At 32.7% G+C, this 288,358-nt stretch overlaps 4 protein-coding genes across 11 annotated transcripts in view; all 4 read right to left on the bottom strand.

The window, feature by feature from the left end:
• LOC142234061 (ATP-binding cassette sub-family G member 1) overlaps positions 1-35,645 on the bottom strand; it is a 109,612-nt gene extending 73,967 nt beyond the window's left edge. For 2 of the 4 annotated variants that reach the window (XM_075305139.1, XM_075305138.1), the window contains exon 1: positions 35,409-35,626. The gene's annotated coding sequence lies outside the window, so the exon portion shown is untranslated. Of the gene's footprint in view, positions 1-35,408 lie in introns of all 4 variants that reach the window. The other 2 variants (XM_075305140.1, XM_075305141.1) reach the window with 2 other exon arrangements.
• A 15,851-nt stretch (positions 35,646-51,496) lies between these two features.
• On the bottom strand, positions 51,497-62,319 carry Apt1 (Acyl-protein thioesterase 1). Of its 3 annotated transcripts, none has more exons than XM_075308448.1 (7): positions 62,171-62,319; positions 61,697-61,946; positions 61,568-61,599; positions 57,156-57,543; positions 56,940-57,095; positions 56,853-56,870; positions 51,497-51,850 (listed from the first exon to the last, which is right to left on the bottom strand). In XM_075308448.1, exons 2-7 carry the CDS (start codon positions 61,745-61,747, stop codon positions 51,773-51,775), a joined length of 723 nt encoding a protein of 240 aa, XP_075164563.1. In that variant the 5' UTR covers positions 61,748-61,946; positions 62,171-62,319; the 3' UTR covers positions 51,497-51,772. The 3 variants fall into 3 exon arrangements, with proteins under 3 accessions (XP_075164563.1, XP_075164561.1, XP_075164562.1); XM_075308446.1 differs by having other exon boundaries at positions 62,090-62,212; XM_075308447.1 differs by having other exon boundaries at positions 62,102-62,209.
• A 14,308-nt stretch (positions 62,320-76,627) lies between these two features.
• On the bottom strand, positions 76,628-279,576 carry LOC142237098 (uncharacterized). 3 transcript variants are annotated; one of them, XM_075308443.1, is made up of 6 exons: positions 278,934-279,576; positions 230,136-232,638; positions 187,606-187,779; positions 183,130-183,247; positions 88,566-88,761; positions 76,628-77,180 (listed from the first exon to the last, which is right to left on the bottom strand). In XM_075308443.1, the coding sequence occupies exons 2-6, from the start codon at positions 231,504-231,506 to the stop codon at positions 76,883-76,885; spliced, it is 2,157 nt and encodes a 718-aa protein (XP_075164558.1). In that variant the 5' UTR covers positions 231,507-232,638; positions 278,934-279,576; the 3' UTR covers positions 76,628-76,882. The 3 variants fall into 3 exon arrangements, with proteins under 3 accessions (XP_075164558.1, XP_075164559.1, XP_075164560.1); XM_075308444.1 differs by having other exon boundaries at positions 278,993-279,576; XM_075308445.1 differs by having other exon boundaries at positions 279,326-279,576.
• On the bottom strand, positions 261,675-262,701 carry LOC142235381 (uncharacterized). The gene is made up of 3 exons (XM_075306636.1): positions 262,348-262,701; positions 262,108-262,297; positions 261,675-261,868 (listed from the first exon to the last, which is right to left on the bottom strand). The coding sequence occupies exons 1-3, from the start codon at positions 262,582-262,584 to the stop codon at positions 261,675-261,677; spliced, it is 621 nt and encodes a 206-aa protein (XP_075162751.1). The 5' UTR covers positions 262,585-262,701.
• Positions 279,577-288,358: the final 8,782 nt, after the last annotated feature.

Raw genomic sequence — 288,358 nt, 5'->3', positions numbered from 1 at the left:
AGGAAAACAATTTTCTTAATAGTTGGGTCAATTGTTTATCGTTGAGAAACTTTAAAAAACAAGTTCGAAAGAACTGACGTAGAAATGGGGCCAACTATATGTGGATATTAGCCATTTCACTATTTAAACGAATTAAACCTAATGTTAAAATTATAAATTTTTCTTCTTTTTTTTACTTGTACAACAGCAAGTACAAAAAAAAAATTTTGAGAAACAAAATATATAAAATTCAGAAATACAAGAAGTCTTACTTTTTGAAGATTATTTCATGCAAGTATTAACCGCGATTATGCCTCAAATGTTCCATCCGCTTAGTCAAATTTTGGCATACTCTTTCCAACATTTCGTTTACTATCTCCTGAATAAATGCTTCAATGTAGTCCCCCAAAATTTCATTTCTATAGAAAATTTTGTCAAAATTTTATTTCTATAGAAAATTCTGTCAAAATTTTATTTCTATAGAAATTTTTATAAAAATTTTATTTCTATAGAAAATTTTGTCAAAATTTTATTTCTATAGAAAATTTCGTCAAAATTTTATTTCTAGAGGAAATTTTGTCAAAATTTTATTTCTATAGAAAATGTTGTCAAAATTTTGTTTCTATAGAAAATTTTACCAAAATTTTATTTCTATAGAATATTTTGTCAAAAATTTATTTCTATAGAAAATTTTGTCAAATTTTGTCAAAATTTTATTTCTATAGAAAATTCTGACAAAATTGTATTTCTGTAGAAAATTTTGACAAAATTGTATTTCTATAGAAATTTTTGACAACATTTTATTTCTATAGAAATTTTCGACAAAGTTTTATTTCTATAGAAAATATTGTAAAAATTTTATTTCTATAGAAAATATTGTAAAAATTTTGTTTCTATAGAATATTTTGTAAAAATTTTATTTCTATAGAAAATTTTGTCAAAAATTTATTTCTATAGAAAATTTTGTCAAAATTTTATTTCGATAGAAAATTTTGTCAAAATTTTGTTTCTATAGAATATTTTATCAAAATTTTATTTCTAGAGGAAATTTTGTCAAAATTTTATTTCTATAGAAAATTTTGTCAAAATTTTATTTCTAAAGAAAATTTTGTCAAAATTTTATTTCTATAGAAAATTTTGTCAAAATTTTATTTCTATAGAAAATGTTGTCAAAATTTAATTTCTATAGAAAATTTTGTCAAAATTTTGTTTCTATAGAAAATTTTATCAAAATTTTATTTCTAGAGGAAATTTTGTCAAAAATTTATTTGTATAGAAAATTTTGTCAATTTTTGTCAAATTTTGCCAAAAATTGTATTTCTATAGAAAATATTTGCCAAAATTTTATTTCTATAGAAAATTTTATCATAATTTTATTCCTACACAAATTTTGTCAAAATTTTATATCTATCGAAAATTTTCTCAAAATTTTATTTCTCTAGAAAATATCAACTCTATAGAAAATTTTGTCAAAATTGTATTTCTATAGAAAATTTTGTCAAAATTTTGTTTCTTTGGAAAATTTTATCAAAAACTTTATTTCTAGATGAAATTTGTCAAAATTTTATTTCTATAGAAAATTTCGTCAAAATTTTGTTTCTATAGAAAATTTTACCAAAATTTTATTTCTATAGAATATTTTGCCAAAAATTTATTTCTATAGAAAATTTTGTCAAAGTTTTATTTCTATAGAAAATTTTGCCAAAAATTGTAATTCTATAGCAAATATTTGCCAAAATTTTATTTCTATAGAAAATTTTATAATAATTTTATTCCTATAAACATTTTGTCAAAATTTTATTTCTCTAGAAAATTTTCTCAAAATTTTATTTCTTTAGAATATTATGTCAAAATTTTATTTCTTTAGAAAATGTCAATTCGATAGAAAACTTTTCCAAAAAATTTTGTCAAAATTTTATTTCTATAGAAAATTTTCTCAACATTTTATTTCTTTACAATATTATGTCAAAATTTTATTTCTTTAGAAAATGTAAATTTTATTTCTATAGAAAATTTTGTCAAAATTTTGTTTCTATAGAAAATTTTACCAAAATTTTATTTCTATAGAATATTTTGTCAAAAATTTATTTCTATAGAAAATTTTGTCAAAATTGACAAAATTGTATTTCTATAGAAAATTCTGGCAAAATTGTATTTCTATAGAAAATTTTGACAAAATTTTATTTCTATAGAAATTTTCGACAAAATTTTATTTCTATAGAAAATATTGTAAAAATTTTATTTCTATAGAAAATATTGTAAAAATTTTATTTCTATAGAAAATATTGTAAAAATTTTATTTCTATAGAAAATTTTCTCAGTATTTTATTTCTTTAGAATATTATGTCAAAATTTTATTTCTTTAGAAAATGTCAATTCGATAGAAAACTTTGTAAAAATTTTATTTCCATTGAAATTTTGTCAACATTTTATTTCTATACAACATTTTATCAGAATTTTATTCCTATAAAAATTTTGTCAAAATTTTATTTCTATAGAAAATTTTCTCAAAATTTTATTTCTTTAGAAAATATCATTTCGATAGAAAATTTTGTCAAAATTTTATTTCTATAGAAAATTTTGTCAAAATTTTGTTTCCATAGAAAATTTTGTCAAAATTTTATTTCTATAGAAAATTTTGTCAAAATTTTATTTCTATAGAAAATTTTGAGAAATTTGTATTTCTATAGAAATTTTCGACAAAATTTTATTTCTATAGAAAATATTGTAAAAATGTTATTTCTATAGAAAATATTGTTAAAATTTTGTTTCTATAGAATATTTTGTAAAAATTTTATTTCTATAGAAATTTTTTTCAAAAATTTATTTCTATAGAAAATTTTGTCAAAATTTTATTTCTATAGTAAATTTTGACAAATTTGTATTTCTTTAGAAATTTTCGACAAAATTTTATTTCTATAGAAAATATTGTAAAAATTTTATTTCTATAGAAAATATTGTAAAAATTTTGTTTCTATAGAATATTTTGTAAAAATTTTATTTCTATAGAAAATTTTTTCAAAAATTTATTTCTATAGAAAATGTTGTCAAAATTTTATTTCGATAGAAAATTTTGTCAAAATTTTATTTCTATAGAAAATTTTCTCAAAATTTTATTTCTTTAGAATATTATGTCAAAATTTTATTTCTTTAGAAAATGTCAATCGATAGAAAACTTTGTCCAAAAATTTTGTCAAAATTTTATTTCTATAGAAAATTTTCTTCAGAATATTATGTCAAAATTTTATTTCTTTAGAAAATGTCAATTCGATATAAAACTTTGTAAAAATTTTATTTCCATTGAAATTTGGCAACAATTTATTTCTATACAACATCCCAGCAAAAAATTTGGAAGTTCTTCCAAAGGCACAACTTTAAAAGCACTTCCAGAAGATGCACTCCCAATGATGTTCTTTATTTTAACTACCCAGGAAGTTCTTTTAATTAAAATTTTTATAACTTGGTTTTTTCATACTTTCAATGGATAATTTTAACTTTTTTTGTTTCAAATAGATTAAAAACAGAATAAGAATTCATAAAATGGTACAAATCATTAAAATTTTGTCGAAATAAATACTAAATCCAATCTGAAAAAAATGTGCATTTTTGAAAATATTTGAGGTCAAACGTTTCCGACAAGCGTTAGAATCCAATAAAAATTATAAAAATTAATTATTTGTCAAAATACCACAAAATTTATTAATTCACATCCAAAAGACTGAATTCGAATCACATTTAAAGAAGTGGTGCATATTCAGAGCAACGGCTGTTGAAATGGTGGACATCCGTCCTATGACAAGCCCATGTTAAATTCATCGCTTCTGCGCCAATTTTGCATCACTTCCGGATCCAAAAAGGACATTTTCACTACTTTTTTGGCGACGCTTTTTTTGCTGGGATTTTATTAGAATTTTATTTCTATAAAAATTTTGTCGAAATTTTAATTATATAGAAAATTTTCTCAAAATTTTATTTCTTTAGAAAATATCAATTCGATAGAAAACTTTGCCAAAATTTTATTATAGGAGAAACTTGTGAAGTATCTCTTAGTTGAGAAGGAATATTTTGCAAAGTCATCCAAAACATCAAGAATTCTACCAACCGACCTCTACAGAGGACGTTGAAAAACGACAGCAAACGCAAACTCCCCACATAGTTTCGATTTATTTCTCGATGTTAATTTAAAGTACACTCACAGAAAAAAGTCTGCTAAAAACAGCAGTCGATGTCTGCTGTTATATTTTTGTATTTCAGGGCCTAATGAACAACAATTTATAAAATTTTTAGGTTATACAATTTTCCCCAAAGCATATTTAAGAACCAAAAGTAGTTTTCGGTATATTTTTGCTCTGTAATATACTTACAAGCTCCTAAATACGATCAGCAAACATTTTGTTTGCTGTTATGCCTCAATTCGATAAATATTCCGATTTTTGGTCAAATACTTTAGATATTCATAAAATATTGTGTTAATTCTGTTAGGAACGCTCCAAAATAAAACATGTTTTAGTGTAATCGAGCTTAAAAAATAGCAGGAAATGTTTGCTATTTCAGCAAACAGTGACTGCTGTCCCTTTTTCAGCAGACTTTCTGCTGTTTTAGCAGACTTTTCTGCTGTCCCTACTAACAAATTTCGTTGGTGCTGTGATTTAAATATGCTATAAGTATTTTCTACATTGGTGGGCACTACAATGTTTTTATGAACTTCTTTAACAATCAAGTTTTCAGAACAAACTCATAAGGCTTTTTAGCTAATTGAGGTAGGCCCTCATAATTACAATTTTTTCTACATGCTAAAAAATTAAATTAAAGTTTGTATCATTAGGTTTAATTCGGTAGTGAAAGGAAAGACTTCGCTGAAATACAGAATTCTACATTTGCTATCAATAATATAGTTTTTTTCTATGAGTGTATAGACCAGTTTTCGATAAAAGAATGCTTTGTTACGTATTAAAGAAAAGCTTATTGTCGTTCTATCTGTCTAAAAACGCCTACTGACCCGTTTGCTAAGAATGAAGAGTCTAACAAATAACCGCCAAATATGATTTGTTTATTGGCAATATTGTCGATAGGGCAAAATGAATCTAACTCTAAAACAGGTATTTTGTATTTTTATTTTACTACTATAACTTGTATTGACGCTGAGAGATAGTATTTAATTTCAAAAGCTACTACACATTTATATTTAATATGTTTATATTTCACTTTTGTACAAAGCGCAATTAACGGCACAAAATAAGACCCAGTGAAACAAGTTTTTACGATAATCCACAATTTTTGGCAAAATCAAATTTCACCACCACCATCATAACGATTTACTTAACATCTCATTGAATTGTCGTCATCATTTCCGGAAATAAGATAATCAGCTTCCGATAATTTATCTTCTCCAAAATGTATAATATAAGAATATCTGTACACTGAGAGAAACAATTTTGATTGCGCAGAAAGAATATGGTTTACTTCAATTTCATGAAATTGATTTAATCCAATTGAAACTTCTTCAATCAATTATTTTTTAACTTAAATATTGGTGATAGTTTTTCTGTGTACACTGAGGAAAATTTTAGGATTTTGGGTTAGTAAAGGGTGATTTATTACCTATTATATTTTTAGCAACACTGCACTGAAAAAACAGTGAACCCACCAGGAAGAAAACTTTCAGTTAATTTTAGAAAATTTTGAATATTTGTAGAAAATTTTAACTAAACAGTATTATAAACGTTGGGATCAAGCCGATGTCATAAAAATAAGTACATATTTTTCGACAAATTCAAGAAAATTTATTAGACATAACTAAGTTTTTTCACTTGTTAAAGAAAATTTTGTAGTTTGAAGGAAAAACTGGGTGTTCAAAATTGCAAGAATATCTTTAGTGACATACGAAGTTCATGATGGACGCACTTTTAGTAAAATTTACAAATTTAAAAAAATTCTGAACTATTTTGTGGAAGACACGAATTTAGTTCATCTTTATGCTTCATTGGAGTATATTTTTTTCCTCGGGTTTAGTTAATTTAACTAACGTACATAAAAAATTATTAGAGTAAAGAAAACTTTCTCTAAACATAATAATTCCATGAACTAAAATAAAGTTAAATTGGCTTTAGTGAAATAGAGAGTTCACTTTTTTTTGAGTGTGGTTTTGTGTTTTGTTTCACTGTGAACATAAGCGTAGGAAGGCCTCTGGGGAGGGGGCTTAGACCCCCCCAGAAAAATTTTAGCCCCCCCCCCAGAATTTGAAACTCTATTTATGATTTTACATTTATCAATAAATGTCAATAGTTTTTTTAATTTTTATAAAAATTAAACGAGTATATACAATCGCACAAAGTTACGCTAAAGACTTTCATGAACAATCGAATGTTTGAAGTCAGATATTTATGAAATAAAGCTGTGGTTGAACTTATGATTGATTTAGTTTAGTCAATTTAATTAAAAAAATAGTAATTGATATTATTATCAATTCTTTCATAAATTAATATCTTAATAACGCTGCGAAAAAGCGTCACCGAAAAAGTAGTGAAAATGTTCTTTTTGTGTCTAGAAGTGGTGCAAAATTGGCGGAGAAGCAATGAATATAATATGAGCTTGTAATGTCCACCGTTTCAACAGCCGTTGCAATGAATTTGCATCACTTCTTAAGGTGAGATCCGAATTCAGTGTTTTGAATGTGAATTAAAAAATTTTGTGATATTTTCCCAAACAAATAATTTTTATACTGTTTTAATGATTTTTAATTCTGACGCTTGTTTGAAACGTTTTTTCTCTAATAATAAAATCATCGATTTTTCTATAATGGATTTAGCAGTTTTGTGGTAAATTGGTACACATTTTAAATAATTTGTACCAATTTATTTATTCTTACTCTTTTTTTAAACTATTTGAAAAAAAAAGAAAACAAAAAATTACACATTAAAATATGAAAAAATGAAGTAAAAAAACTTCCTGGTTAGTTAAAATAATTGAGGACATTTTTGGAAGTACTTTTAAAGTTGTGCCTTTAGAACAACTCACAACTTTTTTGCTGGGAAAAGTGTGGAACTACTTTTATTTGCTTTATTATAAATTAATTGTCGAGTTATTTTGATGCCTAATTTTTTATTCAATTTTATGAAATAAAACTTTAATTGAACCTATAAGTTCAGTCTATAAATTTTTATCTAGGGGGGCTATAGCCCCCCCTAGGAAAATTGTCTAGTTACGCTAATGACTGTGAAACATCTTCAGTTTGGTCTGAAGAAAGTCCATCGCGCGCTTCTTCCATTTTTTGGCCAGCACATTTTTGGCTACATTTGATCTAAAAAAGTTCTTCGTGCGCTTCTTCCATTTTTTGGCCAGCTCACTTTTGGCTCAATTGGTATGCAAATAAGCAGAGTTATCGATTTTGGAGTGCCGATCAGTCACAACCATTGTAAAAGCTTCTTACGATTTTTGAGAATTGTACGAAAATATTCTTCTGCTTTAGTTGATATTGAACTTATGTGTTTTGTCATTGAACTTTATACCCACGATTAGTTCGTAAAACGTTTGAGACATACTTAAAAAAAAGGAAAATTCTATTGGAAATTTCGAAAAAAAAATAAAATTTAAATTTTTTTTTGCCATAAAAATGACTTGAATTTAGTATTAGTTTAACTACGTACGTTTTTCTGTGTATGGACCGTACAAAAGATTCAAATAGCATGTATTTTTCTGAATTTTAAGTGTTTTTCTTTTGAAACATTTTCCTATAGCTCTTAAAAAATCACCCTTTAGTTGAGATGAGTCATACCCAGAAAAAATATCACCAAAATATTTCCAATTAAAAAGTTAATTGAAGGTGGAAACTTTTTCAATTAAAAAATTAATTGATACAATTAACTTTTTAATCAAATTAGAAACATTATGTCAATTAGGTCATGATTAAACATTTTTAATTAACAAATTAATTTATGCAATTAACTATTTAACCAAACTCGCAAGACTAATCAAACTAAGAACACAGAAAGTTGGTTGAAAAAATGAGTGAACATTTTCGCGGTTTTTATTAAACAATTAATTGTTCCAATTAAAAATTTAATTTACAAAAATGAATCGATCTCGATTGCAAAACTCAATTAATTGTTTAATTGATTTAATTAAAAAGTTTAACTAAATTATTAATAGAATCAATGAAAACAAGTATATACGGCCGTAAGTTCGGCCAGGCCGAATCTTATGTACCCTCCACCATGGATTGCGTAGAAACTTCTACGAAAGACTGTCATCCAGAAATTTCAACTCACATGGTTGTTAAATATCATATGCTACCACCACGTACCAAATTTCAACCAGATCGGATGAATTTTGTTTCTCCAAAAGGCACCGAAGGTCAAATCTGGGGATCGGTTTATATGGGAGCTATATATTATTATTAACTGATAGGAACCAATTCCTGCATGGTTGTTGGATACCCTATACTAACATCACGTACCAAATTTCAACCGAATGGGAAGAATTTTGCTCTTCCAAGGTGCTCCGGAGGTCAAATCTGGGGATCGGTTTATATGGGGCCTATATATAATTATGGACCGATATCGACCAATTTTTGCATGGGTGTTTGAGGCCATATATTAACATCACGTACCAAATTTCAACTGAATCAGATAAATTTTGGCCTTCTAAGAGGCTCCGGAGGTCAAATCTGTTGATCGGTTTATATGGGGGCTATATATAATTATGGACCGATATGGACCAATTTTTGCATGGTTGTTAGAGACCATATACTAACACCATGTACCAAATTTCAGCCGGATCGGATGAAATTTACTTCTCTTAGAGGCTCCGCAAGCCAAATCGGGGGATCGGTTTATATGGGGGCTATATATAACTATGGACCGATATTGACCAATTTTCGCATGGTTGTTAAAAACCATATACTAACACCATGTACCAAATTTCAGCCGGATCGGATGAAATTTGCTTCTCTTAGAGGCTCCGCAAGCCAAATCGGGGGATCGGTTTATATGGGGGCTATATATAATTATGGACCGATATTGACCAATTTTCGCATGGTTATTAGAGACCACATACTAACACCATATACCAAATTTCAGCCAGATCGGATGAAAATTGTTTCTCTTAGAGGCTCTGCAAGCCAAATCGGGGGATCGGTTTATATGGGGACTATATAAAATTATGGACCGATGTGGACCAATTTTTGCGTGGTTGTTAGAGACCATATACTAACACCAGATACCAAATTTCAGCCGGGTCGGATGAAATTTGCTTCTCTTAGAGGCCTCGCAAGCCAAATTTGGGGGTCCGTTTATATGGGGGCTATACGTAAAAGTGGACCGATATGGCCCATTTGCAATACCATCTGACCTACATCAATAACAACTACTTGTGCCAAGTTTCAAGTCGATAGCTTGTTTCGGTCGGAAGTTAGCGTGATTTCAACAGACGGACGGATGGACATGCTCGGATCGACTCAGAATTTCACCACGACCCAGAATATATATACTTTATGGGGCCTTAGAGCAATATTTCGATGTGTTACAAACGGAATGACAAAGTTAATATACCCCCATCCTATGGTGGAGGGTATAAAAACGGATAAAAAAACAATCTGGCAATCACACAAGACCAAAATTATAAATAAATTTCCTATAAGAAATTTTTTATGTGTCGATTTTTTTAGTTTTGTTTATTTTGTTGTGTTGCAGTTATTTAATAACTTTTGTTACTTTGTTTTAGATTATTTTAAATCATAGGTAATTAGCGAACTAGTGGTATCACAAAAGGCTATAAAACTAAGCAACTTTAAATCAAGTAAGTAAAGTAGAAAGTCGGGCGGGGCCGACTATATCATACCCTAAACCACCATTACAGAATTAGTAATCATAAGCATTTGTGGGGTAACATATAGGTCTGGGAGATAAACCGCAGTTGCATATTTAAGAAAATTAAGGGGTACATGTCTATGGGTGCTTTGAGAGAAACAAATATCATCCGATCCGACTGAAATTTGGTACATGGAGTTAGCATATGATCTTTAACAACTGTGCAAAAATTGGTCCCCATCGGTCCATAATTATATATAGCCCCCATATAAACCGATCCCCAGATTTGGCGTGCGGAGCCTCTAAGAGAAGCAAATTTCATCCGATCCGGCTGAAATTTGGTAACAATCATGTAAAAATTGGTCCACATTGGTCCATAATTATATATAGCCCCCATATAAACCGATCACCAGATTTGGTCTCTAATAACCATGCAAAAATTGGTCCACATCGGTCCATAATTATATATAGCCCCCATATAAACCGATCCCTAGATTTGACCTCCGGAGCCTCTTGGAAGACCAAATTCATCTGATTCAGTTGAAATTTGGTACTCTGTTGGAAAAATATGTTTTTCATATGTTCCGATATAAACAAAATGTGTTTCGGGCACGATTTTAAACCACAATATATTTAAGTGCGAACATGTAATGTTCCTAAACTAACACTAAATGTTTGGGACATCTATGTTAATATGTTAGAATATATTATGTTTGGGGCATCAATGTTTCATAAAAATCATATGTGTGAATACAAACATATATAAATTTACAAATTTCGACTAAACATACATATGTTGTGATATTTTATTCAAAGCGACAGAGAGAGTATAGAGAGAAATAGAGATGGAAACCGGGAGAGTTGACGAAAGATATCAATATAACACAGCAAAAGAGTCAAAAGAGAACAATTTCTGTGAAACCGCTTGTATGTTGTTTCGGAAAACTGTATTATGATAAGGCCAAAAATTTGATATGTTTAAGTCTAAATATTATTTAATTTGAATAAAGAGAATATACATTCTGAACCAAGAGAATAGACATTTGAAAAACAAACAGCTTATGTTTTCGCCTTGAGAGCAGCATTTTATGTATGTGTGGACATGTGTTTTGTTTATCATTTTGGCATTATGGGCACAATTTTTTTCTTGGTTCGTTAAACGAAATCAGGGGTCTTCATAAAAATAACGAAAGGGCACTATACTCTTTTTAGAGTTGGGACAGTAAAATGAAATAAGGAGGAAATAGTGAAAAATTACACAGTAAAATGTAAAAAAACAAACTTTAGTTCCTCTTTATTAAAAAGTAGTCCACGAGGAGTTGACGGACACCATCAAATATAAAAGCGGGAATTAAGTTCGAGTTTTACAGCTAAAACAATTTAAAAAGTTTATTTTCTTTAAAATGAATTATTAAAGAAAAATAAAAGGAATTTTAGAGCGATGGTGTTAAATGCTAGTAAAAAACTGTTCACTCCTAAATAAATTTATGTTTATATTATAAAATTATGTATGTATGTTTATACTCGACTCCACGTTCTTCTTTTGTTAGTTTTTGAATTCCTTCCAAATTTTAAAGTTTTGTACAAAAACAGTTTTTTATTACAAGATTGTTATTTTTGCACTAAAAAATAATATTTTATCCAAAAATCAGTCAATTTCGTTTATATCAAGCACTGTTACTGACTATAAATCTTTAATAACACACATTTCGAAGTTTCATTTAAAAAAATTAATATAGTATAAATATAAATGTGTAAATTAAAAAAAAAAAACAAAAAACAAAAAAAAAATGTTCGGTCGGAGCAGGGATTGAACCCACGACCCTTTGCATGCAAGGCAGACATGCTAACCACTGCTCCACGTGGCAAACAAATGTATGTTTCTGTTAAATAATGTTATGTTTGCATGGGCTCGTGGGCGCTGCAAACTATGCTATATAAATGTAACTTAAAACGATAATTATCTACTGGTGACTATAACAGCTACGTAGCCCAGTGGATAGTGTGTTGGCTTACAAACTGTATGGTCCTCGGTTCGATTCTCCGTGCAGGCGAAAGGTAAAATTTAAAAAATTTATAAAAGTGAATAATTTCTTCAACATTATTTGTATTACAGAGAAAGGTTCCAATAACTAAAAAATTTCGTGGAAGTGAAAATTACGAGTATGTTAGGGAATGAGCACAATCGTGTTTGGGAAAAATTCTTCCAAGCATATAATATTTTTGGCTCAAAATGCTTCCAAACATATAATATGTTCACATAAAACAAACATATTAATGTTTCGGCAGTATGCAATAATATATGTGCTTCCTGCAAAATATGTTTGGAACATATGTTAAAGAAGCGATTTTTTTTGAGGGTGTGGTGGTAGTATATTATATTTAACAACCATGCCAATAGTGGTCCATATCAGTCCATAATCATATATAGCCCCTTGGAGGAGCAAATTTCATCCGAGTCAGTTGAAATTTGGTACATTGTGCTGGTATATGGCCGTTAACAACCATGCTAGGTCCATATCGGTCTATAGTTATGTATAGCCCTCAGATAAATCGATCCCCAATCACACAAAAAATGGTCCATATCAAGTTCATAAATGTAGCCCCCATATAAGCGACCCCCATATTTCAATTCTGGCTCTCCATGTATCGTGCAAAAGTTCATATCGATTCGTAATTATTTGGAGACTTACCTATATATAACTTGTTTGTCTAATATATACCACGTATGGACTAACTCACAATTTAGAAAACGATGTTAAGAAGTTTTAAGATACCTTGCCATCGGTAAGTGTTACCGCAACCCAAGTAATTCGATTGTGGATGACAGTCTTTCGTAGAAGTTTCTACGCAATCCATGGTGGAGGGTACACAAGATTCGGCCTGGCCGAACTTACGACCGTATATACATGTTTGTTTGTTCAAATGTCTATTCTCTTCACTCCGAATACTCATTCTAATATTCAAATTAAATAATATTTAGACTTAAGCATATCAAATTTTGGCCTTATTATAAAACTGTTTTCCGAAACAACATACGAGCGGTTTCACAGAAATTGCTCTCTTTTGATTCTCTCGCTGTATTATATTGATATCTTTCGTCAACCCTCCCGGTTTCCATCTCTATTTCTTTCTCTATACTCTCTCTCTCTCTGTCGCTCTCTGAATAAAATATCACAACATATATGTTTACTCGAAATTTGTAAAGTTATATACGTTTACATTCACACATATTATTCTAATGACATATTCTTGTCCTAAACATAATATATTCTAACATATTAACATATATGTTCGAAACATTTAGTGTTAGTTTAGGAACATTACATGTTTGCACTTAAATATATTGTGTTTAAAAATTGTGCCCGAAACACATTTTGTTTATATCGGAACATATGAAAAACATATTTTTCTAACAGTGCATAATTTTATATATGTTAATTCCAATATAAACCCCAAGATTTTTGAATGTGAAATAAAAAATTCTGTGATATTTAGCCTAATAAATAATTTTTTATAATTTTTTATGATTCTTAATACATTCTAGCGCTTGTCTGAAACGTTTGATTTAAAATCCATTAAGGAAATTTCAATTTTTATAAAATGAATTTAGCATTTTTTTTCCACAGAATTTAGATAATTGGTACCATTTTGTAAATTCTTACTGTGTTCTGAACAAAAAAAAAATATCGTCTTTGGGAGGACATTTTTGGAAGTTCTTTTAAAGTTGTGCCTTTAGAAGAACTTCCAAATTTTTTGGTGCCCAGCAAAAAACGAGCTTCCAAAAAAGTAGTTTGGACTTGGATTATCTCCAATGAATTTTACATGGACTTGTGATAGGACGGAATTATTCCATTTTTCGATCCTTTGCGTTGCTTTAGAAGTTGTGCTTTCATTTGGGTGACGAAATTTAAAAAAAACTAAAAAACTAATTTTTACAAATAGAAAACCTTCTTCGCTTCCACCGTTGGTTGCACCTGGGTCTGTTGGCACCTTAACAGAATGCCTTAGACACTCAGCCACAAACGCCATTGAACACCAGGCATCAAAACGTTTATTCAAATGTTGGTGATATGAGATGTTCTTTATTATTAATGACAAAATAAAGAACGCTGAATCAAATCTCACCAGCGGCAATTTTTTTTATTACATATTTTTCTAAAAAATTGTTTGGTTTATGTTATAAATCGTTTTTATTTTATTTATCTTCTCAAAAGAACTTCCACGGAAGTGAAAAAGTCAAACGTCATAGGTTCAATTCCCAGCGGGTATATTTTTTTATTTTATTATTATTTTTTTTACTGTTTTTATTGATTTTCTATTCTTTGTTGCTCAATTTAATTGTCCAAAACTTAAATTTTCACTTATAACGGCCTAATGCCGTACTTTCTAAGACTTGTCCAAAAGGACTTCATCGGAAGTGGAAAAAATCGAGAGGGGATCCCGGGATGAACTTTAAAAGAAATGTTTGTGGACTTGTCCAAAAGGACTGCATCGGAAGTGGAAAAAATTGATGGGGGATTCTGGAATGCGATTTAAAAGAAATGTTTGTGGAACAACTTTGAAATTTTTTGCTGGGTGGGTACATTTTCAACTTCAATCCACTTTTTAATTGGAAAAATTTTGGTGATTTTTTTTCTGTGAATCCATTGTTTACCACAACCAACTCTATTATCGCCTCAGTTGTGTTTTCAATAATTCAATTGGTTCTATTGAAGTATTGGGGAGACACAACCTCTTACTAATAGCAGATACAACTACCAAACAGAGGTTGGCAATAAATTCGTTTGTCATAACCAATCTGGTTTCTCTTTGTACCGATCAATTTTTCCAATACGAAGTACAAAATTCCACGCAAAAATTTCGTATTTAATTTCTGGGCAGCAGACAAAATATGATTGACCCTCATAAACCGAGGAAGTGATTTGCTAAGATACCTATTATATATATGTAGCCATACCGCTATACTGAAACCTATCATCACAACCAATTCAGACAATAGATTATTATGTTCACATGACAATTAATCATTACAGGGAATGAGTGTATCAATGAATAGTTCTACATTTACTCTACTTTATCTTTCATTCTATATGTCCGTCCATCCATCTGCTGGTTCTATTCAAAACCCTTGTTTTAGTTATTTGCGTTTCTTGCTATGGTTTCCAATTCTCTTTGTTTGGATTTTGTGTTTATTAGAAAATTTCGTTCATGACTTTGAAACAATTCAAAACCACTGAGTGGTGTCGAGCGTTCAATGTCCGGTCTGAAGCAAATATATCTTTAACCGTGTATTTGAAACCTTGGCCCATATTTTAAATATCCCTGTTTAATCTCAGTTTTTAAGGAACATTAAAATATTTTTCTATGGCTGTTTGTTTATTTTTTGACATTACGACATAGAAATTGCATTTTTTATCATATATAATGAGTATTGAATGCTTTGTTGTTCTTACACTGAAAAAAAGCTTGCCCGGTTCTAAAGATTTTGTCTTTACTTTAACAATTTGGTATTGATTCCGAGCCAAAGAAGCGGAGAATACAAGTAAGGATACTTTTAAGATAAAATTCTCTTTTAAATTTGGGTTTTGTGTACTTGCTTCTAGGAAGCAAATTTTAATTTTTCGCTTTCTCAGCTTTTTTTCTTCATATGCTATCAAATTCTATTAAAAACGAGTTAATGACAACTTTATTTTCCAAATTAAGACTCGACTTCCAGTAGTAATTTTGTTATGTTTCAAGTAAAAAACGTCTGTAAAATAAAGTGTTGAAAAACATGTCCTATTTTTGAATGATTTTTTGCTTTGTAGTCAAGATGCAAAAAGACAACAAATTTAAAGACAATTGCAATAATTTTAAAGAATTTTTATGAATTATTAAAGTCAAGTTGACCTTAGCCCAAATTTTTTTCTTTCATATTATGATATCCATTTTTAAGTCAAATCACTTAATTATAAGGACAATACGATTTCATTGACATGTTTATCGACTTTTGGACAAGGAAAAAAACTTAATATTAGAGAAATTCGTCTTCTATGCTAAGCAAAATTTGCATTCGTATTTTAAGGACATGAAATCTTTGGCCTCACGGCAATATTTTTTTCATTGTAGTACATTTAACATACCTTATAAGAAAATAGAAAGATATTTGATCAAAAAAAAAAAAAAAACAAGTAAGTAAAGTAGAAAGTCGGGCGGGGCCGACTATATCATACCCTAAACCACCATTACAGAATTAGTAATCATAAGCATTTGTGGGGTAACATATAGGTCTGGGAGATAAACCGCAGTTGCATATTTAAGAAAATTAAGGGGTACATGTCTATGGGTGCTTTGTGTCAATCTGACTGTAGCTCATAGTCAGTGTTGCCAGAGAAAATGTTCGGTTTACCCTACAAGGACAAAAAAAGTTCCCTACTTTCCTATACATTTCCAAACAATTTTCCCTACTGTATTTTTCGTTAAATTTAAAAAATTTTACAAAACAAAAATGGTTCTAAGTACTTTATTATCTTAAAACATGAATATGCAACGTATATAACTTAGAATATAAATTTGTATTACGACCACGGTTGCCACAGTTGGTAGAATTCTACCCAAATTAGTAATCTTTTTTGTTAAATCTTTATAAAAATAAAATTTTGGAAAAAGTTTCTATAAACAAATTTTTGTGAGAAATTTTTCTATAGAAATAAAATTTTGAGACAAAATTCCACAGAAATAAAATTTTGAGAAAATTTTTTATAGAAATAATATTTTAAAAAATGTCTATAGATATACAATTTTTACAAAATGTTCTATAGAAATAAAATGTTGACAAAATTTTCTACAGGAATAAAGTTTACCACACATTGTTAAAGATCAAGCCTTGCCGGCTTCTAATTTCCTCCTCTAGAGCCACCAAAATGTAAAAATTATTACAAATTGTGTTGAGTGAAAATGTCCTACATTGTGGCCCTACGCTAAATATTAGAAAAACCCTACATATAGGGAATTTCCCCTACTTCTAGCAACACTGGCTGTGTTGATTTTGCACCTACGGAGTTAGTATGCCACTAATATTGAGCCCATTATTAAAAAAGAGAAAATCGTTAAATTAATGTGGGTAATAAATACAAATTTGTAAAAATCGGGCAATATTCTTATGTAAGAGGTACAAGTACGTATAAGTACGATCGGCTAGTACATCAAAATTTGAAATTTGAGTAACATTGGTTAATAAATAAGAGTACTATATATATATATATATATATATATATATATATATATATATATATATATATATATATATATATATATATATATATATATATATATATATATATATATATATATATATTATCAACCGATCTTACTCAAATTTGGCTAAATGTAGTCTTGTATAGCACTAACTATATGTGCAAAAAAACATCGAAATCGGTTCAGATTTAGCTATAGCTCCCATATATATGTACCGACCGATTTTTCTAAATTTGATCATAAAACCCTTATTTATCAACCGATCTTACTCAAATTTGGCTAAATGCAGTCTCCTATAGCACTTACTGTATGTAAAAAAAATCATCGAAATCGGTTCAGATTTAGATATAGCTCCATATATATGTATAGCCCGATTTTCCCAAATTTGGCCATAGAACCCTTATTTATTAACCGATCTTACTAAAAGTTGGCTAGATCCAGTCCTCTATAGTACTAAATATATGTGCAAAATTTCATCGAAATCGGTTCAGATGTAGATATAGCTCCCATATATGTATCACCCGATTTTGAAAAATTCGCCCGTAATAACCTTATGTTTGACCATACAGGCCTCATTTCTTAACTGATCTTACTCAAATCTTGCACAAGGTAACCTTTTGTGGTATTAATCAAACCAGCAAAATAATATGCAAATTGGTTCAGATTTAGATATAGCTTCCATATATATACATCGCTCGATTTTCCCAAATTTGGCCATAGTACTCTTATTTATTAACCAATGTTACTCAAATTTCAAATTTTGATGTACTAGCCGATCGTACTTATACGTACTGGTAGCTCTTACATAAGAATATTGCCCGATTTTTACAAATTTGTATTTATTACCCACATTAATTTAACGATTTTCTCTTTTTTAATAATGGGCTCAATATTAGTGGCATACTAACTCCGTAGGTGCAAAATCAACACAGCCAGTGTTGCTAGAAGTAGGGGAAATTCCCTATATGTAGGGTTTTTCTAACATTTAGCGTAGGGCCGCAATGTAGGACATTTTCACTCAACACAATTTGTAATAATTTTTACATTTTGGTGGCTCTAGAGGAGGAAATTAGAAGCCGGCAAGGCTTGATCTTTAACAATGTGTGGTAAACTTTATTCCTGTAGAAAATTTTGTCAACATTTTATTTCTATAGAAATTTTTTTCAAAATATTATTTCTATAAAAATTTTCTCAAAAATTTATTTCTGTGGAATTTTGTCTCAAAATTTTATTTCTATAGAAAAATTTCTCACAAAAATTTGTTTATAGAAACTTTTCCCAAAATTTTATTTTTATAAAGATTTAACAAAAAAGATTACTAATTTGGGTAGAATTCTACCAACTGTGGCAACCGTGGTCGTAATACAAATTTATATTCTAAGTTATATACGTTGCATATTCATGTTTTAAGGTAATAAAGTACTTAGAACCATTTTTGTTTTGTAAAATTTTTTAAATTTAACGAAAAATACAGTAGGGAAAATTGTTTGGAAATGTATAGGAAAGTAGGGAACTTTTTGTGTCCTTGTAGGGTAAACCGAACATTTTCTCTGGCAACACTGACTATGAGCTATAGTCAGATTGACACAAAGCACCCATAGACATGTACCCCTTAATTTTCTTAAATATGCAACTGCGGTTTATCTCCCAGACCTATATGTTACCCCACAAATGCTTATGATTACTAATTCTGTAATGGTGGTTTAGGGTATGATATAGTCGGCCCCGCCCGACTTTCTACTTTACTTACTTGTTTTTTTTTTTTTTTTTGATCAAATATCTTTCTATTTTCTTATAAGGTATGTTAAATGTACTACAATGAAAAAAATATTGCCGTGAGGCCAAAGATTTCATGTCCTTAAAATACGAATGCAAATTTTGCTTAGCATAGAAGACGAATTTCTCTAATATTAAGTTTTTTTCCTTGTCCAAAAGTCGATAAACTTGTCAATGAAGTCGTATTGTCCTTATAATTAAGTGATTTGACTTAAAAATGGATATCATAATATGAAAGAAAAAAATTTGGGCTAAGGTCAACTTGACTTTAATAATTCATAAAAATTCTTTAAAATTATTGCAATTGTCTTTAAATTTGTTGTCTTTTTGCATCTTGACTACAAAGCAAAAAATCGTTCAAAAATAGGACATGTTTTTCAACACTTTATTTTAAAGACGTTTTTTACTTGAAACATAACAAAATTACTACTGGAAGTCGAGTCTTAATTTGGAAAATAAAGTTGTCATTAACTCGTTTTTAATAGAATTTGATAGCATATGAAGAAAAAAAGCTGAGAAAGCGAAAAATTAAAATTTGCTTCCTAGAAGCAAGTACACAAAACCCAAATTTAAAAGAGAATTGTATCTTAAAAGTATCCTTACTTGTATTCTCCGCTTCTTTGGCTCGGAATCAATACCAAATTGTTAAAGTAAAGACAAAATCTTTAGAACCGGGCAAGCTTTTTTTCAGTGTAAGAACAACAAAGCATTCAATACTCATTATATATGATAAAAAATGCAATTTCTATGTCGTAATGTCAAAAAATAAACAAACAGCCATAGAAAAATATTTTAATGTTCCTTAAAAACTGAGATTAAACAGGGATATTTAAAATATGGGCCAAGGTTTCAAATACACGGTTAAAGATATATTTGCTTCAGACCGGACATTGAACGCTCGACACCACTCAGTGGTTTTGAATTGTTTCAAAGTCATGAACGAAATTTTCTAATAAACATTCCGATTTCGATGATTTTTTTTTACATACAGTAAGTGCTATAGGAGACTGCATTTAGCCAAATTTGAGTAAGATCGGTTGATAAATAAGGGTTTTATGATCAAATTTAGAAAAATCGGTCGGTACATATATATGGGAGCTATAGCTAAATCTGAACCGATTTCGATGTTTTTTTGCACATATAGTTAGTGCTATACAAGACTATATTTAGCCAAATTTGAGTAAGATCGGTTGATAATATATATATATATATATATATATATATATATATATATATATATATATATATATATATATATATATATATATATATATATATATATATATATATATATATATATATATTCATTAGGTTAGGTTAGGTGGCAGGCTCACTTACACTATTCAGTCCATTGTGATACCACATTGGTGAACTTCTCTCTTATCACTGAGCGCTGCCCGATTCCATGTTAAGCTCAATGGCAAGGGACCTCATTTTTATAGCCGAGTCCGAACGGCGTTCCACATTGAAGTGAAACCACTTAGAAAAGTTTTGAAAAGTTCAGAAATGTCACCAGCATTGCTGAGGTGGGATAAAACCACCGCTGAAAAACTTTTTTTGTGTTCGATCGAAGCAGGAATCGAACCCACGACCTTGTATATGCAAGGTCGGCATACTAACCATTGCACCACGGTGGCTCCCTTCATTAATACAATGAAAATATTTGTTAATAGTACGAAACGTTACGTTGATTAACAGAAAATTCGTTATAATAACAAACAATTTCGTTGTATTAACGAATTTGTTTCATTGCCTGACTTTTAACGATACATTTAGTTAATATAACGAAACTTTAAGTGTATAAATATATCCCTCCAATGGAGGTGGAGATTATAGTCAATCTATCTATTTTTTTGTTTTCAATACAGTATGATTAAATTTTTGAAGGTCAATATCATATCGATTATTTGCTAAATTTTGCTATTCACAAAAATGGTCTTATCACAAAAGTTCTTTGGTTAGATTATTTCAATAAACAATAAATGCAATACATAACTTTTGTATAACAATGGATAATCGATTTGTACACGGCAAAAAATTTTAATTTTCACTGAAAGAAGTGTTTTCTTTTATGAAGAATGAAATTAAAAAAAATCTTAAAAAAAACAAATAAAAAAGATTACAGACTGAATCGTTGATCATTAATTCCAATTTATGAAAAGCAAAATTCGTCGAATTTCTTTTGTCTGAAATTTCGATTAGAATGAAAGTAACTTTTCTTTGAGTGTTTTAACTAAGATTATGTTACTTAGATTTTAGTACACATAGATATTTATTACACTTGGGATACTAGCATTTGACATCTTCTGTTAAATAAGACAGTGAAAAGTTGTTCAAATGCTCAAACACCTCAAACTGATGGTATATCATAAATCGTTATAGTGATACTAGTAATATTGCAAACCGCAGATGGTGATGATAAAGAAACAACTGAAGATTGGTACTCAACTAAATTTACGTCTTATTGGAGAAATTTTGTCAAAATTTCATTTTTATTGGATTTTTTTTTTTTGAAATTTCATTTTTCTAGGAAATTTTGTCGAAATTTCATTTTTATAGGAAATTGTGTCGAAATTTCATTTTTATAGGAAATTTGGTCAAAATTTCATTTCTATAATAAATTTTGTAAAAAATTTATTTCTATAGGAAGTTTTGTCAATATTTTATTTCTATATGAAAATTTTATCAAAATTTCATTTATATAGGAAATTTTGGCAAAATTTCATGTCAATATGAAAATTTTATCAAACTTGCATTTCTATAGTAAATTTTGGCAAAATTTCATGTCAATATGAAAATTTTATCAAACTTGCATTTCTATAGGAAATTTTGTCAGAATTGTCTCTATGATATATGATATATCAAAATTTCATTTATATAGGAAGTTTTGTTTTCAAAATTTCATGTCTATATGAAAATTCTATCAAAAATTCATTTCAATAAGAAATTTTGTCAAAATTTTATTGTTATATGAAATTTTGTCAAAATTTAATTCCTATAAGAAATTTTGTCAAAATTTCATTTGTATAGGAAATTTTGTCAAAATTTCATTTTTATAGGAAGTTTTGTCAAAATTTAATATTTATAGGAAATTTGGTCAAAATTTCATTTCTATAAAAAATGTTGTCAACATTTTATTTCTAAAGGAAGTTCTGTCAATATTTTATTTCTATATGAAAATTTTATCAAAATTTCAATTATATAGGAAATTTTGTCAAAATTTTATTTCTATAGGAAATTTTGTCAAAATTTCATTTTTATAGGAAATTTGGTTCAAATTTCATTTCTATAAAAAATTTTGTCAAAGTTTTATTTCTGTAGGACGTTTTGTCAATATTTTATTTCTATGTGAACATTTTATCAAAATTTCATTTCTATAATAAAGTTTGTCAAAATGTCATGTCTATATGAAAATTATATGAAAATTTTGCCCAAAATAAATTTGACAAACATTCTTTTCCTCTGTTGGTTAAGCTACTCTTGTAGTTAAGTCAACACAATGGTTTTAAAGCTGAGATCAAAACAACAAATATGATTGAAGTACAAACCCACAATAAAAAACAAAACACGAATTTTATTTCTATATGAAAAGTTTATCAAAATTTCATCTCTATAAGAAATTTTGTCAAAATTTCATGTCTATATGAAAATTATATCAAAAAATCATTTCAATAGGAAATTTTGTCAAAATTTAATTTCTATAGGAAATTTTGTCAAAATTTCATTTCTATAGGAAATTTTGTCAAAATTTCATTTCTACAGGAAATTTTGTCGAAATGTCATTTCTATAACAAATTTTGTCAAAATTTTATTTCTGTAGGACGTTTTGTCAATATTTTATTTCTATTTGAACATTTTATCAAAATTTCATTTCTATAATAAAGTTTGTCAAAATGTTATGTCTATTTAAAAATTATATCAAAAAATCATTTCAATAGGAAATTTTGTCAACATTTCATTTCTATAGGAAATTTTGTCAAAAATTCATTTTTATAGGAAATTTGGTCAAAATTTAATTTCTATAGGAAGTTTTGTTAAAATTCCATTTCTACACTGAAAAAAATATTGACGGAATATGGAAGATTATGCAACTTAAAGTTTAGGTATCGAAACTTACTCAAAGTTAAGGACAAAATTCTTTAAAATAATCACATTTTAATTAAATGAAAGTTTATAATCCTAGCTTCAAAAATTTTTTTCATTCAATTTAGGACACAAATCTTGAAATTTTCCGTCTCTCTGCTGAAGTTGTAGATCATTGAAGTAAGTAATTGTCTTTAACTCAACTGACATATTGCATTTTTAAATTTAAGATAAAATCGCTTCAAATATAGGCTAAGACTTATTTTAAGGATTTGCATCTTTTATTTAAAGTTTTTTTTTTTTAACATTAAGAAAACGGTTTTTACTTTGAAGTACCTGTCATAATTTGGATTTTAAATTGGAATTTGTTTGTACATAAATACCTTTATTAATAAAATATATCGCAAAAAGAGGATAAAAATTCGATGAATGATATCTGTATCTAATTTTAATTTTATTTATCCTACATTTAAAGCCAGGGAGGTCCGTCAAACATGTCTTTATTTTAATGAAGCCGCATCTTTGGCTCGGAATCAATACCAAAATCCTTAAGGGAAGGTCAAAATCTTTGTATCCAAGTAAACTTTTTTTTGAGTGTACAAGAAGTTTTATCAAAATTTCATTTCTGTATGAAAATTTTATCAACATCCCAGCAAAAAAATTTCGAAGTTCTTCTCAAGGCACAACTTTAAAAGAACTTCCAAAAATGCTCTCCCAAAGATGTTCTTTATTTTAACTGCAGAGGAAGTTAATTTGAGCCAATTTTTTATAACCCGTTTTTTCCTATTTTTAAGAATTAATAATTAATAGGATTAAGAATTAATAATTAATTAAGAATTAATAAAATAGTACACATTATTTAAATTTAACCGAAAAAAATGTTAAATCCTTTCTAGAAAAATTGCGAATTTTTGAAAATATTTGATGACAATAATTATTTAAATTTAGCCGAAAAAAATGTTAAATCCTTTCTAGAAAAATTGCGAATTTTTTTAAATATTTGATGACAAACATTCCAGAGAAGCGTTATAATGCACTAAAAATCATAAAAAAATTTTAAAAATTATTTATTTTACAAAATATCAGAAAAATTCTTAATTCACATCCAAAGTACTGAATTGACCTCACAACATTTCATTTCTATAGGAAATTTTTTTAACATTTCAATTCGATAGGAAATTTGGTCAAAATTTCATTTCTACACGCAAAAAAAATAATTCTTTCCTCCCAAACGAAATTTTAGACAAACAAAGTTCGTTTCTCATTTGCTTTTCGTTGAAACGAAGTGTATTTGGAAGAAAAGTATATACTTTTTGTGATAAACGTTTATACTTTTCCAGGATGTAAAAACAATTTCGTATAGACTAACTCAAAAAAAATTTTTTTCTGGCTAATTGCATTCTCCCTCACATCTTTCTCACTTCCACGAAGTTTTTTAGTTCTTAGCACCTTTTTCTGTAATACAAATAATGTAGATTTTATAAATTTAAAAATTTTTTTTTACCTTTCGCCTGGACGGAGAATCGAACCGCGGACCATGCAATTTGTAAGCAACACACTATCCACTGAGCTATTTAGCCGTTATTGTCATCAAGAGACAATTACCCATATAAGTTATATTTATATAGCATAGCTTGCGGCGCCCACGAGCCGATTAAACAAAGTTTATTTAACAGAAACAAACATTTAGTTTGGCACCGTGGAGCAGTGGTTGCTACGTCCGACTTGCATGCCAAGGGTCGTGGGTTCGATCCCTGCTTCGACCAAAGTTTGTTTTTTTTTTTACATATATTCCAGATAGGGTCGGAAGATTCCGAAAAAATGTTCATCACATTGTACTATATTAAATTTTTACTATGAACTTTAAAATGTGTCTTATTGAAGACCTAAAGTCAGAAAAGAACAGTGTTTGAGATAAACGAAATGGACTGTGTTTTTGGTTCAAAAATAACTTTTTTTATTGAAAAAATAAAAATTTTGTAACAAACGAATTTTTTTGGTGATAAAAGTGTATACTTTTCGAAGCAATTCAAAAAACTCTAACAAAAGAAAAACGTTTTCGGTACACGTTTTCCAAACGTTTTTTTCTTTGCGTGTATACAAATTTTATCAACATGTCATTTCCGTATGATTTTTTTTTCCAAAAGACTGCTTGACAAAACTTAATTTCTATCATTTCCATTTTGAATTAATAAAAAATATGTGCACACAATAAATTATGGCCGCTTGCATTGGTAACATTTCAGGCTGAATAATCCAGTAGTTGGTTTGAAATCCTCTCTTGTTAATGTTGGAAATAATAAAAAAAATCAAAAAATCAAAGAACAATTCTATGTTCGGTCCTCGTAGCAAAAATTTGTTTATTTTTGTTGTTACTTTTTGTATACAAATATAATCTGATGCCAAAAATTAAAATATTTTAATTGGAAAAACTTATTTTGTTGTAGGATAAGAATGGTAATGTGGTGGCTCCTATAATATTTTTCTTTGTTTTTATTTCATTTTTCCTATTAGAAGGATTGGCAAAGCTAGGAAATATTCAAGATACAAAAAATCACAAATAAATAAAGATAAAGACGATTTCATTAATTTTGAAAAATTGTTCAGACAAGTTGACCTTAGTTCAACAAAGTTTGTGTTCATGTAAAGATACCCATTTTTAACTCGAATCATTTAACTGTAGGTATATTTTTGTACTGTACTTAATTTTTAGACAAAAATGTGAAAATAATTAAAGGCGAAAGAAAATGGAAAAGGCAAAATCATTTTTAGGAGTTGAATACCCGACCGAAGTACAGCGACATATGGACAATAGGATTGTCATATCTAGACCCAAAGTAAAAATACCCCTTTCTTATAAAATATTTCCTTTTAGAGAAAATATGTCCGAATTTATGATAAGTGATTCAACAGTTGTCCCTAAAATGTTCTATTTGGTTTTAAAGTCTGAAATTTTGTTCCTAACACAGAAAAAAATTTCACGAAAATTTTTCCAATTAAAATGTTAATTGAGTTTTAAAAAATATCCAATTAAAATTATAATTGATTCAACAATCTAAAATCAATCACACAAATTAATAGTATCAATTAATTTTTTAATTGGATCAATTATTTTTTTAATTGACTGTCAATAAATTTTTTTAATTGATACTATCATTTCTGTGATTGAAGACATTTCAATTAAAAAATTAATTGGATCAACTAATTTCGTGATTGAATCAGAAAAAAAAAATTTTTTGTGCAGAAATGAAAGATGTATACTAAATTCGAGCTTAGCCGGTAAAATCAAAAATGAATCAGTTAAAGCAGAATAAAATTATCCCCCCCATTCTGGCTTACGAATTCGCAAAATCCAAAATTGTTAACAGTCATTAACTTCTGACCCATTCCAGTTATTATCCATATGAACAGCATGTACAAATTTCGTGTGAAGACCAATAAAAATGTACAGATAAATATTCTGAGGGGCACCCCCCTAGGTTAGGTTAGGTTAGGTTAAAGTGGCAGCCCGATTAAGATTCAGGCTCACTTAGACTATTCAGTCCATTGTGATACCACATTAACTAAAAGTACCTATTACATATGGGCACTTCTAGTTTTAACCGCTGAACCTTCTTGATTATTTTTCTTTGTTGAACCAACCAGATTGTTCCAAAAACATTAGCAGACTGCTTAAGTTAACGTTTTCCAGATCCGCCAGTAATCTGAAGCTATATGCTCGTAAAAGTTGCTTGCGCTTTACACAAAATGCAGGACACTCACACAAGAGGTGTTTAATTGATTCTTTTTCCTCCGCATCATGACAGCTCATACAATAGTCATTATACTTCGGGCCAATAGTTTTTGCAAAATCTCCTATCAGGCCCGTTATAGCAGATATCAGGAGTGATATCTGACGTCTCGAGAACATTAGCATATCTAGTGTGCGGTTTATGTTTAAATGGGGCCATATTTGCTTGGTGTCGTTACAACCCTTGCAATTCTCCCATCGAACATTTGCCATCATAACAGCCTTCTCACGCAGCATGAGCTTGCAGGTAGCTAGGGGCATACCAACAAATTCTAGTTCCCCTGGAATATGTAAGGTAGTCCCTAGCCTTGCCAACTCATCCGCTTCGCAGTTCCCCGGTATGTTCCTATGGCCAGGCACCCATATTAGGTGAATATTGTACTGCTCAGCCATCTCATTGAGAGATTTGCGGCAATCGATGGCCGTTTTCGAGTTGAGGAACACAGAGTCCAAGGATTTTATTGCAGGTTGACTGTCTGAGTATATATTAATGCCCACATTTTTTGGAACATTACTTCTCAGCCAATTCGCCACCTCTCTTATTGCTAATATTTCAGCCTGAAAAACACTACAGTGATTAGGTAATCTTTTCGCTATTTGAAGTTCCAAATCATTAGAATATACTCCGAAACTGGTCTGTGCGCACCACGCCTCACTGTTGGGGATTAGAGTCTCAAACTTTTTGTCGAAAAGTGGACTCGCCAAAGTGTAATCCACTACGTTAGGCACATCTGACATTATTTTGAGGACAGAACTGTGACCGTAACCTTTTTCCGACCACAGCGATAGTTCGCGCAACCGCACAGCCGTTGTTGCAGCTGACTGTTTGGCCAAAATGTCTAAAGGCAATAGATGCAGCATGACATTAAGGGAATTTGTTCCTGTCTTGCTGAATGCGCCTGAAATACACAAACACGCCATACGCTGAACTTTATCTAAACCAGTCGGTTTCTGAAGTGCCGGCCACCAGACAACAACACCATATAGCATTATAGGTCTAACCACTGCCGTGTATAGCCAATGCACAATTTTTGGTTTTAGTCCCCACTTTTTTCCTATTGCCTTTTTGCACGAGTACAAAGCTACAGTTGCCTTCCTCGCCCTTTCTTCAATATTAAGCTTAAAGTTCAGCTTCCTGTCCAAAATAACGCCAAGGTATTTTGCACAATCACCAAAGGGAATTTCAATACCCCCTAAGGAAATAGGCCTAACCGTGGGAGTTTTGCGATCTTTGCAGTACATGACTAATTCTGTCTTTGCGGGATTTACCCCAAGACCATTGTCTTTCGCCCATTTTTCAGTCATCCGGAGGGCCCTCTGAATAATATCTCTGATTGTGGATGGGAATTTTCCCCTGACTGCCAGAGCTACATCATCTGCGTATGCCACCACTTTTATCCTTTCTTTTTCTAGAGTAACCAGAAGGCTATTTATAGCAACATTCCAAAGAAGAGGTGATAGAACTCCTCCTTGGGGAGTGCCTCTGTTCACATACTTTTGTATGTTTGCTTGTCCCAGTGTGGCTGAAATACGTCTCTTCATTAGCAGTTCGTCTAACAGCCTGAGTATACATGGATCAACATTCAGAGTTGTCAGTCCATTTAATATCGAGCTCGGATGGACATTATTGAACGCCCCTTCGATGTCTAGAAACGCCACGATTGTGTATTCTTTGACAGATAGTGAGCTTTCAATAAAGCTGACTAGTTCATGTAGTGCGGTCTCAGTAGACCTGCCCTTCGAGTATGCATGCTGTCGTTTCGAGAATAAACTTGAATCGATGCTAGTTCTAAGATAAATATCTATCATCCTCTCCAGAGTCTTAAGTAGGAATGAGGATAAGCTGATTGGTCGGAAATCCTTCGCCCTCGAGTGAGAGGCTTTTCCCGCTTTAGGTATGAAGACGACTTTTGTTTCCCTCCACTTTCCTGGGATATATGATAAGTTGATACATCCTTTATATATCACCGACAACCAGGGGATAATTTTGTCAGTTACAGCTTGTAACTCCGCCGGAGTAATTCCATCAGGTCCAGGGGATTTGAATGGTCCAAAGCTATTTAGCGCCCATCTTATTCTAGTTTCCGATACAATTTCCTCGACAGGAAACGACCGCTGAGCAACTGTGGCACCGCCAGTACATGGTTCAACCGTCTGATTTCCAGGAAAATGTGTGTCCAATAGTACCTCCAGCGTCTCCTCACTGGACGTTGTCCAATTGCCCTCCGATGTTTTAATGAAACCTGGAGCGGAGTTGGTGGATGCTAGAACCTTCCGTAGTCTGGAAGCCTCGGACGTATTCTCAATACTGCTGCAGTAAGCATTCCAAGAGTTATGCTGAGCCTTTCTCAGTTCTCGCTTGTATCCTCTCAGAATCTTCTTGTATGCGTCCCAGTCCTCAGAAGCTCTGGTGGACTTTGCCTTGTTAAAGAGCTTCCTGCAGGATTTCCTCATATTACTTAATTCCGTAGACCACCATGGTGGTCGATGTTTCCCCCTTGGCTTTCCTCTAGGGCATGCAGCTTTCAGTGAGATGTTGAAGGCCTTAGTAATCCGCTCTACTGCGTGTTCGATATCTTGCACATTTCTCATATTTGTCTCTGTTATTTCCGGTATCATCATATTGAACGATTCCCTATACCTATTCCAGTCAGCTTTCCTAACATTTGGCAGAAATAGGATCTTGGTGATATGAACATCAAATTTGAAACTGATGTAGCGATGATCTGAGAAGCTGTGTTCACTTAAAACCTGCCACTCAGATATCATTTCATTCAGTTCTTGCGAGGCCAAGGTGATGTCCAAAACCTCTTGCATGTTTTTAGTGACAAAGGTTGGGACATCTCCCTTGTTGCAAACTACCAGATTAGTACGCAAAATAAACTCTATTAGCGACTCTCCCCTTGCATTAGTATCACTACTTCCCCATATACTATGATGTGCATTCGCATCGCATCCCATAATGAGTTTCGTCTTTGTTTTCCGTGACTCCTCCACTAAGGTCTTAACGGCATATGGAGGCATCTCCCTGTCATGTCCCATGTAGACCGAAGATACCCAATATTTGCATTTGGCTATTTCTAAACTGGCAACGACAGTGTCTGTATTGCACATTGAAGGAAGCAGAAACAAGTTGAGCTCGTTTTTAGCAATTATACAGGCTCGATTTACATCATTACCAGTATACTGCAATAGTTTGAACCCCGGAGTACTTAATTCACATATTTTGTTTTTATAAACATATGGTTCTTGAATAAGAACTATATCTATGTCCCCTTTCATCAGGAGAACTTTTAAGGCAGCACATGCAGCCTTACAATGATGAAGATTTATCTGGAGGATCCGTAGGACCATCGAGATTTTCAACAACCGTCACATCAGCCGCTTCAATCGAGTCATCAAGAATGTCCTCTTCAGAGATATCGGTGACTCTCGCAATAACCATAGGTTCAACTTTGGTGAGTTCTGAGGCAGTAGAAGCCTACTCACGCATACGGTATCTATCCATGTCTTCAAATGTCTTGGTATCCCCCTCGACTTCGCAAGAGGATCCGCTTACTTCTGATTCAGAAAAAAAGGATTCCATTTCTGAATCCTTTAGCTGATCGTTTTTATACACCTTCATTTGGATATAATGAAAGCCATAACATACACGGCCCTGGGACTTTGCTAGATGTGGCAAAGACTGAGTGTTCAATATAAACACTGCATGCCGTCTTGGCCCATCCACTTCATCCAAACGGCCAACCTTCCAATCAGCTGTTGGAAGATCTGGATTGCATTGTCTATTTAAAATAGATTCCGGGTCAGGAGGGTTTGCAGGTATCCACGCATGTGCTCTTGGTCTAGCCGGTATGTCTTTCTTCTCGACTAACTCTAGAGCAGCTCCTTCCCAAACTTCACCAATTAGTATCAGAGCAGCTTTAAAACATTCTATAGACCTCTGGTCCTCAAATGCGACTAGCTTAAATCGTCCTTGATACCAACCAGCCTCTTGGTGTCGAGGATCTGGGCCGGGAAACTTTTCCAGCACCTGTGAGTAGACGCCAGACAAAGCATTCTCAATTTCCCCCCATTTTTGCTTTGGAACCATACCGTCCAATGCTCCTTTATTAATGATAGCCATCACAAGGCTGTCTTTAGCAACTGAGGCAAACGATCGTTGATCCCTTTTGGAGGATGGCAGCTCATCCGGTGATCGTTCCCTTTTTCCAGCCTCAAGAATTCCTTGAGCCCATTTTAAGGAATCGCTTTGTTTAGCCGACAACGTGCTTGGGTCGACTGATCCTAATTTCTTTAGGATAAACAATGCATTTCTGCGTTCTTTGAATCTCTTTCGTGAGGGATTACCTCCTTTTGATGCCGTTACCTTGGAAAAGGTCCGACTTGTCAAATTGTCGCCACCTGTCGACCCGTCTACAGGTCGACTAATTGGGCCTAAATCTTGGTCATTGCCCAAATCTATAACTCCAGTCGATACTCGTCCACTGGGCCCTGAAGTTAGCAACCCAGTGGATGTCTTTGAATTTCTCTGCATGGTGGCCTAATATCCCACCACACTTGAAATTCGTAGTAGGTACTTATTACGATGATTTTATCCGCTATTAAAAAAACACGTCCGTTCCGTTCGACGGTAGGGGCACCCCCCTAGCTACACCAATGATTAGGAGGACAAATTTCGTAAATGGTTGTAAAAGGCCAATAAATATTTGTCAATTTAACAAACCATTATAGAAATCTTAAAATATGGAATACAATTTAGTTTAGTTAATGTTTCCCATAAACATATAACTGTTGCTATTTTTCAATGTAGGGAAGAATACCTGTCCTGTCCACTTGTTCTACTCTGGATAATTTTTAATATGAGTACCATACACGGCTGCCACTCGAGCCAAGAACAATCTACCAAAATTTGACCAAAACAAGTATATACAGCACTAAGTTCGGCCGGGCCGAATCTTAAACACCCACCACCATGAACCAAATATTAGGGTTTCCTTTGAAATTTCAGGAGGGCTTGAGGACACTTCCCGAAGATAAATTTAAAGATTTCACCTATGAGGACTATATTAGATTCTGGATTTATAAGAACCATTTTTGTTTGAGTTTTAGAGGAATCATTAACATCTCTTGTAAGTGTGCAAGAAAATTATAAAATAACGTCTTGATTTGAAATCTTAAATCTGTAGAAGTAAAATCTCGAAATTTTACATTGAGTTTCAAGCAATTTTCATGATCAGTGCGCCTTTTACACCCTCAAGAAGTGAAGTCGGTCTATATGGAGACATTACCAACTGGACCGATAAAAACTTAATCCGATACACGTTTTTGTGAGCCTTAAATACCAGAATATTTACAATTTCAGGCAAATCAGATAAAAACTACGGTTTCTAGAAACCCAAGGAGTTAAATCGTTCTTATGGGGGCTATACTAAAATATGGACCGATACTCACCGTTTTCGGCACACCTCTTTATGGTCATAAAATACCTTTAGATTTCAAATTTCAGGCAAATTGGATAAAAACTACGATTTCTATAAGCCCAAGACCCCAAGTCGGGAGGTCGGTTTATATGGGGACTATATCAAAACCTGGACCGATATAGCCCATCTTCAAACTTGGCCTGCCTGCAGACAAAAGACGAGTTTGTGCAAAATTTCAGCACGATTGCTTCATTATTGAAGACTGTAGCGTGATTACAACAGACAGAAAGACGGACATCGTTATATCGTCTTAGAATTTCTCCCTGATCAAGAATGTATATATACTTTATATAGTCGGAAATCGATATTTCGATGTGTTACAAACGGAATGACAAACTTATTATCCCCCCGTCACCATTCTATGGTGGTGGGTATAAAAACTACCAAACTAAAAAATCTTATTTTGTCCAAATTTTATTTCTATAGTAAATTTCATATTTAGGAAGGTAGTTTTCAGCTATCAGATGATTAAAATTTTTTCATTTGAGCAGAACTTTGATTGTCGGTATTTGCTTAATGGCATAGGCGTAGCTAAAGGGGTTTTATGGGTTTGTCATCTTCCCCTACCAAATACCATGCAGTATTTCTTCAAACTCTGATTATATATCATTGAATTAAATATTCTGGTTTCTTCCCATCTACAAGAATTTTTTTATTTTGGAGGTATCTCAATTGACAATTGTGGCAAATAAAAAAAATTCAAAATAAAAGCATTTTATACCAAAAATTTTGAAATATGATAGTATCAATCACAGTTTTAATTGGACATAGAAAAAATTCTTGAGTAAAAAATTAATTGATTTTTTCAGCAAATTTCAATTAATTTTTTTATTGATTCAATTAAAAATTTAATTGATGTTGATTGCAAAACTCAATTAATTTATTAAGTAAAAAAGGTAACTATTTTTAATTACTTTCTGAATTGGCTTAGAGTTTTTATTTGGATTAACAAATGATTGTTTGAAATACATTTTTAATTAAAAATTAAAAAAAAATCAGCGCTTTTTTTTAACTGAATTAGTCTTCCGAATTTGATTAAAAAGTTAATTGTATCAATTAATTTTTTAATTAAAAATTTTAAAATTTTCAATCATTGACTTAATTAACTTAATGTTTCTATCATGATTAAAAAGTTAATTGTATCAATTAATTTATTAATTGAAAAAATTTTCAACTTCAATTAACTTTTTAATTGGAAATATTTTGGTGATATTTTTTTCTGTGAAGTATCAAAATAAATGGTCCTCATAATTGATGGTAATAATTACTTAAATTTTTCTTGCGAACCGTAACACATTTTCTCATATTTCAGATTTTATCTATTTTAAATTTCCCACTTGTTAAACAATGTGTTCAATTCAATTTGACTGACAATCAAAGTTTCAATATGGCGACTGACATTTTTGTTTTTGTAATACTAAAATTACTAAATATGGCTTAAGTAAATTTGGACAAAATTTTATTTCTATAGAAATTTTTTGCAAAATTTTATTTCTATAGAAATTTTTTGCAAAATTTTATTTCTATGGAAAATTTTGTCAAATTTTTAATACTATGGAAAATGTTGTCAAAATTATATTTCTATAGAGAATTTTGTTAAAACTTTATTTGTATAGAAAGTTTTGTCAAAATTTTATTTCTATAGAAAATTTTGATAAAAATTGATTTCTATAGCAAATATTGTAAAAAAAAATTTTTCTATAGAAAATTTTGTCAAATCTTTATTTCTATAGACATTTTTGTCAATGTTTTTTATGGATTTTTTTTTTAAATTTTTTTTCTATAGCAAATTTTGTCAAAATTTTATTTCTATAGAAAATTGTGTCAAAATTTTATTTCTAGAGAAAAATTTTTTAAAATTTTATTTCTATAGGCAATTTTGTCAAAATTTTATTTCTATAGGAAATTTTGTCAAAATTTTTTTTCTATAGAAAATTTTGTCAAAATTCTATTTCTACCGAAAATTTTGTCAAAATTGTATTTCTATAGAAAATTTTGTCAAAATTTTATTTCTATAGAAAATTTTGTCAATATTTTTTCCATAAAAATTTTTGTCCAATCTTTGTTTCTATAGAAAATTTTGTCAAAATTTTATTTGAAAATTTTGTCAAAATTTTATTTGAAAATTTCGTCAAAATTTTATTTATATAGAAAATTTTGTCAAAATTTTATTTATATAGAAAGTTTTGTCAAAATTTTATTTCTATAGAAAATTTTGTCAAAATTTTATTTCTGTAGAAAATTTTGATAAAATTTGATTTCTATAGCAAATTTTGTAAAAAAAAAAAAATCTATAGAAAATTTTGTCAAATCTTTATTTCTATAGAAATTTTTGTCAATGTTTTTATGGAATTTTTTTCAAAATTTTTTCTATAGAAAATTTTGTCAAAATTTTATTTCTATAGAAAATTTTGTCAAAATTTTATTTCTATAGAAACAAATTTTAAAATTTTATTCCTATAGAAAATTTTTTAAAATTTTATATCTATAGGAAATTTTGTCAAAATTTTTTCCTATAGAAAATTTTGTCAAAATTCTATTTCTATTGAAAATTTTGTCAAAATTGTATTTCTATAGAAAATTTTGTCAACATTTTATTTCTATAGAAAATTTTGTCGAAATTTTATTTCTGTAGAAAATTTTGATAAAACTTGATTTCTATAGCAAATTTTGTCAAAAAAAAATTTCTATAGAAAATTTTGTCAAATCTTTATTTCTATAGAACATTTTGTCAAATCTTTATTTCTATAGAAATTTTTGTCAAGGTTTTTTTATGGATTTTTTTTCAAAATTTTTTCTATAGAAAATGTTGTCAAAATTTTATTTCAATAGAAAATTTTGTACGTCCTAGTTGGAGAGGAATATTTTGCAAACTCTACTAAAACATGAAGAATTCTACCAATCTACCAAACTGTAAAAAATCTAAAATTTTTGGTCGAATTCTACCATCTTGGCAACCGTGATACCATGTGTCTAGTATTAGAACACTTAGCACTATTAGGTCCGAACTTTTAAGCACCATCTGTATTTTCGGGGACCCTCTTATAACCACTTTATCATATTTCATTCAAACAAACAAGGTGAGCAGTTTAATTGCATTTCGCCAATTCCTAATTTAATTTTAATCACTATCACATCACTTTCTATCCCATTTACTAAGGGTATTGATTTAAATTTCCGATTGTTTTGTTTCTTATTTTCTTTTTTATTCTTCCTTATTTCAATGGAATGACAGACTTTTTTCATTCGTACCTCAGGTTGGTAAATGCAAGCAAAATGTTCTTGTTTTAATTCCTTCTCACAAACACACATGAATAGAGCTTTAATTATTATGGCATCATCTTTACCGTTATACCATAGTAAATTCGCACGTGAGTTATCAACCAACAACAACATAAAATACAAAGCGCGCGACCAATAGGTTAAAATGCATGCGTTTCTGTTCAAAGTAAGTGAGAGACTGAATGTTCTGCGATGGACTTGCGATGTTGTATGGGGGCTGTTTTGAACGAAGCAGCAACGAAAACAAATTTTGTGTAATAGGGTCTAATCGACAAACAGTACTGTCAGATAATGTTTGTGTCTCAAATATTATCTGACAGGGGTACGGTTTAGAGAGTTAATTTCATTTTCATATGAACATTTTTATTTAAAAATTTTGGTTCTATATGATTGTTTTTTTCTAAATTTCATTAAAATATAAAAATAAAAAAAATAAGTAATAAATAAATAAAATATAAATAAAATGAAAAATTGTATTACAAGGTATTTTTATTGCCCATTAGTTGATAATAAATAGAAAATTTTATCATAATTTTATATGATTTTTGTTTCAATATTTGGGTATAAAAATTCTTTCAAAAGTGTATTTCCATATGAAAATTTTGTTGAGAATGAATTTTCATATGAAAATTTTATCAAAATTCTTCTCTATATTTCATTTTTGATATGATTAATTTGAATATAAAATTTTTATAAAAATTTAATTATGATATGGAAAGTTGGTCAATATTTCATTTTGATATGAAATTTGATATGTAAAAAATTCTACGTGAAATTTTGTCAAAATTTCATATCAATATGTAGTTTGTCAAGATTATATTTCAATATAAAAATGTCATTGAAAGTGTCTTTCAATATGAAAATATTGCCAAAATTTAAATTCTAAATGAACTGTCAGATGATGTATTTGTCTCAAAACGGGAAACGGTTTATGGAGTTAATTTTATTTCCATACGAAAATTTTGTCAAAATTTCATTTCTATATGAAATTTGTTTTCTTAATTTCATTAGAAAATAAAAAATAAAGAAAATACTAAGTAAATAAAATATAAATGAAATATTTTATTACATGTTTTTGGATTTTTTTTTTGTTCAATATGTCGATATGAAAATTCTTTCAAAGTGAATTTCTATATGAAAATTTTGTCAAAATTTCGTTATCATATTATATATTTTTTTTTTAATTTCTATTCTATATGAAAATCTTTTTAATATTTTATTTTTGGTAGGATTCATTTAAATATAAAATTTTTTTTATCAAAATTTCATTTTGATATGAACATTTTGTCTATATTTCATTTTGACATAAAAATTCTGTCAATATTTCCTTCCATATGAAAATTTTGTCAAAATTTCATTTCAATTTTGCCAATATTTCACTTCTACATGAAATTCGAAACTAAAATGTTGTCAAATTTTCATTTCAATATGACAACTTTATCAAAATTTTATTTCTAATTTTCATTCCCACATGAAAATGAAAATATCATCAAAATTTAATTTCTGATTGAAAATATTAGCGAAACATAATTTCATAAAACATATCGATATGAAAATTTTGTCAAAATTTCATATTGATATGCCAGTTTTGTCAAGATTACCATTTCAATATAAAAATGTTGTTCAAAATGCCTATCGATATGAAAATGTTGTAAAAATTGTAATTCTATATGAAAATTTTGTCAAAATTTAATTTCTGTATGAATTTTAATTTAATAATTAATGAAAAATTTGTCAATACTTTATTTCTAGGTGATTTTTTACGTATGAAATTGTTTTGTTTTTTTATTTTAATTTATTTCCATATACAAATCTTGTCAACATTTAATTAAGCCGTGAAAATTTTGTGAATATTTCACTTTTTATAAATTTCCTTTTGATATGAAAGTTTTGTCAACATCGGATTTCCATATGAACATTTTGTGAATATTTCATTTCTATTTGAAAATTTTGTCAAATTGTTATTTCTATATGAAAATTCGTTAAAATTCACTGTCTGTATGAGAATTTTGTATTTTTTTAATTATATTCTATATGAACACTTTCTCAATATTTCATTACGCTATGAAAATTTTGTCAAGATTTCGTTTTAGTATACAAATTTTGTTCTTAGTGTATTTCCATATGAAAATGTTGTCAAAAGTTCATTTTTGTATGAAAATGCTATCAATATTCCATTTCTATATTGTTCCATTGTTTTTAAATTTCACTGCGAAAGGAAAATAGAAATATCATCAAATTCAAATGCTGAATGAAAATATTAGCAAAATTTAAGTACTTCATTTTGGTTTGAAAATTTTGTCAAAATTTAATATCGATATAAACATTTTGTCTAATTTTTTCTTCTCTATATAAATTTTGGTCAAAAGTGCATTTCCATGTGAAAAATTTATCGAAACATCATTTGAATATGAAAATTGTGTCAAAATTTCATTTTATTTTTTTTATACCCTCCACCATAGGATGGGGGTATATTAACTTTGTCATTCCGTTTGTAACACATCGAAATATTGCTCTAAGACCCCATAAAGTATATATATTCTGGGTCGTGGTGAAATTCTGAGTCGATCTGAGCATGTCCGTTCGTCCGTCTGTTGAAATTACGCTAACTTCCGAACGAAACAAGCTATCGACTTGAAACTTGGCACAAGTAGTTGTTATTGATGTAAGTCGGATGGTATGGGCCATATCGGTCCACTTTTACGTACACCCAGAAAAAAGTGACCCCTTCTTTAAGTTAAAATGAACTCATTGTGAAGAAAGTTGAACTTCGTATAGCGCCAAAGACATTTTTATTTGTTTGAACGATGTGATTTTCGTAGAAATTAGGAATAATGCATTCCATATATTAGTTAACATTTTCCTATATTTATATACCACTATACTACAGAATGAAAAAATTTAACTAATTTGAATTCATATATGGAATGATTTTATTGCAATTTTTTCATTCATTTCGACAAATCTTACACATTTGTGGTAAAACTTTTACTTCATAATTAGAACCGCTTACCTTCGTTTTTAAATACAATTTTATTTATTTCTATAAGCAATTTTATCTTCAATAAAAGACATGTTTTATTAATATATTGAATATATTTATTAAGAATCAACAGCATCGAATCTCTTTGAAATATTAGTTTATTATTCCACTATTTCCAATTTCCGTGTGATATTATCAACTGTAAAACGCACTTTTTCTTCTTCTTGTACTTTTCACTTTTAATAAGTTGCTGCCTAACGATTTTGTCCTCCTTTTACAATTTCAATACCTACAAATATAAAAAATCATAAAACATTTTTGTTGCAAAAGGTTAGCGTCACTGAATATTACCTGATAATTGAAGATTCCGAAATGAAGACAAATGAAAGGGTTGTTATTCTGCTGGTGTTTTCTTTCTTTATACACTATCACGAACATTGATAGATTTATTTAAAAAAACGAAAATTTTTCTCACTAATTTAAAATAACAAATATTTTATATATTTTATTTGTTATTTATTATATTATTTTACCATATTATTTTTTAACAATCTCTCCGTATACCAAAACAACGCGATTCCAACTAAAAAAACAACCGACGCGCAAATATATCGATTACACCCACGCGCAAACACATCGATTACGATGACAGGTATCGATTACAGGTAGACAATAGAAGAAATTTCCTATATTCTAACAAGTGTGTTTCCTTAAGTTTTGAAAGGATTGCATACTTCTTAGTACGAATAAACTAAAATATTTTTCTATGCCAAGTGTTGTTCGTATGTATGAAAAACTTTCTATTATAAAGGAAGTCGCAATTATCATTTTATAAGAAATTTTACTAATTTTGAGGAAACTTGGTTTTAGTTCGGTTTTTGTTTATTTTTACGAATGCTTTGTTATCGGTGAATAAAATTTTCTTTTTCAGTAGTAAATTCTTATACCCAGCGAAGAAAATAGTATGAGTAAAATTCCATGCCTTATTCTAGTTAATGAACTAATCCTAACTGCTTACAGTTTAGGATTTTTTTACTGAAACGAGTAAATTTTATTATTTTTCACAAAAATTTACCTTAATGGAAATAAAATGGATAAGCTATATTGATGAAAAATTTTTCCTTTAGTTTCGAAGGCACTTTTTTCTGGGTGTATAGCCCCCATATAAACGGACCCCCAAATTTGGCTTGCAGACCCTCTAAGAGAAGCAAATTTCATCCAATCCGGCTGAAATGTGGTACATGGTGTTAGTATATGGTCTCTAATAACCATGCCAAAATTGGTCCATATCGGTCCACTTTTACGTATAGCCCCCATATAAACGGACCCCCAAATTTGGCTTGCAGACCCTCTAAGAGAAGCAAATTTCATCCAATCCGGCTGAAATTTGGTACATGGTGTTAGTATATGGTCTCTAACAACCATGCAAAAATTTAAATTCTAAATGAACTGTCAGATGATGTATTTGTCTCAAAACGGGAAACGGTTTATGGAGTTAATTTTATTTCCATACGAAAATTTTGTCAAAATTTCATTTCTATATGAAATTTGTTTTCTTAATTTCATTAGAAAATAAAAAATAAAGAAAATACTAAGTAAATAAAATATAAATGAAATATTTTATTACATGTTTTTGGATTTTTTTTTTGTTCAATATGTCGATATGAAAATTCTTTCAAAGTGAATTTCTATATGAAAATTTTGTCAAAATTTCGTTATCATATTATATATTTTTTTTTTAATTTCTATTCTATATGAAAATCTTTTTAATATTTTATTTTTGGTAGGATTCATTTAAATATAAAATTTTTTTTATCAAAATTTCATTTTGATATGAACATTTTGTCTATATTTCATTTTGACATAAAAATTCTGTCAATATTTCCTTCCATATGAAAATTTTGTCAAAATTTCATTTCAATTTTGCCAATATTTCACTTCTACATGAAATTCGAAACTAAAATGTTGTCAAATTTTCATTTCAATATGACAACTTTATCAAAATTTTATTTCTAATTTTCATTCCCACATGAAAATGAAAATATCATCAAAATTTAATTTCTGATTGAAAATATTAGCGAAACATAATTTCATAAAACATATCGATATGAAAATTTTGTCAAAATTTCATATTGATATGCCAGTTTTGTCAAGATTACCATTTCAATATAAAAATGTTGTTCAAAATGCCTATCGATATGAAAATGTTGTAAAAATTGTAATTCTATATGAAAATTTTGTCAAAATTTAATTTCTGTATGAATTTTAATTTAATAATTAATGAAAAATTTGTCAATACTTTATTTCTAGGTGATTTTTTACGTATGAAATTGTTTTGTTTTTTTATTTTAATTTATTTCCATATACAAATCTTGTCAACATTTAATTAAGCCGTGAAAATTTTGTGAATATTTCACTTTTTATAAATTTCCTTTTGATATGAAAGTTTTGTCAACATCGGATTTCCATATGAACATTTTGTGAATATTTCATTTCTATTTGAAAATTTTGTCAAATTGTTATTTCTATATGAAAATTCGTTAAAATTCACTGTCTGTATGAGAATTTTGTATTTTTTTAATTATATTCTATATGAACACTTTCTCAATATTTCATTACGCTATGAAAATTTTGTCAAGATTTCGTTTTAGTATACAAATTTTGTTCTTAGTGTATTTCCATATGAAAATGTTGTCAAAAGTTCATTTTTGTATGAAAATGCTATCAATATTCCATTTCTATATTGTTCCATTGTTTTTAAATTTCACTGCGAAAGGAAAATAGAAATATCATCAAATTCAAATGCTGAATGAAAATATTAGCAAAATTTAAGTACTTCATTTTGGTTTGAAAATTTTGTCAAAATTTAATATCGATATAAACATTTTGTCTAATTTTTTCTTCTCTATATAAATTTTGGTCAAAAGTGCATTTCCATGTGAAAAATTTATCGAAACATCATTTGAATATGAAAATTGTGTCAAAATTTCATTTTATTTTTTTTATACCCTCCACCATAGGATGGGGGTATATTAACTTTGTCATTCCGTTTGTAACACATCGAAATATTGCTCTAAGACCCCATAAAGTATATATATTCTGGGTCGTGGTGAAATTCTGAGTCGATCTGAGCATGTCCGTTCGTCCGTCTGTTGAAATTACGCTAACTTCCGAACGAAACAAGCTATCGACTTGAAACTTGGCACAAGTAGTTGTTATTGATGTAAGTCGGATGGTATGGGCCATATCGGTCCACTTTTACGTACACCCAGAAAAAAGTGACCCCTTCTTTAAGTTAAAATGAACTCATTGTGAAGAAAGTTGAACTTCGTATAGCGCCAAAGACATTTTTATTTGTTTGAACGATGTGATTTTCGTAGAAATTAGGAATAATGCATTCCATATATTAGTTAACATTTTCCTATATTTATATACCACTATACTACAGAATGAAAAAATTTAACTAATTTGAATTCATATATGGAATGATTTTATTGCAATTTTTTCATTCATTTCGACAAATCTTACACATTTGTGGTAAAACTTTTACTTCATAATTAGAACCGCTTACCTTCGTTTTTAAATACAATTTTATTTATTTCTATAAGCAATTTTATCTTCAATAAAAGACATGTTTTATTAATATATTGAATATATTTATTAAGAATCAACAGCATCGAATCTCTTTGAAATATTAGTTTATTATTCCACTATTTCCAATTTCCGTGTGATATTATCAACTGTAAAACGCACTTTTTCTTCTTCTTGTACTTTTCACTTTTAATAAGTTGCTGCCTAACGATTTTGTCCTCCTTTTACAATTTCAATACCTACAAATATAAAAAATCATAAAACATTTTTGTTGCAAAAGGTTAGCGTCACTGAATATTACCTGATAATTGAAGATTCCGAAATGAAAGGGTTGTTATTCTGCTGGTGTTTTCTTTCTTTATACACTATCACGAACATTGATAGATTTATTTAAAAAAACGAAAATTTTTCTCACTAATTTAAAATAACAAATATTTTATATATTTTATTTGTTATTTATTATATTATTTTACCATATTATTTTTTAACAATCTCTCCGTATACCAAAACAACGCGATTCCAACTAAAAAAACAACCGACGCGCAAATATATCGATTACACCCACGCGCAAACACATCGATTACGATGACAGGTATCGATTACAGGTAGACAATAGAAGAAATTTCCTATATTCTAACAAGTGTGTTTCCTTAAGTTTTGAAAGGATTGCATACTTCTTAGTACGAATAAACTAAAATATTTTTCTATGCCAAGTGTTGTTCGTATGTATGAAAAACTTTCTATTATAAAGGAAGTCGCAATTATCATTTTATAAGAAATTTTACTAATTTTGAGGAAACTTGGTTTTAGTTCGGTTTTTGTTTATTTTTACGAATGCTTTGTTATCGGTGAATAAAATTTTCTTTTTCAGTAGTAAATTCTTATACCCAGCGAAGAAAATAGTATGAGTAAAATTCCATGCCTTATTCTAGTTAATGAACTAATCCTAACTGCTTACAGTTTAGGATTTTTTTACTGAAACGAGTAAATTTTATTATTTTTCACAAAAATTTACCTTAATGGAAATAAAATGGATAAGCTATATTGATGAAAAATTTTTCCTTTAGTTTCGAAGGCACTTTTTTCTGGGTGTATAGCCCCCATATAAACGGACCCCCAAATTTGGCTTGCAGACCCTCTAAGAGAAGCAAATTTCATCCAATCCGGCTGAAATGTGGTACATGGTGTTAGTATATGGTCTCTAATAACCATGCCAAAATTGGTCCATATCGGTCCACTTTTACGTATAGCCCCCATATAAACGGACCCCCAAATTTGGCTTGCAGACCCTCTAAGAGAAGCAAATTTCATCCAATCCGGCTGAAATTTGGTACATGGTGTTAGTATATGGTCTCTAACAACCATGCAAAAATTGGTCCATATCGGTCCACTTTTACGTATAGCCCCCATATAAACGGACCCCCAAATTTAGCTTGCGATTGCTCTAAGAGAAGCAAATTTCATCCGATCCGGCTGAAATTTTGTACATGGTGTAAGTATATGGTCTCTAACAACCGTGCATGGTATTAGTATATGGTCTCTAACAACCATGCAATAATTGGTCCACATCGGTCCATAATTATATATAGCCCCCATATAAACCGATCCCCGATTTGGCTTGCGGAGCCGATTTGGCCGCTAATATACATGGTCCATATCGGTCTATAGTTATATATAGCCGATCCCCAATCACACAGAAATTGGTCCATATCGGTTCATATTCATGGTTGCCACTCGAGCCAAAAATACACTCAAAAAAAAGTGAACTCTCTATTTCACTAAAGCCAATTTAACTTTATTTTAGTTCATGGAATTATTATGTTTAGAGAAAGTTTTCTTTACTCTAATAATTTTTTGTGTACGTTAGTTAAATTAACTAAACCTGAGGAAAAAAATATACTCCAATGAAGCATAAAGATGAACTAAATTCGTGCCTTCCACAAAATAGTTCAGAATTTCTTTAAATTTGTAAATTTTACCAAAAATGCGTCCATCATGAACTTCGTATGTCACTAAAGACATTCTTGCAATTTTGAAATCCAAGTTTTTCCTTCAAACTACAAAATTTTCTTTAACAAGTGAAAAAACTTAGTTATGTCTAATAAATTTTCTTGAATTTGTCGAAAAATATATACTTATTTTTTTGACATCGGCGTGATGCCAACTGTTTAGTTAAAATTTTCTACAAATATTCAAAATTTTCTAAAATTAACTGAAAGTTTTCTTCCTGGTGGGTTCACTGTTTTTTCAGTGTAATCTACCAAAATTTTATTTTTATAGAAAACATTGTCAAAATTTTATTTCTAAAGAAAATTTTGTCAAAATTTTATTTCTATAGAAAATTTTTTCCAAATTTTATTTCTATAGAAAAATTTTTCCAAATTTTACTTTTATAGAAAATGTTGTCAAAATTTTATTTTGTCAAATTTTTATTTCTATAGAAACTTTAAACTTAATTATATACGTATTTAATCGGCCTTTTTTAGTTTAATATATACCACGTATGGACTATGTGGTATACACAGAAAAAAATATCACCAAAATATTTCCAATTAAAAAGTTAATTGAAGTTGAAAATTTTTTCAATTAATAAATTAATTGATACAATTAACTTTTTAATCATGATAGAAACATTAAGTTAATTAAGTCAATGATTGAAAATTTTAAAATTTTTAATTAAAAAATTAATTGATACAATTAACTTTTTAATCAAATTCGGAAGACTAATTCAGTTAAAAAAAGCGCTGATTTTTTTTTTAATTTTTAATTAAAAATGTATTTCAAACAATCATTTGTTAATCCAAATAAAAACTCTAAGCCAATTCAGAAAGTAATTAAAAATAGTTACCTTTTTTACTTAATAAATTAATTGAGTTTTGCAATCAATATCAATTAAATTTTTAATTGAATCAATAAAAAAATTAATTGAAATTTGCTGAAAAAATCAATTAATTTTTTAATCAAGAATTTTTTCTATATCCAATTAAAACTGTGATTGATACTATCATTTTCGTGATTGAAGACATTTCAATTAAAAAATTAATTGGATCAATTAATTTGGTGATTGAATCAGAAAAAAAAAATTTTTTGTGTGTATATTACGGTGTTAGGAAGTTTTAAGATACCATGCCATCGGCAAGGTAACAACCCCACTAATTCGATTGTGGATGACAGTCTTCAGTAGAAGTTCCTACGCATTCCATGGTGGAGGGTACATAAGCTTCGGCCTGACAGAACTTACGGCCGTATTTACTTGTTTTAATTAACATTATGCCAAAATTTAATTTCTTCTATATGAACATTTTGTAGAAATTTATTTTCTATAGGAAATTTTAGAAATATTTCTTTTTCATATGAAAATTTCTTCAAAATTTAATTTCTGTATGAAAAATTTATTTCTCCGATGCAAATATTTTGGTAGCTTGTAAATATTATAATGAATAGTACTGTTATTGTAGATTTTTAATACTTTCGCAAATTTAATTTCCACATCTCGGTCCTACGCATAGAACCCGAAATTTTCGCTACTCATAACATTTATTTGGAAGGGATTATGTCGCCTTTTTCCGTGCATAAGATAGGGATGTAATGGGCAATTTCAAATCTAATACATACAGTTACTCTACAAATAAACTAGTATGAATCGCCCTGTTGTATAAGGCAGTGTCATCTAGCGATAAATAGTACATTATACACATGCCATTAATACTTCAAAACCAAGTTTGTCGTAAAGAATCGCCAAATAACAAATTTTGTGTTTACTTTTTATTTTAACGACATCAGTGGACAATTCTATTTAATTTGAATGTAATTGCTGATTGGAAAGGGGAGTGTTTTTTCCAAACTAATGTATCGGTTGCTCAACGTATAAATAATATGAAACACCCTGTCATCGCATATAGTACCATCTAGTGGCGAACAGCCAAATGAATGCAACTTTTAATGAAGTAACAATAATATTTAAATTCAACAAGTTTTCAAACCATAATGTTTGAAATCAAGTTGATTTAAAACATTCCGCAACTTTGGTATTGAATTGTTGAATGAAACAATGTAAGCAGTTGAACACATAAAGGTGGGTATTAAGTTCGAGTTTAAAGGTGGGTATTAAGTTCGAGTTTAGCCGCTAAAAACGTAATTTTTTCACGATAACATTTCTTTAATAATCCATTTTAAGGAATACAAACTTTGTGAAAATTTGCTTTGGGCTTTTCCCCATCAAGTTATAATAAAATTTGCAACAAATATGTATAATTTCATGCATTTTTCTTACTTATTTAGTTTTCACTTTAGCGATTTTAGCGGCTAAACTCGAACTTAATACTCACCTTTAAGGTGAGTATTAAGTTCGAGTTTAGCCGCTAAAATCGCTAAAGTGAAAACTAAATCAGTAAGAAAAATGCATGAAATTATACATATTTGTTGCAAATTTTATTATAACTTGATGGGGAAAAGCCCAAAGCAAATTTTCACAAAGTTTGTATTCCTTAAAATGGATTATTAAAGAAAAGTAATCGTGAAAAAATCATGTTTTTAGCGGCTAAACTCGAACTTAATACCCACCTTTAAGGTGAGTATTAAGTTCGAGTTTAGCCGCTAAAATTGCCATTTTTTCACGATTACTTTTCTTTAATAATACTTTTTAAGGAATACAAACTTTGTGAAAACTTGCTCTGGGCTATTCCCCATCAAGTTATAATAAAATGTGCAACAAATATGTATAATTTTATGCCTTTTCTTACTGATTTAGTTTTCACTTTAGTGAAAAAACTCGAACTTAATACCCACCTTTAGCCGCTAAAATCGTAATTTTTTCACGATTACTTTTCTTTAATACTCCATTTTAAGGAATACAAACTTTTTAAAAATTTGCTTTGGGATATTCCCCATCAAGTTATAATAAAATCTGCAACAAATATGTATAATTTTATGACTTTTTTTTACTGATTTAGTTTTCACTTTAGTGAAAATTAGCGGCTAAACTCGAACTTAATACTCACCTTAAGGCATCAAATTATACATATTTGTTGCAAATTTTATTATAACTTTATGGGGAATAGCCCAAACCAAATTTTCATAATGTTTGTATTCCTTAAAGTGGATTAATTAAGAAAAGTAATCGTGTAAAATGGCGATTTTAGCGACTAAAGGTGGGTATTAAGTTCGAGTTTAGCCGCTAAAATCGCCATTTTTTCACGACTACTTTTCATTAATAATCCATTTTCAAAAATATAAACTTTATGAAAAGTTTCTTTGGGCTATTCCCCATCAAGTTATAATAAAATTTGCATCAAAAAGGTATAGCTTTATACTTCTTTTAACTGATTTATTTTTCATTTTAGCGGCAAAACTCTAACTTAATACCCACCTTAAGGAACACCGATTTTTATACCCTCCACCATAGGATGGGGGTATATTAACTTTGTCATTCCGTTTGTAACACATCGAAATATTGCTCTAAGACCCCATAAAGTATATAACAGGTTGGCTGGTAAATCCCCGGTCTGACACATAGATGGCGTCGCTAGTATTAAATGCATATTATTTTTATATTGTACCAACCTTCAATTGATTCGTGTCAAAATTTGACGTATGTAAGACAATTAGTTTGTGAGATAGAGCGTCTTTTGTGAAGCAACTTTTGTTATTGTGAAAAACATGGAAAAAAAGGAATTTCGTGTTTTGATAAAATACTGTTTTCTGAAGGGAAAAAATACGGTGGAAGCAAAAACTTGACTTGATAATGAGTTTCCGGACTCTGCCCCAGGGAAATCAACAATAATTGATTGGTATGCAAAATTCAAGCGTGGTGAAATGAGCACGGAGGACGGTGAACGCAGTGGACGCCCGAAAGAGATGGTTACCGACGAAAACATCAAAAAAATCCACAAAATGATTTTGAATGACCGTAAAATGAAGTTGATCAAGATAGCAGAGGCCTTAAAGATATCAAAGGAACGTGTTGGTCATATCATTCATCAATATTTGGATATGCGGAAGCTCTGTGCAAAATGGGTGCCGCGCGAGCTCACATTTGACCAAAAACAACAACGTGTTGATGATTCTGAGCGGTGTTTGCAGCTGTTAACTCGTAATACACCCGAGTTTTTCCGTCGATATGAGACAATGGATGAAACATGACTCCATCACTACACTCCTGAGTCCAATCGACAGTCGGCTGAGTGGACAGCGACCGGTGAACCGTCTCCGAAGCGTGGAAAGACTCAAAAGTCCGCTGGCAAAGTAATGGCCTCTGTTTTTTGGGAGGCGCATGGAATCATTTTTGTCGATTATCTTGAGAAGGGAAAAACCATCAACAGTGACTATTATATGGCGTTATTGGAGCGTTTGAAGGTCGAAATCGCGGCAAAACGGCCCCATATGAAGAAGAAAAAAGTGTTGTTCCACCAAGATAACGCACCGTGCCACAAGTCATTGAGAACGATGGCAAAAATTCATGAATTGGGCTTCGAATTGCTTCCCCAACCACCGTATTCTCCAGATCTGGCCCCCAGCGACTTTTTCTTGTTCTCAGACCTCAAAAGGATGCTCGCAGGGAAAAAATTTGGCTGCAATGAAGAGGTGATCGCCGAAACTGAGGCCTATTTTGTGGCAAAACCGAAGGAGTACTACCAAAATGGTATCAAAAAATTGGAAGGTCGTTATAATCGTTGTATCGCTCTTGGAGGGAACTATGTTGAATAATAAAAACGAATTTTGACAATAAAAAAATGTGTTTTTCTTTGTTAGACCGGGGACTTATCAGCCAACCTGGTATATTCTGGGTCGTGGTGAAATTCTGAGTCGATCTGAGCATGTCCGTCCTTCCGTATGTTGAAATCACGCAAACTTCCGAACGAAACAAGCTATCGACTCGAAACTTGGCACAAGTAGTTGTTATTGATGTAGGTCGGATGGTATTGCAAATGGGCCATATCGGTCCACTTTTACGTATAGCCCCGATATAAACGGACCCCCAAATTTGGCTTGCGCGGACTCTAAGAGAAGCAAATTTCATCCGATCCGGCTGAAATTTGGTACATGGTGTAAGTATATGGTCTGTAATAACAATGCAAAAAACGGTCCACATCGGTCCATAAACCCATATAAACCGATCACCAGATTTAACCTCCGGAGCCTCTTGGAAGACCAAAATGCATCTGATTCAGTTGAAAATTGGTACGTGGTGTTAATATATGGCCTCAAACACCCATGCAAAAATTGGTCGAAATAGGTCCATAATGTATAGCACCTATGAAAAGTCCGATCCACAGAAAAGTAAAAGAGTCAATTTCAATCAATTAATAGTTGCATAGAAAATGGAATAAAAGAAATCAAATTTGTAAATATTTTATCTCTAAGGTCGGTATTAAAGATTATCGCACTAAAATAGCAATTTCACCGGCTACTTTTCTTTAATAGTTAATTTTAAAGAAAATAAACTTTTTCAATTCTTGCTTTGGATTATTCCCCACCAAGTTGTAATAAAATTAGGAAAAAATCATATAATGTCATTCTTTTTCTATGGATTTATTTTTGATTTTAAGGTAGGCATTAAGTTCGAGTTTAGCCGCTAAAATCGAAAACAAATCAGTAAAAACAATATAAAAGTATACATATTTGATGCAGCTTTCATAATCCCAAATCAAATTTTCCCAAAGTTTGTAAAGGGTGATTCTTTTGAGGTTAGGATTTTCATGCATTAGTATTTGACAGATCACGTGGGATTTCAGACATGGTGTCAAAGAGAAAGATGCTCAGTATGCTTTGACATTTCATCATGAATAGACTTACTAACGAGCCACAACGTCGAATTTTCAGTGAATGGGCCCTAGAAAAGTTGGCAGAAAATCCGCTTTTTTATCGACAAATTTTGTTCAGCGATGAGGCTCATTTCTGGTTGAATGGCTACGTAAATAAGCAAAATTGCCGCATTTGAAGTGAAGAGCAACCAGAAGCCGTTCAAGAACTGCCCATGCATCCCGAAAAATGCACTGTTTGGTGTGGTTTGTACGCTGGTGGAATCATTGGACCGTATTTTTTCAAAGATGCTGTTGGACGCAACGTTACGGTGAATGGCGATCGCTATCGTTCGATGCTAACAAACTTTTTGTTGCCAAAAATGGAAGAACTGAACTTGGTTGACATGTGGTTTCAACAAGATGGCGCTACATGCCACACAGCTCGCGATTCTATGGCCATTTTGAGGGAAAACTTCGGAGAACAATTCATCTCAAGAAATGGACCGGTAAGTTGGCCACCAAGATCATGCGATTTGACGCCTTTAGACTATTTTTTGTGGGGCTACGTCAAGTCTAAAGTCTACAGAAATAAGCCAGCAACTATTCCAGCTTTGGAAGACAACATTTCCGAAGAAATTCGGGCTATTCCGGACGAAAAGCTCGAAAAAGTTGCCCAAAATTGGACTTTCCGAATGGACCACCTAAGACGCAGCCGCGGTCAACATTTAAATGAAATTATCTTCAAAAAGTAAATGTCATGGACCAATCTAACATTTCAAATAAAGAACCGATGAGATTTTGCAAATTTTATGCGTTTTTTTAAAAAAAAAAGTTATCAAGCTCTTAACAAATCACCCTTTACTATTTATAATGGATTATTAGAGAAAAGTAATCGTAAAAATATGGGTTTTTATCGGCTAAATTCGAACTTAATAGCCACCTTTAATACGATCATAAGGATCTAAAAAGATCTGTCCCTGGGACAATGCAATTCTTATCCGATTTACATGAAATTGAAAACCTAAAGGTATTATAGGACCTTAAACAAGTGAGCCTAATATTGTGTGTTTTGGCATAGCCCCCAATAGACCGATTTCCTAATTTGACTTCATGGGCTTCTCGACACCGCAATTTTATCCGATTTGTATGAAATTCAAAATATAGAGGTATTGTAGGTCCTCAAATAGGACGGCTATATATGGTATGTTTGGGTCCATGGTTTGGTATAGCTGCCATATAGACAGATCTCCCGATTTGACTTATTGGTCTTCTATAAATCGCAATTTGTATGCGATTTGCATGACATTCAAAATAGCTGTGCCGAATATGATGTGAATCGGACCATGTTTTGATATAGCCCCCATATATAGAACAATCATTTCGACCCGAGAACGGTCCCACCTTTAACGTTTCGAGCACAAAAATGTTGTTTGTGTAGAACTGACACAACCTGTCCTATTCCATCAAGCTTTAAACGGTATTCACATTGACAGTACACTTTCAAAATCCTTTTAGCCTTTTTAACATTATCCATTTCACAATTGAACAAAAAATTGATTGACTATTAGGAATATAAAGTTTTAATATTTTCCAAAAAGTTCCGATTTCATATTGTTTTGTTTTGTTTTGTTTTTTTTTTCATGATAATGAAAATTATTGCTCTAAATGTTGACCAATGTCATGACTAAAATTAACCATTAAAAATCTGTATGTACACATAGCAATTATCTATACAAAATTAATACTTTATAAAATAGTATATTCTAACAATTATAATGATGCAGCCTATCAATAGAAATATTTAATAAATTATAAATAATTATTACAGGTATTCTTCTCTTTTTTAATAAGAGGAAATAACAAAAATAAAAATAGAAATAAAACATAAATAACAAGATATTTACTAAATAAATAGTATGAGTATTAGCAAGCAGGAGAAGGAGACAGGCATGTATCGGTTACAATATGAATCAGTTCAGTCTTACACGCCTGGTAATTAATTAAATACTTTGGATGAGCTATAAAATATGGCAACATTGTTCCACATTTGAGGCCGTGGAACGTCTACGAGGGGTTATATTACTAAAATCATTGGTCTGAAAGACAAAAAAGAGAAAGTAAAACATAAAAAAGAATATTTTCTACCGTAAAGGTTAAATGTTATTAAAATGCTTTGACATTATATGGGTGGGGAGAATTATTTAAACGAAAATATAACCGAATAAAAAATGTATGATATCCACTAATGACATGGAAATATTATTCAAAATTTGTTTGGAAATAATTTTTACATCTCCATATTCAATAATATCCAAAAATTAGTTTTTATGCCGATAAGACCGTTCACTGTGGGGTTTCAAGCACGGTTGCCAAAAATGGTAGATTTTTTTACTGTTTGGTAGAATTCTTGATGTATTGGTAGATTTTGTCAAATATTACTCTCCAACTAAGAGGTACCTCACAATTTTTCTATAGAAATAACATTTTGACAAAATTTTCTATAGATATAAAATTTTGACAAAAAATTCTAAAGAAATAAAATGTTGACAAAATTATCCATAGAAATAAATTTTGACAAAATTTTCTCTTGAAATGTTGACAAAACTTTCTCCAGAAATAAAATTTTGGCAAAATTTTCTATAGATATAAAATGTTGACAAAATTTTCTGTAGAAATATTTTTTTTTGTAGTTGTCATATAGTTGACCTTTTAATATAATTATTTGCAGAGTTTGTAAGGCTTGAGATCATGTTGTAATAAAACAAAATAAAATCTTAGTTTTTATAGTGTTTTATTTTTAATTCTTTCCAATATTTCGAACACCATTGTTGTCCGTCTTCAGAGAAATTAACTTTAACAAAAGAAATTAAACACAAATTAACCAAACAAAAAGGCAAAAGGCAAAATTTGACAAAATTTTCTATAGAAATAAAATTTTGACAAAAATTTCTATAGAAATTAAATTTTAGCAAAATTTTCTATAGAAATAAAAAAAAAAATTATAGAAATATAATTTTGACTAAATATTCTATAGAAATATAATTTTGGCTAAATTCTCTATAGAAATAAAATTTTGAAAAAATAAGATTTTTTTGATTGTTAGGTTAGGTTAAAGTGGCAGCCCGATTAAGATTCAGGCTCACTTAGACTATTCAGTCCATTGTGATAAATGTTTGGTAATATTTTCTCCAAATTTTGCTAGATTATTTATGGCTCGAGTGGCAACCGTGGTTTTAAGCCCGATATACTACACCTTGTATGCCGATAATGCAGTTATTCATGTATTTCAAATTATGACAAGAACAATCGAAAAAAACGCATCAGGGAATTTTCGCTAGCAAATATGGATAGCGGAATTTTTGCTAAAGCTGTCTACCATGTTTTTTTTTTTTGAAATATTATAAAAATTTAGAAATTAACTACTTCACAAAAATGATCGATATGAAATGTCCATATTTCTTAATTATGATAACTTTGGAGAGTAGCGAGTACTGCAATGAGTTACTAATTTTGTTTTTAGTCTTGTGAAGCAAATAATTCCGAAATATGTACGTATAGCAGTTCCATGACCATTGTTTGTTTATTGGTGTAATTAGCAATCATGACAAAATACGACAGATAATATCACTTCTACAAAAACAACACTTTTTTATTCTCTAAACTTTTAGGTTGAATACTTTTAAATTTGAGTAATTTTAAACTTACTAAAAAATATTCATTTGTTCAACTTTTGTCATATATTTACACTGCTAATACAATATATTTGTTGACTCTCTACTCTCTTCCAGAAAATAGGTTCCCTTATTTTACCGCATGATCTGCAGGGATAAATCCCTCCCGGTAGAAGGAGCGGTTAACCCAAACATTAAGTTCCTAATTGTCGTGGGGCAATCTCTTCTTTTTTATTGATTTTACAATGTTTTATTATTTATGTTTATTATTTTATTCTTTTATTTATTTTTTTTATTTATGATATTTTTCAACAGAACAAGGCAAGGGGTCCTCTCCAGATACCATAAAATTAAGTACCCTATGTGGATGAAGCCTGAATGCCCGCAAAGTCCTCTGTCTTTGGTTAGGTTAGGTTATGTGGCAGCCCGATGTATCAGGTTCACTTAGACTATTCAGTCCATTGTGATGCCACAGTGGTGAACTTCTCTCTCATCACTGAGTGCTGCCCTATTCCATGTTAAGCTCAATGACAAGGGACCTCCTTTTTATGGCCGAGTCCGAACGACGTTCCACATTCCAGTGAAACCACTTAGAGAAGCTTTGAAACCCTCAGAAATGTCACCAGCATTGCTGAGGTGGGATAATCCACCGCTGAAAAACTTTTTGGTGTTCGGTCGTAGTAGGAATCTAACCCACGACCTTGTGTATGCAAGGCGGGCAAGGTAACCATTGCACCACGGTGGCTCCCGTCCTCTGTCTTTGTGGGTCAAATAATTACGTATGTAATGTTATGTAAAATATTTCCTTTCACTTAACAAGTAAGGAAAGTCTAAAGTCGGGCGGGGCAGGCTATATTATACCCTGCACCACTTTGTAGATCTAAATTTTTGATACCATATCACATCCGTCAAATGTGTTGGCGGATATATATAAAGGTTTGTTCCAAATACATACATTTAAATATCACTCGATCTGGACCGAATTTGATAGACTTCTACAAAATATATAGACTCAAAATTTAAGTCGGCTAATGCACTAGGGTGGAAAAAAATATTGGAAACATTTAAATCTGAAGAAATTTTAAGGAAACTTCGCAAAAGTTTATTTATGATTTATCGCTCGATATATATGTATTACAAGTTTAGGAAACTTAGAGTCATTTTTACAACTTTTCGACTAAGCAGTGGCGATTTTACAAGGCAAATGTTGGTATTTTGACCATTTTTGTCGAAATCAGAAAAACATATATATGGGAGATATATCTAAATCTGAACCGATTTCAACCAAATTTGGCACACGTAGCAACAATCCTAATTCTATTCCCTGTGCAAAATTTCAACTAAATCGGAGTTAAAAATTGGCCTCTGTGGTCAAATGAGTGTAAATCGGTCGAAAGCTATATATGGGAGCTATATCTAAATCTGAACCGATTTCAACCAAATTTGGCACGCATAGCAACAATGCTAATTCTACTCCCTGTGCAAAATTTCAACTAAATCGGAGTTAAAAATTGGCCTCTGTGGTCATATGAGTGTAAATCGGGCGAAAGCTATATATGGGAGCTATATCTAAATCTGAACCGATTTCAACCAAATTTGGCACACGTAGCAACAATCCTAATTCTATTCCCTGTGCAACATTTCAACTAAATCGGAGTTAAAAATTGGCCTCTGTGGTCATATGAGTGTAAATCGGGCGAAAGCTATATATGGGAGATATATCTAAATCTGAACCGATTTCAACCAAATTTGGCACGCATAGCTACAATGCTAATTCTACTCCCTGTGCAAAATTTCAACTAAATCGGAGCAAAAAATTGGCCTCTGTGGTCATATGAGTGTAAATCGGCCGAAAGCTATATATTGGAGCTATATCTAAATCTGAACCGATTTCAACCAAATTTGGCACGCATAGCTACAATGCTAATTCTACTACCTGTGCAAAATTTCAACTAAATCGGAGCAAAAAATTGGCCTCTGTGGTCATATGAGTGTAAATCGGCCGAAAGCTATATATTGGAGCTATATCTAAATCTGAACCGATTTCAACCAAATTTGGCACGCATAGCTACAATGCTAATTCTACTCCCTGTACAAAATTTCAACCAAATTGGGGTAAAACTCTGGCTTCTGGGACCGTATTAGTCCATATCGGGCGAAAGATATATATGGGAGCTATATCTAAATCTGTACCGAATTCTTCCAAAATCAGTAGCTAAAACACATACTTGTGCCAAATTTAAAGTCGATTGGACCAAAACTGCGACCTAGACTTTGATTACAAAAATGTGTTCACGGACAGACGGACATGGCTATATCGACTCAGGAGCCCACCCTGAGCATTTTTGCCAAAGACACCATGGGTCTATCTCGTCTCCTTCTGGGTGTTGCAAACATATGCACTAACTTATAATACCCTGTTCCACAGTGTGGCGCAGGGCATAACAACTTCTAAATTCGCGAACAAATAGGCAATAGCAATTTGATCTTGCAGTAGGCTGGGATACAAATTACTTGTTCAAATAAATACTTACGGCCTCTTTCATGTAGCTCCGTTAGGCTTTAACTCCCAGTTAACAGGAAGTAAATTGCAAATATCTTCTCTCCGGTTAACTTTTACTGAAAATAATTTCAGCGGTTAATGTCCTAACTGTCATATGAAATATATAGGCAAGATGACAGATATGTCGATAGTACGGTTTAAAATTTCGTTAGCTAACGTAGCACTAACGGAGCTTCATGAAAATGGGGGTTAGTGATACAAATTACCCATGGATTGAGATTTAATTTCGAATCTAAAACATTTTCAATGATTGTTTATAAATTCATATATAATTTTGCATTTAATTTTTGTCACATAAGGTAAGTACTATGTTCAGTTTTCTAGCTGAAAACCAGATGGATGTCACGGTTACTTGTTTAAACCAATTAATTTAGAAATATAAAATGTTTTGCAATTAATGCCTAGAATCTTTTCCATCCGTAATTTGACAAGACTTGATAAAAATGTAATTGTTTTCATATATATTTTTTTACTTTTAATTTAGTGTTTTCGTGGAAAACTCGAAGATAGTACTCACCTATATAAATTACAGGCATAGAGAAATAGGACGTAAATTAACTATGGGAATGGGCCAAGACTTTTTTATTTTACCCTAAAATATTTAGAACTCAATTTTGAGGTTATGGCTTAAACTTAGAAAAATATGTCGTGCCACAACATTGGTATTATTAAAATGTAATTTAAAAAATTCTGGTGTTTTTTTTAAGATTTCTGGATTAGGTATTTTTTATTGCCCATTTTACTACATTTTTGTTTAGTCTGGAAAACTCAATCTTGTAATATGTAATACTTTTAATTTACATAGAGGTTTGGAATTGAGAGAGAAAAACAAACTAAATAATTTTTGTTTTCAATTTAATTTACCCATTTTGCAAGAATATCCTGAAAGAGATAAAAATGAAGAAAATTAAAACATAGGAATTTTTTATTAAAAATCAAATTTAAATTTACCTTAATATCTTCCATTTCTTCATCGGATGATGAATGTGATAGACCGTTATAGGTTTTAAAAGTAACATTTTTCATAAAATTTTTCAAAAAACTAGCACTCATTTGGCCAAACTTATATGGGACCACAGGATCAAAATCTCCATGACATTGGAATATCTAAAAAAAAAAAATCAAATAAGTCCAATATTCCCCATAATAGTCTGAAAGAAGACCTACTGGTATTTCATCAGAATTTGTCTTCAAACCAGGAAATTGTTTATGCAAGGGCAACCAACAAGATAGCGCCACAACACCTGCCAACGGTTTGTTATATGTCAAAGCCGAATATAAGGCTAAAGCTCCACCCTGGGAAAAACCACCTAGAACAATACGCTCGGCTGGTACACCTTTTTCAATCTCTGTATTGATCATGGTGTGTATGCTTGCAGAAGCATTTCTAATTCCTTCCTCATCTTCGGGCCCTGAGATGTCTAAGGTTTTGAGATCAAACCATGATGGCATGCGAAAGCCAGCATTCAAGGAAACTGGTTGTGTTGGGGCTGTAGGGCATACAACTTTCATGCATGCTGGTCTTATGGCAGCCAAAGCACTGCTCCAGCCATGACTGAAAAAGAAATGTTATAAGAATTTTTTGAATTATAAAGTAAAATTGTTTCCATTCTAGAAAGCTGCGAAAAATCTATCTTCTGGTACAAATTTTGAGAAAAACATCAGTTTGTGGCCCGATGTTAACTTATTATAATCCCCTTTAGGCAATAATTTTTCTATATATGAACTGTAATAAACCTTTAACATGGGAAAATTTAAGACAAAACGAAAAATTTAAACAAAATCAGGATTTCTAATTCAAATGATAAGAAATGAGTTATGCAAAAATTAAAAAAATGGGTTAAAAGGTAGAGAAACAAGGAATGTGGTAAAGATTTTTTTATTTTTAATTTTATTTTGTTATAGTAGAAAATTTTCTATTTAAATGTGTCTTGTTCATTTTTCATATATTGATAAATACATAAATAAATGTTCAGTTTTCAAGAAAATAAGATTATTTTCATGGTTACTTTTTTGAATCAATTAAATTAGAAGTATAAAATGTTTCGCAATCAATGCCTTGGATATGTTCCGTACATAATTTGACAAGACTTGATAAAAATATAAACGGCTTCATATGTATTTTTGTACTTTTAATTTAGTGTTTTTGTAACTGGAGAATTTACTTTGATTCGATTCAACACAGAAATAAGTATATAAATCATTCAAGTAATTTTTTAATTAAAATAAAAATCAATCATGAAAATTAATTGTATCAATTAGTTTTTTAATTGACGTTGTTCATTGATACCATCATTTCTGTGATTGAAGAAGTTTTAATTAAAAATGAATTGAATAAATTAATTTCGTGATTGAAAACAAAGAAATAGTTTTTTGCCTAATATATCTGAGGGCAATAAGTGCAAAATGGCATTAAGGAAATCTATCTATATCTGTCTCACAAAGCCATTTTTTTTTTGGTTTCCAAACTTGTCCGAAATTTCTTTTTATTAATGGGATAAGTTTTGTTAGTTTGTTATTTACGTAAAAAATAATTTTATCTTGTGACATTCATAAGTAAATAAACATTTTTATACCACCCACTTTCCACTAGGATGAGGATATGCTAACTTTGTCATTATGTTCGTAATCTCAGACCCCTTATTGGTACCAGACCTCATAGATATTCGGAAACGCAATTCTTAACCCTAAAGCATACAAATTTAAAATTAAAAAAAAAAACATTGTTCTCTTTGATAAGAAGTTCAAATACAAATTGAATTTAATTACGATATTATCTCACAGCCTGTTTTTGCATGTCGAACGAGATCTATAGATCGACTGAAATGTAACAAACAGCATTTTTAACCACAACTCAGCTGTCAATACATTTCAGTCGATCGATAGAGCTCGTTCGACATTCAGAAAAAGGATAACAATTTTTTCTTTATAAGAAAACTAAATTCTTGCGATTTGCGAAACCGAATATCGAAACATGGAGGTCCTTCGTCATTAAACTAAACATGGAAACGGACAGTACTCAGTGATAAGAGAGAAGTTCACCACAGTGAACTGTATAGTCTAAGTGAGCCTTAAATATAGGGCTGCCACTATACTTAACCAGTCCACTATCTGTTGAAATAACGCCAAGATTCGAACATAGCACGATAAAGCCAGAAATATGTTCGCTTTTCACGGTTACTTTATTAAAACAATTCAATATAATGCAGATAAATTGATTGATGCGCGATTTCTTGTTCCTTGAGATTTAATTTCATCTTCATTTCATTTTTATTGTGTACCTACACAACAAGATTAAATTTTATAATTACAGTGCAGGATTATAAATGTTAAAACATCTCCGACTTATAATAAATAAAGATAAAAAGGAAATACGTAAAAACTAAAATAAATAAAATAAAAATTAATATTAATAGAATAAAAAATATATATAGAAAACTACTTTTAATATTCATCGAGGGTATGCAATATCCCTTTCCCTAATAGCAGTCTTAATTGTGTCGTTAAACCATGGTTTAGCACTTGATTTTACTTTGACCCTCTTAATAGGCACAGTTGCGTTAAAGTTCACATATAGCATTTTGCAAAAAATTAAATTGCTGGTCAACAGAGATGAGTTCGTACATGTCATGCCAAACATAATCTGCAGTTCAATATAATTCAAATTATGGAAATCACGGTACGTGTATTCGATCTGATCCTTTTGAAGCTCAATTTTTTTAAACAGGAAAATAAGGTCATGTTTTGAGAAACAAGAAGCCGAAATCTGGTCGTCTAGAAGGACGTCAGACAAATTATTGACAAAGAACAAATCCAGAACAGTGTTAGAAGAGGATGAAAAATTTGTTGGATTCGTATTATTAGTTGTATATACCCTGTAGGAAGACTGGGGTCTAATGTCTCAAAGTCACCACTTTTGTCAACTATTATGGTGACATAGTCAACAAATTGTCTACACTTGGTAGACATTTTTGACAGCTGTAAAAAAAATATGAGCAAAAGAAATTTAAAAAGACTAGTGAAAAAACAATCGTATATAAATATCGCAAAAAAAACTTCGGAGAGGACAGTGAGCCTGTGCAGAGTTCGGAGGACATTTTATTGCATCTTTGAGGGATAGGACAAACAGAAATTAGAATTTTCGAGTTAAAATAGTGGTTAATCGAAACAGCATCAACCAGAAATTGGCCAGAGGAACTACTGGTTAATTTAAAGAAGGAAAACCTAGATATTTGCGGGTATGATAGGTAAAATCTGTTTAAGCAACGTATTATATTATATATTATTAATTTTTCTATTTTCATTCGTTATTTCTAGTTGTGCAGAATTGTCAGATAAATGTCACAAAATAAGAAAGCTGGAAGCGATGACAACGGGACAACTTGATCGATTTTTTGAACTAGCTATAGGACCCACATGTGATTCGATTTTATTGTATGTTAATCTTTTGCAAATACACAACATAAAAAATATAAATTAAATCAAAACACTAAACTTACTTTTACAAAAAAAAAATCCAAAAGTGTTGACTAAAGTAACGATAAAGTACTACTGACTCATTAGTTCCAATGTCTCCATATGGTCCCATAAGTACCATCTAGTCAGTAGTTCTATTGTCAGTAGTGGATTTTCAATGACAAGCATATGTTAAATGTCTATAGCAAAATATATTGTGTGGGGTATACTTTGTCAGTAGTACTGGTGACATAGTCAATAGTGATTCACTACAGTTTCACTATTGACATTTCCTACAGGGTAACCTCATAGCTAACATATTTCGGCAAGACTTTACAGGAATATGTTTGTTTTCATTTATAATTTTGATTATTTCAGAATAAAGTGATTTTCAACTCGAATGCCGTACACGGTTCCCACCTATATTAGAAATTTGAAATTTTACACAAGTTTTTGTTTATGTAGCTTGGGTTGTAGTTGCAGGCCCCGTCATTAGTTTCAGCTGCAAATCTCGTCTGATCTGGTTAAATTTTGGTATATCATTTGATACGTAATTTCTTGTCGGTCTATATATAGCCTCCATATACTCCGATTCCCAGATTTGACTTCTTCTCTAACTATCACGGTTCATACCGCTCCACAACAAAATATAGTCCCTATAAAAACCTATCCATACCTAAAGTGGTTTATGTAGGACAAAAATCTGGGATTTGTATATCTAATCTTACAATCTTAAGGTGAGTACTATGTTCGGTTTTTTCACCAAAACACTAAAATAAAAGTACAAATATGTTTATGAAGACGGTTATATTTTGATCGAGTCTTGCCAAATAATGGATGGAAAAGATCCAAGGAATTGATTGCAAATAATTTTATATTTCTAATTTAGTTAATTAAAAAAGTAACCGTGAAAACAAGCTGGTTTTCAGCTTGAAAACTGAACATAGTACTCAGCTTTAAGCTGTTACTGTCTATAGTATAATTTTTGTTTTTAGATCCATTGTGGATAATACATAAGATTCGTCCTGGATACATGTGTTTTCAGTTCTATATCATAATATATATTTCAGTTTTGATAATATATATATATTTTATGTAATAAAACAAAACGATATTAAACATACCCGGTATCTCCAAGACCATGCATAAAAATTAACTGCAAATACAATACAAGAGAAGAAACCACATAGGCGTAATGAGGAGAATGAGTGCGAAGAATGTCAAATGTGTCATTGGAAAATTCAATAACTTACCGTTGCGGTGTGCTTTGCTGTAGCCTCTACAATTACGGTTCCAAGCGACATCTTTAAAATTTATCGCTATAACTTAAAAAAGATTAAACTGTGTGTTATGTGACGTTGTTGTATTTCTTTTTCTTTTTTCTCTATTTCCAGGTACACCACAACTGACCGCTGAGTTGGATGGCTGATAAGTGCGTTTAGCTCCAACAAATTCGTATGATCAAAATGTAACAAAGTTTACACCACAACCTGGGAGGAATAACTGTAACGATATATGTAAATACATTTTTTTCTTTTATAAAAATAAAAATCAATGGGTCCTTAAAAATATTTTCCAACTACCCCTCCACACATCATAATAAGGATATGAAGAACTATCACCACAAAACTCCAAGGAAAACTTACGTAACTACATACCATGAAGGTAAAAACACACTATTCTAAACTATTTGTAAATTTAGATAATTATATAGATGAATAACTTGCCTTATAATTAATTTTCCGATATAATTATTGCCATCAGCTGTTTACTAGTGTTGGAAAAGTAGCAAGTATTTGATTACTACTCGTTACTTACTAATTTTTTGAGTACTCGTTATAATTAAATGTGTACTCAATATATTCAATACTATCCCAATATACACAAACATTTGAAAAATGCTAAAATTCGACAATTTTTCAAACAATTAGGAAATATTCAAGTTGAGAAATTGTTGTTATAATTATTGCCATCAGTTGTTTGCGAAAAAAGTGTCAATACCGCAATTCAATGCTAGCCCTAACTTTGTGCGCACTGCGTACGCATCATGCGTGAATACGTTGTGACAACACTACGCAAGTATGTACAAATCAACGGACCAATTTAAGCCCGATGTGCACCTGTAGCTGAAATTCCGTTTGTGTGTCAATAGCACAGTTCTGACATGTATTTTTTGAGGAAGAAAAACGTAAACAATCGAAAATAATGCCTAACCGAATTTACAAGAAATCTTTTTCAAAATTGGTTTTGTCGACTATCTACATATAGTTATCATAGGGCACACATGACGAAACTGTTTCAGAAATTTATACTCTGAAAAACTTTTAGCACCCAAAAATTACCTTATCTCCCACACAAAGCCTGCTATATAATAAGGGATGCTATTGTTTGCATATGTTTAAAGACCGGTATGCATCTCTATCAAAATTTCCGCCTCCACAATAATCCCATTTTCCAGCGAAATTTTAATTAGTGATATTATCTAAATTTCTGCTACCCATAAGAAATCCATTATTATATTTACTAACGTAAACTCTGTTGGGCGTTGGTTAAGGTTAGGTTAGGTTAAAGTGGCGGCCCGATTAAGATTCAGGCTCGCTTAGACTATTCAGTCCATTGTGATACCACATTAACTAAAAGTACCTATTACATATGGTCACTTCTACTTTTAACCGCTGAACCTTCTCGATTGTTTTCTTCTGTTGAACCAACCAGATTGTTCCAAAAACATTAGCAGACTGCTTAAGTTAACGTTTTCCAGGTCCGCCAGTAATCCAAAGCTATATGCTCCTAACATTTGCTTACGCCTTACACAAAATGCAGGACACTCACTCAAGAGGTGACAACTCATACAATAGTCATTATACTTATACATTATACGCCAATAGTTTTTGCAAAATCGTCTATCAGGCAGCGACCCGTTATAGCAGATATCAGGAGTGATATCTGACGTCTCGAGAACTCTAGCATATCTAGTGTGCGGTTTAAGTTTAAATGGGACCATATTTGTTTGGTGTCGTTACAACCCTTGCAATTCTCCCATCGAACATTTGCCATCATAACAGTCTTCTCACACAGGACGAATATCAACAGATTCTAGTTCCCATGGAATATGTAAGGTAGTCCCTAGCCTCGCCAACTCATCCGCTTGGCAGTTCCTCGGTATGTTTCTATGGCCAGGCACCCATATTAGGTGAATATTGTGCTGCTCAGCCATCTCATTGAGAGATTTGCGGCAGTCGATGGCCGTTTTCGAGTTAAGGAACACAGAGTCCAAGGATTTTATTGCAGGTTGACTGTCTGAGTATATATTAATGCCAACATTTTTTGGAACATTAGTTCTCAGCCAATTCGCCACCTCTCTTATTGGTAATATTTCAGCCTGAAAAGCGCTACAGTGATTAGGCAATCTTTTCGCTATTCGAAGTTCCAGATCTTTAGAATATACTCCGAAACCCACTTGTCCATCCAATTTGGGGTCATCAGTGTAGAAACCTATAAATCGTTTATTCCCCGGGGCCTGTGTGCACCACGCCTCACGGTTGGGAATTAGAGTTTCAAACTTTTTGTCGAAAAGTGGTGTCGCCAAAGTATAATCCACTACGTTAGGTACATCTGGCATTATTTTGAGGACCGAACTGTGACCGTAACTTTTTCTGACCACAGCGATAGCTCGCGCAACCGTACATCCGATGTTGCAGCTGACTGTTTGGCCAAAATGTCTAAAGGCAATAGATGCAGTATGACATTAAGGGAATTTGTTCCTGTCTTACTGAATGCGCCTGAGATACACAAGCACGCCATACGCTGAACTTTGTCTAAATTTGTCGGCTGGTGAAGTGCCGGCCACCAGACTACAACACCATATAGCATTATAGGTCTAACCACTGCCGTGTATAGCCAATGCACAATTTTCGGTTTTAGGCTCCACTTTTTTCCTATTGCCTTTTCGCACGAGTACAAAGCTACCGTTGCTTTCCTCGCCCTTTCTTCAATATTAAGCTTAAAGTTCAGCTTCCTGTCCAAAATAACGCCAAGGTATTTTGTACACTCAGTAAAGGGAATTTCAATACCCCCTAAGGAAATGGGCCTAACCATGGGAGTTTTGCGATCTTTGCAGTACATGACTAGTTCTGTCTTTGCAGGATTTACCCCAAAACCATTATCTTTCGCCCATTTCTCAGTCGTCCGGAGTGCTCTCTTTATAATATCTCTGATTGTGGATGGGAATTTTCCCCTGACTGATAGCGCCACATCATCTGCGCATGCCAGCACTTTTATCCTTTCTTTTTCTAGGGAAACCAGAAGGTTGGTTATAGCAACATTCCAAAGAAGAATTGATAGAACTCCTCCTTGGGCAGTGCCTATGTTCACTTTCCTTTGTATGTTTGCTTGTCTTAGTGTGGCTGAAATACGTCTCTTTGTTAAAAGTTCGTCCAACAACCTAAGTATACATGGATCAACGTTCAGAGTTGTCAGTCCATTTCAAATCGAGCTCGGATGGATGTTGTTGAACACCCCTTCGATGTCTAGAAACGCCGATTGTGTACTCATTGACAGATAGTGTGCTTTCAATAAAGTTGACTAGTTCATGTAATGCGGTCTAAGTAGACCTGCCCTTCGAGTATGCATGCTGTCGTTTCGAGAGCAAACTTGAATCGACGCTAGTTCTAAGATAAACATCTATCATCTTCTCCAGAGTCTTAAGTAGGAATGAGGATAAGATGATTGGTCGGAAATCCTTCGCACTCGTATGAGAGGCTTTTCCCGTTTTAGGTATGAAAACGACTTTTGTTTCCCTCCACTTTCCTGGGATATATGCTAAGTTGATACATCCTATATATATCGCCGACAACCAGAGGATGATTCTGTCAGTCACTGCTTGTAACTCCGTCGGAGTAATTCCATCAGGTCCGTGGGATTTGAATGGTCCAAAGCTATTTAACGCCAATTTTATTCTAGATTCCGATACAATTTCATCGATAGGAAGCGGCCGCTGAGCCCCTGTGGCACCGCCAGAACATGGTTCGACCGTCTGATTTCCAGGAAAATGTGTGTCCAATAGTACCACCAGCGTCTCCTCACTGGACGTTGTCCTATTGCCCACCGATGTTTTAATGAAACCTGGAGCGGAGTTAGTGGATGCTAGTACCTTCCGCAGTCTGGAACCTCGGACGTATTTTCAATACTGCTGCAGTAATTATTCCAAGAGTTATGCTGAGCCTTTCTCAGTTCTCGCTTGTATTCTTTCAGATTCTTCTTGTAAGCGTCCCTATCCTCAGGAGCTCTGGTGGACTTTGCTTTGTTAAAGAGCTTCCTACAGGATTTCCTCATATTACTTAACTCCGTAGACCACCATGGTGGTCGATTTTTTCCCCTTGGCATGCAGCTTTCAGTGAGATGTTGAAGGCCTTAGTAATCCTCTCCACTGCGTTTTCAATATCTTGCACAGTGCTCATATTTGTCTCTGGTATTTCCGGTATCATCATATTGAACGATTCCCTATACCTATTCCAATCAGCTTTCTTAACATTTGGCGGAAATATGGTCTTGGTGGTATGAACATCTAATTGGAAACTGATGTAGCGATGATCTGAGAAGCTATGTTCACTTAAAACCTGCCAATAAGATATCATTTCATTCAGTTCTTGCGAGGCCAAGGTGACGTCCAAAACCTCTTGCCTGTTTTAGTGACAAAGGTTGTGGCATCTCCCTTATTGCAAACTACCAAATTAGTACGCAAAATAAACTCTAGGAGTGACTCTCCTCTTGTATTAATGTCATCTCTTCCCCATATACTATGATGTGCATTTGCATCGCATCCCATAATGAGTTTTGTCTTTGCTTTCAATGACTCCTCAACTAAGCTGTTAACGGCACATGGATGCATCTCCCTATCATGTCCCATGTAGACCGAAGATACCCAATATTTGCATTTGGCTAATTCTAAACTGGCAACGACAGTGTCAGTGTTGCACATTGAAGGAAGCAGAAACAAGTTGAGCTCGTTTTTAGCAATTATACAGGCTCGATTTACATCATTACCAGTATACTGCAATAGTTTGAACCCCGGAGTACTTAATTCACATATTTTGTTTCTATAAACATATGGTTCTTGAATAAGAACTATATCTATGTCCCCTTTCATCAGGAGAACTTTTAAGGCAGCACATGCAGCCTTACAATGGTGAAGATTTATCTGGAGGATCCGTAGGACCATAGAGATTTTCATCAACCGTCACATCAGCCGTTTCAATCGAGTCATCAAGACTGCCCTCTTCAGAGATCTCGGTGACTCTCGCAATAACCATAGGTTCAACTTTGGTGAGTTTCCTCCTCTCGCATACGGTGTCTATCCATGTCTGCATCTTTGGTATCTCCCTCGGCTTGTCCATTTCCGAATCCTTCAGCTGATCGTTTTTATATACCTTCATTTGAATATAATGAATGCCATAACATACACGGCCCTGGGTCTTTGCTAGATGTGGCAAAGACTGAGTATTCAATATAAACACTGCATGCCGTTTTGGTCCATCCACTTCATCCAAACGGCCAACCTTCCAATCAGCTGTTGGAAGATCTGGATTGCATTGTTTCAGTCGATTTAAAATAGATTCAGGATCAGGAGGGTTTACAGGTATCCACGCATGTGCTCTTGGTCTAGCCGGTATGTCTTTCTTCTGGACTAACTGTAGAGCAGCTCCTTCCCAAACTTCACCAATTAGTATCAAAACAGCTTTAAAACTTTCTATAGACCTCTGGTCCTCAAATGCGACTAGCTTAAATCGTCCTTGATACCAACCAGCCTCTTGGTGTCGAGGATCTGGGCCGGGAAACTTTTCCAGCACCTGTGAGTAGACGCCAGACAAAGCATTCTCAATTTCCCCCATTTTTGCTTTGGAACCATACCGTCCAATGCTCCTTTATTAATGATAGCCATCCCAAGGCTGTCTTTAGCAACTGAGGCAAACGATCTTTGATCCCTTTTGGAGGATGGCAGCTCATACGGTGATCGTTCCCTTTTTCCAGCTTCAATAATTCCTTGAGCCCATTCTAAGGAATCGCTTTGTTTAGCCGACAACATGCTTGGGTCGACTGATCCTAATTTCTTTAGGATAAACAAAGCATTTCTGCTTTCCTTGAATCTCTTTCGTGAGGGATTACCTCCTTTTGATGTCATTACCTTAGAAAAGGTTCGACTTGTCAAAGTGTCGCCACCTGTCGATCCGTCTACAGGTCGACTAATTGGGCCTAACTCTTGGTCATTGCCGAAATTTATAACTCTAGTCGATATCTGTCCACTGGGCCCTGAAGTTAGCAACCCAGTGGATGAATTTGAATTTCGCTGCATGGTGGCTTAATATCCCACCACACTTGAAATTCGTAGTAGGTACATATTACGATGAGTTAGTCCGCTATTAAAAACAAAAACACGTCCGTTCCGTTCGACGGTTGAAACACCAAGTTGGGCGTTATTATCGATTGTTTGCATTTTGCTGTCATAAAATACCTTATTGGCATGCAACAGGATTTCTTGATGGAGCTACATACTGGGCTTAATGCAAATATGGTAATTAGGGTTTCCACATGGAAAATTTTCAAAAGAGAACTTTCGCTTTAAAAAAAGAGAACGTTTTAACTAAAAAAGAGTTTACAATAAAAAGTTCTTTATTAAATAATTAATAATTTTATTGATGTTAAAATTAAAATAATAATAGTTTCTAATGATAGAAACAACGAAATAAATATATAATAAAACAATAACAAACAAAAAGAATCACATTTTCTTAAAAAATAAACAGAATTAATTCAAAAATACGCTGTCAAAAATAAAACACACATGTTCCTACCCAATAAACACAAACGTTTGAAAAATGCTAAATTTCAACAATTTTTCAAACATTTTTTCAAAGGATTAGGGTAATATTCAAGTTGAGAAATTGTTGAGAAAATCGCGTTCTCAACAAAAAACAGACATTACCCACAACAGTGAAATTCAACACATTAGCAATAATATCTCAAGTGTTATCCTCAAATTGAAATGCATCGCTACTCAATAATTTGTCAAACAATTTTCGATTCGAGTCAAATTCAAAATTAGCATCGTTGCAAATACTTTTCAACCTAAATTTGTATGAATGATATCCCCACTTCAAATTGAAAGTCAAAGCCAAAATTCTATGAATTTTGTATAATTTATTCATTTTCATCAAAATAAAATATATAATAATACACTACACTCCATAATACTCTACAATACAAATTGATAAATAAAAATCTTATTAAACATTTCAACAAATAAGAACAAACAAAAAAAACAAACAACAAAACTTTAAATATCTTAAACATTATTAGTAAACACTTTTGCATTGATAATTCGATTTCCTTCCTTTTGGTGTCATAAAACAGCATTAATATTTATTAACATGCGGGCAATTTGAAATTAGGAACGTACTGGACCGCGTGTTAGAATTGATTTCCAGCAAAAGGAATTCACGTAATATCCATTTTAAACTGATAATAGCATATGAATTAAACTGACGATGTGATGCACATTTTCAACCAGAAGTTGTTGATTTCAACAATTTGTTGTTTATAACAATTTTAATTGGTTGCACTTGTAATGTTTCTGGAAACTTTTTCTTGTCGATAAGCCACTCATTTTTCATTGGTCAGCTTCTTAATGTTTGCAAGAATGTAGCATCCAAATATTTTAGTTTTCTGCAAAGAGATTTAAATTTAGTGACTTCTCTAAAGTGTTGATTAAATTTTTCATATTGACGTACCAATTATTCTAAACTATTTGAAGCAGTTCCAGTTAATTGTCCACCATTTTTTCATCGGTCAGCTTTTTAATGTTTTCAAGAACGTAGCATCTAAAGATTTATTTTTCTGCAAAGAGATATACATTTAGTGACTTCCTTAAAGTTTTATTTCATTTTTTATTTTCACTTACCTATTTTTATAAACTATTTGGTTATTTGTCTAAAATTTTCCATTTTTTTAATTTCTTGCAAGACCACGAACTTCGTTGCACAAATAAGTATTGAAAACCACATGGTTTTTTCGTTGCATTTTAGGGTAGTGTTTTGTCAAAGTTTTCTCATATTATCTTCAACACCTTTTCAAAGATTTCGTCAACATTTTAGCAAATTGGAAGTAATTCGCAAACAATTTGAAGATGTATTGAAGATGAGCTATTTCAAGTCAAGTTGAATTTATGTTGAAAATTATATTTACCCTCAAACTGAAAAGTTGTTGCATTTGAAAAACGCTCATCCTGTGTTTATTGGGTATGAACTCGCCCACAATTGACGACGACAACGTATTGGCGTATTTACGTCGTACGTTCAATTACATCTATTTCTAATTTTTACGCGGTACGTCGAAACGTCGCAATTGTGTTCCGGCCTTTAATTTGTCAATAGATTTAACCCAGTAAACAGTTAGTGGCGAACAATTGTGGCGAATTCCTACTAAATAAATAAAATTCTTCAATCTAGGATTTTTTTGAAATAGAGTACATAAAGAGCACTGTTGGACATAAAAATACGGCACCAAAAAAAGAGAGTGAACAAAAAGATACGAACACAAAAAGAGAACATGTTCTCTTTAAAAGAGATGTTATGGACAGCCTAATGGTAATGCATTTTTTTATTGTTATCGGAAGTTTTTGCTAGAGGTGCACACGTGATTATATATATATCGCCGATTATAGCCGCCTCCGACCATTTTTTACCAGTCGACGCCGCCGCCGAATATGTCGACTCAAATTTAGCCGCCAATTAATCAAACATATTGATTACAATAAAAAAAATGTGTCAATAATTGTATTTTTCACCAAAATTGTGAACCTTCCACCCACAATAAATCAATATCAAGCTGCTATAAAATTTAAATTTGATTGTAAGATTAGGATTAAAACTTCAAATTGATTTTATAATGGATAATTGTCCGCCGCCGAATAGACAAATTTAAATTTGTGTTAAAAATTTTAGTTCCAACCATATAATTTTTACACGCAAACTTATGAAAAGCAGCTTTTTCGTCCGTGTATAACCTTACAAATGTCAAGCTTTACGATAGAGCTGCCAGTTGGCAGATTGCAACACTAGGGTTGCCCAATCCTGCCAAATAAAAAGCAACCCTCGTATGTTTGCACCTGAAAACTTTGTGTTAAAAATTTTGCTCTAGACAACGGGACATATGGAAACAAAAATTCTTTATACGTGATGAAAAATTACATTTGTCCACAAACTAGGCCAACAAGGGGGTTATGCAATGACTGTACCTAAATAAAAATCAAAATTTTTATTCTGTTTTTCTTGTTTTTTTTTATTTATGTTTTATTTTTAGCTTCAAATATCATTTTTTAGTTTAAAATTATTTTTTGTTGTCTTTTTTGTATCCAATTACTCTGAATTTCAAACTTCTCCACAAACTTATATATCAATACAATGCCTATTTTGTTTTGTTTCACATTTACAATTTTATTATAATATTTCATTTGCCTTAAATTATGCATTATTCAAGCAATATTTGAATTTGTATCAAGTTTATAATGTTGTTAGGTTAGTTCTCTTTTTCTGTTAAAAGTCTTTTTTTGTAATAATAATATTTCATTAATTTTTTGTGTCTTATTTTTTGTAGGGGATGATTTCCATTCATTTCGTCTTCTCGATATACATGTACATATATTAAAGATAATATATATTTTTTTAATAAATTGATTTTGGTCATTCATTTGTTAATTTATTTTATTTATTTTTTTTTTTGCAGAATTTTGATTTTGTTTATTTGTGTTGAAAAATATTTATATTTTTGCGATTTGTTTGCTACAAATTTTTTTTTAAATAGTTTTTGTGTTTTTTTGACAAAGGGCGGGATTCTGGTCATGAGTGAAGTGATTTAGCTGCTGTTTATCTTTTAAGTTTATCGGTGAATAGGTCATTTGTAATAAGTAGTAATTAATTAAAGCTTATTTTGAAACGTGTTGGCTCAGATTTAGTTTTTGGTATGGTATTATGTTATTTGTATATCCTATTGTATTTGTATTAAACAGTTATTCATTTTTTGTTTATCTAAGATTAAGCCGGCAAATATTTTTAATTTCAACAGATATTGAAGACGATTTCTCGGTGGAAAAATGCTTCAACATTTCCCCCATTTCTTGCCAAAATATTTAATCTTTAAACAAATGAATTTAGTGCTACGATTGTATAGTAATAACAATTATGCACAAAGAATGCGGCGGCGGCTGATACTAAATTTTTACCTTCGGCGGCGGCGGCTTGAAGCCGATATAGATTTGTCTATTCAGCGACAACCAATTATCCATTATAAAATCAATGTGAAGTAATGTAATTAATTGTACAACTAATCTAACAATCAAATTTACATTTCATTTAAATTTTCTGGCCAGAGAATGAACCGCCGGGTCGAGCCGCCGGCCATTTATTGCCAGTCGACGCCGAATATATCGACTCAAATTTAGCCGCCAACTAATCAAAAATATCGATTTAAAGGTGGGTATTAAGCTCGAGTTTAGCCGCTAAAAACGTAATTTTTTCACGATTACTGTTCTTTAATAATCCATTTTAAGGAATACAAACTTTGTGAAAATTTGCTTTGGGCTTTTCCCCATCAAGTTATAATAAAATTTGCAACAAATACGTATAATTTCATGCATTTTTCTTACTGATTTAGTTTTCACTTTAGCGATTTTAGCGGCTAAACTCGAACTTAATACTCACCTTAAATCAGAAAAATTTATTATAAATTGTCGTATATTTTACAAAAATTTTGAACCTTTTACCCACAATCAATCAAATTCAAGCTGCTATAATAATTTTGCAAAAATTTAGCTCTTAAAATTTGAATGAAATATAAATTTGATTGTAAGATTGGTTGTACAATTAATCTTATTGCTATTCGAAAAACTTCAAATTGATTTTCGAATGGATAATTGTCCGCCGCCGAAGAGACATATATATATCGGCTTAGCTGTCAATCCGCCGGAGACAAAAAATTAGTGTCAGCCGTCGCCGACAAAACCAGAGATGAATAATATGAAAATTTTATTGCCAGATTGGTTGCACAATTTATCTAACAGCGGTTGCCATGTATTTAATTTGATTTTTTCATGTAGGTTAGGTTAGGTTAGGTGGCAGCCCGATGTTTCAGGCTCACTTAGACTATTTAGTCCATTGTGATACCACATTGGTGAACTTCTCTCTTATCACTGAGTGCTGCCCGATTCCATGTTAAGCTCAATGACAAGGGACCTCCTTTTTATAGCCGAGTCCGAACGGCGTCCCACATTGCAGTGAAACCACTTAGAGAAGCTTTGAAACCCTCAGAAATATCACCAGCATTACTGAGGTGGGATAATCCACCGATGAAAAACTTTTTGGTATTCGGTCGAAGCAGGAATCGAACCCACGACCTTGTGTATGCAAGCTTGGCATTATACATGGGAGCCACCGTGGTGCAACCATTGCACCACGGTGGCTGACCGGCGTCGAATAGACAAATTTGCGTCGGTTCAGCCGTCAATCCGACGCCGGTAACAAAAATTGAGTGTCTGCCGCCACCGAGAAAAAAGGGTCCGGTTTAATCTCTGGTTGGTATTCAACTTTTCGATGAAAATGGCTTGGAGGCTCATTTAATGCAATTTGTTGTTGAAATATAGTTTTTCTACAATAAGTGTTAAAAGTTTTTGTGTATTCTTAGGCTTTTCTACATAGAAATCTTCTTCATTATCTGTCAAAAGTATATAGGTTAGGTTATTGTTATTCATTTTGTATGTCAAAGATCAGCTATTAGTAATTTCTTTTTTAACCTTTTGAAGAAATAAGTAAATATTGTACAGTGTCTTTTTTGTGACGTTCGGTTAACTTTACGAACAACTATAAAGAAACAGCATATTTGTGTCTAGAGTAGAAATACAAGAGAATTTTTCTTATATATTTGCTGTGATTTTTTTATTGCCTCGGATAATCAAGTCACAGAAGACAGCATTACAACGAAGATTTATCCAATACAGGAACAAAACTATTCAATCCTAATATTAGCTACATACCCTCATATGCAAAAAAGTTAAAGTAAACATTAAACCTACATTTTTCTCATAAATTCATTCGATAAACTGTCAATAAATTGTTTTTTTTTTTATATAGGCAATAGTGTCCAAATATAACCACTATTCTATATAGCCATCAAAAATACTTGGAAACAAGAAAATAGGAAATTTTTGTCGACAAGGTGATTTTATTTGTTTGTCGCAGAAAATTGTTTCGCCTATTGCTATGGTTGTCTTCACAAGTAGGCATAGTTAAAGGGGTTTTGTGGGTTTGTCATCTCCCCTTAACGACCAAAAAATAATTAGATTTGCTTTTTGGCCGGTACGCATCAGGAATTTTAATAAAAGTTACATACCGGTATGTACCTCTAGCGGAAATTTCGTTTGCGTGCCAATAACGCAGTTTTGCAATGTATTTCATATGGGAGCGAAATGTAAATAATCGATAATAACGTCCCACGGAATTTTTGTTAGCAAATATATAGGAATGCATTTTTTATGGGTAGCGGAAATTTCGGCTGGAGGTACATCAGGGATGATAAATAATGTTGGCGAAAAAGTATTAAAAATTTATTAAAAATGTACTTTTCGAAGCCAAAAGTTTCTAAAATTACATAATATCAAATTTAAAGATTATTGTAAAAGTATACGTATATTTAAATCTATAAAAAACAAAATTGTCCAAATCGGTCAATTTTTTTTAGATTTTCTTTTTTCTTATTTTGAAAAATTTTATTTCTATAGAAAACTTTGTAAAAATTTTATGTTAAAATTTTATTTTTATAGATAATTTTGTCAAAAATGTATTTCCATAGAAAATGTTGTCAAAATTTTATTTGTTTAAATTTTTTTTTGTTGAAAATTTTATTACTATAGAATTTTTTTGAAAATTTTATTTCTATAGAAAATTTTTTTCAAAATTTTATTTCTATATAAAATTTTGTCAACTATTTATTTCTATAGGAAAGTTTGTAAAAATTTTATTTCCATAGAAAATTTTGTCCAATTTTTTTCTATAGGAAATTTTGTCATAATATCAAATTTAAAGATTATTGTAAAAGTATACGTATATTTAAATCTTTAAAAAAAATTGTCCAAATCGGTAAATTTTTTTCTTTTTTCTTATTTTGAAAAATTTTATTTCTATAGAAAATTTTGTAAAAATTTTATTTTTATAGATAATTTTGTCAAAATTTTATTTCCATAGAAAATTTTGTCAAAATTTTATTTGTTTAGAATTTTTTTTTTTTTGAAAATTTTATTACTATAGAAATCTTTTGAAAATTTTATTTCTATAGAAAATTTTTTAAAAATTTTATTTCTATATAAAATTTTGTCAACTATTTATTTCTATAGGAAAGTTTATAAAAATTTTATTTCCATAGAAATTTTTGTCCAATTTTTTTCTATAGGAAATTTTGTCATAATATCAAATTTAAAGATTATTGTAAAAGTATACGTATATTTAAATCTATAAAAAAAATTGTCCAAATCGGTCAATTTTTTTTCTTTTTTCTTATTTTGAAAATTTTTATTTCTATAGAAAATTTTGTAAAAATTTTATGTTAAAATTTTATTTTTATAGATAATTTTGTCAAAATTTTATTTCCATAGAAAATTTTGTCAAAATTTTATTTGTTTAGATTTTTTTTTGAAAATTTTATTACTATAGAAATTTTTTGAAAGTTTTATTTCTATAGAAAATTTTAATTCTATAGAAAATTTTGTCAAAATTTTATTTCCTTAGAAGATTTTGTCAAAATTTTATTACTACAGAAAAATTTTGACAAAATTTTATTTCTATAGAAAATTTTGTCAAAAGTTTTTTTTTTCAATAGAAAATTTGTGAAGAAGTACCTCTTTGCAATCTACAACAGTAAAAAATTTACCATTTGTAATAAAAGCTAACATATCCTCATTTTGGAATATGTTTATTTCTTCAATGTCCGTTTTTTATAATTTTTATTGTTTAGTTGATATCTGAGAAACGTTCACATTTAGGGCAGAATAAATCTATATAGAGTAATTGTGATGAAAAAGTACCAAATGGCTCGCGGTCGTGCCACGGTGCTTTTGTCAGTCGAAATGTATCAAAAAAAAGCACAAAACTGTCAACATTATCAACCCTGAGGTACATACCGGCCTTTAACGAAAACTCCGTGAGGCGTTGTTATTGATTATTTACATTTTGCTCACTCAAGAAATGCATGGCAAAACAGTGTTATTTGCACGCAAACGAAATTTCCGCTGACCATATAGACCAGTATGCACCTCTAGCATATATACCAGTATTCACCTCTAGCATACTGGGCTATATATACTCCTCTAGAGTATACACCTCTAGAGGTGTATATCGAGCTTAAGATATGGCCTGGTTGACAATACAGATTCGTCATGTATTTCCTTGGGAAGAAAAATGTCAAAAATCTATTACGAGGCTTCAAGAAATTTATGTTACTAAGAGTACCAAACGTTTATTATGTGATCAACTGTTTTATCGACACGATGAAAGCATTGAGAAAGTCGATAATTTTAACGCACCGGAAGTATTCAAAATTTCGAATATTTAAGGTGAGTACTATGTTCGAGTTTAGCCGCTAAAGTGAAAACTAAATCAGTAAAATTATACATATTTGTTGCAAATTTTATTAAAACTTGATGAAACAGGAATACAAACAAAGCAAATTCTCACAAAGTTTGTATTCATTAAAATGGATTATTTAAGAAAAGTAATCGTGAAAAAATGACGATTTTAGCGGCTAAACTCGAACTTAATACCCACCTGTAGGTGTAAATTTCTCATAAAATTTTGCAGAATATTGCACTGCTAATCCCATATTCTTGGCAAACTTTGCAGTAATTTCAAAAAAGTAAACAGCCTAGATGACGGATAACTTCATCAAAAAATTTTAGTCACCTGTTTAAGGGATGCCACATAACATCATGCCGTCAAAATACATATGCGAACAGATTTGCATCTAGAGCAATAAAAAAAATCACAGCTAATAACAGCTGAATATTAATAATAATTCGTGATTGTTTTTTTTTACAAATCAAAACCAACTTAAAATCTAAAATCACAGAAACAAAATATACCCATACATTACATTGATTGAAATAGTAAAGAATTTATTCAAATTCAAATAATATCCGAAAAAATTAGCTTGCACTCTAAAGGAACTAAATAAGTTATCTTTTAAAAAAACGTAGTAGTATAATTAGATTTGTTTTTGGTTTCTTCTTCTTCTTTTTGTTCTTACATTTATGAAATTAACATAAATTTAAATTAAATACAAAAAAATCTACAGGTAATTGCAGTAGTAATAAAATCAAGTATTTTCTTTTTACTTTTCGATAATTATTCAATTATCAAACAACGTGGTAAATGATCTTTCAAATATTCAAATAGTTCCTGCGAAGCACCCGGACAATTAGTCAGTTCCAATTCTTGTAAATGTCTTAGTTGTATGAGACTGGAGAGACCAGAGGAGGTGAGCAAAGGGCAACCAGCCAATGAGAGTACCTGTAGATTCCGCATTGAGCACAAATGTTGCAGTCCGAAATCACGCACCTGCGAACACCAGCGAAGAAATAGGGCGGTCAATGATAGCATGGTGGAAATGTAACCGACTCCAATGTCCGTGATGTGAACGCATCTGAAATGAGATTGATGAAAATTAATAGATAGCAAGTCATGTAATAAAGTTTGCAATATTAATTATACCTTGCGCCACACTGTGGAACAGGGTATTATAAGTTAGCGCATATGTTTGCAACACCCAGAAGGAGACGAGATAGACACATGGTGCCTTTGGCAAAAATGCTCAGGGTGGGCTCCTGAGTCGATACAGCCATGTCCGCCTGTCCGTGAACACATTTTTGTAATCGAAGTCCAGGTCGCAATTTTAGTGCCATCGACTTCAAATTTGGCACAAGTATGTGTTTTGGCTCAGATTTAGATATAGCTCCCATATATATATTTCGCCCGATATGGACTTATATGGCCCCAGAAGCCAGAGTTTTACTCTAATTTGCTTAAAATTTTGCACAAGAAGAACAATTAGTACTATAGTCAAGTGTGCCAAATTTTATTGAAATCGGTTCAGATTTAGAGATAGCTCCCATATATATCTATCGCCCGATATGGACTAATATGGTCCCAGAAGCCAGAATTTTACCCCGATTTGATTGAAATTTTGCACTAGGAGTACAATTAGTAGTGAGCCAAGTGTGCCAAATTTTATTGAAATCGGTTCAGATTTAGATATAGCTCCCATATATATCTTTCGCCCGATATGGACTAATACGGTCCCAGAAGCCAGAGTATTACGCCAATTTGGTTGAAATTTTGCACAGGGAGTAGAATTAGCATTGTAGCTATGCGTGCTAAATTTGGTTGAAATCGGTTAAGATTTAGATATAGCTCCAATATATAGCTTTCGGCCGATTTACACTCATATGATCACAGAGACCAATTTTTTGCTCCGATTTAGTTGAAATTTTGCACAGGTAGTAAAATTAGCATTGTAGCTATGCGTGCCAAATTTGGTTGAAATCGGTTAAGATTTAGATATAGCTCCAATATATAGCTTTCGGCCGATTTACACTCATATGACCACAGAGACCAATTTTTTGCCCCGATTTAGTTGAAATTTTGCACAGGTAGTAAAATTAGCATTGTAGCTATGCGTGCCAAATTTGGTTGAAATCGGTTCAGATTTAGATATATCTCCCATATATAGCTTTCGCCCGATTTACACTCATATGACCACAGAGGCCAATTTTTAACTCCGGTTTAATTGAAATTTTGCACAGGGAGTAGAATTAGCATTTTAGCTATGCGGGCCAAATTTGGTTGAAATCGGTTCAGATTTAGATATAACTCCCATATATAGCTTTCGCCCGATTGACACTCATATGACCACAGAGGCCAATTTTTTGCTCCGATTTAGTTGAAATTTTGCCTATGACTCTAATTTTCCTAAACTTCTAATACATATATATCGAGCGATAAATCATAAATAAACTTTAGCGAAGTTTCCTTAAAATTGCTTCAAATTTAAATGTTTCCCATAGTTTTTTTACTAACATCTAGGGCATTAAATTTTGAGTCTATAGATTTTGTGATATTTAAATGTATGTATTTGGGACAAACCTTTATATATAACCCCCAACAGATTTGACGGATGTGATATGGTATCGAAAATTTAGATCTAAAAAGTGGTGCAGGGTATAATATAGTCGGCCCCGCCCGACTTTAGACTTTCCTTACTTGTTTTTTTACTAATGTGTATGGATGAATGAAAAAAATCATTTAATGAAAATAAACTGTTTTCTTTTGCTAAAAGCCAATAACACATTTTTGCCAATGTTTCTTATGAGAGCAAAATGTAATTAGTCGATAACCACCATAATCGTATTTTCTTTAGCAAATATAGATTTCTAATAGGTATGGGGATTTTCGTTAGAGGTGCATACCGCTTTTAAACTAATGATGGGAATTTTCGTTAGACGTGCATACCGCCTTTAAACTAATGATTGTGAATGGTGTTGAATGTGACCCAAGTCCAGCGTTGCCAGAATTGTTTCACCAAAAACCGCTAGATTTGCCCAAAAAATAGCTAAAAAGCTAAAAAATGCTAAAAAATAGTTAGAAAAAAAGCTAATTTTTTTGTATCAAAAGTCACATTTTTGATTGAAATTTAACAAACTTAAAGGCTTTATTTCACTTACAATGCATATTATTTTCATTTTAATTCCACTTCTGTGAGACTGTAACAATATCTAAGGCATATTAGCTCTGTTTGCGTATTCGATACATTTTGATTACTATCACAAATTTTTTACTGGAAGTCCTTCGTTTTGTGGGAGCTACCTTCCCAACACCTCTATTTTATTTACTTGTTATTTTAAAATATTAAATGATCTAAGCATGCTTTGGATTTGGTAAAAAAATGATTTGTCATTTTTTTAAATAAAATTTTAGTTTGGTTTTGAAATTGTGAAAAATTCGAAATACATTACTTTTATTTAAATTGTAGAAAATACCTATAGTTTACATTTCCCAGTAAAAACATTTTCCTTTTCTTCATGAGCTATCAAAGTGCTTTAAAAACGTGCTAACGCCAACTTAAATTTCCAAATTCATACTCGACTTCAAGTAGAAATTATTGTATATATACGTTTTTAAAATAAAGTGTTGAAAAACATCTTCTATTTTTGAACGCTATTTTGGTTTGTGCACCCTCAAAAAAAATCGCTTCTTTAACATATGTTCCAAACATATTTTGCAGGAAGCACATATATTATTGCATACTGCCGAAACATTAATATGTTTGTTTTATGTGAACATATTATATGTTTGGAAGCATTTTGAACCAAAAATATTATATGCTTGGAAGAATTTTCCCAAACACGATTGTGCTCATTCCCTAACATACTCGTAATTTTCACTTCCACGAAATTTTTTAGTTATTGGCACCTTTCTCTGTAATACAAATAATGTTGAAGAAATTATTCACTTTTATAAATTTTTTAAATTTTACCTTTCGCCTGCACGGAGAATCGAACCGAGGACCATACAGTTTGTAAGCCAACACACTATCCACTGGGCTACGTAGCTGTTATAGTCACCAGTAGATAATTATCGTTTTAAGTTACATTTATATAGCATAGTTTGCAGCGCCCACGAGCCCATGCAAACATAACATTATTTAACAGAAAAATACATTTGTTTGCCACGTGGAGCAGTGGTTAGCATGTCTGCCTTGCATGCAAAGGGTCGTGGGTTCAATCCCTGCTCCGACCGAACATTTTTTTTTTTTTTTTTTTTTAATTTACACATTTATATTTATACTATATTAATTTTTTTAAATGAAACATCGAAATGTGCGTTATTAAAGATTTATAGTCAGTAACAGTGCTTGATATAAACGAAATTGAATGATTTTTGGATAAAATATTATTTTTTATTGCAAAAATAACAATCTTGTAATAAAAAACTGTTTTTGTACAAAACTTTAAAATTTGGAAGGAATTCAAAAACTAACAAAAGAAGAACGTGGAGTAGAGTATAAACATACATACATAATTTTATAATATAAACATAAATTTATTTAGGAGTGAACAGTTTTTTACTAGCATTTAACACCATCGCTCTAAAATTCCTTTTATTTTTCTTTAATAATTCATTTTAAAGAAAATAAACTTTTTAAATTGTTTTAGCTGTAAAAGTCGATCTTAATGCCCGCTTTTATATTTGATGGTGTCCGTCAACTCCTCGTGGACTACTTTTTAACAAAGAGAAACTAAACTTTGTTTTTTTTACATTTTACTGTGTAATTTTTCACTATTTCCTCCTTATTTCATTTTACTGTCCCAACTCTAAAAAGAGTATAGTGCCCTTTCGTTATTTTTATGAAGACCCCTGATTTCTTTTAACGAACCAAGAAAAAAATAATGCCAAAATGATAAACAAAACACATGTCCACACATACATAAAATGCTGCTCTCAAGGCGAAAACATAAGCTGTTTGTTTTTCAAATGTCTATTCTCTTGGTTCAGAATGTATATTCTCTTTATTCAAATTAAATAATATTTAGACTTAAACATATCAAATTTTTGGCCTTATCATAAAACAGTTTTCCGAAACAACATACAAGCGGTTTCACAGAAATTGTTCTCTTTTGACTCTTTTGCTGTGTTATATTGATATCTTTCGTCAACTCTCCCGGTTTCCATCTCTATTTCTCTCTATACTCTCTCTGTCGCTTTGAATAAAATATCACAACATATGTATGTTTAGTTGAAATTTGTAAATTTATATATGTTTGTATTCACACATATGATTTTTATGAAACATTCATGCCCCAAACATAATATATTCTAACATATTAACATAGATGTCCCAAACATTTAGTGTTAGTTTAGGAACATTACATGTTTGCACTTAAATATATTGTGTTTTAAAATTGTGCCCGAAACACATTTTGTTTATATCGGAACATATGAAAAACATATTTTTCTAAGAGTGTGGTTAAGATGCAAAAACTCCTCACATTTAAAGACTATTTCATTAATTCTTCCTTCCTTCATGAAAACATACCCATTTTTAAGTTGAATCACTTAATTATAAGGACAAAACGACTTTATCGTCTTTTGGACAAGGAAAACAGGCTTAGATAAAAACGCCGATTTATCCATATTTCAATAGAAACATGTCGAAAAAAAGCCAAAAATAGCTAAAAGGGTCATGAAAAAAAGCCAGAAAAAAAGCTAAAAGCTAAATGCATTTTTTCCCGCTAAACGTCTTCAAAAAAAGCCAAATCTAGTGGGAAAAGAGCTAAATTGGCAACGCTTCCCAAGTCAGTCGAGCATGACATTAGGGATGTATTTAAGATGCAATTTTCTTAAGAAAAATTTGTATTTTTTATGAGTTTTTTGTGCTTTTTTCACCATGTGTTATCAAAGTTCATTAAAATTGTCTTAACAACAATTTGAATTTACAAGCTCAGCTTTAAAAAATAGTCTTCAAAGATAACTCCTCTTTTTGTTTTTTTTTCTTTTATAGTCAAATTATAAAAAAATCATCGAATTTAGGAGAAATAGACCTCAGTTGCATAGAATTTTCTTTCATATTAAAGTCCAAGCGCTAACTATAAGGTCAAGCAAAAAACTTTGTATCAGAGAAATGCGCCTTCTATGCTAAGCAAACCTCCCATTCGTTTTTTTAAATACCAAAAATATTTTTGCTCAACATAATATTTTTCAGTGTAGAAGTCATAGTGGAAATGTTCGCTAAAAGAAGGAATTCTTATCAATTTCTTACATTTTGCTCCCGTAAAAATCATGAGAAAACTGTGTTATCGGCACGCAAATGAAAATACCAGTTCTAAACTACGACATGCACATTTAACGGAAATTTCGTTTGCGGACCTAAACCCCAGAATGCACCTCTAGTGAGGGTACACATAAGAAATTTATTGCTATCGAAAATTCCGCAACGAGTTATTATCGATTGTTTATATGTTGCTTCCATAAGAAGACATGATAGAACTGCATTATCGTCACGCAAACGAAATGTTTGTTACTGCCATATAAAAACGTTTGCGCGAAATAACTGCGAAATCTTTGCCCTGATTTTTTTTTGTTTTCGAACAAATAATAATGCAATGAACAAATAATAATGCTACTTAGAAATTTTCGTACGGAAATATAGACAGGCATATTATTTCTCACAAACAAGTTAACAACCCTTTCACTGTGATAAATGCTGATATTCATTTTATTGCAAAAATGAACTTAGTACTAAGCATTGAAGAAAAATTATGCCTATAAATGCATAACAACTTTTGCAAGCGAATTTTTGTTACGACGATGTTATCGATTTAAGGGTTTAGGACCGGTATGCACCTCTAGTGAAAATTTCATTACCCATAACAAAAGTATGGTTTTTTTCTATCGATAATGCCGTTAGCCGCCATTATCGTTTGTTTATAATTTGCCTCCAAGAAGGGTATGACAGAATAACTGCAAAATATTTCTTTTGAACTTTTTTTTCGAAAATATAGTGAAACAAATCTGAAAATTTCGCACGGCAAAATAGGCTGGTATATTATTTTGCACAAATAAGTTAAGAACCATGTATATGGGATAAATGTCGTTTTTCGCAGAGAAAAACTTAGTACAAAGCATTAAAGCGAAAATGTTCATAATTTAGTAAGCGAAGTTTCGTTAGGACGATGTTATCGATTTCTTATATTGCTAACACGCTGTATCGGATATAAAAAAGATATGAAATAATTGCTTTTAAAGGCCGGTGTTAACTACGGAATCACGGTGGTGCAATCTTTAGCATGCCCGCATTGCATACAAAGGATTATGGGTTCAATCCCAGTTGCGACCAAACACCAAACAGTTTTTGAGTTCCCTCTCAGTAATGCTGGTGGTGACATTGCTGAGTGTTTCAAAGCTTCTCTAAGTGGTTTCATCGCAATTTGGACTTGGTTATAAAAAGGAGGTTATAAAAAGGAGGTCCCTTGTCATTGAGCTGAACATAGAATCGGGCTGAGCTGAACTCAATTATAAGAGAGAAGTTAACCGCTCTGGTATTACAATGAACTGAAGTTAGCCTGAAATATCGGGTTGCCACTATACATCACCAAAGACCGCATTATCACGCTAAAATGGCCATTTTTCACGGTTACTTTTCTTTAATAAATCATTTTAAAGATAATATACTATATAATTGTTGCTGTCATTCGCTCTCAAGTTATAATAAAGTTCGCAAAAATTGATTTCATCGGCTAAACTCGAACTTAATACAAATCTTATTGGTGGAATAATTTCATTTTTATTGACCTGGAATTTGGGTCGCTAGAAACGGCCTCGAAAATTATATTAGGAATCCTTTTCGATTGATTACATTATGCTCTCATAAGTAACATAGGCCACAACTGTAGTTTCGGTATATGAATGAAATTTTCGTTATAATGGGCATTAAGTCCAATATGGACTTTTAATCGGAAAACACAAAAAAATCGATTGACACACCTCAAAATATGTATTTTTAATCGGAAAACACAAATAATCGATTGACACACCTCAAAATATGTATTTTCAATGACAAACAACGCCCAGAGGAGGAATATGATCACCCCAAACATGCTTCAAAAACAAAATGTTATTTTGACGGGGAACATGTAATATGTTTATAGCAACCATGTTAGGTTAGGTTAAAGTGGCAGCCTGATTAAGATTCCGGCTCACATTAACTAAAAGTACCTATTACATATGGGCACTTCTACACGCTCACAAAAAATCGCTTCTGTAACATATACTCCCAAACATATTTTGCTTCAAGCATATACATTTTTGGCTATTGCCCAAACATTTATATGTTTGATCTCTTCCAATATATAATATGTTTGAAAGCATATTGGTCTAAACAATATATGTTTGGGTAGTCAATTTCCAAACATTTTGTATTTTTGCATCCAAATTCAATAATGTTGTCTTCCAAAAAACAATATGTTATTATGTGAACATATAATATGTTTGGAAGCATTTTGCACCCAAAAATATTATATGCTTAAAAAAAGTTATCCCAAACAATATTGTGCTCAAAATTTTATTTATTTATTTATATATTTACAATCATAATGAATTATGAAAATAAACAGGTAATATAGGTGCTAACAACATAGGTTTTCGACCTGAATGCTCAAAATTTTGTTTCTGCCCAATTGTATATTCCCCCACATCTTTCTCACTTCCACGAGATTTTTTAGTTCTTAGCACCTTTATCTGTAATACAAACATTGTAGAAGAAATTATTCAATTGTATGATTTTTTATTTATTTTAATTTTACCTTTTGCCGGACGGGGATTCGAACAGCGGACCACACAGTTTGTAAGGATCAAAGAAGTAGCTGATCAATTGCCCAAGGAAAAATAAAATGTTAATTTTGTAATAACAAGCAACAACCACCAACTTAATTCAATATGTTTATAGGCTATTTCTAAATTAATATATGTTTGCATCCAAGCATATTATATTTAAAAACATTTTATGTCCCAAACATAATATTTTCTAACATATTAACATATATGTCCCAAACATGTTATGCTAGTTTATGAACATTATATGCTTGCACTCAAAAATATTGTGTTTAAAAATTTGTGTTCCAAACATATAATGTTTATAGCCAAACATATGAAAAACAGTCTTTTTCATCCGTGTAGTTTTAACCGCTGAACTTTCTTGATTATTTTTCTTTGTTGAACCAACCAGATTGTTCAAAAAACATTAGCAGACTGCTTACACACAAAAAAAAATCTGATTCAATCACGAAATTAATTGATCCAATTAATTTTTAATTGAAATGTCTTCAATCACAGAAATGATAGTATCAATTAAAAAATTAATTGAAGGTCAATTAAAAAATTAATTGATTCAATTAAAAAATTAATTGATACTATTAATTTTCGTGATTAATTTTTGTTTCAATTAAAAAATTTGTTGATTCAATTAAATTTTTAATTGAATATTTTTTAAAACTCAATTAAAATTTTAATTGGAAAATTTTTCGTGAAATTTTTTTCTGTGTAAGTTAACGTTTTCCAGATCCGCCAGTAATCTGAAGCTATATGCTCCTAAAAGTTGCTTACGCTTTACACAAAATGCAGGACACACACACAAGAGGTGTTTAATTGATTCCTTTTCCTCCGCATCATGACAGCTCATAAAGTAGTCATTGTACTTTGCGCCTATAGTTTTTGCAAAATCGCCTATCAAGCAGCGACCCGTTATAGCAGATATCAGGAGTGATATCTGACGTCTCGAGAACACTAGCATATCTAGTGTGCGGTTTAAGTTTAAATGGGGCCATATTTGCTTGGTTTGGTTACAGCCCTTGCAATTCCCCCATCGAACATTTGCCGTCATAACAGCCTTCTCACGCAGCATGAGCTTGCAGGTAGCCAGGGGCATACCAACAGATTCTAGTTCCCATGGAATATGTAAGGTAGTCCCTAGCTTCGCCAACTCATCCGTTTCGCAGTTCCCCGGTATGTTCCTATGTCCAGGCAGATAGCTGAATATTGTACTGCTCAGCCATCTCATTGAGAGATTTGCGGCAGTCGATGGCCGTTTTCGAGTTGAGGAACACAGAGTCCAAGGATTTTATTGCAGGTTGGCGTCTGAGTATATATTAATACCCACATTTTTTAGAATATCACTTCTCAGCCATTTCGCCACCTCTCTTATTGCTAATATTTCAGCCTGAAAAACACTACAGTGATTAGGTAATCTTTTCGCTATTCGAAGTTGCAGATCATTAGAATATACTCCGAAACCCAATTGACCATCCAATTTGGAGCCATCAGTGTAGAAATCTATATATTCTTTATTCCCCGGGGTCTGTGTGCACCACGCCTCACTGTTGGGGATTCTCAAACTTTTTGTCGAAAAGTGGACTCGCTAAAGTGCAATCCACTATGTTAGGCACATCTGGCATTATTTTGAGGACCGAACTGTGACCGTAACTTTTTTCCGACCTCAGCGAAAGCTCGCGCACCCGCACAGCCGTTGTTGCAGCTGACTGTTTGGCCAAAATGTCTGAAGCAATAGATGCATCATGACATTAAGGGAATTTGCTCCTGTCTTGCTGAATGCGCCTGAGATACACAAACACGCCATACGCTGAACTTTGTCTAAACTTGTTGGCTGGTGAAGTGCCGGCCACCAGACTACAACACCATATATCATTATAGATCTAACCACTGCCGTGTATACCCAATGCACAATTTTTGGTTTTAGTCCCCACTTTTTCCCTATTGCCTTTTTGCACGAGTACAAAGCTACCGTTGCTTTTCTCGCCCTTTCTTCAATATTAAGCTTATAGTTCAGCTTCCTGTCCAAAATAACGCCAAGGTATTTTTCACACTCACTAAAGGGAATTTCAATACCCCCTAAGGAAATGGACCTAACCGTGGAGGTTTTGCGATCTATGCAGTACATGACTAATTCTGTCTTTGCAGGATTTACCCCAAGACCATTGTCTTTCGCCCATTTCTCAGTCATCCGGAGGGCCCTCTGAATAATATCTCGGATTGTGGATGGGAATTTTCCCCTGACTGCTAGAGCCACATCATCTGCGTATACCACCACTTTTATCCTTTCTTTTTCTAGGGTAACCAGAAGGTTATTTATAGCAACATTCAGAAGAAGAGGGATAGAACTCCTCCTTGGGGAGTGCCTCTGTTCACATACCTTTGTATGTTTGCTTGTCCTAGTGTGGCTGAAATACGTCTCTTCATTAGAAGTTCGTCTAACAGCCTAAGTATACATGGACCAACATTCAGAATTGCAAGTCCATTTAGTATCGAGCTCGGATGGACATTATTGAATGCCCCTTCGATGTCTAGAAACGCCACGATTGTGTATTCTTTGACAGATAGAGAGCTTTCAATGAAGCGGTCTCAGTAGACCTGCCCTTCGAGTAAGCATGCTGTCGTTTGGAGAACAAACTTGAATCGATGCTAGTTCTAAGATAAATATCTATCATCCTCTCCAGAGTCTTAAGTAGGAATGAGGATAAGCTGATTGGTCGGAAATCCTTCGCCCTCGAGTGAGAGGCTTTTCCCGCTTTAGGTAAGAAAACGACTTTTGTTTCCTTCCACTTTCCTGGGATATATGATAAGTTAATACATCCTTTATATATCGCCGACAACCAGGGGATAATTTTGTCAGTCACTGCTTGTAACTCCGCCGGAGTAATTCCATCAGGTCCGGGGCAGCCATGTTATTTTCTTCAAAATTATGTATCTGATTTCGGAAACCATGTTTGGCGAGAAAACAACATTTTTACTGCAAAAATGTTCAATGTTCCCCATCTAAAAATAACATTTTGCTTTTGAAACATGTTTAAGGTAACCCTATACCTTCAATGCTTGAAAGGAGAATTGTCGATTTTGAAGCACAATGGCATAATAGGGTAAGTGCAGCAAATGTGGTATACCCATTTGTTTTTCGATAGCCAAATTTTTTGTTTTTGTCCAACGAAGCTAAGATTTTACCAGATTCGTTTTACTAGTGTTAGCCATCCACGCAACTATGAGCAAAAAAAAAAAGAGAAACCCATAATTTTAAATATATTTGCGAAATTATTACAAAACTCCTTACCATAATGTAGATTTTTTTTGTAAAAAAAATAAATGCAACATATATATCGCAATTGCATACATTTAATGCTTATTTAGTACTCGACAGTTATTTAGTTATTAATAAACTGAAAATATACCTTCACACAAAACGAAATGAAGAACCACCGAGCACACGTTAATGTGATTTTTTTCAAGTGGCACAAAGACAGAGTTGCAAAAATCAAACTGAGTTTTGATTGCTTCATTCTCTGACAGCCTCAATCTATCCAGCTTGTATTAGTTATTCGTTAGATAGAGAAAAAAATCTACTATACCACATTACCAGCCTGTACCACATTTGCTGAACTTACTCTACCTAGTGAATATTCTCACTTACCTGTCTAATGTTAGTTCTTCCAATTGATTGAGATCACAGGCTATATATTCCAAGGATGCATCCGTTATACGGGGACACCATGAAAGATCCAATGCTCTTAGCTTTTGTAAATTCTCAGCAATTAACTCAACTCCGTCATCTGTTAATTTGCTACATCCAGATAGACTTAGAACTGTCAAATGCGGCAAAGAATGGACTGGAAATAAATGGAAAAGTATGATATAGGTTAGGTTAATAAGGTAGATCCAAGCATTATACCACGGAGAATTTCAATATTAAAACCTCGCAAATAAATTACGACTTCATTTTTAACTATGTCAATGTGAGGTATATAGTATGCCTTTGACTCCACATTATATAGAAACTTATGGCGTTTTCGATTCGCAAAAAATATGATAGCGTCATTCCAAATTTATTTTTAATTCCCAATATTTTGAGAGATACAGGATCCAAAATCTATCACAGTGTCCTTCATATTTTGCTATCAATTTCGAGAGCGTTGCACCCTTTTTCCCAATCGAAATCGCCATTAGTGACAGAATACCAAGCATAATAAAAATCCGAACGTGTCCCCCTAAAACCGTCTAAAACATCATTCCTGAGTCTCGTCAATTAGGAAAATAACCATGACAGATTCCTTGTGCCTAGTAACAGTCCAAGATACAAAACTGTTCAAAATACAGTACAAAATTATCAACAGCCATATCGAAAATCGACACATCTGCATACAGAGCCCCAATCAACAGCCGAAAGAAGCGAATGTAACATATCGAAATTCGTCTTCGTCTTGAAACATAGGGAATATACCTCATTCCGACCAACATCCAATGGAGACTCATGAGTAAGATCGAAGATGAATACAAGTATATAAGGCCGTAAGTTCGGCCAGGCCGAATCTTATGTACCCTCCACCATGGATTGCGTAGAAACTTCTACGAAAGACTGTCATCGACAATCGAATTACTTGGGTTGTGTTACCTTAAAACTTCTTAACATCGTTTTCTAAATTGTGAGTTTGACCGGAGGTCAAATCTGGTGATCGGTTTATATGGGGGCTATATATAATTATAGACCGATGTGGATCAATTTTTGCATGGTCATTAGAGACCATATATTAACACCATGTACCAAATTTCAGCCGGATCGGATGAAATTTGCTTCTCTTAGAGGCTCCGCAATCCAAATCGGGGGATCGGTTTATATGGGGCCATAGGGAGCCACCGTGGTGCAATGGTTAGCATGTCCGCCTTGCATACACAAGGTCGTGGGTTCGAAGCCTGCTTCGATCGAACACCAAAAAGTTTTTCAGCGGTGGATTATCCCACCTCAGTAATGCTGGTGACATTTCTGAGGGTTTTAAAGCTTCTCTAAGTGGTTTCACTGCAATGTGGAACGCCGTTCGGACTCGGCTATAAAAAGGAGGTCCCTTGTCATTGAGCTTAACATGGAATCGGGCAGCACTCAGTGATAAGAGAGAAGTTCACCAATGTGGTATAACTATGGACTGAACAGTCTAAGTGAGCCTGATACATCGGGCTGCCACCTAACCTAACCTATGGGGGCTATATATAGTTATGGACCGATGTGGACCAATTTTTGCATGGTTGTTAGAGACCATATACTAACACCATGTACCAAATTTCAGCCAGATCGGATGATATTTGCTTCTCTTAGAGGATTCGCAAGCCAAATTTGGGGGCCCGTTTATATGGGGGTTATACGTAAAAGTGGACCGATATGGCCCATTTGCAATACCATCCGACCTACATCAATAACAACTACTTGTGCAAAGTTTCAAGTCGATAGCTTATTTCGTTCGGAAGTTAGCGTGATTTCAACAGACGGACGGACGGACGGACGGACGGACATGCTCAGATCGACTCAGAATTTCACCACGAACCAGAATATATATACTTTATGGGGTCTTAGAGCAATATTTCGATGTGTTACAAACGGAATGACAAAGTTAATATACCCTCCATCCTATGGTGGAGGGTATAAAAAAGAAAGCAGGGTGATATCGATATTTGGGACAGGAAATGGGATCACATCTGGATATATCAAAATTATAAGGATTGCCAACAAAAGCTATATCAAGAATCTTCTCAAAGAAATTCAGAACTCCATTGACTGACTTAACCAACTATCAAGAAAAAGACCCAAAAAGTTGTAACTCATTCCGAGAAGCGAACTCAATGCCACTGTATCAGTCAATCTGAGACTAGATACCATATACAAGTTAATATACCCCCAAAACCCCGATCCTGTCCGAATCACTTATCCTAGACATAATTATATTATTTGCCAAAAAATTTCCTTCATGGTTAGAATATTTAGAAGCCGGAGGAATATATGAGCATGTGGCAAATAGCCTCAATTCTGGATCATCTACACCCACCGCAAAGAGTTCAATACTATCAACCCCATCAAGAACAAACAGTTCAGATGTGAAGGTGCCAAGGACACCAATCGATTAATAGGATCTATGAATAAAATCAAATATTACGATTAAAAAACAAACAAAAAACTGGGAATTTTCAATGAGGGGAAAAAATGGTTATATGTTGTCGGTGTTTTCAGTCGAAGTAATCGGCGTCGGCTGCTGAAAACGGCTTCCACGGCTTCATTCTCTGACTCCAACATACCTAATTACTGAACTCAGGTAATGAGTGTGATTACTACACAAGTACCATACGGACCTGAAATTGTGGTCAATATTTATGGTTTCCCTTATAGCGGTTGTATTCGAATAGAAAAATGGTATCATCTCACCCTTTTACGTTTATTACAAATCGAAATGACAAAAGGTTGGTTTCGTTGTGTGATTGTTTGTAATACTGACGTGATATCTAACCATTGTAGTCTCTCATTTTGCAAATGTTAATATTTCCCTACGATATATTGAATGAAATTTAATCCTTCGTATTGATTTACCTAGTCCGTCCTGGTTTAAGACAAACTGAACCTACATCGTTTCCATCTCTTCGCAATCATTGGATTTCACAAACAGATAAATGCAATTGCATTTTATAGTTCAATAGAACAGTTTGTGGTTTTTGTGGGTGGTAGGTTGGAAGGTTGCTTATGTCAGTAATGCTTATGACAAACCAAATCATACTCCATGGATGTGTTCAATTGATGATTCGACGACTTCTATTAGGCTATCATTGAATTGTTTATTAAACATTTCAAATTGATTGGTGGTTGGGCCGAATACGATAAACACACCAATGACATTTTCTTTACTGCAATGATTTTTCAAACAATGAAGCATTTTGAAATATTAATGATTCATTCACTGTCTTTAAGTAAATAGGAAATTAAACAATGAATCGTTTTTTTTTTGTATTAATGATTCTTTAATTTCCTTAACGTAAATGAGAAATTTGCATTTTTGTATAACAATTTGGAAACCGATATAGACTAATACGGCATATTTTAATATGTCTGAGCGGCGCATTATCATATTATTATCAGAAAAATTTTAAAAGTTTTATATATATTATAAGACCCTATATATATAAGACCCTATAGGGTCTTGGAGTTGCATTCGAATTCAAAACTTTTTACTATGATGAGAAAAAATTGCTAGTTTGCTGTACTCATTTATTTAACAAATAAAACTACTTTTTATTTTTTTATGGCGATTTTAGCTTGCACCAACAAGGGAAAGATAACTATTTTTACAAAAATGGAAAATTTACAATGAATATTGAACGAAAATTAAAATTTTCAAAGATATTGAATTATAGAAAATTTGGACAATAGTTTATTTGTATAGAAAATTTTGTCAACATTTTATTTCTGTAGGCACTTTTTTCAACATTTTTACCTCTATAGAAAATTTTCTCAAAACTTTTACTTTTATAGAAAATTTGTCAAAATTTTATTTCTATTGAAATTTTCTCAAAATTTTATTTCTATAGAAAATTTTCTCAAAAATTTGTTTCTATAGATTTTTTTTTGGAAATTTTATTTCTATACACCATTTTCTCAACATTTTTACTTCAATAGAAAATTTTGTAAAAATTTTATTTCTATAGGAAATTTTCTCAAAATTTTATTTCAGCACCCAGAGAAGGAATATGATCACCTCAAATGCGTTTCAAGAGCACCTTTTTCTCACAGCGACCATGTAGCATTTTTGTCGCAAAAATATTCTTTTCTCGTCAAACATAACATGCTCTCCGAAATCAGATACACAATTTCCGAGAAAAAACATGGTTTAGACAAACATGCTACATGTTTTCCGTGGAAAGTAAAATTTTGCTCTTGGAACATGATTGGGGTGACCATATTCCTTCTCTGTGTGTATAGAATTTTTATTAAAAATGTTATTCCTATTGTTTTTTTTTTAATTTTATTTCTCTAGAAAAATTCTCAAAATTTTATTTCTATAGAAAATTTTTTCAAAATTGTATTTCCATAGAAAATTTTGTCAATAGTTCATTTCTTTAGAAAATTTTCCCAAAATTTTATTCCTATAGAAAATTTTCTCAAAATTTTTATTTCTATAAAAAATTTTCTCAAAATTTGATTTCTATAAAAAATTTTCTCAAAATTTGATTTCTGTAGAAAATTCAAAATTTTATTCCCACAGATTTTTTTAAAATTTTATTTCCATAGATTTTTTTTATACCTATAGAAATATTTCTCAAAATTTTATTTCTATAGAAAATTTCTCAACATTTTTACTTCTATAGAAAATTTTGTCAAAATGTTATTGCTACAGAAAATGTTTTCAAGACTTTATTTCTATAGCATTTTCAAAATTGTTACTTTTATAAACAATTTTCTCAAAATTTTATTTCTATAGAAAATTTTTCAAAATTTTATTTCTATAGAAAATTTTCTCAAAATTTTATTTCTATAGACAATTTTGTCAACATTTTGTTTCTATAGAAAATTTTATTAAAATTTTATTTCTATAAAATTATTTTTTTTTTATTTTATTTCTATTTGTTAAATTTTCTATCTTTCTAAATTTTATTCGTATAGAAAATGTTTTCAAACCTTTATTACTATACCACTTAGTTTGAGAGGAATATTTTGCAAAATCTACCAAAACTTCAAGAATTCTACCAATATATGGGAACTATTGACAAAATTTTCTGTACAAATACAATTTTGACAAAATTTTCTATCGATATAAAATTTTGAGAAAATTTTCTATAGAAATAAAAATGTGACAAAATTTTCTATAGAAATAAAATTTTGACAAAATTTTCTGTACAAATACAATTTTGACAAAATTTTCTATCGAAATAAAATTTTGAAAAAAATTTCTATAGAAATAAAATTTTGCAAAAATTTTCTATAGAAATAAAATTTTGACAAAATTTTATATAGAAATAAAATTTTGACTAAATTTTCTATAGAAATAAAATGTTGACAAAATTTTCTATAGAAATAAAATTTTGACGAAATTTTCTATAGAAATAAAATTTTCTAGAAAAGTATTCACAAAATTTTCTAAGGAAATACAATTTTGCAAAATGAGATTTCTTTTGTTTGGTAGTTTTTTTTTGTAAAATTTTCTGCAAATTTTTAACAAATATATACAGCAGAAAGTTCGGCCGGGCCGAATCTTAAATACTCACCACCATGAATTAAATATAATAGGGGCTATGTCAAACACATGCACCGATGCGGACCATTTTCGACACACCTCTTTATGGTTCCAAAATACCTCCAGATTTCCAATTTCAGGAAAATCGGATAGAAAATAGAGTTTCTTGACGTCCAAGAAGCAAAATCGGGAGATCGGCCTTTATGGGGGCTATACCAAAACATGGACCGATACGGACCATATTCGACACATCTCTTTATGGTCCCAAAATATCTCTAGATTTCTAATTACAGGCAAATCGGATAGTAAATACAGTTTATAGAAGCCCAAGAATAAAAATCGGGAGATCGGTCTATATGGCGGCTATACCAAAACATGGACCGATACGGACCATATTCGACACACCTCTTTATGGTCCTAAAGTACCTTTAGATTATCAATTTCAGGCAAATCGGATAGAAAATACAGTTTCTAGACGCCCAAGAAGCAAAATCGGGAAATCGGTCTATATGGGGGCTATACCAAAACATGGACCGATACGGACCATATTCGACACACCTCTTTGTGGACCCAAAATACTTCTAGATTTCCAATTTCAGGACCATCGGATAGAAAATACAGTTTCTAGACGCCCAAGAAGTAAAATCGGGAGATCGGTATATGTGGGGGCTATACCAAAACATGGACCGATACCGACCATTTTCGACACATCTCTTTATGGACCCAAAATACCTCTAGATTTCCAATTTCAGGTAAATCGGATAGAAAATACAGTTTCTAGACGCCCAAGAAGTAAAATCGGGACATCGGTATATATGGGGGCTATACCAAAACATGGACCGATACGGACCATTTTCGACACATCTCTTTATGGACCCAAAATAACTCTAGATTTCCAATTTCAGGCAAATCGGATAGTAAATACAGTTTCTAGAAGCCCAAAATAAAAAATCGGGAGATCGGTCTATATGGGGGCTATACCATGGACCGATGGGCACCATTTTCGGCACACCTTTTTATGGTCCTCAAGTAACTCTAGATTTTAAATTGCAGGCAAATTTGATAAAAACTACGGTTTTTATAAGCCCAAGACCCCAAATCGGGAAGTCGGTTTATATGGGGACTATATCAAAACTTGGACCGATATAGCCCATCTTCGAACTTGACCTGCCTGCAAACAAAAAACGAATCTGTGCCAAATTTCAGGACGATAGCACCATTATTGAAGGCTGTAGCGTGATTACAACAGACAGACGGACAGACGGACATGCTTATATCGTCTTAGAATGTCTCCCTGATCAAGAATATATATACTTTATATAGTCGGAAATCGTTATTTCGATGTGTTCTGTAACAGAGTAACGGAGGTTAGGTTAGGTTAGGTTATGTGGCAGCCCGATGTATCAGGCTCACTTAGACTATGCAGTCCATTGTGATACCACAGTGGTGAACTTCTCTCTTATCACTGAGTGCTGCCCGATTCCATGTTAAGCTCAATGACAAGGGACCTCATTTTTATAGCCGAGTCCGAACGGCGTTCCACATTACAGTGAAACCACTTAGAGAAGCTTTGAAACCCTCAGAAATGTCACCAGCATTACTGAGGTGGGATAATCCACCGCTGAAAAACTTTTTGGTGTTCGGTCGTAGCAGGAATCGAACCCACGACCTTATGCAAGGCGGGCATGCTAACCATAGCACCACGGTGGCTCCCGTTACACACGGAATGAGAAACTTATTATACCCCCATCACCATTCTATGGTGGTGGGTATAAAAAAAAATCGAATGGTGGTTACCCTATCAATCCACATCAGTTGTGATATGATATGACAATATTATTTAATAATACATTATTTTTTGTTTTCATCCAATCAAATGATGATTGATTCCACTCAATCATTCAATTTCGATGCCGTTATTGTCTTGTTGTTGACGGTCAAATTAGTTATTGGGAAACACTCTACGGATTTATTGTAAATGGCTTATGGATGGAAATGATAAAATATCTGCCAGCATCCTTCGGTGGAGGCCAAATTCATAACGGAAATAAAATTTGAATACCCTTGGCAAATCAACGGATAAATTTGTTTTTTTTGCGGCTTTTCTTGGAATTGTAATATGGAAGGATGCTAAACATATTTTAGGAACTTGAAAACAATCAATGGTTAACCGGGTTATTTGTTACATAAAAAAAGTCCGTTCTTACACTGATTGTAAAATTAAGCTATGTTTAATGCAAAATAGTATTTGTTTTAGTTTATTAAAAAAATCTTTAAGATAAATTTGTCCAGTCCAATGAAATGGCCTTTATAGCAAATTCTTTGTATTTGTACTTTATTGAAACTTCAATTAATTTATTTTTACACCCTGCGCCACACTGTGGAACGGGGTATTATAAGTTAGTACATATGTACAATCGACTTCAAATTTGGCACAAGTATGTGTTTTTATTTTGGAAGAAATCGGTCCAGTTTTAGATATAGCTCCCATATATATCTTTCGCCCGATATCTACTAATACGACCCCAGAAGCCAGAATTTCAGCTTGATTTGCTTTAAATTTTGCAGAAGGAATGCATTGATAGTATTGTGTCAAATTTGGTTAAAATTCGTACAGATTTAGATATAGCTCCCATATATATCTTTCGTCCGATATGCACTTATATGGCCCCAGAAGCCAGAGTTTTGTCCTGATGTACTGTAAATTTTGTACAGGAAGTAGAATTAACGTTCTGGATACGCATTTCAATTTTGGTTTAAATTGGTTCGGATTAAGTATAGCTTCCATATATATACCCTTCGCCCGATTTACACTCATATATAAAGGCCACAGTTTTACTCTGATCGAAATCGGTTCAGATTTAGATATAGCTCCCATATATATGTTTTTCTGATTTCGACAAAAATGGTCAAAATACCAACAGTTTCCTTGTAAAATCGCCACTGCTTAGTCGAAAACTTGGAAAAATTACTCCAATTTTCATAATTCTAATACATATCTATCGACCGATAAATCATAAATACACTTTTGGGATGTTGTCTAAAATTGCTTCAGATTTAAATGTTTTCTATATTTTTTACTACCATGGTGTTCCACCCCAGGGCATTAGCCGACTTAAATTATAAGTCTATAGATTTGGTATTTGACTGTTTTGATATGATATCGAAAATGTGGATCTACAAAGTGGTGCAGTGTATGATATAGTCGGCCCCGCCCGACTTTATACTTTCCTTATTTGTTGTTTTTAATTTTATTTTTCCTAAATTGTAAATTCCTTTAAATTTTAGTATTATAGAAAAATTAGAACGAGTAAGCATAGGTTGCGTATAAGTAATAATAATTATTTATAACCTTAGAGCGTATACGTAACGCTCCATACATTGGTGCGTGTAAGTGATATTATTTAAACTAATGTATTTCGTGAGCAGTAGCCAGAAATTCAAACATATCAGTAAACTGTCGTTACTTTGACAACTCACTATGAAAATCCCACAAAATGGAATATTATTGCATCCAATTTTCGCGCGAGGTAGAAAGGTAGCGGCGTGGAAAGAACCGAAGACATGGACACCGTGACGTCTTGTGGATTGTTAACAAATTAAAATCTATTCTAATACTACGTTCACACTATGCTCAAAATATCGCCTTTCGAGATTTGAAAATCACCTTTCTATACAAAAGGGAGATTTAGTGTGTAAACATAACCATAGCGATAGGCAAACACATGTTTACGTGCATTTCCCAATATAATATTAACGTTCGTTTATATTTATATTTATATTTTTGTTTTTTACTCTATCTATTAAAAAACCGATAGAATATTTTAAAGCCCTTGAATATAACTTAAGCCGATTTTACCATACCAAAATACCAAAAAAAAAAATGTTGACATTTGCCAACATCATTGTTCTCATGTCACACAATCGGTTAGTTGGATAGTTAGTATCTCAAGGAGAGTAAAAACAACAACAACAAAAATAGTAATGAAGAAATAGTAAACCTCAATAATCCTCTTAAGTTAATCTATTTATCATTGCTATCTTAGTGGGAAGAAACGAAAGGTTAATCCAGATTATATAACACTGTTCCTTTTGCTGGGCGCTACTCAATATATCCTTTTCTACGACACATATTAACCCATTCCAGTATCGTGATCTTATTCTTGCTACTCCATATATTTAGTGACTTCCTCAATATGTCCCCAAACCCAGTTTCTAAGATGGCCCAGATCGCTTGCCATGAGTGTCGGGAGATAGATATATCGTGAGAGCAGCGCAGTGGCATAGGTAACATGTTGATAAGACCCCGGTCTGACACATAGATGGCGTCGCTAGTATTAAATGCATATTATTTTTATATAGTAACAACCTTCAAATGATTCGTGTCAAAATTTGACGTTTGTAAGTCAATTAGTTTGTGAGATAGAGCGTCTTTGTGAAGCAACTTTTGTTATTGTGAAAAAAATGGAAAAAAGGAATTTCGTGTTTTTATAAAATACTGTTTTCTGAAGGGGAAAAATACGGTGGAAGCAAAAACTTGGCTTGATAATGAGTTTCCGGACTCTGCCCCAGGGAAATCAACAATAATTGATTGGTATGCAAAATCAAGCGTGGTGAAATGAGCACGGAGGACGGTGAACGCAGTGGACGTTATCGACGAAAATATCAAAACAAAAAACACAAAATGATTTTGAATGACCGTAAAATGAAGTTGATCGAGATAGCAGAGGCCTTAGAGATATCAAAGGAACGTGTTGGTCATATCATTCATCAATATTTGGATATGCGGAAGCTCTGTGCAAAATGGGTGCCGCGCGAGCTCACATTTGACCAAAAACAACAACGTGTTGATGATTCTGAGCGGTGTTTGCAGCTGTTAACTCGTAATACACCCGAGTTCTTCCGTCGATATGTGACAATGGATGAAACGTGGCTCCATCACTACACTCCTGAGTCCAATAGACAGTCGGCTGAACCGTCTACGAAGCGTGGAAAGACTCAAAAGTCCCCTGGCAAAGTAATGGCCTCTGTTTTTTTGGGATGCGCATGGAATAATTTTTATCGATTATCTTGAGAATGGAAAAACCATCAACATGGCGTTATTGGAGCGTTTGAAGGTCGAAATCGCGGCAAAACGGCCCCATATGAAGAAGAAAAAAGTGTTGTTCCACCAAGACAACGCACCGTGCCACAAGTCATTGAGAACGATGGCAAAAATTCATGAATTGGGCTTCGAATTGCTTCCCCACCCACCGTATTCTCCAGATCTGGCCCCCAGTGACTTTTTCTTGTTCTCAGACCTCAAAAGGATGCTCGCAGGGGAAAAAATTTGGCTGCAATGAAGAGGTGATCGCCGAAACTGAGGCCTATTTTGAGGCAAAACCGAAGGAGTACTACCAAAATGCTATCAAAAATATTGGAAGGTCGTTATAATCGTTGTATCGCTCTTGAAGGGAACTATGTTGAATAATAAAAACGAATTTTGACAAAAAAATGTGTTTTTCTTTGTTAGACCGGGGACTTATCAGCCAACCTGTTAGGTGTCTAAAGTATCCTTATCCTCAACACCCTTAACTCGAGGTCATGTGGTCCTACTCTCCTTAGCAGATCCCTAGGAATTTGCGTTTGAGTGCATTTATCACCATTGCACTGATACTAATCGGAGTCCATGTTTTCAGTGCACTAGTCCAAACAAGTCCGCGTTGTTTTTAGGACAATTGTGTTCTCCAGCTCAATTTCTATTTTTCTCCCAGCTCGTAAGCGTCTTTATATTTCTCCTTATTCAAAAACATCTAGGTAATCATAGGTTATAAAGGGTGATTTGTTAAGAGCTTGATAACTTTTTTTTAAAAAAAAACGCATAAAATTTGCAAAATCTCATCGGTTCTTTATTTGAAACGTTAGATTGGTCCATGACATTTACTTTTTGAAGATAATTTCATTTAAATGTTGACCGCGGCTGCGTCTTAGGTGGTCCATTCGGAAAGTCCAATTTTGGGCAACTTTTTCGAGCATTTCGGCCGGAATAGCCCGAATTTCTTCGGAAATGTTGTCTTCCAAAGCTGGAATAGTTGCTGGCTTATTTCTGTAGACTTTAGACTTGACGTAGCCCCACAAAAAATAGTCTAAAGGCGTCAAATCGCATGATCTTGGTGGCCAACTTACCGGTCCATTTCTTGAGATGAATTGTTCTCCGAAGTTTTCCCTCAAAATGGCCATAGAATCGCGAGCTGTGTGGCATGTAGCGCCATCTTGTTGAAACCACATGTCAACCAAGTTCAGTTCTTCCATTTTTGGCAACAAAAAGTTTGTTAGCATCGAACGATAGCGATCGCCATTCACCGTAACGTTGCGTCCAACAGCATCTTTGAAAAAATACGGTCCAATGATTCCACCAGCGTACAAACCACACCAAACAGTGCATTTTTCGGGATGCATGGGCAGTTCTTGAACGGCTTCTGGTTGCTCTTCACTCCAAATGCGGCAATTTTGCTTATTTACGTAGCCATTCAACCAGAAATGAGCCTCATCGCTGAACAAAATTTGTCGATAAAAAAGCGGATTTTCTGCCAACTTTTCTAGGGCCCATTCACTGAAAATTCGACGTTGTGGCAGATCGTAAGTCTATTCATGATGAAATGTCAAAGCATACTGAGCATCTTTCTCTTTGACACCATGTCTAAAATCCCACGTGATCTGTCAAATACTAATGCATGAAAATCCTAACCTCAAAAGAATCACCCTTTAGATGCGGTCATATTGAGCACACTTTTGCATTCGAATATGTCGACTTTTCAGCATGATCATATCCCTTTTTATCATGTACGTTGGGACATTCTAGAAAATAAGGAAAACGAACAATATCGGTAAGTGGTTCTTTTATTATTTTGGAGACCCTTTGTCCGTCTTGCAGTTTTAGGTTAAATTCCAGTTTCGACCGAATACAAAAGGTTTTGCAGCGGTGGTTTACCTCCTAATATGTTGGTGATATTTAGAAGTGGCACGTTGCATACGCAGAATCTTATCCTGCGATGGCTTCTCCTAAATATTGGTTAAACGAATTTCAAAGGTGCTCAGAAGTTAGTGTTTTACTAAGCCATGTAGAGGTGCTGAGAACATATCTACCACCGCAGATAAAGATCCAAAAATCCACCATCTCGTATTGGCAGGATGTCCGTTGAAGGTACGCTAGATCGCAGTAACTTTAGGCATTTCAAAGGTCGTGAGCGTCAAATATGTTATTGCCAAAAATTTATGTCATGAGAAATTTGTGGGCTAAATGGATACCAGCATGCTCACTTTTGACAACAACAGAAACTGTGATTTCAGAGGGAATTTGACGCTCTCTTAGCTTAATCCTTTTCTGTGGCGTTTCGTGAAACATCGGTCGGTTTAATGCACTGAAAAATTGTCGTGAGGCCAACGACTGTTTGTCCTTAAAAGACGAATGCGTTTTTTTTTGCTTAGCATAGAAGACACATTTCTCTGATATAAGGTTTTTTCCTTGAAACTTTTCAATAAAGTCGTTTTGTGCTTATAATTAAGTGATTCGACTTAAAAAATGGGTATCTTAACGTGAAAGAAAAATTTGTTTGACTAAGGTCAATTTGTCTTTAAGAATTCTGAAAAAATCTTGAAAATTAATAAAAGGTCGTTAAATTTGTTGTCTTTTTGAATTCGAGTCTGAATTTCTTCTGAAATTGAAGTTTCCGTACACGTTTTTAAAGGACTTTGTAGGACATGCAGAAAAACACACTCGAATGGAGAAGAGGTAACCCTCGCTACGTAGGCCCATTTTTTATACCCTTCACTACTACTGTGGTACAGGGTATAATAAGTTTGTGCATTTGTATGTAACGCCAAGAAAGAAGAGACCCATCGTTTAGTATACCGATCGTCTTAGAATTAAATTCTGAGTCGATTAAGCGATGTCCGTCTGTCTGTCTGTCCGTCTGTCTGTCTGTCCGTCTGTCTGTCTGTTGATGTATTTTTGTGTGCAAAGTACAGCTCGCAGTTTTAGTCCGATTGTCCTAAAATTTGGTATAGGGTCCTGTTTCGGCTCAAAGACGATCCCTATTGATTTTGGAAAAAATCGGTTCAGATTTAGATATAGCTGCCACCGATCTGGTCATAATTGGCGTGTATATCAACCGATCTTCCTCAAATTCCGTACATCCGAATATTTTATGAGTCTCGGAAAACTTGCAAAATATCAGCCAAATCGGTTCAGATTTAGATATAGATCCCATATATAGCTTTCGCCCGATTTACACTCATTTGCCCACAGAGGCCAATATTTTGCTCCGATTTAGTTGAAATTTTGCACAGGGAGTAGAATTAGCATTGTAGCTATACTTGCCAAATTTTTTTGAAATCGGTTCAGATTTGGATATATCTCCCATATATAGCTTTCGCCCGATTTACACTCATATGACCACAGAGGCCAATTTTTAACTCCGATTTAGTTGAAATTTTGCACAGGGAGTAGAATTAGCATTGTAGCTATGCGTGCCAAATTTGGTTGACATCGGTTCAGATTTAGATTTAGCTCCCATATATATGTTTTTCTGATTTCGACCAACATTTTCCTTGTTTGGTATTGGTAAAGTGCGCATTGTTGACAATAGGCTAAGTAGGAGACAATTTTTGCATAGCTTTGGGATAGTCCGTTGGTACACACCAAACTCCTAACTACACTCTAAAATAGTTTACTTACATCCAAAGATTTTAACCTCCTCTTAAGGATTTAACATTGATTCTGAATCAAAGATGTGTATTCTTTAAAATAAAGACATTTTTAGGGAACTATCTAGCTTTAAATAGAGGTTCTAAAAATTAAAATTAGGAAACAAATCTCATTTATCAAATCTGCTTGATCTTTCCATGATACTTACATTTAATTAAAAAAACTTTTGACGCAAAGATTACAAACTTTCGTTAAAATAAAATTTCTTTATTTTAAAGAAATTTGTCTTAAATATTGTGTAAATTACGTGTAGTAAAATTAAGATCGCAAAGGTGTTGGTCACGGAAAGAGTACCATTCCACCATCTCTCTCCAGGCCACTATGAAATTGGCCTACGAAGTACATATCGAATATATTTTCTACACTGAAAAAAACATTTACGTGATATTAAAGATTACGCAAACTAAATTTTCGTTATAATGTGGTTCTGTACGGGGTTTGTATTAATGAGTTGTTGGATATAAGGTCGCTTATCTACTTACAGAAAATAATTTATACGCGCACACCACCGTATTTGTATCGGAAAATTAGCTTTGTCCGATCCAATAGAGGTAAGAAACTTATACCTATGCTGCATCGGAAATTAATATCACAATGGCAGTATTTCATTTTCGCAATACGTCTTTGGAACTCTCTACCAAATGAATTACAAACTCTCAACAATTCGGTAATTTTCAAACGTAAACTTTGGGAATTTTACAAGAAATCTGTAGATTAAACGTTCTGAATAGTGAATGAAAACGGGTTTATTATTTATGTATTTATATATTTTTTTTTATTTATTTATTATTATTATTTCTATTATTATTATTATATATATTTATTTTTTTTTGTATTTTTATTATTTATTATTTATTTATTATACTTTTTTTTGATTAATTTCTTAAATTTAATTAAAAAATTTAAAATGATATTTTATATATCTTCTTGAAATTAATTCTATGCTATAATCTATACTTTTTTGCATTAGTTATATTAATTAAAAATTAAAGTTATATTAATTAAAAATTAAAGGATATTTTTTAATTAACCACATTCCTTTTTGTTAAATTTCAAACTTTAAATTTGTCATGTTTTTTCCTTATTGTGATTTGTAATTTGTTGTCTTGACTCTATATTTGAATTTGTTTTATATAATTGTATTAGTTATAAGATTTTAAAAATATGTAGGATTTTCTCACCGTACTATAATTATAAGAATTTTGTATTCTTGTTGTGCGAATATTATTCGATAAATATTATTCAAAATAAAAATCGTCCATTAACTGAAATATTGAATCTTTAGATTTAAGATAAAAACGCTTCAAATAAAGGCTAAGATTTATTTTGAAGATTTAGCATCTTTGGTTTAAAGTCCTTTTGGAATTAAGAAAACATTTTTTACATTGAAGTATTCGTTATAATTTTTAATTTTATTGACCCTTGATTTAAAGCCACATATGTCGCTAAAAAATTTCTTTATTTTAAAGAAGCTGCATCTTTGGCTCGAAATCAATACCAAAATCTTTAAGGGAAGGTCAAAATTTTGGATCCAAGTCAATTTTTTTTGGGTGTAGATTTCATTCATATCAACACTTAAAAAGCCATTCACTTCACATAAACATAAGTCGAATGAGAAAAGAGGTCGTCCTCACCTCGGAGGCCTAAGTTAGAAGTCACGAGAAAGCGTATTATTCAAAAAAGATGTACCGTTGCCAAAAAATGTTTTTTTTTTGTTTTTGTATCAACCACCTAAATCTAGTCATGAACTTTATGATTTTTAATAAAGAGGGCCCAACTCTAAATGTGTTACTCCCTTAGGAATGAATTGTTCATTTTAATAACCCCACCTTCATGGTTACCATCTCTGCTGTTGTGATATCTTTCTCGGTATTGTATGTATAAGATAAGCTGTAGGGAGGCATGTGCCTGTGGTTCAGTGTAAGTTCTTAAGCCACCGTCAAAGTTATTTTTAAGGAGATTATGAAGTTGGTAAGAAGCCAACAAAAAACAGTTTGAGTTCACCATAAGCACATAGTTTAAGTAGACAATATTAAAGGGTTTCCTGCATAAATATTATTCAATGGATGAGAAAAAAGTGAGGTATTGTATGGATTTTCTCTAACGATTTTTGTATGAAGGCATCCTTAATTTCCACATTCTTGTGTTTGCTTTAACAGGTCAACTAATTAGTTGACCTGTTAAAGCATGCATACCTTTAACAGCTGTCGGATAATTAGTAGATAGATAAACCATTGCAGGAAAATGAGGGTCCAATAGAACATCTAAACTCTGTCTCGAAGCATAGGCCGTGGCTTATGTTCCATATTAGAGGAATATCGAACGTATCAGTCATCTCCCCAGCAAAAAAATTTGGAAGTTCTTCTCAAGGCACAACTTTAAAAGGACTTCCAAAAATGCTCTCCGAAAGATGTTCTTTATTATTAAATTTAGCCGAAAAAATTTTTAAATCCTTTGTAGAAAAATTTCGAATTTTTAAAAATACTTGATCACAAAAGTTCTAGCTAGACAAGCGTTATAATGCATTAAAAATCATAAAAAATTTGAAAAATTATTTATTTGTCACAAAATCACAAAATTTCTTAATTCACATCCAAAACACTGAATTCGGTTCACAACTTAAGAAGTGCTGCAAATTCAGTTCAGCGCCTGTTGAAATGGTGGACATCCGTCTTATGACAAGCCCATGTTAAATTCATCACTTCTGCGTCAATTTGGCACCACTTCCGGATCCAAAAAGAACATTTTCACTACTTTTTTGGCGACGCTTCTTTTGCTGGGTCGTTGACTGCTTTATATTTGGCTGGAAATCCTATCGTTAAGCCATGTGTGGTTTCCAGAATTTAAATGTCAGTAAATTTTTTGTTTCTCATACCAATGCCCATTACCGCCTTAAACGCGGTGTTGCACCCACGGTTGCTACTCGTGTCAAAAATAATCTACCAAAATTTGAAGAAAATTTTACCAAAAACCTACCTAATTAAAAAATCTTATTTTGAAGTTGTTGCTCAAATTTTTGTGGTTATCATAAAGAAATGTTGTTTTATACGAAAGAAATGTTTTATATTGAATTTATAGGAAATTTTGTTACAATTTTATTTCTATAGAAAATTTTGTCGATGTTTTATTTATATAGACAATTTTGACGAAATTTTATTTATATAGGAAATATTTTATATCTATAGAAAAATTATTTCAACAGAAAATTTTTGCAAAATTTTACTTATGTTATATAGTAAATTCTTGCAAAATTTTATTTCTATAGAAAATTGTGTCAAAATTTTATTTCCAAAGATAATTTTGTAAAAATTTTATTTCTACAGATAATTTTGTCAAAATTTTATTTCTATAGATAATTTTGTCAAAATTTTATTTCTATAGAGAATTTTTTTTAAAATTTTATTTCTATTGAGAATTTTTGTAAAATTTTTTTTCTATAGAAATATTTAAATAAATGAATAATAATAATAATTGGTGAGGAACATTTTGAAAAACCTATCATAATATCAAGAATTCTACCAATTTACCAATCAGTAAAAAAAATACAATTTTTGGTGGATTTTTTTCCCAACTATGGCAACCGTGGTTGCCTCGCATCCAAAAAGTGGACGAAAAATATGGTAATGACACGAGAAATGGTCCGAAAACAGATCGAAGTCCACGCCGCAGTAGTAGATTTTACTAAATTTAGTTTTATCCGTTGATTTGAGCAGTTTGTGAGCAAACCAAATGATCGGGGTTATAAACCCGATGGGTACATGGTTAGTACAAATCATACTAAACTCAAGCGCACATAAAACAGCATTGAATGCGGTTCGGGATTAAATCAAGTACAGATCGTTCTTGGATCAAGCATAGTGGGATAATATGTAAGAATACAAAATATTGATCGAAGCCTTGATTCCACTTAAACCAAGTTCTTTTTGGCTCAAGTTAAGTGCTAATTGGGTTTAATATAAGCTTAAATGCGGATTGAATCAAGTACAGATTCGGATTACATAGAGCTTCACTAGGCATGAATCAAGCACTTCCCGTACATAAAGGAAGCACAAACACGAAAATTTCTAAAATTAAGAAATCTGTACTTTATATTTTCGGGATCAAAATAAGAATTTTGTACTTGAATTTAGAAAAACCGTACTTACTGTACTTTTGACACCGCAACTGCTTGAATTAAGTTAACTTTTCCTTATTATTTGTTGGGTGTACTTGCCAAAGAAGTTAGCCGAAAATTTACACCTTTGATTGGCCGCCAGAACAAGGAAGAAATCGAAATAAGACGTTATATTACAAGATCTCCATGGTAGAGGTGTGCACGTGAGTAATATTTTACTCACGCTCACGCACACTCACGACGGAGAAATCTTATTCACGCACACTCACGCACGATATTTTTTGGTAGGACTCACGGTCACGCACGCTCACGAAAAGAAAATTTGTACTCACGCACGAAAATCTTTTAAATGTCGTGACTCACGAAAAATATCGTGACTCACGAAAAATGTCGTGACTCACGAGAAACCTCGTGACTCACGAATAATTTTATGAGTAATTTACCTATAGAACCTGACTGAAAATATGAGTATGATTCAAATCGAGACCGTTATAAAACTCTTAACACTTAGGATGTCACTAAAATTATAAATAAATTCAACTCGCAAATATTTTATGTTCGTAAGCTGGATTATTTTGGTGAGTGTGTTTTTCCGAAATTCGTTACTCACGCACACTCACGAAGATATTATTTTCGTGACTCACGCTCACGCACGACATTTGGTTGGTTAATCACGCTCACGCACACTCACGCAGTCACGACTCACGCGTGACTCACGACTCACGCGTGAGTCACGAAAATTTTCGTGAGTCACGACAATTTCATGTCACGTGCACACCTCTATTCCATGGCCAATATCTATGTAAAGAGGCATTATGATTATGGTTACTAACGTAGTTAATTTCCCCAATTAATTTCATAATGGTAGGCAACCATGGACAACAAGCATCTGTGGCCGATGCAATCGATAATGGTACTCAGGTTAGATATGCGTTTTGTCAGCCGCCACATTGCTTCCCTGCACGTATTTGGATGATTGTTTTATCGTTTTTCGCTAAAATGTCACTACTTCGGATCGCCAAGAAGTTTTCTGGTAGTAAAATCTCAAGCACAACAAAAACAACTATCGCGTGGGGTGTTTCCGTTTCGAAACAAATTCGACTCTAACAGTGACCAAAAATCTAAATATAAACTCCATACATCGACATAGCGAATTTTTCAATAGCACCTCTTTGAGAGTTCATGTGTGCAAAAAGCCACTATCAACCAGCAAGCGTGGGTAGCACAGAGGGAGAGCCTTTGAATTGAAAACGAAAGGTTCCGAGTTCAACGCTCGGTGCGGCCGATCATCATTTTTATTTTTTAAAAAATAACTATCGCTTTTTTGACTTCTTTTAGTCACTGGTTCGATTCCCCGAGAACACTATCGCGTTGTGGGACATTTTTTCCCGAATGGGGACACTAAATCGATAAGAAAATTATATCGCCTATGAAAGTTTTATCTTCCAGGGCGAAATTACTTCCATATACTTTCGATATCATTTTTAATTTTTAAAAAATAACTATCGCTTTTTTGACTTCTTTTAGTCACTGGTTCGATTCCCCGAGAACACTATCGCGTTGTGGGACATTTGTTCCCGAACGGGGACACTAAATCGATAAGAAAATGACATCGCCTATGAAAGTTTTATCTTCCAGGGCGAAATTACTTCCATACACTTTCAATATAAAATGTTTGCAGGGTTATGGGGAATTCTTTCTCTTGTCCACTACACATGCCATTTAAATTTCTTTTGCTCTTAAGAGTTTTACTATGGTAACTTATCTGAAAAGTTTTAACTGTGTATTTGTATAACCCTCTTCTTGATTTGTTCAACCTCTTTTAAGTCTACGTATTAGTCCCTTAAGGCTTTCGCCGACTATGGATCGCCTTATATACGAAGTATGGCTATGGGTGTGTATGTATGTGTTTGCATTGCTGTTGCATTTTTTGTTTTGTGCCTTTATTTGTGCGGTTAACTGCAGTGTCCCAGTTTGCAAAGCCCCATTGTGTTCATGTTCATGTTATTTTTGTTGTTGTTGTCTTTTGTAACGCTAGAAGTAGTCTAGAGTTTTGTTGTTTTTTTATCTTTCAAGCCTTGTACCTAGTTCTTAAGATATCTCAAATAAAAGAAATCACCAATTGGTTTTTATTTTGTTTAACATTACATACATACACGGCGAGAAATTGGCTTTAAATATTGCGTAAGTAGTATTGCTATAGATTTGTGAGTGATCATTTTTGATAATTATCATAATTTAAAAAGGAAGTTGTTCGTGTAGTAAGAAAAAAAAAAAATAAAGCAGCAGTATTGCCACAAATGCGTTTTTTGTGAATGGATATGCATCGTTAGAGTTCGTGACTCGAGGAAAAAAAGTAAAAGGAGAAGAGTCAGACTTATGGTGTTTTTAACAATAATGCTCAGGGCCGGCTCCTGAGTCGATATAGCCATGTTGTTAATGAAATAAAAATTAACTGCGTTTAATTTACTTTATAGTATTTTCTATTCAAATGAAACCTTTTTTAAATTAAATGGAAGCCTTCATTTTATAAAATTAAATTAAATATAACTATAGAACATACATCTTTTGTGTTCAGCAATAAACGATCTTCGCATTTGATTCAATGAAGGCAATTGCATTATAATTATCGTACATTACAGATTTTGTATACACTCACCTAACACGGTGAAACAGCTTATAAAACCAAAAGTAACAAAGCAACAACAATGCACCATGTTACCTACTTTTGTTAGGCTTCTTCTGTTAACAATTCTGGCTTCAGAGAAAACAAAATTCAACTAAGAACCTCAATCCGCTTTAGACCCAATGAAACTTTAGCAAAACACTAAAAATCCTAAAATGTAATCGAAAAACCACAAACTTTAGATTTAAATTACAATACGTTAAGCAGCTATAGCAAATGTTTTTCTTTTTTGTTAACTATGCAGCAGGAAAGCAAAACAAAATGTACGAAAAATATTGCAAATTTATTAACTACTATAGATTAGAAGATAATGGATGAAGGGCACCTGGACCAGTGATTAAATCCGAAAAGTTGAAGTTCTCGGTTCACCTTTTCACGCATATATCAGACATGTTAAGTTTTCTCTTCCTTTTCCCAGTATGAAGAATTCATGTACACAATTTTTGGGCAGAACTGTCATCTTAGGCTAGCATAGATATAGTGGCAACTCGTTTTTTAGGATTATTTTGATTATTCCATCCAATCTCTTATCAATGAATGTTTAGCGCAATAACAAGGGACCTCCCGTTTTTAGCCTACTTGAAATGGCTTATCACAGTATCTTTGACACCACTTAGAGAGGCTTTGAAACACTCGGAAATGTCATCACTATTGTTGAGGAAAGATAAATCTCCACTGAAAAATTGCTTGGTTTCGAATGTCATCTATTTTAACTGAAAATTTCGGGCATGATGTATCTGCTTGGCTTTGTCCAAATAAAAATTTGTTATTCTGCATCTAGGGAGCCACCGTAGTGCAATGGTTAGCATGCCCGCCTTGCATACACAAGTTCGATTCCTGCTTCGACCGAACACCAACAAGTTTTTCAGCGGTGGATTATCCCACCTCAGTAATGCTGGTGACATTTCTGAGGGTTTCAAAGCTTCTCTAAGTGGTTTCACTGCAATGTGGAACGCCGTTCGGACTCGGCTATAAAAAGGAGGTCCCTTGTCATTGAGCTTAACATGAAATCGGGCAGCACTCAGTGATAAGAGAGAAATTCACCAATGTGGTATCACAATGGACTGAATAGTCTAAGTGAGCCTGATACATCGGGCTGCCACCTAACCTAACCTAACCTATTCTGCCTCTATAATAAATATTTCCACTCTCTATATTCCTAGAAAATTGCAAACAAATAGTAATAAATAATTAAAAAACACATCCCACAAATGCAAACTAATTAGAGAGAGAGAAAGCATAGAAAACATATTTCTATGGCTTTGTATCACAATGTTCTCAATCAGGGTTGGTGAAGTTGATAATTGTGTACTGTTTTGGTACTTTTGATGTAAAACATATTGCCGCATTACATTTGATAGCCTTTTTAAATTTCCTTTTTCATAAATTCATAAAATCAAATATGAACGTTTTATCATTATTTTCAATTGCGACATTTTCACAAATCTTATAGAAAATTTTATTTGTAAATGCAAATTTGTATTTATAATACCGGTGCAGAGAAGGAATCAGTGATTACACAGAAGACAATAGAACTAAAATATTTCTAGTTAAAAAATTTTATTGAAAATAAAAACTTCATCAATTATTTTTTAAATCAAATTAAAAAACAAATGAGTATACACAAAAATTTTTTTTCTGATTCAATCACGAAATTAATTGATCCGATAAATTTTTTAATTGAAATGTCTTCAATCACACACCCTCAAAAAAAATCGCTTCTTTAACATATGTTCCAAACATATTTTGCAGGAAGCACATGTATTATTGGATACTGCCGAAACATTAATATGTTTGTTTTATGTGAACATATTATATGTTTGGAAACATTTTGAGCTCAAAAATGTTATAAGCTTGGAAGAATTTTTCGTAAAGACGATTGTGCTCATTCCCTAACATACTCGTAATTTTCACCTCCACGAAATAGTTTAGTTCTTGGCACCTTTTTCTGTAATACAAATAATGTTGAAGAAATTATTCACTTTTATACATTTTTTAAATTTTACCTTTCGCCTGCACGGAGAATCGAACCGAGGACCATACAGTTTGTAAGCCAACACACTATCCACTGGGCTACGTAGCTGTCACCAGTAGATATTTATCGTTATAAGTTATATTTATATAGCATAGTTTGCAGCACCCACGAGCCCATGCAAACATAACATTATTTAACAGAAACATACATTTGTTTGCCTCGTGGAGCAGTGGTTAGCATGTCTGCCTTGCATGCAAAGGGTCGTGGGTTCAATCCCTGCTCCGACCGAACACTTTTTTTTTAATTTACACATTTATATTTATACTATATTAAATTTTTATAATGAAACTTCGAAATGTGCGTTATTAAAGATTTATATATAAACGAAATTGACTGATTTTTGGATAAAATATTATTTTTTTTATTGCAAAAATAACAATTTTGTAACAAAAAACTGTTTTTGGTACAAAACTTTAAAATTTTGAAGGAATTCAAAAACTCTAACAAAAGAAGAACGTGGAGTCGAGTATAAACATACATAAATAATTTTATAATATAAACATAAATTTAGTTAGGCGTGAACAGTTTTTACTAGCATTTAACACCATCGCTCTAAAATGCCTTCTATATTTCTTACATAATTCATTTTAAAGAAAATAAACTTTTTAAATTGTTTTAGCTGCAAAACTCGAACTTAATGCCCGCTTTTATATTTGAAGGTGTACGTCAACTCCTCGTGGACTACTTATTAATAAAGAGGAACTAAACTTTGTTTTTATACACTTTACTGTGTAATTTTTCACTATTTCCTCCTTATTTCATTTTACTGTCCCAACTCTAACAAGTATCTACGGCCGCAAGTTCGGCCAGGGCGAATCTTATGTACCCACCACCATGGATTGCGTAGAAACTTCTACGAAAGACTGTCATCCACAATCGAATTACTTGGGTTGTGGTATCTTAAAACTTCTTATTCCTGCATGGTTGTTGGATACCATATACTAACATCACGTACCAAATTTCAACCGAATGGGAAGTATTTTGCTCTTCCAAGGGGCTCTGGAGGTCAAATCTGGGGATCGGTTTATATGGGGCCTATATATAATTATAGACCGATATCGACCAATTTTTGCATGGGAGTTTGAGGCCATATATTAACACCACGTACCAAATTTCAACTGAATCAGATGAATTTTGGTCTTCCAAGAGGTTCCGGAGGTCAAATCTGGTGATCGGTTTATATGGGGGCTATATATAATTATGAGCCGATGTGGACCAATTTTTGCATGGTTGTTACAGACCATATACTAACATCACGTACCAAATTTCAGCCATATCGGATGAAATTTGCTTCTCTTAGAGGCCTCGCAAGCCAAATCGGGGGATCGGTTTATATGGGGGCTATATATAATTATGGACCGATGTGGACCAATTTTTGCATGGTTGTTCGAGACCATATACTAACACCATGTACCAAATTTCAGCCGGATCGGATGAAATTTGCTTCTCTTAGAGGCCTCGCAAGCCAAATTTTGGGGTCCGTTTATATGGGGGCTATACGTAAAAGTGGACCGATATGGCCCATTTGCAATACCATCCGACCTACATCAATAACAACTACTTGTGCCAAGTTTCAAGTCGATAGCTTGTTTCGTTCGGAAGTTAGCGTGATTTCAACAGACGGACGGACGGACGGACGGACGGACGGACATGCTCAGATCGACTCAGAATTTCACCACGACCCAGAATATATATACTTTATGGGGTCTTAGAGCAATATTTCGATGTGTTACAAACGGAATGACAAAGTTAATATACCCCCATGGTGGTGGGTATAAAAAGAGTATTGTGCCCTTTAGTTATTTTTGTGAAGACACTTGATTTCTATTCTCTTAAATAATATTTAGACTTAAGCATATCAAAGTTTTGGCCTTATCATAAAACAGTTTTCCGAAACAACATACAAGCGGTTTCACAGAAATTATTCTCTTTTGGTTCTTTCGCTGTGTTATGTTGATATCTTTCGTCAACTCTCCCGGTTTCCATCTCTATTTCTTTCTCTATATGTTACTCTCTCTGTCGCTTTGAATGAAATATCACAACATATGTATGTTTAGTCGAAATTTGTAAATTTATATATGTTTGCATTCACACATATGATTTTTATGAAACATTCATGCCCCAAACATAATATATTCTAACATATTAACATAGATGTCCCAAACATTTAGTGTTAGTTTAGGAACATTACATGTTTGCACTTAAATATATTGTGTTTTAAAATTGTGCCCGAAACACATTTTGTTTCTATCGGAACATATGAAAAACATATTTTTCTAACAGTGCAGAAATGATGGAATGCTTGATTTTTGTTTCAGTTAAAAAATTTGTTGAATCAATTAAATTTTTAATTGAATATTACAATGGTTAGCATGCCCGCCTTGCATACACTAGGTCGTGGGTTCGATTCCTGCTTCGACCGAACACCAAAAAGTTTTTCAGCGGTGGATTATCCCACCTCAGTAATGCTGGTGACATTTCTGAGGGTTTCAAAACTTCTCTAAATGGTTTCACTGCAATGTGGAACGCCGTTCGGACTCGGCTATAAAAAGGAGGTCCCTTGTCATTGAGCTTAACATGGAATCGGGCAGCACTCAGTGATAAGAGAGAAGTTCACCAATGTGGTATCACAATGGACTGAATAGTCTAAGTGAGCCTGTACCAGGCTGCCACATAACCTAACCTAACCTAAAACTCAATTAAAATTTTAATTGGAAAAACTTTCGTGAAATGTTTTCTGTCGGTCACACCTTCTGAATTAGTCAACATAAGCATTTGTGGGGTATCATTGACATAGGTTGGCGAAGACCCGTATTTCCTTTTTTAGGAAAATTATGGGGTACATGTTTATAAGAGCTTTACCCCAATCTGAACAGAAAAGCCTAAGAGCTGTACGTAAGTCTAAATAGGTTAGGTTAGGTTTAGTGGCAACCCGAGATGTCAGGCTCACTTAGTCTATTCAGTCCATTGTGATACCACAGTGGTGAACTTCCCTCTTATCGCTGAGTAGTGCTCGATTCTATATTAAGCTCAATGATAAGGGACCTCCTTTTTATAGCCGAGTCCGAACGGCGTACCACATTGCAGTGAAACCACTTAGAGAAGCTTTGAAACAATTAGAAATGTCACCAGCATTACTGAGGTGGGATAATCCACCGCTTTTTGGTGTTCGGTCGAAATCGAAATAGGAATCGAACCCACGATCTTGTATATGCAAGGCGGGCATGCTAACCATTGCACGACGGTGGCACCCAAGTCTAAATAAGATCGGCTAATATATCAAAATTTGAAGTTTGAGTAGCATTGGTTAATAAATAGGAATATTATGGCCAAATTTAGCAAAATCGGGCGATGCATACTATGGAAGCTATATCTAAATCTGAACTGATTTAGATTATAGTTTGCAGATTTGCTTGATTTTACAGAATATTACCTTGCGTTAAATTTTGAGTAAGATCGGTTAAGAAATGAGGGCATTTTGGTCAAAAATAAGTTTATTAGGACAAAATGTTTGAAAATCGAGCGATACATATATATGAGAGTTACATCTAAATCTGAACCGATTTCGACGATTCTTTGCACATATAATTAGTACTGTATAGAGGTGTGCGCGTGAGTGAAATTTCATTCACACTCATGCACATTCACGAAGCGAAATGTTTATTCACACACGCTCACGCACGCTCACGCACGATACGTGTAGTAGCCAATCCCACTCACACCCATTCATGAAATGAAAAACCAGTACTCACGCACGCTCACACACGAACTACTTTCAAAGACTCACGCTCAAGCACGATTCACGAGAATTAACGTGATCCACGACAAATTCACGAGACTCACGGCATTTTCCAAACGAAATCTTAATTTTTTTTCGTGAGCGTGGTTTAGCAGAAATTTTATTCAGGCACATTCATGAACTGATTTTTTTTCTCACGCACGCTCTCGCACGACATATTTATTTTAGTCCCATTCACGCATATTCACAAGAGTTGCTTTAAATTTTGTTCACGACTCAAGTGATGCACGCGTGTCACGCGCACACCTCTAGTACTGTAGGATTAAATTTAGCCAACTTTGACTAAGATCGGTTAATAAATAAGGATATACATGTGTATGGTAGCTATATCTCAATGTGAACCGATTTCGATGATTTTTTGCAGGTGGAGTTAGTACTACAGAAGATTAGATTTTGTTATCCTTGAGTACGATCGGTTAATAAACAGCGGTTTTAAGACGATATTAGCTGAAATCGGGCGATACATATATATGAGAGCTATATCTAAATCTGAACCGATTTCGATGATATTTTGCAGGTTTGGTTGGTAACACATAACGTTACCTTGTACTGATAACACATAACATTACCTTGTATAATTTGTTAATAAATGAGGCTATTATGGCCAAATTTTGGGCGATACATACATACCCAGCAAAAAAAAATTGGAAGTTGTTCCACAAACATTTCTTTTAAAGCCCATCCCAGAATCCCCCATCGAGTTTTTCCAACTTCCGATGCAGTCCTTTTGGACAAGCCCACAAACATTTCTTCTAAAGCGCATCGTGGGATCCCCCAATAATGTTTTTCCACTTCCGATGTAGTCCTTTTGGACAAGTGCACAAACATTTCTTCTAAAGCGCATCTTGGGATCCCCCAATGATTTTTTTCTACTTCCGATGCAGTCCTTGTGGACAAGTATTAGAAAGAACGCAATCAGGCTATTTTAAGTGCAAATTTTATATAATTAAATTTTACAAAAAATAGAAAACTAATAAAAAACAAAAAATAGAAATTATTAAAAAAAGTAAAAAAAAATAAATTTCATCCCCGCTGTGATTTGAACCTGTGCCGTTTGACTTTTTCGCTTCCATAGAAGTTCTTTTGAGAAGGTTTTGCAAATTATGAGAATTTTTAATTTTTTTGTTGATTTTTAATGGAAAAAATATATTTATACGAAAATATATGCCGAAAATAAAAAATAAAAACGATGCATGACATAAAAAATAAGTTTTTAGAAAAATATTTGATAAAAAAAATTGTGAAAAAAGTGAAATTGTTAAAAAATTTTTTTTCGCTTTTTAAATTTCTTCATTCAAATTAACTTCCAGAGCACAACTTCTAAAGCAATGCAAAGGATCGAAAAAGGTAGTACTTCCGTCCTATGACAAGCCCATGTAAAATTCATAGGAGATGACCCAAGTTTGCACTACTTCCGGATCACAGATTGGGGGTCCAAACTATAATGCAGTTAAGACAAGTATAAACGGCCGTAAGTTCGGCCAGGCCGAATCTTATGTACCCTCCACCATGGATTGCGTAGAAACTTCTACGAAAGACTGTTATCCACAATCGAATTACTTGGGTTGCGGTATCTTAAATCGTTTTCTAATTTGTGAGTTAGTCCATACGTGGTATATATTAGACCAAAAAAGTATGTGTAGGTAAGTCTACAAATAATTACGAATCGATATGGACTTTTGCACGGTACGTAGGGAGCCAGAATTGAAATATGGGGGCTATATACAATTATTGATATGGACCAATTTTTGTGTGATTGGGGATCGATTTATTTGAGGGCTACATATAACTATAGACCGATATGGACTATACTAGTACAATGTACCAAATTTCAACTGACTCGCATGAAATTTGCTCCTCCAAGAGGCTCCAAAACAAATCTCGGGATCGGTTTATATGGGGCTATATATGATTATGGACTGATATGGACCACTTTTGGCATGTTTGTTAAATATCATATACTAGCACCACGTACCAAATTTCAACCAGATCGGATGAATTTTGCTTCTCCAAAAGGCACCGGAGGGCAAATCTGGGGATCGGTTTATATGGGGGCTATATATTATTATAGACTGATAAGAACTAATTCCTGCATGGTTGTTGGATACCATATACTAACACCACGTACCAAATTTCAAGTGAATCAGATGAATTTTGGTCTTCCAAGAGGCTCCGGAGGTCAAATCTGGTGATCGGTTTATATAGGGCCTATATATAATTATGGACCGATGTGGACCAATTTTTGCATGGTTGTTGGAGACCATATACTAACACCATGGACCAAATTTCAGCCGGATCGGATGAAATTTGCTTCTCTTAGAGACCTCGCAAGCCAAATCGGGGGATCGGTTTATATGGGGGCTATATATAATTACGGACCGATGTGGACCAATTTTTGCATGGTTGTTAGAGACCATATACTAACACCATGTACCAAGTTTCAGCCGGATCGGATGAAATTTGCTTCTCTTAGAGGCCTCGCAAGCCAAATTTGGGGGTCCGTTTATATGGGGGCTATACGTAAAAGTGGACCGATATGACCCATTTGCAATACCATCCGACCTACATCAATAACAACTACTTGTGCCAAGTTTCAAGTCGATAGCTTGTTTCGTGCGGAAGTTAGCGTGATTTCAACAGACGGACGGACGGACATGCTCAGATCGACTCAGAATTTCACCACGACCCAGAATATATATACTTTATGGGGTCTTAGAGCAATATTTCGATGTGTTACAAACGGAATGACAAAGTTAATATACCCCCATCCTATGGTGGAGGGTATAATAATATACCCCCCATCCTATGGTGGAGGGTATAAAAATTATTGAAATTGTTTTCTTCTTTAATTAAAATCTTAATTATTTCAATTAACATTTTAATAAAATAAACAAAATATTTGTAATAATACAATAGAAATATTTGCTCGGAAATAATTAGTCCAATAGTACGAATAATATAATGTCAGGCCCATTCGTAATATTGGAAAATTCGTATTATTAGAGTGCATATTTCGATATAATATAAGACACAGGATAATTTAGTTGAGATAATATTTTTATTAAAAAAAATATAAATAAAAGAAAAAAAATTAAAAATAAATATTGATTTATCACATTGAAAACTAAAGTCATTTTAAATTAATAAGTGTTTGATACACTCAAAAACGGGGCGCTAATGCCAACTTAACTTTATGTTAGTTCATGAAAATTAGTTGATTTTAGTTCAATTTTGCCTATGTGAGCAACTATTTCTTTTTTTAATGACGTGAACTAAAAATAAGGAAAAAGTTGTATACAAATATACACTGAAAAAAATATTGACCTAATATGGAAGGTAATGCAAATTAAATTGTAGGACTCAAAATTTACGCAATGCTAAGAACAAAATTCTTTAAAACAATGACATTTAAATTAAAAGAAAGTTTATAATGCTTGCTTCAAAAATTGTTTTCATTAAATTTAGGACACAAATCTTGAATTTTTGCGTCTCTCTGCTGAAGTTGTAGATCTTTCCTTAAAATAAAGAAAAACATTTTTAATTTAAAGAAATCTTCTTTAATTCAACTGACATATTGAATTTTTAAATTTAAGATAAAAACGTTTCAAATATATGCTAAGACTTATTTTAAGGATTTGCAGCTTTGGTTTAAAGTTTTTTTTTTAGCATTAAGAAAACTGTTTTTACTTTGAAGTACCTGGCATAATTTGGGTTTTGAAGTTGGAATTTGTTTGTACATAAATAGCTTTATTTATATATCGCAAAAAGAAAATAAAAGCTCGATGAATGAGATCTGTGTCCAATTTTAATTTATTTGATCCTAGATTTAAAGCCAGAGATGTCCGTAAAAAATGTCTTGATTTTAAAGAAGCCACGTCTTTGGCTCGGAATCAATACCAAAATCCTTAAGGGAAGGTCACAATCTTTAGATCCAAGTAAACTTTTTTTTGAGTGTAGTACACAATTTTACTAAAAACTAAAATAGTTCATATTTTCCTAAGATAGGAGCAGTTTGCTTAAATTGAACTCAAAAGTCTCTCAATTGAGTAACTTTTTATTAAAATTGTACCTGGCTTGAACTTCGTATAGCGCTAAAGACATTTTAAATCCAACAACAGAAAACAAATTATTATTTTTAACAAATTTTCTTCAATTTGACAAAAAGTATTAACTTATTTGTAACACGTTGCTAAACTAAAATTTTCTAAAATACTCGTAAACCTACATTTTCTTTCATGGTGGCTTCACTTTTTTTATGTGAAATTATTTGTACATACACAAATTAATTTAATAATAAATTTAATAATAAGTCCCAATCCATTTCATTAAAACCTGTACTATTTAACCCTCTAATGCCCCAATTATTTTGCCAGCTGATTAAATGTTCAATGTTAGCGACACAAAAGCAAGAGAACGAAGCAAGAAAAATTTATACGGTAAAATTCAGCATATGCTGCAAAGCCTCTTGAATAGTTTCAAATACATTTTCTTTTTATTTTGCCCATTTTGTTGTCTTAAGGTGTATTTTACTAAAAGCTTCCTTATTAAATGAAGCCCGCCTAAAGGCGGGCTTGGGCATTAGAGGGTTAATAAGAACATGTTATACCATTTTAAGCTTTAGTGTGAATATAGGTGAAAAATACTTTTTGGTTTAGAAATATACTTCTTCGAAGATGATTTAGTGCCACTTATCATTTCCGCTCCCAATTAAATTAAAAAACGTACCATTGTTCTCTATTTTCCATCACTGGCTACTCATTCATTAACTCTTTCTCTCATTTTTGGTCTGTATTTGTTGCTTGAATCGTTTCAATTCACGAATACACATACATACATATATGTAAGATGTCCGTACATACATGCGTATGGGTAACATCATAGTAAAACAACAACAATAATAATTGATGGCAATGTTAACATCTATTATTATACCGTCCACCATAGGATGGGGGTATATTAACTTTGTCATTCCGTTTCTAACACATCGAAATATTGCTCTAAGACCCCATAAAGTATATATATATATATATATATATATATATATATATATATATATATATATATATATATATATATATATATATATATATATATATATATATATATATATATATATATATATATATATATATATATATATATATATATATATATATATATATATATATATATATATATATATATATATATATATATATATATATATATATATATATATATATATATATATATATATATATATATTCAGGGTCGTGGTGAAATTCTGAGTCAATCTGAGCATGTCCGTCCGTCCGTCTGTTGAAATCACGCTAACTTCCGAACGAAACAAGCTATCGACTTGAAACTTGGCGCAAGTAGTTGTTATTGATGTAGGTCGAATGGTATTGCAAATGGGCCATATCGGTTCACTTTTTCGTATAGCCCCCATATAAACGGACCCCCAAATTTGGCTTGAGAATCCTCTAAGAGAAGCAAACTTCATCCGATCCTGCTGAAATTTGGTACATGGTGTTAGTATATGGTCTCTAACAACCATGCAAAAATTGGTCCACATCGGTCCATAATTATATATAGCCCCCATATAAACCGATCCCCAGATTCGGCTTGCGGAGTCCCTTGGAAGCGCAAAATGCATCCGATCCAGCTGAAATTTGGTACATGGTGTTAGTATATGGTATATAGTATATGATAGTGTATTCTCTAATGACAGTGCAAAAATTGGTCCACATCGGTCCATAATTATATAGAGCCCCCATATAAACCGATCCCCAGATTTGACCTCCGGAGCCCCTTGGAAGAGCAAAATTCATAGTATCCAAAAACCATGCAGGAATTGGTTCATATCAGTCCATAACTATATATATCTCCCATATAAATCGATCCCCAGATTGACCTCCGGTGCCTTTTGGAGAAGCAAAATTCATCCGATCTGGTTTAAATTTGGTATGTGGTGGTAGTATATGATATTTAACAACCATACCAAAAGTGGTCCATATCAGTCCATAATCATATATAGCCCCCATATAAACCGATCCCCAGATTTGACCTCCGGAGCCCCTTGGAAGAGCAAAATTCATCCGATTCGGTTGAAATTTCGTACGTGATGTTAGTATATAGTATCCAAAAACCATGCAGGAATTGGTTCATATCAGTCCATAATTATATATAGCTCCCATATAAATCGATCCCCAGATTGACCTCCGGTGCCTTTTGGAGAAGCAAAATTCATCCGATCTGGTTTAAATTTGGTATGTGGTGGTAGTATATGATATTTAACAACCATAGCAAAAGTGGTCCATATCAGTCCATAATCATATATAGCCCCCATATAAACCGATCCCGTAATTTGTTTTTGGAGCCTCTTGGAGGAGCAAATTTCATCCGAGTCAATTGAAATTTGGTACATTGTGCCAGTATATGGCCGTTAAAAACCATGCCTAACTAGGTCCATATCGGTCTGTAGTTATATATAGCCGTCAGATAATCGATCCCCAATCACAGAAAAATGGGTCCATATCAAGTTCATAATTGTATATAGCCCCCCATATTTCAATTCTGGCTCTCTACGTACCGTGCAAAAGTCCATATCGATTCGTAACATAATTATATTAATTACTTACCTATACATACCTTTTTTGTCTAATACATATATACCACGTATGGACTAATGCCTAGTACTAAGTTCGTTTATGCGAAAAACGAATATCTTCATATATCTCCGTAAATAGGGTCTCAAACCCAGGGATGTTAACTTATTGATGCGGAATAATATACCTGCCTATGTTTTCGTGCGAAAAATCCAGGGTTGTATAAATATTTGCTTTAAAATGCTCAAAACAAAGATTTCGCATTTATTCCGCTCTAACCTTTTTTATATGGAGAATAATAGTTTTTCGCGTGAAAACGTGATCTTAGTACTAGGCTTAACTCACAATTTAGAGAACGATGTTAAGAAGTTTTAACATACCACAACCCAAGTAATTCGATTGTAGATGACAGTCTTTCGTAGAAGTTTCTACGCAATCCATGGTGGAGGGTAACATACATAAGATTCGGCCTGGCCGAATTACGGCCGTATATACTTGTTGTAAATTCCATTACTTGCGGTTATCTTTTTAGCGATAGACCGTTTGTAACGCATCAAATATGTAGTTCTTATTATTTTAGGTCCATGCACATCGAATAAAATTTCGAAAACAAAATTGATATTGGGAGCTACCACTAAATATGTTTCGATATGCGATTGGTCGCAGTGTATTCACTATATTTAATTGACTTCGCTTTGTATACTAATATCCAGTTATTACGTCGTCAATATAAGAGAATTTCTAACATCTGGCCCATGGTGAACTGTTCATACGATTCGTCTCCACTGAACTTTGTCCGTCGTTTTATTTTCTGTTTCTTTCTGAGATTTAATTACCTAGAAAATCTCTAACCAAAATGCAGGAGAGAAGAAGACCTACATAAATACAAGTTAGCTATGTTGTGTGTAGCAACACAAACAAAAAGAAAAACTTTGTGAATGGCAATTATGCGGGTGGCAGAGGATTGAGGGAAATGCATAATGATTAATGAAGAACTTAGTTCAACAATTGGTTTTCATTGATTACTATTTGCTTGTAGGTATGCCATGTAAAAGGAAATTTATAATACACAAAAATTATAATATAAACTTTTTAAGCGCAGTACTAAGATCGCGTTTTCCCAATTAAAACTGTTATATTCCATATAAAAAACATATGCGCGGAACAGATAGTAATTCAACTATGAAATGTTCACAAGGAAAAATACACAGGCATATTATTTCGCACAAATAAATTAACAACCCCGTGTTTGGGACCCCATTCACTGTGATAAATGTTGCTATTTATTTTTCGCAGAAGCGATTACATTGGAATTAAATTGGAATACAATTTTGTTAAATTTTTGCACGAGGTAATTCAAATTAAATCAGATTATTTTTTTCGGTGAGCCCATTGCATAGTCATATTCTCCGTGATTATGATGTGGAAAATTTAAAAAATATAGTGGGAAAGATATAAAGATAAATATTTTCCCCACTATAAATCGCTATTGCTGTCCAAAAGGAATCCCTATTGTGTTTTCTACTCAAATGCAATCCCTATTGCTGCTTTATGGGGTGCTGGTATATACGCAATTGTGTTTCTCTAACCTGGCTAGCGACAAAATTCTCCCCTTAAGACCAAATGGCGGCATTTGTAACAATCAAATGACTGGTATTATAGGAAAATCATTGTAGGTCATACAAATAGGATGATAGAAATAGCATTAACTTTTTTTATATTGAATAAAGTTCTTTATGAAATGACCATTCTAGAGCACTGTATTAGTAATGTACTCAAGAATTTGAACTTGATCTAAATGAATTCTTAGGTTTATGAATGGAATGTATTGATTTATATGTTTTAAATTAAAAGGCAAAGAACTGTGTAATAGATAAGGAAAATTCCCTTTTAGTACACGTAACGAAAATTAGAGAAGAAACCTGTGGAAGTAATAGGTACTTTTAGTTAATGTAGTATCACAATGGATTGAATAGTCTAAGTTAGCCTGAAACTTAATCGGGCTGCAACTTTAACCTAACCTATGGAAGTTTGGACCAGAGAATTTTAATTTTATTTTCATTCTTTAGTTAATTTTAATTTTTGTCTAAGTTATTGTTTTAATTAAAAAAAAGTAACAAATTAAAAATTAAATTAATTCATTAAAAATTAAAAATAAATAAAGATTATAATTATTTTTTATTTTATTTGTATTTTTCAGTTAATTTTAGTTTTAATTTAAATTTAATTTTTAGTTTTAAATTTTAATTTTAATTTTATGTTTAATTTTAATTCAAATATAAATTTCATTTCAATACCGATTTGAACTAAACTTAAAATTATATTGATTATATTCATTTTTTTAGTTAATTTTTATTGTAGTCTTTTTCACTTGAATTAAACTTAAATTAACATTAGGATAGATTATGTTAGGCTTTAAAAATAAATACCATTCATTTTTATTTTATTTTCATTTTTCAATTAATTTTTGTTTTAAAATTTAATTTAATTTTTTATATTCATTTTAATTTTAGTTCTAAATTAAATTTTAAATTATAAATTTTAATTTTATGCTTAATTTGAATTTAATTTTCAATTTCGATTTGAATTAAACTTAAAATTATATTGAAATTAATTTAATTTAATTTTAAATAAATGAACTTACCAATCGATAAGTGAAAGCTTTGTTTATTTACTTAAGAGTTTCTCTTGACTATACTCTTCAACCTTCAACGTTTAAAAGAATCCTATGGAAGGTGGAAGGTTTGGCCCAGATAATTTAAATTTTATTTCCCTTTTTTATTAGTTTTAGTTATATTTTTTCCATTTGAATTCATAAATTAACATTAATATTGAAATTAAAATTAAAAACTAGGTTAATTCATTACAGTTTAGAAATAAATAAAGTTACCATTAATTTTTATTTTATTTTAATTTTTCAAATAATTTTTGTTTTTAATTTAAATTACATTAAATTTTTTATTTTTATATGAATTTTAATTTTAGTTCTAAATTAATTTTTAATTTCTATGTCATTATCGATTTGAATTAAACTTAAATTAATATTGGAAATAATTAATAATAATTAAATTCATTCATTACAAATAAAAAATAAATTAACTTACCAATCAATGAGTGAAAGCTTTGTTTCATTATTTTACAGTTTCTCTTGGCTGAGAGGTGAGAAGCTCAACGTTTGAGAAGAATCCTATGGTGGGTGGCCCATATAATTTTAATTTTAGTTTTTTTTTAATCTGAATTAAACTAATATGAGATGAAATATTAATATTAGAATTAAAAGTTAACGTTACCAATTTTAATTTTAAATTAATTTTTGTTTTTAATGTTTTAAATTTTAATTATACGTTTAAATTAAATTAATTTTAAATTTTATATTAACTTTAATTTTAGTTCTAAATTAAATTTTAATTTTTTATATTTAATTTAAATTTCAATGTCCATATCGGTTTTAGTTTTAGTTTTTTTTTAATTTGAATTAAATTTAAATTAACATTAATCTTAAAATTAAAAATGAAATTATTTCATTACAATTTAAAAACAAGTATAAACGGCCGTAAGTTCGGCCAGGCCGAATCTTATGTACCCTCCACCATGGATTGCGTAGAAACTTCTACGAAAGACTGTTATCCACAATCGAATTACTTGGGTTGCGGTATCTTAAATCGTTTTCTAATTTGTGAGTTAGTCCATACGTGGTATATATTAGACAAAAAAAGTATGTGTAGGTAAGTCTACAAATAATTACGAATCGATATGGACTTTTGCACGGTACGTAGGGAGCCAGAATTGAAATATGGGGGCTATATACAATTATTGATATGGACCAATTTTTGTGTGATTGGGGATCGATTTATTTGACGGCTACATATAACTATAGACCGATATGGACTATACTAGTACAATGTACCAAATTTCAACTGACTCGCATGAAATTTGCTCCACAAGAGGCTCCAAAACAAATCTCGGGATCGGTTTATATGGGGGCTATATATGATTATGGACTGATATGGACCACTTTTGGCATGTTTGTTAAATATCATATACTAGCACCACGTACCAAATTTCAACCAGATCGGATGAATTTTGCTTCTCAAAAAGGCACCGGAGGGCAAATCTGGGGATCGGTTTATATGGGGGCTATATATTATTATAGACTGATAAGAACCAATTCCTGCATGGTTGTTGGATACCATATACTAACACCACGTACCAAATTTCAAGTGAATCAGATGAATTTTGGTCTTCCAAGAGGCTCCGGAGGTCAAATCTGGTGATCGGTTTATATAGGGCCTACATATAATTATGGACCGATGTGGACCAATTTTTCCATGGTTGTTGGAGACCATATACTAACACCATGGACCAAATTTCAGCCGGATCGGATGAAATTTGCTTCTCTTAGAGACCTCGCAAGCCAAATCGGGGGATCGGTTTATATGGGGGCTAAATATAATTATTGACCGATGTGGACCAATTTTTGCATGGTTGTTAGAGACCATATACTAACACCATATACCAAATTTCAGCCGCATCGGATGAAGTTTGCTTCTCTTAGAGGATCCGCAAGCCAAATCTGAGGGTCCGTTTATATGGGGGCTATACCTAAAAGTGGACCGATATGGCCCATTCGCAATACCATCTGACCTACATCAATAACATCTACTCATGCCAACTTTCAAGTCGATAGCTTGTTTCGTTCGGAAGTTAGCGTGATTTCAACAGACGGCGGACGGACGGACAGGCTCAGATCGACTCAGAATTTCGCCACGACCCAGAATATATATACTTTATGGGGTCTTAGAGCAATATTTCGATGTGTTACAAACGGAATGACAAAGTTAATATACCCCCCATCCTATGGTGGAGGGTATAATAAACAAGTAAGGAAAGTCTAAAGTCGGGCGGGGCCGACTATATTATACCCTGCACAACTTTGTAGATCTAAATTTTCGATACCATATCACATCCGTCAAATGTGTTGGGTGCTATATATAAAGGTTTGTCCCAAATACATACATTTAAATATCACTCGATTTGGACAGAATTTGATAGACTTTTACAAAATCTATAGACTCAAAATTTAAGTTGGCTAATGCACTAGGGCGGAACACAATGTTAGTAAAAAACATGTAAGGAAAGTCTAAAGTCGGGCGGGGCCGACTATATTATACCCTGCACCACTTTGTAGATCTAAATTTTCGATACCATATCACATCCGTCAAATGTGTTGGGTGCTATATATAAAGGTTTGTCCCAAATACATACATTTAAATATCACTCGATTTGGACAGAATTTGATAGACTTTTACAAAATCTATAGACTCAAAATTTTATGTTGGCTAATGCATCAGGGTGGAACACAATTTTAGTAAAAAAAAATATGGGAAACATTTAAATCTGAAGCAATTTTAAGGAAACTTCGCAAAAGTTCATTTATGATTTATCGCTCGATATATATGTGTTAGAAGTTTAGGAAAATTAGAGTCAGTTTTACAACTTTTCGACTAAGCAGTGGCGATTTTACAAGGAAAATGTTGGTATTTTGACCATTTTTGTCGAAATCAGAAAAACATATATATGGGAGCTATATCTAAATCTTAACCGATTTCAACCAAATTTGGCAGGCATAGCTACAATGCTAATTCTACTCCATGTGCAAAATTTCAACTAAATCGGAGCAAAAAATTGGCCTCTGTGGTCATATGAGTGTAAATCGGGCGAAAGCTATATATGGGAGCTATATATAAATCTGAACCGATTTCAATCAAATTTGGCACGCATAGCTAGAATGCTAAATCTACTCCCTGTGCAAAATTTCCACTAAATTGGGCCAAAACTCGGGCTTCTGGGGCCATATAAGTCCATATCGGGCGAAAAATTTTTTTGAAGCTATATCTAAATCTGAACCGATTTCCATCAAATTTGGCACACATGACTATACTACCAATTGTGCTCCTTGTGCAAAATTTCAAGCTAATCGGGATAAAACTCTGGCTTCTGGGTCCATATAAGTGCATATCGGGCGAAAGATATATATGGGAGGTATATCTAAATCTGAATCGATTTCAACCAAATTTGGCACACATAGCTACAATGCTAAACCTACTCCTTGTGCAAAATTTCAACTAAATCGGAGCAAAAAATTGGCTTCTATGGTCATATGAGTGTAAATCGGGCGAAAGCTATATATGGGAGCTATATATAAATCTGAACCGATTTCAATCAAATTCGGCACGCATAGCTAGAATACTAAATCTACTCCCTGTGCAAAATTTCAACCACATTGGGTCAAAACTCTAGCTTTTAGGACCATATTAGTCCATATCGGGCGAAAGATATATATGGGAGCTATATCTAAATCTGAACCGATTTCATGCACACTTGACTATAGTACTAATTGTACTCCTAGTGCAAAATTTCAAGCAAATTCGGCCAAATATCTGGCTTCTGGGGCCATATAAGTCCATATCGGGCGAAAGATATATATGGGAGCTATATCTAAATCTGAACCGATTTCAATCAAATTTTGCACACTTGACTATACGACTAAGTGTTATGCTAATACAAAATTTCAAGCAAATCCGTATAAAACTCTGGCTGCTGGGTCCATATTAGTGCATATCGGGCGAAAGATATATATGGGAGCTATATCTAAATCTGAAGCGATTTCAATAAAATTTGGCACACTTGACTATAGTACTAATTTTTTTTCTTGTGCAAAATTTTAAGCAAATTAGGGTAAAACTCTGGCTTCTGGGGCCATATAAGTCCATATCGCGCGAAATATATATATGGGAGCTATATCTAAATCTGAACCGATTTCTTCCAAAATCAATAGGGATCTATTCTGAGCCAAAACACATACTTGTGCCAAATTTGAAGTCGATTGGACTAAAACTGCGACCTAGACTTTGATTACAAAAATGTGTTCACGGACAGACGGACAGACGGACATCGCTATATCGACTCAGGAACCCACCCTGAGCATTTTTGCCAAAGACACCATGTGTCTATCTCGTCTCCTTCTGGGTGTTGCAAACATATGCACTAACTTATAATACCCTGTTCCACAGTGTGGAGCAGGGTATAACAAGTAAGTAAAGTCTAAAGTCGGGCGGGGCCGACTATATTATACCCTGCACCACTTTGTAGATCTAAATTTTGGATACCATATCACATCCGTCAAATGTGTTGGGTGCTATATATAAAGGTTTGTCCCAAATACATACATTTAAATATCACTCGATTTGGACAGAATTTGATAGACTTTTACAAAATCTATAGACTCAAAATTTAAGTCGGCTAATGCACTAGGGTGGAACACAATGTTAGTAAAAAACAAGTAAGTAAAGTCTAAAGTCGGGCGGGGCCGACTATATTATACCCTGCACCACTTTGTAGATCTAAATTTTGGATACCATATCACATCCGTCAAATGTGTTGGGGGCTATATATAAAAGTTTGTCCCAAATACGTACATTTAAGTATCACTCGATCTGGACAGAATTTGGTAGACTTCTAAAAATCTATAGACTCAAAATTTAAGTCGGCTAATGCACTAGGGTGGAACACAATGTTAGTAAAAAATATGTGAAACATTTAAATCTGAAGCAATTTTAAGGAAACTTTGCAAAAGTTTATTTATGATTTATCGCTCGATATATATGTATTAGAAGTTTAGGAAAATTAGAGTCATTTTTACAACTTTTCGACTAAGCAGTGGCGATTTTACAAGGAAATTGTTGGTATTTTGACCATTTTTGTCGAAATCAGAAAAACATATATATGGGAGCTATATCTAAATCTGAACCGATTTCAACCAAATTTGGCACGCATAGCTACAATGCTAATTCTATTACTTGTGCAAAATTTCAACTAAATCGGAGCAAAAAATTGGCCTCTGTGGTCATATGAGTGTAAATCGGGCGAAAGCTATATATGGGAGATATATCCAAATCTGAACCGATTTCAACCAAATTTGGCACGCATAGCTACAATACTAATTGTTCTTCTTGTGCAAAATTTTAAGCAAATTAGGGTAAAAGTCTGGCTTCTAGGGCCATATAAGACCATATCGGGCGAAATATATATATGGGAGCTATATCTAAATCTGAACCGATTTCTTCCAAATTCTTCCACAGTGTGGCGCAGGGTATAATAAAGTTATCATTAATTTGTATTATTTCTTCTCATTATTCAATTAACTTTTTGTTTTACATTTAATTTAAATTTTAGTTTTAAAAGAAATTAATTTTTAATTTTGTTTATTAATTTGATTAAATTTTACATTTAAGCCTTTGTAATGTTTTTTAATGTTCGTTTTAGTTTTATGTTTAATTTTAACTTAAATTTAGATTTTAATTTCAATGTCAATATCGATTTGAATTAAACTTAAATTAATATTGACTTTAAATAATTAAATTAGTTCATTATATAAAAAATAAATAAGTGAAATCTTTATTTATTTATTTAATATTGTCTCTTGGCTATACTTCTCAACCCTTTAGTTGATTGTCATTTTTGTTAGACATCTTATGTTAAGTGTATTAATTTATATTAAAACTTAATAAAAGTACCACTTTTTGTAAGAACGAATGACAAAGAAGACAAGAAGAAAATAAGATGCATTGATTAAATTTCAATATTGGCAACAACAACAATATTTAATGAGAGATGTGTAATAAATGAGATCGAACACTAGGCAATCTGTTACTGGGTCGGGGGTGAGGAGAGATGACACAGACACAATTATGGGATTGTGTTTTTTTTTTTTTATTTCTAATGCCACAACTAAAAAGGCGACAAAATGCGCATATTTAGTGCGCGTTTTAATGCAGTCTTTAAATCATTTTCTTATCAGCCTCTGGTTAAGCCAGTCTAATTTTAATCTGCGAATAACGTTGTAAAAAATTTAATAAATCAAAAAGAGAAAAATTGTAATAGTACGGATGTTTGTTTTAAATTATTTCAATAAAAAAACAACAAAAGTTTGAATTGAAACAAACTTAAAATTAAATCAATTAAAATGTTTTTGGTTTATTTTAAATTAAAAAAAGTGACAAATGTGATTTTCCCCATCTCTGGACGTTTCTTTGCATAGAGTGTATTACAAGTTTATTTTGTGACCGACACTAACGGGTAAAAGAGGATTTTAGAATTTGTCTATGATGATATTTCTATGGATCCTTAATTCGAAGGTTACTCGTTTTTGCGATCACAAACCACAAAATTGTAATAGTGAACAACTTTAAGGGGAGATAACTGCCAAAACAGAAAACAAATTATTAAAAAATGTGGAAAAAAGGGTTAAAAAGTGTACAAAAAAACAAATAATAATTATAATAAAATTAAAGTGAAAAAGATATAAGACCAATACCAAACATAAATTATACATAAACATTTGGAAGATGCTATAAAGGAATTTATTGTTACCATAGTTAAGAAGAATTTCTACTAAATCATTTTTATGTATATTTAGGGGATTAAAGATCTCGACCAATGTGGATAATTTTAAGCGCGTTTAAAAAGGACAATAATGTGAAGGACTAAATAATATGGAGGATGTAATAATATGGAGGACTAAATTATCTTTAACCTGCTGAAAATCAGATTTCTAAATAAGAGTAATATGGTCGAATTTTAGAGTCATCTTGGTCAGTAATTATTTGCATTGGCCATGAATTTCATCGAAGAACATTTTATACAAAACGTTTCGTTGGTTGTAAAACAATAACAAATTTCTTACTTTTAACGAAATTTTCCTTCTTTTTACCTAACCTAACCTTCGTTTGGTTGCTTCACTTTTATTCATAGCATGCTAAAACCCAAATGAGAAGTAGCATAGACATGCGTTAAAAATTGAATAAAGGAATACACTCAAGTACATTATCAATGACAATTTTATGACACGAACGGAAATTTTACAACTTCAATGAAACTTCTTCTTAATTTAAAGAAAATGTTACGTACTTTTTATGAAGAATGTTTTGTAAAATATTCGTAAAATTTTAAGAAAGTTTCGTTAAATGTACGAACTTTTTACGACGAAAAGTTAATGTAGAATATTTCGTAGACGTTTCGTATATTAGTAAAATGTTCTTCGTAATATTTACGAAAATGAATGAAGATTTCGTTGTTTCAATGAAGAATTCACAAAGAATAGTTAATGAAGGTTAGGTTAGGTGGCAGCCTGATGTATCAGGCTCACTTAGACTATTCAGTCCATTGTGATACCACATTGGTGAACTTCCCTCTTATCACTGAGTGCTGCCCGATTCCAGGTTAAGCTCAATGACAAGGGACCTCCTTTTTATAGCCGAGTCCGAACGGCGTTCCACATTGCAGTGAAACCACTTAGAGAAGCTTTAAAACCCTCAGAAATGTCACCAGCATTACTGAGGTGGGATAATCCACCGCTGAAAAACTTTTTTGATGTTCGGTCGAAGCAGGAATCGAACCCACAACCTTGTGTATGCAAGGCGGGCATGCGAACCATTGCACCACGGTGGCTCCAAATAGTTAATGAAGAATTCTTTGTAAAATGAACGAATCAATAAAATTAAAATTATGGTAAAGGCCTCATTTATAAAATTTTCATTTTCATAAAATTTCGCCGTATATTAATAAAGATATTCACGTACAAACAAACGTCAGTTTAAAATTTTATGTCATAAAGGGTGATACGGTAAAAATTTGGTCAAGGGAAAATGCGTGTAAATCGGTGAAATCGTTTATTTAAAAAATCAAATTAAATTTCTTTTTCAAGTTCAATTAGTATAAAATTCAGGAAAAATATTCAGTTAGGTTTTCGCTTTTCCAAATTCGAATTGCCGGGCCTCACACTTGACACCTGCCATCAGATTTTGTACAGCCACCTTGTCCACCTTCTTCGCCGCAGAAAGCCAGTTTGCCTTGAACTGCTGCTCGTCCTTAGCAGTTTTTTTATACCCTTCACCACTACTGTGGTACAGGGTATAATAAGTTTGTGCATTTGTATGTAACGCCAAGAAGGAAAAGTCTGAGACCCATCGTTTAGTATACCGATCGTCTTAGAATTAAATTCTGAGTCGATTTAGCGATATCCGTCTGTCTGTCTGTCTGTTGATGTATTTTTGTGTGCAAACTACAGCTCGCAGTTTTAGTCCTATTGTCCTAAAATTTGGTATAGGGTCCTGTTTCGGCTCAAAGACGATCCCTATTGATTTTGGAAAAAATCGGTTCAGATTTAGATATAGCTGCCATATATATTTTTCACCGATCTGGTCATAATTGGCGTGTATATCAACCGATCTTCCTCAAATTCCGTACATCCGAATATTTTATGAGTCTCGAAAAACTTGCAAAATATCAGCCAAATCGGTTCAGATTTAGATATAGTTCCCATATTTAGCTTTCGCCCGATTTACACTCATATGACCACAGAGGCTAATTTTTAACTCTGATTTAGTTGAAATTTTGCATAGGGAGTAGAATTAGCGTTGCAACTATGCGTGCCAAATTTGCTTGAAATCGGTTCAGATTTGGATATATCTCCCATATAAAGCTTTCGCCCGATTTACACTCCTATGACTACAGAGGCCAATTTTTAACTCCGATATAGTTGAAATTTTGCACAGGGAGTATAATTAGCATTGTAGCTATGCGTGCCAAATTTGGTTGAAATCGGTTCAGATTTAGATATAGCTCCCATATATATGTTTTTCTGATTTCGACAAAAATGGTCAAAATACCAACATTTTCCTTGTAAAATCGCCACTGCTTAGTCGAAAAGTTGTAAAAATGACTCTAATTTTCCTAAACTTCTAATACATATATATCGAGCGATAAATCATAAATAAACTTTTTCGAAGTTTCCTTAAAATTGCTTCAGATTTAAACGTTTCCCATATTTTTTTTACTAACATTGTGTTCCACCCTAGTGCATTAGTCGACTTAAATTTTGAGTCTATAGATTTTGTAGAAGTCTATCAAATTCTTCCAGATCGAGTGATATTTAAATGTATGTATTTGGGACAAACCTTTATATATAGCCCCCAACACATTTGACGGATGTCATATGGTATCGAAAATTTAGATCTACAAAGTGGTGCAGGGTATAATATAGTCGGCCCCGCCCGACTTTAGACTTTCCTTACTGGTTTTTTTTCTAAAATTGTGTTCCACCCTAGTGCATTAGCCATCTTAAATTTTGAGTCTATAGATTTTGGTATCGAAAATTTAGATCTACAAAGTGGTGCAGGGTATAATATAGTCGGCCCCGCCCGACTTTAGACTTTCCTTACTTGTTTCTGGTTGTTTACATACACTCAGTAGTGCACACGAAACACTAAGACAACTCTAACTTCTCTCAAAATTTTTTTACGGGCATTTAGAGAAAAGCACACTCTAAAGATTCACAGGAAAAAGAACCTATTTGTTTTTAACAATTTCTTGTATGTAATGTTATCCGACAACATATTTAATGTAAGAAATAGCAAGAAAACATATTCTACTTTATAAATACACGCCTATTTAATGATATTTTGGATGAGAATTTTATAATATATTATCATTCTAATTGGTTTAGATTACTTGTATTTGCTCTAAAACATTTAGAGAATTTTTTTTCTCTAATTCGGATTGAAGAACACCTTTACAATCGCAATATTCTCTAAATGAGCTAAATCGAAATGAAGAACATAGGCGTTAGTCAGCAATTTTAAACCCTGGTTCGGAGTATAAATGTACATTGTGGCGTATGATTTATGCCAACTATTAATAATACATACATAGCATTACTTATACGCCCCCAACAACTCAACATTTCACCCTTTAGGTGGGTATTAAGTTCGAGTTTAGGCGATAAAATAGTCATTTTTTCACGATTACTTTTCTTTAATAATCAATTTTAAGGAATACAAATTTTGTAAGTAATAATAAAATTTGCAACAAATATGTATAATTTTATGTCTTTTTTTATTGATTTAGTTCTCACTTTAGCGGCTAAACTCGAACTTAATACTCACCTTTTGTATGAAAACTAAATAAAATTATAAATTGTTCACATTTTATTTTTTCGCTTTATGAGAAATATTCGTGTATTTAAATCTTTATTAATTCTTCATTCCCACAGAGCAAAAAAGTATAGTGTTGCTAATTATTAAAACTCTATAGAACTCTACTACTCAACATTGTACCTATTATATAAAAATTTAATAAAAATTATATTTTGTTCACATATTATTTTCTCGTCTTTTCAACATATACGACCGTGGTGCAATGGTTAGCATTCCCACCTCGTGGGTTCGATTCTTGCTTCGACCGAACACCAACAAGTTTTTCAGCGGTAGATTATCCCACCTCAGTAATGCTGGTGACATTTCTGAGTGTTTCAAAGCTTCTCTAAGTGGTGTCACTGTATTGTTGAACGCCGTTCGGACTCGGCTATAAAAAGGAGGTCCCTTGTCATTGAGCTTAACATGGGATCGGGCAACACTCAGTGATAAGAGAGAAGTTCACCAATGTGGTATCACAATGGACTGAAAGTCTAAGGGCGTTTTCGTTTCACAAAAAATATGTTGCCTTGGTGTTACACTACTTTTTTCCTCATTGTATTTTAGCCAAAATGATTGTGTCTTTCCAATGTTATTGTTAATTCATAATATTGTGAGGGACACCGGATCCGAAATCTATGACAGTATCCTTCATATTTTGCAATCAATTTGGAGAATGTTGCACCATTTTTCCCAATCGAAATCGCCATAAGTGAGCCTGATATATCGTGCTGCCACCTAACCTAACCATCTTTATTCATCCTTCATTCCCACTTTAGGGTTACCCCGGGTTACCAATGACATAGCCGCAGTGCCTGTGTACTCATCGTCCTCATTATATTTCCATCATCATTACTGTTATTATTGTTATTCAACAAATCATTTATTTATTCTTTTATTAGGTACGCAAATTTTTGCGTATTCATTTTATTATCCTTCATTGCCATTGAGTACAACAAAAACGACATCCTACATTTTCTATTTAATAAAAATACAAATAAAATTCATTGGAGATTTTATATAAACATATTTATGAGGGATAAGTAAATACAAAAGGTTTCTCCTTTTGGGTTTGTGTACAAAGATAGAACATGTTTTGCTAATTTTATATTTGGAGGATGTATGTAGGTGAATGAAAAAAAGACAATAATGATGGGTTTATATTCCAATCAAATGAATTCAAATGAAATTCAAATATATGCAAAAAAGTTACAAGACAAGCAATTTTATTTTCCCACAAAGTTAATACTGTGGCTACACATACATAAACGAAAGATTAAAAAAATGTATTACTAGTGATTTATTTATTAATTGAATTTTTTAATTTATTTTAATTTATTTTATTTTAGTTTATTTTATTATACCCTGCGCCACACTGTGGAACAGGGTATTATAAGTTAGTGCATATGTTTGTAACACCCAGAAGGAGACGATATAGACACATGGTGTCTTTGGCAATAATGCTCAGGGTGGGTCCCTGAGTCGATATAACCATGTCCGTCTGTCCGTCCGTCCGTCCGTCCGTCCGTCCGTCTGTCTGTGAACACATTCTTGTGATCAAAGTCAAGGTCGCAATTTAAGTCCAATCGCCTTCAAATTTGGCACATGTTCCTAATTTGGATCAGAATAGAACCCTATTGATTTTGGAAGAAATCGGTTCAGATTTAGATATAGCTCCCATATATATCCTTCGCCCGATATGCACTAATATGGACCCAGCAGCCAGAGTTTTGGCCCAATTTGGTTGAAATTTTGCACTAGGAGTACAATTAGTAATATAGTCATGTGTGCGAAATTTGATTGAAATCGGCTCAGATTTAGATATAGCTCCCATATATCTGTTTTTCTGATTTCGACAAAAATGGTCAAAATACCAACATTTTCCTTGTAAAATCGCCACTGCTTAGTCGAAAAGTTGTAAAAATGACTTTAATTTTCCTATACTTCTAATACATATATATCGAGCGATAAATCATAAATAAACTTTTGCGAAGTTTCCTTAAAATTGCTTCAGATTTAAGTGTTTCCCATATTTATACCCTGCGCCACACTGTGGCTAAAATTGTGTTCCACCCTAGTGCATTAGCCAACTTAAATTTTGAGTCTATAGATTTTGTAAAAGTCTATCAAATTCTGTCCAAATCGAGTGATATTTAAATGTATGTATTTGGGACAAACCTTTATATATAGCACCCAACACATTTGACGGATGTGATATGGTATCGAAAATTTAGATCTACAAAGTGGTGCAGGGTATAATAAAGTCGGCCCCGCCCGACTGTAGACTTTCCTTACTTGTTTTATATTATTGTATTGTATTTTTATACCCATCACCATAGAATGGTGATGGGGGTATAATAAGTTTGTCATTCCGTGTGTAACACATCGAAATATCGATTTCCGACCATATAAAGTATATATTCTTGATCAGGAAGAAATTCTAAGACGATATAAGCAAGTTTTGATATAGCCCCCATATAGACCGATCTCCCGATTTTGCTTCTTGGCCGTCTAAAAACTATATTTTCTATCCGATTTACCTGAAATTGGAAATCTAGAGGTATTTGGGACCACAAATATGAGTGCCGAAATTGAGGTGTATCGGTCCATCTTGTGGTCTAACCCCCATATAGACCGATCTCCTGATCTTACTTCTTAGGCGCCTAGAGACTATATTTTCTAGCCGATTTGCTTGAAATTGAATATCTAGAGGTATTTTAAGATCACAAATAGGTGTGTCGCAAATGGCGCCTATCGGTCCATGTTTTGGTGTAGCCCCCATGTAGACCGATCTCCCAACTTTATTTCTTGGGCTTCTAGAATCCGTAGTTTTTATCCAATTTGCCGGAAATTAGAAATCTAGAGGTATCTTAGGACCATAAAGAGATGTGTCGAAAATGGTCCGTATCGGTCCATGTTTTGGTATAGCCCCTATATAGACTGATCTCCCGATTTTACTTCTTGGTCTTCTAGAATTCGTAGTTTTCACCCAATTCGTCTGAAGGTAGAATTGTAGAGGTATTTGAGGAACATTAAGAGGTGGTGAGTATTGGTCCATGTTATGGTATAGCCCCCATATAGACCTAACTCCCGAACCGTGGTTTTTATACGATTCGCACAAAAATGTAAATATGCTGGAATTTTAGACCTTCAACAATCTGTATCGCATTTATTTTTACCGGTCCATTTGGTAAGGTATCGATATAGACCGATTTAACTTCTTGAGGGTACATCCAAAGAAAAAATATTTTACTCCGGAATGAAATTTTAGACAATCTTTAAAATTATCTTTGGGAAGGGTACTGGTTGAACTGATTTGCTTGGGAGAATATTTGTCATCAAAGCCCCTGAAATTTTATATATTATCAAGTAACCCGCTACGACGAAGAGTTTTCAAAGTAAACTATTATAATTGATTCATGGTGGTGGTTAGGTTAGGTTAGGTACTACTATTTCAACCGTCGAACGGAACGGACGTGTTTTTTAATAGCGGATAAAATCATCGTAATAAGTACCTACTACGAATTTCAAGTGTGGTGGGATATTAGGCCACCATGCAGAGAAATTCAAAGACATCCACTGGGTTGCTAACTTCAGGGCCCAGTGGACGGGTATCGACTGGAGTTATAAATTTGGGCAATGACCAAGAGTTAGGCCCAATTAGTCGACCTGTAGACGGGTCGACAGGTGGCGACAATTTGACAAGTCGGACCTTTTCCAAGGTAACGGCATCAAAAGGAGGTAATCCCTCACGAAAGAGATTCAAAGAACGCAGAAATGCTTTGTTTATCCTAAAGAAATTAGGATCAGTAGACCCAAGCACGTTGTCGGCTAAACAAAGCGATTCCTTAAAATGGGCTCAAGGAATTCTTGAGGCTGGAAAAAGGGAACGATCACCGGATGAGCTGCCATCCTCCAAAAGGGATCAACGATCGTTTGCCTCAGTTGCTAAAGACAGCCTTGTGATGGCTATCATAAATAAAGGAGCATTGGACGGTATGGTTCCAAAGCAAAAATGGGGGGAAATTGAGAATGCTTTGTCTGGCGTCTACTCACAGGTGCTGGAAAAGTTTCCCGGCCCAGATCCTCGACACCAAGAGGCTGGTTGGTATCAAGGACGATTTAAGCTAGTCGCATTTGAGGACCAGAGGTCTATAGAATGTTTTAAAGCTGCTCTGATACTAATTGGTGAAGTTTGGGAAGGAGCTGCTCTAGAGTTAGTCGAGAAGAAAGACATACCGGCTAGACCAAGAGCACATGCGTGGATACCTGCAAACCCTCCTGACCCTGAATCTATTTTAAATAGACTGAAACAATGCAATCCAGATCTTCCAACAGCTGATTGGAAGGTTGGCCGTTTGGATGAAGTGGATGGGCCAAGACGGCATGCAGTGTTTATATTGAACACTCAGTCTTTGCCACATCTAGCAAAGTCCCAGGGCCGTGTATGTTATGGCTTTCATTATATCCAAATGAAGGTGTATAAAAACGATCAGCTAAAGGATTCAGAAATGGACAAGCCTCTGTCTGAATCAGAAGTAAGCGGATCCTCTTGCGAAGTCGAGGGGAATACCAAGACATTTGAAGACATGGATAGATACCGTATGCGTGAGGAGGCTTCTACTGCCTCAGAACTCACCAAAGTTGAACCTATGGTTATTGCGAGAGTCACCGATATCTCTGAAGAGGACATTCTTGATGACTCGATTGAAACGGCTGATGTGACGGTTGTTGAAAATCTCGATGGTCCTACGGATCCTCCAGATAAATCTTCATCATTGTAAGGCTGCATGTGCTGCCTTAAAAGTTCTCCTGATGAAAGGGGACATAGACATAGTTCTTATTCAAGAACCATATGTTTATAGAAACAAAATATGTGAATTAAGTACTCCGGGGTTCAAACTATTGCAGTATACTGGTAATGATGTAAATCGAGCCTGTATAATTGCTAAAAACGAGCTCAACTTGTTTCTGCTTCCTTCAATGTGCAATACAGACACTGTCGTTGCAAGTTTAGAAATAGCCAAATGCAAATATTGGGTATCTTCGGTCTACATGGGACATGACAGGGAGATGCCTCCATATGCCGTTAAGACCTTAGTGGAGGAGTCACTGAAAACAAAGACGAAACTCATTATGGGATGCGATGCGAATGCACATCATAGTATATGGGGAAGTAGTGATACTAATGCAAGGGGAGAGTCGCTAATAGAGTTTATTTTGCGTACTAATCTGGTAGTTTGCAACAAGGGAGATGTCCCAACCTTTGTCACTAAAAACAGGCAAGAGGTTTTGGACATCACCTTGGCCTCGCAAGAACTGAATGAAATGATATCTGAGTGGCAGGTTTTAAGTGAACACAGCTTCTCAGATCATCGCTACATCAGTTTCAAATTTGATGTTCATATCACCAAGATCATATTTCCGCCAAATGTTAGGAAAGCTGACTGGAATAGGTATAGGGAATCGTTCAATATGATGATACCGGAAATAACAGAGACAAATATGAGAAATGTGCAAGATATCGAATACGCAGTGGAGCGGATTACTAAGGCCTTCAACATCTCACTGAAAGCTGCATGCCCTAGAGGAAAGCCAAGGGGGAAACATCGACCACCATGGTGGTCTACGGAATTAAGTAATATGAGGAAATCCTGCAGGAAGCTCTTTAACAAGGCAAAGTCCACCAGAGCTTCTGAGGACTGGGACGCTTACAAGAAGATTCTGAGAGGATACAAGCGAGAACTGAGAAAGGCTCAGCATAACTCTTGGAATGCTTACTGCAGCAGTATTGAGAATACGTCCGAGGCTTCCAGACTACGGAAGGTTCTAGCATCCACCAACTCCGCCACCGTGGTGCAATGGTTAGCATGCCCGCCTTGCATACACAAGGTCGTGGGTTCGATTCCTGCTACGACCGAACACCAAAAAGTTTTTCAGCGGTGGATTATCCCACCTCAGTAATGCTGGTGACATTTCTGAGGGTTACAAAGCTTCTCTAAGTGGTTTCACTGCAATGTGGAACGCCGTTCGGACTCGGCTATAAAAAGGAGGTCCCTTGTCATTGAGCTTAACATGGAATCGGGCAGCACTCAGTGATAAGAGAGAAGTTCACCACTGTGGTATCACAATGGACTGAATAGTCTAAGTGAGCCTGATACATCGGGCTGCCACATAACCTAACCTAACCTAACTCCGCTCCAGGTTTCATTAAAACATCGGAGGGCAATTGGACAACGTCCAGTGAGGAGACGCTGGAGGTACTATTGGACACACATTTTCCTGGAAATCAGACGGTTGAACCATGTACTGGCGGTGCCACAGTTGCTCAGCGGCCGTTTCCTGTCGAGGAAATTGTATCGGAAACTAGAATAAGATAGGCGCTAAATAGCTTTGGACCATTCAAATCCCCTGGACCTGATGGAATTACTCCGGCGGAGTTACAAGCTGTAACTGACAAAATTATCCCCTGGTTGTCGATGATATATAAAGGATGTATCAACTTATCATATATCCCAGGAAAGTGGAGGGAAACAAAAGTCGTCTTCATACCTAAAGCGGGAAAAGCCTCTCACTCGAGGGCGAAGGATTTCCGACCAATCAGCTTATCCTCATTCCTACTTAAGACTCTGGAGAGGATGATAGATATTTATCTTAGAACTAGCATCGATTCAAGTTTGTTCTCGAAACGACAGCATGCATACTCGAAGGGCAGGTCTACTGAGACCGCACTACATGAACTAGTCAGCTTTATTGAAAGCTCACTATCTGTCAAAGAATACACAATCGTGGCGTTTCTAGACATCGAAGGGGCATTCAATAATGTCCATCCGAGCTCGATATTAAATGGACTGACAACTCTGAATGTTGATCCATGTATACTCAGGCTGTTAGACGAACTGCTAATGAAGAGACGTATTTCAGCCACACTAGGACAAGCAAACATACAAAAGTATGTGAACAGAGGCACTCCCCAAGGAGGAGTTCTATCACCTCTTCTTTGGAATGTTGCTATAAATAGCCTTCTGGTTACTCTAGAAAAAGAAAGGATAAAAGTGGTGGCATACGCAGATGATGTAGCTCTGGCAGTCAGGGGAAAATTCCCATCCACAATCAGAGATATTATTCAGAGGGCCCTCCGGATGACTGAAAAATGGGCGAAAGACAATGGTCTTGGGGTAAATCCCGCAAAGACAGAATTAGTCATGTACTGCAAAGATCGCAAAACTCCCACGGTTAGGCCTATTTCCTTAGGGGGTATTGAAATTCCCTTTGGTGATTGTGCAAAATACCTTGGCGTTATTTTGGACAGGAAGCTGAACTTTAAGCTTAATATTGAAGAAAGGGCGAGGAAGGCAACTGTAGCTTTGTACTCGTGCAAAAAGGCAATAGGAAAAAAGTGGGGACTAAAACCAAAAATTGTGCATTGGCTATACACGGCAGTGGTTAGACCTATAATGCTATATGGTGTTGTAGTCTGGTGGCCGGCACATCAGAAACCGACTGGTTTAGATAAAGTTCAGCGTATGGCGTGTTTGTGTATTTCAGGCGCATTCAGCAAGACAGGAACAAATTCCCTTAATGTCATGCTGCATCTATTGCCTTTAGACATTTTGGCCAAACAGTCAGCTGCAACAACGGCTGTGCGGTTGCGCGAACTATCGCTGTGGTCGGAAAAAGGTTACGGTCACAGTTCTGTCCTCAAAACAATGTCAGATGTGCCTAACGTAGTGGATTACACTTTGGCGAGTCCACTTTTCGACAAAAAGTTTGAGACTCTAATCCCCAACAGTGAGGCGTGGTGCACACAGACCCCGGGGAATAAAGAATATATAGATTTCTACACTGATGGCTCCAAATTGGATGGACAAGTGGGTTTCGGAGTATATTCTAATGATTTGGAACTTCAAATAGCGAAAAGATTACCTAATCACTGTAGTGTTTTTCAGGCTGAAATATTAGCAATAAGAGAGGTGGCGAATTGGCTGAGAAGTAATGTTCCAAAAAATGTGGGCATTAATATATACTCAGACAGTCAACCTGCAATAAAATCCTTGGACTCTGTGTTCCTCAACTCGAAAACGGCCATCGATTGCCGCAAATCTCTCAATGAGATGGCTGAGCAGTACAATATTCACCTAATATGGGTGCCTGGCCATAGGAACATACCGGGGAACTGCGAAGCCGATGAGTTGGCAAGGCTAGGGACTACCTTACATATTCCAGGGGAACTAGAATTTGTTGGTATGCCCCTAGCTACCTGCAAGCTCATGCTGCGTGAGAAGGCTGTTATGATGGCAAATGTTCGATGGGAGAATTGCAAATGTTGTAACGACACCAAGCAAATATGGCCCCATTTCAACTTAAACCGCACACTAGATATGCTAATGTTCTCGAGACGTCAGATATCACTCCTGATATCTGCTATAACGGGTCGCTGCCTGATAGGAGATTTTGCAAAAACTATTGGCGCGAAGTATAATGACTATTGTATGAGCTGTCATGATGCGGAGGAAAAAGAATCAATTAAACACCTCTTGTGTGAGTGTCCTGCATTTTGTGTAAAGCGCAAGCAACTTTTAGGAGCATATAGCTTCAGATTACTGGCGGATCTGGAAAACGTTAACTTAAGCAGTCTGCTAATATTTTTGGAACAATCTGGTTGGTTCAACTAAGAAAAATAATCAAGAAGGTTCAGCGGTTAAAACTAGAAGTGCCCATATGTAATAGGTACTTTTAGTTAATGTGGTATCACAATGGACTGAATAGTCTAAGTGAGCCTGAATCTTAATCGGGCTGCCACTTTAACCTAACCTAACCTAACCTAAGGTGGTGAGTACTCGTATTTAAGATTCGGCCGGGCCGAACTTACTGCTGTATATGCTTTTTTTTATTTTATTTATATTTTGTTGTATTTTATTTTATTTTATTTTATTTTATTTCAATTCATTTCATTTCATTTATTATACCCTCCACCATAGGATGGGGGTAATTAACTTTGTCATTCCGTTTGTAACACATCGAAATATTGCTCTAAGACCCCATAAAGTATATATATTCTAGGTCGTGGTGAAATTGTGAGTCGATCTGAGCATGTCCGTCCGTCCGTTGAAATCACGCTAACTTCCGAACGAAACAAGCTATCGACTTGAAACTTGGCACAAGTAGTTGTTATTGATGTAGGTCGGATGGTATTGCAAATGGGCCATATCGGGCCACTTTTACGTATAGCCCCCATATAAACGGACCCGCAAATTTGGCTTGCAGAGCCTATAAGAGAAGCATATTTCATCCGATCCGGTTGAAATTTGGTACATGGTGTTTGTCCATGGTCTCTCACAACCATGCAAATCGGTCCATAAATATATATAGCCCCCTTATAAACCGATCCCCCGATTTGGCTTGTTGAGCCTCAAAGAGAAGCAAATTTCATCCGATCCGGCTGAAATTTGGCACATGGTGTTGATATATGGTCCTTAATAACCTTGCAAAAATTTGTCTATATCAGTCCATAATTATATATAGCCCCCACGTAAACTGATCCCCAGATTTGAAATCCGGAGCCGCTTGGAGGAGCAAAATTCATCCGATCCGGTTCAAATTTGCAACGTGGTGCTAGTATATGGCAGCTAATAAACATGCCAAAATTGGTCCATATCGGTCTATAGTTATATATAGCCGATCCCCAATCACACAAAAATTGGTCCATAGCAGTTCATTATCATGGTTGCCACTCGAGCCAAAAGTAATCTGGCAAAATTTTATTTCTATAGAAAATTTTGTCAAATTTAATTCTATAGAAAATTTTGGCAAAATTTTATTTCTATAGAAAATGTTGTCAAAATTTTAATTCTATAGAGAATGTTGTCAAAATTTTAAATCTTTTGAAAATTTTGTCTAAATTTTATTTCTTTAGAAAATTTTGTCAAAATGTTATTTCTGTAGAAAATTTTGTTAAAATCGTATTTCTATAGAAAATTTTTTCCAAACTTTACTTCTATAGAAAATGTTGTCAAAATTTTATTTCTATAGAAAATTTTGTCACACTTAATTATATACGTATTTAATCGGCCTTTTTAAGTTTAATATATACCACGTATGGACTTCGGTATTAGGAAGTTTTAAGATACCTTGCAATCGGCAAGTGTTACCGCAACCCAAGTAATTCGATTGTGGATGGCAGTGTTTAGAAGAAGTTTCTACACAATCCATGGTGGAGGGTACATAAGCTTCGGACTGGCCGAACTTACGGCCGTATATACTTGCTTTTTAATTTGATTTTATTTTACATTATTTTATTTTATTCTATTTTGATTTATTTTATTTCATTTTATTAATTTAATTTCAGATCATTTCATTTAAGACAATTCTACTACAAATTTTGCTAAAGCTTGGTTCTTACATCAAGAGATTTAATTTGAAGGGTATACCAGGGTCGTTGCTATGAAATCAAAGACAAGATATTTTTGGTATAACTTTTGCCTGCTGAGTTAGCGTGTCTGTCTATTGTTTTAATGTGTCTGTCATAGCGACATTTGTTACCAGGACTTCCTGCTGATGTTTTTGTTTTTTGTATTGTCGTTTGTTTTTTTTTTTGCCATTTACCACTAGGGATTTCTCACACTCAACGATATACAAAAAGAAAATTAGATGCCGTTTTGTCAATAACGATGACATTTAAATGTTAATTAGTATTGTCATGCTCAAGTTTTATGCTGTTTCTGATACAAAAGTTTTCCTCTCTGTGTAAAATCACATAATTAATGTCACTATTAGGCACACGAAATGGCGAAATAATTATTTCAAATAAATTAAATGAAATTAAATAAAATGCACCGAAATAAATGTGTGTAAGAAAATGACCAGAAAATGTGAGGGTATTTTTATATGAGGGTATTTACCATATATATGAGGGTTTTATAGAAATGAAAAGAATTTTATTTTAATTAATGCTCGATATTAGTTGTCATCCAATCCATCATAATGAGTTAAGTCTACAGTGTCCAAAACAGGATTCAAATTTTGTTTAACAGAATTATTATACGAACATTTGTTATTAGTTAATTTAGCACCCTTGACAAGTCCATTTGAACCGCAAACACAAGATTATGGCATCTTATATAACTGTAGTAGTAGCCAATTTTTACTTGTATATTGATGTAACATCAAATCACACAAAAGTATATGCCCAGTTTAATTTGGCATACTCAGGGCTCTCTACAAAATAAACGCTTCCTCATCCAAAGGCTTTGGCTATTTTGGCGTTGTTGAAAGGCTTAAATTAATATTTATGATATGTTTTATGAAATGCTTATGGCACGACTGTTCAAATGCATTCTCGTTTGATAACTCTTAACGCTATGTTTGTTTTCAGTTTCTAGTTTAGTTTTTGTTTGCTTTTGTTTTTCGTTGAAATTGGCCAAATATCGTGCACAATAAAAACTGTTCACAATGTAATAAAGCGTAATAAAGATATGAGTGGAGTGGATGAGACCAGATGCTAGTGGGCGATAGAGAGCCTGTGATGATGGGGGTCCTAGACAGAGATTGAGAGCGAGAGAGTGAATGAGAAAAATAACTTAGAGATTTGGCATATTTCATTAGTTAGTTAAACCCTACAAGCATTTCTCTAGTATTGTGTTTAAAAGAAAATAATTTAATTAATTAAAATTTAATCTGATTAAATACAGTAATCCCTGCTTAATTTCACAGCAGAAAATCTCCAAACGTAATCCGATACTCAATAATAGGGGCCTGAAACCATTTCAACTTCATTTTAATTCATGGAAAGAGTGAGAGCGTGAGAGAGAAAGAAAACTTACAGATTTGGCATTTTTCATTGATTCTTTGAGCCCTGCAAGCATTTATAAGTATGTTTCTCAATTTGATTTAATTTGCAATAAATATAAACTAATTTGTAAAAAAAATATTTTTTATTCAAATTTAATTTAATACAGCGATCCCTGCTTAATTCTCAGCAGAAAATATCCAAACTGTGTCTTCTAAAGTCTATTTAACTTTATTTTAATTTATGGAAATTATTATGTTCCCCAATATGAGAAACTTTTCTTCACTGTAATAATTTTAGGTTTATTTAAGATATACGAAGCAATTCGAATTTCACACAAAGCACTTCCTATAATCTTTAAATTTTAGTAAAAACGTGGCCACCATGAACTTTGTATAGAGCTAAAGACATTTTTATAAATTCATTCAAAACCAATTGAACTCCATATGTCACTAAATTTAATTCTATTTTTGTTCATAAATTTTTTGTATGTTTTAAGAAATTTTCTTTGACTTTAATAATTTTTTGCGTACGTTAGTTAACCCTCTATGACTCATGAACTCCGATTTGTATGATTTTTTGTATTGGAGATGATAACAAAAAAAATAAAATACACGTATTTTTTATACCCTCCACCATAGGATGGGGGGGTATATTAACTTTGTCATTCCGTTTGTAACACATTGAAATATTGCTCTAAGACCCCATAAAGTATATATATTCTGGGTCGTGGTGAAATTCTGAGTCGATCTGAGCATGTCCGTCCGTCCGTCCGTCTGTTGAAATCACGCTAACTTCCGAACGAAACAAGCTATCGACTTGAAACTTGGCACAAGTAGTTGTTATTGATGTAGGTCGGATGGTATTGCAAATGGGCCATATCGGTCCACTTTTACGTATAGCCCCCATATAAACGGACCCGCAAATATGGCTTGCGAGGCCTCTAAGAGAAGCAAATTTCATCCGATCCGGTTGAAATTTGGTACATGGTGTTTGTCCATGGTCTCTAACAACCATGCAAAAATTGGTCCATATCGGTCCATAATTATATATAGCCCACATATAAACCGTTCCCCAGATTTGATTTCTGGAGCCTCTTGGAGAAGCAAAATTCATCCGATCCGGTTGAAATTTTGAACGTGGTGTTAGTATATGGCCGCTAATAACCATGCCAAAATTGGACCATATCGGTTATAGTTATATATAGCCGATCCCCAATCACACAAAAATTGGTTCATATCGGTTCATAATCATGGTTGCCACTCGAACCAAAAATAATCTACCAAAATTTTATTTCTATAGAAAATTTTGTCAACATTTTATTTCTATAAAAAATTTTGTCAAAATTTTATTTCTATAGAAAATTTTTTCAAAATTGTATTTCTATAGATAATGTTGTCCAAATTTTACTTCTATAGAAAATTTTGTCAAAATTTTATTTTGCCAAAATCATTGTTGTTGTTTTTTATATAGAAATTTTATTTCTATAGAAACTTTTGTCAAAATTTTATTTCTATAAAAAATTTTCTCAAACCTAATTATATACGTATTTAATCGTCCTTTTTTAGTTGAATATATACCACATATAGACTACCTTGCAATTTAGAAGAAGGTGTTAGGACGTTTTAAGATACCTTGCCATCGGCAAGTGTTACCGCAACCCAAGTAATTCGATTGCGGATGACAGTTTTCAACTTACGGCCGTATATACTTGTTTAATTTTCATTTATTTTTATTATTTGAAGAGGAACTCCCACAAATTGGCCAAACATTATTTGCCACCAAAAACAAAAAAAAAAAAAAACAAGTAAGGAAGGTCTAAAGTCGGGCGGGGCCGACTATGTTATACCCTGCACCACTTTGTAGATCTAAATTTTCGATACCATATCACATCCGTCAAATGTGTTGGGGGCTATATATAAAGGTTTGTCCCAAATACATACATTTAAATATCACTCGATCTGGACAGAATTTGATAGACTTCTCCAAAATTTATAGACTCAAAATTTAAGTCGGCTAATGCACTAGGGCGGAACACAATGTTAGTACAAAACAAGTAAGGAAAGTCTAAAGTCGGGCGGGGCCGACTATATTATACCCTGCACCACTTTGTAGATCTAAATTTTCGATACCATATCACATCCGTCAAATGTGTTGGGGGCTATATATAAAGGTTTGTCCCAAATACATACATTTAAATATCACTCGATCTGGACAGAATTTGATGGACTTCTCCAAAATTTATAGACTCAAAATTTAAGTCGGCTAATGCACTAGGGCGGAACACAATGTTAGTACAAAAATATGGGAAACATTTAAATCTGAAGCAATTTTAAGGGAACTTCGCAAAAGTTTATTTATGATTTATCGCTCGATATATATGTATTAGAAGTTTAGGAAAATTAGAGTCATTTTTACATCTTTTGGACTAAGCAGTGGCGATTTTACAAGGAAACTGTTGGTATTTTGACCATTTTTGTCGAAATCAGAAAAACATATATATGGGAGCTATATCTAAATCTGAACCGATTTCAACCAAATTTGGCACGCATAGTTACAATGCTAATTCTACTCCCTGTGCAAAATTTCAACTAAATCGGAGTTAAAAATTGGCCTCTGTGGTCATATGAGTGTAAATCGGGCGAAAGCTATATATGGGAGATATATCTAAATCTGAACCGATTTCAGCCAAATTTGGCACGTATAGCTACAATGCTAATTCTACTCCCTGTGCAAAATTTCAACTAAATCGGAGTTAAAAATTGGCCTCTGTGGTCATATGAGTGTAAATCGGGCGAAAGCTATATATGGGAGCTATATCTAAATCTGAACCGATTTCAACCAAATTTGGCACGCATAGCTACAATGCTAATTATACTCCCTGTGCAAAATGTCAACTAAATCGGAGCAAAAAATTGGCCTCTGTGGTCATTTGAGTGTAAATCGGGCGAAAGCTATATATGGGAGCTATATCTAAATCTGAACCGATTTCAACCAAATTTGACACGCATAGCTACAATGCTAATTATACTCCCTGTGCAAAATTTCAACTAAATCGGAGCAAAAAATTGGCCTCTGTGGGCAAATGAGTGTAAATCGGGCGAAAGCTATATATGGGAGCTATATCTAAATCTGAACCGATTTGGATGATATTCTGCAAGTTTTTCGAGACCCATAAAATATTCGGATGTACGGAATTTGAGGAAGATCGGTTCATATACACGCCAATTATGACCAGATCGGTGAAAAATATATATGGCAGCTATATCTAAATCTGAACCGATTTTTTCCAAAATCAATAGGGATCGTCTTTGAGCCGAAACAGGACCCTGTACCAAATTTTAGGACAATCGAACTAAAACTGCGAGCTGTACTTTGCACACAAAAATATATCAACAGACAGACAGACAGACGGACATCGCTAAATCGACTCAGAATTTAATTCTAAGACGATCGGTATACTAAACGATGGGTCTCAGACTTTTCCTTCTTTGCGTTACATACAAATGCACAAACGTATTATACCCTGTACCACAGTAGTGGTGAAGGGTATAAAAAACGTAAAAATTTTTCAAAAAGACCATTCTACAATAAAGCTCAAACACTTACCTCTCCAATTTATCAAGACTTCACACAAAACACAAGCACAACATTTTTTTATTACGTTTTGAAGTCACAGCAAACCGGCACTTGTTCGTAAGTACCAATAGTCAATAAAGAAATGCCAATTTCCAGCAAGTAGTGCCACCTAATTGTTATATTTTTACAAGTTTATTAGCTCAGTATGTAAACTACGGGATACAGTGCGTGATTGAGCTAAAGAAGTTATTTCTATTAATTTTGAGGCATTTGAACGGTATGTTGCCTACAGTCTACACTATGATAAATGAACTAAATCGGAGGACAAAATTTTACTTCAATAAAGTATAGATTTACTAAATTTGTGTCTCCCAAAAACAGTTTAGAATTTCTTAAAATTTGTAAATTTTACCAAAAATGCGCCCATCTTGATCTTCGTATGGCACTAAAGACATTTTTGCAATTTTAACCTCCATTTTTTTCCGATAAACTATACAATTTTTTCTTTAACAAATGAAAGAAAATATTTATGTCTAATACATTTTTTTGAATTGGTTGAAAAATATTAACTTATTTTTATGAAATAAGCGTGACATCTATGTGCTGTAATACAGTTTAGTTAAAATTTTCAAAAATTAATCCAATATTTCTAATATTAACAAAAATTTTCCTTTCTGGTGGGTTCCCTGTTTTTTTAAGTGTTCTGACTTAAATTTTTTCTTCATAGTACGAAATTTTCTTATACCAACAGAAATATGTCTAATAAATTATTTTGAATTTCTTGAATAATTTTTATTTACTTTTATCATATTTTCGTTTGTAATATAGATTTGTTTATTTGTTTTTAAATTAACGTACATCTTGGGTGCATTTTTTTTTAAGTGAAGTGAAGCATTTACGCTAAATGGTTTTAGGAGTTTTTTTTTTCATTTTTTATTCACTACGGTCTGAAATTGAACTATTGCAGGTGTTGAGGTTCTTTTCAACCAACACTACCAGTACAATTATAATGATCGTATGATGATATCATACCATAAGATACTTAAATATTTTTTTCACTTAGAGTCCCAGCAAAAACAATTTGGAAGTTGTTCTAAAGGGCCAACTTTAAAACCACTTCATCTAAGGCACTCTCAAGGGAACCACCGTGGTGCAATGGTTAGCATGCCCGCCTTGCATACACAAGGTCGTGGGTTCGTTTCCTGCTTCGACCGAACAACAAAAAAGTTTCCAGCGGTGGATTATACCACCTCAGTAATGTTGGTGACATTTCTGAGGGTTTCAAAGTTTCACTGCAAGGTGGAACGCCGTTCGGACTCGGCTATAAAAAGGAGGTCCCTTGTCATTGAGCTTAACATGGAATCGGGCAGCACTCAGTGATAAGAGAGAAGTTCACCAATGTGGTATCACAATGGACTGAATAGTCTAAGTGAGCCTGATACATCGGGCTGCCCTCTAAACTAACCTAACCTAAGGCGCTCTCAAATATGTATTATTGTATTTTCTGATGAGCTTTTCAGTTATAATTATAATTTTTCGTTGATTTAAATATAAATATTTTATTTCTTTCAATTTTATTTATGATTGGAAATATTTTTTATAATTCAATTGAAATATTAATTGGCATAATAATTATTTCACTTAAAATCGTAAAAGTTGCAATCATTTTCTTAATTATCTTAATTTTTAAAATTTAAAAAAAAAAAATTTTAATTTTTTAATTTTTAAAATTGTGTCAATTAATTTTGTAATTGATTGGGAATTTTTCGATTACGCTTATTTAAACAAACCAGGAAATGTTTGCTTGGTTCAGAAACTCTAGTATTTATATGTGTCATTCTTGTTGATGGTTCTTGTCTATCTGCCATTTGGACTATGCTGGTGGATAGGTATCAGGCGGTCTATAGGTTAGCTCTGCTCGGCATTTAGCCAAATGACAACAAAACCCCAATGGCAACAATGGGAATTTCCTTTATTTGCTCTCGGTTTTCATTTGCCAACAATCGCACTTTAAAATGTGAATTGAAACAAAAAACAACTAACAACAAACTCTGAAAAAAGCATATAACAATAAAAGGAAAGAAAACCAAAAAAAAAAAAAAAACAAAAAACGAATACCATGATTGTACGAATGAAAGACAACTGAAAATAAATCAGAATGCGAATGCATGAAAAAATATACACAAAAAACGTAACAAGGGGAAAATGCAACAATTTAACATGAAAGTATAACGAATAACAACGGACCCGTACCAAGGAATATGATTAAAGATACCGACGCAATACAGTGTTTCCGAATGTGTATATCCTTGATTAATTGAGGGAATGAAATAATTTACGAAGGTAATAAATATATCCATAAGAACAAGCCATGTGCGAGTACAATAAATATAATTAAATTGAATTGTACGCAATGAATAAACAGAATTGTTTATTCAGCCCTTAACTAGGTTTCATGTTCATCGTTTCGAATTATCCTGATAGTATTTATTACCTGATAGGTGAGGTTAGGGTAAAGTGGCAGCCCGATTAAGATTCAGGCTCACTTAGACTATTCGGTCCATTGTGATACCACATTAACTAAAAGTACCTATTACATATGGGCACTTCTAGTCTTAACCGTTGAACCTTCTCGATTATTTTCTTCTGTTGAACCAACCAGATTGTTCCAAAAACATTAGCAGACTGCTTAAGTTAACGTTTTCCAGGGCCGCCAGTAATCTGAAGCTATATGCCCCTAAAATTTGCTTACGCCTTACACAAAATGCAGGACACTCACACAAGAGGTGTTTTATTGATTCCTTTTCCTCCGCATCATGACAGCTCATACAATAGTCATTATACTTCGCACCAATAGTTTTTGCAAAATCGCCTATGAGGCAGTGACCCGTTATAGCAGATATCAGGAGTGATATCTGGCGTCTCGAGAACACTAGCATATCTAGTGTGCGGTTTAAGTTTAAATGGGGCCATATTTGCTTGGTGTCGTTACAACCCTTACAATTCTCCCATCGAACATTTGCCATCATGACAGCCTTCTCACGCAGTAAGAGCTTGCAGGTAGCCAGAGGCACACCAACAGATTCTAGTTCCCCTGGAATATGTAAGGTAGTTCCTAGCCTTGCTAGCTCATCTGCTTCGCAGTTCCCCGATATGTTCCTGTGGCCAGGCTCCCATATTAGGTGAATATTGTGCTGCTCAGCCATCTCATTGAGAGATTTGCGGCTGTCGATGGCCGTTTTCGAGTTGAGGAACAAAGAGTCCACAGAGTATATATTAATGCCAATATTGCTTGGAGCATTACTTCTCAGCCAATTCACCACTTCTCTTATTGCTAATATTTCAGCCTGAAAAACACTACAGTGATCAGGTAATCTTTTCGCTATTCGAAGTTCCAGATCTTTAGAATATACTCCGAAACCCACTTGGCCATCCAATTTGGAGCCATCAGTGTATAAATCTATATATCTTTTATTCCCCGGGGTCCGTGTACACCACGCCTCACTGTTGGGAATTAGAGTCTCAAACTTTTTGTCGAAAAGTGGACTCGCCAAAGTGTAATCCACTACGTTAGGCACATCTGGCATTATTTTGAGGACCGAACTGTGACCGTAACTTTTTTCCGACCACAGCGATAGCTCGCGCAACCGCACAGCCGTTGTTGCAGCTGACTGTTTGGCCAAAATGTCTAAAGGCAATAGATGCAGTATGACATTAAGGGAGTTTGTTCCTGTCTTGTTGAATGCAGCTGAGATACACAAGCACACCATACGCTGAACTTTGTCTAAACTTGTCGGCTGGTGAAGTGCCGGCCACCAGACTACAACACCATATATCATTATAGGTCTAACCACTGCCGTGTATAGCCAATGTACAATTTTTGGTTTTAGTCCCCACTTTTTCCCTATTGCCTTTTTGCACGAGTATAAAGCTACCGTTGCTTTCCTCGCCCTTTCTTCAATATTAAGCTTAAAGTTCAGCTTCCTGTCCAAAATAACGCCAAGGTATTTTGCACACTCCCTAAAGGGAATTTCAATACCCCTAAGGAAATGGGCCTAACCGTGGGAGTTTTGCGATCTTTGCAGTACATGACTAGTTCTGTCTTTGCAGGATTTACCCCAAGACCATTATCATTCGCCCATTTCTCAGTCATCCGGAGGGCTCTCTGTATAATATCTCTAACTGTTGATGGGAATTTTCCCCTGACTGCTAGCGCCACATCATCTGCGTATGCCACCACTTGTATCCTTTCTTTTTCTAGGGAAACAAGAAGGTCGTTTATAGCAACATTCCAAAGAAGAGGTGATAGAACTCCTCCTTGAGGAGTGCCTCTGTTCACATACCTTTGTATGTTTGCTTGTCCTAGTGTGGCTGAAATGCGTCTCTTCCTTAGAAGTTCGTCTAACAGCCTAAGTATACCTGGATCAACATTCAGAGTTGTCAGTCCATTTAATATCGAGCTCGGATGGACGTTATTGAACGCCCCTTCGATGTCTAGAAATGCCACGATTGTGTATTCTTTGACAGATAGTGAGCTTTCAATAAAGCTGACTAGTTCATGTAATGCGGTCTCAGTAGACCTGCCTTTCGAGTATGCATGTTGTCGTTTCGAGAGCAAACTTGAATCGACGCTAGTTCTAAGATAAATATCTATAATCCTCTCCAGAGTCTTAAGTAGGAATGATGATAAGCTGATTGGTCGGAAATCCTTCGCATTCGAGTGAGAGGCTTTTCCCGCTTTAGGTATGAAAACGACTTTTGATTCTCTCCACTTTCGTGGAATATATGCTAAGTTGATATATCCTATATATATCGCCGACAACCAGGGGATAATTCTGTCAGCCACCGCTTTTAACTCCGCCGGAGTAATTCCATCAGGTCCGGGGGATTTGAATGATCCAAAGCTATTTAACGTTCATTTTATTCTAGATTCTGATACAATTTCCTCGATAGGAAACGACCGCTGAGCCACTGTGGCATCGCCAGTGCATGGTTCAACCGTCTGATTTCCGGGAAAATGTGTGTCCAATAGTACCTCCAGCATCTCCTCACTGGACGTTGTCCAATTGCCCTCCGATGTTTTAATGAAACCTGGAGCGGAGCTCGTGGATTCTAGCACCTTCCGTAGTCTGGAAGCCTCGGACGTATTCTCAATGCTGCTGCAGTAATCATTCCAAGAGTTATGCTGAGCCTTTCTCAGTTCTCGCTTGTATTCTTTCAGATTCTTCTTGTAAGCGTCCCAATCCACAGGAGCTCTGGTGGACTTTGCTTTGTTAAAGAGCTTCCTGCACGATTTCCTCATATTACCTAACTCCGTAGACCACCATGGTGGTCGATTTTTCCCCCTTGGCTTCCCTTTAGGGCATGCAGCTTTCAGTGAAATGTTGAAGGCCTTAGTAATCCTCTCTACTGCGTGTTCGATAACTTGCACAGTGCTCATATTTGTCTCTGGTATTTCCGGTATCATCATATTGAACGATTCCCTATACCTATTCCAGTCAGCTTTCCTAACATTTGGCGGAAATATGGTCTTGGTGGTATGAACATCAAATTTGAAACTGATGTAGCGATGATCTGAGAAGCTGTGTTCACTTAAAACATGCCACTCAGATATCATTTCATTCAGTTCTTGCGAGGCCAAGGTGATGTCCAAAACCTCTTGCCTGTTTTTAGTGACAAAGGTTGGGGCATCTCCCTTGTTGCAAACTACCAGATTAGTACGCAAAATAAACTCTATTAGCGACTCTCCCCTTGCATTAGTATCACTACTTCCCCATATATTACCTGATAATTATTAAAAATTTTTACTGGAAGTCGTTCGTTTACTCCAAAAAGTAAGCAAAAGAGACCCCGAGAAATATATAATTGGACATTTGAGAAGTTAAAAGCTTTTGCTGGAGACTTTTTTTACAGTAAATTTGCGAGAGTTAGTACACAATTTTTAGTCTGAAACAAATCATACGTGCAATATATTTCACGGTACCAATTAGAAGGGTAGTAGGTTAGGTTAGATTAATCGGTGAAATAAATCGGTTATTTCTCGATTTATTTCAGTCTCACTTAGATTATTCAGTCCATTGTGATACCACATTAACGAAAAATTCTTATTACATATAGGCACTTCTAGTTTGATATCGTTGTTTTTTTTTTGGAAATGAGATGGAAGGCATTTCCTCATAATGCCACCCTGTGTTGACTGGAAAGGAATATGGAGTCTCTCCAGCATGTCTAAGAAGGAGGCCTGAAATAAGACATTACATATCATGAATTTTCCCACTGGGCATTTAATAGTACCCTATTACACATTTTTGTGCGATTTATGTATAAATAATAAAGATAATTAATTTTTATTTGTATACATAATGTTAACACAGGGCCCACAACAATAAGGACGCCTCATCAATTTACATCAGTCATAATTAATAATTTATGGCCTTTGACATACAAATGTCGAAGGCATTTTAGGTTGGGGAAAATGCAATAATGGGGTTGAAATAAAACAAGTATATACGGCCGTAAGTTCGGCCAGGCCGAAGCTTATGTACCCTCCATCATGGATTGCGTAGAAACTTCTTCTAAACACTGCCATCCACAATCGGATTACTTAAGTTGCGGTAACGCTTGCCGATGGCAAGGTATCTTAAAACCTCCTAACACCATCTTCTAAATTGTATGTAAGTCCATACGTGGTATATATATAATCAAAAAAGATCGATCCAATACGTATATAATTCAGTTTGACAAAGTAGACATAACATTTTGACAAAATTTTCTACAGAAATAAAATTTTAACAAAATTTTCTATAGAATTAAAATTTTAACAAAATTTTCCATAGAAATAAAATTTTGGTAGACTATTTTTGGCTCTAGTGGCAACCATGATTATGAACCGATATGGACCAATTTTTGTGTGATTGGACCATTTTGGTATGGTTGTTAGCGACCATATTCTAACACCACGTTCCTAATTTGAACCGGATCGGATGAATTTTGCTCCTCCAAGATGCTTCGGAGGTCAAATCTGGAGAACGTTTTATATGGGGGCTATATACAATTATGGACCGATATGGACCAATTCTGGCACGCTTGTTAAAGATCATATACTAACACCATGTTCCAAATTACAACCGGATTGGATGAAATTTGCTTCTCTTGGAGACTTCGCAAGCCAAATCTGGGGATCGGTTTATATGGAGGCTATATATAATTATGGACCGATGTGGACCAATTTTTGCATGGTTGTTAGAGACCATATACCAATATCATGTACCAAATTTCAGCCGGATCGGATGAAATATGCTTCTCTTAGAGGCTCCACAAGCCAAATCTGGGGATCGGTTTATATGGGGGCTATATATAATTATGGACCGATGTGGACCAATTTTTGCATGATTGTTAGAGACCATATAGCAACACAATGTACCAAATTTCAGCCGGATCGGATGAAATGTGCTTCTCTTAGAGACTCCACAAGCCAAATCTGGGGATCGGTTTATATGAGGGCTATATATAATTATGAACCGATGTGGACCAATTTTTGCATGGTTGTTAGAGACCATATACCAATATCATGTACCAAATTTCAGGCGGATCGGATGAAATTTGCTTCTCTTTGAGGCTCCGGAACCCAAATCTGGGGATCGGTTTATATGGGGGCTATATATAATTATGGACCGATGTGGAGCAATTTTTGCATGATTGTTAGAGACCATATACCAACACCATGTACCAAATTTCAGCCGGATCGGATGAAATATGCTTCTCTTAGAGGCTCCACAAGCCAAATCTGGGGATCGGTTTATATGGGGGCTATATATAATTAAGGACCGATATGGACCAATTTTTGCATGGTTGTTACAGACCATATACCAACATCATGTACCAAATTTCAGCCGGATCGGATGAAATTTTCTTCTCTTTGAGGCTCCGCAATCCAAATCTGGGGATCGGTTTATATGGAGGCTATATATAATTATGGACCGATGTGGACCAATTTTTGCATGGTTGTTAGAGACCATATACTAACACTATGTACCTAATTTCAGCCGGATCGGACGAAATTTGCTTCTCTTTTAGGCTCCGCAAGCCAAATCTGGGGATCGGTTTATATGGGGGCTATATATAATTATGAACCGATGTGGACCAATTTTTGCATGGTTGTTAGAGACCATATACCAATATCATGTACCAAATTTCAGGCGGATCGGATGAAATTTGCTTCTCTTTGAGGCTCCGGAACCCAAATCTGGGGATCGGTTTATATGGGGGCTATATATAATTATGGACCGATGTGGACCAATTTTTGCATGATTGTTAGAGACCATATACCAACACCATGTACCAAATTTCAGCCGGATCGGATGAAATATGCTTCTCTTAGAGGCTCCACAAGCCAAATCTGGGGATCGGTTTATATGGGGGCTATATATAATTAAGGACCGATATGGACCAATTTTTGCATGGTTGTTACAGACCATATACCAACATCATGTACCAAATTTCAGCCGGATCGGATGAAATTTTCTTCCCTTTTAGGCTCCACAAGCCAAATCTGGGGATCGGTTTATATGGGGGCTATATATAATTATGGACCGATGTGGACTAATTTTTGCATGGTTGTTAGAGACCATATACCAACACCATGTACCAAATTTCAGCCGGATCGGATGAAAATGCTTCTGTTAGAGGCTCCACAAGCCAAATCTGAGGATCCCTTTATATGGGGGCTATACGTAAAAGTGGACCGATATGGCCCATTTTCAATACCATCCGACCTACATCGATAACAACTACTTGTGCCAAGTTTCAAGTCGATAGCTTCTTTCGTTCGGAAGTTAGCGTGATTTCAACAGACGGACGGACGGACGGACATGCTTAGATCGACTCAGAATTTCACCACGACCCAGAATATATATACTTTATGGGGTCTTAGAGCAATATTTCTATGTGTTACAAACGGAATGACAAAGTTAATATACCCCCATCCTATGATGGAGGGTATAAAAAGGATTGCGAATTTATGCAAGGTCTTTATAAACAAGTATATACGGCCGTAAGTTCGGCCAGGCCGAATCTTATGTACCCGCCACTATGGATTGCGTAGAAACTTCTACTAAAGACGGTCATACACAATTAAATTATTTGGGTTGCGATCGATGGCAAGACATCTTAAAATTTCTTAACATCATCTTCTATATTGTAAGTTAGTCCATGCGGGATATAAAGTAGACACACTGAAAAAACAGTGAACCCACCAGGAAGAAAACATTTATTTATTTTTAGAAAATTTTTAATATTTGTAGAAAATTTTAAGTAAACAGTATTACAAACGCTGACATCGCGCCCATATCACAAAAATAAGTAAATATTTTTCGACAAATTCAAGAAAGCTTATTAGAAATAATTAATTTTTTTCACTTGTTAAAGAAAATTTTGTAGTTTGGAAGAAAAACTTGGAATTCCAAATTTGCCAGAATGTCTTTAGTGACATATGAAGTTCATGATGGGCACATTTGTAATAAAATTTACAAATTTAAAGGAATAATGAACTGTTTTGTGAGAAGTACGAATTTAGTAAAACTTTTTACTTCATTTGTGTATAATTTTTTCCCGTTTTTTAGTTCATTTAACTAACGTACGCAAAAAATTATTAGAGTAAAGGAAACTCTCTTCATATTTAACAATTCCATGAACTAAAATAAAGTTAAATTGGCTTTAGGTTAGGTTAGGTGGCAGCCCGATGTATCAGGCTCACTTAGACTATTCAGTCCATTGTGATACCACATTGGTGAACTTCTCTCTTATCACTGAGCGCTGCCCGATTCCATGTTAAGCTCAATGACAAGGGACCTCCTTTTTATAGCCGAGTCCGAACGGCGTTCCACATTGCAGTGCAACCACTTAGAGAAGCTTTGAAACCCTCAGAAATGTCACCAGCATTACTGATGTGGGATAATTCACCGCTGAAAAACTTTTTGGTGTTCGGTCGAAGCAGGAATCGAACCCACGACCTTGTGTATGCTAGGCGGGCATGCTAACCATTGCACCACGGTGGCTTTAGTGAAATAGAGAGTTCACGTGTTTTTAGTGCAAAAGAAAGGTCGATTAACTACGTATATATTCAGTTCTTGGCCGGTATATACATAGGGAAGAAATAATTACGAACCGATATGAACTTTTGTGCTGTAATTATAGAACCAGAATTGAAATATGGGGGTCGCTTTATATGGGGGCTATATACAATTATAAACACGAGTCTACCAAAAATGGTAGATTTTTTACTGATTTGGTAGAATTCTTGATGTTTTGGAAGATTTTGCAATATATTCCTTTCAACTATGAAATGCTTCATAAATTTTCTATAGAAATAACATAATAAAATTTTGACAAAATTTTCTAAGGAAATAAAATTTTGATAAAATGTTCAATAGAAATAAATTTTTGACAAAATTTTTTAAAGACATAAAATGTTGAAAAACAATTTTATAGCAATAAAATTTTGACAAAATTTTCTATAGAAATACAAAATTTTGACAAAATTTTCTATGGTAATAAAATTTTGGTAGATTATTTTTGGCATGAGTGGCAATTGTGATTTTTCTGTGATTGGGGATCGGTTTATTTGGGGGCTACATATAATATAAAAGGTTGACTGATAAGTCCCCGGTCTGACACATACACAGTCTCACATAAGTTTACATACCCTTGAGTTTTTTACCTCTTAACTAAACATGTTTCTTGTTGTTGTTTATAACCCATACCAAAAAAATCTTCTTGAAAATTAACAATTACCTTGATTTTCAAATTAATTCACTAAAACGACAGGATATATATGCATATTTTTTAAAATTTGATTATTTAATGAAAATATAAATTATTCAACCGTATGTAAACTTGTGTAAGACTGTGTAGATGGCGTCGCTAGTATTAAATGCATATTATTTTTATATAGTAACAATCTTCAAATGATTCATGTCAAAATTTGACATCTGTAAGTCAATTAGTTTGTGGGATAGAGCGTCTTTTGTGAAACAACTTTTTTTTATTGTGAAAAAAATGAAAAAAAAAAACAATTTCGTGTTTTGATAAAATACTGTTTTCTAAAGGGAAAAAATACGGTGCAAGCAAAAACTTGGCTTGATAATGAGTTTCCGGACTCTGCCACAGGGAAATCAACAATAATTGATTGGTATGCAAAATTCAAGCGTGGTGAAATGGGCACGGAGGACGGTGAACGCAGTGGACGCCCGAAAGAGGTGGTTACCGACGAAAACATCAAAAAAATCCACAAAATGATTTTGAATGACCGTAAAATGAAGTTGATCGAGATAGCAGAGGCCTTAAAGATATCAAAGGAACGTGTTGGTCATATCATTCATCAATAATTGGATATGCGGAAGCTCTGTGCAAAATGGGTGCCGCGCGAGCTCACACTTGACTAAAATCAACCATGAGTTGATGATTCTGAGCGGTGTTTGCAGCTGTTAACTCGTAACACATCCGAATTTTTCCGTCGATATGTGATAATGGATGAAACATGGCTCCATCACTACACTCCTGAGTCAAATCGACAGTCGGCTGAGTGGACAGCGACCGGTGAACCGTCTCCGAAGCGTGGAAAGACTCAAAAGTAGAGGTGTGCACGTGACACGAAATTATCGTGACTCACGAACATTTACGTGACTCACGCGTGAGTCGTGAGTCACGCTGACGGCAACGGCGTGAGTGTGCGTGAGCATGATTAACCAACCAAATGTCGTGCGTGATCGTGAGTCACGAAAATAATATCTTCGTGAGTGTGCGTGAGTAACGAAATTCGGAAAAACACACTCACGAAATTAATACCGCTTACGAACATAAAATGCTTACGAGTTGAATTCATTTATAATTTTAGTGACATCCTAGGTGGTAAAAGTTTTATAACGCACTCGATTTTAACCATACTCATGTTTTCAGTCAGGTTCTATAGGTAAATCACTCATAAAAATATTCGTGAGTCACGAAGTTTTTCGTGAGTCACAACATTTTTCGTGAGCCATGACATTTAAAAGATTTTCGTGCGTGAGTTTGCGTGAGTATAAATTTTCTTTTCGTGAGCGTGCGTGACCGTGAGTCCTCTCCGTCGTGAGTGTGCGTGAGCTCAATATTACTCACGTGCACACCTCTACTCAAAAGTCCGCTGGCAAAGTAATGGCCTCTGTTTTTTGGGATGCGCATGGAATAATTTTTATCGATTATCTTGAGAAGAGAAAAACCATCAACAGTGACTATTATATGGCGTTATTGGAGCGTTTGAAGGTCGAAATCGCGGCAAAACGGCCCCATATGAAGAAGAAAAAAGTGTTGTTTCACCAAGACAACGCACCGTGCCACAAGTCATTGAGAACGATGGCAAAATTCATGAATTGGGCCTCGAATTGCTTCCCCACCCATCGTATTCTCCAGATCTGGCCCCCAGCGACTTTTTCTTGTTCTCAGGCCTCAAAAGGATGTTCGCAGGGAAAACATTTGGCTGCAATGAAGAGGTGATCGCAGAAACTGAGGCCTATTTTGAGGCAAAACCGAAGGAGTACTACCAAAATGGTATCAAAAAATTGGAAGGTCGTTATAATCGTTGTATCGCTCTTGAAGGGAACTATGTTGAATAATAAAAACGAATTTTGACAAAAAAAAATGTGTTTTTCTTTGTTAGACCGGGGACTTATCAGCCAACCTGTTAGCATAAATTTTACTAAAGTCGAATCTAAATTTGCAAATTTCACTTATCGTTAACACGTTTTTACAGGACCTTGATAGAGTATGACGAAAAAAAGGGAAAAAAACGAATAAATTAAAATTTGTTTCCTAGCATGCAAAACTTTGCAAATTTTTTTCGATGAGTGTAGGGTATCTCTGGTTCGCCATGGCCTAACATTTAACCATTGTTAATTTCCTAGAAATAAAGAATCAATTAAAAATTGCCACCTTTCTCAGGTTCAAGGTGTTGGCCATTACAATACCATAGGTATGCTTGTGTGTTTGTGTGTGTGAAGAACCATGTGTCTGATGAACCATTGCACAAGCCTTTGTGCTCTATTCAATGGGTTTCTTACGTTTTGTGCGAATTAAAAATAAATTAATTTATATTTATTTTTAAATCCATAACCACAGCACACGCCACCAAGGTGCAATAGACTCTCTATGCTAGCGTAAAAGTGATGATGGTTGGGCCAATTAAGCTATAGACTATGTGCGGATTCTACAGACAATGGCTGAACACAAATGGGTGGCAAATCGAAAAAAAAACGACAACAAAAATGATGAAAATATTTTTGAAATAATTATTATACCGCCCATCAAACAGGAATGTGTTGTGACCATTGTGACAAAAGGTAAACAGAAATTAAGAAATATTTATATTTATGGTAAAATATTTTCGCATTAATGATTTTGGCTGACCAAAAACAGACATGCACACACATATCAGCAAAAATGTCGCATTTGTTAATTGATAAAAATACATATGGCTACATTGCAATTGCTAATGATTTAGTGGGTATTAGCATAGTGGTAGTATCCGACTTAAATATTTCCTTACCAAAGAGATTTTTATTATACCCTCCACCATAGGATGGGGGGTATATTAACCTGGGCTGTGGAGTCGAGTCAATTTTGCTCGACTCCGACTCCAGCATTTCTTATTAGCCTCGACTCCGACTCCGGAGTCGACTCCAGGTGGTGAACCTAAATGTCGTTTTAACAGTATACCAATTGTAATTTTAAGGTGTAGTTTTCCAAAAATAGACCGATATAAATATTCTATTTTGCCATATGTGTTTAGATGTCCTAAAGAACCCTAATTTTAAATTTTTGACTCGACGACATATCTCAGCATTTTTGTGTCAGGCCAATAATTTAAAATGCGACACAAGACTATATAGAGGCCACATCAAAATATGTGTAGATAACAAGAATCTCCAGAATATGTATTTATAAAAACAAAAAATAATTAGGTTTCCAGATGTTTAAGAAGTAAAATCCTGGTATTAATCTATATAGGAATTTTAACATATAAAAAATAAAAACAGACGACAGGAATAGCTGGACAGTTACAAATATTGTTTCTATAGAAATAAAATGGTGAAATATCGATTTATAAATGGTCTATCAGTTATGGACATTAGAGGCCATTAATTTAATGTAAAGAATTTCGAGTGGCTTTGATGAAGCAAATATTCTCCCAAAAGACCGGCTCAGATAGCACGTTGGCAGAGGTTTAATTTAAAATTACAGCTTCTAATTTATTTATGGATCTCAAATAACACTAAATTCAAAATTTCTGACAAATCTTATGAAAATTTTAGACTGATAAAAACTTCTTAAAACAAATCGGAAGATGGGTTTATACACGCAAAGAATAAAACGTTTGGAAAACGTGTACCGAAAAGAGTTTTAGAGTTTTCTGTATACACTTTTATCACCAAAAAAATTCGTTTGTTACAAAATTTTTATTTTTTCAATAAAAAAAGTTATTTTTGAACCAACAATACAGTCCATTTCGTTTATATCAAACACTGTTCTTTTCTGACTTTAGGTCTTTAATAAGACACATTTTACAGTTCATAGTAAACATTTAATATAGTAGAATGCAATGTTGAACATTTTTTCGGAATCTTCCGACCATATCTGGAATATATGTAAAAAAAAAACTTTAGTCGAAGTAGGGATCGAAACCACGACCCTTGGCATGCAAGTCGGACATAGCAACCACTGCTCTACGGTGCCCAACTAAATGTATTTTTCTGTTAAATAAACTTTGTTTAATGGGCCCGTGGCCCGTGCTATATAAATATAACTTATATGAATAATTATCTATTGGTGACCACAATAGGTACATAGCTCAGTGGATAGTGCGTTGGCTTACAAATTACATGGTCCGCGGTTCGATTCTCCGCCCAGGCGAATTTCTTCTACATTGTTTGTATTACAGAACAAGGTGCTAATCCATGGTCCATATCGGTTCATAATTATATATAGCCCTCATATAAACCGATCCGCAGATTTGACCTCCGGAGCCTCTTGGAGGAGCAAAATTCATCCGATCCGGTTGAAATTTGGAACATGGTATCGGTATATAGTCTCTAACAACCATGCCAGAATTGGTCCATATCGTTCCATAATTATATATAGCACACATATTTATAAACTAATCCCCAGATTTGACCTCCGGAGCCTCTTGAAGGAGCAAAATTCATCAGATCCGGTTAAAATTTGGTACATTGCGCTAGTATATGATCGATAACAACCATGCCAAAATTGATCCGTATCAATCTATAGTCATATATAGCCTATAGTCATATATAGTCATATATATATATATATATAGATAAACCGATCCCCAATCACAGAAAAATGTGCCCTTTTCGGTTCATAATCACGATTGCCATTCGAGCCAAAAATAATCTACCAAAATTTTATTACCATAGAAAATTTTGTCAACATTTTATTTCTTTAGAAAATTTTCTATTTTTCTATTTTGTTAAAAATGTATTTCTATAAAAAATTTTGTCACAATTTTATTCCTATAAAATCTTTTTCTAAATTTAATTTCATTAAAAAATTTTGTCAACATTTTATTTCTATAGGAAATTTATGAAGCACCTCTTAGTTGGAGAGGAATATTTTGCAAGATCTTCCAAAACATCAAGAATTCTACCAATCTACCAAACAGTAAAAATCTGTAATTTTTGGTAGAATCGTGTTCATAATTGTATATAGCCCCCATCCACTGAAAAAAATATTGTCGTGAGCTCAAAGATTTCATGCCTTTAAAATACGAATGCAAGTTTTGCGTAGCATAGAAGACGCATTTCTCTAATATAATGTTTTTTTCCCTTGTCCAAAAGTCGATAAACTTTTCAATGAAGTCGTATTGTCCTTATAATTAAGTGATTTTACTTAAAAATGGGTATCATAACATGAAAGAAAACATTTTTGGGCTAAGGTCAACTTGACTTTAATAATTCATAAAAATTCTTTAAATTTAATGAAATTGTCTTTTAATTTGTTGTCTTTTTTCATCTTGACTACAAAGCAAAAAATCGTTCAAATATTGGACACGTTTTTCAACACTTTATTTTAAAGTCATTTTTTACTTGAAACATAGCATGATTTCTAAAAGCAAGTACACAAAACCCAAATTTAAAAGAGAATTGTGTCTTAAAAGTATCCTTACTTGTATTCTCCGCTTCTTTGGCTCGGAATCAATACCAAAATTGTTAAAGTAAAGACAAAATCTTTGGAACCGGGCATGTTTTTGTTTTTGAGTGTACGCAATTCACGGTGGAGGGTACATAAGATTCGGCCTGGCCGAACTTACGGCCGTATATACTTGATATTATTAGTTTAGTTGAAGTCCACCACTAATTTGGACGAAATGAGTTAATTATGTTTTTTCTTTTCTTTATTTATTTGATTTCACTGCACTGAAACAAGGCATGCCCGGTTCCAAAGATTTTGTATTTACAGTAATGAATTTGGAATTGATTCCAAGCCAAAAAGCGGAGAATTGAAGAATGGACACATTTAAGACACAATCCTCTTTTAAATTTGAGTTTTGTGTACTTGAATCTAAGAACCAAATTTTAATGTATTCTTTTTTCATTTTGGGCTATCAAAGTTCTTTAACAACGTGTTAACGACGACTTAAAATTCCCAATTCAAATTCGACTTCAACTGTTAAATATGCTATGTTTCCAATAAACACCTATTTAAACTAAATATGAAAAACATCTCCTATTGTTGAACGCATTTTTGCTTTGTAGTCAAGATACAAAATGTACAAAATTTTAAATAAGATTTCATTAAATTTAAATGATTTTTCATACTCGTTAAAGCAAACAAAAATTTCTTTCACATAAAAATACCAATTTTTGCTTCGAATCGCTTAACTACACCGAAAAAAAGTGAACTGTTTTATGGGAAGAATGAACTACCTCGCACGAAAATTGAACTAAATTTTACTCCACATTTTGAAATTTCCACAAAGCATTGTTAAAACCATGAAATTTTAATGCCCTGTTGTACAAGTACTTTTTAACTGCAGTTCACGAAATTACATCATCTCATAGAAGAAAAAATTAACTAAAAGTAAAGAAGAAAATCATTGGCGCCAAATCATGACCATTTTAACCATATAGTAGTTAATTCTTACTATTTTTAGGAATCGTACGAAAATCTTCTTTTGCTTTAGTTCATATTGAACTTATGTGTACGGTCATTGAACTTTATACTCACGTTTAGTTCATAAAATTTTTGAGACATACTTAAAAAATAATAAAATTTAATTACCAGCAAATAAATTTTTTCCAATAAAAATAAGTTAAATTTAGCGTTAGTTGAACTACGGAAATTTTTTTCTGTGTATAAGGATAAAACGATTTCATTCCAAAGCTTATCGACTTTTGGATAAGGAAGGAAAATGCCTCTTCTTTGGTAAACAAAATTCGAATACTTTTTTTGTCAGTGTAAATTTAAATTTTTTGGTTCCAGTATCCAGATCTTTGTGATTTTGTTATTGAATATTTCATTCCTTCATATATAGCATTCTTTAAAAAACTCTAGCTCTACAGCTTTCGGTTGTATTTAAACAAAGTTTCGGATCAGTTCGCTGTAAGTTGAACTCTATGTCTAAATTCCAGAAAGACAGACGGATGCCCATATGGAGGTTATATTGCATATTCAAAACCACCAAAAATCTACCAAATTTTGGAAAAAGTTTTACAAAAAAACTACAATTTTATTTTGCAAAATTGTATTTCTATAGAAAATTCTGTCAAAATTTTATTTCTATGCAAAATGTTTGACATTATTTTATTTCTATAGAAAGTGTTCGCAAATTTTAATTCTATAGAAAATGTTGCCAAAACTTAATTCTGATAGAAAATGTTGTCAAAATTTTTATTCTATAGAAAATGTTCTCAAAATTTTATTTCTCTAGAAAATTGTATCAAAATGTTATTTCTATAAAAATTTTGTTCCTATAGAAAATTTTATTTCTATAGAAAATTTTTGTTCTATAGAAAGTTTTGTCACAATAGAAAATGACACAATTTTTATTTCAATTGTTGTTTTTGATTTCAGTTTTAAAACCATTGCGTTGACTAAACTACAAGAGTAGCTTAACCAACAGAGGAAAAGAATGTTTGTAAAATTTATTTGGGCAAAGTCCTATAGACTGCAAGATGGTTGGATGGACGCACATTTCGGAATTACCACATTCCTCATCAGCATCCTTTACGAGTAGTTGCAGCAAAAATATCAACCAGTTAACAGAACAAATTCAGGCAGTTCACTAAACCCAAAGTGAACCACACTTGAACCTTCCGAAAAAAAGGTTTATGATAGCCGGCCTTTGCCGAAATAAATTTGTATAAACATATCTCTTTTTGTCAAAATTTTAATTCTATAGAACATTTTACCTAAATATATATCTCTAGAAAATATTATCCTAATTTTATTTATATATAAAATGTGTGAAGTACATCTTAGTTGGAGAGGAATATTTTGCAAAATATACCAAAACATAAGGAATTCTACCAAATAAAAATCTACCATTTTTGGTAGAATTCTACCAACTGTGTCAACCGTGCATGCAACATGAAGGTTAAGTTCTGTCTCTCACTCTCGCTCTCTCTTCGTTCCATTAAAAAAACAACAACATTTTCAAATAAATCAAAGGCATTTGTAAAAGACAAGCAACTGTGTCCTGAGATTGAAAAGTCTCGATCCTGTGTATAAAAGCCATTAGTTAAATTTTGAAAATACAAAACCCGAATAAATGAAAAACCTTAATGGGAAACTTGTAAGGATTTTAGCAACAGAAACTGTTTGCAATGACATGAGGAAAAGGAAAATCCATATGGTAAGGCCATGTATAAAAAAAGAAAAATGTTTCTATTAGTATTGAGAACTAGAGCATGAGAAAAGCGAGGATAAAAAGCTTGTTTTCTTTGTTTTTGTTATTCTTGAACAAGTAAAAGTAATTTAATGAAAAGCATATGCTCTACAATGGACTAAAGCTTTGAAACCCTCAGAAATGTCAGTAATGCTGGTGACATTTCTGAGGGTTTCAAAGCTTCTCTAAGTGGTTTCACTGGAATGTGGAACGCCGTTCGGACTCGGCTATAAAAAGGAGGTCCCTTGTCATTGAGCTTAACATGGAATCGGGCAGCACTCAGTGATAAGAGAGAAGTTCACCGCTGTGGTATCACAATGGACTGAATAGCCTAAGTGAGCCTGATACATCGGGCTGCCACATAACCTAACCTAACCTATGGACTAAAGAAAACGTTAAACTGGATAGGGAAATTATTAATAATATTGAGAGATTTCAAATCCACATCTATTAGCACACTAAGTTTTAGTTTTTCAATATTTCTAGTGTAGCAATTTTAGGAAAATATAAATTTTTAATTATTATAGGAAATTTTTCCACACATACAAAAACAATATTGATTTTCTTCAGTCACAAAATTTCTTCAATCACAGAGATGATGGTATCAACTAGAGGTCTGCATCGAATAACTTTTCACTACATGTATGCTATTCGCTGTCTAATATGGTACATACACACTCTGGAGGTGAGCACGTGAGTAATATTTTACTCACGCACACTCACCACGGAAATATCTTACTCACGCACGATATTGTTTGGTAGGTCTCACGCTCACGCACACTCACGAAAAGAAAACTTGTACTCACGCACACTCACGCACGAAAATGTCGTGACTTACGAAAAATACCATGACTCACGAAAAATATCGTGACTCACGAAATATATCGTGACTCACGAATAATTTTATGAGTAATTTACCTGAGGGACGTGTCTGAAATCATGAGCACGATTAAAATCGAGAGCGTTATTAAACTCTTAACATCCTAAGTTTTACTAAAATTGCAAATGAATTTAACTTTTAAGCGTTTTGATGTTGGAGAGCGGGATTATTTTCGTGAGCATAATTCGTTATTCACGCACACTCGCGAAGATTTTATTTTCGTGACTCACACTCACGCACGACATTTTGGTTTGTTAATCACGCTCACGCACACTCACGCCGTTGACATGAGCGTGACTCACGACTCACGCGTGAGTCACGAAAATTTCATGTCACGTGCACATTTCTAACACACTCTTCCTCTCAGAGCGCAAGTAGTGAAGTGAAGAGAACACTTGCTTATCAAATACAAACGTGTACTTATCCGAAACAATTTGTGTTCCGAAAAAAAGGAATAATAAAAATGTAAGTACTTGAGAAAGAGTACAACATATATTCTGTTCACTTCACGTGGTACCACAAGTATTTCTCAGTTAAGGTGAGTATTAAGTTCGAGTTTAGCCGCTAATTTTCAGTAAAGTGAAAACTAAATCAGTAAAAAAAGTTATAAAATTATACATATTTGTTGCAGATTTCATTATAGCTTGATGGGGAATATCCCAAAGCAAATTTTCACAAAGTTTGTATTCCTTAAAATGGTTTATTAAAGAAAAGTAATCGTGAAAAAATGACGATTTTAGCGGCTAAACTCGAACTTAATACCCACCTTTATGTACAAAACAACACTTACCATTGTAATTAACCATAGATATGTATGTCTATCACATATTTCATATATGTATATATGTCACACACTTATCTTAGGTTAGGTTAGGTTTGGTTAGGTTGCAGCCCGATATATCAGGCTCACTTGACTATTCAGTCCATTGTGATATCACATTCGTGAACTTCTCTCCTAACACTGAGTGTTGCCCGATTCCATGTTGAGCTCAATGACAAGGGACCTCCTTTTTATACCCTCCACCATAGGATGGGGGGTATATTAACTTTGTCATTCCGTTTGTAACACATCGAAATATTGCTCTAAGACCCCATAAAGTATATATATTCTGGGTCGTGGTGAAATTCTGAGTCGATCTGAACATGTCCGTCCGTCCGTCTGTTGAAATCACGCTAACTTCCGAACGAAACAAGCTATCGACTTGAAACTTGGCACAAGTAGTTGTTATTGATGTAGGTCGGACGGTATTGCAAATGGGCCATATCGGTCCACTTTTACGTATAGGCCCCATATAAACGGACCCCCAAATTTGGCTTGCGAGGCCTCTAAGAGAAGCAAATTTCATCCGATCCTGCTGAAATTTGGTACATGGTGTAGGTATATGGTCTCTAACAACCATGCAAAAATTGGTCCACATCGGTCCATAATTATATATCGCCCCCATATAAACCGATCCCCCGATTTGGCTTGCGAGGGCTCTAAGAGAAGCAAATTTCATCCGATCCGGCCGAAATTTAGTACATGGTGTTAGTACATGGTCTCTAACAACCATGCAAAAAGTGGTCCACACCGGTCCATAATTATATATAGCCCCCATTTAAACCGATCCCCCGGTTTGGCATGCGAGGCCTCTAAGAGAAGCAAATTTCATCCGATCCGGCTGAAATTTGGTAAATGGTGTTAGTATATGGTGTCTAACAACCATGCAAAAATTGGTCCACATCGGTCCATAATTATATATAGCCCCATATAAACAGATCCCGAGATTTGGTTTGGAGCCTCTTGGAGGAGCAAATTTCATCCGAGTGAGTTGAAATTTGGTACATTGTGCTAGTCCATATCGGTCTATAGTTATATATATATCCCTCAGATAAATCGATTTGCAATCACACAAAAATTGGTCCACATCAAGTTCATAATTGTATATAGCCCCCATATAAGCGACCCCCATATTTCAATTTTGGCTCTCTACGTACCGTGCAAAAAGTTCATATCGATTCGTAATTATTTTTAGACTTAACTATACATAACTTTTTTGTCTAATATATACCACGTATGGACTAACTCACAATTTAGAAAACGATGTTAAGAAGTTTTAAGATACCACAACCCAAGTATTTCGATTGTGGATGACAGTCTTTCGTAGAAGTTTCTATGCAATCCATGGTGGAGGGTACATAAGATTCGGCCTGGCCGAACTTACGGCCTTATATATTTGTTATATTTAGCCGAGTCCGAACGGCGTTCCACATTACAGTGAAACCACTTAGAGAAGCTTTGAAACCCTCAGAAATGTCACCAGCATTACTGAGGTGGGATAATCCACCGCTGAAAAACTTTTTAGTGTTCGGTCGAAGCAGGAATCGAACCCACGACCTTGTGTATGCAAGGCGGGCATGCAAACCATTGCACCACGGTGGCTCCCACACTTACCTTAACGTTAGCCCTTCTGTTTAACAAACCGAAAACATATAGAGTGGAGAATAAATGTTATTTTTATTTCGTCAACTACATGTTTCACATGTAGTACTCTATGCAGTTTTCTTCTCGCAATGTACTCGACGTGATCACTCTGAGTACACTTCAATAAGAGCGAAAGAGGAACATGTGTTTGTTGGCAGTGAAGACATCAGAGTAGCAACAAGAAGTTACTCGTTGCTTTTGGTGTTCATCAAAATGTGTACGAATTGTTTTGCGACTCTCGTAAATAGATGTACTCATGTAGCAAGTACACGTGTACTCTGCATATACAAATAGAAATATGCAGAAATAATTATATTTTTGCCTGTTCTTAAATTATTGGTGATTACTTTTATTTCCCAAGTGTGTATGTAGAGTATTCCACAGTCGAGTTGTGTACATAAAATATATTTTATCAGATAGACAATTTGTGCAATTTTTGATTTATTTAAAAAAAAATTCATTGAAAAAATTTTTAATTTTAAATGTATATTTAAAAACCACCAGAAGTCATATGATGCTATAACTTTTACACCCAAATAAAAGATATTTTCCTGCGGAAGAAAATTTTGGAAAAAACCGAAATCCCCACTAAAGCCAATGTAACTATATTTTAGTTCATGGAAATTATTATGTTTTAAATTTATCCAATATACAAATAATATATTTTGCCTTAATTAAATTTCCTTTTTTCAGAAATTTTCTCCCAGCTCAATGAAATTCTTTTCCAATGGTATATGGTATATCTTAAAAATTGTATGAACTAACATAATCATGGGTATAAATTTCATGGACTATGCAATTAAGTTAAATTCTGAAGAAGTTGTGCCAAACAATTCTCAAAAAAAAGTAAGAGTAAACTATAGTGTGGTTAATATGATTTATATAATCATATTTTCTTTACTTTTACTTAATTTTTGAAAAAGACGAATTTCGTAAGTGGTCGTAAAAAATCAAAAATATGTCAGTAAAATTTCGTTACTTTATCAACGTATTATGGAGATCCAGGAATTGGAAGTTATTCCTAAGTCACCACTTTTAATGAACATCCAAAGTGCTCTTCCAGAGATGTACGTAATTTTCACTACACTAGAATTTCTTTTCAGATGATATATAAGAAAACGTTTGTTTTATACAGTTTTCGCAATAAAATTAAATTTTCACTGTAGGAACAAATAAAATAATGGAAATTTCCAAACAAATGTTGAAAACTGTTATTTAATAAATTATTTAGTTTATTAAAATTACAATGGAATGGAATTTGCAAGAACATATTTGCTAATATTATTTAAAACGTCTTTAAGTAGAGATAAAAGTCGAAAAATTAAGAAAAAAAAGTATTTTGTTTTAATGGTTCCTTGTTTTTTTCCTTTTTTTTAACGCAATCCGAAATACTAAAATATTATCACATCTGAAGAATCAATGCGAAATCAATGCAGAGAATGCTTAAAAACATGATTTCCATCCTATGACAAATCCATGTGAAATTCATTGCTTCCGAGCCCACTTCCGGATCCAAAAAGTACAAATTCATAACTTTTTTTTTGCTGGGAATCTCAAAAACTAGAATACTATTTAATTCAATTTTTCGCACGAAGTAGTTAATTTTTCTCCATTTAATAGTTTGTGTTTTTTCTGTATATTATTTCCAACGAAAATTCAGACTTTCTCTACAAAATGCACGTCGACAAATTTTCGCCTATCGACAGACAATCTGGTTGGTCTATGGAACATTTTCGCTAAATTTTATTCCTAAAGAAAATTTTTGTAATATTTTATTTCTATAGGAAATTTTGTCAAACTTTATTTCCATAGAAAATTTTGCAAAATTTTATTTCTATAAAAAATTTTTGCTGAATTTTATTTCCGTAGGAAATTTTTAAAAATTGTATTTCTACAAAAAATGTTTGCAAAACTTTATTTCTCTAGAAAATGTTTGCAAAATTTTATTTCTACAGAAAATTTTGTCAAAATTTTATTTCTAAGAATTTTTTTGCAAAATTTTATTTCTAAGAAAATTCTTGCAAAATTTTCTATTTTTTCTAAAATTTTATTTTTTAGAAAATGTTTTTAAAACGTTATTTCTATAGAAGATTGTTGCAAAACTTTATTTTTATACAAAATTTTGTTCAAATTTCATTTCTATCGAAAATTTTCTCAAAATTTTATTTCTAATTTATATTTAAGCAAAATTTTATATCTATAGAAAATTTTGTAAAAAAATTATTTGCATAGAAAATTTTGCAAAATGTTATTTCTATAGAAAATTTTCTCTAAATTTTATTTCAATAGGACATTTTCTCAAAATTTTACTTCTAAAGAAAATTTTGCAAAATTTTTTTTCTATGGAAAATGTTTGCTGAATTTTATTTCTGTAGAAAATTTTGTAAAACTTTACTTCTATAGACAATTTTATTTAAATTTTATTTCTAAAGAATATTTTTTAAAAATTTTATTTATATGGAAAATTTTTGCTGAATTTTATTTCTATAGAAAATTTTCTCAAAATTTCTTTAATCATTGTTTTTTATACCCTCCACCATAGGATGGGGGTATATTAACTTTGTCATTCCGTTTGTAACACATCGAAATATTGCTCTAAGACCCCATAAAGTATATATATATATATTCTGGGTCGTGGTGAAATTCTGAGTCGATCTAAGCATGTCCGTCCGTCTGTCCGGCTGTCCGTCCGTCTGTGGAAATCACGCTAACTTCCGAACGAAACTAGCTATCGACTTGAAACTTGGCACAAGTAGTTGCTATTGATGTAGGTCGGATGGTATTGAAAATGGGCCATATCGGCCCACGTTTACGTATAGCCCCCATATAAACCGATCCCCAAATTTGGCTTGCGGAGCTTTCCGGAGCAGCAAAATTCATCCGATCCGGTTGAAATTTGGTACGTGGTCTAAGTATACGGTCTCTAACAACCATGCAAAAATTGGTCCATATCGGTCCATAATTATATATAGCCCCCATATAAACCGATCCCCAGATTTGACCTCCGGAGCCTCTTGGAGGGGCAAAATTCATCCGATCCGGTTGAAATTTGGTACCTGATGTTTGTATACGGTCTCTAACAACCATGCAAAAATTGGTCCATATCGGTCCATAAATATATATAGCTCCCATATAAACCGATCCCCAGATTTGACCTCCGGAGCCTCTTGGAGGAGCAAACTTCATCCTACCCGATTGAAATTTGGTACGTGGTGTTAGTATATGGTCTCTAACAACCATGCAAAAACTGGTCCATATCGGTCCATAATTATATATAGCTCCCATATAAACCGATCCCCAGATTTGACCTCCGGAGCCTCTTGGAGGTGCAAAATTCATCCGTTCCGTTTGAAATTGGGTACCTGATGTTAGTATACGGTCTCTAACAAGCATGCAAAAATTGGTCCATATCGGTTCATAATTATATATAGCTCCCATATAAACCGATCCCCAGATTTGAACTCTGGAGCCTGTTGGATGAGCAAAATTCATCCGATCCAATTGACATTTAGTACGTGGTGTTAGTATATGGTCTCTAACAACCATGCAAAAATTGGTCCATATCGGTCCATAATTATATATAGCTCCCATATAAACCGATCCCCAGATTTGACCTCCGGAGCCTCTTGGAGGAGCAAAAGTCATCCGATGCGGTTGAAATTTGGTACATTTCGTTAGTATATGGCCTCTAACAGCCATGTAAAAATTGTCAAATTTTATTTCTATAGAAAATTTTGTCAAAATTTTATTTCTATAGAAAATTTTGTAAAAAATTTATTTCTGTAGAAAATTTTTTCAACATTTTATTTCTATAGACAATTTTGTCAACGTTTTATTTCTATAGAACATTTTGTCAACATTTTATTTCTATAGAAAACTTTGTCAACATTTTATTTCTATAGAAAATGTTGTCAAAATTTTATTGCTATAGAAAATTTTGTCAACATTTTATTTCTATAGAAAATTTTGTCAAGGTTTTATTTCTATAGAAAGTTTTGTCAAAATTTTATTTCTATAGAAAATTTTGTCAAACTGAATTATATACGTATTTAATCGGCCTTTTTTTTGTTTAATATATACCCCTTACGGACTAACTTACAATTTAGAAGACAGTGTTAAAAAGTTTTACGATACCTTGCCATCGGCAAGTGTTATCGCAACCCAAGTAATTCGATTGTGGATGACAGCCTTTAGTAGAAGTTCCTACGCAATCCATGGTGGAGGGTACATAAAATTCGGCCTGGCCGAACTTACGGCCGTATATACTTGTTTTTATTTCAGCTTAAAACCATGCATTGACTAAACTACAAGTGTAGCTTAACCAACAGAAGAAAAGTATGCTTGTCAAATTTATTTGGGCAAAGCCCTATAGACAATGATTAAAGAAAAACAATAAAACCAACAATAACAAAACAAAACGAATGAAGATAGAGGAAGCACGCTCAAAAACAAACCCAGCCAACTACATTCAAATCGATGATTTGAGTTTGGCAAAGGAAAAGAGATATGCTTGCAAATTTGTTTAGGTAGTAGCCGACTATCAAACCTTTTTTCGGAAGGTTCAAGTGTAGTTCACTTTGGTTTGAGTGAATTACCCGAATTTATTCTGATAATTGGTTGATAGTTTTGCTGCAAGTAGAGGATGCTGATGAGGAATGTGGTAATTCCGAAACAGCTGTACATCCAACCATCTTGCAGTCTATAGGGCTTTGCCCAAATAAATTTGACAAGCATACTTTTCCTCTGTTGGTTAAGCTACACTTGTAGTTTAGTCTATGCATGGTTTTAAGCTGAAATCACAAACAACAACAATGATTAAAGAAAAAAAATAAAACCAACAATAACAAAACAAATTTTATTTCTATGGAAAATTTTTGCTGAATTTTATTTCTATAGAGAATTTTGCAAAATTCTATTTCTATAGAAAATGTCTGCAAAATTATATTTCCCTAGAAAATGTCTGCAAAATTTTATTTCTATAGGAAATTTTCTCAAAATTTTATTTCTAAAGTATATTTTAGCAAAATTTTATTTCTATGGAAAATTTTTGCTGAATTTTATTTCTACAGAAAATTTTGTAAAAATTTTATTTCTATAGAAAATTTTGTTCAAAATTCATTTCTATCGAAAATTTTCTCAAAATTTTATTTCTAAAGTATATTTTAGCAAAATTTTATTTCTATGGAAAATTTTAGCTGAATTTTATTTCTGTAGAAAATTTTGCACAACTTTATTTCTATAGAAAATTTTATTTAAATTTTATTTCTAAAGAATATTTTAGCAAAATTTTATTTCTATAGAAAATTTTTGCTGTATTTTATTTCTATAGAAAACTTTGTACAAAATTTTATTTCTATAGAAAATTTTCTCAAAATTTTATTTCTAAAAAAATTTTGTTCAAATTTTATTTCTAAAAAAATTTTGTTCAAATTTTATTTCTATAGAAAATTTTTCAAAAATTTTATTTCTAAAGAAAATTTTATTTCTATGGGAAATTTTTGCTGAATTTTATTTCTATAAAGAATTTTGCTGAATTTTATTTCTATAAAGAATTTTGCAAAATTTTATTTTTATAGAAATCTTTGTACAAAATTTTATTTCAATAGAAAATTTTGCAAAATTATATTTCGATAGAAAATTTTCTCAAAATTTTATTTCTAAGAAAATTTTAGCAAAATTTTATTTCTATAGAAAATTTAAGTACCTCTTAGTTGCATTCTAATAATCTACCAAACAATAAAAAATCTACCGTTTTTGGTAGAAACCGTGATTGCAGTCAACCATATTATCACCATGGTTCAATAAACAGCAACAACAATAATCAAAAAGTCTCAACTTCATACATTCATATGAATACATAGCCGTATTTACATCACCACTACGTTGATGACACCCAATTATAGGGTAATGATGATATGCGTAACCATAGCGATAATGATGGGGAAACGGAAAATCGTCATCATCATCATCGCCATTATTATAAGCATAATAAATATAGACATCTGGAACATTGAAGGAAAAAAGAAAGTATAAAGAGGCTTATTAATGGAACACACAAATTTAACCTCACACATATACTTGAAGAAAAACTATACTAGTTTTAATCTTTGTTTTTACCAATTACGTACATTTTGTTCTCGAGAGGAATTTACACGTGTGTGATTATGAATGGCGTTATGAACTATTGCAATTAGAAAAAGTTATCTTAACTTGTGAGGCATTACAAGATACAAAGAATAGATAACAGCCCAAGTTTTTTAGTATGGAATTGGGTCAATGCTAGTATGCAAATTAAAAAATAACTATTCGTATTCTTTTTAAGTAAATTTTAATTTGTAGAACTTGTGAAACTTATTTGAAGATTTTTCATGGCTGGTTTGACAGTAAAAAAGAACTTAGGTCAGATGGAAACGAGAATAAGCCCCCCTAAATTAATCTTTCTACCATAACTAAGGGATAATATATAGGGTGGCTGATATTGCGACTAATTTCAGGTTGATATCATTTCTAAACTGCTCGTCTGACAGCTGTAACAGTTTGTTTTATTATTTACAAGCTTACAAAGGAATTGTGACCTTTTGCATTCAGAAATAAATTTATTCGTTATGGAATTCAAGTGTGATAGTGTAAAAGCTTTATATTTTGATGGAAAACCACAAGTGGCTATCACTAGAACCCTCCAGCATATAAATGAGAATAAATCTTTTGTTTCTTGTACCACTGCAAAATATTCCTCTTCAACTACAAGGTACTTCCGAAATTTTCTATGAAACTAAAATTTTGACAAAACATTTTATAGAACTAAAATTTTGACATAATTTTCAATAAAAATAAAATTTTAACAAATTCTTCTATAGAAATAAAATGTTGACAAAATTTTCGCTAGAAATGAAATTTTGAGAAAATTTTCTATAGAAAGAAAATTTTGACAAGTTTTCTATAAAAATAAAATTTTAACAATATTTTCTATAGAAATAAAATTGTGATAAAATTTTCTTTAGAAATAAAATTTTGACAGAATTTTCTATAGGAATAAAATGTTGACAAAATTTTCTATAGAAATAAAATGTTGACAAAATATTCTATAGAAATACCATAAAATGATGAAATCGTCTAATTTGATGGAAATCTACGCCTCAGTGGTAGAAAACTTGTTCGTGAGCTGAAGATATCGCGAGAATGGATGCAGCGCATATTGAGTTTGGACTAAAGGGTGATACGGTCAAAATTTGGTCAAGGGAAAACGCGTGTAAATCGGTGAAATCGTTTATTTAAAAAATCAAATTAAATTTCCTTTTCAAGTTCAATTAGTATAAAATTCAGGAAAAATATTCAGTTAGGCTTTCGCTTTTCCAAATCCGAATTGCCGGGCCTCACGCTTGACACCTGCCATCAGATTTTGTACAGCCACCTTGTCCACCTTCTTCGCCGCAGAAAGCCAGTTTGCCTTGAACTGCTGCTCGTCCTTAGCAGTTTTTTGGTCTTCTTTAGGTTCCGCTTGACAATAGCCCAGTATTTCTCAATTGGGCGGAGCTCTGGCGTGTTGGGAGGGTTCTTGTCCTTGGGAACCACCTGCACGTTGTTGGCGGCGTACCACTCCATGGCCTTTTTACCGTAATGGCAAGATGCCAAATCCGGCCAAAACAGTACGGAACAACCGTGTTTCTTCAGGAAAGGCAGCAGACATTTATTCAAACACTCTTTCACGTAAATTTCTTGGTTGACAGTCCCGGAAGCTATGAAAATGCTGCTTTTCAAGCAACAGGTACAGATGGCTTGCCAAACCAGATATTTCTTTGCGAACTTTGACAGTTTTACGTGCTTGAAAATATCTGCTACCTTTCCCCTTCCTTTTGCCGTATAAAACTCCTGTCCCGGAAGCTGCTTGTAGTCGGCTTTGACGTAGGTTTCGTCGTCCATTACCACGCAGTCAAACTTCGTCAGCATCGTCGGGGATCGCGCTTTGGCCGTGGTATTTTGTTTATCATCGCGATTTGGAGTCACTACCTTCTTGTAAGTCGATAGTCCGGCTCGTTTTTTGGCTCGATGCACGGTTGTAGACGATACATCCAGCTTATTTGCGGCATCTCGGAGAGAGAGATTAGGGTTTCGCTTGAAACTACCGGCAACTCTCTTTGTCGTCTCAGCGGCTTCCGGTTTTCGATTTCTCCCCGATCCAGACTTCCTGGCTGTCGACAAACGTTCCCCAAACACTTTAGTTACATTTGTAACGGTTGATTTGGCAAGCGATTTTGCCAGCTTTGCGAGTAGCTCGGATTTTCGCGATGCGCGAGCAAAATTTTGATACGCTGCTCTTCTTGCTTGGACGGTATTTTGACAACGAAGAGTGAATTCTAAAATCAAAATAGGAGCAACATTCTACACACACACACACCTTTAAAATGAGGGGTGTTCAGGTTTTTTAAATGCAAAATTGAAAGAAATACGTCAAGTTTATATTGACCACATTTTGACCGTATCAGCCTTTAAAGCCATTGAAGTTGCAAAAAGTCGAAGAGCACACCGAAGTACAAAAATAGTTACACTGTAAAGAGCCAAGGAATTGCTTCGCTTATAATTTGGTTTTCTCCGATTATATATTCCCATTCATCGCCCGTGAGGCCAAATAAATGCTAAAATTATCGGGAAAATGTACTAAGGGCAGTAATGAAGACTTGGATAAAGAAACATTTCGGCCGCAAATAATGGACATTCCAATAGGATTCAGCACTATCGGATTCAGCACACGTCTACCAAGAATGTCTTAAAAAGGTTCATCGCTTCAATTGTACCACACAATGGCCAACAAAATGCCCGGATCTCAATCACGGTTGCAACTCGTACCAAAAATAATCTACCAAAATTTGAAGAAAATTTTACCGATTATCTACCAAATTTAAAAAATTACATATTTTGAATTTATGGAGAATTTGTCAAAATTTAATTTCTATTAAACATTTTATTTCAATAGATATTTTTCTTAAAATTTTATATATTTTTATGTTAGCCTGATATCAATGCAGGCTGGTTCAATGTCCAAATCATTTAAACTAGAAATTAGTACAATATTTATTCGAGCTTATTGGACAGGAAGATTAAGGGAATTGACATCATTAAGTTACTGAAAAGAAAATGCCAGATACCCATCTCGCAAGCCTGACTATATATTTTTAGAAAATTATTTCAAATTTTTTTCAATAGAATTGAGGTATCTCTTAGTTGGAGGTGAATATTTTGCAAAATCTACCAAAACATCAAGAATTCTATCAATCTACCAAACAGTAACAATCGTTGAGTATATTGTTTGTTCTTTAATTAAAATAGTAATTTGGAAACTTTAATTTAATTTCATTTAAAAGTAATTGTATGAATCATAATTGTTAGAGTGATTACGATTTCAGATTCAATTTTGGTAAGATTTTTTCTGTGTACAATTGAGATCTTGGTAATATGCTGTAGATAAGTACTTTCGCTATTAGACATGAACTTACAAAATTAAACACCATATCCATTTAATATTAATGGCTTACCAATTTTGAACTAAGTTAACTCCAAGATTATTTGGTAATGAGAGCTTTTGGTGGATACTTAAATGGAAAATTGAAAAAAAAAAATCAATTACATTTTTAATCAAGTATATTTTTATGCTTTATTACTTCTGTGATTGGAACTATCATCTTCATGATTGAAACAATTAAAAATTTAATTGAATAAATTAATTTCGTAATTGTATCCGGAAAAAATGTATCAGTCTCTCACTGTCTACGTTGAGACTATATCGCATTTTTATTCTCTCAAATATTGCACAATTTTTCCAGTTTTATCCCACTGTCTGACAATGTGAAGGCCATTTTGGTCGTTTGAGGTTTTTAGATTATCGCTTAACCAGGAAAACAGCAATTAAATTTCTTTGCACAAGGTTATTTACTACACGAATTTGCTGTTTGGGTTTGCCTGAGCAACCATGGTGTTGCCATTGCATGTTTTTCTCCCTTTTGTGCTTGTGTTCCATATGGGAATGCGGAGGACATTTTATGCATGCATTTATTACTACTCCTTAGAACTGCCTTCATATATTTGAACACAGGTTTATGCAATTTTATTACATTTTTGGTGTTTTAGAGAATGCCAATAGCTGTATTTACTTTTATGCAGGTAGCATTTAATGACAATTTGAGCAATTTATTTCTTTTTCGTTCTATTACTTTGGCCATAATGCCAAGGACATTGATGGTAAGTAGAGATTCTCAAAAGGATTTTCTTTTAAAAATTCTTTTTGCATCATCCCTAAGGTATGCTATATTTCTTGTTTGTTTTCTCCCGAATATCCATTTTCGTGGAATGTTACTTACCGATATTAACAATGCCATGATTGGTTAATTCCCAGCAGGATTGTAAGCGTAATATACTTAAACTATGACTTTGTTTCGGTGAAAAATAGCCCAAAGCAGCATCGGTGACATGATAAGCCTATGCATATTACATAGAAGATGGAAAGAAAGAAAATAGAAAAATTTAATTAGAAAAATTTTAATGATAACTTTTGAAAGCAGTCGTCTATAGTCTCCACCATAGTAAAATAAGTACTTGAGTGGTGCTATAAATACTTAAGCTACTAAATTTACAATGTTACCAGGGAAAAAACACCGATAAAGTAAAAACAAAAACACGAATTTATTTGGAATTTTAACCTTATACGAGAGTATTGTACTTCTAAGTACTCATCAGACCATCCACGTAAATAAAGTTTATTACGGTGCTTGGGTCACATTATTTTCAATGTAGAAGTTCTAATCCCAGGAAAAACACATGATTATATTTAAATAAATTTTTGCTCCACTTTTTTTGTTGTGCCAGAAATGTCACCAGCAGTACTGATAGGAGATAATCCACCGATGAAAAGCTTTTTGGTGTTTGGTCGAAACTGGGTTTGGCCCAGGACCCTGTGAATCCAACGCGGGCATGCTAACCATTGCAAACGGTGGCTCCTACGTGATGGTGGGTATAAAACGATTAAGTGCAATTGATTATTCATTTTCTTTTTCATAATTGTGCCATTTTTTAAATGAGTGTGCCACTTATCTTTCATGTCTTTAAGGAATTTGTTAATTTGTCAAAATTTTATTTCTATTGAATATTTTGTCAATTTTATTTCTATAAAAAGTTTTGTCAAATTTTTTATTTCAATAAAAATTTTTGTCAAAATTTTATTTCTATAAAAAATTTTGTCAAAATTTTTTATTCTATAGAAAATTTTATCAAAATTTTATTTCTATAGAAAATATTGTCAAAAATTTATATCTACACAAAATTTTGTGAAAATTTTATTTCTTTAGAAAATTTTGTAAAAATTTTATTTCTATAAAAAATGTTGTCAAAATTTTGTTTCTGTAGAAAATTTTATCAAAAATTTATATCTACAGAAAATTTTGTCAAAATTTTATTTCTATTGAATATTTTGGCAATTTTATTTCTATACAAAGTTTTGACAAAATTTTATTTCTATAATCAATTTTGTAAAAATTTTATTTCTATAAAAAATTTTGTCAAAATTTTTTATTCTATAGACAATTTTATCAAAATTTTATTTCTATAGGAAATATTGTCAAAAATTTATATCTCCACAAAATTTTGTGAAAATTTTATTTCTTTAGAAAATTTTGTAAAAATTTTATTTCTATAAAAAATTTTGTCAAAATTTTATTTCTATAGAAAATATTGTTAAAAATTTTATTTCTGTGGAAAACTTTTGTCAAAAATTTATTTCTGTAGAAAATGTTGTCAAAATTTTATTTCTATAGAAATTTTGTTAAAATTTTATTTCCATAGGAAATTTAATTTCTATAGAAAATTTTGTCAAAATTTTATTTCTATAGAAAATTTTGTCAAAAATTTGTTTCTATAGCATTCATTAAAATCATTATTCGTATTTGCATAGTAATTCATAAGAAGAAATGTCCAATTAATTTAAAAAATGTGAACAAAAATTGACATACTCTTCAATAATTGCATATTTTCAGGCACAATGATTTGAATCGTGTAAGTGAGCTTATTGCAGGCTCACTTAGACTGCCACTTAAGCTTAACCTACATGTATTGTAGTTTAAAAAATACTGATTTTTTACGTTATACAAGAATTTAAAAAAAAAAAACTCAAACGGTTCCAAAAATGGCTCAAAAATGTGGAACGTATATCATTTGGAGGCACATTAGAAAAGCATGGCATAAAATTGTTAAGCCGCCAAAAATTGACAAATGGGTAAAATGGGAATACTGCAGTGGCTAAATAGACGAAATTGTTACATTTTCTTGCCCTCCACCAAAAAGATGAATTCTTTTGATCACCATTAAATTTTACTCTAAATTTTACTTAAAGTAGAAAGTCGGGCGGGGCCGACTATATCATACCCTAAACCACCATTACAGAATTAGTAATCATAAGCATTTGTGGGGTAACATATAGGTCTGGGAGATAAACCGCAGTTGCATATTTAAGAAAATTAAGGGGTGCTTTGTGTCAATCTGACTATGGCTCATAGTCAATGTTGCCACGGAAAATGTTCGGTTTACCCTACAAGGACAAAAAAAGTTCCCTACTTTCCCATACATTCCCAAACAATTTTCCCTACTATATTTTTCGTTAAATTTAAAAAATTTTACAAAACAAAAATGGTTTTAAGTACTTTATTATCTTTAAACATGAATATGCAACATTTTGAGAAAAATTTTTATAGAAATAATATTTTGAAAAAAATTTCTATAGAAATACAATTTTGACAAAATTTTCTATAGAAATAAAATGTTGACAAAATTCTCTACAGGAATAAAGTTTACCACACACTGTTAAAGATCAAGCCTTGCCGGCTTCTAATTTCCTCCTCTAGAGCCACCAAAATGTAAAAATTATTACAAATTGTGTTGAGTGAAAATGTCCTACATTGTGGCCCTACGTCCCTACAAGACGCAAAATATTAGAAAAACTCTACATATAGGGAATTTCCCCTACTTCTAGCAACACTGGCTGTGTTGATATTGCGCCTACGGAGTTAGTATGCCACTAATATTGAGCCCATTATTAAAAAAGAGAAAATCGTTAAATTAGTGTGGGTAATAAATACAAATTTGTAAAAATCGAGCAATATTTTTATGTACGAGCTACAAGTACGTATAAGTACGATCGGCTAGTACATCAAAATTTGAAATTTAAGTAACATTGGTTAATAAATAAGAGTACTATGGCCAAATTTGGGAAAATCGAGCGATGCATATATATGGAAGCTATATCTAAATCTGAACCGATTTGCATAATATTTTGCGGGTTTGATTAATACCACAAAAGGTTACCTTGTGCAAGATTTGAGTAAGATCAGTTAAGAAATGAGGCCTGTATGGTCAAACATAAGGTTATTAGGGGCGAATTTTTCAAAATCGGGTGATACATATGTGGGAGCTATATCTACATCTGAACCGATTTCGATGAAATTTTGCACATATAGTTAGTACTATAGAGGACTGGATCTAGCCAACTTTTAGTAAGATCGGTTAATAAATAAGAGTTCTATGGCCAAATTTGGGAAAATCGGGCTATACATATATATGGGAGCTATATCTAAATCTGAACCGATTTCGACGATTTTTTGCACATATAGTTAGTGCTATAGAAGACTACATTTAGCCAAATTTGGGTAAGATCGGTTCATAAATAAGGGTTTTAATGCTAAATTTAGAAAAATCGGGCGGTACATATATATGGGAGCTATAGCTAAATCTGAACCGATTTCGATGATTTTTTGCACATATAGTTAGTGCTATAGAAGATTATATTTAGCCAACTTTGAGTAAGATCGGTTGATAAATAAAGGCTTTGTGGCCAAATATGGGAAAATCGGGCGATACATATATATGAGAGCTATATCTAAATCTGAACCGATTTGGATGAAATTTTGCAGACTTGAAGGGCGATAGAAACGATTATCTTTTGCCAAATTTGGTGACGATCCGTTTGAAAAAACGCGCAACGTGACCCCATTTGTCGAAATCGGGCGATACATATATATGGGAGATATATCTAAATCTAATCCGATTTCTTCCAAATACAATAGCGTTCGTCCTTGTGCCCAAAAAACTCCCTGTACCAAATTTCATCAAAATCGGTTAATAATTGCGACCGGAATCCTGTGAACAACAAATACATGGACAGACGGACGGACGGACGGACACCAAGCGCTAGATCGACTCAGGAGGTGATTCTGAGTCGATCGGTATCTATTTTATGGGGTCTAAAATCAATATTTCTGGGTGGCACATTCTTTGGTCGATCAAACTTATTATACTCTGACCACTATGTGGTTTAGGGTATAAAAAGGCAGCAGACTTTTTTCGTGTCTGAAAAGTGGCATTCGTATTCATTGTTAATTATTAATTAAAAAATGGCACATCTTGATATAAATGCATTTAGTAGTGCAATAAAAAAGTGCCACAAAAAGTGTTAACTCTTGGAAAAAGTGTGAAATTTACCACTAACGGGGTACAACGATAACACTGATGATAATGAATCGTCTAGCACCCTCCGCAACGCTCAAATTGAACGAATTAAGCTACAAACTGCGGCTTCAACATATTTGCCTACCATATCTTTTTGATTTGACCATGGGCAGCTTAGTTTTGTTTCCAAATATACTGAGTTACCCATCACCGCCATTAATATTTTTTCTTGTTTCATAGGCTATGTACTTATAGTGCCAACCTCGAATTTTTGTACCACTCTCAAACTTAGCTTTTTTCCTAACATAGTTGCTTGTCTTTCTTGTTTACAATATTCAACTTACCTGCAGTGAAAATTCATATAAAGATGGCAAAAGCTGGGCCACAGCTCCTACAGCCTCATCGGCAATATTTATACAATCGGCCAACGATAATGAAACAATACGCGGTGTAAGGCAAGCCCAGAGGCCAGCCTCTGTGACCTCATTACAACCAGCCAACTCCAATTCAAATAGACTCTGGAAAGATAAATAAAAGAAAAAAGGGGGATTATTTGATATGAATTTCTTATGGCAGGGCAATTACAAAAGTCCATCATGCGGATACGAACACAATCTTAACAGGAAACAACGAAGTAATCCCCGATATTTCCTTAGGTTTAGTCATGGAAAATTTCCAAAAAAAAAAATTAGGAAAATTTGTTACTGAAAACCGACAGACAGAGGGATTTACCTTTTGCCGTTTATCTGATTCACAATGGATACTGAATCATTTGCCACACTCATTTCCGAACATACTTTTAGCAAAAACCACATTCATTAAGATACCATAGAGTATAAAAATAAGATATATTTAAATAAATTTACTAATAAAAGTAAATCATGGCATTTTATGACATTTTTTAGTATTGTCATCATTGGAATCTTTTAGCTATAGGCAGACACGTTTACACCCTGATTGCTGTTGTTTTTTTTATTATCATAAATTTAATGAAAGAACCAACGGCAAACATATTGTCGAATTCATAGAACAAATTTCTATCCGCGAATAACAAATACTGTGCTGCTTAAAATGCGATTTATAAAATAATTTATTAGTATTTTTTAGAGTATAGAATAATTTTTAATGAATTTAAATTTAATGTTTTTTCAGGTAAGGGCAGGAAAATACTTTATGCACCTGACTGTATGTCTACACGTGTGACGGATTCTATCACAATCGACCGACGATACCAGCTAAAACCCTATTCCTCTTCCCATCGAGTATGAATACCACATCGGAGCCGCTTTCGCAAATGCTGTTCGCCGTTCTGCCACGGTTGATACTGTTAGGAATTCTACCATCAACCAATTATCAGAATAAATTCTGGTAGTTCACTAAACCCAAAGTGAACCACACAGGAACCTTCCGAAAACAGTTTTATGATAGTTGGCCTCTGCCTAAACAAATCTTTGTACAAACATCTCTCATTTCCTTTGCCACATTCTTTTCCTCTCTTGGTTAAGCTACTCTTGTAGTTTAGTCAACGCAATGGTTTTAAAGCTGAGATCAAAACAACAAATATTATGAAATAAACTTTTGATAAAATTTTCTATAGAAATATAGTTTTGACAACATTTTCTATAGAAATAAAATTTCTATAGGAATATTTAAAATTTTGATAAAATTTTCTCTGGGAATGTCAACATTTGACAAAATTTTCTATAGATATAAAATTTTGAAAAATTTTCTATTGAAATAAAATTTTGACAACATTTTCTATAGGAATTAAATTTTGAAAAATTTCCTATAGAAATAAAATTTTGACAAAAATTTTTATAGCAATAAAGTGTTGACAACATTTTCTATAAAAATAAAATTTCTATAGGAATAAAATTTTGATAAAATGTTCTCTGGGAATAAAATTTTGACAAAATTTTTTATAGAAATAAAGTTGTGACAAAATTTTCTATTGAAATAAAATTTTGACAACATTTTCTATAGGAATAAAATTTTGAAAAATTTTCTATAGGATTAAAATTTTGACAAATTTTCTGCAGGAATAAAATTTTAACAACATTTTCTATAGTATAAAATTTTGAAAAATTTTTTCTGTGAATAGAATGTTGACAAAATTTGCTGTAAAAAATTTGCTGAAATAAAGATAAGACAAATATTGACCACAAACGATTTTCCAAATAGAATAATAAGCAGACTAATAAATCGCGTTAAAAATAAAACACTTGACGAAAACATTAAAACTAAGACTATTGAAGAGCCGGACCATTATAAGGATAAGTCATACAAACCCATGACTTACGTTGAAGGATTCTCAGAGCGTTTTTTCAAATCGGACGTATATAACAAGGACAAGATTCAAATTGCTTCACGCACATCGAGAACAGTAAAGGAATTATTCAGCAACACAAAGTCAAAAATAAAGAATGAGGACAGGAGTAACATAGTGTACAAAATTAAATGTAATGGAGACAAGTCCAACATATGCCCAATGGCATATGTTGGCACTACAATGACCAAACTTAAGACAAGACTTTCGTCGCATAAATCAGACCTTAAAGCTGTAGACAAATCAGTAGAGCAAAAAACAGCACTTGCAGCTCACTGTGCAACAACAGGACACAAGCCCAACTTCACAGACGTCGAGATACTTGCTCAAGAGAATAATCATAGGCGTAGATACACTCTTGAGATGCTTAATATAATAGATCTCTCTCCTGACAAGAGAATGAATTTCAAAAAAGACACGGAAGAATGCGCGAGAATGTATCGACACATCATAAACAAGCATCGACACAAACGAAGCTTAGTGTACGGTGGCTTGCAGAACGAACAGCATCACACGAACTCACGTTAGTTATTTTCAATATATTATATCTAAAATAATATTGTGATTTGTGAACATTAAAAGTAATTTAATTTTTGTAATTTATGTAGATACAAAATCCCAGAAGATGGTTAGTGGCACTAACCGAAATATTGGAAATAAATATTAAAACAAATCAATAATCGATTGTTTCTATGACCTCAAGCCGAACAAAATTAATAATCAGAATAAAAAAAAATGTTTACAAAATTTTCTATAGAAAAAAATTGAGAAAATTTTCTATTGAAATAAAATTCTGACAAAATTTTCTATAGAAATAAAATTTTGAAAAAATTTTCTATAGAAATAAAATTTTGACAAATTTTTCTATAGAAATAAAGTTAGACAAATTTGGACAAATTTTTATATAGGAATAAAATCTTAACAAACTTTTCTGTAAGAATAAAATTTTGGCAAAATCTTCTATAGAAATAAATTTTTTTAATAAAATTTTAACAAAATTGTCAATAGGAAATAATTTTTTTTAATAAAATTTTAACAAAATTGTCAATAGGAAAAATTTTTGACAACATTTTTTATAGCAATGAAATTTTGACAAAATTTTCCATAGAACAAAATTTTGACAAAATTTTCTATTGGGTAAAATTTTCTCAAGGAATAAAATTTTAACAAAATTTTCTATAGAAAACAATGTTGACAAAATTTTCTATAGAAAAAAATTGAAAAAAATTTATAGAAATAAAATTTTGACAAAAATTTTTATAGGATTAAAATTTGGATAAATTTTTATCTAGGAATAAAATCTTAACAAAATTTTCTATAGGAAAAAAATTTTGACAAAAATTTCTATAGAAACAAAATTTTCTATTGGAATAACATTTTGACAAAATTTTCTACAGCAATGAAATTTCGACAACACTTTCCATAGAAATAAAATTTTGACAATATTTTCAATAGAAATAAAATTTTGACAACATTTTCAATAGAAATAAAATTTTGACAAAATTTTCTATAGAAGTAAAATTTTGACCAAATTTTCTATAAAAATAAAATCTTGACAAAATTTTCTAAAGAAGTAAAATTCTGACGAAATTTTCTATAGAAATAAAATTATGACAAATTTTCTATAGAAATAAAATTTTGACAAAATTTTCAATAGAAACAAGTATATACGGCCGTAAGTTCGGCCAGGCCAAAGCTTATGTACCCTCCACCATGGATTGCGCAGAAACTTCTACTGAAGACTGTCATCCACAATCGAATTACTTGGGTTGCGGTAACACTTGCCGATGGCAATGTATCTTAAAACTTCCTAACACCGTCTTCTAAATTACAAGGTAGTCCATACGTAGTATATATTAAAAAAGTCCGATTAAATACCTATATAGTTAAGTTTAAAATTTATATAGAAATAAAATTTTGACAAAATAACATTTTGACAACATTTTCTATAGGAGTAAAATTTGGAAAAATATTTCTATAGAAATAAAATTTGGAAACAATTGTCTATAGAAATAAAATTTTGACAAAATTTTCTATAGAAATAAAATGTTGACAAAATTTTCTATAGAAATAAAATTTTTACAAAATTATTTCTATAAAATTTTGACAAAATTTTCTATAGAAATAACAATTTGACAATGTTTTCCATAAAAATAAAATTGTGGTAGATTATTTTTGGCTCGAGTGGCAACCATGAATATGAACCGATATGGACCAATTTTTGTGTGATTGGGGATCGGCTATATATAACTATAGACCGATAGGGACCAATTTTGGCATGGATATTAGCGGCCTTATACTAACACTACGTTGCAAATTTCAACCGGATCGGATGAATTTTGCTCCTCCAAGAGGCTCAAGAAGAGATTAAATCTGGGGAACGGTTTATATGGGAGTTATATATAATTATGGACCGATGTGGACCAATTCTTGCGTGTTTGTTAGAGACCACCTTCTAACACCATGTTCCAAATTTCAATTTTTTGCTCCTCCAAGAGGCTCCGGAGGACAAATCTGGGAATCGGTTTATATGGGGGCTATATATAATTATGGACCGATGTGGACTAATTTTTGCATGGTTGTGAGAGACCATATACTAACACCATGTACCAAATTTCAGCCGGATCGGATAAAATTTGGTTCTCGTAGTGGCTCCGCAAGCCAAATCGGGGGATCGGTTTATATGGGGGCTATATATAATTATGGACCGATGTGGACTAATTTTTGCATGGTTGTTAGAGACCATATACTAACACCATGTACCAAATTTCAGCCGGATCAGATGAAATTTGGTTCTCTTAGTGGCTCCGCAAGCCAAATCGGGGGATCGGATTATATGGGGGCTATACGTAATTATGGACCGATATGGACCAATTTTTGCATGGTTGTTAGAGACCATATACTAACACCATGTACCAAATTTCAGCCGGATCAGATGAAATTTGCTCCTCTTAGAGCGATCGCAAGCCAAATTTGGGGTCCGTTTATATGGGGACTATACGTAAAAGTGGACCGATATGGCCCATTTGCAATACCATCCGACCCACATCAATAACAACTACTTGTGCCAAGTTTCAAGTGGATAGCTTGTTTCGTTCGGAAGTTAGCGTGATTTCAACAGACGGACGGACGGACGGACATGCTCAGATCGACTCAGAATTTCACCACGACCCAGAATATATATACTTTATGGGGTCTTAGAGCAATATTTCGATGTGTTACAAACGGAATGACAAAGTTAATATACCCCCATCCTATGGTGGAGGGTATAATAACATTTTGACAAAATTTTCTATAGGAATAAAATTTTGACAACATTTTCTCATGAATATATTGACATAATTTTCTATAGAAAATTTGGTAACAAAATTTTCTATATTTTCTGTCAAATTTTTAAGAAAATTGTATCACAATCTACCAAATAGAAAAATCTTACTTCACAGTGTTTGCTTAAATTTAGTTTCGTCCAATTTTTATTGTATAGAAAATTGTCAAAATGTTATTTCTATAGGAAATTTTGTCAACATTTTATATATATATAGAGTATTTTATCAAAATTGTATTTTATAGGATATTTGGTATCGTTTATTTCTATAGAAAATTTTTTATACCAACTTTGTCAACCGTGGTTGCCACACAAGCAAAAAACAACATAATCTACCAAAATTGGATAAAATTTTACCAAAAAACTACCAAACACTACAAACTACAAACATTTTATTTCTATAGAAATTTTTATCAACATTTTATTTCTATAGATTTTTTTTTTTTTTTAAATTTTATCTCTATAGAAAATTTTGTCAAAATTTTATTTCTATAGAAAATTTTGTCAAAATTTTATTCTATAGCAATAATTGTCAAAATCTTTTTTGCCAAAATTGTCAAAATCTTTTTTCTGTATAAAATTTATAAAGTACCTCTTAGTTTGGATAGGAATATTTTGCAAAATCTACCAAAACATCAAGAAATATACCAAACAGTAAACAATCTACCATTTTTGGTAGAACTCTACCAACTGTGGCAACCGTGCCCTGTATAGCGTCATATACCAACACTTTATTTATTTTAATTTTGAATAAATTTAATTTATTTTTTATTCATTTGTTGTTGTTTATATGCTATAGTTGTTGTTTCATTTATATCCTGTAATCCTGTAAAGTCTCTGTAGGTGTAGCAACTTTCAATCTAAAACTTAAATTCCATACCAATCGCAGCCACAAAGAGAAAATGAGAAACGTGCTAAGAATATTTACATAATTTAAAATGTTCATTTTATATTGTAGCATACTTTGGGGAGCATAGCGTTTTCCCCAAAATAGGAAAGAATAATTAGATAGTATGCAATAAAAAATTTATTAAAAACAAAAATATAGTAATACGAACAAAATATTTAATATTCTTAATATGATCCAAAACAAAACACTATGTTGGTAGTTTATATGCGTGAGAGAGATAGAAAAAAGGTCATTGCATAGTTAAAGCAAAACATTGGCATATAAATGAAGTTATTGCTATATATAGGATGTGCACACAACAAGTAGGAGTTGCGCAAGCCAAACTAAATCGTGCATGTTATCAAGTATTTGCCACTATGGGAAATGTTTGCAAATGCTGGGGTAAAAACGGAAACTCAGGCTCCTTGACCCCAATAATAATTATGCAACAGCGACAGTGACAGCTACAGTAGTCATAATGGCAGTTATAGTCACCAGCAACAATTTCCTCCATCCATTTCACATCATCAACAATAGTTGCAATCATAGCGAGCGACAACGACAAACAATTATTATAGCCTACTTGACAAAGTTGTCTTTTTTTTTTTGTTTGTTTGTTATACTTGTGCCATTGGCCCTATTTTAACGAAGGCATGGAATATTTTTAAAATTTCCGTTACTCAATGGGTTTTTTCTCTGTACGCCTTCTCTCTCTCTCTCTCTCTCTCTCTTTCATGTTTCTGTTATCCATGTGTTAGTGGGTTACAAGACTGAATGAAATTGTCAGTTTGGGGTTTTTCGGTCTTGGCCATTGGGTGAAGTTAAATTGCTGCTGTTGTCATTTTAGAGGACTTTATTTCTTTTAGTCTTCTTTTCATACACTCAGACAGATAGACAGATACAATGTTAAGGAACAGCATTAAAAAGCCCAATTCATCTAATGAGATTGTGAAACATCCTCTTCAAGTAACCCGTTCACTTGATTTTTTTGACAGATTTTTTTATTCGGCTATATCCCATTTATCATTAAAACAGAAAACCAACAAAAGGTGTAAATGTGATATGGGTTTGAAAAAAACTGATAAATGTAAATAAAAATAATCTCATAAGTGGGGTTTAAACACTTAACCTCTAAATCTTATAAACTTAAGACTTTTTTTGGTTATATAAATCCCTTCAATAAACTGCCTATAAATTGTTTTGTATTGGAAATAATTATTAATGTATATTATACGCAACATGGGCCAGTCTATTAGTAACAATCATACGCAACCAATAACCTTTGTGCTATAACCAAAAAAAGCATTAATATTTTACGTGAGATTCAAGTAAAATATTAAAATATTATTAAAATTATAATAGTTTAGATTGTACAATAAGTATAGCCTACTTGACAAAGTTTTTTTTTTTAATCTAGAGTCACTGGTCCTAGTTTGGCGAATTTATGCAATAGTTTTAAAAATTATGTTACTATATTGCCTTCACGGTATTGGCAATTACGATAAGTGAAATTGCATTTAAAACTTAAATTCATGTAATGAGATTGTGAAACATCCTTTTCAAATAACACTGCCTGTTAGTTTTTTACAGTTTTCATTATTCGACTATATCTCATTGATCATTAAAGCGGAAAACCAGCAAAAGGTGCAAATGTGATATGGGTCTGAACAAACTGACAAACACAAATAAAGATAATCTCATATGAGGGGTTTGAATCTCTTACATTCATATGCAAAAATCTTATAAATTTAAGACCCTCTTTTGTTACATAAAAATCCCTTCAATAAATTGTTTTGTATATAGGTATTAATGTCTTCGAAATAACTATTAATGTTTATTATACGCAACATGGGCCAATCTATTAATAACAATCATACGCAACCAAGAACCATTGTTCTCTAACCAAAAATGCTTTAATATTTGACGTGCGATTCAAGTAAAATATTACTAAATTTGATCCGAGCATACTATATTACATGAAACTCAAACAAAGGTGGCCAAATTAACTATAGGTTCAGTCTAGTCAGCGTCAACGGCAAGCCAATATTATAGCCTACTTGACAATTTTTTTATGCTATTGGTTCTATTTTGAAAAATGAATGGAATATTTTTAACTCAACTTTCTTCGTTCTACTGCACTCCGCACTGTTTGTCTTTCTCTTTTATGTTCTCCATTCCCAGTACGCCAGAACTGAATAAAATTGGCGACTTGGGAGTTTTCGGTCTTCGCAATTTGAATAAGTTACATTTAAAATTTAAATTCATCTAATGAGATTATGAAACATTCTCATAAAATTATTATTCGAATATATCTCGTTGATCATTAAAACAGAAAACCAGCCAAGGGTGCGAATTTGATATGGGTCTGAACAACCTGATAAATGCAAATAAAGACAATATCATATGTGGGGTTTCAACCCTTACCCTCATATGCAAAAAATTTTTAAATTTTAGACCTTCTTTTGCTATATAAATACCTTCAATAAACTATCTATAAATTGTTTTGTATATGGGTCTATAAGTTCTTTTGTATATGGGTATTAATGCCTTGGAAATAATTGTTAATGCTTATTATACGCAACATGGGCCAGTCTATTGGTAACAATCATACGCAACCAAGAACCATTGAGCTCTAAACAAAAAACATTAATTATTGACGTGTGTTTCAAAAAAAAATATTATTGATCGGAACCTACTATATTACCTATTGATTATTCTGAGTTATATAATAAAATTAAAATATTATAAATAAAATTCAATAATCAATTTTTTTTAGGTCGAAAACCTTAGTTGTTAGTACCTTCATTTTTTTGTATTTATTTTCATAATTTATTATGATTTTAAATAAACTAATAATAATAATCAATAATTTTTAATTGGAAATATAAATACAGGTCGAATTTAATGCAAAATATTTTTAAAACATAGATTACGGGCATTCTATTCATCGAAATTAATATTATATATGTCATTTGTTTTTAATTGTCATTTTGTTTGTAGTAGTATGAGCTTCCCTTTCTCATTTTAAATTTATTAAACTAATATTTTTTTTAGTATTGTATAACTTAAATTTCCTAAAATTTAGGATATATAATTTTTCATATTAGGTCAATATTTCCTTCCATCATTTTTTTTTTTCTTGTTATTTTCAATAATTTCACTCATTTAAATTGTAGAACATTTTTTGTTTTGCCAACACTCTCATCCTAATATTCGAATACATAAATCTATAAATAATTGCATACGTTCAAGTATTCTTTGAAATATGTGGTCAATGAGCTGTAAATTGTTTCACAAAGTGGGAAAACTATGCCAAAATGTACGAAATCATTCACATGTACTCTTTACGAATGGGGGGGAGAAAATATAAAATGGTTATGTCATAAGAGACACACAGGTAAGACACCTACATAGCGTTTGTACTATTACTATGTGTGAAATAATTTGCTTGATATTTTTTGAAATATTTTGACAGGGGACTAGGTCGAGTTTTCTTTAAGTATAAAATTGTACAACTATAGTGACTGCTAAAAGATGAAAAAAGACTCCTACAACTTTTGACACCTGGACGGATCAACCAATTATCAAAAATATTTTCACACAAACAAATATGGACTGTGGAATTTCTAACACTGCGCCATCGTTTGATTTTGGGTAAAGAAATCTTTTACACAAAATTGCAAATTGGGATTGCTATATTCAATTCAAAACTTGAATTGCATCCAAAGATAGTGATCTTTCCTTGGGGATTTTGGTATTCTTTTCGGTACCTTTTAAAATAGAGAAAGTATCAGGCCTATAAGTCAAAGCCTTAAAGTGCCCTGACCACATAAATATTGCCGTTCTCTTTTTGTCATGTCTATCTTTTTAACTGAAACACAGAAAATTTTTTTCTGTTTCAATCATGAATAGTAATATCTCAATTGAAATTGCTTCAATCTCGAAATTGATAATATCAATCACCATTTTAATTGGGAATAAACAAATACTTGATTAAAAAAAATTATTAATTTGCCTAAAGCACATTCCCGACGAAGATTTGTCTTGAAATGATCGACACTTTGGTATTTTTTATTTAAGCTACACAGAAAAAAATTTAAACTAACGCTAAATTTAACTTATTTTTATTGGAAACAAATAATTTGCTTTTATTATTTTTATCGAAATTTTCCACAGCTTAATGAAATCTTACTTTTTTTAAGTATGTGTCAAAAATTTTATGAACTAAGCGTGAGTATAAAGTTCAATGACCGTACACATAAATTCAATATGAACTAAAGCAAAAGAAGATTTTCGTACGATTCCCAAAAATAGTAAGAATGAACTACTGTATGGTTAAAATGGTCATGATTTGGCGCCAATGATTTTCTTTTTTTACTTTTGGTTAATTTTTTCTTCTATGAGATGAAAATTTCCTGGTTTAAAATGTGGAGTAAAATTTAGTTCAATTTTCATGCGTGGTAGTTCATTCTTCCTATAAAACAGTTCACTGTATTTCGGTACATTCTGGATTGACCCGTACTAGGTGTGACGGTGCTGATTTCTGTTGCTGTCCATGATCTGAGGCCAAAATTTTTTACTGCCCGGGGCTTTAATACTGTCTTTAGGATATTTTCCCGATAATATTCGACATTTATTTTGACCTCACGGTCGATGGATACAAGCGGAGAGTGATATCTGCGGCGCTTGAATTCTGGTGGCCAATCGAAGCTGCAAATTTTCAGCTGACACCTTTGTGAAGTAAACTCTATCACTTTGCTTAATTTGGAACGGCCTCTCATCGGAGAACACCAAATTTAGTAACTGGTTACTTCTGTGCAAGCAAAGCATCAGCTCACGAGCAATGCCAATGCGGCGAGGATTTCGACAAATCAGGTCTTCACTTTTGAGATCATTTCTGGTGTTGTTGCCGTTTTGATATTTCATTTTTCGCGTTGCAATCACGGTTGCCACTCGTGTCAAAAGAATTCTACCAGAATTTGAAGAAAATTTTATCAAAAATCTACCATACTTACAATAAAATTCAAAATTTTATTTTTATGGAAGGTTTCATCAAAGTTTTATATCTATAGAAAATGTTGTCAAAATTTTATTTCTATAGAAACCCAGCAAAAAAAGCGTCGCCAAAAAAGTAATGAAATTGTTCTTTTTGGATACGGAAGTGGTGCAAAATTGACGCAGAAGGGATGAATTTAACATGGGCTTGTCATAGGACGGAAGTCCTCCACTTCAAACTGGAGTTGCACTGAATTTGCATCACTTCTTTAGGTGTGATCCGAATTCAATGTTTTTGATGTAAATTAAAAAATTCTATGATAATTTGTCAAATAAATAATTTTTTATAATTTTTAATGGATTCTAACGTTTGTCGGAAACGTTTGAACTCAAATATTTTCAAAAATTCACCATTTTTTAAGATTGGACTTAGCATTTTTTTTTTTGAAAAAGTTTAAATGATTTGTACCATTTTATGAATTCTTACTCTGTTTTTAACCTATTTTAAAATTGCCCATTAAAAGTATGAAAAAACCAAGTTGTAAAAAATTGAATTAGAAGAACTTCCTGGGTAGTTAAAATAAAGAACATCATTGGGAGTGGGGAGTGCATCTTCTGGAAGTGCTTTTATAGTTGTGCCTTTGGAAGAACTTCCAATTTTTTTTTTGCTGGGAACTTTTTTCAAAATTTTATTTGTATAGAAAATGTCAAAATTTTATTTCTATAGAAAATGTTGACAAAATTTTATTTCTATAGAATTTTTTTTTCAAAATTTTATTTCTATAGAAAATTTTGTCAACATTTTATTTCTATAAAAAAATTTTTCAACCGTTTATTTCTATAGAAAGTTTTGTCAACATTTTATTTCTATAAAAAATGTTGTCAACATTTTATTTCTATAGAAAATTTTGTAAAAATTTTATTACTATAGAAAATTTTATTAAATTTTTTTCCATAGACAAAATTTTATTTCTATAGAAAATTTTGTCAAAATTTTATTTCTATAGAAAGTTTTGTCAACATTTTATTTCTATAGAAAATTTTGTAAACATTTTTTTTCTATAGAAAATTTTGTCAAAATTTTATTTCTATAGAAAATTTTCTATGGAAAATTTCGTCAAAATTGTATAGATAGAAAATAGAAAATTTTGTCAAAATTTTATTTCTATAGAAAGTTTTGTCAACATTTTATTTCTATAGAAAATTTTGTAAACATTTTTTTTCTATAGAAAATTTTGTCAAAATTTTATTTCTATAGAAAATTTTCTATGGAAAATGTCGTCAAAATTGTATTTCTGTGGAAATTTTCGTCAAAATTTTATTTCTATAGAAATTTTTATCAAAATTTTTTTTCTATAGACAATTTTGTCAAAATTTTAATTTCATATTGATGTATATTTTGCAAAATCTGCCAAAATTTCAAGAATTCTACCAAACAATAAAAAATCTATCATTTTTGGTAGAACTCTACCAACTGTGGCAACCGTTGTTGCAATGCTGCCAGTATCACGCTAACGAGTAATGATACGAGAAACAAAAATTTATTCCAATTTAACGAAAGCCACATGTGGTCTTCCAGCCAAATATAAAGTAATCACACTATCACGCTTAATTTCCATCACGAATAACATTGTTTCTGATTGCAATAAATCTAAAAGATTTTGTAAGCTTGTAAACAATAAAATGAACTTTGAAGTAGCCACAGTTTTGGCTTGGAACCAATACTAAAATCTTTAAGTAAAGTTTATCATCTTTGTATCCAAATAAACCTATATACTATCTAGGCCATAATGGAGTATATAGAATGGAGCAAACCTAAAGAAACCCTACCTTTCCAACGAAATATTATTGCGTTTTCTTTTCTTGTAAAAAAATGCGCACTTTTTTGCATTTTGCCCGGAAAAAGTACGTTTTTGGTTCTTTTCTAAAAAAACAGGCAAAATTGCGAAAAGGCTTTGAATTCTTTTGTATAGCGGTACGTATAGAGGAAAATTGCGGGTATTTTCACCACTGACGACAAACGAGAGTGCTGCGTTTGCTCTGTTTCCTCCTTTGAAATCTTTTTTGCCCGCTGAAATGATAGCATTCTTTAGGTTGCTGGCAACTTTTAAAAATGCACATTCTGTACAGACAATATGAAGGCAAAGCTCTTTTTTTAGAAAAGAAAACACCATTACACAAACGAAATTTCCCTTTGTTTTAAAGCAAATATGACAAACGATAGTCTCCAATGTTTTTTATTTTACTTTAAAAGAAAAATTTTAGTGTTAAAAGAACACTTCGCTTGTCTAAAATTTCTTTCCCAAGAAAAGTCTGCTCTCTTCTCACAGCACTTTTCACCATGCTTTGTCTTTACTTTCTCATCATTTTTTTTTTTTTAATTTTTTAATTGTGCTCCAAGAAGCAGGTATAACCTAATAAATGTTCAAAGTAAATATCGACAGCAAACACATCGTTATATTCCCATCTATCATAAGTCTATTGTACATGGATGGCTAAGTACATTTGTACATATGTACATGCATAGTACATACATTCTTATATGCACATTGTCGATGTCATCCTCACTATCATCATCATCATAGTCTTCGGCATACATTAAACGAATGACTTTATGTAGAGACTTTCACTCTTTTGGTGATTCATTTACAATTCTGTATGCGTGTGTGTGTATGTATGCGTTTGCAAATGTTATCATTACAAACGATTTGTTTGCTGCCACTGCCTTTGTTGGCTGTTGTTATTCGCTCTAGCCGAGTCAAGAGAGAAATGTGTCATATGGATTTCTTTTTTGCTCTGCTTATGTTGTTTTTTTTTTTTTCTTGGTTACTAAATCTCTTCCTCTTGATTTACTTCCTCTGGCGTATGTACTATATTAAAGTTATGTCACATTGTAGTTGAATGAAAATACATATTCAAAGTAGAATAGTTTTCTACCAACAACAATGTTATGTTAATTTGATGAGAGCACATTAAGTAATGATAATGGGACATAAGGGTTTTTTTTTTTGTTTTCAGCAATATTTGACTTTTGCGAAAATCTCGTTCAATAGAAGGATCTAGCAGTTGATAGTAAGAAGGTGCTAAATCCTGAAACTAAGTCTTAGCATATATTTACAGCTTTCTTATCTTAAATCTATTAATATATCAGTCCATTGAAAGATCACTTTTTTAAATCAAAAAAGTTTTTCTTTGCTTTATGAAAAATTTCCTTTACTTCAAAGGCATGAACTTTCGTTTAATTAAATTTTCTTTATTTTAAAGAAACTTGTCCTTAATATTGTACAAAATTTAGGTTGCATTATCATATTTCATATTAGGTCCATATGTTTTTCATTGTACTATAGAACATTTTCTTTGCATACTTTCAGGCAGTACATGTGTCCGCTTGAAAACAACAACCTATGAAAAAAATATACAAAAAATACTACATTGTAAAAAAAAGAATTAAAATGTTGCACAACGTGAAAAATGGTAACATAAAATTGTAAAACAAGTATGGCCAATATCAACTCTCGATATATGATTAAAATGATTTGCCGCCAATATTTTTTCTTTACTATTAGTTATTTTTTCTTTTTGATCGCACAAAGTTGTTAAAATTTTGTTCGATTTTTGCACATGGTACTTTATTTTTCCCATACAAAAAAGTTTTTTCTGTGTACGTCAAAATGCCTTTGACAATGCCTTTGTAACCTATAGTGAGAAAACCCCCAATGGCTTACATTTATTTATTTTCATCGAGCTTTCATGGCCAACTAAAAGCAAAATTTCTTGACTTTTCTAGGAAAATTCAATCCATTAAAAATGAGGTAGTATTCGTGCTTTTCATTCATGCATTTTCCATTTAATATTTGCGAAATTTGCATATGACATTAGAATATTATATGCCAATACATGAAATGGAGAAATATCATATGATTCATAATTTATAAAGTAATTGCCCCTGTTTTTTGTTTTGTTCAAAAGTTCTTATTATTTTAGGGCTACATTAAAGTTGCAAGGAAAAATATATACTATTTGTAGGGAGTAGTAATTTTTCTTAATTGGCAAAATATCCCTTTGAATAATTAAAGTTCAAATTACTTAATTGTTCATAATTATCAATTAGAGTAATTTATTGCATACCTTAAGGGGGACATAATTATAGTTCAAATAACCAGATAATTGGATAGAGAATAATAATTGGCCGTATGTAACATAAATTATAGCATTTTTTGAAAAGCAAGTTTTTTTTATTTTGAAAGTAATGGATATACAGAAATTTGGCTTAGAAAACCATAATGAGTGGTTTTAATAGAACATTTTTACTAGGTTGGCAAGCGTGGTGTTCGTTAACAAAAACTTATTTTGACAAACAGCACATTGGACTTGTATAAAATGACAGACAAAAAACAACAAAATATTTTTGGCTTCAAACAAAAAATCAGCTGATCTAGTTATTATTTTTTTTTGTAATTACTAAAGGTTTAGTTACATATCATGCGTTAATCCGTGCGTTGATGGATGAGTTGATATTTTTCAGTTTAAAGCACTCTAACAAAACTGTTGCTTTCAAAGAGAAAATTCAACTCTTCAATCAACGGACGCATTAACGCATGGTATGTAACTCAAACTTTACTCCTTCATTTTTTAACAATTCTTTTAATTTTCTAAGTTTTGATCTTTAAAAGACTAAGGATGTAACCGGTGCTTTTTCATAGCATAGTGATTTCATGTGGATTGGTTTACTGCCTTAAAGTATGCAAATAAATTGTTCTATAGGAGATAATAAAGCTAACTGAAAGTAATTTCTCATTTCTAAAAACACTGATATAAATGCCTCAAAGTTGTATATTTCGCTTTGTATGTATATCACTTTTTAAACTCAGTGTGCCAACTTTTATTCATGACACCTTTTTGTCACTTTTTGATAGGTTTATGTTTGAATATATTCCGTGTATAGACCAATTTTTTCCGATTTCGTTATTTTTGTGTTTAGCACAAAAAGAAAAGTCATATTTTAAGATGAGGGACTCTTTGATCTATTTAGGGATGGACCTCATAGATACCAATTTTTTTACTATCTAAGTCACTTTTTCTACAGTTTCGTTTCTGACGTTTGCTTAGGTTTCCACCTGTAGTAGTTTTTGTAATTTTGTTACCCCATTCCATTAAAATTTCCGGCTATGTCTTCTCATACAATATTGTTTTCAAGTGGACACTGCCTAAAAGTATGCAACGAAGATTTTCTATAGTACTCCGAATAACATATTGGCCTAATATGAAAGATTATGAAACCTATTCGAGGTCGAAAAACTTTGTTGTTAGTACCTATCTCATTATTTAATAAATAAATAAATACATAATGCAACCAATTTTTTAAACAATATTAAGCAAAAGTTTCTTAAAAAAAAAATAAATTTACATTACACAAAAGTTTATATTCTTTGCTTTACAATTTTTTTTATTAAATTTTGGGACACTTCAGATACTTTGAAAATCGCATATCTTTGAGGTAAACAAAGAAAACATTTTTGATTTAAAGAAACAAGAAATAATATTTGTATTATTTGTTTTTTTTATTTTTGTCGTCTGTTTGTATATGAAAATTCAATAAATATTTACTAAATCGAATTTTAAAGAGCATAGAGTTAAAACTACGTTTGCCGCTCGAACCAAAAATAATCTACCAAAATTTGAAAAAAAAATACCAAAATACTACTAAGCAAAAAAAAATATTTTGCAAAATTTTATTTCTAAAGAACATTTTGTCAATATTTGATTTCTATACAAAATTTTGTTAAAATTTTATTTCTATAGAAAATTTTGTCAAATATTTATTTCTATAGAAAAATTTGTCAAAATTTTATTTCTATAGAAAATTTTTTTCAACATTTTATTTCTATAGAAAATATTTTCGAAATTTTATTTCTATAGACATTTTTGTCAAAATTTTAATGCTATAAAAATTTTGTTAAAATTTGATTTCTAAAAAAAATGTTGTAAAAATTTTATTAGATTAGATTAGATTTACATTTATGTTTATTGATATATTTACAAATCAAAGAGTTTAAGTTTTTTTTATAATTTTCTACTTAAACATAGTACTGGAATTAATAAATTGATATTATGGGACTAATATTTTAATTGAAAACTTTGTCAACATTTTATTTATTTCTATTTTCATAGACTATTTTGTCAATATTTTATTTCTATAGAAAATATCGAAACATTTTATTTCTATAGAAAATATTGAAACATTTTATTTCTATAGAAAATATTGAAAAATTTTATTTCTATAGAAAATTTTGTCAAAATTTATTTCATTGGTTAATTTAATTTTGCCGAAGAAATTATTCTATTTTTTAATAAAATATACCTGTTATTTCTAATTAATCCTGTGATTGATACTACTATATTCGTGATTGAAGCAATTGCACGATAGTAGGTCATTCAAATGTATACCCTGGTTAAAATCATAAAATTTTTCACAAAGGACTTTTTTCTGTGTACACACTTTCTAGAGTTTCTAATTTCATTTTTAATTCAGACAATATATTAGATAGTCAAAAGAATTTCTTATTAAAATTTAATTGTATCGTTTACGAAAAAAGACTCATAATTACAATAATATAAAACAAATGTTTTAAAAATGATTATATTATAAATTATATTATTACCATTGGGCTATTATAACAAAGTCATATATTCATACAGATTCTACCTCTGTTAGTGCCAAACAAATCTTGGTATTTAAAAAGAGACGCAAGGAAAGTCTAAAGTCGGGCGGTGCCGACTATATTATACCCTTCACCAATATATATTCCAACATTGTTGATACCATTTTAACATCTTCAAATTTGTTAGAAGCCTTATAAAGGTTTATATTCTCATATACAAAAATTTAAATACACTCAAAAAAAGTTTACTTGGATCCAATGATTTTGACCTTCACTTAAGGATTTTGGTATTGATTCCGAGCCAAAGATGCGGTTTCTTTAAAATAAAGACATTTTTTACGGACCTCCCTGGCTTTAAATCTAGGATAAATAAAATTAAAATTGGAAATCAGAGATGGTCTGTATCAATCTTTTTTAGGTTTGCGACTGTCGCAAAGTTGTAAACGTCGTAAACGTCACATACGCGCCGTAAATGTAGAAAAAGTAACAAAAGTCGCAAACTCAAAATACTTTAGTCGCGTCAGCTAGGCAGCGAATTCGATGATAACCAAGACGATGGTATGTGCGAAGAAGTTTCAATTCTTAGGAATGTTCACAATTTTCGGTTTTAGCCCCCACATTTTTCCCTATTGCCTTTTGCACGAGTACAGGGTAACCGTGGATTTTCTCGTCCTTTCTTAGCTTTAAGTTCAGTATCCTGTCCAATATAACTTCAAGTTATTTTGTACACTCACCAACGGGAATTTCGATACCACCTAAGAAAATAGGCTTGACCGTGGGAAAACTTTCACAAATTTCTGCAGAAACTCATAGCGAACGTTGTCAAACTAAATTACAAAATGTTCGGGATTTCTTCTATTCAAAATTAGGATTTCTACAGTAGGTTTACGACTTTTGCGACATACGTATTATACCGTCGCAAATGTATGTCGCAAAAGTCACAGTTTGTGACAGGCCAACCCTGATACAAATCTTATTCATCGAATTTTTATTTTCTTTTTGCGATATATTAATAAAGGTATTTATGTACAAACAAATTCCAATTTCAAAATCCAAATTATGCCAGGTACTTCAAAGTAAAACCCGTTTTCTTAATGCTAAATACTTTACTTTAAACCAAAGATGCAAATCTTTAAAATAAGTCTTAGCCTATATTTGAAGCGTTTTTATCTTAAATTTAAAAATCCAATATGTCAGTTGAGTTAAAGACGATTTCTTTAAATTAAAAATGTTTTTCTTTATTTTAAGGAAAATTTACCTTACTTCAAAGATCTACAACTTCAGCAGAGGGACGCAAAATTTCAAGATTTGAGCCCTAAATTTAATGAAAAAAAAATTTTTTGAAGCAAAGATTATAAACTTTGTTTTAATTAAAATGTCATAGTTTTAAAGAATGTTGTCCTGAGCATTGCATAAATGTTGAGTCCTAAAATTTAAGTTAATATTTTTTTCAGTGTATGAACCGATTTGGACAAAACTTTTTAAACTTTCACAAAATGTCTATACTCAAAATGTAAATTGGTTGATGACCGGGACGGACCACAATGTTCCTAAAAAAAAATTTGGAAATATTTAAATTGCATAAAATTTGGCAAATCTGCATTTATGATTTATAGGTCGATATATACGAATTGGAGTATAGGTAAATTTGAATCATTTTTGCGAGTTTTCGACTTAACAGTGACGATTTTACATGGAACATGTGGATATTTTGGTCATATTTGCTAAAATCAGAAGAACATATATATGGGGACTTTGTCTAATTCTGAGCCAATTTTGATAAAATTTTACACACATTGCTAAAATTTTAATTTAATTGCAAAACTTCAAATTTTCGAAATGAAACTTTGGCTTCGTGGTCATATGAATTTGAATCGGGCCAAATATATATATAGGGGAATTATATATAAACCTGAACCGATTTTGACAAAATTTGGCATGTGTATGTGTATGTACTCTCTGTGCAACACTTTAAGTAAATCGGAGTGAAAGTTTGATCTCTGGGGCCATATAAGTGCGTATCGGACGAAAAATATATATGCCAGCTACATTTAAATCTGGACCAATTTCAACTAAATTCGGCATGCATAGTAAAAATGTTATTTCCATTCCCTGTGCACAATTTTAAGTAAATCGGAGGGAAAGTTTGATCTGCGGTGGTCATATGACTGTAAATTGGACGAAAGATCGATATGGGAGCTATATCTAAATCTGAACCGATTTCACCCAAATTCGGTGTGCATATGTATAATATTAATTCTGCTCCCTGTGCAAAATTTCACGTAAATCGGAACAAACTATTGGCCTCAGGGACCATAGGAGTGTAAATCGGGCGAAAGCTATATATGGGAGCTATATCTAAATCTGCACCGATTTCAACCAAATCCGGTGTGCATATTTATAATGTTAAGTCTACTCCCTTTGCAAAGTTGCACGTAAATCGGAACAAAATATTGGCCTATGGGGCCATAGGAGTGTAAATCGGGCGATAGCTATATAACAGGTTGGCTGATAAGTCGCCGGTCTGACACATAGATGGCGTCGCTAGTATTAAATTCATATTATTCATATTCAAATGATTCGTGTCAAAATTTGACGTCTGTAAGTCAATTAGTTTGTGAGATAGAGCGTCTTTTGTGAAGCAACTTTTGTTCTTGTGAAAAAATGGAAAAAAAGGAATTTCGTGTTTTGATAAAATACTGTTTTCTGAAACGAAAAAATACGGTGCAAGCAAAAACTTGGCTTGATAATGAGTTTCCGGACTCTGCCCTAGGGAAATCAACAATAATTGATTGGTATGCAAAATTCAAGCGTGGTGAAATGAGCACGGAGGACGGTGAACGCAGTGGACGTCCGAAAGAGGTGGTTACCGACGAAAACATCAAAAAAATCCGCAAAATGATTTTGAATGACCGTAAAATGAAGTTGATCGAGATAGCAGAGGCCTTAAAGATATCAAAGGAACGTGTTGGTCATATCATTCACCAATATTTGGATATCATTCATCAATATTTGGATATGCTCTGTGCAAAATGAGTGCCGCGCGAGCTCACATTTGACCAAAAACAACAACGTGTTGATGATTCTGAGCGGCGTTTGCAGCTGTTAACTCGTAATACACCCGAGTTTTTCCGTCGATATGTGACAATGGATGAAACATGGCTCCATCACTACACTCCTGAGTCCAATCGACAGTCGGCTGAGTGGACAGCAACCGGTGAACCGTCTCCGAAGCGTGGAAAGTCCGCTGGCAAAGTAACGGCCTCTGTTTTTTGGGATGCGCATGGAATAATTTTTATCGATTATCTTCAGAAGGGAAAAACCATCAACAGTGACTATTAAACGGCGTTATTGGAGCGTTTGAAGGTCGAAATCGCGGCAAAACGGCCCCATATGAAGAAGAAAAACGTGTTGTTCCGCCAAGACGTGTTGTTCCCCATCCACCGTATTCTCCAGATCTGGCCCCCAACGACTTTTTCTTGTTCTCAGAACTCAAAAGGATGCTCGCAGGGAAAAATGTGGCTGCAATGAAACTGAGACCTATTTTGAGGCAAAACCGAAGGAGTACTACCAAAATGGTATCAAAAAATTGGAAGGTCGTTATAATCGTTGTATCGCTCTTGAAGGGAACTATGTTGAATAATAAAAACGAATTTTGACCAAAAAAATGTGTTTTTCTTTGTTAGACCGGGGACTTATCAGCCAACCTGTTATGAGAGCTATATCTGAATCTAAACCGATTTGACTGATACTCTGCAAAATTTACGAGACTCACAAAATATTCGATTATACGAAATTGGAAGAAGATCGGTTGATAAATACGTCATTTATGACCAGATCGGTTCTAAATATATATGACAGCTATATCCAAATTTGAACCGTTTTTTCCAAAATCAGTAGGGATCGTCTTTGAGTCGAAAAAGAGCCCTATGCCAAATTTGAAGAAGATCGGACTCAAACTGCGACCTGGACTTTGCACACAAAAATACATCAACAGACATACAGACGGACATCGCTAAATCGACTCAGAATTTATTTCTAAGCCGATCGGTATACTAAAAGATGGGTCTATGACTACTCTTTCTCGGCGTTACATACAAATGCACAAACGTATTATACCCTGTACCACAGTAGTGGTGAAGGGTACAATTATTGCATACTTTTGGGCTATAAAAACGGAAAATCCATACTTCCTGGCGCTTCATTAATTGTATTCATTTACCATAAAACGAAACAGTCTTCACCATCTCAGTCTGAGTCATAGATACATTTCACTATGGTGACAAATTGTAAAAGTCAACAAAAATTTGCCACAAACCTATGCGGGTGTTCATCATCAACATAATTGCCGTCAGTGGCAGCGTCTGTGGCCAACACAATATCAGGTCATCATATCAGAAACAAATTCCCAAGAGGCCTATGAAGGCGAATGATGCAAACTATTCGATGAAAAAAAACTGAAACTATTGTAATGGAGTGTTGAAAGTATGTCATAATGTGTGCTTAATAACATATAATTTATATAAATTTAATAAAAAAATTCACATAAATTCGCACACACAACGACACAGAATTCTTTCATAGAATTTCGCTATTTATGTATAGCGATTGGTCACACTTGAAGTGTTTATAAACATTTGGGTGTGATTGTCCAATGTATATGGCAAATAATCATTGGATTGTTACACGGTGGTCAGAATTTTACAGAGGAGGCTATGTTGAAAAACGAACACCTGAAAATATATTTTAAAGGTAGGCGTTTGCAATCGTATATATGAACTGGACAAATAACACTGTGTGAGGGCGTCAAATATACAGGTGCAATAATTTTCACATTGCTCAACAGGTAATGGAACAAAAATAAAATATTTTCAACACAAAAAGAAAAGAATATTAGAAAAAAGAGAAAAATATTTGAATATTTAGATGACCTTTAGTTTTCACGTTTTAATTTTAAATAAAATTAATTGTATATAATTTTGATTTATAAAAAAAAAGATTTATGCCAAATTTTATAGGCTCTCTTGAGTGATTAAACAAAATGTTGGATTATTTTTTCTAATGAAAACTTTTTATTTGAATTAATTTTTGAAAACTTCCATTTCAAAAGAAAATTTTATCAAAATTACATTTCTATAGGAAATTTTGTCAAAATTTTATTTTTATAGAAAATTCTGTCAAAATATCATTTCTATGGAAAATTTTGTCAAAATTTCATTTCTATAGGAAATTGTGTCAAAATTTCATTTAATTTGGAATTTTGTCAAAATTTCATTTCTATAGGATTTTTTTTATACCCTCCACCATAGGATGAGGGGTATATTAACTTTGTCATTCCGTTTGTGACACATCGAAATATTGCTCTAGGACCCCATAAAGTATATATATTCTGGGTCGTGGTGAAATTCTGAGTCGATCTGAGCATGTCCGTCCGTCCGTCTGTTGAAATCACGCTAACTTCCGAACGAAACAAGCTATCGACTTGAAACTTGGCACAAGTAGTTGTTATTGATGTAGGTCGTATGGTATTGCAAATGGGTCATATCGGTCCACTTTTACGTATAGCCCCCATATAAACGGACCCCCAAATTTGGCTTGCGAGGCCTCTAAGAGAAGCAAATTTCATCCGATCCGGCTGAAATTTGGTACATGGTGTTAGTATATGGTCTCTAACAACCATCAAAAATTGGTCCACATCGGTCCGTAATTATATATAGCCCCCATATAAACCGATCCCCCGATTTGGCTTGCGAGGCCTCTAAGAGAAGCAAATTTCATCCGATCCGGCTGAAATTTGGTACATGGTGTTAGTATATGGTCTCTAACAACCATGCAAAAATTGGTCCACATCGGTCAATAATTATATATAGCCCCCATATAAACCGATCCCCCGATTTGGCTTGCGAGGTCTCTAAGAGAAGCAAATTTCATCCCCTCCGGCTGAAATTTGGTACATGGTGTTAGTATATGGTCTCCAACAACCATGCAAAAATTGGTCCACATCTGTCCATAATTATATATAGGCCCTATATAAACCGATCACCAGATTTGATCTCCGGAGCCTCTTGGAAGACCAAAATTCATCTGATTCACTTGAAATTTGGTACGTGGTGTTAGTATATGGTATCCAACAACCATGCAGGAATTGGTTCTTATCAGTCTATAATAATATATAGCCCCCATATAAACCGATCCCCAGATTTGCCCTCCGGTGCCTTTTGGAGAAGCAAAATTCTTCCGATCTGGTTGAAATTTGGTACGTGGTGCTAGTATATGATATTTAACAAACATGCCAAAAGTGGTCCATATCAGTCCATAATCATATATAGCCCCCATATAAACCGATCCCGATATTTGTTTTGGAGCCTCTTGGAGGAGCAAATTTCATGCGAGTCAGTTGAAATTTGGAACATTGTACTAGTATAGTCCATATCGGTCTATAGTTATATGTAGCCCTCAAATAAATCGATCCCCAATCACACAAAAATTGGTCCATATCAATAATTGTATATAGCCCCCATATTTCAATTCTGACTCCCTACGTACCGTGCAAAAGTCCATATCGATTCGTAATTATTTGTAGACTTACCTACACATACTTTTTTTGTCTAATATATACCACGTATGGACTAACTCACAAATTAGAAAACGATTTAAGATACCGCAACCCAAGTAATTCGATTGCGGATAACAGTCTTTCGTAGAAGTTTCTACGCAATCCATGGTGGAGGGTACATAAGATTCGGCCTGGCCGAACTTACGGCCGTTTATACTTGTTTTAATTTCATTTCTATGGGAAATTTTGTCAAAATTTCTTTTGTATAGAAAATTTTGTAAAAATTTTATTTCTGTAGGAAATTTTGTCAAAATTTCATTTCTATAGGAAATTTTGACAAAAATTTCATTTCTATAGGAAATTTTTCATTAAATTTAGGACACATATTTTGGAAATTTGCGTCCCTTCGTTAATGTTGCATGTCTTTAAACTAAAGCAAATTTTCCTTAAAGTGATGAAACACATATTTGATCTAAAGAAATCGTCCTTAAATTAACTGAATCTTTGGTTTAAAGTTTTCTTGGAATCAAGAAAATATTTTTTACTCCGAAGTATCCGTCCTAATTTGGATTTTTAAACTGGCATTTGTTTGTACGTGAATATCTTTATTAATATACCGGAAAAATACAATGAAAGTCGAAAATAATGATTTTCAAGAGAGGTGGGCGAAATGCAAATGCCGAAAAATGGTTCTATAAAGGTGAACAAATTGATATTACATCCGAATATTGCTACCTAGGAATGATTCTCACACCGAAACTCTCTTTTAGTAAGCATATTCAGAAGAGAAATCAATCAGCAAAAAACAGCATTAATTCAACATGGAAAACTCTTCTTTCCAAGGCAAATGTGTCCCTTACGGTAAAATGGAAACTGTTTCTTGCTGTCTGTAGAGCAATCCAATCTTATGGTCGCAAGTATGGGGGTTCTCACAGTTCGAAGAAGTGGACACCCTTACTTTATTCTTCTTAAAGAAAATATTAAAAATGCCATCCTTCACACCGACTTATATACTCATGCTCGAAACTGGAGTTGAAAATGGACATATGTACACGTTGAAAACACACTTAAGATATCTGAACCGAGTACTTTTTGATTACAGCGAAGAAAGACTACCCCATATATTGGCAAAACAAGTTTTGAGCCAAAAGTTATTTTGGGCAAAAAACATAATCGACCTCATGACAGAGAATGATGTTGGCCCTCTTGAGATAGTCTCAAAAAATCATTGGATTGGGAAAACGGATTTGCTTTTGCAGAATTTACAATCGAAACATTTTAATTATCATATCGGAAAAGCCACTGAGACTTCCAGATTTTATAGCAAGTTTGATCCAATGGCTGGCTCTTTATATATAAATAACACTTTAACTCCAGACGAAATAATGTGGATATTAAAAACAAGAAGCAGCATGATTAAATTAAATGAAAATCGCTTTCATCAAAATGGAAATCCCCTTTGTTCAATGTGCAACTTAAATGAAAATGAAATTTTGCAGCATTTCTTATGCAAATGCCCAGCATTAAATGCATTTCGATACCAATATTTCCAAAAGGTTTCGCTTAATGAGAATGAGCTAATACAAATTTTGAATGGTCTCGTGATAAATTGGAAAGTACTTGCAAGCTTTATAAAAACTTGTGTAAATTACAGAAAAGAATTGATGTACGAATTCAATTTTTAATCTTTAAAATTTTTCTAAGAAATAATGTAACATCCCAGTAAAAAAAGCGTCGCCGAAAAAGTAATGAAAATGTTCTTTTTGGATCCGGAAGTGGTGCAAAATTGACGCAGAAGCGATGAATTTAACATGGGCTTGTCATAGGACGGAAGTCCTCCATTTCAACAGCCGGTGCACTGAATTTGGATCACTTCTTTAGGTGTGATCCGAATTCAATGTTTTGGATGTCAATTAAAAAATTCTGTGATATTTTGTCAAATAAATAATTTTCATAATTTTTTACAATTTTTAATGGATTCTAACGCATGTCTGAAACGTTTGACCTCAAATATTTTCAAAAATTCACAATTTTTCCAGATTGGATTTAGCATTTTTTTGACAAAAATGAAATAATTTGTACCATTTTATGAATTTTTAAACTGTTTTTAACCAATTTGAAACAAAAAAAGTTAAAATTATCCATTAAAAATATGAAAAAATCAAGTTATAAAAAATTGAATTAAAAGAACTTCCTGCGTAGTTAAAATAAAGAACATCATTGAGAGTGCATCTTCTGAAAGTGCTTTTAAAGTTGTGCCTTTGGAAGAACTTCCAAATTTTTTTGCTGGGATATAAAGGGACTGACGACCATACACAGAAAAAAATATCACCAAAATATTTCCAATTAAAAAGTTAATTGAAGTTGAAAATTTTTTCAATTAATAAATTAATTGATACAATTAACTTTTTAATCATGATAGAAACATTAAGTTAATTAAGTCAATGATTGAAAATTTTTAAATTTTTAATTAAAAAATTAATTGAATTAATTAAAAAGTTAATTGTAACTTTTTAATCAAATTCGGAAGACTAATTCTGTTAACCCTTTCACTACCGAAATAAACCTAATGTTAAAAACTTTAATTTTTCTTCTGCTTTTACTTGTACTACCAGCATGTAGAACAAAAATTGCCATTTTGAAAACCTACTTCAAATACTTCAAGAGCTATATGAGCTTGTTTTGAAAATTTGATTCTTGAATTGTGACCAAGTGGCCTTACGAAAATAAGCGCTATTTGGCCTATAATGTCCTTCAAAGTGTGAGCAAAAATACAAAAAAGAACCCGAAAAAGTGTCAGCTATAGTTTTCGTATGAATGTCCATTTACTAGAAACATACAGTAGAAAAATTGTCTCAAATTTTCGTATTTTTCGTTTATTTCTAAAGAAGTTTACAAAAATGTATTTTGGACCTCACCAATATAGAAAATATTTATAAGTTATTTAGATTAAAGCCTCTACTTTAAAATAACATCGATAAATAAATCAAAACTAAGTGGAAAAATAGAATTTGGTGTCTTTTTCGAATGTCCTTCAAAGCGGACATCGGTAGTGAAAGGGTTAAAAAAGTGCTGATTTTTATACCCACCACCATAGAATGGTGACGGGGGTATAATAAGTTTGTCATTCCGTTTGTAACGCATCGAAATATCGATTTCCGACTATATAAAGTATATATATATTCTTGATCAGGGAGAAATTCTAAGACGATATAACGATGTCCGTCTGTCCGTCTGTCTGTCTGTCTATCTGTCTGTCTGTTGTAATCACGCTACAGTCTTCAATAATGAAGCAATCGTGCTGAAATTTTGCACAAACTCGTCTTTTGTCTGCAGGCAGGTCAAGTTCGAAGATGGGCTATATCGGTCCAGGTTTTGATATAGTCCCCATATAAACCGACCTCCCGATTTGGGGTCTTGGGCTTATAGAAACCGTAGTTTTTACCAAATTTGTCTGAAATTGGAAACCTAGAGGTATTTTAGGGCCATAAAGAGGTGTGCCGAAAATGGTGAGTATCGGTCCATATTTTGGTATAGCCCCCATATAGACCGATCTCCCGATTTTACTTCTTGGGCTTATAGAACCCGCAGTTTTTATTCAATTTACCTGAAATTGTAAATCTAGAGGTATTATAGGACTACAAAAACGTGTGCCAAAAATTGTGGGTATCGGTCCATGTTTTGGTATGGTCCCCATATAAAACGACCTCCCGATTTGGGGTCTTGGGCTTATAGAAACCGTAGTTTTTATCAAATTTGTCTGAAATTGGAAACCTAGAGGTATTTTAGGGCCATAAAGAGGTGTGCCGCAAATGGTGAGTATCGATCCATATTTTGGTATAGCCCCCATATAGACCGATCTCCCGATTTTACTTCTTGGGCTTATAGAACCCGCAGTTTTTATTCAATTTACCTGAAATTGTAAATCTAGAGATATTATAGGACCACAAATACGTGTGCCAAAAATTGTGTGTATCGGTCCATATTTTGGTATAGCCCCCATATAGACCGATCTCCCGATTTTACTTCTTGGGCTTATAGAAACCGCAGTATTTATTCAATTTACCTGAAATTGGGAATCTAGAGGTATTGTAGGACCACAAATACGTGTGCCAAAAATTGTGAGTATCGGTCCATGTTTTGGTATGGTCCCCATATAAAACGACCTCCCGATTTGGGTCTTGGGTTTATAGAAACCGTAGTTTTTATCCAATTTGTCTGAAATTGGAAATCTAGAGGTATTTTAGGACCATAAAGAGGTGTGCCGAAAATGGTGAGTATCGGTCCATATTTTGGTATATCCCCTATATAGACCAATTTCCCGATTTTACTTCTTGGGCTTCTAGAAACCGTAGTTTTTATCTGATTTGCCTGAAATTGTAAATATTCTGGTATTTTAGGCTCACAAAAACGTGCATCGGATTAAGTTTTTATCGGTCCATTTGGTAATGCCTCCATATAGACCGACTTCACTTCTTGAGGGTGTAGAAGGCGCACTGATCATGAAATTTGCTTGAAACTCAATGTAAAATTTCCAGATTTTACTTCTACAGATTTAAGATTTCAAATCAAGACGTTATTTTATAATTTTCTTGCACACTTACAAGAGATGTTAATGATTCCTCTAAAACTCAAACAAAAATGGTTCTTATAAATCCAGAATCTGATATAGTCCTCATAGTTGAAATCTTTAAATTTATCTTCGGGAAGTGTCCTCAAGTCCTCAAGCCCTCCTGAAATTTCAAAGGAAACCCTAATATTTGGTTCATGGTGGTGGGTATTTAAGATTCGGCCCGGCCGAACTTACTGCTGTATATACTTGTTTTTTTTTAATTTTTAATTAAAAATCAAACAATCATTTGTTAATTCAAATAAAAACTCTAAGCCAATTCAGAAAGTAATGAAAAATAGTTACCTTTTTTAATTAATAAATTAATTGAGTTTTGCAATGAACATCAATTAAATTTTTAATTGAATCAATTAAAAAATTAATTGAAATTTGCTCAAAAAATCAATTAATTTTTTAATCAAGAATTTTTTCTATGTCCAATTAAAACTGTGATTGATACTATCATTTTCGTGATTGAAGACATTTCAATTAAAAAATTAATTGGATCAATTAATTTGGTGATTGAATCAGAAAATTTTTTTTTTGTGTGTAGGTCATAGTCTTCGGTTAATATCAATACAATTCTTATTTTCTATCTAACTAAACATATATTGCACTGTTCAAATTCAATCAAATAGTTTAAATGAGATCTATATCCTAATTTTAACTTTATAGATCATAGATTTAAAGCCAGATAGGTCACAAAAAAATTTCATTATTTTAAATAACCCGCATCTTTGGCTCAGATCAATACACAAAATCCTTAAAGGAAGGTCAAAATCTTTGCATCCAAGTAAACTTTTTTTTGAGTGAAAGTTCATTTCTATAGGAACTTTTGTCAAAATTTCATTTCCATAACTGATTTTGTCAAATTTACATTTCTATTGCAGATTTTGTCAAAATTTCTATAGGAAATTTAGTAAAAAAATTATTTCTGTAGGATTTTTTTTTTCAAAATTTCATTTTTATAGGAAATTTTGTTAAAATTTCATTTTTATGGGAAATTTTGTCAAAATTTCATTTTTATGGGAAATTTTGTCAAAATTTCATTTCTATAGGAAATTTTGTCAGAATTTTATTTCTATAGGAAATTTAGTCAGAATTTCAATTCTTTAGGAAATATTGCAAACATTTTATTTTTTAGCACATTTTTGTAAAAATTTTATTTTTATAGGAAATTTTGTTAAAATTTCATTTCTATAGGAAATTTTGTCAAATTTTATTTAATTCGTTTCGAATTAAAATTTGAAAAATTCAATTTCAATATGAATTTTCATTTCTATAGAAAATTTGGTCAAAATTTAATTTCTATAGGAAATTTTTGTAACAATTATATTTCTATAAGGAATTTTATCAAAACTTCATTCCTATAGAAAATTTTGTAAAAATTTCATTTCTTTAGAAAATTTTGTAAAAATTTCATGTTTTAGCAAATTTTGTCAACATTTTATTTTTTAGGAAATTTTGTCAAAATTCCATTTCTATAGGAAATTTTGTTAAAATTGCATTTCTATGAGAAAGTTTGTCAAAATTTCATTTCTATTGAATTTTTTTTTTTCAAAGTTGCAATTTAATAACAAATTTTGTCAAAATTACTATAGAAAATTTATCAAAATTTCATTTCTATAGAAAATTTATCAAAATTTCTATAGGAAAGTTTGTCAAAAAATTTCCGAAGCTAATTATATTTGGTAAAAAGACGTGCAAAACTATACCCACTTCCCATGAATATAGAAATTCACTATAGTAGTGAACTCCATGTTTGATAATTTATTTCCCATTAATTTATTATCATCTAAAAGCAGAAATAAATTAGCAAACGAATTTAATTTAATTTGCTTATTTCAAAAGTCTATTCATACAACACCGACATTGCATGCCTGTGTGATATTAAGAATTTCCTTCATTCTTCAAATTGTCTTTTTATCTTGACATATTTGGGAGACTTGAAAGCTGATGGGTTGTTTCTTTCCGCCATTCAGTTCATGCATTTGTTGATCTCAGTCAAAGAATGGTTGCATATTAGCTATGTTCTTTGGTTTGTAACGTACACTGGAAAATATCATTTTTAATTAATCACAATATTAATTGCCCAAATGAAATTTCTTCAATCACAGATTGATTGAAATTGTATCAAATACCGAGACGTCAATTAAAAATGAATTCTATGTAACAAAAAATTTAATCTGATTCAGTTAATGTATATGATTTATTTTTATTTTAATTATTCAGTTACTGCATCAATTATTTTTTTTAATTGATCGCATGTTTTTAATTCAATTAAAATTTTAATTGAATAGTAATTGGTTATATATGAAGCAAATATCGAAGCATGCCCATTATGCTAGCAATGTTTGTCAGCAAATCCTTTCGTCCATTGATCTGTCAGTCTTATATTTTCCCTCCCGAAAAATGTCCCCAAGATGTAGCGTACTTTAAATTCGGCTACCCCTAAATTGTATCCCTCTATGCTTGATTTCTTTGAGCTTTTCATTTCTTTTCTATTAATTTTATGTGTTCACACATTTTTCTTGGTTTCTGCGTCAAATGCAAATGTATTCAATTTTCCTCTTCCATTCCAGATTTTCACAAACGCACACTCATTGTATGGATGTCCATGTGAATATAGGTAAGAAAACCCGCTTGCTATGTATTCTATTCGGAGCGGGCGGGAGGGAAAACAAAGCAACGCAACGCAAGAATGAAATAAAAATGAAACGGATATACAAATGTGTTCTGATATGAGACAATATGAGTGTGTCGTAATCATTCATTTTCTACGTAAAAATTAGATTACAATTTTCTACTGACAATAGACATGGCACTCAAGTATTAACTGTCATTTCAATTTCTCCTGGAGAATATGTGCCAGTAACATGTGCCCTTAAATATAGGCTATACACATTGTAAACAGCAGCCAAAAGGTATGTCATCTATTGTGATAATAAATGGAGGCATATGATTTCTAATAAAATTTAATGGGTATTTGAATGTGCAAGTAAAATATATATGCGTTGGAGCAAAATATCATTTGATTTGATTGATTTTTTCCCAAGACTATTTCTATTAAAATTAAATTCTATAGAAAATCCATTCTTGGGGAAAATTATAATGCCTTTTTTTGGAATGTTTTCAGTATTGAATCTAATTACTTATGAATTGTGATTTTGTCACAAACTTCATATAACAATCGAAATAAAATTCTATCAAAACTTACAAAATGAAATAAGAAATTTTGATTGGATAAAAAATTCGCATAGTTTTAGGCGCCTCTTAAAATAGAATTGTAGATATTTTTCTATAATTAAATAGAATTAAATAGAATTATAGATATTGTCATTCTGTTTGTAACACATCGAAATATTGCTCTAAGACCCCATAAAGTATATATATTCTGCGTCGTGGTGAAATTCTGAGTCGATCTGAGCATGTCCGTCCGTCCGTCTGTTGAAATCACGCTAACTTCCGAACGAAACAAGCTATCGACTTGAAACTTGGCACAAGTAGTTGTTATTGATGTAGGTTGGATTGTATTGCCCCCATATAAACGGACCCCCAAATTTGGCTTACAGACCCTCTAAGAGAAGCAAATTTCATCCGATCCAGCTGAAATTTGGTACATGGTGTTAGTATATGGTCTCTAACAACTATGCAAAAATTGGTCCAAATCGGTCCATAATTATATATAGACCCCATATAAACCGATCCCCCGATTTGGCTTTCGGAGCCTCTAAGAGAAGCAAATTTCATCCGATCCGGCTGAAATTTGGTACATGGTGTTAGTATATGGTCTCTAACAACTATGCAAAAATTGGTCCACATCGGTCAATAATTATATATAGCCCCCATATAAACCGATCCCCCGATTTGGCTTGCGGAGCCTCTAAGAGAAGCAAATTTCATCCGATCCGGCTGAAATTTGGTACATGGTGTTACACGCAAAGAAAAAAACGTTTGGAAAACGTGTACCGAAAACGTTTTTCTTTTGTTAGAGTTTTTTGCATTGCTTCGAAAATTTTAAACTTTTATCACCAAAAAAATTCGTTTGTTACAAAATTTTTATTTTTTCAATAAAAAAAGTTATTTTTGAAATAACAACACAGTCCATTTCGTTTATATCAAACACTGTTCTTTTCTGACTTTAGGTCTTTAATAAGACACATTTTACAGTTCAAAATTTAATATAGTACAATGTAATGTTGAAAATTTTTTCGGAATCTTCCGAATATATCTGGAATATATGTAAAAAACAAAAGCAAAAAAAAAACTTTGGCCGAAGCAGGGATCGAACCCACGACCCTTGGCATGAGAGTCGGACGTAGCTACCACTGCTCCACGGTGCCAAACTAAATGTTTGTTTCTGTTAAATAAACTTTGTTTATTCGGTTCGTGGGCGCCGCAAGCTATGCTATATAAATATAACTTATATGGATATTTATCTATTGATGACCATAACAGGTACATAGCTCAGTGGTTAGTGTGTTGGCTTACAATGTGCATGGTCCGCGGTTCGATTCTCCGTCCAGGCGAAAGGTAAAAAAAATTTAAAAATTTATAAAATCGTATAATTTCTTCTACATTGTTGGTATTACAGGAAAAGGTGTTAAGAACTAAAAATCCTCGTGGATGTGAGAAAGATGTGAGGGACAATGCAATTAGCAAGAAAATAATGTTTTTTTTTGAGCTAGTCTTTATGAAATTGTTTTTACATCCTGGAAAAGAATAAACGTTTATCACAAAAAGTATATACTTTTCTTCCAAATACACTTCCTTACAGCGAAAAGCAAATGAGAAACGAACTTTGTTTGTCTAAAATTTCGTTTGGGAGGAAAGAATTATTTTTTTGCGTGTAGTATATGGTATCTAATGACCATGCAAAAAAGTGTCTACATCGATGCATAATTATACAAAGCCCCCATATAAACCGATCCCCAGATTTGACCTCCAGAACCCCTTGGAAGAGCAAAATTCTTCCCATTCGGTTGAAATTTGGTACGTGATGTTAGTATATGGTATCCAACAACCATGCATGAATTGGTTGCTATCAGTCCATAATTATATATAGCTCCCATATAAACCGATCCCCAGATTTGACCTCCGGTGCCTTTTGGAGAAGCAAAATTCATCCGATCTGGTTGAAATTTGGTACGTGGTGGTAGTATATGATATTTAACAACCATGCCAAAAGTGCTCCATATCAGTCCCGATCCCGAGATTTGGGTTTGCTCAAATATCAATTTTGTTGAAATCTTTTTCATAAGAATTTTTGTCATAACTTTTTTACTATAAGAAATTTTGTGAAAATTTATTTTCTACAGGAACTATTTTGAATATTTCATATCCATTTCATTTCTATAGGAAATTTCGACCAAATATAATTTCTATACACATTTTTATCAAAATGTCATTACTGTAGGAAATTTTGTCAAAATTTAATTTCAGTTGGAAATTTCCTCAAAATTTCACTTCTATAGGAAATTTTGTCATTGCTATACGAAATTTTGTAAAATTTTCATTTCTAAAGTAAATTTAAGGCAATATTTTATTTCTATAGGAAATATTGTGAAAATTTTGTTTCTATAGGAAATTATGATAATTTCATATCCATAGGAATTTAAAAAATACTTTCTATAAGAAATTTTGTCAAAATTTCATTTTTATAAGAAATTTTGTCAAAATTTTCTTTTTAAGGAAGTTGTGAAAATGTCATATCAAAAGGAAATTTTAGAAATTTTCGTTTCTATAAGAAATTTTGTGAAAATTTCTTTTCCAAAGGAAATTTTTCCAAAACTTCATTTATATATTTTTTTGTAGTAAATTTGTTAATGTTTTTTATGTAAATTTTATTTCATTTCAAATTTTTATAGAAAATTTTTGTTAAAATTTCGTTTCAATAGATTTTATTGCAATATTTCTGTTCTATATGAAATTTTATCAAAAGGAGTTTTTTTCAATATTTATTTTCTATAGGAAATTTTAATAAGATTTCATTCCCATAGGAATTTTTCATAAAACTTTTTTCTTTAGGAAATTTTGTCAAAATTAAAAAAAAAATGTCTTTTTCTATAAGATTTTTTTTCAAAAGTTGACAAAATTTCTTATATATCGGAAATTTTCTTTTTTGAAGTAAATTTTGTCAATTTTTTGTATTGAAATTTTCATTTCAAATGTTTATAGAAAATGGTTGCCAAATTTCGTTTCTATAGATTTTATTGCAATATTTTTTTTCTATAGGAAATTATATCACAATTTCTTTTCCAAAAAAATTTTTCTTTTTTTTAAATTTTATTTCTATAAGATATTTTGTCAAAACTTCATTTATATATAAATGATTTAATGTTATGCAAAACTTAATTTCAATAAGGTTTCTTTTTCAATTTCTTTTATTAAAAATAGGAATCTAGATACCTTTTTTACGAATTTTTGTTTTGTATTTGCCAAATTTGCCAAAATCACTTCCATAGAATTTTATTTTCCAAATTTCATTTCCATAGGAAATTTTGTCAAAATTCAATTTCTGAAGGAAATGTTTCAAAATTTCATTATTATAGGGAATTTTGTCGAAATTTAATCTTAATAGGAAATGTTGTCAAAAGTTTTTTTTGGGAAATTTTATCAAAATTTCATTTCGATAGGAAATTTCCACAAAATGTAATTTCTATAGAAATTTTTATCAAAATTTAATTTCTAAAAAAAATCATTTCTATAGCATTTATTAGAAATAGGAAATTTTGTTGCAATTTATTCTGCAAGAATTTTTTTCAATATATAATATAATATATTTTCTATAATTTTTTTCAAAAACTTCTCTTCTATACGAAAAGTTGTTAAGATTTCTTCCTATAGTAAATTTTGATATGATTTTGTCAAGACTTCATTTCTATACCAAATTTTTGTTAGAATTTTATTTTTATAGGAAATGTTTTCTAAATATCTTTTCTAGGAAATTTTATCTAAATATCTTTTCCATAGGAAATTTCGTCAAAATTCCATTTCGATGGGAATATTTATTATCTATAAGAACATTTTTTAAAATTTTCTTTCCATAGGAAGTTTTTCAAATTTCATTTCTATAAGAAATTTGTTAAAAATTTCACTTCTGTATGAAAGTTTGTCAAATTTTCAAGGGAATTGTGTCAAAATTTCATTTACAGGAAATTTTGTCAAATTGCAATTTCTCTATAGGAAATTTTTGTGAACAAATTTCATCCATAAGAAATTTAGTGAAAATGGGAAAGGGAATTTTTTCAAAACTTCATTTCTGTAGGAATCTATACTAAAATTAATTTCTATAACGAGTTTGTTTTTTATTAAGAATAGGAAATAGGTAAAATTTTATTTTTTTCCTAAAATTTTTTTTAGGAAAATTTGCCAAAAATTAAATTCCATATTTTTTTTTTCAAAAATTCATATCCATAGAAAATTTTGTCAAAATTTCATTTTCATAGGATTTGTTTTTTTTTTCAAAATGTCATTTTCGTAGGAAATGTAAATTTTTGTTGGAAGTTTTGTTAAATTTTTTATTTTTGTAGGAAATTTTGTAAAATTTCCAATGGGATGAAATTTTCTCAACATTTCTATAGAAAATTTTATCAAAATTTCATATATAAAAGAAATTTTGTCAATATTTAATTTCCATATGAATCTTTTTATTAAAATTTATTTTCTATAGGATCTTGTTTTTCAAAATTGCTCCTCTGTCTGCCTTTTCAAAAGTTCTTTTCTATAGGACGTTTTTTTCAAAAATTTCTTTAGGAAATTTTGTCAAAATTTCAAAAAAATATCTTGCTACAGGGTTTTTTCCAAAAGATTGTTAAAATATATTTTCTATGGGAAATTTTCTTTTCTGAAGTAAATTTCATTTCATTTCAATTTTTTATAGAAAATTTTTGTTAAAATTTCGTTTCAATAGATTTTATTGCAATATTTCTGTTCTATATGAAATTTTATCAAAAGGAGTTTTTTTCAAAATTTATTTTCTATAGGAAATTTTAATAAGATTTCATTCTCATAGGAATTTTTCATAAAACTTTTTTCTTTAGGAAATTTTGTCAAAATTTAAAAAAAATGTATTTTTCTATAAGATTTTTTTTTTCAAAAGTTGACGAAATTTCTTATCTATGGGAAATTTTCTTTTTTGTAGTAGGTTAGGTTAGGTTAAAGTGGCAGCCCGATTAAATTTCAGGCTCACTTAGACTATTCAGTCCATTGTGATACCACATTTAACTAAAAGTACCTATTACATATGGGCACTTCTAATCTTAACCACTGAACCTTCTCCATTATTTACTTTTGTGGAACCAACCAGATTGCTCCAAAAACATTAACAAACTGCTTAAGTTAACGTTTTCCAGGTCAGCCAGTAATCTAAAGCTATATGCTCCTAAAATTCGCTTACGCCTTACACAAAAAGCAGGACACTCACACAAGAGGTGTTTAATTGATTCCTTTTCCTCCACGTCATGACAGCTTATACAATAGTCATTATACTTCGCACCTATAGTTTTTGCAAATTCGCCTATCAGGCAGCGACCCGTTATAGCAGATATTAGGAGTGCTATCTGACGCCTTGAGAACACTAGCATATCTAGTGTGCGGTTTAAGTTTAAATGGGGCCATATTTGCTTGGTGTCGTTACAACCCTTGCAATTTTCCCATCGAATATTGGCCATCATAACAGCCTTCTCACGCAGTAAGAGCTTGCAGGTGGCCAGAGGCATAGCAACAGATTCTAGTTCCCCTGGAATATGTAAGGTAGTTCCTAGCCTTGCTAACACATCTGCTTCACAGTTCCCCGGTATGTTCCTATGACCAGGCACCCATATTAGGTGAATATTGTACTGCTCAGCCATCTCGTTGAGAGATTTGCGGCAGTCTATGGCCGTTTTTGAGTTAAGGAACACAGAGTCCAAGGATTTTATTGCAGGTTGACTGTCTGAGTATATATTAATGCCAATATTTGTTGGAACATTACTTCTCAGCCAATTCACCACCTCTCTTATTGCCAATATTTCAGCCTGAAAAACACTACAGTGATTAGGTAATCTTTTCGCTATTCGAATTTCCAGATCTTTAGAATACACTCCGAACCCCACTTGTCCATTCAATTTGGAGCCATCAGTATAGAAATCTATATATCTTTTATTCCCCGGGGTCCGTGTACACCACGCCTCCCTGTTGGGAATTAGAGTTTCAAACTTTTTGTCGAAAAGTGGTTTTGCCAGGGTGTAATCCACTACGTTAGGCACATCTGGCATTACTTTGAGGACCGAACTATGACCGTACATTTTTTCCGACCACAGCGATAGCTCGCGCAACCGCACAGCCGTTGTTGCAGCTGACTGTTTGGCCAAAATGTCTAAAGGCAATAGATGTAGCATGACATTAAGGGAGTCTGTTCCTGTCTTACTAAATGCGCCTGAGATACATAAGCTCGCCATACGCTGAACTTTATCTAAACAAGTCGGTTTCTGAAGTGCCGGCCACCAGACTACAACACCATATAGCATTATAGGTCTAACCACTGCCGTGTATAGCCAATGCACAATTTTTGGTCTTAGCCCCACTTTTTCCCTATTGCCTTTTTGCACGAGTACAAAGCTACCGTGGCTTTTCTCGCCCTCTCTTCAATATTAAGCCTAACATTCAGCTTCCTGTCCAAAATAACGCCAAGGTATTTTGCACACTCACCAAAGGGAATTTCAGTACCCCCTAAGGAAATGGGCCTAACCGTGGGAGTTTTGCGATCTTTGCAGTACATGACTATTTCTGTCTTTGCTGGATTTACACCAAGACCATTATCTTTCGCCCATTTCTCAGTCATCCGGAGAGCACTCTGTATAATATCTCTGATTGTGGATGGGAATTTTCTGACTGCTAGCGCCACATCATCTGCGTATGCCACCACTTTTATCCTTTCTTTTTCTAGAGAAACCAGAAGGTTGTTTATAGCAACATTCCAAAGAAGAGGTGATAGAACTCCTCCTTGGGGAGTGCCCCTGTTCACATACCTTTGTATGTTTGCTTGCCCTAGTGTAGTTTGTAGTAAATGTTGTCAATATTTTGTATTGGAATTTTTATTTCAAATGTTTATAGAAATTTTTTGCCAAATTTCGTTTCTATAGATTTTATTGCAATATTTTTTTCTATAGGAAATTATATCACAATTTCTTTTCTATAGATTTTTTTTTTTAATTTTATTTCTATAAGATATTTTGTCAAAATATATTGTGTCAAATATCAAATCTATAGGAAGTTTTATCAAAACTTCATTTCTATAGAAAATGTTGTTAAAATTTGTCTTTTTATAGAAAATTTTGTCAAAGTTTTTGTTTCTGTACAAAATTTTGTCATTGTTCCCATTGGTTTCAATTCACGTTTGTCGTTTCCTCAAATTGAATCATAACCTCATTATAACAAAAACCCCAAAATACAATTTCTATATTCTAACCAATATTTGGTCAACTTAACTATTAACCAACCAATCAATTAATTTGTTTAACCCAAAATAGTTATTTCATATACTTATGAACGCCTTAGGGTATGCAGCATTTTTAACAATACCACATATACTCATGGCAAACAACACACAAAACATTTTGGGTTTATAGGTCATTATAAACACAAACACATTGCACATGAAATCATGCGCACACACACACACATGTGTATGCATGCATACACATGTGTGTTTGTGTTTAAATAGAAATCTGTGGAGCAATAATTTGTGATTGTGTGTCCTGTGTCAATCTTCTGCAGAAAATATTATGTAGACACCGAAATTTGTATTATAAACGATGGCTAAATTTCAGCTGTAGACATCATTGAGGCATTTGTGGTATCAAAATATTTGAAAAATGGTTCGTATTGGATTTTTTTCTTAAAAACATTTTTTTGATTTAAGCCGATAGCTTCCTATAAAACTGTAAGGCTAAAGATTGTTCAAAAAAAGGGATACGTCCTTCAAGTCTCTATTTTAAAGACTATTTATACCCTTCACCACTACTGTGGTACAGGGTATAATAAGTTTGTGCATTTGTATGTAACGCCAAGAAGGAGTAATCATAGACCAACCTTTTAGTATACGGATCGGCTTAGAATTAAATTCTGAGTCGATTTAGCGATGTCCGTCTGTCTGTCTGTCTGTCTGTTGATGTATTTTTGTGTGCAAAGTACAGCTCGCAGTTTTAGTCCGATTGTCCTAAAATTTAGTATAGGATCCTGTTTCGGCTCAAAGACGATCCCTATTGATTCTGGAAAAAATCGGTTCAGATTTAGATATAGCTGCCATATATATTTTTCGCCGATCTGGTCATAATTGGCGTGTATATCAACCGATCTTCCTCAAATTCCGTACATCCGAATATTTTATGGGTCTCGAAAAACTTGCAAAATACCAGCCAAATCGGTTCAGATTTAGATATAGCTCTCATATATAGCTTTCGCCCGATTTACACTCATTTGCCCAAAGAGGCCAATTTTTAACTCCGATTTGGTTGAAATTTTGCACAGGGAGTAGAATTAGCATTGTAACTATGCGTGCCAAATTTGGTTGACATCGGTTCAGATTTGGATATATCTCCCATATATAGCTTTCGCCCGATTTACACTCATATGACCACAGAGGCCAATTTTTAACTCCGATTTAGTTGAAATTTTGCACAGGGAGTAGAATTAGCATTGAAACTATGCGTGCCAAATTTGGTTGAAATCGGTTCAGATTTGGATATATCCCCCATATATAGCTTTCGCCCGATTTACACTCATATGACCACAGAGGCAAATTTTTAACTCCGATTTAGTTGAAATTTTGCACAGAGAGTATAATTAGCATTGTTGCTATGCGTGCCAAATTTGGTTGAAATCGGTTCAGATTTAGATATAGCTCCCATATATATGTTTTTCTGATTTCGACAAAAATGGTCAAAATACCAACAATTTCCTTGTAAAATCGCCACTGCTTAGTCGCAAAGTTGTAAAAATGACTCTAATTTTCCTAAACTTCTAATACATATATATCGAGCGATAAATCATAAATAAACTTTTGCAAAGTTTCCTTAAAATTGCTTCAGATTTAAATGTTTCCCATATTTTTTTACTAACATTGTGTTCCACCCTAGTGCATTAGCCGACTTAAATTTTGAGTCTATAGATTTTGTAGAAGTCTATCAAATTCTTCCAGATCGAGTGATATTTAAATGTATGTATTTGGGACAAACCTTTATATATAGCCCCAATCACATTTGACGGATGTGATATGGTATCGAAATTTTAGATCTACAAAGTGGTGCAGGGTATAATATAGTCGGCCCCGCCCGACTTTTTTTTTACTACATTGTGTTCCACCCTAGTGCATTAGCCGACTTAAATTTTGAGTCTATAGATTTTGTAGAAGTCTATCAAATTCTTCCAGATCGAGTGATATTTAAATTTATGTATTTGGGACAAACCTTTATATATAGCCCCCAACACATTTGACGGATGTGATATGGTATCGAAAATTTAGATCTACAAAGTGGTGCAGGGTATAATATAGTCGGCCCCGCCCGACTTTAGACTTTCCTTACTGGTTTTTTCTAGAAAATTATACTTGAAGTCGAGTTTGAATATGGAATTTTCAAATTGCAGTTAACATGTGTACGAAGTCTTCCAAGTCCTTCATAAATAAGATTTGTTTTCCAGTATCAAATGTGACAAACCACAAAAACCTTGAAACTGCGTCAGTTTTTTCTTTAGATGAAGCTGCCACAGAAATTTCCTTTGGTGAGAGTGCAAAATACTTGACAGTGATATTGGCCATGCACTTGTAGACCACAGTGTCCTTGTTCTCGTTCAAAAAGACAGTAGACAGAAGCGGGCACTAAGAGGAGAAATCGTTGTTAGATCTACAATGAAGTTTGCCTTTGAAGTCCGGTGACAAGCAATCCAGAAATTTAGTTCCCCTGAGCCATTTTTTCTACACCGATGGTTCCAATTGGAATATTTGAGATGGATTAGGATCTATAATCATAGCTGTGGTCTTAACAAGTAAACAGTCATAGACAGCTGAAAATCGCTCAACGAGATGGCTGATCCAAGCAATATTAACCTAAAATTCTACACCAATTCTTCCCAAAAGGGATGGATGAAATGAATTAGGACCGATGATGGATGAGCTATATTGAAATTCTTAGACTCGACCCTTAACGAGATGCCAGAAATTATTGAACTCGACATAGGAATTTCAACGAAATGCCTGATCTTGTCAATTGACAAATATTCGAATACAACTAGAATCTATTGGAATTCCCAAAAGGCTCGTAGGACTTACAGGTTTCAAAGCAACATAATTACGATTCGGTTTTAGATTCTGATACAATTGAATCGCTGATTATCATTCCATGGTATTACCAGTAGATGGTTCATTCGTTTTATTTCTATAGAAACAATTTCTCTTCTTTCCCGATTCAAGGTCTCTTCATATCCCAGATTTGGTTATGTTTGGAAATTTTTAGGATTTTCAAATTCAATTACCTGTAAATGATCCAGTAGCGCCTCTAAACCTCTATCCGATATTGAGGAACATCGTAACGACAGCGAGTGTATATGCTTCGAGGCCAGTGTAAATGAATGGACCACATCGTAGGCATCATCATCATTTGCACCCACCAAAGCCAAGGCATGAAAACCCCTTCGTATCAATGAATTAAAAAGTTTCACACGATCTGTGGCATTGATTTGCCTTAACTCTCGACATTGTAGTGTAGGCAAAAGACCTGACCAAAAGCGGGGACTACGATAGAGAACATCTCGCCATTTCATACAGACTTGGGCCAACACTCTTCGCTCGTAGGAGGTAAAGTACAAAAAGAATTTATTCAAAAATCTCTCATCCATCATTAGCGTATCGATGGTGGTCACTGGGGGTGGTAATTTGGGTAGAATCAATGCTGACTGGGTAACAGCTTGGGCTAATTGGGTGGCGGCCTGTGAAGCTCCCGCATATGGATGATGCATATGGGGATTGGGTAACTGTTTGCGCATCTGTAAGGGTGTAACATTTTGCGATTTTTGAGCTGCCGCCATGCCCATGGTGGTAAATTGTGGAGATCCTGGGATGGTGATATTCATTTGCTTGGCTATTGAATTCACCGTTGGTGTGGGTGGGGCTCCCATTGGAATGTTTGGTACCGTGGGTGGTGTGGTGTTCATCAGATTCGAATTGATTAGCGTGGAATTCGCTATCTGTGAACTTAAATACTGTTGATGTTGTTGCGATTTCTGTTGCTGCAACATCTGGTAAGTGCTCACTGTCGTTGTGTGATGTTGCACTAGCGTTTGCGAAGAGTGGAGTTGTTGCTGTGCGGTTTGTGTTGTATGCTGCTGCTGCTGCTGCGTTTGCGTCGCTCCACCCGTATTTAAAGTACCCGCTCTAGTTGGCTTTTCAGGTGTACTAAGAGCCGTTGTACTATTATTGGTGGCCGCTACTGTTACAATATTGGAATTATTTTGTGTGGGATTGGAATTTGCATTTGAGTTGGCATTCGAATTGGAATTGCCACCGCATAGAGCATTTGTCACTCGTTCCATTACCGAAGTTTTACCCGATCCCGAGGACGCGGAAGAAGAGGACGATGACGTCGACGAGGATACAGACGAAGAGCTGGACGAGGATGTAGAATTTGCCGTATTCGAGTTACTAGGGGAAGAGGAAGTGCTGTTAGAGCCTCCGCTTGCTGGATTTTGATTTGAGCTGGCGGCAGGGGTGGTGCTGTTATTCGTACCACTATTGCTGTTATTACTGCTGCCGTGGTGGTGTTTCGAACGCAAGCCGAGGCCATTGATACGCTTTGATAGTTCAGCGGAGGCACGTTCGACCACGCCTTGCGCCGATATAGAGGACATGGTATGCTGAAATAAATTCACTTTGTAGCTGTTTTTGTTGCTTACGCAGCACACCCACCTCTTGGAATAAGGATGAACAAATCGTAAATGAAGAATTCCCCGAAGAAAATAGAACTAACACGTCTTTGTGTTAAGACCTCCCTTGCCTGGTTGCACTCATAAGAAATTGTATTTTGAATTCAATCCAGGTTATTAGTAAAAAGGTGCGATTTTCGGTTTACCACATGTGGCCCCAACACTTTTGTAGGGATGTGGTGAGTTTCAAGTTTATGATGTGTTTATCCACGTTGAGATAATCTTATGGTGACGATGGCACAATTTTTATTGGTTTGGCTTTCTCGGTCTTTTTCACTCTCTATATTTGGAAAAATGAACGAATATCATGATATCTCTTTTTACTGCTCTCTCTTGTTTCGAGTCAGATTTTATTTGCTATTGGTTTTATGAATTTCTCTTACAATTTCTCCATGTGATTCTCTTTCTTTTTTATCTTAGAGTATTATTATCTTTGTATATAGTGATATGGGTGGATGAGTGGAATTTTTGTTTTTGTATTACTATAAATGTGACAGTATAGTTAATGTTTTTTTTTTACTCTCCTTCCAATGTCTTGAGAATTTTCCTTAAAATTTCTTAAAAAATGTGTTTTGAATATGTTTAAGTTTGACAATTTTTTTTTTTGTACAAAAGAAGGTGTTTCTTTGGTAACAATCACAGATTATTTTCTCTTTACCTCTCTTTTACGCTTTCCCTCTCACTATTTGACTTTCTATTTCAATTTGGTCAAATATTGTATTCTCTATGAACATATGACGATTCCGCTATGATCTCCGCTTTTCTACATCCCGAGTTTTTAGCTCAGTTTATTGTTTTCCTATACTCCAATCATAAGCCAATTTTTAATGCTTCTGCTTTTTCCTTTTTTCTCTCTCTTATCTTAATGGGCTTTTAGTTCCAAATGGCTAAACTTTTTATAGCTTCCAGGTAAAAAAGTTTGCTGTTGTTATTGTTATTTTTGCTCTTAATCCGATAATTTTAATGACTATTTCCAGTGTGTAAGCATTCAAGTTTATATCATACCACTCGAAGAGAGACTAATGTCATATACCAATATTTATAAGTTTGACGAAAACTGTAACGAGAATTAACAAAAAGAAATAATCAATGTTATAAACTTATTTTAATAATTGTTACCATTAAAGCTATGCTCAGGCAATATCAGGCCATTGTAGGGAAAATATTTTGGGGGTGATTTTTGTTGTGATGGGGAAATTTTTAAAATTTCTAAAATAATAAAAACTTTTGATTATTTGATTCTAAAATGATCAGCAGTTTAGCACACGACATGGATTCATTCCAAAGAACACATCCTGAGATAGTTTAGTAAGGCCACCCCATGCAATCTAATTTTAGGATGCGCAGATTACAAAATATTAAGGACCAATTTCTTTGAAATACTGAATTTTTAATTAAAATAAATTTTATAATCTTTGCTTCAAATTTTTTTTATTAAATTTAGGACACAAATTTTGGAAATTTGCGTCCCTCCGTTAAAGTTGTATGTCTTTGAACTAAGGCAAATTTTCATTAAAGTAAAGAGACACATTTTTGATTTAGAAAAATCGTCTTTAAATTAGCTAAAATATAGAATCTTTAGATTTAATTTTACTTCACGACAATGCACCTGCACACAAAGCAAAACCGGTTGAGGATGCAATGAAAACACTTGGCTGGGAATAGCTACCCCACCCGCCGTATTCACCAGACTTGGCTCCTTCCGACTACCATTTGTTAACATCAGCATTGGCTGAGCAGCACTTTGATTCCTACGATGTGGTCGAAAATTGGGTTGGTTTGCTTTAAAAGACAAACATTTTTATTGACGTGATATTCACAAATTTATTTATTTATTTATTTATTCAACAACGTAATATAAAAAGCCGAAACAGGCAAAATAAAACTATATTACATCTCATAATACTGAATAAAGGAAAAAAAACTTATGCATACGGCTAGAGAAAAATATAAAATTATTCACTCTACTTAGAATATACTACTGAATTTTGCAAAGCTTAAGGCACATGAAGATAAAACTTTAATGTAATAAAAATAGAATTCACAAATTGAGATCTAAAAATATATATATATATATATATATATATATATATATATATATATATATATATATATATATATATATATATATATATATATATATATATATATAGAAATAAAAATAAAGTAAGTAAATATAAGTGACTAAGGCCCCAAGCCATTTTAATATAGTTAAGCTAAAAAAACAACAAAAATTGCAATAGACAAGTTATAAGTGATATATTAAAGAAAACATTATCGGTTACTGTAATAGAAATTCAATACATCTGACATTAAAAACATTATTAGTAAAAGAAAAATTTCTAAGGTACAACGGAAGATGATTCCAAAGTCTAGAAACTCTTACAACAAATGACCTTTCATAATGCATGGATGAAATACGTGGAATGAGAAGTTGTGGATTCCTCGACGATCTACAGAAATTGAACATGGAGCGGAGAAGAGGAGAACCATGTGATGTCATAACTCTATAAAAACATTGAAGCAACCGGAGATCAACATAGCGCTCAAATGGAAGACCAAGAAAGCTACTAACATAAACTGATACATGATCATATTTCCTGAGACCATGAACATATCGAACTATTGAGTTAACTGCATTTTCTATCCTTGAAAGCTGGTGCAGATATAATCTCAATGCAGTAATTAACATGGGGCATAAGAAGAGCCATTGCAACTCTCTGGCGAATATATCAAGGCAAATACGCATCTACGCAATATAGTCTACGCAATTTAAACATAACCCTGGAGAGGATCCCACCTATGTGAGTGCCAAACTCCAACCTGTGGTCAATGACAACACCCAAGCACCTCATCTCATTAACAAAATTGACAGGAGTTGTACCAATACATATCCTAATATTGCCTCGTCCATGATCATTAAATAGAATGGCATTAGACTTACAAACATTAATGTTAAGTCCATTTCTACTCAGCCAGGCCGCAAGATCCCCCAGAGTCAAGTTAACACTAGCCTCTAGCCGTGACATATCGCTACTCCTAAAAAATACATGAATGTAATCAGCATAAGCAAAAAAGTTGCATTCAGATGATACAATCGAATCAGTTACATCGTTCATATACATAATAAATAATAACGGTCCTAGGACAGACCCTTGCGGAACCCCCCCATAAACATGTCGGACCGACGACTCCCTGGACCCAATCGCAACAAACTGTGATCGACCATGTAAATAAGATGATATTAATTTAACCGCAGTCAGAGAAAACCTAAACTTGTTGCACAATTTATCAACCAGAGTCGCATGGCGAATGATATCAAATGCTCTTGATAAATCAATACCAACAAGAACACCGACATCAGAGCTATTAAACGTTTCCCTAATTAGATCTGTGAGATGCAACAGATGAGTAGTAGTGCTAAAGCCGCGTCTAAAACCATATTGAAAGGATCCAAGAAGGCGACTGGCATCAACGTATTCCAAAATTTGTTCATTGATAATATGTTCCACTATCTTCGACATAGCCGGTAAAATGCTAATAGGTCTGAGGTTTGATAATTCAAACGAATCACCCTTTTTAGGTACTGGAACAACACGGGCCGTTTTCCACATCTGTGGGTAATATGAGGAGGTAAAAATACAATTAATAAAGTGAAGTAAATGTCGAGAAATGTAGGGAAAAATAAGACGAAGAAATCTTATTGGAATGCAATCCACACCAACCGCTCCGGATCTGACCTTAGCCAACGCTTTCAGTAAATCAACCTCAAATATGCAAGAAAATTGAAACATGTCCCTACCTGAATCAAGATCAGTCGTCATTGGAAGGCCAATGTAGGTAGGCTGAGAATCGCAGAAGTAGTCATTAACACTATTAACGTCGATATCAGGTGCAACTACATCATCATTAAGACAGCCAAATGAATGAAGAGTCTTCCAAATCTGTGTACCATCCATCTGACTGAATTTAGCATCGCAGAACTTCCTTCCCTCGTTCCTTATCACAGCTTTGGCACGGTTCCTATACTTTCTATACATGGCCTTGTTCTCCACAGAGGGATTTCGTCGCAATTTTAACAGAATGGGACCAGCTTTCACATATTTATACATCACAGTATCTCGTGTATGTACATTATTGAATTTTACAAGTATTGATTTGCCACCAGGAAGGTAGCAACAGTGCTGTAAGTCAGTAATAGTAATATCAAGTTTACATGCGCTGACCATTAATAATAACATTTGCCCGGTTAAGACGTCTTTGCTGTACTTCGTTTTGCTTGAATTTTCTTCATCAACTTCTTCTCAATGTCAGATATACTTTTTTCACAACCTGTTACGCTCTGTTTTAATTCAATGATAGAATGATTGCATTTAGCAACATCAACTTGCAAATCCTTAATCTGAGTTGATATTTCGTTTTTATACAGATCTGATAACACCTGTACTTTAGTTTCAAACATTGTCAGACAATGCTGAACTCTCTCCTCCATTTCTATTTTAAAAGATTGAATTTCATTGAAGCAGTTTGATACTTGTTGTTGCATTTCAAGTTTCAACGAACGAGCCACTTCATCTATACGCTCCATAGGTTAGGTTAGGTTAAAGTGGCAGCCCGATTAAATTTCAGGCTCACTTAGACTATTCAGTCCATTGTGATACCACATTTAACTAAAAGTACCTATTACATATGGGCACTTCTAGTCTTAACCACTAACCTTCTCTATTATTTACTTTTGTGGAACCAACCAGATTGCTCCAAAAACATTAACAAACTGCTTAAGTTAACGTTTTCCAGGTCAGCCAGTAATCTAAAGCTATATGCTCCTAAAATTCGCTTACGCCTTACACAAAAAGCAGGACACTCACACAAGAGGTGTTTAATTGATTCCTTTTCCTCCACGTCATGACAGCTTATACAATAGTCATTATACTTCGCACCTATAGTTTTTGCAAATTCGCCTATCAGGCAGCGACCCGTTATAGCAGATATTAGGAGTGCTATCTGACGCCTTGAGAACACTAGCATATCTAGTGTGCGGTTTAAGTTTAAATGGGGCCATATTTGCTTGGTGTCGTTACAACCCTTGCAATTTTCCCATCGAATATTGGCCATCATAACAGCCTTCTCACGCAGTAAGAGCTTGCAGGTGGCCAGAGGCATACCAACAGATTCTAGTTCCCCTGGAATATGTAAGGTAGTTCCTAGCCTTGCTAACACATCTGCTTCACAGTTCCCCGGTATGTTCCTATGACCAGGCACCCATATTAGGTGAATATTGTACTGCTCAGCCATCTCGTTGAGAGATTTGCGGCAGTCTATGGCCGTTTTTGAGTTAAGGAACACAGAGTCCAAGGATTTTATTGCAGGTTGACTGTCTGAGTATATATTAATGCCAATATTTGTTGGAACATTACTTCTCAGCCAATTCAACACCTCTCTTATTGCCAATATTTCAGCCTGAAAAACACTACAGTGATTAGGTAATCTTTTCGCTATTCGAATTTCCAGATCTTTAGAATATACTCCGAACCCCACTTGTCCATTCAATTTGGAGCCATCAGTATAGAAATCTATATATTTTTTATTCCCCGGGGTCTGTGTACACCACGCCTCACTGTTGGGAATTAGAGCTTCAAACTTTTTGTCGAAAAGTGGTTTTGCCAGGGTGTAATCCACTACGTTAGGCACATCTGGCATTACTTTGAGGACCGAACTATGACCGTACATTTTTTCCGACCACAGCGATAGCTCGCGCAACCGCACAGCCGTTGTTGCAGCTGACTGTTTGGCCAAAATGTCTAAAGGCAATAGATGTAGCATGACATTAAGGGAGTCTCCATGACTTTTCCATCATTTTTGCTGTATTGGGCATGCCTAACATCAACAGCATTGCCAGCACAAATAATACCGCCAACATTAACAACATTACCCTCAGGAACACCACAATCACCATGATCAACAACACCATTAGATCCACCACCAACACATTTAGCACAAGTATATCGGAGCATTTTGTTGGATCGAGCCTCATTTTCAGTAATATTTACGCAATTACTTCGTTTTAGCAATAGTTTCATTGCAAACAGGGCATACACATTGAGGCATGACGGAGAACTATGTATGTGTGTGTGTGTGTGTATTAACCCAAAAATAAATAGTAAGTCAGAAATTTCATGCACAGCATAGAATTTTAGGCAAAACTCCAAAAAGCAGCAGTGACACCAATCAAAAATGATAAACAATAGGCAGCAAACAATTCAGGATGCAGTATATAGCAGAATCACTACTAAAAAGCTCTTTTTTACCAGTTTAAAATAATTTTCCCGGCGGAGCAAAAGTTTTAGCGACTATACATAGCTAGAGTTGCCAATTGTCCAAGCCAGAAAGGTGGTCAAAATGTGTAGAAAACAATGGCCAATATTTTGAATAAAATGTTTTTACTTTCCCAATTAATAATTAGTGTTTTATTTTCATTTCATACCGGTATATCTATATCCTAATTTTAATTTTATTGATTTTAGATTTAAAGCCAGATTAGTCGCTAAAAATGTCTTTATTTTAAAGAAACCGGAATCGATACCAAAAATTCTTAAGGAAATTTTTGGATCCAAGTAACCGTTTTTTTTTTTGAGTGCATAGATAGGTCCCCATGAACCACATTTGGACAATCTCTTAAAACCCTATTTCATTTTGAGCATCTATTATTGTAAATAGACTATTCTTATAATTGTATTTCAGTAAATATGTACAAATAAAATGTCAATGTATAGAAATTGATACAAAAAAATAATAAAAATTACGTTAAATTGTGGACTTATCACAATATCAGTAGCAACTTGCATCAATTTCCCATACGATGGTTACTGTGGTTCCTGGTTGCGTATCATAGTTACAAATTGCATGGCCCATGTGGCGTATTATCGACTTTTTTGACAATTTGAAGGGCCGGTATTGAATATGAACCAAGTTTTTCAGCATTCACTCAATTTAAACCATGGAGGAAACACAAATTAAATGGGACAAATTATATCCTGCCCTGTTCTCTTCTCATGTGGTGACGATGTCCATTGGTCGCCAAGATAATTTGATACAAAGGATATGTGTTTACAAGCCAGCAGCAAAGAACTCTAGCATCTCTAATCGGCCTTAAGCGAAACCGAACATGTTTTAATAATTTATTTCGGCCAACAAAAAAAAAAAAAAAACAAAATATGATCACCCGTCGTTAGAATTAATTATGGGTATAAAGAATCAAAAAATTGTTTTATTGATCAATATGAAGCCGTTGTTGAATATAGGCCGATATTAAATATACACCGAAAAAAATCCGTAGTAAAACTAAGGCTAAATGTAGCTCAACAGGTTGGCTGATAAGTCCCCGGTCTAACAAAGAAAAACACATTTTTTGTCAAAATTCGTTTTTATTATTCAACATAATAAAAACATAATAAAATTTATAACGACCTTCCAATTTTTTGATACCATTTTGGTAGTACTCCTTCGGTTTTGCCTCAAAATAGGTCTCAAGCGATCACCTCTTCATTGCAATCATCCCTGCGAGCATCATTTTGAGATTTGAGAACAAGAAAAAGTCGCTGGGGGCCAGATCTGGAGAATACGGTGGGTGGGGAAGCAATTCGAAGCCCAATTCATGAATGTCATCGTTCTCAATGACTTGCCATCGTTCTCAATGACTTGTGGCACGGTTCGTTTTTCTTCTTCTTCATATGGGGCCGTTTTGCCGCGATTTCGACCTTCAAACGCTCAAATAACGCCATATAATAGTCACTGTTGATGGTTTTTCCCTTCTCAAGATAATCGATAAAAATTATTCCATGCGCATCCCAAAAAACAGAGGCCATTACTTTGCCAGCGGACTTTTGAGTCTTTCCACGCTTCGGAGACGGTTCACCGGTTGCTGTCCACTCAGCCGACTGTCGATTGGACTCAGGAGTGTAGTGATGGAGCCATGTTTCATCCATTGTCACATATCGACGGACAAACTCGGGTATATTACGAATTAACAGCTGCAAACACCGCTCAGAATCATCAACACGTTGTTGTTTTTGTCAAATGTGAGCTCGCGTGGCACCCATTTTGCACAGGTTAGGTTAGGTTAGGTTAAAGTGGCAGCCCGATTAAATTTCAGGCTCACTTAGACTACTCAGTCCATTGTGATACCACATTAACTAAATGTACCTATTACATATGGACATTTCTAGTTTTAACCGCTGAACCTTGTTCCAAAAACATTAGCAGACTGCTTAAGTTAACGTTTTTCAGATCCGCCAGTAATCTGAAGCTATATGCTCCTAAAAGTTGCTTGCGCTTTACACAAAATGCAGGACACTCACACAAGAGGTGTTTAATTGATTCCTTTTCCTCCGCATCATGACAGCTCATACAATAGTCATTATACTTCGCGCCTATAGTTTTTACAAAATCGCCTATCAGGCAGCGACCCGTTATAGCAGATATCAGGAGTTATATCTGACGTCTCGATAACACTAGCATATCTAGTGTGCGGTTTAAGTTTAAATGGGGCCATATTTGCTTGGTGTCGTTACAGCCCTTGCAATTCTCCCATCGACCATTTGCCATCATAACAGCCTTCTCACGCAGCATGAGCTTGCAGGTAGCCAGGGGCATACCAACAGATTCTAGTTCCCCTGGAATATGTAAGGCAGTCCCTAGCCTTGCCAAATCATCCGCTTCGCAGTTCCCACGTATGTTCCTATGGCCAGGCACCCACATTAGGTGAATATTGTACTGCTCAGCCATCTCATTGAGAGATTTGCGGCAGTCGATGGCCGTTTTCGATTTGAGGAACACAGAGTCCAAGGATTTTATTGCAGGTTGACTGTCTGAGTATATATTAATGCCCACATTTTTTGGAACATTACTTCTCAGCCAATTCGCCACCTCTCTTATTGCTAATATTTCAGCCTGAAAAACACTACAGTGATTAGGTAATCTTTTCGCTATTCGAAGATCCAGATCATTAGAATATTTTGCACAGAGCTTCCGCATATCCAAATATTGATGAATGATATGACCAACACGTTCCTTTGATATCTTTAAGGTCTCTGCTATCTCGATCAACTTCATTTCATTCAAAATCATCTTGTGGATTTTTTTGATGTTTTCGTCGGTTACCACCTCTTTCAGACCGGGGACTTATCAGCCAACCTGTTATTTTTATTGCAAAAAATTATTTGTTGGTTATAAAATTTTATTATTATTTTTTTTTTTTTGAAATTTTCCTTTTTAACGTGTGTATAAAGTTCAATGACCGTACACATATGTTAAGTTCAATATGAACTAAAGCAAAAGAAAATTTTTGCACTATTCCCAAAAATACTAAGATTGAACTACTGGATGGTTAAAATGGTCATGATTTGGCACCAATGATTTTTATACCCACCACCATAGAATGGTGATGGGGGTATAATAAGTTTGTCATTCCATTTCCGACTATATAAAGTATATTTATTCTTGATCAGGGAGAAATTCTAAGACGATATAACCATATCCGTCTTTTGTAATCACGCTACAGCATTCAATAATGGCGCTATCGTCCTGCAATTTGGCACAAATCCGTTTTTTTGTTTGCAGGCAGGCCATGTTCGAAGATGAGCTATATCGGTCCAGGTTTTGATATAGCCCCCATATAAATAGGCCTCCCGATTTGGGTCTTGGGCTTCTAAAAACTGTATGTTCTATCCGATTTGCCTGAAACTGTAAATCTAGAGGTATTTATGGGTCACAAATTGGTGGCTCGATTTTATTTCTCGGGCTTCTAAAAACCATAGTTTCTATCCGATTTTCCTGAAATTGGAAATCTAGAGGTTTTTAGGACCATAAGTAGGTGTTCCGAATATATTGTGTATCGGTACATATTTTGATATATCCCCTTATAAGCCCGCCCTTCGATTTGGGGTATGGATTATGTAGGTTTTTCAGAACCACAATTCGGTGTGCTGAATTTGGTGTTTATCGGTTCATGTTTTCCGCATATCACCCATATATTTAGACTGATCTTCCGATTTAACTCCTTGGGCTTATATTAACTGTAGTTTTTATCCGATTTGCCTGAAATTGTATCGGAGTTAGTTTTTACAACTGGTAAGGCCTCCATATAGACCGATTTCACTTCTTGAGCGGTATAGAAGGCTCACTGATCATGAAAATTGCTTGAAACTGAAAGTAAAATTTCTAGATTTTACTCATTTGATAATAGTTGTAAAAATCTAAAGATTTAATTTTTCACATCAAAGCGTTATTTCAACATTTTCTTGCACACTTACTTAAGATGTTTATGATTTCTCTAAAACTCAAACAAAAATGGTTCTTGTAAATGCAGAATCTGATCTACACACAAAAAAAGTTGCACGTAAAATTTAAGAAAATTTTTACAATAATTGATTACACGAATTTTAAAGAATTTTAGTTCATTTTTCGTATCTTCAACGAAAATTAACAATCGTTTAGTTCATGGCCTACAAAATACGATGAAAATGTCCTTAAAATTGTTCTTAACTAGTAGTTAAAAATTCGTTTGTCATACGATAAAACTACTTGTGAAATGTAAAGTACTTTCTAAATAATAAGTGCAATTTACTCTAAATTTTTGTTTTGTATGAGAAAATATTTTTTTTCGAAAAATTAACTTGAAAGCAGATAGCAATTTTTTACTGGCAATTTCTATAATTAATACTAGTTGATAGAAAATTTCTCAATGTAATATTTTTAGTTCACATGTAATTAATTTTATGGACATTTTTGTCAAAAATTTCATGAAGGTTTTGTTAATTATACCCTCCACCATAGGATGGGGGTATATTAACTTTGTCATTCCGTTTGTAACACATCGAAATATTGCTCTAAGACCCCATAAAGTATATATATTCTGGGTCGTGGTGAAATTCTGAGCCCCCATATAGCCCCCATATAAACGGACCCCCAAATTTGGCTTGCGATTGCTCTAAGAGATTGCTCTAAGAGATTGCAAAAACTGGTCCATATCAGTCCACTTTTACGTATATCCCCCATATAAACGGACCCCCAAATTTGGCTTGCGATCGCTCTAAGAGAAGCAAATTTCATCCGATCCGGCCCATGCAAACATTGGTCCACATCGATCCATAATTATATATAGCCCCCATATAAACCGATCCCCCGATTTGGCTTGCGGAGCCTCTAAGAAACGAAAATTTCATCCGATCCGGTTGAAATTTGGTATGTGGTGTTAATATATGGTCTCTAACAACCATGCAAGAATTGGTCCATATCGGTCCATAATTATATATAGCCCCCATATAAATCGATCCCCAGATTTGACCTCCGGAGCCTCTTAGAGGAGCAACATTCATCCGATCCGGTTGAAATTTAGAACGTGGTGTTAGTATATGGTCTCTTACAACCATGCCCACATTGGTCCATATGGGTCTATAGTTATATATAGCCGATCCCCAGTCACACAAAAATTGGTCCATATCGGTTCATAATCATGGTTGCCACTCAAGCCACAAATAATCTACCAACATTTTATTTCTATTGAAAATGTCAAAATTTTAATTCCATAGAGAATGTTGTCAAAATTTTAATTCTATTAAAATTTTTGTCAAAATTTTATTTCTATTGAAAATTTTGTCAAAATGTTATTTCTATAGAAAATTTTGTCAAATTTTATTTCTTTAGAAAATTTTGTCAAATTTTTATTTGTTTAGAAAATTTTGTCAAATTTTTATTTCTATAGAAAATTTTGACAAAATTTTATTTCTTAGAAAATTTTGTCCAAATTTAACTTCTATAGAAAAGGTTGTCAAAATTTTATTTTGTCAAAATTTTATTTCTATATAAACTTTTCTCAGAATTTTATTTCTATAGAAAATTTTGTCAAACTTTATTATATACGTATATAATCGGCCTTTTTTAGTTTAATATATGTGGTATATATTAAACTACTACCTTGCAATTTAAAAGACGGTGTTATGAAGTTTTAAGATACCTTGCCATCGGCAAGTGATACCGCAACCCAAGTAATTCGATTGTGGATAACAGTCTTCAGTAGAAGTTTCTACGCAATTCATGGTGGAGGGTACATAAGCTTCGGCCTGGCCGAACTTACGGCCGTATATACTTGTTTTAAGTTAAACTTTTCACCAATATTGTTCGTAGAGTAAATTGTCAGCAGATGCGATGAACTAATGCGTAGACAGAGATCTTTCTCGGCAAAGTGAAATGTGATTAATGTAAAGATGATGTTTTGAGTTTTGTTTGAGTGAGAGTAATGCATTAATGAGAAATGGTAGCGAGGACTGGGTATGTTGTGTATACATGAGTTTTAATTAGTATAACTTAAATTTACCATTTCCCAATAGACTAAAATGCATTTTAACCCTGGAAAGTCATCCTTATTTTTTGTCCACTAACGTCATCTGTTCAGCATGAGCAAAAATGAGAACCAAAATTGAGTTTATTTCCTTATTCAATTTGTTTTTATTTAGTATAAAGCAAAAACAAAAAATAAATTTGTACAACTTTTTATATTCCCCCCCAGCGTACAATTTAATAGAGAATTGGTAAGTTTTATATTAAAACTTTGGCTTTTTTCAACTAGAATATTTATTTTATTATATCCTTCACATCGATAACCACACAGTTTTATGAGTTTATATAGAACACTTCATTACTTCGCAAATTGTTTGTAATTGTACAAATTTTATGAGATACGTTTTCCAAAGAAAAGTTGAATTCCTTGCACCATTTGATAAAATGCTCCCAAATATGATAAGTTACAAGCTAAAATAAAGAATTAAAAAATTATATTTCATTACATGGTGTTAATTTTTAACAATTTTCATTATTGCTTCCATTTTTTCCAGCAAGATATGTGAAAAAATTACCTACGATGAATAAAACAAGTATATACAGCAGTAAGTTCGGCCGGGCCGAATCTCAAATACCCACCACCATGAATCAAATATTGTAGTTTCCTTTGAAAATTTCAGGGGGGGGGGGTGTTTGATGACAGATGTTCCCAAACAGAGCAGTTCAACCGGTAAACTTCCCGAAGATAAATTTAAAGATTCTACCTACGAAGATTATATCAGATGCAGGATTTATAAGAACCACTTTTGTTTAAGTTTTACAGGAATCATAAACATGTCGTATAAGCGTGCAAGAAGATGAAGAAATTACTCCTTGATTTGAAATCTAAAATCTGTAGATTTTTACCCCCATTATTTAAATGATTACGGGAAGTAAAATCTGCAAATTCTACATTCAGTTTCAAGCAATTTTCATGATCAGTACGCCTTCTATACCCTCAAAAAGAGAAATAGGTCTATATGGAGGCCTTACCAAATGGACCGATAAAAACTAAATCCGATACACGGAACGTAGAAGCTTAAGAAGTAAAATCTGGGGATCGGTCTTTATGGGGGCTATATCAATACATGGACCGATTTTCGGCACACCTTTTTTGGTCCTAAAATACTTTTAGATTTTCAATTTCAGGCAAATTGGATAAAAACTACGGATTCTATAAGCCCAAGAAGTAAAATCGGGAGATCGGTCTATATGGGGGCTATATTAAAACATGGACCGATACTCACCATTTTTGGCACACCATTTTGTGGTCCTAAAATACCTCTAGATTGGCAATTTCAGGCAAATTGAATAAAAACTACGGATTCTATAAGCCCAAGAAGTAAAATCGGGAGATCGGTCTATATGGGGGCTATATTAAAACATGGACCGATACTCACCATTTTTGGCACACCATTTTGTGGTCCTAAAATACCTCTAGATTGGCAATTTCAAGCGAATTGGATAAAAACTAAGGATTCTAGAACCCAAGAAGTAAAATCTGAAAATCGGTCTATAAGCCCCCAATACTTTTAGATTTTCAATTTCAGGCAAATTGGATAAAAACTACGGATTCTATAAGCCCAAGAAGTAAAATCGGGAGATCGGTCTATATGGGGGCTATATCAAAACATGGACCGATACTCACCATTTTTGGCACACCTCTTTACGGTCCTAAAATACCTCTAGATTGCCATTTTCAGGAAAATTGGATAAAATCTAAGGATTCTATAAGCCCAAGAAGTAAAATCGGGAGATCGGTCTATATGGGGGCTATATCAAAACATGGACCGATACTCACCATTTTGGGCACACCTCTTTACGGTCCTAAAATACTTCTAGATTGCCAATTTCAGGCAAATTGGATAAAAACTATAAAATTGGATAAAAACTATAAAACTACTATTCTATAATCCCAAGAAGTAAAATCAGGAGATCGGTCTATATGGGGGCTATACCAAAACATGGACCGACACTCACCATTTTTGGCACACCTCTTTATGGTCCCAAAATACCATTATATTACATGTTAGCCTGATACCGAAACAGGCAATTGACGTCCAAATGCATTATATCTAATTATACAATTATTCTTCGAGCTTTATGGACAGATATAGATTAAGGAACATGGTTAATAGAGCCATTGAAAAGAAAACGCCAGATACAAATCTATACACGCCTGGACTGTACATGTTTCAGTTCGGGCGAATGAACCTTTCCACAGCCTTTAGTATAGACCTGGCTGGGAGAGATAACTCAATTTTGGGCCCTTTATGCTAACTCCTTATGGAGAAAACATTTGGGAAATTTCCTCTTACAAATTGAATCATCTTTTCTCCCACTGTACATCATCTTTTCATATAACTTACAAGTCCCTTAATCTTATTTTTATTTCGTTTTGTTACATAGTAATGCAACAACACGAAATTTATTTTTAGAAAGCTAATTTGTTAGAATTCACCTAAGTGGTGAACAGTCGAACAATGCTTATTGTTTCTACAGTCAACTACAACATATGACAATTAACAGAAACTGGTTTCCAGGATACAACAACAATTCTAACGCGTACATTAGTCGTGTTTTTCCTAGTTTTACGACGGGCTCATCGTTGCTTATTATATTACATGTTAGCCTGATACCGAAACAGGCAATTGACGTCCAAATGCATTATATCTAATTATACAATTATTATTCGAGCTTTATGGACAGATATAGATTAAGGAACATGGTTAATAGAGCCATTGAAAAGAAAACGCCAGATACAAATCTATACACGCCAAATGTTTTCTCCATAAGGAGTTAGCATAAAGGGCCCAAAATTGAGTTATCTCTCCCAGCCAGATCTATACTAAAGGCTGTGGAAAGGTTCATTCGCCCGAACCGAAACATGTACAGTCCAGGCGTGTATAGATTTGTATCTGGCGTTTTCTTTTCAATGGCTCTATTAACCATGTTCCTTAATCTATATCTGTCCATAAAGCTCGAATAATAATTGTATAATTAGTCCCAAAATACCTTTAGATTTCCAATTTCAGGTAATTTGGATAGAAACTACTGTTTCTATAAGCCCAAGACCCCAAATCGGGAGGTCGGTTTATATGGGGACTATATCAGAACCTGGACCGATATAGCCCATCTTCGAACTTGACCTGCCTGCAGACAAAAGACGAGCTTGTGCAAAATTTCAGCACGATTGCTTCATTATTGAAGACTGTAGCGTGATTACAACAGACAGACAGGTACACTGAAAAAAAAGCATACTCGGTTCCAAAGATTTTGTCTTTACTTTATTCTTCATATGCTATCAAAGTCCTTTAAAAACGAGTTAACGGCAACTTTATTTTCCAAATTAGGACTCGACTTCCAGTAGAAATTATGCTATGTTTAAAGTAAAAAACTTCTTTAAAATAAAGTTTTGAAAAACATGTCCTATATTTGAACGATTTTTTGCTTTGTAGTCAAGATGCAAAAAGACAACAAATTTAAAGACAATTTCATTAAATTTAAAGAATTTTTCTGAATTATTAAAGTCAAGTTGACCTTAGCCTATAAATTTTTTCTTTCATGTTAAGATACCCATTTTTAAGTCAAATCACTTAATTATAAGGACAATACGACTTCGTTGAAAAGTTTATCGACTTTTGGACAAGGAAAATAACTTTATTTTAGAAAAATGCGTCTTCTATGCTAAGCAAAATTTGTATTCGTATTTTAAGGACATGAAATCTTTGACCTCACGACAATATTTTTTTTCAGTACAGACAGACAGACGCACATGGTTATATCGTCTTAGAATTTCTCCCTGATCAAGAATATATATACTTTATATAGTCGGAAATCGATATTTCGATGTGTTACAAACGGAATGATAAACTTATTATACCCCCGTCACCATTCTATGGTGGTGGGTATAAAAAGGATAAGTCAAAATGTCCAAACAGCGAGTTCAAATGAACTACTCTCTGTTCCACGTGGTCATAATTTTTATTCACAAAAAACATTGTATTAAGAACTTTCATCATAAGTTTTTATAATAAAGTACTTTTGCTTAAAGAAAGTTTCATTTTAATGTATGAAAATTTTCATAATAGTAAAACGGTTTGTTGTTCCTTTAATTATTTAATTTCTCTGTACTGTGGAATGATTGATTTAAAAATAGTTTAGTCGTCGACATTTTAAAGAGACTGTTAACCAATTTTTATTATCAGGTTTCCCAAAAAATAAGCAAGTAAACCAAAATAATACTGACTTTTTAACTTGGTAGGGGTATATAAATCTTATGGTGTTGTAAAAATGAACTAAAATACAATGTTATAGATGAACTAAAATTTAAGAGAAAAACTAGACAAGTTGAAAAAAAATCTTAAGGGCTAAATCATGGTCAATATTACTACAGTTTAGTTCATTTTGCAATGGAAAAGGGTTCACTGTTTTTTCATGTGGTTTTAACAACGCTTTGTGGAAATCTCAAAATGTGGTGTAACATACAATAAGTTCAATTTTTGCGCGATGTAGTTCATTCTTCCTATAAAACAGTTTACTTATTTTTCGGTGTCGATGTAATCACACCCACCGATAATCGCTATGGGTGTATTCAGGCGTTTGGTGTATCTGTAGCTACAATATTTTTCAATTAAAATATTTTTATATTACATGTTAGCCTGATACCGAAACAGGCAATTGACGTCCAAATGCATTATATCTAATTATACAATTATTATTCGAGCTTTATGGACAGATATAGATTAAGAAACATGGTTAATAGAGCCATTGAAAAGAAAACGCCAGATACAAATCTATACACGCCTGGACTGTACATGTTTCGGTTCGGGCGAATGAACCTTTCCACAGCCTTTAGTATAGATCTGGCTGGGAGAGATAACTCAATTTTGGGCCCTTTATGCTAACTCCTTATGGAGAAAACATTTGGGAAATTTCCTCTTACAAATTGAATCATCTTTTCTCCCACTGTACATCATCTTTTCATATAACTTACAAGTCCCTTAATCTTATTTTTATTTCGTTTTGTTACATAGTAATGCAACAACACGAAATTTATTTTTAGAAAGCTAATTTGTTAGAATTCACCTAAGTGGTGAACAGTCGAACAATGCTTATTGTTTCTACAGTCAACTACAACATATGACAATTAACAGAAACTGGTTTCCAGGATACAACAACAATTCTAACGCGTACATTAGTCGTGTTTTTCCTAGTTTTACGACGGGCTCATCGTTGCTTATTATATTACATGTTAGCCTGATACCGAAACAGGCAATTGACGTCCAAATGCATTATATCTAATTATACAATTATTATTCGAGCTTTATGGACAGATATAGATTAAGAAACATGGTTAATAGAGCCATTGAAAAGAAAACGCCAGATACAAATCTATACACGCCTGGACTGTACATGTTTCGGTTCGGGCGAATGAACCTTTCCACAGCCTTTAGTATAGATCTGGCTGGGAGAGATAACTCAATTTTGGGCCCTTTATGCTAACTCCTTATGGAGAAAACATTTGGGAAATTTCCTCTTACAAATATCTATATCTGTCCATAAAGCTCGAATAATAATTGTATAATTAGATATAATGCATTTGGACGTCAATTGCCTGTTTCGGTATCAGGCTAACATGTAATATAATAAGCAACGATGAGCCCGTCGTAAAACTAGGAAAAACACGACTAATGTACGCGTTAGAATTGTTGTTGTATCCTGGAAACCAGTTTCTGTTAATTGTCATATGTTGTAGTTGACTGTAGAAACAATAAGCATTGTTCGACTGTTCACCACTTAGGTGAATTCTAACAAATTAGCTTTCTAAAAATAAATTTCGTGTTGTTGCATTACTATGTAACAAAACGAAATAAAAATAAGATTAAGGGACTTGTAAGTTATATGAAAAGATGATGTACAGTGGGAGAAAAGATGATTCAATTTTTAAGAGGAAATTTCCCAAATGTTTTCTCCATAAGGAGTTAGCATAAAGGGCCCAAAATTGAGTTATCTCTCCCAGCCAGATCTATACTAAAGGCTGTGGAAAGGTTCATTCGCCCGAACCGAAACATGTACAGTCCAGGCGTGTATAGATTTGTATCTGGCGTTTTCTTTTCAATGGCTCTATTAACCATGTTTCTTAATCTATATCTGTCCATAAAGCTCGAATAATAATTGTATAATTAGATATAATGCATTTGGACGTCAATTGCCTGTTTCGGTATCAGGCTAACATGTAATATAATAAGCAACGATGAGCCCGTCGTAAAACTAGGAAAAACACGACTAATGTACGCGTTAGAATTGTTGTTGTATCCTGGAAACCAGTTTCTGTTAATTGTCATATGTTGTAGTTGACTGTAGAAACAATAAGCATTGTTCGACTGTTCACCACTTAGGTGAATTCTAACAAATTAGCTTTCTAAAAATAAATTTCGTGTTGTTGCATTACTATGTAACAAAACGAAATAAAAATAAGATTAAGGGACTTGTAAGTTATATGAAAAGATGATGTACAGTGGGAGAAAAGATGATTCAATTTTTAAGAGGAAATTTCCCAAATGTTTTCTCCATAAGGAGTTAGCATAAAGGGCCCAAAATTGAGTTATCTCTCCCAGCCAGATCTATACTAAAGGCTGTGGAAAGGTTCATTCGCCCGAACCGAAACATGTACAGTCCAGGCGTGTATAGATTTGTATCTGGCGTTTTCTTTTCAATGGCTCTATTAACCATGTTTCTTAATCTATATCTGTCCATAAAGCTCGAATAATAATTGTATAATTAGATAAAATATTTTTAATTAATATATGGAATTAATTTTTTAATCAAAACAAAATTCAATCAAAAAATCTATTGAATCCATTGAAGCAAAATTGAAGCAATTTCAATTAAAATTTAATTGGATCAATTAGTTTCATAATTGAAGCTAAAACAACATATTTTACTGTGTGCGTTTAGAAGGCCTTTAAATTCCACAGCTAGTCAAGACCATATCACTATTCTAAGAACATTTATACTCCCCTGGGGAAAATCTCTGATATGTTACTAGGTATAAAAAATCCAGGAAACTACAAATATAAAGAATTATTATGTAAATGGATATGTATGAACGTAAATACATACATATGCACATATATAACTAATCAAAAAAATATGTTGTCACAATGGAACAAACAAAATTAGCTGTCATACAGTTGAATTGAATTTTCCGTACCAATGTCATTCATTCAATTTTGAATACATGTGGACACATGTCCTGTCACTTGTTGTCATTGTAACAGAAACGTGGAAGAATGATAACATAGAAGGACGTATTTCATTGAAATGATTATCAAAAGTTGAAGAATAAAGGAATAGGTTCACCTGTTTTATGTAGAGTCCACATGATGTTTAAAAGAACTACAAAATCTACAAAAGTTTAATGAAAAATGTACAACAAATCTTAATCAAAATTTTATTTCTATAGAAAATTTTCCAAAATTTTATTTCTGTAGAAAATTTTGTCAAAATTTTATTTCTGTAGAAAATTTTGTCAAAATTTTATTTCTATAGTATATTTTATCAAAAGTTTATTTCTATGAAAAGTTTTATGAAAATTTTATTTCTATTGAAAATTTTGTGCATTTTTTTTGTCAAAATTTTATTTCTATAGAAAACTTTGTCAAAATTTTATTTCCATAGAAAATTTTATCAAAATTTTATTTCTATAGAAAATTTTGTCAAAATTTTATTTCTATAGCAAGTTTTATCAAAATTTTATTTCTATAGAAAATTTTGTAAAAAAATTATTTTTTTAGATAATTTTGTCAAAATTTTATTTCTATAGAAAACTTTGTTAAAATTTTATTTCTATAGAAAACTTTGTTAAAATTTTATTTTATAGAAAATATTGTCAACCTTTTATTTCGTATTTGTTATTTTGATCTCAGTACAAGAGTAGCTTAACCAACAGAGGAAACTAATGTTTGTCAAATTTTTTTGGACAAAGCCCTATAGACTGCAAGATGGTTGGATGGGCGCACGTTTCAGAATTACCACATTCCTTATAAGCACCCTCTACTTGCAGCAAAACTATCAACCAATTATCAGAATAAATTCGGGTAGTTCACTAATAAGAGAGAAGTTCACCACTGTGGTATCACAATGGACCGAATAGTCTAAGTGAGTCTGATACATCGGGCTACCACCTAACCTAACCGACTCTTATAGTTAATCAACGCAATGGTTTTAAGCTGAGTTCAAAACACCAAATATGATAGAAGAAAAAACCAACAATAAAAAAACAAAATTTTATTTCTATAGAAAATTTTGTAAAAATTTTATTTCTATAGAAAATTTTGTCAAAATTGTATTTCTATAGAAAATTTCGTCAAAATTTTATTTCTATAGAAAATGTTGTCAAAATTTTATTTAAATTCGATAAAAAGTTTTTTCAAAAACTTTTTTTTTATTTTGAGTCTATTTTCATGCTTCAGTCACATTTTGTTCGGGTTTATATTTATTGTGGCTTATATTCATTGAAATAGGGCCCCACATTGGTGGCCCAATTTCGTTTGGAATTTCCTGGGCCCATTTTCATACCGACATGCAAAGACAATAAATACATTAAGGGAAACTGTCTCTCTTGTCTTGTACTTATGTTACAAAGCAAATATGATACGAAGCCATAATATAAAGCAGCCCGGTTCAATCGAAATTAGTAACGTCCCTACTTACTGTGTTCCTTTACTAATTTTTTTCCCCACAGACCACTTCAAAACTAATTCATTTCATATTTCGGCGAATCATATTAATACTTTTAATTCAGGAAAAAGGCTACTCCCTCTTATATCCTTCCTCTCCGGTATGGTCAGTATCCCTTCGCATCCATTACTTTTTGCAATTGCCTCGGTTTTTTGTACTATTTATTCACCATTGCCATAATACAACAGCCATTGCGAGATTTCATTCATAAACCATTTTTCGAAACACGGAAAAAGCCATTACATTTTACATTACTATGGCTCGGGACTATTTGCACAAACCCCATAACAAAATGGAAGAAAATATAAAAACGCTAAAAATATTACAAGTAGAGTTCATAGACCTCTGAAAAGGTTCCAAAGTAAAATAAAAAAGGTTAAAAATAATGAATCCCAAGGGGCTTCCATTTAAGAGCATAGGTTATTTAAAATGATTGCAGTGACCATATTATCAATTAGTTTGTGTCAATGTGCACTCAAAAAAAAGTGAACTCTCTATTTCACTAAAGCCAATTTAACTTTATTTTAATTCATGGAATTATTATGTTTGGAGAAAGTTGCCTTTACTCTAATAATTTTTTGTTTACGTTAGTTAAATTAACTAAAACCGAGGAAAAAAATATACTCAAATGAAGCATAAAGATTAACTAAATTCGTGTCTTCCACAAAATAGTTCAGAATTTCTTTAAATTTGTAAATTTTACCAAAAATGCGTCCATCATGAACTTCGTATTAGAGGTGTGCACGTGACACGAAATTGTCGTGACTCACGAAAATTTTCGCGTGAGTCGTGAGTCAAGCTCATGGCAACGGCGTGAGTGTGCGTGAGCGTGATTAACAAACCAAAATGTCGTGCGTGAGCGTGAGTCACGAAAATATTATCTTCGTGAGTGTGCGTGAATAAAGATTTACGCTCACGAAAATAATCCTGCTCACCAACATAAAACGCTTAAGAGTTAAATTCATTTACAATTTTAGTGACACCTGGGATGTTAAGAGTGTAATAACGCTCTCGATTTTAATAATGCTCATGTTTTCAGACGCGTCGCTAAGGTAAATTATTCAAAAAATTGCTCGTGAGTCACGATATTTTTCGTAAGTCACGGTATTTTTCGTGAGTCACAACATTTTCGTGCGTGAGTGTGCGTGAATACAAATTTTCTTTTCGTGAGTGTGCATGAGCGTGAGTCCTACCAAACAATATCGTGCGTGAGTGTGCGTGAGTAAGATTTTTCCGACGTGAGTGTGCGTGAGTAAAATATTACTCACATGCACACCTCTACTTCGTATGTCACTAAAGACATTCTTGCAATTTTGAACTCCAAGTTTTTCCTTCAAACTACAAAATTTTCTTTAACAAGTGAACAAACTTAATTATGTCTAATAAATGTTCTTGAATTTGTCAAAAAATATTTACTTATTTTTATGACATCGGCGTGATGCCAACGTTTGTAATACTGTTTAGTTAAAATTTTCTACAAATATTCAAAATTTTCTAAAATTAACTGAAAGTTTTCTTCCTGGTGGGTTCACTGTTTTTTCAGTGTGTCAACAAAATTGATGGACTGGGGTTTTAAACAAATATTATGTCATTTACATGAGATTTGTTTTATTGATAGCACATTATATTGTTTACAAGGCACCAACGACATTTGCGTCTAAAATTTCTTTCAAGACAATGGTTTTCGTTAGACAATTGACCATGTGTAATAAGTTTTTCAGTTAATATAATGTCGAAATGGACTACTTGCTTAAAGCCTGAGCCTGAAGTTCCTGGCTTCCACCATAGTATACCCTAATACAACTTGACAAAGCGCTATTTTATTGTGGGGTGTTTGAAGTTGACAGCCAAAGTAGTGTAAACATTACCATTTAAATGAGGACATCCTCATACATCATCAATTTGAAAACAAATAAATAAATTAATAAATCCAAGAAATCCATATGTTTTGTAGTTATTGTCGTTTAGGATATTATTTATGTATAGCCTTGTACTTTGACTAACATACTTTGCCCCCCTCCCCCTTGAAAACGAGTCTGCCTGTCACTGTCACTATCAGGACAAATGTCAATATCAAGTAGATATCCTTAAAAGTGACTTATTTTGTCTTGCCAATGACAACATCTCAATTAGGTCGAAATCCCACATTACAATTCACATACACTTTTACATTTGCACGCACACAAAAGAAATCAGGTGAATCTACTTTTTCTTTGAATAGGGCTTACATTGAAATGAAGGGGTAAACTAAGCACAAAGAAGAAAATACAGGGATAAAGAACAAAAGCACATCAGATTTGTGGGATTCTCTGTGCAAACAACCGCAATAGCGAGTTGATGAGGTGATGCTGGCTAAGCCACAGGCTATATGAAAATAATCGTGTGTACCTTATTTCTATACATGGAGAAAAATAACGAAAATTTCGTTTTAGTATTTATTTTTTATTTAAATTTAATTTATTAACTTACACTATTCCATATAATGAATTTCTAAATACATTGAACCTTAGCGTGAACCTAAGGATTTTTTTATTAATGTCCTCTGCAGTGGAAATCGAACATCGAGCACTAACTTAACTGAATATAACTTATTTTAATTTAACTTAATTGAATTTAATTTTCTTCAGCTAATAATCTAACTTAGCTTTTTTTTAACCAAATTTCTGGACACTATGGGGGCCATTCATAAAACGCTCTCCGTTAAATTTCGCGTGCATGTAACCTTTACCTTTTTTCCACATCATACATCTAGAGCTCTTTATTCTCGAAACCTCTCTTTAGAATACACTCACAACAAAATACTTGTCATCAAATATACATACTCACAATACTCTATCACCCACTTTAATCCCATACACTTTTTTGTTTTTGGTTTTCATCCATGCTAAATATGTTCGTGTTTTAGCTGAAACCCTCCATTATTTTCTGTGGCATTTTTGTTTTTTGTTTGATGTTTCTTCTCTATGTCATGGTTGTTCCACTGAACTAACATTTATTTTGTATGGCTCAACATCGCCTATATCTCTGTGTATGTGTATTCACGTGCGCGATGTGTATGCGTGTGTGTGTGCTTGCACGTTTCGTTGTTGTTTTCACTCTAATATGTGTGTTTCAAAATGAAATGTTATCGATTTTTCTATATGCTCTTTTGTTTTTCTAGCTCTGTTGCCGGTTGTCTAAGGTTAGCTGCACCATCTCACCATCAAAGTCGTTAGAAGCCAACAACAAGGGTCATGCATGTAGGTAGGTATGGCGTGCTTATGCAAATATCTCCAAATAATGAAATTTCTATGTGGTTAAAGCACAATCGCCACATGGAACTAAACAGAAAGTCAAATAAAGCAATCGATTTCAATGATCAAATCGAATTATACAAAATTTGTACACACATACATATATAGCCTACATCACAATAAGGTCAGGATATTTATTGATTTTAAGGCCTTGGAGTTCTCATGAAAATGAGAAACTCCACTATTGGTTCAAGAAAGATATAAAAAGGGTTGCAACGAGTGTCGAAAACGTTGTTGTTGTTTTTTGTTAGATTTTTATACCCTGCTCCACACTGTGGAACAGGGTATTATAAGTTAGTGCATATGTTTGCAACACCCAGAAGGAGACGAGATAGACACATGGTGTCTTTGGCAAAAATGCTCAGGGTGGGCTCTTGAGTCGATATAGCGATGTCCGTCTGTCCGTGAACACATTTTTGTCATCAAAGTCTAGGTCGCAGTTTTAGTCCAATCGACTTCAAATTTGGCACAAGTATGTGCTTTTGTTCAGAATAGATCCCTATTGATTTTGGAAGAAATCGGTTCAGATTTAGATATAGCTCCCATATATATATATTTCGCCCGATATGGACTAATACGGTCCCAGAAGCCAGAGTTTTACCCCAATTTGGTTGAAATTTTGCACAGGGAGTAGAATCAGCATTGTCGCTATGCGTGCCAAATTTGGTTGAAATCGGTTCAGATTTAGATATAGCTCCCATATATAGCTTTCGGCCGATTTACACTCATTTGACCATAGAGGCCAATTTTTTGCTCCGATTTAGTTGAAATTTTGCACAGGGAGTAGAATTAGCATTGTAGCTACGCGTGCCAAATTTGGTTGAAATCGGTTCAGATTTAGATATATCTCCCATATATAGCTTTCACCCGATTTACACTCATATGACCACAGAGGCCAATTTTTATCAATCGGTTCAGATTTAGATATAGCTCCCATATATATGTTTTTCTGATTTCGACAAAAATGGTCAAAATACCAACATTTTCCTTGTAAAATCGCCACTGCTTAGTCGAAAAGTTGTAAAAATGACTCTAATTTTCCTAAACTTCTAATACTTGTATATCGAGCGATAAATCATAAATAAACTTTTTCGAAGTTTCCTTAAAATTGCTTCAGATTTAAACGTTTCCCATATTTTTTTACTAAAATTGTGTTCCACCCTAGTGCATTGGCCTACTTAAAATTTGAGTCTATAGATTTTGTAGAAGTCTATCAATTCTGTTCAGATCGAGTGATATTTAAATGTATGTATTTGGGACAAACCTTTATATATAGCCCCCAACATATTTGACGGATGTGATATGGTATCGAAAATTTAGATCTACAAAGTGGTGCAATATAGTCGGCCCCGCCCGACTTTAGACTTTCCTTACTTGTTTTTTTTTTAATTTCAGTGAACTTCTACAAGCAATTTTATTTACAATGTTTTTCATTTTTACCGTAAATAAAAAACGTTTTATTCTTTAATCACAATCGATTTCATTTTTATAAAACACGGTTCTTTTCTCAAAACGAGTAATCTTATTATTATTATACCCTAAACCACATAGTGGTCAGTTTGATCGGCCAAAAAATGTGCCTACCAGAAATATTATTTTAGACCCCATAAAATATATACCGATCGACTCAGAATCACCTCCTGAGTCGATCTAGCGCTTGGTGTCCGTCCGTCCGTCCGTCTGTCCATGTATTTGTTGTTCACAGGATTCCGGTCGCAATTATTAACCGATTTTGATGAAATTTGTTACAGGGAGTTTTTTGGGCACTAGGACGAACGCTATTGTATTTGGAAGTAATCGGATCAAATTTAGATATAGCTCCCATATATATGTATCGCCCGATTTCGACAAATGGGGTCACGTTGCGCTTTTTTTCAAACGGATCGTCACCAAATTTGGCAAAAGGTAATCCTTTCCATCGCCCTTCAAGTCTGCAAAATTTCATCCAAATCGGTTCAGATTTAGATATAGCTCTCATATATACATATGTATCGCCCGATTTTCCCAAATTTGGCCACAAAACCTTTATTTATCAACCGATCTTACTCAAAGTTGGCTAAATATAATCTTCTCTAGCACTAACTATATGTGCAAAAAATCATCGAAATCGGTTCAGATTTAGCTATAGCTCCCATATATATATACCGCCCGATTTTTCTAAATTTGGCCATAAAACCCTTATTTATCAACCGATCTTACTAAAATTTGGCTACATGTAGTCTTCTATAGCACTAACTGTATGTGCAAAAAATCATCGAAATCGGTTCAGATTTAGATATAGCCCGATTTTCCCAAATTTGGCCATAGAACCCTTATTTATTAACCGATCTTACTAAAAATTGGCTAGATCCAGTCCTCTATAGTACTAACTATATGTGCAAAATTTCATCGAAATCGGTTCAGATGTAGATATAGCTCCCATATATGTATCACCCGATTTTGAAAAATTCGCCCATAATAACCTTATGTTTGACCATACAGGCCTCATTTCTTAACTGATCTTACTCAAATCTTGCACAAGGTAACCTTTTGTGGTATTAATCAAACCCGCAAAATATTATGCAAATTGGTTCAGATTTAGATATAATTTCCACATATATGCATCGCTCGATTTTCCCAAATTTGGCCATAGTACTCTTATTTATTAACCAATGTCACTCAAATTTCAAATTTTGATATACTAGCCGATCGTACTTATACGTACTTGTAGCTCTTACATAAGAATATTGCTCGATTTTTACAAATTTGGATTTATTACCCACACTAATTTAACGATTTTCTCTTTTTTAATAATGGGCTCAATATTAGTGGCATACTAACTCCGTAGGCGCAATATCAACACAGCCAGTGTTGCTAGAAGTAGGGGAAATTCCCTATATGTAGGGTTTTTCTAATATTTTGCGTCTTGTAGGGACGTAGGGCCACAATGTAGGACATTTTCACTCAACACAATTTGTAATAATTTTTACATTTTGGTGGCTCTAGAGGAGGAAATTAGAAGCCGGCAAGGCTTGATCTTTAACAATGTGTGGTAACCTTTATTCCTGTAGAAAAATTGGTCAAAATTTTATTTCTATAGAACATTTTGTCAAAATTGTATTTCTATAGAAATTTTTTTCAAAATATTATTTCTATAAAAAATTTTCTAAAATTTTATTTCTGTGGAATTTTTTCTCAAAATGTTATTTCTATAGAATTTATTGTCAAAATTTTATTTCTATAGAAAAATTTCTCACAAAAATTTGTTTATAGAAACTTTTTCCAAAATTTTATTTTTATAAAGATTTAACAAAAAAGATTACTAATTTGGGTAGAATTCTACCAACTGTGGCAACCGTGGTGGTAATACAAATTTATATTCTAAGTTATATGCAACGTATTCATGTTTTAAGATAATAAAGTACTTAGAACCATTTTTGTTTTGTAAAATTTTTTAAATTTAACGAAAAATATAGTAGGGAAAATTGTTTGGGAATGTATAGGAAAGTAGGGAACTTTTTTTTGTCATTGTAGGGTAAACCGAATATTTTCCCTGGCAACACTGACACAAAGCACCCATAGACATGTACCCCTTAATTTTCTTAAATATGCAACTGCGGTTTATCTCCCAGACCTATATGTTACCCCACCAATGCTTATGATTACTAATTCTGTAATGGTGGTTTAGGGTATGATATAGTCGGCCCCGCCCGACTTTCTACTTTACTTACTTGTTTTTTTTTTTTTTTTTTTATAATTATTAGTTTAACATGCAATGCCGCACATTCTTTCAAAATCTTGCGAAAGTGTTTGTATACATTACTAGTTGTTTTTTACCATTGTTTTACTACCCAAAAGTTTTTGTTTTCTTTAGATAAAGTTTCTTTTAATCTGATTGTGTGTCCCACAATCCCTGCCAAATTTTGAATGTTCATTTTATCGTCTCAAGCATAACCGCAATACAGATCATTATCGCATGGGGTGTTTTCGTTTCGAAAGAAATTCGACTCTAATACACCAAAATTTGAAGAATTTTTTACCTAAAAACTACAAAATAAAAAAAATTGGCAGTTGTTGGTTACTAGAGAAAATTTTGTCAAAATTTTATTTCTATAGAAAATTTTATTTCTATAGAAAATTTTGTCAATGTTTTTTTCTATAGAAAATTTTGTTAAAATTTTATTTCTACAGAAAATCTTTTCTATAGAATTTATTTCTTATATTTCATGTTAGCCTGAAACCGAAACAGGCAATTGACGTCCAAATGCATTATATCTAATTATACAATTATTCTTCGAGCTTTATGGACAGATATAGATTAAGAAACATGGTTAATAGAGCCATTGAAAAGAAAACGCCAGATACCAATCTATACACGCCTGGACTGTACATGTTTCGGTTCGGGCGAATGAACCTTTCCCCAGCCTTTAATATAGATCTGGCTGGGAGAGATAACTCAATTTTGGGCCCTTATGCTAACTCCTTATGGAGAAAACATTTGGGAAATTTCCTCTTACAAATTGAATCATCTTTTCTCCCACTGTACATCATCTTTTCTCCCACTGTACATCATCTTTTCATATAACTTACAAGTCCCTTAATCTTATTTTTATTTCGTTTTGTTACATAGTTATGCAACAACACGAAATTTATTTTTAGAAAGCTAATTTGTTAGAATTCACCTAAGTGGTGAACAGTCGAACAATGCTTATTGTTTCTACAGTCAACTACAACAACATGTGACAACTTACAGACTCTGGTTTCCAGGCTACAACAACAATTCTAACGCGTACATTAGTCGTGTTTTTCCTAGTTTTACGACGGAAATTTCCCAAATGTTTTCTCCATAAGGAGTTAGCATAAAGGGCCCAAATTTGAGTTATCTCTCCCAGCCAGATCTATACTAAAGGCTGTGGAAAGGTTCATTCGCCCGAACCGAAACATGTACAGTCCAGGCGTGTATAGATTGGTATCTGGCGTTTTCTTTTCAATGGCTTTATTAACCATGTTCCTTAATCTATATCTGTCCATAAAGCTCGAATAATATATATATATATCTATAGAAAATGTTGTCAAAGTTTTATTTCCATAGAAAATTTTTTTTAAAGAATTTAGTTTATTTCTATAGAAAATTTTGTCAAAATTCTATTTCTATAAAAATTTCTTCAAAATTTAATTTCTATAAAAAATTTTGTCAAAATTTTATTTCTATAAAAATTTTGTCAAAATTTATTTTTTTGGAAATAATTGTGTACCCATGCGCTTTAAATTAAAAGTTGTAGACTCCACAATCAAACAAATACCGAATTTTGACCAATTTGTTCGAAAAAGACAGAAAGAATGTCCGCCTTTTTTTTTAAAGGAAACAAATTGTCATTTGGCAAAGCCAATATCATGTGTTCAATAACTTACTGTATAAGGTGTCAATATACTAAATAGCAGAGAAATATGCAAATTACAAAAAATTACGCTTTTTCAATATAAATGCTCACTTTGGGGATTTTTGATACGAATTTGGGAATGGTATATTGAGCAATATTCCTTAATACAATATTCCCTGCAAAACTCAATCAAAATCATATCATAATTAGTTCAAACGTTATATAGGTTTCAATTCATATTTTTAATTTAAAAATAAAATTATTTTAAAAAAATGTTCCTTGTCCCAAAGAGTTTAAATTTTCGTATTTTGTTTTTTTTTTCATAATTGTTGATTTGATAGCTCAAAATCTGTGAACCTGGGCCTTTTCGGAAACGCAGTGTTGCGCTGCAACTGCTGCGCATCACATTCATAATTGCAACATCCGGCAACACTGCAAGCGTCATATGTTCTAAAATGCAACAATGTAGCATATGTTGCGCAAACGTAGTAAAAAACACGCAGTATAAAAATGGCTGATGCAGAGAACGAGTAAGTATTAAAATTTTCAATTTATTTTTGTTTTTTATATATTATATTATATGTTTATAATATTTTTATTATATTTTTATAATTTTTTTGGGTAGAGGTTGATTCCAAGACAACTAAATTAATAGTAAGAGCACGTTTGGATATGGAGGGCGACTTTGCGTCAGGCCGAAAAAAAAATCAGTGTTATGGAGCAAAGTGGTCGACAAAATTAAGGAAAATAAACCTGATTTCACGCTCACGAAGGAGCAGACAAATAGGCCCATTCCTACGTTAAATCGATCACTTATATGCCGGAAGCTCACACAACCATTACTCATCTTCCACAAAGTGATAAGTAAGCATTCTTCCAAATTATACGCACAACGGCCCTTGCTACGTGTTATCCAGAATGGTTCAAGCGCACACAGCAAGGACTGAAATCAGGGATTTTACACACACGTTTAACAAATATTGTTATGCTTACTTGAAATGTAGATCGGCTCATACGGAAGTGATTGAAAAAAACATCATCCGGATATTGATTGACGACTTCAAAGTATCCCAAAATTTTTGGAATTCTTCGTATCGTCTTGCAAACTTGTTGCAGTATTAAATTTCGCTTTTTATACTTTAGATATCTTTTTTTCTGTAAATAACATAGATTTGACCCATTTGAAGAGTCATCTAATTCACAAATAAAATTTATTATATACTTTTCCATTTGTGGTGTTTTTGCGTTCTAAATTGCAAACAAAATATGCAACAAAAAAGCAGCTGCAACAGCTGCGCAACAAAATCAATGTTGCGCAGCAGTTGCAGCGCAACACTGCGTTTCCGAAAAGGCCCCCTACTACTATAATGTCATTGAATAAATCGCATTTATTTGGTTACTGGGTTTAATGAAAACTATTGGATAGAGACTATCGGCAGTCACAGCTGCCTACACGCAGAGAAGGAATATGATCACCTCAAACATGTTTCAAGAGCAAAATGTTATTTTTGTATGGTGACCATGTAACATGTTTGTCACTACAATGTTATTTTCTCGTCAAATATAACCTGCTTGCCGAAATCAGATACATGATTTCCGAGAAAAAACCATGGTTGCGAAAACCATGTTACATGGTCACCACCCAAAAACAACATTTTGCTCTTAAAACATGTTTGAGGTGATCATATTCCTTCTCTGGGTGCACGCAGAGAAGAAACATGATTGTCACAATCATATTCGAAGAGCAAAATAATATGATAGGAGCTATTTTTGCGGCCACCATGTAACATTTTAACCTGCAACCATGTTGGCTCAGTGAACATGGTTCTACGAAAAATATAATTGTCCTCATCTAAAATGTTATTATATTGATAAAAAGAATTTTGTTTGAATGAAAAGACAATGGTTACGATTTAAAATGTTATGGTATTCATTAAAAATGTTTTTCTTCTAGTTAAAAGAACATGGTCACAACCTAAAATGTTTTGATCTTTATGAAAAAAAAACTGTTTTCATCGTCGAAAAAAGGACACCACTTGAGAAAAGAAAACACAAAATTAGCTTTATTTATTTGTTTTTATTTATTTATAAACTAATTCATTGTTTATTTGTATTTGTATTTGAATAAATAAATTAACACAAAACACAGTAAATCCGTATTCTCCGTCCATTCCAAGAAACAATCAACACACGACTGACGCGCAAAATGAAAATCGTGTGTACCTGCTCAGTGTTTGTATAAAATTCTTTTCGTCGCAAAAAAAAGTTAAAAATTAAATGGTCACAAAAAAATGTAAATGGTCTTTATGGCCATGTAATGGTTCTAGACATGTCTATACTTAACCTATAAAAATACTTTTTTCCCTGTAAAAAAGTAAAAAAATTGAATGGTCAGGTACATGATTTTCCCGACCATTTAATGGTCTCAAATTCTATCATTTAAATGATAGAATATGAATGCGGCAACCATGCCCAAACATGGTTTTTGTGTGCGTGTGTAATGTGGTAGGAGTGCCGATATTATCCACCCTTTCTCCTTTAAAAAAAAAAAATAATGAACATAATAACAAAAATATTACATTATTCATATGTTTATTTTCTACACAACACAAAACAAAACACAGCCCAATACTGGAGACAAACTTCAGTAGGGTAGTTGATATTCATGTAAAATATTTCCTATCAAAGAGGTCAATGCTTTCACTATTGGGTATCTCCTCGCTGTTTTTTTTTTTTGTATCCGGCTACAAAACAGTTCACCGCAATAAAAATTCACTTTAACTATGGTAGTAAAATTCCATTTCAAATTCTAAGAACTATGTTGGTTCCAGGCATATGCTGCCAGTAGAATGTTTTTGTTTTTTCATCAATATTTTCTCGCCCCCAATAGGAAACACCAAACACATGGCGTATAAAAGAAATCCCAACGTTATGCTCTTTTCTCGTCTTCGTCCTGGGATTTTTTCTAGGAATCTCCGTTTGTCACATGTGGTTTTTTTATATCAATTTTATCGTAAATTGTTAAAATATCCTTTATTTTGTTTTCCTAGCTCTTTGGCCGCAAAGCAAAAATACGAAAGGAAAACAAAATTATCAATGCTCATTAGCTATGCATCGTTACATCGTCACCATGGGTGGTGTTATGGAATGGGGGGAAGCGAGTCCCTATGCCCGGCCCAATGAGTGGAAAGAAAGGGAAAGAGATCATATAGAGCTGACAGACATAGCTTTAAGAGTAGCTAGACATTATGCCACAGACATGGTCACACAAACACATTCACATTACAATTTACCACAAAACCCATAGTCCTTAGGAACTTAAAAGAACATTGACGGCATACAAGAGCTATGTAATAAGTTCAAATAAAAACCACATATATTCAGCAATGCTCTAACACAGAGACTTGTCATATTAAACGTATTGACAAATACATGCACACTAACCAACAAACACATACATGAATAACATAGAGCAAATACGACACTAGGGCTCATATATATCCACTCATCATAAACTTTGACTAAGTGAAGGGGAAAATCCATAAACTTTCAGAATACATAAAGTGGAGCAAAACAAAAACCAAGTATAAGACCCAAACAAGGAATGACATCACACAAATAAACATTAAAGCAACCAATTGGAAATTCCACCAAGAGAAGAATGACGAATAATCACAAACAACTTCGACATTACCTCCAATATTCTCTTTGCCTTAACTAAGACCAAAGAACGTTACCTAGATTAGGTTAGGTTAGGTGGCAGCCCGATGTATCAGGCTCACGTAGACTATTCAGTCCATTGTGATACCACATTGGTGAACTTCTCTCTTATCACTGAGTGCTGCCGGATTCCATGTTAAGCTCAATGACAAGGGACCTCCTTTTTATAGCCGAGTCCGAACGGCGTTCCGCATTGCAGTGAAATCATTTAGAGAAGCTTTGAAACCCTTAGAAATATCACCAGCATTACATTACTGGGATAATCCACCGCTGAAAAACTTTTTGGTGTTCGGTCGAAGCAGGAATCGAACCCACGACCTTGTGTATGCAAGGCGGGCATTTTATTTTATTTTATTTTACTTTATTTAATTTAATTTAATTTAAATTTTTATTTTATTTCATTTTATTTTAATTTTATTTTATATTGCTCTATTTTATTTTTATTTTATTTTTATTTTGTTTTATTTCACAACACTGCGGCTGTGCAATTCGCCAGATTTGAATACAGTGGACTTTTCTATTTATTTTAAAGAGTAAATTAAGGACTAACATGTGTATGCGGTCAAAAGTTCGGCCAGACCGTCGTTTACATTGGAAGTTAGTCCATATGGGGTATATGTTAGACAAAACAAGTAAGTAAAGTCTAAAGTCGAACGGGACAGACTTTATGTATACCAACATTTTTGATACAATTTCAACTCCTTTAAATTTGTTGGGAGCTATATAAAAGTTTATATTCCCATATAAAAATATTTAAATATGAACCGATTTGGGGCAAAATTTAAGAGTCTTTTACCAAATCTCTAGACTCAAAATTTTCATCGGTTAATGAGCGGGACGGAGCACAATATTAATAAAAAAACAAGTAAGGAAAGTCTAAAGTCGGGCGGGGCCGACTATATTATACCCCGCACCACTTTGTAGATCTAAATGTTCGATACCATATCACATCCGTCAAATGTGTTGGGTGCTATATATAAAGGTTTGTCCCAAATACATACATTTAAATATCACTCGATTTGGACAGAATTTGATAGACTTTTACAAAATCTATAGGCTCAAAATTTAAGTTGGCTAATGCACTAGGGTGGAACACAAATTTAGTAAAAAAATATGGGAAATATTTAAATCTGAAGCAATTTTAAGGAAACTTCGCAAAAGTTTATTTATGATTTATCGCTCGATATACATGTATTAGAAGTTTAGGAAAATTAGAGTCATTTTTACAACTTTTCGACTAAGCAGTGGTGATTTTACAAGGCAAATGTTGGTATTTTGACCATTTTTGTCGAAATCAGAAAAACATATATATGGGAGCTATATCTAAATCTGAACCGATTTCAATCAAATTTGGCACACATGACTATATTACTAATTGTACTCCTAGTGCAAAATTTCAACCAAATTGGGCCAAAACTCTGGCTTCTGGGGCCATATAAGTCCATATGGGGCGAAAAATATATATAGAAGCTATATCTAAATCTGAACCGATTTCAATCAAATTTGGCACCCATGACTATACTACCAATTGTACTCCTTGTGCAAAATTTCAAGCTAATCGGGATAAAACTATGGCTTCTGGGTCCATATAAGTGCATATCGGGCGACAGATATAATGTGGAGCTATATCTAAATCTGAATCGATTTCAACCAATTTTGGCACGCATAGCAACAATGCTAAATCTACTCCCTGTGCAAAATTTCAACCAAATTGGGCCGAAACTCTGGCTTTTAGGACCATATTAGTCCATAACGGGCGAAATATATATATGGGAGCTAAATCTGAGCCGATTTCAACCAAATTTTGCACACTTGATTATACTACTAATTGTACTCCTAGTGCCAAATTCGGCCAAAAATCTGGCTTCTGGGCCCATATAAGTCCATATCTTGACTATAACAGGTTGGCTGATAAGTCCCCGGTCTAACAAAGAAAAACACATTTTTTGTCAAAATTTGTTTTTATTATTCAACATAGTTCCATTCAAGAGCGATACAACGATTATAACGACCTTCCAATTTTTTGATACCATTTTGGTAGTACTCCTTCGGTTTTGCCTCAAAATAGGCCTCAGTTTCGGCGATAACCTCTTCATTGCAGCCAAATTTTTTCCCTGCGAGCATCCTTTTGAGGTCTGAGAACAAGAAAAAGTCGCTGGGGGACAGATCTATAGAATACGGTAGATTGGGAAGCAATTCGAAGCCCAATTCATGAATTTTTGCCATCGTTCTCAATGACTTGTGGTGGCACGATACAACACAACACTTTTTTCTTCTTCATATGGGGCCGTTTTGCCGCGATTTCGACCTTGGGGCGTCCACTGCGTTCACCGTCCTCCGTGCTCATTTCACCACGCTTGAATTTTGCATACCAATCGATTATTGTGATTTCCCCGGGGGCAGACTCCGGAAACCCATTATCAAGCCAAGTTTTTGCTTCCACCGTATTTTTTCCCTTCAGAAAACAGTATTTTATCAAAACACGAAATTCCTTTTTTCCATTTTTTTACAATGAACCGATTTCAATCAAATTTTGCACACTTGACTATACAACTAAGTGTTATATTTGTACAAAATTTCAAGCAAATCGGTATAAAACTCTGGCTGCTGGGTCCATATTAGTGCATATCGGGGGAAAGATATATATGGGAGCTATATCTAAATCTGAACCGATTTCTTCCAAAATCTATAGGGTTCTATTCTGACCCAAATTAGGAACATGTGCCACATTTGAAGGCGATTGGATTGCGACATAGACGGGCATGGTTATATCGACTCAGGGACCCACCCTGAGCATTATTGCCAAAGACACCATGTGTCTATCTCGTCTTCTTCTGGGTGTTACAAACATATGCACTAACTTAAAATACCCTGTTCCACAGTGTGGCGCAGGGTATAAATATTGGATATATTTAAATCTAAAGCCATTGCATAAAGTCTGTCTGTCTGCACACGCACAGAAAAACCATGTTTGGACGTGGTTGCCGCATCCATTTAATGCTTATCTAGAGCATGTAATTGTCGCGAAAACCATGTATTTTGCTTTGTAAAAATAGTTTTCGATCGGAGAAAAATGAATGGTGGCAATAAGCATTTGAATGGTTCTCAAATACCGCAAACATGTTCTATCATTTAAATGATAGAATTTGAGACCATTAAATGGTCGGGAAAATCATGTACCTGACCATTCAATTTTTTTACTTTTTTACAGGGAAAAAGTATTTTTATAGGTTAAGTATAGACATGTCTAGAACCATTACATGGCCATAAAGACCATTTACATTTTTTCGTGACCATTTAATTTTTTAACTTGTTTGCAGCGAAAAGAATTTTATAAAAACATTGAGCAGGTACACACGATTTTCATTTTGCGCGTCAGTCGTGTTTCTTGGAATGGACGGAGAATACGAATTTAGTGTGTTTTGTGTTAATTTATTTATTCAGAAGTGGCACGTGGTTTTATGTAAAAACAAAAAAAAAATGAAAGTGTAATTGAAAAAATGTACCTGTTTTTTGTTCTGCATTTTGCTATATGGTATCATTTATTTTTATTTGCAGTTACATGATGTCTGCGTTTGTACATTTGATGGGCTCGATGTAAATATGGAATAATTACTTATTGTTGAAATTGAAATAAAATAGAGTGTGTAAAAATATATGATGTTTGCTTGAACGGCATTATAAATACAAATAAACAATGAATTAGTTTATAAATAAATAAAAACAAACAAATAAGGTTAATTTTGTGTTTTCTTTTCTCAAGTGGCGTCATTTTTTCGACGATGAAAAAAGTTTTTTCATAAAGATCAAAACATTTTAGGTTGTGACCATGTTCTTTTAACTACACCCTCAAAAAAAAAATCGCTTCTTTAACATATGTTCCAAACATATTTTGCAGGAAGCACATATATTATTGCATACTGCCGAAACATTAATATGTTTGTTTTATGTGAACATATTATATGTTTGGAAGCATTTTGAGCCAAAAATATTATATGCTTGGAAGAATTTTTCCAGAACACGATTGTGGTCATTCCCTAACATACTCGTAATTTTCACTTCCACGAAATTTTTTTGTTATTGGCACCTTTTTCTGTAATACAAATAATGTTGAAGAAATTATTCACTTTTATAAATTTTTTAAATTTTACCTTTCGCCTGCACGGAGAATCGAACCGAGGACCATACAGTTTGTAAGCCAACACACTATCCACTGGGCTACATAGCTGTTATAGTCACCAGTAGATAATTATCGTTTTAAGTTACATTTATATAGCATAGTTTGCAGCGCCCACGAGCCCTTGCAAACATAACATTATTTAACAGAAACATACATTTGTTTGCCACGTGGAGCAGTGGTTAGCATGTCTGCCTTGCATGCAAAGGGTCGTGGGTTCAATCCCTGCTCCGACCGAACATTTTTTTTGTTTTTTTTTTTTTTTTTTTTTTTTTTTAATTTACACATTTATATTGATACTATATTAAATTTTTTTAAATGAAACTTCGAAATGTGCGTTATTAAAGATTTATAGTCAGTAACAGTGCTTGATATAAACGAAATTGACTGATTTTTGGATAAAATATTATTTTTTATTGCAAAAATAACAATTTTGTAATAAAAAACTGTTTTTGGACAAAACTTGAATAGTTTTTTACTAGCATTTAACACCATAGCTCTAAAATTCCTTTTATTTTTCTTTAATAATTCATTTTAAAGAAAATAAACTTTTTAAATTGTTTTAGCTGTAAAACTCGAACTTAATGCCCGCTTTTATATTTGATGGTGTCCGTCAACTCCTCGTGGACTACTAAAGAGGAACTAAAGATTGTTTTTTTACATTTTACTGTGTAATTTTTCACTATTTCCTCCTTATTTCATTTTACAGTCCCAACTCTAAAAAGTGTATAGTGCCCTTTCGCTATTTTTATGAAGACCCCTGATTTCTTTTAACGAACCAAGAAAAAAATTGTGCCCATAATGCCAAAATGATAAACAAAACACATATCCACACTTACATAAAATGCTGCTCTCAAGGCGAAAACATATGCTGTTTGTTTTTCAAATGTCTATTCTCTTGGTTCCGAATGTCTATTCTCTTTATTCAAATTAAATAATATTTAGACTTAAGCATATCAAATTTTTGGCCTTATCATAAAACAGTTTTCCGAAACAACATACAAGCGGTTTCACAGAAATTGTTCTCTTTTGACTCTTTTGCTGTGTTATATTGATATCTTTCGTCAACTCTCCCGTTTTCCATCTCTATTTCTCTTTATACTCTCTCTGTCGCTTTGAATAAAATATCACAACATATGTATGTTTGTAAATTTATATATGTTTGTATTCACACATATGATTTTTATGAAACATTCATGCCCCAAACATAATATATTCTAACATATTAACATAGATGTCCCAAACATTTAGTGTTAGTTTAGGAACATTACATGTTCGCACTTAAATATATTGTGGTTTAAAATCGTGCCCGAAACACATTTTGTTTATATCGGAACATATGAAAAACATATTTTTCTAACAGTGTAGGAGAAAAACATTTTTAATGAATACCATAACATTTTACATCGTGACCATTGTTTTTTCATTCAAACAAAACTCTTTCTATCAATATATTAACATTTTAGATGAGGACAATTACATTTTCCTAGAACCATGTTCACTGAGCCAACATGGTTGCAGGTTAACATGTTACATGGTCGCCGCAAAAATAGCTCCTATCATATTATTTTGCTCTTCGAATATGATTGTGACAATCATGTTTCTTCTCTGCGTGCAAGTCTGTATTTATAAATGTGGATATTTTGGTCATATTTGCCCAAATCGAAAGAACATATAAATGGGGGCTGAGCCCATATGTATATGGGAGCTACACCCTCAAAAAATCGATTCTGTAACATATGCCCCAAACACATTTTGCTTAAAGCATATACGAGGGCGTCTTCATTTGAGGTAAAACGCTTGCCAGCAAGGATTTTTTTTAGATTTGGGAACAAGTAAAAGTCACTGGGAGCTAAATCAGGAGAATAAGGTGGGTGGTCAAGCAACTTTAATTCGTTGATTTTAGCCACTGTTAAAACACTCTTGTGCGCTAGTGCGTTGTCTTGATGAATTTTTTTTTGTGTTGTAAGCCAGGACGTTTTTCTCGAATTTGTACATTTAATTGACCCAAAAAGTTGCAATAGTACTCTGAATTTATTGTTTTACCCTTTTGCAGATAGTCAATCAATAAAATACTCGTACCTTTGAAGTCCCAAAACCCGTTGCCATAACCTTACCATCCGATTGAATTGTTTTTGCCATCTTTGGGGCACTTCCTTCAGCTTCAGTCCATTGTTTGGATTGTTCTTTTGTCTCTGGAGTATAGTGGTGGATCCATGCCTAATCAACAGTTATGAAACAACGCTTAAAATCCATTTTATTTGGCTTAAACGATCCAAACAAGCTTGAGAAATATTCATTTTTATGCGTTTTTGATCGACTGTTAACAAATGCGGCACCCATCTTGCAGAAAGCTTTTTCATCTGTAGTTCTTCATGCAAAATTAAATGAACTCGATCATTTGAGATGCCCATGATATTAGCAATTTCACGCACTTTTATTCGTCGGTCATTTAATACCATATCATGCACTTTGGCTACAATTTCTGTTATTGCTGCTGTTTTTGGACGTCCACTACGTGGTTCATCTTCAATGCTTGTAAGACCACGTTTAAATTCAGCAACCCAATTTTTTACTGTTGCATATGAAGGAGCACTTTCACATAACACATTCACCATATCATTATGAATTTCTTGTCCCGATAAACCTTTTTTATGTAAATATTTAATGACAGCACACATTTCTAATTTTTCCATTGTAAAAAAATTGCGTATGCGTCTTTTTTGGAACACCTGTTTCTATATGAAGGAGTTGCCAGATTGAAACAAAATTTAACATGTGTTCATAACAGAGATGGAAGTTTCCAAAACACCAAAGACGATTAAAGAGGAAGATGTGAATTGGGCTTTGATAGTGTTAGTGTCAGAAACCAAAGATTAGCCCCATACTTGTAGGAAAGGCGCTTCGAACTTACTGGTTTGATGCAGACAATTTTTATTTTGCTATTTTCTCAAAAGTTCCCGCAAATTTCTGTGTCGATTGCACTAAATTATTAATTAAATGTTTTATGAAGTGTTTTTATTCTTTTAAAAGTTAAAAAAAATTGCTAAAATAAGTGAATTAGGTTTTGTTACGAATGCAAAATGAAAAGAGAAACCGAAAAAAAGTTGCAACTTCTTATCGAACATGTATGGGGCTAATCTCTGGTTCTCGAGAAAAAAGAATAACAACATGGCCAATTCACATCTTCCTCTTTAATCGTCTTTGCAAAACACTTAACTTTTTTCTGTTTATACCGCGCTTTTTGTGCTAGGCTAAGAAGTTTCCGAACTGCCCTCGTATATTTTTAGGATTGGTCCAAATAAAATATTGTTTGTATTGTTCAAACATATTATGTTTTAACTTAGGCATACACTGGTAGAAAAAATTTTAATGAAATTTTCTTTGTTTATATATATTTTTAAGGCGCCAATTGTTTACTTCCATTCGTTTACTTGCAGCATACTCTGTAGGTCTCTTTTTCTAAACACATATATGTTTATAGGCTATTTCTAAATTAATATATGTTTGGATCCAAGCATTTTATGTCCCAAACATATTATGCTAGTTTATGAACATTATATGATTGCACTTAAAAATATTGTGTTAAAAAATTGGAGTTCCAAACATATAATTTTTACACCCAAACATATGAAAATCAATCTTTTTCGTCCGTGTATATCTAAATGTGAACCGATTTCAACCAAATTCGGTATGTTTATTAATAATGTTAATTCTACTCTCTGTGTAACTCGGAGTAAAACTTACGCCACTGGGGCCATAAGAGTAGAAATTTGAAGAAGATCGGTTAATATCTACGTCATTTATGGACAGACCGGTTAGAAATATATATGACAGCTATATATAAATCTGAACCGATTTTTTCCAAAATCGACACCACGTGCCAAATTTCAACGGTATCATATGATATTTGTCTCTATTTGAAGCTCCACAAACCAAATCTGGGCGGGACCGTTTATAAGGGGATATACGTAAACATGGTCTGACATGGCCTATTTGCAATACCATCCGACTTACAATTAGTTGTGCTAAGTTTCAAGTCGATAGCTTGTTTTGATGGGAAGTTAGAGTGATTTCAACTGGCAGATTATATTCGTGCAGCTTGCAACTAATTTTTGAAAAGACTCAGAACCATTGTGGCGGCAAAGATGATCATATCGGACAAAGGTGAATTTATTTGTGAATTCTGATAATTTCCATACAATCTTACACTGACAAAAAATATTGTCGTGAGGCCAAAGATTTCATGTCCTTAAAATACGAATTTTGCTTAGCTCAGAAGACGCATTTCTCAGATATAAAGATTTTTTCCTTGTCCAAAAGTCGATAAAATTTTCAATGAAGTCATTTTCTCCTTATAGTTGAGATATTCAACTTAAATTTGGATATCCTAACATAAAAGAAAATTTCGTTTTACTAAGGTCATCGTGGTATTAATACTATTGAAAAAATCTTCAAAATTAATGAAATCTTTCTTAAATTTGCCGACTTGTTGCTTCTTGTCTACAAAGCTAAAAAGCGTTTAAAACTAGGAGAGGTTTTTTAACTTGAAACATAGCCTAATTTTTACTTGTAGTCGAGTCTGAAAGTTGTCACCAACACACGTTAATGGACTTGAAGAAAAGAGCTAAACAAATTGATAAATTGAAATTTTTTTCTATAATCAAGTACGCAAAACTCCAATTGTAAAGAAAATTGTCTCTTAAATGTATCCTTAATTCAAATCTCCGCTTCTTTGGCTCGGAATCAATACCAAAATCATCGGTGTAAAGACAAAATCTTTGGAATCGGGCATGTTTTTTCGTGTGAACATAGATTGGGTTTATTTTGCAGATTTTGTTAAACTGGCATTACTGCTAATGTACAAACGGTCTATTTCTCCATTGCTCAAAGAAGATATCAGAAATAGAAGGATATTAAAATACAAACCAGCATCTTTATTGTGAAGGCTTATCCCTAGAAAATTTTAAAACTTCTGTCGGAAGATGGCCCACATTGTATGTTCAATATTACGCATCATATGTTTTAAAATTAATCTTGATGTGGTCAACATAAAATTGTCTTTGGCAAAAGAGGTAAATGATTTTCATTCTTTTGAGACGATAAGGCGTGACTCTATTTACTAAAAATGCTAGACTTGCACCTACATTTTTTTAATTCTATCAATGTCAAGGATTTCAATGTTATAAGTGGACCAAGAAGACCCTCAATAAAATAAACATTATTGAGATTTTTTTAGAATTAAATTAAATTCCACCCAACCAATTACCTGACCTGAATTGCAACCACACCATGAAATTCTCACCACACAGAAAATAATGGTCATTAATGGGGACCATACACAACAACGACCCTGACCGAGTAGGCTTTAAAATTGGGTCAAGTAGTAAGTATCATCCTATGTAATATAGATGCGAGGACTAGAAAACCAACAACAAGTAGGAAGAAATTGAATACAGCTTAAAATCCTAAAATCCAGTGAGCCAAAAGGTCAAGGAAACCGGCTCATATTCGACTATGTGTGACACGGTATGTTTTGTTAACAAATTGATTTAAGACCAAGTCCAGATAGCCAGGAACATGATAAATAGATGGTAGCTAACACAAGCAAATTTTCTATAGAAATAAACTGTTGACAAAATTTTCTATAGAAATAAAATGTTGACAAATTTTTCTATAGAAATAAAATGTTGAACAAAATTTCTATAGAAACAAAACTGACAAGATTTTCTATCGAAATAAAATTTTGACAAAATTTTCTATAGAAATAAAATTTTGAACAAAATTTCTATAGAAACAAACCTGACAAGATTTTCTATAGAAATAAATTTTTGACAAAATTTTCTATAGAAATAAAACTTTGACAAAATTTTCTATCGAAATAAAATGTTGACAAAATTTTCTATCGAAATAAAATTTTGACAGAATTTCCTATAGAAATAAAATTTTAACAAAATTTTCATTAAAATAAAATTTTGAAAAAAATCTATAGAAATAAAATTTTGACAAATTTCCCATAGAAATAAAATTTTCTATAGAAATTCTTTAGAAAAAATTTTTATAGAAATAAAATAAATTCTATAGAAAAGATTTTCTATAGAAATAAAATGTTGAAAAAGTTTCTATTGAAATAAAATATTGACAAAATTTTCTATAGCAATACAATTTTGACGAAATTTTTCGACAAAATTTCCTATAGAAAAAAAATTTTACCAAAATTTTCCATAAAAATAAAATTTTGAAAAAATCTATGGAAATAATATTTTGACAAAACTTTCTATAGAGAAAAAAATTTTGACAAATTTTCCATAGAAATAACATTTTGACATAATTTCCTATAGAAAAAATTTTCTATAGAAATAAAATTTTGACAAAATTTTCTATAGAAACAAAATTTTGACAAAATTTTATATAGAAATAAAACGTTGACAAAATTTTCTATCGAAATAAAACTTTGACAAAATTTTCTATCGAAATAAAATTTTGACAAAATTTTCTATAGAAATAAAATTTTGACAAAATTTTCTATAGAAATAAAATTTTGACAAAACTTTCTATAGAAATAAAATGTTGACAAATTTCCCATAGAAATAAAATTTTCTATAGAAATTCTTTAGAAAAAAAAATTTATAGAAATAAAATAAATTCTATAGAAAAGATTTTCTATGGAAATAAAATGTTGAAAAAGTTTCTATTGAAATAAAATATTGATAAAATTTTCTATAGAAATACAATTTTGACGAAATTTTTCGACAAAATTTCCTATAGAAATAAAATTTTAATTTTTTAGAAATAAAATTTTGAAAAAGTTTCTATTGAAATAAAATATTGACAAAATTTTCTATAGATATAAAATTTTGACGAAATTTTTCGACAAAATTTCCTATAGAAATAAAATTTTGACAAAATTTTCCATAAAAATAAAATTTTGAAAAAATCTATAGAAATAAAATTTTGACAAAACTTTCTATAGAAATAAAATTTTGACAAATTTCCCATAAAAATAAAATTTTCTACAGAAATCAACTAAATTCTTTAATAAAATTTTTTTTATAGAAATAAAATAAATTCTATAGAAAAGATTTTCTATAGAAATAAAATGTTGAAAAATTTTCTATTGAAATATAATATTGACCAAATTTTCTATAGAAATACAATTTTGACGAAATTTTTCGACAAAATTTCCTATAGAAAAAAAATTTTACCAAAATTTTCCATAAAAATAAAATTTTGAAAAAATCTATGGAAATAATATTTTGACAAAACTTTCTATAGAGAAAAAAATTTTGACAAATTTTCCATAGAAATAACATTTTGACATAATTTCCTATAGAAAAAATTTTCTATAGAAATAAAATTTTGACAAAATTGTCTATAGAAACAAAATTTTGACAAAATTTTCTATAGAAATAAAACGTTGACAAAATTTTCTATCGAAATAAAATATTGACAAAATTTTCTATCGAAGTAAAATATTGACATTTTCTATCGAAGTAAAATTTTGACAAAATTTACTTTCGAAATAAAATTTTGACAAAATTTTCTATAGAAATATAGAAATAAAATTTTGAAAAAGTTTCTATTGAAATAAAATTGACAAAGTTTTCTATAGAAATAAAATTTTGACGAAATTTTTCGACAAAATTTCCCATAGAAATAAAATTTTGACAAAATTTTCCATAAAAATAAAATTTTGAAAAAAATCTATAGAAATAAAATTTTGACAAATTTTCCATAGAAATAAAATTTTGACATAATTTTCTATAGAAAAAATTTTCTATGGAAATAAAATTTTGAACAAAATTTCTATAGAAATAAAATTTTGACAAAATTTTCAAAATTTTGGTAGATTAGTTTGGGTTCGAGTGGTAATCGTGATCAGAATGCCATATTCTGACAAATCAAATGAAACCTTTTAGAAGACAAATGAAAACATTTTCATGTGAAATGAGTCAATTTTCAAATCAAATGAAAGTTGTTTTAAATAAAATTAAACCTTCTTCAAATCAAATGAAGACTATAAATCACTTTGTTTAATTGTTGCCTATTTCTTGCCTAGACCCAATTTTGCTATGGATAGTTTCCTGAGGCTAAAAAAAATATTTTTATAGTAAACATTTCATAATGCACATGATAGCAAAAATCCGCGATTGGAAAAGGGTTTCTGGGTTTGGCAAAGGTTTTATAAGGTTTGAGAAAGGCATAATTTGAAGTTCAAATGCCCAAGACAAAGGTGGCCCAAGACAAACCCTTACAAATTCCAAAAGGCACACTGAAAAAATACTGTTGTGAGGCCAAAGATTTCGTGTCCTTAAAACATGAACGCATTTCTTTAATATAAAATTATTTGATACGAAGTCGTTTCGTCCTAAAAATGGGTATCTTAACATGAAAGAAAATTTTGTTGAACTAAAATAAATATGGCTTTAATAATTCTTCAAAATTAATTTAATAACGAACTAGTTTCCCTCACTGAAAGAATAGTTTTCTTTTCTGAGGAAAGAAATTTTAGACAAACTAAGTTTTCTTTTAATGCTAAAAAAATTTCTATTGAAGTAAATAAAAATCATTAGATAAAATCGTTGCAACACTTGTCACAAATTCGGGTTTATTTGCTTTATAAGAAAATATGTTATAACAAAAGGGAAATTCGTTTGTCTAAATTTTTTTTTCTGAGGAAAGTATTGTTTTTGGGTGCATGAACATGATTTCTGACAAAAAGTCTTTGGAACCTGAAAACCTTTCCATCATAACCAGTATTTCCGTTCGACTGTACATCATTTTTAAGTTTTGCACATAGCATATGCAGGAAATAAACTGAGGTCTTCGAGCAATATAAATTATCCCTTTAGCATTTCTGGATCTATGGCCACTAAAGAATTGTCATACATTAAAATTCGCATTACGAGTGGGAAAGCAATCATAGAAACATCAGAATGGAATCGTTTTGTACAGATAAACAGGAGCGGGAACTATTTACCCTTCAATGACTTTGATATAATCGTATGTTTTCAATTGTTTTGATTTTTTAAGTCTAAATGAATTTCCCTAGACTCCCAAGTAATTATGGACTAAAAATCGAGGGTCTTTATACAAAACCACAATCATAGAAAAAAATATCACCGACAATTTTCCAATTAAACTTAATTTTTAAAAATTTTCAATTAAAAAATTAATTGATTCGACAAATTTTTAAATTAAAAAAAAACAATCACAAAAATTATTGGTATCAATTAAATTTTTAATTGTATAAATTAATTTTTTAATAGTCTTTGGTGATTGATACTATCACTTTCGTGATTCAATTAAATTCAAGATTGAAGACAAAAACTATTTTCTTCTGTGATATATTGAAATATTTGTGATTCATACAACTCTTCATCATATTGAAAATTAATTATATATAATTATAGCGAGAATGCAAGATTTTAAAATCACCATTTGTTTTTGTTCTAGGTCCAACGATACCTTACCACGCAGGTATCGCTGACGGTGCTACCACTTATCGGTGGGTCACATATCCTTACTTAAGAGGTTCTTAACCAAGATCTTAATTTATTGTTATTTAAGAAACTTAAACTTAATGTTCAACTAAAATCTTTCATAAATTCCATTGAGTACAAATTAGATCAGAACGCCTTTAGGAAAAGAAAAAATTAGCCAAATTTTCGTATATGCTTACTAAGCTTGTGATAACCATTAGAAACCACCCCAGGTTTGCCACCGCCCACACACACTCACTCTGTTATATGGCAAGAGGAAGGGCAATCGTCAATATCGTATGTTCAGGATAGGATAGAGTCTGGTGGAGTTTTCCTTTTTTCACAACAACAACATTTTTCACTTTTTTCTTTGAGTAATCACGATTACCATCTAGAAAATTTCACTAAAAAATATTTCTTTTCTTTTGTTTATTTCTTTTAGGGCGATTAGGAGAGGATTTCTGCATAGCTTTGGAATTTTCCTTTATTCCATGTTACTTTGTTAGCTTCGAAATATATTTTTCTCTAATTTCTATGATAGAAAAAACGTTTTTTCTTTATGGATTATTATTTTATAACAAGCAATTTTCACCTTTTCTCTTCATTGAGAATTATGCCTTTTGTTTGCTTTAACGCCTGTTAAATAAATCACTAGAAAATCTTGTTTCTTTTGTTTAAACTTTTATTTGCTTCCTTTTATACACTTCCGCCAAGTTTTTCCTGATTTATTTTTATGTTTTTTTTTTTTTTTGTTATTTTCTTTCATTCAATTGAAATTTAATTTGAATTTTTATCTGTATAAAAATTTTCTAGATTTTCTTGACCGTTTCTATAACCGAACATAACAGCGCACGACTCGGAACTGCATTTGACCAAAAGTCTGAGAGTTTTTCTGACTATGCTCCTCTGTCAACGGTGGTGGTCTTTGGCCAAAAAGTCAAAATTTTCATTCTCACCAAAGAGAAGGGAAAAAGTTATTTTATTCTACTCTCTAATCATCTCTTTCAGCTCTCCGAGATATGCTCTATCCCCATTGTAATGCTCCCCAGTCTCTGTTTTTCTTTTGCCTTATATTCTCGTCAATGGGCAAGTGGACATGCGTATTTTTAATGTTTTGGTTCTGCTAATTGACATCCATACACATAACAACAGAGATGTCTGTCAAACAATATGGGAGAACATTAGCAACAACAATAACAACACCATCACATTGTGATAACCAGAGTTTAAAAACTACCCCAACTTGTTAATGGCGTTGATACATGCAAACAAACAAAAAAATTCAATAGGAGAGATAAATGTGAAATTCCCCAAATGTCGAGAGAGAGAAGAGAGACTAACACAAATTTCATTCTGGAAAGTGACAACATCCAAATATGTGTATGTAGAGTACCAACAGCAGCATTAACTGCTAGAAGAAGAAACATAACAATAATAGCAAAAATAAATAAACTTTTTTCCTTACTAAAGGAAAAACCAACTTTAATAAAATATAAAAGTCCTGAGGCTCTACGTCTACTTTAGAAAATTGTACATGGATACTCAGATATATAAAAAGAAAATGTATATAACATTAACGAAAATCAGTGCTTTATCAATTAGTTAGGCTTCTATTAGATTGCACAACTGTTGGCGTTCCTATTAACTACATACAGGGTAGCTGACAAGAAGTATTAACAAGTTCACACTAATATATCTGTCAAACTAGTTATGGCAGATAGATGATATTAATTCATATTGGCTTATATTGTTTACAAGTTTTTCGAGATGAAGTTCAAGCATAGATTAGGTTCACCCAACAAAAAGTGAATGTTAAATAAAATCTTAAATAAAATATCTTATTAATTGCAACATAATATAAACAAGTTAATTCCTTTTTTGTCAAAGAACAAAATGGAGTTAAAAATTGATAAAATGCCTTTACCCTCATTTTCAAGAAGCTCCGTTAGTGCCACGTTAGCTAACGAACTTTCAAACCGTACCATAGACATATCTATTACTTACTTATATATTCCATATACCAGCTAGGAACTTAACTCCTGAAAGAAGATATTTGCAATTTACTTTTGGTTATCTGGCAGTTAATGCCCAACGGAGCTACATGAAAAAGGTACTTAGGCAATACGACAATTAAAATAAAGCTGGTCCATTTTAGAAAATCATTGATTGTGTTTATGATTTAGTAAGATTTACTAATTTTAGAAAAATAATTAGTGCGTATTTAAAAATAAAATTTAGTACATAATATGTAAACTAATACTTTATTATACCCATCACCATAGATAGCCCCCCTATATAAACCGACCTCCCGATTTGACTTCTTGGAATTACAATTTTTATCCAATTCGCATGAAATTAGGCCCCAATTTAGCCACGCCGAATATGATGTGGCGAAAATTTTACCAAAAACCTACCATAAAAAAATTTGCAATATGTTGCTTCTATAGAAATTTTGTCAAAATTGTATTTCTGTAGGAAATTTTGTCAAAATTTTATTTCTATTGTAAATTTTGTCAAGCTTATATTTCTGTAGAAAATTATGTCAAAATGTGTGTTCTATAGAAAGTTTTGTCAAAATTTTATTTCTGTAGGCAAATTTGTCAAATTTTTTATTTATATAGGAAATTTTGTCAAAATTTTATTTCTATACAAAATTTTGTCAAATTTTTATTTTTGTAAAAAATGTTGCCAAATTTTTTTTCTATAGGTAATTTTGTCAAAAAGTTATTTCTACAGAAAATTTGGCAAAATTTTAGTTCTATAGAATATTTTTTCAAATATTTATTTTTCGGAATTTTTATTTCAAAGTAGTATGTCTATAGAAAATTGTGTCAAAATTTTATTTCTATACAAAACTTTGTCAAATTTTTATTTTTGTAAAAAATGTTGCCAAATTTTTTTTCTATAGGTAATTTTGTCAAAAAGTTATTTCTATAGAAAATTTGGCAAAATTTTAGTTCTATAGAATATTTTTTCAAATATTTATTTTTCGGAATTTTTATTTCAAAGTAGTATGTCTATAGAAAATAGTGTCAAAATTTTTTTCTATAGAAAATTTTGTCAAAACTTTATTTCGTTAGAACATTTTGTAAAAACTTTATTTCTATAGAAAATTTTGTCAAAATTTAATTTCTATAGAAAGTTTTGTCAAAACTTTATTTTTATAGAAAATTTTGTCAAAATTTTATTTCTAAATATATAGAAATATTATTTCTATAGAAAATTTCGTCAAAATTTTATTTCTATAGAAAATTTTGTCAAAATTTTATTTCTAAAAGAAATTTTATCAAAATTTTATTTCTATAGAAAATTTTGTGAAAATTTTATTACTATAGAAAATTTTGTCAAAATTTTATTTCTGTAGAAAATTATGTCAAAATGTGTGTTCTATAGAAAGTTTTGTCAAAATTTTATTTCTATAGGCAATTTTGTCAAATTTTTTATTTATATAGGAAATTTTGACAAAATTTTATTTCTATAGGAAATTTTGTCAAAATTTTATTTCTGTAGAAAATTATGTCAAAATTTGTGTTCTGTAAAAGGTTTGTCAAAATTTTATTTCTATAGGCAATTTTGTCAGATTTTTATTTCTATAGGAAATTTTGACAAAATTTTATTTCTGTAGAAAATTTTGTCAAAATTTTATTTCTATACAAAATTTTGTCAAATTTTTATTTTTGTAAAAAATGTTGCCAAATTTTTTTTCTATAGGTAATTTTGTCAAAATGTTATTTCTATAGAAAATTTGGCTCAATTTTTGTTCTATAGAATATTTTTTCAAATATTTATTTTTTGGAATTTTTATTTCAAAGTAGTATGTCTATATAAAATTGTGTCAAAATTGTATTTCTATAGAAAATTTTGTCAAAATTTTATTTCTTTAGAAAATTTTGTCCAAATTTAATTTCTATAGAAAGTTTTGTCAAAACTTTATTTTTATAGAAAATTTTGTCAAAATTTTATATCTATTGAAAATTTTGTCAAAATTTTATTTTGTTGTTTTTTGATTTCAGCTTTAAACCATGCATTGACTTAACTATAAGTGTAGCTTAACCAACAGAGGAGGGGAGCCACCGTGGTGCGGAGGTTAGCATACCCGCCTTGCATACGCAAGGTCGTGGGTTCGATTCCTGCTTCGACCGAACACCAAAAAGTTTTTCAGCGGTGGATTATCCCACCTCAGTAATGCTGGTGATATTTCTGAGGGTTTCAAAGCTTCTCTAAGTGGTTTCACTGCAATGTGGAACGCTGTTCAGACTCGGCTATAAAAAGGAGGTCCCTTGTCATTGAGCTTAACATGGAATCGGGCAGCACTCAGTGATAAGAGAGAAGTTCACCAATGTGGTATCACAATGGACTGAATAGTCTAAGTGAGCCTGATACGTCGGGCTGCCACCTAACCTAACCTAACCTAACCTAACAGAGGAAAAGAATGTTTGTCAAATTTATTTGGGCAAAGCCCTATACACGCACAGAAAGAACATGTTTGGGCATGGTTGCGCATCCATTTAATGCTTATCTAGAGTATGTAATTGTCGCGAATACCATGTATTTGGCTTTGTAAAAATAATTTTCGAGCGGAGAAAAATATATGTTGGCAATAAGCATTTAAATGGTTCCCAAATGCCGCAAACATGTTCTATTATTTAAATCATAGAATTTGAGACCATTACATGGTCGGGAAAAACATGTACCTGACCATTCAATTTTTTTACTTTTTTGCAGGGGAAAAAAGTTTTTTTATAGTTTACGTATAGACATGTCTAGAACCATTACATGGCCATAAAGACTATGTAGATTGTTTACGTGACCATTTACTTTTTTAATTTTTTTGCAGCGAAAAGAATTTTATAAAGAGGAAAGTGTAATTGAAAAAATTTCCTTTTTTTTTTGGTCTGCATTTTGATATATGGTATCATTTATTTTTATTTGCAGTTACATGATGTCTGCGTTGGTACATTTGATGGGCTCGATGTAAATATGGAATAATTACTTATTGTTGAAATTGAAATAAAATAGAGTGTGTAAAAATATGTGATGTTTGCTTGCACGACATTATAAATACCAAAAAAAACAATGAATTAGTTTATAAATAAATAAAAACAAATAAAAAAAGATAATTTTGAGTTTTCTTTTCTCAAGTGGCGTCCTTTTTTCGACGACGAAAAAAGTTTTTTCATAAAGATCAATACATTTTAGATTGTGACCCTGTTCTTTTAATTGGAAGAAAAACATTTTTGACGAATACCATAACATTTTAGATCGTGACCATTGTATTTTGATTCAAACAAAATTCTTTTTTATCAATATAATAACATTTTAGATGAGGACAATTTTATTTTTCTTAGAACCATGTTCACTGAGCCAACATGGGTGCAGGTGAAAATGTTAAATGGTCGCCGCAGAAATAGTTCCCATCATATTATTTTGCTCTTCGAATATGATTGTGACAATCATGTTTCTTCTCTGCGTGTAGACTGCAAGATGGTTGGATGGACGCACGTTTCGGAATTACCACATTCCTCATCAGCAAGTGTGGTTCACTTTGGGTTTAGTGAACTGCCTGAATTTATTCTGATAATTGGTTGATAGTATGCTGATGAGGAATGTGGTAATTCCGAAACGTGCGTCCATCCAACCATCTTGCAGTCTATAGGACTTTGCCCAAATAAATTTTGACAAAATTTCCTCTGTTGGTTCAGCTACACTTGTAGTTTAGTCAATGCTTGGTTTTAAGCTGAAATAAAAAACAAGTATATACAGCACTAATTTCGGCCGGGCCGAATCTTAAATACCCACCACCATGAACCAAATATTAGGGTTTGCTTTGAAATTTCAGAAGGGCTTGAGGACTTGAGGACACTTCCCGAAGATAAATTTAAAGATTTCACCTATGAGGACTATAGAAGATTCTGGATTTATAAGAACCATTTTTGTTTGAGTTTTATAGGAATCATTAACATTTCTTGTAAGTGTTTGCACAAATTATAAAATAACGTCTTGATTTGAAATCTTAAATCGGTAGATTTTCACCCGAGAAATAAAATCTGGAAATTTTACATAGAGTTTCAAGCAATTTTCATGATCAGTGCGCCTTCTATACTCTCAAGAAGTGAAATCGGTCTATATGGAGGCATTACCTAATGGACCGATGAAAACTTAATCCGATACACGTTTTTGTGAGCCTAAAATACCATAATATTTACAATTTCAGGCAAATCAGATAAAAACTACGGTTTCTAGAAACCCAAGGAGTTAAATCGGGAGATCGTTCTTATGGGGGCTATACTAAAATATGGACCGATACTCACCGTTTTCGGCACACCTCTTTATGACCCGAAAATACCTCTAGATTTCTAATTTCAGGCAAATATGATAAAAACTTCGGATTCTAGAAGCCCAAGAAGTAAAATCGGGAGATCGGTCTATATGGGGGCTATACCAAAACATGGACCGATACACCATTTTTGGCACACCTCTTTATGGTCATAAAATACCTCTAGATTTCAAATTTCAGGCAAATTGGATGAAAACTACGATTTCTATAATCCCAAGACCCCAAATCGGGAGGTCGGTTTATATGGGGACTATATCAAAACCTGGACCGATATAGCCCATCTTCGAACTTGACCTGCCTGCAGACAAAAGACGAGTTTGTGCAAAATTTCAGCACGATTGCTTCATTATTGAAGACTGTAGCGTGATTACAACAGACAGACAGACGGACATCGTTATATCGTCTTAGAATTTCTCCCTGATAATGAATATATATACTTTATATAGTCGTAAATCGATATTTCGATGTGTTACAAACGGAATGACAAACTTATATACCCCCGTCACTATTCTATGGTGGTGGGTATAACAACAAAATGATTGAAGAATAAACCAACAATAACAAAACAAACAAAAAAATATTTCTATAGAAAATTTTGTCAAAATTTTATATCTATAGAACATTTTGTTAAAATTTTATTTCTATAGAAAATTTTGCTAAAATTGTATTTCTATACACGCAAAAAAATAATTCTTTCCTCCCAAACGAAATTTTAGACAAACAAAGTTCGTTTCTCATTTGCTTTTCGCTGTAAGGAAGTGTATTTGGAAGAAAAGTATATACTTTTTGTGATAAACGTTTATTCTTTTCCAGGATGTAAAAACAATTTCATAAAGACTAACTCAAAAAAAAAAATTTTTTTCTGGCTAATTGCATTTTCCCTCACATCTTTCTCACTTCCACGAATATTTTTAGTTCTTAGCACCTTTTTCTGTAATACAAACAATGTAGAAGAAATTATACGATTTTATAAATTTTTAAAATTTTTTTACCTTTCGCCTGGACGGAGAATCGAACCGCGGACCATGCACTTTGTAAGCCAACACACTAACCACTGAGCTATGTACCTGTTATGGTCATCAATAGATAAATATCCATATAAGTTATATTTATATAGCATAGCTTGCGGCGCCCACGAACCGAATAAACAAAGTTTATTTAACAGAAACAAACATTTAGTTTGGCACCGTGGAGCAGTGGTTGCTACGTCTGACTCTCATGCCAAGGGTCGTGGGTTCGATCCCTGCTTCGACCAAAGTTTTTTTTTGTTTTTTTTTTTTTTTTTTTTACATACATTCTACATATGTTCGGAAGATACCGAAAAAATGTTCAACATTACATTGTACTATATTAAATTTTGAACTGTAAAATGTGTTTTATTAAAGACCAAAAGTCTGAAAAGAACAGTGTTTGATATAAACGAAATGGACCCTGTTGTTGTTTCAAAAATAACTTTTTTTATTGAAAAAATAAAAACTTTGTAACAAACGAATTTTTTTGGTGATAAAAGTTTAAAATTTTCGAAGCAATTCAAAAAACTCTAACAAAAGAAAAACGTTTTCGGTACAGGTTTTCCAAACGTTTTTTTTCTTTGCGTGTAGAAAAATCAACTTGATTTTTACGGGTTTCCGCCCATTCCCTGACCATTTTTAATCGTATTGGATAAATTTTTCATAGTAAGTTTCACTATTTTTATTCTCACCGATTCTTGATAGAGCTTTGACACACTAGCATTTAAAAGTTATTATTATCATTGCTATTATTGACAGAACAAAAAAAAGAAATACATGGAAAACAACAACAAAATCCTCCAGGCCTCCAGTCATACACAAAAGTCTTAACTTAAATAATGCTGACGTCAGTAGACAACAAAACAAATAAAGAAAGGCAAAACCAAAAACCAACTGTGCAAAGAAATTTCTTTTTCATATGAGGTTTCTTTTATTGTTGTTGCTATTTTGTTTTGTAAACTGTGAAAGGACATGTTTTGGCTTTGGCTGCTTTCTTTGCAAGAAAAGGCAAACAATTACAAGATCCCATATTTTTCAGAAAAAACTGGGTTTGCTAAAGGCATGGAAATGGTTGAACAATGATAAAAGGCTCCATTAAAGATTGTGGTGATGCAAGATAAGGAGGGCATATGTGTATGTGTGTGTGTGTGTGTTTGCGAGAATCCTGGGGAGATTCAAGCCATACAAATAGGATTCATTTAATACAAAAAAAAAGAAAAACAGCCTCACACAGAACGTGCAAGATTGTCTCATTTTGCAGTCCCTGCTGACGTTAAAGCTTCAACGTCATCATCATCCAATGCCCCATTGTTGGCGAATAGAACGTCATGACAAAGGAATGCATTCTTAATTACAATAAAACATGGGTAAATGCATGAGCCGTGCAAAAGGAGGTCTATAAATAAAACATTCCCAAATGGAATGATGGTTAAACAATATGCATTGCATACTTTTAGGCCGTTTGAGGTGAAACATAGTTATATAGGGGGCTGTGTAACATAATTCTGCATAACTGGAGAGTTCATTTCCGCCTTACAATTTGAATAAATTAACATATCCTAAGATAAATGGAACAACAGCCATCAATTAATTGTATAAGAGGGAAATGTTTGCAAGTGTTTACAAGTCACAGGAAATCGAAGACAATAACGATGTTAAATAAAGTCGGTGTGCATATATACGGTATGTTAAACCAATAATTTGAATATATGATGACAACATAACAGCTGCAATACCATCCGATATAGACTCCATATACAAAGATCTCCAGATCGTTATAAGATAAAACTACCTTAACTAATCTCAAATTAAAGGAAGAATTTTTAAAAACAAATGAAAAAATTAAAAAAAAAAAAAAACATTATAAACTTTATTTTAAGCCAATTATATATATACAGGGTTGCTGATATGTAATGTAACAAAGTAAAACGCTATATTTTTATTTTATTGTTCGAAAGCAAACAATGTCAGTAATATAATATTAATAATATTAGAATTGGATACTTTTGGCACGAGTTAGGTCCTTACAACGGTCGACAAAGCAATCATATACGCAGAGAAGGAATATGATCAACTCCTAGAGTAAAATGTTATTTTTGGAACATTTTCGCCGCAACAATGTTACTTTCCAAACACAAAATGGAAATCTGAATACGTAATGACGGAGAATATCACATGATTGCGACAAACATGTTAGGTTAAAGTGGCAGCCCGATTAAGATTCAGGTTCACTTAGACTGTTCAGTCAGAACATGTTACATGTTCACTTTCAAAAAAT

The sequence above is a fragment of the Haematobia irritans genome, chromosome 4 (genome assembly GCF_050003625.1).
Source record: "Haematobia irritans isolate KBUSLIRL chromosome 4, ASM5000362v1, whole genome shotgun sequence".
Taxonomy (NCBI): Eukaryota; Metazoa; Arthropoda; class Insecta; order Diptera; family Muscidae; genus Haematobia; species Haematobia irritans.
The sequence above is the reverse complement of the archived record's forward strand: the minus strand, read 5'-3'. Positions and strand labels throughout refer to the sequence as shown.

Bases quoted from the DNA above. Each gene is read 5' to 3' on its own strand.
- LOC142235381 (XM_075306636.1), bottom strand. From the start codon at position 262,584: ATGGAAAAGTATATAATAAATTTTATTTGTGAATTAGATGACTCTTCA. The intron at 262,298-262,347 runs GTAAGCATAACA...CCCTGATTTCAG, and splicing joins TGAGCCGATCTACATTTCAA to TCCTTGCTGTGTGCGCTTGA. The intron at 261,869-262,107 runs GTTTATTTTCCT...TCTCTGCATCAG, and splicing joins CTTCGTGAGCGTGAAATCAG to CCATTTTTATACTGCGTGTT.
- LOC142237098 (XM_075308443.1), bottom strand. From the start codon at position 231,506: ATGTCCTCTATATCGGCGCAAGGCGTGGTCGAACGTGCCTCCGCTGAA. The intron at 187,780-230,135 runs GTAATTGAATTT...TTATCTTTCCAG, and splicing joins CGCTACTGGATCATTTACAG to AGTCTATTTGAATTGGAGTT. The intron at 88,762-183,129 runs GTAAGTAACATT...ATTTATTTCCAG, and splicing joins TCATGGCATTGTTAATATCG to TCCATTCTTTGCCGCATTTG.
- Apt1 (XM_075308448.1), bottom strand. From the start codon at position 61,747: ATGTCGCTTGGAACCGTAATTGTAGAGGCTACAGCAAAGCACACCGCA. The intron at 61,600-61,696 runs GTAAGTTATTGA...TTGTATTTGCAG, and splicing joins CAGCAAAGCACACCGCAACG to TTAATTTTTATGCATGGTCT. The intron at 57,544-61,567 runs GTATGTTTAATA...TTTCTTTTTCAG, and splicing joins CATGGTCTTGGAGATACCGG to TCATGGCTGGAGCAGTGCTT.